The sequence below is a fragment of the Penicillium solitum genome (genome assembly GCF_028829755.1).
Source record: "Penicillium solitum strain IBT 25940 chromosome Unknown utg000006l_segment0_segment0, whole genome shotgun sequence".
NCBI lineage: Eukaryota > Fungi > Ascomycota > Eurotiomycetes > Eurotiales > Aspergillaceae > Penicillium > Penicillium solitum.
This window is the reverse complement of record NW_027072126.1, coordinates 120,422-374,497: the sequence shown is the minus strand read 5'-3', so window position 1 is coordinate 374,497 and position 254,076 is coordinate 120,422. Positions and strand designations below refer to the sequence as shown.

The 254,076-nt window shown below is 47.5% G+C and overlaps 81 protein-coding genes across 81 annotated transcripts; 37 read left to right on the top strand and 44 right to left on the bottom strand.

Moving 5' to 3' along the window:
- Positions 1-4,273: 4,273 nt before the first annotated feature.
- On the top strand, positions 4,274-5,567 carry N7455_009261 (zinc-binding alcohol dehydrogenase family protein; the record flags this gene model as incomplete). Its single annotated transcript, XM_065606155.1, has 2 exons — positions 4,274-4,550; positions 4,636-5,567. 2 exons carry the CDS (start codon positions 4,274-4,276, stop codon positions 5,565-5,567), a joined length of 1,209 nt encoding a protein of 402 aa, XP_065460620.1.
- Positions 5,568-7,285: 1,718 nt separating this feature from the next.
- On the bottom strand, positions 7,286-8,871 carry N7455_009260 (uncharacterized protein; the record flags this gene model as incomplete). The annotated part of the gene is made up of 3 exons (XM_065606154.1): positions 7,286-7,642; positions 7,695-8,166; positions 8,216-8,871. The coding sequence occupies 3 exons, from the start codon at positions 8,869-8,871 to the stop codon at positions 7,286-7,288; spliced, it is 1,485 nt and encodes a 494-aa protein (XP_065460619.1).
- Positions 8,872-11,260: 2,389 nt separating this feature from the next.
- On the top strand, positions 11,261-12,010 carry N7455_009259 (uncharacterized protein; the record flags this gene model as incomplete). The annotated part of the gene is made up of 2 exons (XM_065606153.1): positions 11,261-11,492; positions 11,565-12,010. The coding sequence occupies 2 exons, from the start codon at positions 11,261-11,263 to the stop codon at positions 12,008-12,010; spliced, it is 678 nt and encodes a 225-aa protein (XP_065460618.1).
- Positions 12,011-15,985: 3,975 nt separating this feature from the next.
- N7455_009258 (putative extracellular soluble lytic transglycosylase) lies at positions 15,986-16,788 on the bottom strand (the record flags this gene model as incomplete). Its single annotated transcript, XM_065606152.1, has 2 exons — positions 15,986-16,592; positions 16,646-16,788. The coding sequence occupies 2 exons, from the start codon at positions 16,786-16,788 to the stop codon at positions 15,986-15,988; spliced, it is 750 nt and encodes a 249-aa protein (XP_065460617.1).
- Positions 16,789-17,521: 733 nt separating this feature from the next.
- On the top strand, positions 17,522-18,822 carry N7455_009257 (glycoside hydrolase family 5; the record flags this gene model as incomplete). The annotated part of the gene is made up of 3 exons (XM_065606151.1): positions 17,522-17,693; positions 17,757-18,726; positions 18,819-18,822. The coding sequence occupies 3 exons, from the start codon at positions 17,522-17,524 to the stop codon at positions 18,820-18,822; spliced, it is 1,146 nt and encodes a 381-aa protein (XP_065460616.1).
- A 5,853-nt stretch (positions 18,823-24,675) lies between these two features.
- N7455_009256 (alpha/beta hydrolase) lies at positions 24,676-25,437 on the bottom strand (the record flags this gene model as incomplete). The annotated part of the gene is made up of 1 exon (XM_040962001.2): positions 24,676-25,437. The coding sequence occupies one exon, from the start codon at positions 25,435-25,437 to the stop codon at positions 24,676-24,678; it is 762 nt and encodes a 253-aa protein (XP_040807545.2).
- Positions 25,438-26,953: 1,516 nt separating this feature from the next.
- N7455_009255 (uncharacterized protein) lies at positions 26,954-28,336 on the bottom strand (the record flags this gene model as incomplete). Its single annotated transcript, XM_040962020.2, has 1 exon — positions 26,954-28,336. One exon carries the CDS (start codon positions 28,334-28,336, stop codon positions 26,954-26,956), a length of 1,383 nt encoding a protein of 460 aa, XP_040807533.2.
- Positions 28,337-28,871: 535 nt separating this feature from the next.
- N7455_009254 (uncharacterized protein) lies at positions 28,872-29,105 on the bottom strand (the record flags this gene model as incomplete). The annotated part of the gene is made up of 1 exon (XM_040962018.2): positions 28,872-29,105. The coding sequence occupies one exon, from the start codon at positions 29,103-29,105 to the stop codon at positions 28,872-28,874; it is 234 nt and encodes a 77-aa protein (XP_040807534.2).
- Positions 29,106-30,174: 1,069 nt separating this feature from the next.
- On the bottom strand, positions 30,175-30,900 carry N7455_009253 (L-threonylcarbamoyladenylate synthase; the record flags this gene model as incomplete). The annotated part of the gene is made up of 1 exon (XM_040962005.2): positions 30,175-30,900. One exon carries the CDS (start codon positions 30,898-30,900, stop codon positions 30,175-30,177), a length of 726 nt encoding a protein of 241 aa, XP_040807544.2.
- Positions 30,901-32,234: 1,334 nt separating this feature from the next.
- On the top strand, positions 32,235-33,529 carry N7455_009252 (uncharacterized protein; the record flags this gene model as incomplete). The annotated part of the gene is made up of 5 exons (XM_065606150.1): positions 32,235-32,583; positions 32,635-32,682; positions 32,711-32,770; positions 32,826-33,303; positions 33,355-33,529. 5 exons carry the CDS (start codon positions 32,235-32,237, stop codon positions 33,527-33,529), a joined length of 1,110 nt encoding a protein of 369 aa, XP_065460615.1.
- Positions 33,530-33,702: 173 nt separating this feature from the next.
- Positions 33,703-33,946, bottom strand: N7455_009251 (uncharacterized protein; the record flags this gene model as incomplete). The annotated part of the gene is made up of 2 exons (XM_065606149.1): positions 33,703-33,851; positions 33,901-33,946. 2 exons carry the CDS (start codon positions 33,944-33,946, stop codon positions 33,703-33,705), a joined length of 195 nt encoding a protein of 64 aa, XP_065460614.1.
- Positions 33,947-34,482: 536 nt separating this feature from the next.
- Positions 34,483-34,728, bottom strand: N7455_009250 (dihydrodiol dehydrogenase; the record flags this gene model as incomplete). Its single annotated transcript, XM_065606148.1, has 1 exon — positions 34,483-34,728. The coding sequence occupies one exon, from the start codon at positions 34,726-34,728 to the stop codon at positions 34,483-34,485; it is 246 nt and encodes an 81-aa protein (XP_065460613.1).
- A 592-nt stretch (positions 34,729-35,320) lies between these two features.
- Positions 35,321-36,151, bottom strand: N7455_009249 (GPI anchored serine-threonine rich family protein; the record flags this gene model as incomplete). Its single annotated transcript, XM_065606147.1, has 2 exons — positions 35,321-35,819; positions 35,892-36,151. The coding sequence occupies 2 exons, from the start codon at positions 36,149-36,151 to the stop codon at positions 35,321-35,323; spliced, it is 759 nt and encodes a 252-aa protein (XP_065460612.1).
- A 915-nt stretch (positions 36,152-37,066) lies between these two features.
- N7455_009248 (alpha-amylase) lies at positions 37,067-39,171 on the bottom strand (the record flags this gene model as incomplete). Its single annotated transcript, XM_040962015.2, has 8 exons — positions 38,836-39,171; positions 38,676-38,779; positions 38,471-38,626; positions 38,314-38,422; positions 38,094-38,256; positions 37,881-38,046; positions 37,770-37,821; positions 37,067-37,710 (listed from the first exon to the last, which is right to left on the bottom strand). Exons 1-8 carry the CDS (start codon positions 39,134-39,136, stop codon positions 37,067-37,069), a joined length of 1,695 nt encoding a protein of 564 aa, XP_040807542.2. The 5' UTR covers positions 39,137-39,171.
- Positions 39,172-40,797: 1,626 nt separating this feature from the next.
- On the top strand, positions 40,798-48,656 carry N7455_009247 (uncharacterized protein; the record flags this gene model as incomplete). The annotated part of the gene is made up of 14 exons (XM_040962023.2): positions 40,798-41,160; positions 41,216-41,391; positions 41,448-41,676; positions 41,723-42,204; positions 42,263-43,087; positions 43,135-43,579; positions 43,639-45,854; positions 45,908-45,949; positions 45,995-47,126; positions 47,183-47,353; positions 47,408-47,558; positions 47,612-47,913; positions 47,970-48,330; positions 48,388-48,656. The coding sequence occupies 14 exons, from the start codon at positions 40,798-40,800 to the stop codon at positions 48,654-48,656; spliced, it is 7,164 nt and encodes a 2,387-aa protein (XP_040807536.2).
- A 771-nt stretch (positions 48,657-49,427) lies between these two features.
- N7455_009246 (uncharacterized protein) lies at positions 49,428-50,261 on the top strand (the record flags this gene model as incomplete). Its single annotated transcript, XM_040962008.2, has 4 exons — positions 49,428-49,604; positions 49,681-49,803; positions 49,860-49,985; positions 50,055-50,261. 4 exons carry the CDS (start codon positions 49,428-49,430, stop codon positions 50,259-50,261), a joined length of 633 nt encoding a protein of 210 aa, XP_040807556.2.
- A 516-nt stretch (positions 50,262-50,777) lies between these two features.
- N7455_009245 (terpenoid synthase) lies at positions 50,778-51,264 on the bottom strand (the record flags this gene model as incomplete). Its single annotated transcript, XM_065606146.1, has 2 exons — positions 50,778-50,814; positions 50,939-51,264. 2 exons carry the CDS (start codon positions 51,262-51,264, stop codon positions 50,778-50,780), a joined length of 363 nt encoding a protein of 120 aa, XP_065460611.1.
- A 3,884-nt stretch (positions 51,265-55,148) lies between these two features.
- N7455_009244 (FAD-dependent oxidoreductase) lies at positions 55,149-56,701 on the bottom strand (the record flags this gene model as incomplete). Its single annotated transcript, XM_040962000.2, has 3 exons — positions 55,149-56,023; positions 56,079-56,344; positions 56,436-56,701. The coding sequence occupies 3 exons, from the start codon at positions 56,699-56,701 to the stop codon at positions 55,149-55,151; spliced, it is 1,407 nt and encodes a 468-aa protein (XP_040807543.2).
- A 401-nt stretch (positions 56,702-57,102) lies between these two features.
- On the bottom strand, positions 57,103-57,941 carry N7455_009243 (uncharacterized protein; the record flags this gene model as incomplete). Its single annotated transcript, XM_040962014.2, has 2 exons — positions 57,103-57,320; positions 57,424-57,941. The coding sequence occupies 2 exons, from the start codon at positions 57,939-57,941 to the stop codon at positions 57,107-57,109; spliced, it is 732 nt and encodes a 243-aa protein (XP_040807538.2). The 3' UTR covers positions 57,103-57,106.
- A 990-nt stretch (positions 57,942-58,931) lies between these two features.
- Positions 58,932-60,088, top strand: N7455_009242 (uncharacterized protein; the record flags this gene model as incomplete). The annotated part of the gene is made up of 3 exons (XM_040962006.2): positions 58,932-59,289; positions 59,361-59,713; positions 59,770-60,088. The coding sequence occupies exons 1-3, from the start codon at positions 58,951-58,953 to the stop codon at positions 60,086-60,088; spliced, it is 1,011 nt and encodes a 336-aa protein (XP_040807551.2). The 5' UTR covers positions 58,932-58,950.
- A 468-nt stretch (positions 60,089-60,556) lies between these two features.
- N7455_009241 (DUF3425 domain-containing protein) lies at positions 60,557-61,472 on the bottom strand (the record flags this gene model as incomplete). The annotated part of the gene is made up of 2 exons (XM_065606145.1): positions 60,557-61,275; positions 61,325-61,472. The coding sequence occupies 2 exons, from the start codon at positions 61,470-61,472 to the stop codon at positions 60,557-60,559; spliced, it is 867 nt and encodes a 288-aa protein (XP_065460610.1).
- A 306-nt stretch (positions 61,473-61,778) lies between these two features.
- Positions 61,779-62,895, bottom strand: N7455_009240 (uncharacterized protein; the record flags this gene model as incomplete). Its single annotated transcript, XM_040962011.2, has 3 exons — positions 61,779-62,311; positions 62,361-62,534; positions 62,583-62,895. 3 exons carry the CDS (start codon positions 62,893-62,895, stop codon positions 61,779-61,781), a joined length of 1,020 nt encoding a protein of 339 aa, XP_040807547.2.
- A 1,305-nt stretch (positions 62,896-64,200) lies between these two features.
- On the top strand, positions 64,201-65,785 carry N7455_009239 (MFS transporter; the record flags this gene model as incomplete). The annotated part of the gene is made up of 5 exons (XM_040962003.2): positions 64,201-64,413; positions 64,485-64,499; positions 64,551-64,952; positions 65,011-65,370; positions 65,438-65,785. 5 exons carry the CDS (start codon positions 64,201-64,203, stop codon positions 65,783-65,785), a joined length of 1,338 nt encoding a protein of 445 aa, XP_040807557.2.
- A 765-nt stretch (positions 65,786-66,550) lies between these two features.
- On the top strand, positions 66,551-68,802 carry N7455_009238 (uncharacterized protein; the record flags this gene model as incomplete). Its single annotated transcript, XM_040962021.1, has 4 exons — positions 66,551-66,916; positions 66,975-67,348; positions 67,400-68,066; positions 68,122-68,802. The coding sequence occupies 4 exons, from the start codon at positions 66,551-66,553 to the stop codon at positions 68,800-68,802; spliced, it is 2,088 nt and encodes a 695-aa protein (XP_040807548.1).
- Positions 68,803-70,762: 1,960 nt separating this feature from the next.
- Positions 70,763-72,576, top strand: N7455_009237 (sugar porter family MFS transporter; the record flags this gene model as incomplete). The annotated part of the gene is made up of 6 exons (XM_040962002.2): positions 70,763-70,787; positions 70,838-70,889; positions 70,951-71,026; positions 71,080-71,793; positions 71,856-72,146; positions 72,199-72,576. The coding sequence occupies 6 exons, from the start codon at positions 70,763-70,765 to the stop codon at positions 72,574-72,576; spliced, it is 1,536 nt and encodes a 511-aa protein (XP_040807540.2).
- A 2,290-nt stretch (positions 72,577-74,866) lies between these two features.
- On the top strand, positions 74,867-76,655 carry N7455_009236 (MDR family MFS transporter; the record flags this gene model as incomplete). Its single annotated transcript, XM_040962012.2, has 4 exons — positions 74,867-75,040; positions 75,095-75,474; positions 75,530-75,956; positions 76,008-76,655. 4 exons carry the CDS (start codon positions 74,867-74,869, stop codon positions 76,653-76,655), a joined length of 1,629 nt encoding a protein of 542 aa, XP_040807555.2.
- A 1,143-nt stretch (positions 76,656-77,798) lies between these two features.
- Positions 77,799-78,821, bottom strand: N7455_009235 (uncharacterized protein; the record flags this gene model as incomplete). The annotated part of the gene is made up of 2 exons (XM_040962010.2): positions 77,799-78,438; positions 78,511-78,821. The coding sequence occupies 2 exons, from the start codon at positions 78,819-78,821 to the stop codon at positions 77,799-77,801; spliced, it is 951 nt and encodes a 316-aa protein (XP_040807539.2).
- A 1,539-nt stretch (positions 78,822-80,360) lies between these two features.
- Positions 80,361-82,453, top strand: ugd1 (UDP-glucose dehydrogenase; the record flags this gene model as incomplete). Its single annotated transcript, XM_040962024.2, has 3 exons — positions 80,361-80,583; positions 80,648-81,156; positions 81,215-82,453. 3 exons carry the CDS (start codon positions 80,361-80,363, stop codon positions 82,451-82,453), a joined length of 1,971 nt encoding a protein of 656 aa, XP_040807554.2.
- A 601-nt stretch (positions 82,454-83,054) lies between these two features.
- Positions 83,055-84,737, bottom strand: N7455_009233 (Zn(II)2Cys6 transcription factor domain-containing protein; the record flags this gene model as incomplete). The annotated part of the gene is made up of 4 exons (XM_040962004.2): positions 83,055-83,816; positions 83,895-84,029; positions 84,111-84,626; positions 84,681-84,737. The coding sequence occupies 4 exons, from the start codon at positions 84,735-84,737 to the stop codon at positions 83,055-83,057; spliced, it is 1,470 nt and encodes a 489-aa protein (XP_040807549.2).
- Positions 84,738-85,281: 544 nt separating this feature from the next.
- N7455_009232 (uncharacterized protein) lies at positions 85,282-87,890 on the top strand (the record flags this gene model as incomplete). The annotated part of the gene is made up of 7 exons (XM_065606144.1): positions 85,282-85,840; positions 85,995-86,701; positions 86,758-87,138; positions 87,201-87,284; positions 87,401-87,518; positions 87,568-87,629; positions 87,687-87,890. 7 exons carry the CDS (start codon positions 85,282-85,284, stop codon positions 87,888-87,890), a joined length of 2,115 nt encoding a protein of 704 aa, XP_065460609.1.
- A 1,661-nt stretch (positions 87,891-89,551) lies between these two features.
- On the bottom strand, positions 89,552-90,751 carry N7455_009231 (uncharacterized protein; the record flags this gene model as incomplete). The annotated part of the gene is made up of 1 exon (XM_040962017.1): positions 89,552-90,751. The coding sequence occupies one exon, from the start codon at positions 90,749-90,751 to the stop codon at positions 89,552-89,554; it is 1,200 nt and encodes a 399-aa protein (XP_040807553.1).
- Positions 90,752-91,344: 593 nt separating this feature from the next.
- On the top strand, positions 91,345-94,527 carry N7455_009230 (sulfatase domain protein). Its single transcript, XM_040956671.2, has 2 exons — positions 91,345-91,675; positions 91,773-94,527. The coding sequence occupies exons 1-2, from the start codon at positions 91,356-91,358 to the stop codon at positions 94,099-94,101; spliced, it is 2,649 nt and encodes an 882-aa protein (XP_040812921.2). The 5' UTR covers positions 91,345-91,355; the 3' UTR covers positions 94,102-94,527.
- A 685-nt stretch (positions 94,528-95,212) lies between these two features.
- N7455_009229 (RFX family transcription factor) lies at positions 95,213-98,394 on the bottom strand. The gene is made up of 4 exons (XM_040956661.2): positions 98,155-98,394; positions 97,377-98,079; positions 97,005-97,322; positions 95,213-96,952 (listed from the first exon to the last, which is right to left on the bottom strand). The coding sequence occupies exons 1-4, from the start codon at positions 98,171-98,173 to the stop codon at positions 95,395-95,397; spliced, it is 2,598 nt and encodes an 865-aa protein (XP_040813010.2). The 5' UTR covers positions 98,174-98,394; the 3' UTR covers positions 95,213-95,394.
- Positions 98,395-99,459: 1,065 nt separating this feature from the next.
- Positions 99,460-102,596, top strand: pldA (uncharacterized protein; the record flags this gene model as incomplete). The annotated part of the gene is made up of 8 exons (XM_040956686.2): positions 99,460-99,595; positions 99,658-100,058; positions 100,118-100,270; positions 100,319-100,940; positions 100,988-101,248; positions 101,321-101,781; positions 101,879-102,427; positions 102,489-102,596. Coding segments are annotated over 8 exons (2,598 nt in total), but the record flags the coding sequence as incomplete, so codon positions are not given.
- A 3,862-nt stretch (positions 102,597-106,458) lies between these two features.
- N7455_009227 (ribose phosphate diphosphokinase subunit PRS1) lies at positions 106,459-108,666 on the bottom strand (the record flags this gene model as incomplete). Its single annotated transcript, XM_065606143.1, has 4 exons — positions 106,459-106,913; positions 106,966-108,020; positions 108,075-108,217; positions 108,318-108,666. Coding segments are annotated over 4 exons (1,578 nt in total), but the record flags the coding sequence as incomplete, so codon positions are not given.
- N7455_009226 (bifunctional precorrin-2 dehydrogenase/sirohydrochlorin ferrochelatase MET8) lies at positions 108,667-109,606 on the top strand. The gene is made up of 3 exons (XM_040956595.2): positions 108,667-108,848; positions 108,925-109,406; positions 109,468-109,606. The coding sequence occupies exons 1-3, from the start codon at positions 108,756-108,758 to the stop codon at positions 109,595-109,597; spliced, it is 705 nt and encodes a 234-aa protein (XP_040812946.1). The 5' UTR covers positions 108,667-108,755; the 3' UTR covers positions 109,598-109,606.
- Positions 109,607-109,614: 8 nt separating this feature from the next.
- On the bottom strand, positions 109,615-115,687 carry N7455_009225 (Arf family guanine nucleotide exchange factor SEC7; the record flags this gene model as incomplete). The annotated part of the gene is given in 5 exon segments (XM_065606142.1): positions 109,615-110,099; positions 110,158-111,544; positions 111,597-113,254; positions 113,268-113,873; positions 113,925-115,687. 5 exon segments carry the CDS (start codon positions 115,685-115,687, stop codon positions 109,769-109,771), a joined length of 5,745 nt encoding a protein of 1,914 aa, XP_065460607.1. The 3' UTR covers positions 109,615-109,768.
- A 718-nt stretch (positions 115,688-116,405) lies between these two features.
- On the top strand, positions 116,406-118,043 carry N7455_009224 (putative pyruvate dehydrogenase complex, dihydrolipoamide acetyltransferase component; the record flags this gene model as incomplete). The annotated part of the gene is made up of 4 exons (XM_040956522.2): positions 116,406-116,515; positions 116,574-116,623; positions 116,683-116,906; positions 116,973-118,043. The coding sequence occupies 4 exons, from the start codon at positions 116,406-116,408 to the stop codon at positions 118,041-118,043; spliced, it is 1,455 nt and encodes a 484-aa protein (XP_040813017.1).
- Positions 118,044-118,665: 622 nt separating this feature from the next.
- Positions 118,666-119,363, top strand: N7455_009223 (uncharacterized protein; the record flags this gene model as incomplete). The annotated part of the gene is made up of 3 exons (XM_040956616.2): positions 118,666-118,736; positions 118,822-119,229; positions 119,291-119,363. 3 exons carry the CDS (start codon positions 118,666-118,668, stop codon positions 119,361-119,363), a joined length of 552 nt encoding a protein of 183 aa, XP_040812868.2.
- Positions 119,364-119,866: 503 nt separating this feature from the next.
- N7455_009222 (golgi SNAP receptor complex member 2 family protein) lies at positions 119,867-120,751 on the top strand (the record flags this gene model as incomplete). Its single annotated transcript, XM_040956543.2, has 4 exons — positions 119,867-119,869; positions 119,917-120,016; positions 120,072-120,253; positions 120,308-120,751. The coding sequence occupies 4 exons, from the start codon at positions 119,867-119,869 to the stop codon at positions 120,749-120,751; spliced, it is 729 nt and encodes a 242-aa protein (XP_040812984.2).
- Positions 120,752-121,663: 912 nt separating this feature from the next.
- On the top strand, positions 121,664-122,861 carry N7455_009221 (malate dehydrogenase; the record flags this gene model as incomplete). Its single annotated transcript, XM_040956572.2, has 4 exons — positions 121,664-121,729; positions 121,782-121,899; positions 121,957-122,201; positions 122,268-122,861. 4 exons carry the CDS (start codon positions 121,664-121,666, stop codon positions 122,859-122,861), a joined length of 1,023 nt encoding a protein of 340 aa, XP_040813008.1.
- A 408-nt stretch (positions 122,862-123,269) lies between these two features.
- On the bottom strand, positions 123,270-126,136 carry N7455_009220 (ATP-binding protein; the record flags this gene model as incomplete). Its single annotated transcript, XM_040956547.2, has 3 exons — positions 123,270-123,428; positions 123,509-125,430; positions 125,494-126,136. The coding sequence occupies 3 exons, from the start codon at positions 126,134-126,136 to the stop codon at positions 123,270-123,272; spliced, it is 2,724 nt and encodes a 907-aa protein (XP_040812886.2).
- A 1,022-nt stretch (positions 126,137-127,158) lies between these two features.
- On the top strand, positions 127,159-129,644 carry N7455_009219 (uncharacterized protein; the record flags this gene model as incomplete). Its single annotated transcript, XM_065606141.1, has 3 exons — positions 127,159-127,404; positions 127,479-129,347; positions 129,456-129,644. 3 exons carry the CDS (start codon positions 127,159-127,161, stop codon positions 129,642-129,644), a joined length of 2,304 nt encoding a protein of 767 aa, XP_065460606.1.
- A 468-nt stretch (positions 129,645-130,112) lies between these two features.
- Positions 130,113-132,635, bottom strand: N7455_009218 (uncharacterized protein; the record flags this gene model as incomplete). The annotated part of the gene is made up of 1 exon (XM_040956622.2): positions 130,113-132,635. One exon carries the CDS (start codon positions 132,633-132,635, stop codon positions 130,113-130,115), a length of 2,523 nt encoding a protein of 840 aa, XP_040812964.2.
- A 628-nt stretch (positions 132,636-133,263) lies between these two features.
- Positions 133,264-133,533, top strand: N7455_009217 (uncharacterized protein; the record flags this gene model as incomplete). Its single annotated transcript, XM_065606140.1, has 1 exon — positions 133,264-133,533. One exon carries the CDS (start codon positions 133,264-133,266, stop codon positions 133,531-133,533), a length of 270 nt encoding a protein of 89 aa, XP_065460605.1.
- A 204-nt stretch (positions 133,534-133,737) lies between these two features.
- N7455_009216 (putative vacuolar morphogenesis protein AvaB) lies at positions 133,738-136,794 on the bottom strand (the record flags this gene model as incomplete). Its single annotated transcript, XM_040956667.2, has 5 exons — positions 133,738-133,795; positions 133,853-134,287; positions 134,338-134,446; positions 134,497-135,315; positions 135,363-136,794. The coding sequence occupies 5 exons, from the start codon at positions 136,792-136,794 to the stop codon at positions 133,738-133,740; spliced, it is 2,853 nt and encodes a 950-aa protein (XP_040812938.2).
- Positions 136,795-137,265: 471 nt separating this feature from the next.
- N7455_009215 (bifunctional nucleoside/nucleotide kinase/histidine phosphatase family protein) lies at positions 137,266-139,142 on the bottom strand (the record flags this gene model as incomplete). The annotated part of the gene is made up of 4 exons (XM_040956519.2): positions 137,266-137,934; positions 137,990-138,576; positions 138,629-138,701; positions 139,095-139,142. The coding sequence occupies 4 exons, from the start codon at positions 139,140-139,142 to the stop codon at positions 137,266-137,268; spliced, it is 1,377 nt and encodes a 458-aa protein (XP_040812899.2).
- Positions 139,143-140,280: 1,138 nt separating this feature from the next.
- N7455_009214 (uncharacterized protein) lies at positions 140,281-141,327 on the bottom strand (the record flags this gene model as incomplete). Its single annotated transcript, XM_040956638.2, has 4 exons — positions 140,281-140,470; positions 140,531-140,878; positions 140,940-141,225; positions 141,288-141,327. The coding sequence occupies 4 exons, from the start codon at positions 141,325-141,327 to the stop codon at positions 140,281-140,283; spliced, it is 864 nt and encodes a 287-aa protein (XP_040813030.1).
- A 1,309-nt stretch (positions 141,328-142,636) lies between these two features.
- N7455_009213 (uncharacterized protein) lies at positions 142,637-144,671 on the top strand (the record flags this gene model as incomplete). Its single annotated transcript, XM_065606139.1, has 5 exons — positions 142,637-143,018; positions 143,083-143,837; positions 143,899-143,949; positions 144,009-144,374; positions 144,414-144,671. 5 exons carry the CDS (start codon positions 142,637-142,639, stop codon positions 144,669-144,671), a joined length of 1,812 nt encoding a protein of 603 aa, XP_065460604.1.
- Positions 144,672-151,287: 6,616 nt separating this feature from the next.
- On the bottom strand, positions 151,288-151,521 carry N7455_009212 (uncharacterized protein; the record flags this gene model as incomplete). The annotated part of the gene is made up of 1 exon (XM_065606138.1): positions 151,288-151,521. One exon carries the CDS (start codon positions 151,519-151,521, stop codon positions 151,288-151,290), a length of 234 nt encoding a protein of 77 aa, XP_065460603.1.
- Positions 151,522-152,473: 952 nt separating this feature from the next.
- Positions 152,474-153,934, top strand: N7455_009211 (ankyrin repeat domain-containing protein; the record flags this gene model as incomplete). The annotated part of the gene is made up of 1 exon (XM_065606137.1): positions 152,474-153,934. One exon carries the CDS (start codon positions 152,474-152,476, stop codon positions 153,932-153,934), a length of 1,461 nt encoding a protein of 486 aa, XP_065460602.1.
- A 625-nt stretch (positions 153,935-154,559) lies between these two features.
- N7455_009210 (uncharacterized protein) lies at positions 154,560-155,051 on the top strand (the record flags this gene model as incomplete). Its single annotated transcript, XM_065606136.1, has 1 exon — positions 154,560-155,051. The coding sequence occupies one exon, from the start codon at positions 154,560-154,562 to the stop codon at positions 155,049-155,051; it is 492 nt and encodes a 163-aa protein (XP_065460601.1).
- A 2,435-nt stretch (positions 155,052-157,486) lies between these two features.
- N7455_009209 (uncharacterized protein) lies at positions 157,487-158,250 on the bottom strand (the record flags this gene model as incomplete). The annotated part of the gene is made up of 2 exons (XM_065606135.1): positions 157,487-158,025; positions 158,079-158,250. 2 exons carry the CDS (start codon positions 158,248-158,250, stop codon positions 157,487-157,489), a joined length of 711 nt encoding a protein of 236 aa, XP_065460600.1.
- Positions 158,251-158,972: 722 nt separating this feature from the next.
- Positions 158,973-159,774, top strand: N7455_009208 (NYN domain-containing protein; the record flags this gene model as incomplete). The annotated part of the gene is made up of 2 exons (XM_065606134.1): positions 158,973-159,435; positions 159,497-159,774. The coding sequence occupies 2 exons, from the start codon at positions 158,973-158,975 to the stop codon at positions 159,772-159,774; spliced, it is 741 nt and encodes a 246-aa protein (XP_065460599.1).
- Positions 159,775-160,740: 966 nt separating this feature from the next.
- N7455_009207 (uncharacterized protein) lies at positions 160,741-161,481 on the bottom strand (the record flags this gene model as incomplete). The annotated part of the gene is made up of 1 exon (XM_065606133.1): positions 160,741-161,481. The coding sequence occupies one exon, from the start codon at positions 161,479-161,481 to the stop codon at positions 160,741-160,743; it is 741 nt and encodes a 246-aa protein (XP_065460598.1).
- An 18,095-nt stretch (positions 161,482-179,576) lies between these two features.
- Positions 179,577-181,171, bottom strand: N7455_009206 (aldehyde dehydrogenase; the record flags this gene model as incomplete). The annotated part of the gene is made up of 4 exons (XM_065606132.1): positions 179,577-179,718; positions 179,768-180,210; positions 180,259-180,652; positions 180,699-181,171. 4 exons carry the CDS (start codon positions 181,169-181,171, stop codon positions 179,577-179,579), a joined length of 1,452 nt encoding a protein of 483 aa, XP_065460597.1.
- Positions 181,172-184,277: 3,106 nt separating this feature from the next.
- N7455_009205 (NAD(P)-dependent alcohol dehydrogenase) lies at positions 184,278-185,531 on the bottom strand (the record flags this gene model as incomplete). Its single annotated transcript, XM_040962286.2, has 3 exons — positions 184,278-184,436; positions 184,493-185,268; positions 185,336-185,531. The coding sequence occupies 3 exons, from the start codon at positions 185,529-185,531 to the stop codon at positions 184,278-184,280; spliced, it is 1,131 nt and encodes a 376-aa protein (XP_040807273.2).
- Positions 185,532-186,258: 727 nt separating this feature from the next.
- On the bottom strand, positions 186,259-187,678 carry N7455_009204 (uncharacterized protein; the record flags this gene model as incomplete). The annotated part of the gene is made up of 3 exons (XM_040962275.2): positions 186,259-186,669; positions 186,734-186,940; positions 186,995-187,678. The coding sequence occupies 3 exons, from the start codon at positions 187,676-187,678 to the stop codon at positions 186,259-186,261; spliced, it is 1,302 nt and encodes a 433-aa protein (XP_040807284.2).
- An 896-nt stretch (positions 187,679-188,574) lies between these two features.
- N7455_009203 (uncharacterized protein) lies at positions 188,575-190,211 on the bottom strand (the record flags this gene model as incomplete). Its single annotated transcript, XM_040962285.2, has 2 exons — positions 188,575-189,437; positions 189,488-190,211. The coding sequence occupies 2 exons, from the start codon at positions 190,209-190,211 to the stop codon at positions 188,575-188,577; spliced, it is 1,587 nt and encodes a 528-aa protein (XP_040807271.2).
- A 1,533-nt stretch (positions 190,212-191,744) lies between these two features.
- On the bottom strand, positions 191,745-193,373 carry N7455_009202 (fungal specific transcription factor domain-containing protein; the record flags this gene model as incomplete). Its single annotated transcript, XM_040962274.2, has 1 exon — positions 191,745-193,373. The coding sequence occupies one exon, from the start codon at positions 193,371-193,373 to the stop codon at positions 191,745-191,747; it is 1,629 nt and encodes a 542-aa protein (XP_040807270.2).
- A 1,487-nt stretch (positions 193,374-194,860) lies between these two features.
- On the bottom strand, positions 194,861-195,766 carry N7455_009201 (uncharacterized protein; the record flags this gene model as incomplete). The annotated part of the gene is made up of 2 exons (XM_040962283.2): positions 194,861-195,288; positions 195,343-195,766. 2 exons carry the CDS (start codon positions 195,764-195,766, stop codon positions 194,861-194,863), a joined length of 852 nt encoding a protein of 283 aa, XP_040807276.2.
- An 802-nt stretch (positions 195,767-196,568) lies between these two features.
- Positions 196,569-198,139, bottom strand: N7455_009200 (uncharacterized protein; the record flags this gene model as incomplete). The annotated part of the gene is made up of 3 exons (XM_065606131.1): positions 196,569-197,150; positions 197,224-197,609; positions 197,671-198,139. The coding sequence occupies 3 exons, from the start codon at positions 198,137-198,139 to the stop codon at positions 196,569-196,571; spliced, it is 1,437 nt and encodes a 478-aa protein (XP_065460596.1).
- Positions 198,140-199,315: 1,176 nt separating this feature from the next.
- Positions 199,316-199,822, top strand: N7455_009199 (uncharacterized protein; the record flags this gene model as incomplete). Its single annotated transcript, XM_040962288.2, has 1 exon — positions 199,316-199,822. One exon carries the CDS (start codon positions 199,316-199,318, stop codon positions 199,820-199,822), a length of 507 nt encoding a protein of 168 aa, XP_040807280.2.
- Positions 199,823-201,527: 1,705 nt separating this feature from the next.
- Positions 201,528-202,741, top strand: N7455_009198 (2,3-butanediol dehydrogenase; the record flags this gene model as incomplete). Its single annotated transcript, XM_040962273.2, has 2 exons — positions 201,528-201,610; positions 201,670-202,741. 2 exons carry the CDS (start codon positions 201,528-201,530, stop codon positions 202,739-202,741), a joined length of 1,155 nt encoding a protein of 384 aa, XP_040807278.2.
- A 1,252-nt stretch (positions 202,742-203,993) lies between these two features.
- Positions 203,994-205,637, top strand: N7455_009197 (flavin-containing monooxygenase; the record flags this gene model as incomplete). The annotated part of the gene is made up of 2 exons (XM_040962282.2): positions 203,994-204,157; positions 204,206-205,637. The coding sequence occupies 2 exons, from the start codon at positions 203,994-203,996 to the stop codon at positions 205,635-205,637; spliced, it is 1,596 nt and encodes a 531-aa protein (XP_040807283.2).
- A 909-nt stretch (positions 205,638-206,546) lies between these two features.
- Positions 206,547-208,685, top strand: N7455_009196 (Zn(II)2Cys6 transcription factor; the record flags this gene model as incomplete). The annotated part of the gene is made up of 1 exon (XM_040962280.2): positions 206,547-208,685. The coding sequence occupies one exon, from the start codon at positions 206,547-206,549 to the stop codon at positions 208,683-208,685; it is 2,139 nt and encodes a 712-aa protein (XP_040807275.2).
- Positions 208,686-209,076: 391 nt separating this feature from the next.
- Positions 209,077-210,911, bottom strand: N7455_009195 (fungal specific transcription factor domain-containing protein; the record flags this gene model as incomplete). The annotated part of the gene is made up of 3 exons (XM_040962272.2): positions 209,077-210,228; positions 210,282-210,769; positions 210,824-210,911. The coding sequence occupies 3 exons, from the start codon at positions 210,909-210,911 to the stop codon at positions 209,077-209,079; spliced, it is 1,728 nt and encodes a 575-aa protein (XP_040807269.2).
- Positions 210,912-212,467: 1,556 nt separating this feature from the next.
- On the bottom strand, positions 212,468-212,919 carry N7455_009194 (Dabb family protein; the record flags this gene model as incomplete). The annotated part of the gene is made up of 3 exons (XM_040962279.2): positions 212,468-212,632; positions 212,683-212,793; positions 212,854-212,919. 3 exons carry the CDS (start codon positions 212,917-212,919, stop codon positions 212,468-212,470), a joined length of 342 nt encoding a protein of 113 aa, XP_040807274.2.
- Positions 212,920-213,967: 1,048 nt separating this feature from the next.
- Positions 213,968-214,987, bottom strand: N7455_009193 (uncharacterized protein; the record flags this gene model as incomplete). The annotated part of the gene is made up of 1 exon (XM_040962287.2): positions 213,968-214,987. The coding sequence occupies one exon, from the start codon at positions 214,985-214,987 to the stop codon at positions 213,968-213,970; it is 1,020 nt and encodes a 339-aa protein (XP_040807282.2).
- A 433-nt stretch (positions 214,988-215,420) lies between these two features.
- On the bottom strand, positions 215,421-216,450 carry N7455_009192 (NAD-dependent succinate-semialdehyde dehydrogenase; the record flags this gene model as incomplete). Its single annotated transcript, XM_040962284.2, has 2 exons — positions 215,421-216,011; positions 216,064-216,450. The coding sequence occupies 2 exons, from the start codon at positions 216,448-216,450 to the stop codon at positions 215,421-215,423; spliced, it is 978 nt and encodes a 325-aa protein (XP_040807268.2).
- A 6,353-nt stretch (positions 216,451-222,803) lies between these two features.
- On the bottom strand, positions 222,804-223,121 carry N7455_009191 (uncharacterized protein; the record flags this gene model as incomplete). The annotated part of the gene is made up of 1 exon (XM_065606130.1): positions 222,804-223,121. One exon carries the CDS (start codon positions 223,119-223,121, stop codon positions 222,804-222,806), a length of 318 nt encoding a protein of 105 aa, XP_065460595.1.
- Positions 223,122-223,637: 516 nt separating this feature from the next.
- N7455_009190 (alcohol dehydrogenase family protein) lies at positions 223,638-224,922 on the top strand (the record flags this gene model as incomplete). Its single annotated transcript, XM_040962289.2, has 5 exons — positions 223,638-223,756; positions 223,822-224,600; positions 224,655-224,706; positions 224,761-224,805; positions 224,865-224,922. The coding sequence occupies 5 exons, from the start codon at positions 223,638-223,640 to the stop codon at positions 224,920-224,922; spliced, it is 1,053 nt and encodes a 350-aa protein (XP_040807272.2).
- A 543-nt stretch (positions 224,923-225,465) lies between these two features.
- Positions 225,466-226,377, bottom strand: N7455_009189 (uncharacterized protein; the record flags this gene model as incomplete). The annotated part of the gene is made up of 2 exons (XM_040962277.2): positions 225,466-226,270; positions 226,337-226,377. The coding sequence occupies 2 exons, from the start codon at positions 226,375-226,377 to the stop codon at positions 225,466-225,468; spliced, it is 846 nt and encodes a 281-aa protein (XP_040807279.2).
- Positions 226,378-227,170: 793 nt separating this feature from the next.
- Positions 227,171-228,777, top strand: N7455_009188 (uncharacterized protein; the record flags this gene model as incomplete). The annotated part of the gene is made up of 3 exons (XM_040962276.2): positions 227,171-228,292; positions 228,346-228,481; positions 228,539-228,777. 3 exons carry the CDS (start codon positions 227,171-227,173, stop codon positions 228,775-228,777), a joined length of 1,497 nt encoding a protein of 498 aa, XP_040807285.2.
- Positions 228,778-235,878: 7,101 nt separating this feature from the next.
- N7455_009187 (uncharacterized protein) lies at positions 235,879-236,607 on the top strand (the record flags this gene model as incomplete). Its single annotated transcript, XM_065606129.1, has 1 exon — positions 235,879-236,607. One exon carries the CDS (start codon positions 235,879-235,881, stop codon positions 236,605-236,607), a length of 729 nt encoding a protein of 242 aa, XP_065460594.1.
- A 1,378-nt stretch (positions 236,608-237,985) lies between these two features.
- N7455_009186 (uncharacterized protein) lies at positions 237,986-238,548 on the top strand (the record flags this gene model as incomplete). Its single annotated transcript, XM_065606128.1, has 2 exons — positions 237,986-238,102; positions 238,153-238,548. 2 exons carry the CDS (start codon positions 237,986-237,988, stop codon positions 238,546-238,548), a joined length of 513 nt encoding a protein of 170 aa, XP_065460593.1.
- A 1,510-nt stretch (positions 238,549-240,058) lies between these two features.
- On the top strand, positions 240,059-241,873 carry N7455_009185 (ankyrin repeat domain-containing protein; the record flags this gene model as incomplete). The annotated part of the gene is made up of 2 exons (XM_065606127.1): positions 240,059-240,061; positions 240,134-241,873. 2 exons carry the CDS (start codon positions 240,059-240,061, stop codon positions 241,871-241,873), a joined length of 1,743 nt encoding a protein of 580 aa, XP_065460592.1.
- A 545-nt stretch (positions 241,874-242,418) lies between these two features.
- On the top strand, positions 242,419-244,314 carry N7455_009184 (uncharacterized protein; the record flags this gene model as incomplete). The annotated part of the gene is made up of 5 exons (XM_065606126.1): positions 242,419-242,802; positions 242,870-243,572; positions 243,640-243,704; positions 243,761-243,923; positions 244,007-244,314. The coding sequence occupies 5 exons, from the start codon at positions 242,419-242,421 to the stop codon at positions 244,312-244,314; spliced, it is 1,623 nt and encodes a 540-aa protein (XP_065460591.1).
- A 1,740-nt stretch (positions 244,315-246,054) lies between these two features.
- On the bottom strand, positions 246,055-247,898 carry N7455_009183 (glycoside hydrolase family 71 protein; the record flags this gene model as incomplete). Its single annotated transcript, XM_065606125.1, has 4 exons — positions 246,055-246,631; positions 246,688-246,913; positions 246,961-247,489; positions 247,896-247,898. The coding sequence occupies 4 exons, from the start codon at positions 247,896-247,898 to the stop codon at positions 246,055-246,057; spliced, it is 1,335 nt and encodes a 444-aa protein (XP_065460590.1).
- A 950-nt stretch (positions 247,899-248,848) lies between these two features.
- On the bottom strand, positions 248,849-250,585 carry N7455_009182 (uncharacterized protein; the record flags this gene model as incomplete). Its single annotated transcript, XM_065606124.1, has 3 exons — positions 248,849-249,471; positions 250,108-250,420; positions 250,469-250,585. 3 exons carry the CDS (start codon positions 250,583-250,585, stop codon positions 248,849-248,851), a joined length of 1,053 nt encoding a protein of 350 aa, XP_065460589.1.
- Positions 250,586-251,116: 531 nt separating this feature from the next.
- N7455_009181 (uncharacterized protein) lies at positions 251,117-252,750 on the top strand (the record flags this gene model as incomplete). Its single annotated transcript, XM_065606123.1, has 2 exons — positions 251,117-252,391; positions 252,742-252,750. 2 exons carry the CDS (start codon positions 251,117-251,119, stop codon positions 252,748-252,750), a joined length of 1,284 nt encoding a protein of 427 aa, XP_065460588.1.
- Between the last annotated feature and the right edge of the window lie 1,326 nt (positions 252,751-254,076).

Genomic DNA, 254,076 nt, shown 5'->3' with positions numbered 1-254,076 from the left:
TTTGAAGAACTGGCACGTCATATAACTTTAAGTACCATTCTCATTTCTAATAAAGCAGTACGACTGTACAGACCATCATTGTGATTGGTCTCAGTCACGCTTTACCCCACTCTCAGTTCCTTGGCACCGTACAGCCAAGACTCGAACCGAACCTAAACTAAAATCCGACTAATTAAGATAGTCGGACCGAAACGAAACCCACCCTCGAACCGCGGTAAGCAACCCGTTGTTGTGCTAGATGAAGAAGATAGTAATAAGTAAGATATGACTGCTTACGATCCGAACACCCCGAGTCCCGAGATACTAAAACCAGTTAACACTGGTGAACTTAATAAGGAAGATAATGTTAGGGAAGGATCCTCTATATATGAACGACTATATAAAACCCTAACGAAGGAGCGATTTTATGAACTCGCCCGAAAATACTAGAAGTTGAAGGAGAGAATTCTTCGAATCGAATTGGATCTGCCAAAAGTTCGATTCGATTCGACTCGTGCGGAACGGTAGTAATAAGGATAATGACGTGGAAAAACCTTGGCAGCATAGAAATCGAAGCTATCATAATATCGCTGACAGGCACGCTGATCTTCTGTAAGAGGTTTAGTTTTGACCACGAAATTCAGAAGGGTTTACTGGTTCTTTCTTGGCAACTGCCGCTCTTCTATAACTTTTGGGGATCACAATAGCGGTGCAAAGAGGAGCTAGCAGTGTAAGGATGAGGGAAGAGACTGTATAGCTGAATAATCTGTAAAACCATACAATAGGACCCTTCATAAGCTGACAATATATGAATCACTACATTTGAAATACATTTTACGAAAGTAAACTTATTTACTGCGGGTATTATGAATACTCACTTATACTGGTCAATATTTATATCTAGCATTGGAAACGTCTCGTTCGATCACAACATCAAAAACCATTGTTCACTAGTCTCAACGCATAACTTACAAATCTAACGCGAGTGATCATGTGAGAATGATTCTCCACCTACCAAGGGATTTTATAACTTTGCTGAACTATAGGCTAGGTCTTAGTTGGGTAAGACTTCTCATCTTTTAACTGAATCGCTACGAGGTTTACAATCTTGAGATTCTATAAATAATTACGACTGATTGACTGTTTCCATTGTGGCTTCACTCATTGGCTAACATTCTTCAGCATTACACTCAATTCTCCGATGTGATCCGTTCACAGCTCTTTTTTCCCGTCCTCTTTCCCCAATCGTTTCAGGGCTGATGAGCGCACTACGCAGTTGTATTGTTATTGGGGAAATGCAGATCACAATAGGGTGATAGAGATACAGGTTTCTACTTTAAGAGTGGTGCATATCATGGTGGTAGCGGTGTGAAAAGTCACTGGCCATCGTAACATTGACAGAAGACGCCGTTGTACCGAGACCTGCAGGAAACACTGTGTCAGGCTGTTTTCAACACATGGTCCAGAAATTTAGTTGACCAGAGAAACAACAAAGCTATCCTAGCAATGCTGATAAGGTTGGCAGCTGGATGGCCTTTGGCAGGGTTGCTAAACTGTTAGCACCGTTTCTTGGCTTTATTGTGGTCATTTACCCCTTCAGGAGTTTCATCGATGCCGTTCCCGCTCCGGGTCTACTGACTAAGATAAAACCCAACCTGTGGGTCGGGGTATATCCCACTGGTTAGGTTCTGTACGTGCGTGTTTGGCTAGGTCGATATTCAGAGCTCGTAAAGCCTACTGAGAACGGTTTATTCTCCCAAACCCACTGTGCTACCACGCCTCCATATACAACCATTCCAAGCATGCATCTCTACCACGTAGGTTCTCCTCGTCGAGCTTGCGACCGATGTCACCGCCAGAAGCAGGGATGTCGCCGGACGGATGATAACCAAGGCGGCTGCATGCGCTGTCAGCGAGCCGGTGTGGATTGCATCTCCAGTGCCATTAGACCCCGTCCACCCCAACGAGCGACAAGTTTTAAAAGTTCTAGCTTGACTACGCCTGAACCTGCATCGCAGGGTACTAGCAAAGATTGGCAAATCCTATGCAACTTCTACTCGGCGATGCAATCAGCTAATCTTGGTCAGTGGCCACTAGGGCTGATTCAAGTAATCAAACTCCTACCCACTGGAAACGGGGACAGTTGCCGTTCCTAGTCGTGGTTCCCAAAGACCAACGGCGAATTTCAATCCAAGATGATCCTAACTACAACCGATCGACATGGTTGCGAAGCCGCTGGTCAGGCTTGATCAAATTATCTAATGGAAGTGCGTCATCCACTAGTGCGTTATACTCGAGGGGATCGATTTGATGATGTCAAATCAAGCCTTCAACGGACTGCCCATACTGTTCGTAATATGTTTTATGCAACCGAACAGCATCGTCCCTTGTTGAAGTCTTTTTTCGAAGTAGTCGTCAATAAGTTCAGAGAGCTTTCCCTATACATTGGCACCTGTTGTCCGGTAACTTTCGGAAACTCGTGGGATGTTTAACCAAGTGATTTTACTTCTGGGATACAAACAGTTCTCTATGTCACTGTGAGATCTGATGTTAGCGCATGTATGAGAAGGATTAATCAAATGACCTTCATAAAAGACTCACAAGAAAAGGACCAGCTTAGTAGGCGAATGCGCAACCTCGGGTTGCATGTTGAGCAATTTTGGCTGAGTCGGGCGCAAATTTGAGTCAAAGAAATTTTCTGCAGCTTTCGGCTTGTTTGTTAACATACTATTCGGCATTAAAGCTATCTAGGCCAGTTAATCACGCAATTTGCAAAGTGGAGCCCTATTGACTCTTCCTCCTCTTTGCAACTTATTTTACTTTTTAAGTGGCCTATTGCGCCCGGCTCACGAATCCTTTGTGAAAAATCGAAAATATAACAACCCCAATAATTGGGTGAATGGGCCACGGGAAAGACAACTTGAGGCCACTTATAGCAAAATTGAATAGTCACTAGAGTTCAGAATAGCTAGCATTTTTGAGGTGCTTATTAGCAAAGAAATAAATCCAGAACAATAAGTACTCATTGTAGAATCTAGATAAATCTCTTAAGCGCTTCAACCGATGGATCGCTGATGCTTTCCGAAATGAGCTCATGCCATAGCCAAAACCACACGGACAGATTAATAATCTAAAATGTCTCAACGTTTTCTAGCGCGGAGCGCTCAGTAATCACACTAAAGATGAGGGATTTTTATCATTTAACTTATGTTTAGTTAAGTAAATAAGCTCGACTTGATGTAAATAGATACCTGGGAGCTCTCAATGAAAGTTATCCCAGCATCGACAAAGAGCTCGGAAGCGTATGTACACCGTTTTTAGTACGTAAATTCTTTTCCGACGTGAATTCTATAGGGTGTGTTGTATTTCCTGTCCCACTTCGTTGTTTATTGGCAGAGCGACGGCAGCTACTGGATATAGATCTGGTTTCCATTTCTCCGTAGCTTTCTCACCAACTTGTACAGTTGGCAGACGAATTCCTGGCCTAACTATTGTCGAGGGTTCCTGAGGGTCAACGCCGCCGCTTTCAAGTATTGATTTGTATTACTAAGTTGGGCACGCTTGATAATACATTATAGAGATGGCAGCATGTCTACCTATATAGACCCTCCACCTTGCATCCCCTTCGATCCTCATCCGTATCCTTCATGGGCACAGCTAGTTCCGTAAGCCAATACCAGTTTATACCTTAAGCCTACTTCTATAGCGGCCTTAAAGACTCTATCCTCGATAGACTGCGACAACGCCCATCAAAGTGGAGACACTTTTAGCGTCGCCAAGGCATATGCGGGCACTCTTGGCAAAGTGGATACTGCCAAAATCCAGTTATGTACGTAAAATAGCCTAATAGGGTAACTTTTGCATTAATTTTGCATAACGGTGGGCGATGGGCGTCAAATTTCACAAGGCCCACGGGCCGTGGACACTTTCTAGTGCCCATGGACGGGTGATGTCGCAGTCTAATCCTCGATAGCTATCTTCAAAATCCTGTTCTCTTAGTAGACCGACACGCGCGTCCGCCCTCTCGAGTAATATAGAAAGTGTCGTATCTGCAGTCCACCTACCTAATCTTCCGTCGCTTCTAGGGGATGGCGGTGCAATGGGAGCCGTTTCTGGCCCCTCGCTCACCGTGTGGCAAATATTACATAATCAATATACTCGCCCGGGCCACTCGTTAACGGATAAAATAGCTTCCTTCCGGAATTGTCGTCTGACAAATCAAGGGCTAGGACTAACCAACAGGATATTTCATTTGGCGTTCCTCATTTCGTCTCAACTTTTAGCTCGTCACGAAATGAAAGCCCTCGTTCTTCACCCGCCAAGCCACAAGGTCTCTTTGTGTGACCTCCCAAGGCCTGAACCAAATGTCGGCGAGGTCCTGGTTCGAGTACATGCCGTGGCGTTGAACCCAATCGATGCGCTATACGCTTTCAAACCCATCGCCACCCAGGAGCAACGCGTCATCGGGACTGACTTCGCTGGGGTCGTCGTGGAGGCTAGTACGGATATCGCTGACACTTCGGATGCGCGAACCAGGCTGGGAGCGCGAGTTGCCGGATTCCTTCAAGGTGGTATGTCTGCTACTTTTACCTTGTCCTCAGTCGTAGCTGACTAGCGGAGCCTGCTCAAGTAACGATCGTCCCGGCGCTTTCGCAGAGTACGTTGTCGTGCCTTACGACCTTATCTGGAATGTACCCGATTGTCTTTCGCTGGAGACAGCTTCGGCGGTCAGTATGTGCGGACTCACAGCTGCTCAAGGAGTTTTCGCTCGTCTTGGCCTACCTTGTCCTTTTGCATCCACGTCAGGTTTCCTTCCTTTCCCGTATAGGGACACTGCATCGCCCATCAACTTTCTCATATATGGCTCCTCAACTTCACTCGGTCTGTATGCAGCACAGCTTGTGCGGCTCTCGTCCATTACTTCTAGTCGAGCCATCCGTTTAATCGGAGTGGCAGGAGCCTCGAATCATAGACTCCTTGGCCAGCCACCATATAATTACGACGTTCTAGTCGATTACCATGACCTGGACTGGCCAGATAAAGTCTGGGAAGCCACAGGAAACGACGGTGTGCAGTACGCTCTCGATTGCATATCTGAAGGTGATACTGTTGAAAACGTCCACTCCACGTTGGGTTCCGAGGGTAAGCTAGCAGTATTCCGTACACCCAGCGGAGGAGGGTACAATGTCTCTAAGCTCCGTATCAAACCCATTTATGGAGCTGTATGGGAAGGTTTGGGTGCTGAAATTGGCTACAACGGTTCGGATCGCCTCCCTTTGGTTCTAGGCACGCTTGCGCATCAACTCTTAATCTCACTGACGATATATTCAGAGGAAATTCTACCTGCCAATGCCGATGCACGGGACTTTGCTGCTAAATTCTTCTCCTTCCTCGGAACTGATGCCAAGGCTGATGAGATAAAGCTCGAACCGAACCCGTTGCGGATTATGCCTGGTGGACTAGAGCGAGTCGTACCAGACGGCTTTACGCTCCTAGGGAAGGATGGAGTGTCATCTAGAATGATGAACGATCGGTTGGAGGAGTACATGCAACCGATCAGTGCTCAGAAAATAGTATACCCAGTCTAGTGAAGCAACACTATCAGAATTCAAGGCATTCTTATCCTTCTGGAAGGTTGCGGAAGTGAGCCAGCTGCGTATTTCAACGGAACATCGATTGTCAAAGGAGATAGGGAAGGATGAGGGCTCATTTTGTTATAGTTTACCCAGACTTACTGCATTCTCCGAATTGACTAGCTTTACCGCGAGAAACTTGAATGGGGGGCTTCTGTGAGTGATTATCACTTCTTGATGACTTGCCCGATGATGGTCCCCGGGATAACTTCCAACAGCCGACATAGCGTATTCTGTACCCCAATCAATATAAGTGACTTCACAGACCCTCTAGCTTTCAGAAAGAAAATCTGTATCATATTTTTCACAAAGGTCGTCCTTGACCTATTTCGGTCGGCGTCCATGTCCACGCAGAAGCTGGTTACTCTACCTTTTCGTTCGGGAAAGGTGATTCACAGGGCCACAGACCCGAGAAGTGCAGACATATGTCACAGTTGATCAATAACCAATCATACCAAGTGTTTTTGGGGAGTTGGTATTCTGCCACAGGAGCCATCGCTGCCGAACATATTATGCCAGACCTAGGCTGCGAATAGACCTGGCTAGGAACCGCGGGTGAACCTCACGAACCTCAAGGAGGTTCACCCACCCGGAGGTTAAGGTTCCATGACCTAGAACCTCCGGGCGGTTCTATCTTGGACCGAACCTCATGGAGGTTACCCGCGGGTGTACCTGAGGTTCAACAAGCATGACAAATAGGTAAAAAACGTGACTTAGGGTCAACTATATAAATTATGTAGAAATAGGCTGTATTTTCTCGTAATTATAAAACAGAAGTTCATTAATGTATGCCCTTACAGGAGGATTTAGTGCATATCATAGATTCAGCTTCGAATTAGGGTTTCAACTTTCAATTATCAATGGTTTATATTATATCTATAGTGCAGTGTCTGGTTATAGTTCTGAAGAGTCAAGATTCAAGTAATCAAGCTATATACCTATCCAGTAGTCTCGACTTCTTCCGTATTCTACCGGATGCACGATGCTGCGTATCAGGGAAGTTAGGTAAGGGTGATGCCCTATTCTTATCTAGTTCCGCAAATTCATCGGTATCAGAGTCTTCCTTATCGTCAAAATTAACTGTAGGCCGCTTTCCAGCGGCGACTGCTAAGAGTAGCGGTGCGTCTGGAGTTGCTTGTTACGATCTGGAAGAGGTGCAAAGGAGGATTCTGCCATTAGATTCCGACTTGGATGGATGTTTGCATAGTTTGTTTGTTGTTCGACCAGGACCCCACAAAGGTCCTGTGAGACTTGTTTCCTCTCTTCCTCTTTTCTTCCTTTCTCTGTACTTAGTATTTTCGTTTAATGCACTCTTTACTTTGAAGAATTGGCTGGTAACACTAAATTCGGCCCGGTTCTAACTATAACACCATTCTAATATACAACGGAGTTTTTTCTTTAAAAAAAAAGAATAGATAGATAGATGTGCTTAGCGAAATTTCAAAGCATTCCAAGTTATCTGGCGATGATGGCCTGATAGACAATTGGTTGTATCAATCCCTATCGAAAGGAAGAGAATTGAGATTGAAAATACAGAAATGTCTGTTAGATAGGCCACAGTGGTGACCAAACTTGTGTTGAATTGAATTGATCGAAATAAAGAACAGAATACCATTCCAGGAACTGCAGAATATAAACCAAGTGATCGTCCAAATCAGATATAGGCCAATTCTCTAGTATCCTGGATCTGAGTCACAGAGGTGCTTAGGGCTTTTGAAACCGTCCATATGAGCAGCATTGATGAAGTCACTGGTCTTCTGAGAATCACTACTGCAAATAGCACCACACCAAACGGGACGGCTGTCATGGCCATAGGGCTGCAAGATGTACTCCTTGCCCTGGTAATCGGATTCGATCGCACTAGTAACATCACACACAGGGATCGTGAAGATACCCTCCCAAGATGCACCCTTCGAACCGGGGCTTGCCCAGGCGTTGGTAATGGCGTCTGAGGCGCGATAGGCAGCGGTGTCGGAATCGTAGTTGTAGCCCGCAACCTCGTAGGCATCAAGGGAGGAGTTGATAATATCCTAAGTAAATTAGTACGATATAACGGAATCGGGCTTCTTGTATTTGACCTACCTGGACGCTAACACCACCATAGACACCCTTTCCTAGCTGATCAGCTCCTGGGGGCGACGCAACCCATCCCCATTGGTGGGATGTTGTAGAAACCACATCGTTCTCCTGCCAGTAGTACAGGTACCACGCTTGACCATCGCGGCAAACAGTGGCTTCCTGTGGACCAGAGCCAATGCCTTGGCTGTCGTCGCACGAACCACCGCCCATGATGAAGATCTTCTGCGTGCGGTACAATTGATTTATAGCGGTACCGACCAGCATATTAGTCATGGCATCAGTGACTGCATTCTTGTCGACACCGGGGTATGCGAGGAAAGCTCCACCGGAGAGGTAGCTCCGGATATCGGCATTCTCGTAAGACTGACCACTCATTAGCTGGTTGTTGGCAGTAGTAAAAGTCTTGAGCGAGTCCACGACGATACTGCCTAGGATACCACCTAGATCGGCGGACTTTTCAAAGGTGTCATCCTGGCTATTACATGTTAGAAATTGTAAGACAGAGAAAAGGAATAGTCACGTACTGGTCAGGAAGTACATTGGTAGCAGCGTTCATTCCACCACTGATAAGCGCACCGCCAGCACCAGCAACGGCACCAGCAACAGCAGGGCCCAAACCAGCAAACGAGGCACCAACACCGATAACCGTCGTGACAAGACCCAAGACATCTTTCAATGCAGTCACACTCTTGTCATCCTTGTCTTTATAGAATGTTGTAGCCCAAGAATCCTTCGACAAAGCCGCCCCCAGAGCGGTGGTCGTAAACGCCTCACCAATACCAGTGAAGTAGGTATGCAGACGGTTCACAGACTCAAGAACGTAGTATGTGGAACGAATATCATCACCACGGTCATTGAGCACCCGGTTATCACACAGCTGCAGATCACAGTCTGAATCAGAGCCATCGTCCCGACAGGTCCAGTCCGGGTTGCCCATTGCCCATTGGCCGAATGCACCGGCAAATCCAGAGGAACTGCCAGAGATTAGACCGCTGTTGTTGTTCCACCAATCATTGATCCAGTCACCGACATTGTAGGTATCCCAATCGGAGGTTTGCTGGTTGTAGTACTTAGAGACTGGGCCGCACCGACGATAGACTCCTGTAGGGTGGTGGGTGGAGGGAGCTGCCTGCCCTGCTGGCAAAAGGGCGATAGCCGTCAAGGCCAGAGATAGTAGCATTAGGGGTGTATTCGGATTTGTTCGATATTCAAATCATAAGTGAAATAGTACGGATGTCTTTATAGTCACAGTTCTATGGTATAGGAATGCTGCCCTGGTCCTAGAGGGAATATAAGTGACGATCTCTTCTCGGTTTTGAGATACTTTCTCTTCATTTGCGCCAGGTACATTTTATTTGTGGAGTATTAGTTTCTTCATTTGGCCATAGTGAAGTCTCTCCTTGTCAGCCCAGGGAAAGTCCAGACCGAGGAGCTTACAAGAATCCATATTGTAAAGTTGAGTTGTGGATATAGGTCTGGAGACAAATCAACTGTGGGTCATGTTCTGAATTGGGGAACTTGGCTGGTCTAATCGACAGGAGTTTCGAGTTAAGGAAAAGGTCCGATCTCGGGAAGGCTGTGGGGGCCAACCTGAAAACTTGAGGAATAACGTCCCCTGTCACATAAATGGGGATGATCGTAGCATAGATTCCTTTTCTAGGAAAATGATAAGAACTGTTTGAGTTCTCTCAGGATTCCCAGGATTGTTCTTGAAACTTAGTTAAATTAGACACTAATTGGTTCTCAATAAATACGACCGTTAGTATCATAGCGTATTATACATTGCATCTAACCTGATGCGGTTTACTAACCGTCAGAACTGCGAACTTGTCTCCATACCACTATATCCTGTAAAAGAAAAGTTTGATATGAGATTGTTATGTAGATTCTTCCAATGCTGCAGAGAGTAATGCTTTTTGCTAAGAATGGCGATGTATTCTGAAGCTACATTTGGAAGAAAATATTTCCCGAATAGAAGAATAAGAATCATAAGATCAAAAATTTGTATACTCTAACGTGGATAGTTGAGAAATTTAAAATCCATTGAAATAAAGAAAATTCAATACCGAAGGAAACATATTTGAGCCGGTGGTTGTTGGGAGGTGTCTCGCGTATGCTTGATACGACCATCAAGACCGCGATAAGTCCCAAGATCTAAATGGAACATATAAGTAGACTTCATGCTAGTACACCTAGTTTGTTTGCTATGATTGTTGCGTAGGAGACACGCAGCGAGGATGAATTTGCGATATGAGCTTCCTTGAGACCTCAGAGGTAGATCCGCGCTTGAACTCCCTGGTCTAATTCCACATATTGAAACCCATTGCACTTGCCTATGCCATGTTCCTTTTTCCTAGATAAAGAGAAGGTTTCACGTCTCATATGTTTCGGTGAGTGGGACATACCATCGATTGCACCTCCCGTGCTATACATCAATCGATATATTATCCTCAGGAATTCCAAGTTACGAGGTACTGCAACAGGCGCAACACTGATCCGGCCGTAGCCTTTGAAAATCGTGCGGTTAAACTTTATGTTATTTTTGCCAGACTTGCCTTCCTTCTGTGAAAATACCAAACTCCGAGTCGTTATTTAAATGCATGACTGTGGGGTACGAGGCGGTATAGGGGTCAGGCGTCAAACCCCAATTTTGGGGGGGGGGGATGTTGATGCCTGGATACCTGATTTAGTACCGCTTTATACACCGCTCTATACAGTGTACTGTAAATTGGTAATACATCGACCTGCCTAGATGAAGTTTTTTGACACCATAAATGTAAGGCATCTGCATATTTTCTGGCGGTTGCAAGTCCAAAAAATGAAGCCTTTGATCTCCATACAAATTCAGGAATCCCCAAAAGTGAACTTTCTCTCATTACTACTATCTAATCCTCCGTCTCCGCCCGCAAAAGGCTTCACTTTTTTGGACTTGCAACCACCCAGAAATATGGAGATGCATTGATTTGCATGGTGTACAAAAGCTTCATGTACCAACCTTGTACTTTGATTATTAAGGCATATGTAATAGTAATTCAGGTATTTATATTTTTCTGCCGTTCTAGAACAAGGCATCAAGGCATCAAGGTCCTCTAAAACTGGGGTTTGACGCCTGACCCCTATACCGCTTCGTACTGTGGGGGCTTGCTGCTTGATTTAACGATCGAGCACCGACGGGCTCAAAGTCCACGACAATTTTTTGCCCCCATTTCCCCTTTAAGAGATGATCTGCAATATCTCTCCGACAGTCTCCACAAATCGGCCGGAAATACACGACCCGCGTCGTATCCAGGATGTCAAAATACTATTTCGGTCGTAGCCCAAGCAGCACAGCGCCTTTGGAATTCTTGAAGTTTAGTCTGGTATCACATCCTCGATCTAGTGTATGAAGATCCACAAAAAGTAATGCATAGTCCTACTTGTTGCTTATCGGCATCTCGCCTGCGCGTTGACATTTTATACAATGGTCGCCTAGCCCTCAGGGCCATTCTTTATTTGAGTTATCATCTCCCCTCTCAGACATTCACATTCCCAACGCTCCGCTTTCCTATGCGTGGTCCGCTTTATACAGTATGTCAACTACTGCGGCAGGAGCTTCTAGCAACGCCGGATCCTCTACCATTCGGTGGCAATTCATCAATCAATCGAACGACAGACGGAGCAATCTGACACAGGTAAAACGCCATGTCATGCGAGAGTATATGCGCCAGAAGAAAGAAGAACACTGTGAAAGCAGGATAAGAGAAATAAATCCCGTCTGCGCTTCAAAGCGCATGCCACCCAATATCGATCGAGGCACGAAACGTAAGTACGAGAGGAAAGCTATAAAACATGGCTCCATCAACCAATCAAAGCACCATCTTATACTCTACACAGAAGAAATTCGGCATGGAATCGAAACCCAGAACAAGCTTCTTAACGATTCCCCGGCGTTCAATCCGTTCCCGGCAGTCCCATTTCTTGGTCCTGCTGATTACATACCGTACAACACTCCTCCCTTTCCATCTCAAACAATCTGCGGTTTCTTTTCATATCATCAGAACCATATGCGAAACTCTCACGACATTGGGCCATTTCCGTTCACCCCAGATACTCTGATAAATTATCTGCAAGCGCCGGAAACAACCTTGGCCACTTCACAGGTGGCATCGCTGCCAGACTTTTCTACGAACTTGGACTTGGAATCGGTGCAAATTCGACCTTTACGCGATATTTATGGCAGCCTGTGGTCCTCAATTCCGTTCAATCAAGATGCATACCTACTTAATGCATATCATTCTTCCGAAGGCTGCGAAGAGTGCCGTTATCTCGCAAACTACTGAGAACTACTCACTCAACCAGTCTCTCATTTTGGGTGGACTCTCCTCCAGCCTTATCAAAACCTCAATTTAATCCCTTTCCAGCCGATTCTGTCAAAACTCTTGTCAACCCTTTCTTTTAGACGCACCCGGATTAGACGCACCCGGATTACTCGATCGTACATCACAGTAGTCAAGCAGCTCCCGTCCCAAATAAAAGCCCCTTTGTCGATGGCGGCATTGGCGGGCAGTGAGGATGTGAATCCAGCCATCAACGACCCCGTCTTATCCGTGGGCTTCCGAAGCCAGGACAGCTGAGTGAGTTCCTCCCCCTCTCCCCAGTCCGGGCCATTGTTCGCGAGTAGCTGGCTGATTATCTTGTCCTGCACGCCCCACAATTCCTCCATTCGCGGCGTGCTCACTCCCAGCGAGCGAACATTGATTTCGTGTATCACAACACCCCAGGTCGGGAGTAGTACCTCTGCTTTCCTCCCCAGAGAGTGCGCCCATCCCTCTCGGTGCACCCACAGGATCTCAGCCTCCTTGGCGGTGCGCGCTGTGAAGCGGAGATCACCCGACCTCAACTGGCGAGTCGCCAGGAACCGGACTGAAGCCAGTGGCGCAGAGCCAATGGCATTGACTCCACGGTCTCATAGACGGTTCGCCTTGGCCGTCATCTCGACGGGTGTCTTTCGTCGATAACGGTTTGCCGCTTCCGGGGCGTTGAGCCGTACGGTGATGGCGCGGTCTGCAGCAATACCACTCACCGCTCCTACCGAGGACTTTGAACCATAAGAGGACAGATGGTGCGCTGGCGCTGGTGCCCCTCGTGTGACGCCTTCCCAGCTGCCAGTACTCATCCGGACAGGCAATTGTCTCTCAGCTGTGGCTCGCACCGCAGTGAGGTCTTTCCGCATCCCCAGCGTCTCCTGACGCAGCTGTGAAAAACTCCGCACGCCAATCGGCGCCCAGGGGGTTCTTCAGGATTCCCCGGTGAGCTGCTTGAGCAATTTGAGGTGTTGTAGCACCTGGGTGGGCATACGGTGCCTAGCTTGCTTTTCAATGTATGATACAAACTGCTTGCTGTCGCGATTGGCGTTCAGAACTCTGGCAGTGGTGTCGGCGGGTGCCGTGCGGCCCTTCCTTGAAACCAGGGTCGGCCACGCGGACGCCAGCACTGGGCATACTGACACCCTCAAGTTTGAGGTCAGATTTTAGCGGCGGAAGTAACTGAAAACCTCTTGTTCATGATACGTTGCCAAATGGCGTGGTTGTTGAGATATTCTAAGAATTCGTTTTACCAAGATATATATGTTTTTTTTTGGATTGGGGATACGTTGTCTTTATTTATGTCAGGTACATTGTTTCGTGGAGTATTTGTCCATTCGGTCGCCTCTAGTGAAGTCTCTCCTCAGCTCACGAAACTCCAGGGCGAGGATCTTGCAAGAATCCATGAAGTTGACTTGTGGATATATGGGTCGGGAACAAATCAACTTTGAGCGATACTCTGAATCGGCGAACTTGACTGATCTGATCATCAGGAACTTCGAGTTTAGTAAAGGGTCCGACCTCGGGAAGGCTGTAGAGGCCAAACCTGAAAACCTGAAGAATAACGTCCGCTGACACATAAATGGAGATGATCGTAGCCTTTATTTCTTTTCTAGGAAAATGGCGAGGAAAATTCAAGTTCTCTCAGGATTCCCCGGATCGTCGTTGAAGCCAAATCAAATTAGACGCAAATTGCTTGTCATCCTCATTCTCATCTAGGTCTCTATGTTTACCTATCACAGAAAGGGAAATAGTTGTAGAGATCATATCTCAAGCCATGCATGAGAGAAAGCAATTTCATCGCTACCTCAGTGGTTAGGTATCAGATAGAGAGGGTGTTGTGAAACATCAAGTGGTCTCCTTACTCGATAATGAAGCCAAAACAAAAAGAAAGGCGCCAGTGTTGCAAACAAACCACTGAAAGACAAAACGAAAGCATAAGTCGCGACAAGCTGAACATACAGAAAACAGGAATTTCAACAGAGCATTCTACTTTAGCATAGTATGCTTTTTTTGTGCAGGATTCTCAATCCCGTTGTCTGCCGACATTCGGGCACAATTACAAATCTAAGAACCTGGTAGGTATCGTAACTATAGTATTCGACAGTCGCCCCAAACTATGCACTCATCACCCACCTGTAGGCCGTAGATGAACTGAAAGGGAAAGTCCCCACTGAAGTAAAAGCCAGAACGCTGATAACCAGGTGTAAAAATGCCTGTATGAGTCAACAAAAAAGCTCAGTGAGTTCAAGTGTCCCAAACCAAAGCGCTTTCAAACGTTGAATACCTCGGTATAGAAGGAACATAGTTTTATCGACTCAAACAAAACCACATGTATAGTTGGCTGATGCTTATACGCCAGACAAACCTTATGACCATTTGCTGGCTGGCATTCTATAATTTATCCCTCTCTAATAACTTGTATGATGGAACATATATATTTGTTGCCCTCTCACTGAATTATCTACCATCAAAAACCCGCTCCTTGATACCGACTCCGTCTATCACTCCTATGAAAATCCACCCCCATACTTAAAAAATGACTTTTGCTCGAGGCAGGCGTATCCAAGCCAACTGTGAGATTTTGTGGGGCAAAGCAGACTACTATACTATCAGCATTGACACCGATGATTATGAATCTTTCTAGGCAGTTGTCAGAAAGGAAATCGATAACAAGCTTGGGCCTGCATTGCTTACCACTGATCTCTGTACACCTGCTCAAGGTCAAGACCATTTTAGAGATCACATCGTACACTTCTGGGCATGCAGTTTGCAGATTATCTATTGCATTCGGAACCGAGATAACGAGCCCATGGGGCGCAGACAGCGAGGATGAAACATTAATGTTGATAAGTAGGTTCCTTCCGGATTGTAATGAATTGGTACTGGTATCGCACGGCCAGTGACAAAGGATTAGCTTATAATGAACAAAGGATGATAGGTATTGCTTATTAATTCCCCGGTCTATTGACGTCGAGTTGTTATCACTGATACCCATGCCACGTCTTCATGATGCTCTCACCCTGATCGAAAGTTTTCCGGGAGCCCTTGTCTAGGATATCGGCCTTGAAGTTGGCGGCCCGGACCTAGTGCCGGGTTGAGGGGTTCAATCCAGAACCTATCCCCGATCCAGGTTAAGTTGGATTCTGCGAAAGTCAATTTACAAATTAAGCATGCTAAGAACTTAGAAGCTGAGCAGCGAGGTTCAGCAGCAGGGGATTTAGCTGAAGCTATGCATGAAGCTTCCATGGCGGCAAAAGATAGTAATGGTGCAAATTGTTAGATAGATACTACGAGTGGTTACCTGTAAACACGTTTTAGATGAGTAGTAAAAATGAGAAACTTGCGTTTGGTGGGGCGCACCAATACTGGGCTGTGGTATTGGTGTGCTTGCATAGTTAACGAATTATGCAGATATATGTTGGACAGTTTCACTAATATTAGGAGAGGCTCCACTTGTTACCCGTTTATGCAAAGGCTAGGCCTCCAAAGATTAGACTCGAAGCTTGATTAGGGATATGGTGAAGAGGGTGTTGGCCAATCAAACCCTAAATCGTTGCTATATGAAACATATTGATAAAGTCATTGGTTGCGCTTTAGTATCAGGCCTGCGATGCAGGCTGATGGCGAATGTAACATAGCTTAGCCCCCTGCATTAGTGTTGGAGCACCTGTTTTTCATAATATTGTTCTGTCATCCTGATACGCACTACTCATGCATTAGGGTTAGACTGGTAACTATATTACTGGATTGTGACCCACACAACTCTACAAATATACAATTACGTCTAGTCATCATTACCGCTCAGATCGTCGAAACAACGGATCTTTGTTATTAGAATTTATGCAAAGGGGGCTTTGAATCAAAACAAACCCCACCGAGTAGGTCGAAAATGGATTTGGCGCAGACTAGTAATATGAAGCAGCCAATCCAGGACGAAATGTTCAGAATCTAGCATAGGCTGCCGCCATCACAAGACTGTTGACACTTATAAGTCCCAATCCAACTACCATCACCATAAACATCCAGCCCTATCAACCACCCATTCATAACCTGATGCAGATAGTCTAAGTTCTGTGGAACACCATTAGACTGACCCTCCTCTGAACAAGGATAATGCTGCGTAAGACCCTTATCACCATTCAACCCACTACCCTTGGTGAACCACCCATTATACGACCCAAATGCCCGAATAGCATTGCCACCCGCCGCAACCAGTTGCGAAGCAAGATAGTTCGTCCCGGCATCAACATTATCTTGGATCGAATCTGTACACTGACCATCGGGATAGTTCGCACAGGATACCTGCATCAATCCCGGCGTAGGTCCGCCTGCAGATGCATTGCAGGATGATTCTTGCATTGCGAGAACTGCTAGGATTACTGGGTTCACCCTGTATTTGGATCCGGCGCTTTGGAAGTAGCTGTCGTATTGTTTGCATGCTGAGCCAATTCCGTTGTAGAAGTCTTCTAGAGAGATGTGATAGACATCGTCTATGGAGAGGTAGGGTGGATTCCAGCCGTTGTCGGTTATGCCAGTGTTGAGCCAATCTTCGGATCTGGACTTTTGTTAGGGGCTTGGATTGGTATGGGAGAGTTATTTGGCGCATACCCGTTTGGACCTGTGCTTGGTGTGACGTCTTCGGTTGCTCCCTTAGCTTTCGGGTTTGATCCTATGTTTGGGTTTGTGGACTGAGCTGTTGAGTGGGCAGCCAGAGCTAAGGTCGCTAAGGTGATCAGTTTGAGAATGGCCATTGCTGATATTGAATCTTTGGTATGGGGTTGATCAGAGTGAACTTCGAAAGTTTAAGCTTGGAAACCTCCTCACCTTTATATTCTTGAGATGTTGATTGGTAAGTCCTTTCTCTCTCCTACTCGATGTAACCTGCCAGGGATCCATCAGCTCCGATGATCATCACATAGCTCGAAAGGAGTTTCTTAAAGTAGACAGCTGTACGTACATAGGTTGAGAGGTCTAATCAGAAATTAATTGAACTAGTTCCTGAGTTGAGTATGGTGCATAGCCTATTTGGGTGAATGTGAATGTCTCGGTGTTTGGTTACCCTACCCTACCCCCGGTTCCATATACAGGTGGGTCCTTACAGATTGCGGATTGAAACTTCTGTTCCTGGAAACTGGGGCCATCTTTCATTTTGCATGGCCCGAATTCGTTAGCTTATTGGCGATCAGGATTGGGGGCAGTTTCGGATACAACCTGCACTGTCGATCTTACACTAATCGGCACACGTGCTTCCCATTATAGAAAGTGAGTGCGATTCATCACGTTACGAAAGGATAAAGGTACTCTCACTTGCTGACCTTTGAGTGGGGAAAGTTAGATCCAGTGGAGAGCGGGGGGATTTAGGGGTTTACTGTTTAAAAATGAATTTGGCCAAAAACACATAAATAGGTTAACCCAACCAGGTTTTTAGGATGATATCAGTAAGTTTCAGCAACTGTCCCTTGGGAAATTTATATTTCAGCTGCGATGAAATATTCCATCTCTAGTGTGGCCCTTTTTGTCACCAGCGTCTTGGCTTGGCTTCCCGAGGAAGGAAACCTCGCTGCTTTTAACGTCTCTCGCTTTCACACACTCGATAAGCGCTTTCAGCCCACTCTACCAAATGGCGTGAGCAAGATTCGTGGTGTCAACTTTGGAGGTAATTAGTGGATGCCTTTGTTAGAGGAAATAGAGGAAACGCCAAACTAATAATAGGCCTTAGGATGGCTCGTCAGCGAGCCTTGGATGATGAGCAACGAGTGGAACAACGTCATGGAATGCAATGGTGCTGCGACCGAGTTTGATTGCATGAAGAACCAGTACTCTGGAAGCAACCGCGAGAATGGTAACACCAAATTTGCAAACCACTGGAGAGATTGGATCAGCCCGGCCACAGTCCAATCCGTTCATGACGTTGGCTTAAATACTATCCGTATCCCCATCGGCTACTGGTCGTATGTCGACATCGTCGATAAGTCTAGTGAGCCTTTTGCCGATGGCAGTCGCATGTTGCCTTACCTCGATGCAGTCGTCGGAAAGGCAGCGGACCTGGGCCTTTATGTTATTATCGACTTCCACGGGGCCCCTGGCGGTCAGCAGCAAGATGCCTTCACAGGCCAGATAAACGTTCCCGCCGGCTTTTACAATGACTACAATTTCGACCGCGCGGAGAAGTGGCTCTCCTGGATGACAAATCGCATCCACACCAACAAGGCCTATCGGTCCGTCGGCATGATCGAGGTCCTCAATGAGCCTGTCTCCCGCCACGACGGTGATCGGTACCCAGCTCCGGGCGAGGACCCAGGCTTAGTGCAGAACTACTACCCCGGCGCCCTCAAGGCCGTGCGAGACGCCGAGGCGTCCCTGGGCGTGGCTAACGACAGGAAGTTGCACGTCCAGTTTATGTCAAGCAAGTGGGATTCCGGAGATGCGCGCACCAACCTCGAAGTCAAGGATGACCTCATGACTGCATATGATGACCACAACTACATTGGCTTTGCCCTGGGCGGAACAAGCGACCAGGGAGAGCTTATGAACAGTGCGTGCCATGACAGCCGTGTTGTGGGTGGCCAGGACTTTACGATTACCGGAGAATGGAGCATGACCTCTGGTGTCGACTGGCATAATGCCGATTTCTTCAGGAGGTGGTTTACTGCTCAACAACAACTTTATGAGAAACCTGGAATGAGCGGGTGGGTGTACTGGACTTGGAGGACAGAGTTGAATGATCCTCGCTGGACTTACTCTTATGCCACGTCTCTGGGATATGTCCCGACTACTGCAGCTGAACTTGAGAAGAATGTATTCCATCAGGTCTGTTAGTAACTTCTTGTCTGGACCGTTGACTACTTGCCATAGTTAATGTATTCGGTAAGCAAGTGACGCACCTATCATATATAATTTAAATTCATTTTTCCCAACCAAAATGCCATTAAATCAATTTAATTAGCTAGATCTCTATCTTAGACTTCGGCAAAACCCATTGGGTTTTGGGTTGGCTTGGGCTATCCTCGCGAGGGCTAGACCTTGCGAACTCCCACCATTTGGTCCCATGGGAGTGCCAAGAGATGGGGCTAAGGTAGACTTCGCCATAAACCGCAAAACCCATAAACCGCAATTGGGGTGGGTTTTGGGGCGAGGTCTGTAAACCGCAATGATTTATGGGGCCCCAATTGGTTTTTAAAGTGGAGTAGAATTGTAGAGCATGTGACCTTCATAATTTATGCAATTTTCCTTGAATTCTTCTGTATTTCATTTACATATCTGAGATTATTTTGATAAAAAAACAAGATTGTATGATTGTATTCTCTCCCTAATGATAATCATATACATCCTCATCGCGTCTCACACGCTTACGAGCTCGTAAATTAGCCCGTAATTGAGTACTACTCTCCGAATTAGAAGGTAGTATAGGCTCAGCTGTGTGATCCACTATATCAACTGTACTATCTAGATCCTCTATATCCTGCCCTTCTTCGTGACTAGTATCTTCCTCTGTATCACTGATTGGATCAATATCAACCATATCAGATGTAATCCCCTTCTCTTCCTTAGCTTCTTCAATCTCATCCCGTGTAAAGAACTCCTGTAACAATGCCGAGTCCTGTTCTTCTTTGTCGAACTTCGATGTACATAGATACATCATCAATTCCTGGATTGTGGACGCATGTAGCCTACCACGGCGGTAGTGACAGATATCCCGAGCGGTATTAAACAATCGTTCAACACCAGCACCAGTAGCAGGGATTGAGAGAATATCCCGAGCGAGAGCTGAAAGAGCGGGGAAGCGAGGTGCATTAGTCCTCCAGAACTCCAAAGGGGCCATATCAATAGTAGCTAGATTAGTTAGTTTAATAAAATAAAGGGTAAAAGCAGAGGCGAGGACATACCACTATCTAAGTACTGTATAATCTCATCGCCCGAAACCGCAAGATATGGACGGTTAGGCTTTAACATAGAGGCAAGGCGGGACTGTGATCCGATTGACGAAGGCGCTTCGGAAGAATTTGGCTGAAGATTTAGGCGCTTTTTGTATGGAGATAGGTGATCTTCTAGACTTTGTCGGTATATTGCTCGCCAATCATCATCCCAATCGTCAGTTTGAAAGAACTGGAACTTATTAATAGGATCAAGCATTGTACTGATCGCATATAGATGTCCCCGAATATTATCAGTCTTAGAGTAGTACTGACCGAGCTTCTTCCGGGATGCTTGTAAGGCCTGTAACATCTGTCGCTTCCAGCTAGTTCGTTTCCTAGTAAGCTGGGAGATTGATTTCTCAAGGTGTTCAAATAGCTTGTTATAAATCAGGAAGACATGGTGTGTTGTAGCGTCACGTGTCTTCGAGAGTTCAACTGTAAAATCGAAGAACGGCTGGGTGAGAAAGAGAAGGTAATCAACCTGACGCCATTCTTTATTACTGAGCGCTATATCAGCTCGTTCATACTCATCACAGAAAGGCTGGAAGATTAGCCGTAGGCGCTTTGCACGTCGAAGCATTAGGAATGTTGAGTTCCAACGCGTTTTCACATCCTATAAAGGCATAATCTTAACAGTATCGCTTTGTAGGTTGTAGAATGTCTCTCGGCGTTGAGGGCTTGCGTTTATATAAACAGCAAGATTTCGAATCTAATAGTAACAATAGTTAGTAATATATATTAAGAGAATTGAGGAATATATATTACCTTCGAAAGTGTATGAGCAATATCAATCTTCCCCGAATTAGTACACATGGACAGTGATCTCTGCTCATTCTATCGCGTATCTGTTGATTCATTGAGCGGGCAAGCCTTAATATGACCAAGCAGCTCATTCAGACTAAGCTGAATCACATATGCAAGGCATGGAACCCGAATAAGAGTAACGTCTTCAGACATAGACTCTTTTAAGGTATCAACCATTGTTTGGTTGTTTGATGTATTATCTATTATAACTGCAAAGACTCGGTCCTCAATCTTATGCTGTTTTAAGATATCAAGGAGGACGACACTTAGATTCACACCAGTATGCGATCCATAAAGTGGTTCAAACCCAAGAAGAACCTCACGGTATCTCCAGTCTGTATCAATAAAGTAGCCGGTAATAGCCATAAAGGCCTATGTAAAGGGTGAGGTCCAGCAATCAAGGGCAATGGATATCCTTGTGCCTTGAGGAAGTGTTCGTAAGATCCCTTCTTATTGGTCTTGTATAGAGGCCTTAAGCCGGCGCCGTAATGTCTTTGCTGAGGGGATAGATGGTGTAAGAGGGGCGGATTGGGCTTGCTGAATCAATTTATGAAATGCGGGATGTTCAACCAGCTGAAAGGGAAGCCGTGTATCCGTAATAAAGGTAAGAAGGCCCTGCTCCTAGCGTTCCTAAGAGAATTCTTCGACGTCCGGTATATTCTACTTATAGTAATTAGAGCCTAAGTAATTATGATTGTGTAGAATATCTACGTACCTTTTATAAAAACCGAGTAATATCCGATTTCTGACCCTACGAGGCCTTAACACAAGCTACAGTTTTAAGGTGTGTTTTTATAGTCGAGGTTCCTTGACGCGATTTTCTTCCATCCTTAGTCTCTCGGACAAAGTTTGGATGCTCAAGAATCTGACCACAGCGCTTACACATAACTTTTGGTACTCCGTCCGAGATATTTGCTACTTGTTGGAAATCATTCCAAGTAGTAGATTGATATGCTGCGTCCCAGGGTATATTGTGCTTTTTCCCAAAGCCAGTTTCAAGCCACTAGCTTACCTATTCGTTATGAACCATCCCGTCGTAAAGAAGATAGTTTTTCACGCGATTAGGGCCAACACGGGTTAAGCACGATAGAATTAAGAAAGGAATAGCCGGTCGGAGAAAATCCTCGGTTGGTAGAGTCTCCTGGCTCTCTGAGAAATCGGGAGTAAAATGATTATATAGAATAAGATTGTCTAAATCACTATTGTAGATAGACGAAGAGAAGGTTGACTGCTGAGTTTGAGACATGATAAGTTATAGAAGGTAAAATGTAAGGGGAAAATAATAGAACGGAGGGAATAATACCTATAGAAAAGCTTTAGATCCTTACAAACGCGACCAATAAATAGGAGAAAGAAGAATTAGTTGATACATCGCGTTTCTAACCTATATCTCGCTACTAATTAGTTGACTAAGTGGGTCAAGCTCCACTGTAAACCGCAATAAACCACTACAAACCACTACAAACCGCAATAAACCACTATAAACCGCATATAAATCGCAATAACCCATCGATAAACCGCAATAACCCATCGATAAACCGCAATAACCCATCGATAAACCGCAATAACCCATCGATAAACCGCAATAACCCATCTACAACCCGCAAAAAACCACCAACTCCTCTCAACACTTCGCAACCATATATGATCATCAAAACAGCAGCTTTGAACTTAGATATAGCCTCACCTCTAGTACCTTTCTAGTTAAAAATAATACCTGATTTTAAACTATGGAATTCCCTATCGAATGATACTAATAAGGTATAATAACAAGGGAAATCATAAACTGTAGAACCCCAGCTTTTACTTCGAGGAAAATCACTCAGCTTACACTATATCAAATATATATCTCCATGGCAAAACATATAAAAAATTACAACACTTAATTCAACACACTACTTTTGCTCAAAACTAATAGGAAAAAAGGCCAAATAATACAACCATAACTAAATTTTAATAATATCTGTAAAGCAATATAAAATTCGAATGTTTTGTAGCCCATCCAAGATAATAGTTGGAAGAGTACCTAATACAAGGTTAAAAAACAGTAATTTATGGTGATAAATAAGCAGAATTATGTATGCCAAGACCTTGAGTTTATGCAAAAATGGGTTGTAAATGGGTTTTTTGGGGCCCCAACAGAACCCATCAAAAACCGCAGTGCGGTTGCGGTTTGGGGGTTGGGGCGAAGGTTTGGCCCCAATTGCGGTTTATGGCGAAGTCTAGTTAGACCTGGCTTTGAACCGCCCATAGGTTCCAAATCTCAGAACCTGAACCTAACCTCAAGAGGTTAGGTTCTAAACTTTTTAACCTGAACCTAACCTTAACCTCAAGGAGGGTCGTTGAGGTTCAACCTCATGAACCTACATGAACCTGCATATATATAATTTTTCGACGCTTTTCCTCTTTTGGCTTTGTTAGCACTCACGCAGATAATATATTCTAGCCTAACAGTAGGTTATAATATTATATGGGGAAGTAATATTAGGTAAGCCTTATATCTTATATAATAGGTTTATATAAGGTATAAGAGAGAGGTTATACTTAGCTGAATAGGAAATAGTAGTAAGCAAAAGGCAAGTTGATTGTTCATATTGTTCTTAACATACCAGCTAGTAGGAAATGTTGATTCCTTATATAGCTAGTTGGGAGGCAATTATAAGAGAGGTTTTGCCTCCAAATGATGCTATATTGTCTTGTGACAATATAGATGACTTCAATACTTATGGCGATATTGAGTGAGTCACAATATAGTTTACCATATATCATCCGTCTAGGGATCATTTAGATAGTGCCGGTAAAATATATATAACTCTTCTTCACACCATAGTATATATCTTACATAATAATATACTAGTATGCTAACACGGATAATATAAATATTACTCGATAAGGCCTATTAAAGCGAGTTAACGAGGGTCTTATTATTCGATATATTATCCGTGGTTAATCCAAACATACGATCCTAGATATTGTGATCAGTAAGTATCTCTAAGAGAACACCACTTAGATTAGTACTAGTATAAGTACCTTCGAGGGGTTTAAACCTAAGAAGCACCTCCCGGTAGGACCAGTCAATGTTAATAAAATAGCCAGTAATAGCCATAAATGCTTATCCGAATAGTGAAGTCTAGTAATCTAACGCAATTGAGATTTTCGTATCTACCGGAAGTAGTTTAAGTGTAGAATCTTGGCGTTCCTTAATACGAGCAGATAGTCGACGTCGAACTGTATTAGTAGAGGGTAGACTGCGACAACGCCCATGAAAGTGGAGACACTTTTAGCGTCGCCAAGACATATGCGGGCACTCTTGGCAAGGTGGGTACTGCCAAGAACTAATTATACACATAAAATAGCCTAATAGGGTAATTTTTGCATTATTTTTGCATAAGGGTGGGCGATGGGCGTTAAATTCCAAAAGGCCCACGGGCCGTGGACACTTCCTAGTGCCCATGGACGGGCGATGTCGCAGTCTAAGAGTAGGGTTAAATATCGTCTAGCCAAGTTTTATAGAAATTGAAGCTAAGCTACGGAGTGAACCCAGCCTTATCATTTTGTATAAATAGGAGGGTGTCTATATTTATAGGAACCAACCAGATCTCCTAAAAACCAGTAAGTAATATATTGAAACCCGCACTCAGGCTCGGTCGTCTACCCCCCATGGGATAGCCTTACTTATATATATATATGTTCAACAAAAACCCACTTTGGTTGACTCCCTTCCTCTCGTGTACAAACAAGCAAAACAAGAATATACGAGCGAATGCTTAATCCACCCTCTCCGATGGGATAAAAAGTTGTTGTCGGAGAGTTTTGGTTTAGTTTAGTTTTGGTACATAGAATTGAACTTTGACTGCCTGGTAGATTGATCGAATCAATAGTCTTCGCGTTTTTCTTCCTGGATTCCCCAGGACAGTCTCAGGCTCCACCAACAAGTGCCTTGAGAATCGAAATTAGCTCATTTGGCTTGCTCAGGAATGGACAGTGTCCCGAATTGATAATCTCTGTCACAAACTTCGATTCTCCCCGCGCATTGATACAATCTTGAACCATACTTTTCTGAAGAGGTAGCATAATAGCCAAGTCCCGAGTGCAATGAACATAAGTCGTCGGCAGATTCTTCCACGGCGCGCCAGTCACATTCGCCGATGCAGCAAGCCAATTATGCGTGACATTGCCTGCAGCCAATTTCTCCGCAGTCGCCGAATTGATGTCGTTGAAAAATGCCTCCGCTGCGTTCTTAACAAAGACTGTGCCATCCCCGCTATTGCCTAGATCGACTTTAGATTGGAACCCATATTTCCAAATCAAGTCTCCAAGCGTGCCACCCGGCTGCACGAGCCACGCACTCAATAGAATGAGGTAAACAACACCCTTAGTGAGTTCATTGGCGTACAGGTCTAACGTAAGTGCTTCTGATGCAACGATGCCGCCGTACGAATGGGCTAGAACAATTATGTTGTGCCCAGTATCGATGAGATCTTTGGCCGCTGAGCGAACAACGATGACATCCTCCTTCAGCGTGGCTTCTGGGGGGCTTTCGTCGCCACAGGTAGGGAGCCGCGGGCAGCTGACAACGAGCCCCGCCTTGGTGAGCTCGTCGTTAAAAGCATCCCATGCTTTGGGGAGGAAGTAGGCTCCGTGGATAATGAGAATCGCAGTAGGGGTTTGAATCGCCATGGATAATCCTAAGATGATTGAGTGTCGGTCGTCACACTTTTTTGGTGGAGTTTGAGAAAAGATAACTGTAGTGGTGGGAACGTCAATAGGACACGGCACAGTAACCAACCAGGTAATTCTAGTCTAAGAATGCAAGGTCGCCAAAACAGGGCGAGGTACGGAAAATAGAGAAAGTGAGCCACCAATCTTTACACATCTTCTCACTACTCAAACTTTTGGCCCGAGAGTGAGTTGTCGATCGCAATGCTTCACTCGAAAATTGCATTTCTGAAAATTCTTGGCCATGTTTGGCTCCCTTTCGGTCTTAGCTCAGGCCCCGACATGCTTCGCAATTTAGCCCCTAAAGCTCTCTGCCTTCCGCTGGCCAATTATAGGAAAGTGCGGTAGGATACGACGTGCGTTGACTTCGCCACGCGCATTCATTTCGGAAATAAGTATTACAATGACGTTATCGCACAAAATGGGCGGCGCCAAATATTTTGTTTTGCCAGGTAAATGGTCGGCTTTTCTATTCAAAGCACGAAGAACTTTCAAACCTATGTCTATCAGCTTTCAGTATCATTTTGAGCTTCAGGGTCATGCGTACGTAGTTTAAGCGCCAAGCCCGTTCATTTCGTCGGCCGATTGATAAAATCATCCTCGTGTACTTGCTTATTAAACCTGTCGCCATCTCCTGTTCGACTTGATTGTCCAACAATTTGCACCATAGCCCAATCTAAGTTCGAAGTGAGAGTTATTCCAACAAAAAAAGAGAACGCTCGCCTTGTTAACGTAGTCTGAGCTGCGGATTTTAACACTTATCAGTAGGTTCAAAGCCTCGCCCATCCCTATACATGATTTAATGGTGTGACCCCTTTATTATTTGTGTCCCTAACTGCTTACACTCGTTTACGCACAGCCCCATTTTCACTGCTGTCCATCCGATCAGTGGCCACACCACCGAAAATCACGTCATGATTACTCCGCAGATGCTTGGGCTCCAGGGCTCTCTTCTTTAAAGGGAGTGCGGATGGCCTCTATCTGACGCTAGGGTCTACGACCGCAGCGATAGGTGACCAGCCGCGGCCAAAATATACACGTTCCTGATCCTTCTTGACTGGGTGAGGTCACCAATAAAACTGTTTTATGATCGGTTGTGCAAGGATATGGGAAAAGCATTTGTTTAGACAACGCTGCATCGGGGAGGTAAATTATCATGGCCCGAACATTACACGAGTCACATTAGCAGCCACCTTGTCCAATTGAATCAAGCAACGTACGATTAGTGGCATGCAAGTAATGTCTTTGAGCAAATGAAAATCCAAGTACACAATCTCCTTTGATTTGGCCAGTAATCAGACCGTCTCATCGGATTGAGACGCGGGAAGCAGAGCATTTACGGGATTTACGGGGAATTTGTAAATGACAGGAAAGTTCGGGCGAATCAATAGGAGACGCGACGATAGACATTCACAGCATTTGTTCGTATAGAACAAGATACACGCCGGCAAATCAAACCGGAACCTCACGAACAAACTTATGCCAGGATTTGAGAGAAAAGTAGATCCTGACCAAGCAGCTGACTATCCCCCTTTTTCATCGTGATACACACCTCCCACGGCGGAGTCGACCCACTATTCTCTTGCAACATCCGCGATGGCAAAAAGATACACGCGCCTGGTACAAGCGCAAGTCCCGGCTCAAAATCTTTAATGTAGCCTAGCCCAGCGCCGAAATCCAGCGAAAAGGTCTTTAGGCCTCGCCAGCTAGTCACAATTATATTCGCGGGGTTCGCTTCGATCTTGGTCCAATCGTCATAATCTGCGACGGCGGCGGACGCGCTGTACGCAACAGTCTCATCCATGGAGGCGAGCCTGGTGCGAATACGTAGTGCCAGCTGAGCTACGTGGAGCGAATCTGCCTCCTCGCGTGTTTGGCCTGTTATATCTTTAAAGTAAATTTCGTCGTGGACGGGGAAGATGAAATTACCCAAATAGGTCTCTGGCAGCGGGGGCTGGACGCGGCTGCGCAAATCAACGGCCATCAGGAAGTCCGCGGATCCGGTTTTGTCCAACCTTTCTGGGTGAAAGGCTCGATCAAGGCAGATGACCAGCGTTGCAGTGATGATGTCGTTGCTCGAGATCCACGCGCGGAAGGGCTGTCCCTGGGGGAGAAGTCGAGTGCAGGTCTCTTTCACTTGAGCCACTTTCTCCGGGCTAAATGTGTATCGTTTTGTCTCAACAGCGGAGGCCGCGGCTGATTCAATTGCATTCCACTGCTCGGTGGAAATCTTTGGGTCGAAAACAGGCGCCCCTAGCTCCGTGGTGTGGTCGAGACGCAGTTGGCATTTGGATGGGAAGGCTGAAACCTTTTTTCGGAGCTCAGTTTGGGTCTTAGCGATTGTCTGAACGATGGGAGAAGGGAAGTCATCGTTGGCCGTCTTGCAGCACTCGGCAATCGCTTCCAGGATGACGCCAGCCCCGGTGCCGTCGAAGACGCTGTGGCAGAAAGACATGACCAGAGCAATCATGCTGGGAAAGACATTGGCCTGAAATCGAAGTACGGGTCTCTGCTCAGAGGCTGGAATGAACGTTGGCAAAGGGAGATAGGTATGAATTGGGAGCGCGCGAAAATGTTCATCGCGGTCAATGTGCTTGACCTGCAGCATGGGGATCTCAGAGGGGGACCTCCGTGGGGACGCGATGTGCATTCGATTCTTGGGCCCTCCGGGCACACTGTGGAAGATTATATCTCCGGCGAGCCAAGGCAATTGGGAAATCAACTTATTTATGCCCTTCTGGAGGGAGCAGACGGCGGTTTTAGGGTCAGTTGTGTCGAAGAGTAGAATATACGGCAGAAAGAGCTTTGCAGGGACATGATCCAGCGGAGTCAGGCCTTGAAGATCAATGGCATCCGGCATGATGGGGGGAGTTGCGAAATCTAAATTCAAATTTAAAAGCAAAATGAAAACCGAAAAATCAGAAATATAAATGGTTATTGAGTAGAAAACGGCCTCCTCATTTAGAAACCCAATTATCATGAGCCTCCTAGGCGATTGCAATAGCTCCATTCACCTGGCCTTCATTTTGGAGCGCCGTAGAAGTGATCGTCAAACAAGTGTAGTTATTAGTCTCCAAAAATGTCGACCCCTCACGGTACAATTTCCTAAAATAGAAACGATAGTCGGGATACTCACACTTACGGTATCTGAGAGTTTGGGATGACTTCACCGGCCGCAAAAGTTGCGCGACAAATTGCGCGACGGTATTTACCATCATGAACAATCACTAGAGTAGAAAGTCAGCTGTATGAATTGACCTGGCCATTAATCATTGATGTGCTAGGTAGGGGGCCCGTGCCGAAGGGAAAGCATCGCCCCATCAGCGCACTGAACGTTAGGAACCTCAACTTGAACTCTCCAAAGTGATAAGAATATGTCCTTATGCATAGTACAGCTATGTTAGATAGGTAACCACTTTCATGGAGGACCGAATTCCAGTGATGTTATTTTTCTCCCACGGCCTGGTCCGGTTTGTATCTGCATGGTCACCCCAGATATCCACAACATTTTGACCGTCAGTATTGGCACTGATAGAAGCGCCCACTTCCTTTCCTTCAGCAAGATTGTGTTTCAGAAGGTCACAAACGAATTTGAATATGGGGTTGCAGGACCCTTGGACTCCAGCCATGGTTATGAGCAGAGCTTTGGCTGTGAAATTTTGACCAGCAGCAGCTAAATCGATAAGGTTTCGGGGAAGATTCAACAGTGGGAATATAAAGATAGTGGAGCCACGACTTGGTTCTAGGGTGCCTGTACGATTTTAGCCTTCAAAATGAGTGCAAACCATGAATCACACAACTACCACCCTCTTTTACTTCCAGATCCACAGAGCAAACTTAAAAAGTCTTCGCAAAATAAGTATACTGGCTCCATCGGGCGGTGGCTATCCCCTACTTAATCCCTACGTGGTCAGTTCTACTTTCTATCAAGATGTTGATAGATAAAACACTGATAGGTTCATCTCCACCAGGCTTTCCTCAATCAATCCCTCGCATTCTGTCGCTATGCCTAGCAAAGTAATGACAATCAGCGCCTGATATTTCCGCGGTGGCAAATGGGGATCTTTGGGGAAAATCGGCACATTGAACAAAAAGACTGCCGACCATTGACGTTCCAAAACAAAATGACCGGGGAAGGTTTATTTCCGCACAAATTTGCGTGGTGGAGTCAAATGATCTCACCGTACAACATACATTCATACCTGTATGGGCAGGCGCGAAGGTGGGGGCTTCGGGGGCTAAAATGCGACTCGGGAAGCAAGCAAATGAAGAATGCTCTTTTCTTTGGGAATATTCAATAGACAAAGGAATAACTAGTGCTGAGGTCGGAGCCCAAAAGGGGAATTCAGTATGGCCAAGATTTAACAGAACCTTGGAAATACCCGGTATTCAGCGAGGTATGTATAGCATATCGCTTTCTCCGTTTATTTCCTACGGATTAGCTGTTTTCAACGTCAGTCACTGGTATCAATATCAATACTCGGAACCAAATTAGTTATGTATCTGTGCCTGGAATTATATATAGTCACAATAATAACAAGGTAAGAATTTACAATGGATATGTTGAGTTAGACTATCAGGTTGTGAAGTACATGTCAGGGCTTCAATGTAGGCGAAGACATTTAGTAACGCTGTAACAGAGCCTAGAGGAGTAACGAAAGATATCATTTTAACTAGATACATTCTCCACCTTCGCCTCTAAAGTTTGTAATCAGGGTCCTCGGGCAGATTCACCCCCCAAAATTTCCGCATGCGCTCGCGAAACAATTCATAGCAGGACCCCATTCGTATGATCTTCATCTGGTCAAAATCCATAATGAGAGAAGGTCTTCCATACACATGATAGCGTTGAAGACCATAATCGACAATCAAATCCGCCGCATCTTTGAGTTCATCCTCAATATCTTCGACACGGAATTTCTGTCCGCCACCTGACACGTTTGCACTAGATCCAACCATGAGCTGGCCTGAAATAGCATTAAGTCTGCAAATCTCTCTCAGAAGAGAACTGCAACTGATGAACATGGCGATAGTGCCGTCCTTGGTGACCTTTGACAGAGTTTGTGGCGACAAAGCTTGAAGAAGATGATGATCGTTACGGCATGGCGCAACAGCCATGAAGCTCATGTCTAAGTCTTCGACTAGCACACGTGTCATTTCGAACCGGCGGTCTTCTAGGATATGGAGTTCCCGGTGCAATTCATGGGTTCCATATAGACCCTGAGCGTGACCTGGTCGACGTCGCTTCGCAGCGAAGGCCCGGTCAATAGCTTCCGTAGATGTTGCCATCAATCCATAGCCCACTTCAGTCGGCAAGATGACCACACCGCCTGACCTGAGAACCTGGAAAACGCGATGGGAGTCGGCAGGGACGTTGGGCAGATTTCCAGGAGTAGGAATTATTTTGTCTTCAAAGGGCCTCATGGTATCGGTGATCTGAGTTGAGAATCCGGGTTGGGAAATGACTTTAAAATTGGGATAAGATGACGAGGAGAAACTAAACTTATATAGATAGAAAACAGATTGACACAAAATGTCTTGAAATCATATTGTACAATCAATTGTGAAAGGCGCAATTAGTTGCGCTTGTGGATCTTACCTGCCACCTCCAATCACAGCGCGCAATTTATTGCGCTTAATTGCGCGAGCCGAGTCGAACTAAAAATCCCCAACGAAGGCGAAATACTAAAATTTTGGAACCCTTACTTCTATTGGGTGTAAGAGAACGATGTACCTACGACTAGACCTGGCACTGCACCTCGGGTAACCCTACCTAGACTTCGCCATAAACCGCAATTGGGGTGGGTTTTGGGGCGAGGTCTGTAAACCGCAATGGTTTATGGGGCCCCAATTGGTTTTTAAAGTGGAGTAGAATTGTAGAGCATGTGACCTTCATAATTTATACAATTTTCCTTGAATTCTTCTGTATTTCATTTATATATCTGAGATTATTTTGATAAAAAAACAAGATTGTATGATTGTATTCTCTCCCTAATGATAATCATATACATCCTTATCGCGTCTCACACGCTTACGAGCTCGTAAATTAGCCCGTAATTGAGTACTACTCTCCGAATTAGAAGGTAGTGTAGGTTCAGCTGTGTGTAGACCTGGCAGTGATCCTCCGGGTGGTCCATGATCTTGGACCCTCCACCCGCCCCTCCGAGGGTCAGGGTCCCTCATGAGCGACCCTGACCCGACCCTGACCCTCCGCTGCATAAATCTATCGCGCTAAGCCTAATTAAGGTGGATAAATCTGCTTACCTATCTTAATAAATTACTGTTTTTTACTCATATATTGGCATTGGGAGGCAGTTATAGTCCCTCACTACTAAGATTCGTATCAACTCACGTTCAAAAAATAGATTAAAAGCTTTAAGTGTCACGATCTGCATGTTATGCATGCATTACGCTCGCTTACATTATTTCCTTTGTCACATGCTTGCTTGTTTGCACATCACATTCGTTTGCCCTCTTTCCTTTGTCACATGCTTGCTTGTTTGCACATCACATTCGTTTGCTCTCTTTCCTTTGTTCTACAGATTGCTACTATGCCTAATCGGGTAATAGCTACTAAGCCTAATTAGGAAAGAGGGATGTTTGATTGTTTGCTAGCATGAGGGAGCGCTCTACTATTTAAACCCCATGCTCTGCCAGCTCTCTCTCTCTCTCTCTCTCTCTTTACTAGCTTTGTTATTCTCGTTGGAATGCACTCTTTCTTCATTGATCGATCTGGCACGTAACAACAGCGCCTCAAAATGGGAGACGGAGGAGATGGGGATCACTTTTCCTATTCCCTTTATCTCTGGGATTTCGACTACTACCATGATCGTTTACTACGAGAAAAGTACGATACCAATCATGAGCTGATTGCGGAGTACTTTCCTACAGAGATCACAATTCGAGGAATACTAAAGGCCTTTGAAACAATTTTTAGCCTCTCAATCGCACCCGTTGAAGTCACTAAGGAGCAAATTTGGCATTCCGACGTTCGAGTCTTTAGTGTGAGAGATGAACAATCGGCTTTTCTGGGATATCTTTATCTTGACATCTACCCTCGAGAGGGCAAGTACAACCATGCAGCCAATTTTAACATCTATCCTGTTCGTACCCAGGCAAAACTATATTAGGGAGCAGGCATTAACATATTACTTTAAGTCTTACTCCTCCGTGGGAAAACAGAAGTAGCCGGTTGCCACCGCATTGGTATGAAATGTCTCACAACCATCGTCAGAGAAGCCGGGTCTTCTACAGCACCGAGAATTAATTACGATTTTCCATGAGCTAGGTCACGGTAGGCGAAATTAATATTAGAAATATTGAATTTATATATACTAATGCTAGAAAAGGTATACATGATCTTCTCGGAAGATCCAATTATGCAATGTTCCACGGACATCGAACAGTTGCAGATTTCGTTGAGGCTCCTAGCCAACTGCTAGAATATTGGTGTTGGGTCCCTGAGTGTCTCCAAATGCTTAGTTGCCACTATTTCTACGTCTCCGACAAACAATGGCCTTCTACTCTTGTGCAACCTCCTAAGGATATCCCGGAAAGTCTGGTCCGCAGCCTCATTGCAGCTAAAAAGTTCAATCAAGGGATTCTCACTCTCAGGCAACTTGCATTCAGCAAATTTGACATGCAAATCCACTGCCCTAGTTCCCACCATTTCCTTCAGTCAATACGTACTGGCGAAATTTATAACGCGCTCCTACAGACTATGACACTTCTACAAGGCCCTGAGAATAGGGTAGACTGGGGGAATGGACATGTTACTACTTCACACTATATGTGGGGCCAAGAAGCAAACTATTATTCCTATCTCTAGTATGTTTTAACGCCATTGATATAGAGAAGTGTTGTTAACTCATCTTCTAGCACCCGTATATTGGCGGCTGATCTTTGGTTTTCAATGAGCCGTGATGCTGGTCTTCGGTACCGAAAAATGATACTAGCACCTGGAGGAAGTCAAAATGAGATGATAGCCCTCGAGACATTCTTGAGGTCGCCCACACTTGACGCGTATCTTCGAGATATCGGTGCTCGTGAATGAAGGATCATGTTGAGAAACATAGAGTCGAGTACTGCATTGACCCGCTGTTGAGGCAAACTTCTTGTCTTGAGCAGACAGGACCTCTGCTCCTCTCCAAAATTGACACATCTTTCTCTCTCTCTCAGTTCAATGCATGATTTTCTTTCCCTGTTGCCTTCTTTACAGCCATCAAGTCAGTGCAAGCATGTTACAACCTGCTCCTGGACTGGCGAGTTACAAACTAGACCAAAAAGACCACTATATCTGAGCATTACGATCAGATAGTCCAGGATCCGATATATATAGTGCGGGTCATGACAAAGCAGCCCAGAATCAATAAGGGCTGGGGGCAATATACATTACTGCCATGATCCAAACCCGCCGGAAGGTACCTCTGCCTCGAATGATTTCTGTCATATAAAATCCCTGTGCTTCCATGGTTTCAATATCAGATATCTCATATTATATCCCATTCCTGGTCCTAATACAAAGTTTGCGCCTTTCAATCACAATTGCGAATATCAAGCGGTTCAATTATGAATAAATCGAATAATTCCCCAAGGGATATCAAACCCCAATGGAAATACTATACTATTTTGGGAAACATTCATAAATCGATTGCTAAACACTATATAGGCCAGTGTGTAATTGTACTCCCCATATATCGCTCAGATTGTTGAATCGAGTCTTCCGATCATATGCATTGTTTGCTTGGAAATCATCATCAGCCAATCGAACATGCTGAGCCTGTATATTCTCCAAATCTCTGTCTTCACGTTCACTTTTAGGGATGACGACTATTCCCCGGTGCATCCCCCATGAAAGTGCCAGCTGCGCCATTGTTATCCCCTTTTGTCGAGCCAAGGAGATCAAGAAAGAGTCTTGTAAGAGAGGGGCGTATTGGACGAATTATAGATTGGATTCATATTGCCAAGAGGCGAATAAGCGATAACACGGAGTCTTCGAGCTAGGTTTCAGTTCACGAAAGCGGTTTGTTGAAGATGTGGATGAGTTTCGAACTGGTATACGCTAGGCCGCCGAACCCGGGCATGTCGCAGGATCTGCTCTACCTGAGCTTGGTTGAAATTCGAGATGCCAATCTGCCGCACAAGCCCTTCTTTCACGAGCTCTTCCATTGCCCACCAAGTCTCAAGAATGTTTACGTTATCAATAACATCCTTGTGACCGGTATCTGGCGTAAAGGCGACTGGCCAGCGCATCAGATATTAGTAAAGGTACTCTAACCCAAGGTCTTCAAGCGCTTTGACAACCGCTGGGCGCACAGAAGATTGTTTATGTGCGTCATTCCAAAATTTGCCTGTAACCCATATGGAGGATCGTGGAATCCCTGATTGGACTATGCCCTCGCCAACTTCCTTCTCGTTGCCCGGAGGATATGGTTCCCTATCAAGTTTTGAAGAGTTTTGCTATGGCTGGAAGTCAACAATTTCCTACCATACATTATTGTAGCATCAATATGTCAATATCCCTTTTCGATAGCAAACTTGACAACAGCTGAAGCCTGTGTGGGAGTGTTAGAATGGTACGCCCTTTCGCGTCTGTTCGGATTGTACAACTAAGCTCTACGAACTAGCAGGATCGCTCAACTCGATTTGGCATATAGATATAACTCCGTCACAATTTGATCATGTCATACTACTCCATACACATTCGCTCCAGTCCGACGCAGACACAAGCTTTCAAGAATAAGAGGATCCAAGCTAGCAATGACACGTACATTCTTTGATTATGCTTATCTCCAAAGGCAATTGGATACACCCTTCAGGCACAATACTGTCTGGTACATGTAATTTAGACGTGGAATAGCGCAAAAGCAGCACCGAGTAGAGCCATCGCTCCCCTGGAGGCACTAAACTGAGACGACGCAGCGCCGGTCGATTGGAGAGCTGACGCGGAGGCAGTGGTGGATGAAGCATCGGCAGAACTGAAAGACGTTGTGGTGGAAGAGGAGGTGGTGGTAGAGCCTGCGATGAAAAAATGTGTATTAGTATAATTGCTTCGTAAGATTGCGCGGAGGTGCATCATGCCTGAAGACAAAGCACTAGTCGACAACGGGGCAGTTGAAGATTCCGAGGACGTAAGGGTGGTGGTGACGGATGCAGAAGTGGTCGCATCAGATGTCCCGGATGAAGAAGTGGAGGAGGAAGAGGAGGTGGTGGTGGTGGTGGTGGTGGTGGTGGAAGAAGACGAGGATGTGGTACCATCTTCCGAAGCGCCCTTCTTGACAGTAAAAATGTCACTAACGGCAAGCTGATCCGCAGAATCAATTATCTGGATCTCGTAGTCATCTCTAAGACATGACAATGACAGAATGGTATTAGCGTTGTTCTTTTTCTATTCACCCACGCTATCCTCTACATACCCGTTAGAAATGCTAGGGTTAGGCTGGGTCGTGTATTCGCCAGTAGAGGTCTTGACATTATCTGCCAATTTGGTCTGGAAGGAGCCATCCTGACTTCGAAGGATGATACTGATTACCGAAGGATCACTGGAATCGCTAGTGAATTTGATAGTTTTGGCAGTGGAGAAATCCCACACCGTGTCTGATGACGGCGTGGTGACGGTGATGGCAAAGGCCGATGAGAGGAGGCTCAAGGCGGTGATGGTGAATGAGTAACGCATTTTGATTGAATGGAATTATTGAATCACTGGAGAGGGAACTGGGGAGGATGTCCCAATGTTTCCTAGGAAAAGACTATATATCTTTGGTCGATAGACTGAGAACTATATTGTTGAAAGATCGACGTATGTATATACAGCAATCAGTAACTTTCAGCTGAAGCCGAGCGAATTGAGAATACGAGATAGTGTGAGCCTTGCATAGAAGCAGAATGTGATCTCCAACATAAGCTGAGCCTCTTGTGGAGAGATTGGAAAAAAATCCAGTGGTCATTCTAGTGCCCACGTAGGGTAACGCACTGCCCAGGTGTTCTAAGGTTGGAATCAGCTCTGCATCAGCGACCCGCCCTGTTGTGTTGGGTTCAGAAAAGTGAGCATTGCACCTTATCTTTCCAATCAAGTGTCCAAAACAGATTGCGTGCTGTAGTTCTTGCTAATAAAAGGTTCAACCTCCAAGTAAGGGCTACTATCATGTCAGCGCTATGTTAGCGTTTTGAGAAGTGCAGTAAATACCGTGTTCACCGACAGGGCTCGGGAATCGAGGTTATCATAATTGGAAATCGGTTTTCGTTGTATTGTATCGTTACTTACAATATGAATACCGGTCATGACAAATAATATTCAACAGATAAGCTACAAGTACGTCTGCCTGTCGTCTTACTGTGTTGTGCCCAATAGGCCAAAGCGACTGCCGAGATTCTTGCCCAAGTACGGAGTTTCTAGTCACTCAACGTAGCTCCTATTTTCCGTGGTACTTCACCAGATGCAATATGAAAGCGATAAAATTAAATGTACGGAGTATCTCGTCTATAGTAAAACCAGTGCAGAAACCGTCAAAAAAAACGTCAAAAAACAAAAGCAAAAAAACTATTACGACATGAGACATCATGGAAACAGAAGGAATGGCGGTGTAGAGAATTAGATGAAAACGTAGGACGTGGTCAATGCCGCCGTGAGTATCAATATCTTCATCTCCCATGCCAAACCGAATAATGAAATACCAGCGCCGGTGGAAGTCTTTGGATTTGCAGAGGAGGCTGTGGATGTTTGGGTGTGATTTGGACAAATACTGGTGCTTCGGTTTAAGCTTTCAGTAGGATAGTACACCCGAGGCCCTCCATCCGAGCTGAGGTCGACATTAAGATTTCCGCTTGAATCAGTCACGAATGTTTTGCAAGACAAGAGCTCGGTAACATTTTGGCTGGATGAAAATCCTGTGCCGTCAGAGCCAAGCGTGATCTTAGTGGTGGCCTTGGTGGCTGGCTTGGCTCCCAGGTTGGACACGACGCTCACAACCTGGTTACCGGTAAATCCCTTACGCATGGCCAAAATATTTGATGAGTTGTAGATTGGCAATGACAGGTACGATAGATAGTCGGTACCTGACTTCGGGGCGATCGTGGACTTCTTTCCGTCGCCGCTCGCATACGATCGAATGCGGTTCAATGATTGGACTAGCAAAGGTAGGGACGTCGAGTTCATCGAGTACTTGGTAAGCCACAGGGCCTCCCGATTGACAGGGTTGAATGCACCTGACAGGTGTTGTTCTTCCCCGTAGTAGACTGTGTTATTCTTATTAGTATCTTTGGCTTTTGTTTCGATTTTTGGGGGCACAACATACGGATGGGAATACCGTCAGCAAGCATGTTGGTCGTGAGAATGTTGCGAGCCAGCTAACCAGGAGTGACAAAGTCAATACATGCTGACAAGATCCTTGATGCACTCGACTTACCGATATGTCTGACGTATACGAGCCAAAGCGAGGAACGTCCTGATTCGATGTGAAAGTTCCCAGGGGGAGTACGTCCTCACAATGTGTCCTGACGTAGTCGATAGACTGAATGATCCTGTTTAAGTCTCCGTTGGTCGTGTTAAAGGCCTCCGAGATGATATAGTACCTAAAGGGTGTCAACATGCCCTCTGTTCAATTGGATGAACTACTCACAACGGATAATTCAAAAGTCCGCTTAGACTGGGCTGCAGAGAACAGTAACCGGATGCGTCTCTTGTAGCACCTTCACCCATAGTGAAAACACCCGCTGACTTGCTGAAATTGGAGAAGAAGACGGGAGCGATATTTAAAACACTGTCGATTCGCAAGCCATCAACTGCCAAGTATAACGGTTAATATTTCCTTTGGATAGATAGGGAACGTATAGACATACTGGAGTAGTTTGAAACCAACTGTGAAACCCAGGTTTCCAGAATCTGCTGGACTTCCTGATCCTCATTTCGCAGATCTGGAAGCGATATGGTGTTGTCTCCCATCCAGCACTGATGACTACTTAGCAATGCTCTCATAACAAGCGGTGGTAGACTTACATCCAGGACACATGTGTCATTCGTGGGGTCCTCCGAAAGTAGCTTGTAGTCGTGGAAATACTTCCGATCATTGAATGGATTGAACGTGCTATAGTCGATAGTAGAGGCATTTCCAGCCCAGGCCATGTCACCGACGACAATGTCCAGCATCAAGTACTATTTTCCACGTCAGTTTTGTGGGTAGACATGGCAGCCGACAACTCACCATGTCACGGGCGTGCAACGCTGTGGATAATGCTTGGAGGTCATCAGAAGTGCCAAAATGGGAGTTGACGGAATACAGGTCGTTTGGCCAATACCCATGGTATGCTATCATCCATCAATCGTTAGTTCTCTATCTCCGTTGCCAGTCGAGATGACTATACCTGCGAGATCCGCCGTGCGAGTTGACTCCTGGCTTTGCACTGGAGAGATCCAAACTGCATCGAAGCCGAGTTCCTGAATATAATCTAGCTTATTGATGATGCCCTGGAAACTCCCTCCACAATAATCTCCCAGTCCTGCATCACAAGAAGCAGTGGTTGAGTTATCGGATCGAGCGAAGCGATCGGTGACCACTTGGTAGACCGACCGACCGAGCCATTGGTCTCGGGAAGCTGCCTGTACTGTGCCAATGGCAGCAACCACCAAAACATTCCACCACCACATTGTCGGTGGCGTTTGCATGACAGGTGGAAGGATAATCAAATGACGATGAAATCAGAGACAATGAAAAGGTTACTTAAATTAAACATTTGAATTGACAACATTTGAATGTCATATACTCCGTAGATGAAAATGATGTACAGTCAGGTACGTACAAATGTATATATTGTACAAATGTATCGTATGGGTAATACATCCTTGCATATACATGTATTAATGATCTGTTCCCGCTGTTCCGGTAATGTAATCTGTCGGCCCGATCGGCAGGTTTCGCTGATCCTAACAATCCCGCCCATCTGAACCAACTCATCCCAACCGAGCGCACAGACCTCGGGATGGCTTCCGACACGGCAGACGGGGGGCCTGATAGTTAATTGTCCATGTTTCTTTGATGGACTAGCCTCTGTGTAGAAGAGCCGCATTGTTGGCTTCAATCTAGCCCAATTTCATGGACAGGGGTTGCATGATATTATGGCATAAATCCTTCGGTTATTTCCCGTTCCCCTATACTCTATGGTTTCCTAGTCGTTCCGCGAGATTTATTGATCGGGTCCACATGGGGGATCTCAACCTGATAGCTGGGATTTGTTCCATTTGGGTCTGGAAACCATCAGTGGGGTCAGGTAAGGAGAAGTGTGGCCTTCCCGCTCACCATTTGAAGCTTTTGTCCCTTAATTATTGGTAGGTTCAGCCAAGCCAAGTAAACCACAAAGTGCATAAATTGCCGACTATCAATTTCACCATATGGCACACCCCTAGCAGCCGGGACGGAGTGACCGTGAACAAAACCAACCCCTCCAAACAAGAATACGAGACAGGAACGAGGCGCAACAACAAGCCGCACCCTTATCATATCACATCATCCATACATATGCACATATCATACATATGTATCCACCTCTCACCCTTTCTCATAGGCCAGTACTGTATCAGGTATGACGTGTTCTATCTTATATCAAGCGGGATACCCGATCTATAATTATTTACACTTTTGTGATCAATGATTTACTTCGGGCAGCACTAGTCTTGAAAACTCGTATATGGAATGGAGTAGCTTTGCAGAAAACACGTATGAATCGTTCTCCACCATATAAGCTATCGAAAAAAGACCCACTTCGTATATTCGGTCAGCCGTGTACGGAGTACGGAGTAGACCACAACACTTCGAAGGTGCTATACCGATGCATGTCAGATCGTCTCGATTTCTATGAGACATGATCTGTCCGGCTTGGGCCTCAAACCTAATATATGCCAACGCCTACCAGATATGGCGTATGTACTCCGTAAGCTTGAGATCCATCTATGGATGGTCCAAAATTAGGAACGCTCAACCGCTTAGCGTAAATATGGATATGCTTTTGCTGTGGGTTGAGGCTGTACAGCAAAGCTGGCTCGGATCTCCAGCCGTTCGCCTGACTCATGCGTCTATGCAGCTTTACAAAACAGTGATTGGTTTCTCGCGCTCTGAATCAATTATTGCATTGGCCTGGCCGGCTCCGGCGTATTCATTATTATCTTTCACATGGTTCTGTTGCGTATCTGCACCCTATGAATCGTTCAGCATCTCTGCTTCTATGAGTTATACCATTCTTCCTGGTATGCACCCTGTGGTTGTTCTTTTGCAGTCGAGGCTCGAACAGCGTGTTCTGTGAATGTCACCATAGTGGCATTCACTATCCGGAATGGAGTTACTCACTTCCATCACTCATTACCTTGTCATTGTTGCAATATTGATACGCATTGCACAAGCCCTGCCATATCTTCCGGAGGAAGCGGACTGGAATCTCAATCAAAACCAGACAGCTACACACCCCCTCGACTACTCAGGTCGGTGGGATGGCCACACATACAACCCCTCGCCAGAGAACTGGCGATTCCCCTTTTACACAATCTTCCTCGACAGGTTTGTGAATGGCGATCCGAGTAACGACAATGCAAATGGCACACAGTGGGAACACATCTTGACCTCCAACGAGTTCCGCCATGGAGGCGACGTTCTTGGGTTGGTTGACACTTTTGATTATCTTCAGGGCATGGGAATCAAGGTGCGTTTTTTGCTTCAGGAAGACTGGATGAGAAGAATATATTGACCATACGCAGGGCGTCTATCTCGCTGGAACACCGTATATCAACTTCCCCTGGGCAGCGGATGGATACTCCCCGCTTGATCTGACTCTGCTGGACCATCACTTTGGTACGATCGAGGACTGGCGCACAATGATATCCGAGGCGCATCGGCGGGGGATTTATGTTCTTTTTGATAATACCTTTGCAACGTACGTGATGTCCATACGCGCCACCTGCGATGTCGCCTGCTGATTGTGATTATTAGAATGGGGGATCTTGTTGGTTTCCAGGGTTTCTTGAACAAGTCCGCGCCGATGAATCCCAACGAGTACGACTATGTATGGAAGTACGACCGTCGTTACTGGGACTTCCAACCTGGAAATGAAGTTGAGAGTCAATGTCCCTGGGAGTATCCTCGGTTCTGGGATGATGATGGGACCGGTTTAACCACTACAACCCTTGGTCCTTCATGTCGGAATAGTGAATTTGATCAGGTAACATTCCCTTTCTTTCGAAATGGAGCATGACTGACCTCGACAGTATGGAGAAATTGCCGCCTTTGGAAACTACACTGAATGGGAAGGGCAGATCTCGAAATTCGCATTTGTGCAGGATCGTTTACGCGGATGGCGACCGGACGTGCTAGCCAAGATAAAACACTTTTCGTGCCTAGCCATCACCATGCTTGATATCGACGGAGTCCGTGTTGACAAGGCTCTACAAGTTACGCTCGACTCTCTTGGAGAATGGTCCGAGTATATGCGGGATTGCGCCAAGGAGGTGGGAAAGGACAATTTCTACATCCCCGGAGAGATTGTGGCGGGAAACTCTTTTGGCTCGCTTTATATCGGTCGCGGTCACCAGACGAATCAAACGATCTCCAACTTGACGGAAGCGTTTATGATGACAAATAAGACAGACAAGTCAGATGAGGATCTCTTCTTGAGACCTGCGGAGAGGTCCGCGTTGGATGGAGCGGCGTTCCACTACACGTTGTATCGTGCTCTGAGTCGGTTTCTAGGGTTAGTTTCTCCCCCTTCACCACTTTCAGTTTACCCAAGCTAATATCGTGCCATTCAGTCTAGACGGTATCTACACTGCCGAAGGCGACCCACCAGTCAACTTTGTGGAGACCTGGAATGGTTTTGTGGAGACCAACGATATGGTCAACACGAATACCGGTAAATTCGACCCTCGTCACCTCTTTGGTGTCACGAACCAGGATGTCTTCAGGTGGCCAGGGATCAAAAACGGCACCCAAAAGCAGAACCTGGGTCTGTACGTCGCTTCGTTGCTCATGCCTGGAATTCCTATCCTCTCCTGGGGCGAGGAACAGGATTTCTACGTATTGGACAACCAGGCTGACAACTATGTCTTCGGTCGTGGACCCATGTCATCTGCTCAGGCATGGCAGCTGCACGGATGCTATAAGCTGGGATCATCGAAATACGTTGATTTCCCGCTCGACCGCTCCCTGACCGGATGTGCAGATGATTCCGTCAGTCTCGATCACCGCGATCCTTCTCACCCAGTCCGTGGCCTTATTAAGATGATGTTTGAGATGCGTGAAAACTATCCTACTCTAAATGATGGCTGGTACCTGCAGCAATTATCTAACCAGACCTTCGACATCTACCTTCCAGGCAGTGATGGGACACCGACAGAGACTGGCATTTGGAGTGTCATGAGATCGCGCTTCGTGGATGCGCAGAATTTCGATGGCCAAGGCCAGGGAAATCAGAGCGTCTGGATGGTGTATTCTAATAATAACAAAACGGTCGAACACCAATTTAACTGCAGCAGAAAGGAAGCTTTGATCTCGCCCTTTCCCACGGGAACAACGGTCAAAAACCTTTTCCCACCGTTCGAGGAATTCACGCTGACGAACAGCTCGATTACGCTCGGGTATGATTTCTACTATAAAATCGGTTCCTCTTACTGACAATAAGTAGATTCGACGGATCTGACGTTCCTAACGGGTGTTATCCAAACCTTACCATGCCGGCCTGGGGGTTCAAAGCCTTTGTTCCGAAAGATAAATTCGTGCAGCCTTCACCATATATAACACGCTTCTCTCCAGGGCATGACGCCCGACTTGTGCCACAGGGAACAAGTGGTGATACGGTGCGGATTGGCTTCGAATTCTCCCAACAAATGGATTGCGGGGATATCACCAACTCGCTGACGATCACATCTAAAGCGCTTAACAACGAGAGCCCGCAGCTTGACACAACTTCGGTCTCTTGCAAATCAATCGAAGAGACTGATGTTGTAACATGGCCGGGGGCACTCACTAGCGTTTTCAACTACGAGGTAGATTTGGGCAATGTCTTTCCGGGGGTTCACAGAGTGACACTTCGCAATGTGACCACAGCTGATGGAAACCAATCCACCGGTGTGAGTAAATTCCTCATTATACAAGTCCAGAAAGTCAAGATACTAATTGAGTTGGGCAGTCGGTCGACCACTTTCTTTTCCGTATCGGACAGATTAACAATCCGATGGTGTGGCCGCAGTTAGCCAACTACAGTAGAACACTACTGTTCGACGACCCGTCGTCTGATACTGAGTCCTTATCAGTAATGCCACAGGCTCCTGGTGCAGACATGTGGCGATACTCGCTGGACTTTGGAGCTACATTCAGTGCATGGATGACATACACCGACTTCAATACGTCGATCCCCGGCAAGAACTGGACCGGCACTGTAAAGCAGGCCTGGGACGGAGAACACATCCTTGCCCAATACTGGAGCAAGTTGACTGGAAGTAGTGCTCACTGGCAGCATGGAGACACGCAATGGGCATACAAGCCCCCGCGTCGCTTCCCAAATCTCTTCATCGAAGGCGAGTTCAACCAGTTCGGATATGATGCTGGCTATTCCAACGATATGGCTCTTAGCAATGTCACTGGCCTGTGGGAAATTCACTTCATGGGCGAATGGCCCGTGCAGGTTGCATTCAACGCCTGGGGATTAAACAAAGACGGCCTGCCCGATCAAACACAGGTATTTGGGGACATCGATGGAGACAACGTCTTGGACCAAGTCCCCCCAGTCACCCTGCTGAGCAATGTCTTCAACGTCACCATCCCACCCCCTTCGCCTTATCTTTCCTTCAAGCTGTCGGTCAGTGACAGTGATCTCAAGGTCTACGCTACACCGACAGGATCCAGGTGGGTTCAGCTGGCCATCTTTATCGTTCTAGCGATTGTGCCTGTCGCCACCGCCGTAGGTGCGGTTTTTGTTTACCTGAAGGCCTTTTACCAGGTCAAATTCAATCAAATTGGTGTCACAGAGAAAAGAACAAGCTTCGCTCCACTGGTGGGCGTCTTTCGAAAGGTGGCTCATCGATCTAGTGACAGGGAACCCAATCCCGGACTTGCTCTCACCGACGTGGGCCCATTCCCATCTGAAAGTGCAGGCGTCGTCAGTGCCACGGTAAACACCCCCCGACGAACGGTGCTGATTGCAACCATGGAATACGACATTGAGGATTGGGGTATTAAGATCAAGATCGGTGGGCTTGGGGTGATGGCCCAGCTGATGGGGAAAAACCTGACCCAGCAGGACCTCATATGGGTAGTCCCTTGTGTTGGAGGAGTTGACTACCCCAAGAACGATCCCGGTGAGCCGATGGTGATCACTGTTCTTGGGAATAACTACCAAGTGGATGTCCAGTATCATCGGGTGCAAAATATCACGTACGTCTTGTTAGACGCGCCTGTATTCCGAGCCCAGTCAAAGTCAGAGCCGTACCCTGCCCGTATGGATGACCTGGATTCAGCTATATTCTATTCTACTTGGAATCAATGTATTGCTGAAGCTGTCAGGAGATTTCCGGCTATCGACCTCTATCACATCAATGATTACCATGGCGCCGCTGCGCCCCTCTATCTTCTACCTCGCACGATTCCATGCTGTCTGTCTCTACACAATGCTGAATTCCAAGGCCTCTGGCCAATGCAAACCCCACATCAAAGTCAAGAGGTTTGCAGCGTCTATAACCTTGACCATGCATTAGTGAAGAGGTATGTACAATTCGGCGAGGTATTTAACCTTCTTCATGGAGCTGCCAGCTATCTGAAAATCCACCAAAACGGATTCGGCGCTGTCGGTGTCTCGAAGAAATATGGCAAGAGATCATATGCTAGATATCCTATTTTCTGGGGTCTTAAGAATATTGGAGCGCTGCCAAATCCCGATCCATCTGACATCGCCGACTTGGATCACAACGCAAACAACAATATCCAAGAAGTGATCATCGATGCAGAGTTTGAAGCCAGTCGTGCCACACTCAAGAGACAAGCACAAGAATGGGCGGGGCTCAAAGTTGACCCAGAGGCCCAGCTGTTTGTCTTTGTCGGTCGCTGGTCCATGCAAAAAGGCGTTGATCTGATTGCAGACATCTTCCCCTCCATTCTAGACGCTCACCCAAAGGTCCAGTTGATGTGCATTGGTCCAGTCATTGATCTCTATGGAAGGTTTGCCGCGTTGAAGCTGAATCGGCTCGTAGAGCTTTACGCTGGGCGTGTTTATTCTAAACCAGAGTTCACTGCACTACCGCCCTTCATTTTCAGTGGCGCTGAATTCGCCTTGATTCCTTCGCGTGATGAACCGTTCGGTTTGGTGGCCGTGGAATTCGGGCGGAAAGGAGCGTTGGGCGTGGGATCACGGTGAGTCTGACCTGACTTAAACCTAGCACCTGTGCTAACCTATATTCCTTTAGTGTTGGTGGCCTTGGGCAGATGCCAGGATGGTGGTACACAATGTGAGTTTTCTTCTCTTGCGATATGTTCACGCTAACGCATTCTAGCGAGTCTATGACAACCAAGCATCTTATCCAACAGTTCAAGATGGCCATCAATGACGCATTGAAATCGTCTCAGGAGACACGAGCACTCATGCGTGCGCGATCCGGCAAGCAGCGCTTCCCCGTAGCACAGTGGGTTGAGGACCTGGAAATTTTACAAACTACCTCAATCGAAAAGCACGCCAAGTACTCCAAACGCCACGATCGCAATTCATGGAGGATTTCCCGTGGCAGCACCCTGGTTCCAGAAAACATTCGCACAGTCTCGTCGAGCTCAAACAACAGCCGCGAACATAGCCGATCACGCAGCTCCACCGCGTCTGTCCCGCCGAGCAGCCCCATTACGGCTGATATGAGGTCGTCTGGACCTCGACCAGGCCATGAACACGTCTTCTCGCCGACAAATCTCTCTTCTAGCCTCAACATGTCCGATAATGAACCCGATCCTGACACCGACCCAAGACACAGATCCCTGTCCGCCAACCCTCTGGCAGACTCGCGAATTGTTTACTCTACGGTGAGCGATGGAGAAGATCTCGAGCCTGTTTCTGGGCCCAACCAAGAGGACGGAACACTTCGTCTATCGCCATTCGGGACACCTAGTGCCTATTTCGCTCGATCCGGTGCCAGCACACCAGTTCCCAGTGCGGGATCAGAAGACGGTCTTCTGGGCCGAAGAGATGCAAGGGCGTCCATGATGAGTCTGGTCAGTGTCGATGATATAACAAAGGAGAAACAACCCTACAACCTCCAGAAAGTTGATCCATTTTTCACGGACGCGAATAACGAGTATGCGGATAAGTTTGAGAAGAAGCTTGTGGACTTGAATGGCAAGAACTCCGAAGACCAGCTCTGCATCGAGGAGTTTCTCGAGAAGAGTGAAAAAGACTGGTTCAATCGATACCGCGACGTCAAACTGGGCAAGTCCCCCTTGCCGTCTCCTGCTCCCTCTGTCTTTCGCTTCAAGATTCATGAAACCAATCGATCAGAGACCCCGCCAATTACTGGTCCAGGTGCAGGCCCAAATGCCGGCCAATTCCTTCTCCCAAATGACTATGTTGCTCCCACTGGTTTGAAGCGTTTCATGTTGATGAAGCTGGGTGATTGGCCTGTTTACTCCATCTTCCTCGCTATTGTGAGTTGGAACCCAACCAAAAGCCTGCATTGCACCTGCTGACAGCATTTCGTTAGGGCCAAATTCTCGCGTTGAACTCGTACCAGATCACACTGCTTAATGGTGAAGTTGGACAGACGGCCGAAAAGCTATACATTCTGGCATCCATCTATCTTGCCTCTTCAATCATATGGTGGATGGTCTTCCGGCTAGTCCCCTCAGTCTATGTGCTCACGATTCCTTTCCTTGTACGTTCACGTTCCTCTATCTAGCTTACGAGGTTGCAAGCTAACTATCCGCAGATATACGGGTTTGCCTTTCTGTTTGTCGGCCTTGCCGGTCCCATCCACAACAGCACAAGTCAAACATGGCTACAAAACGTGGGAACTGGCTTGTATTCTTTTGCATCTTCGAGTGGTTCGATTTTCTTTGCCCTCAACTTTGGAGATGAAGGTACGCAACAACCCTTTTCGGAATTATAGAACATATCTGACTTTCTTTTCCAGGTGGGGCACCTCTGAGGTCTTGGATTTATAGAGCCACCGTCATCCAGGGCACTCAGCAGTTGTTCATTAGTTTCCTCTGGTACTGGGGTAGCTGGATGGCAACTCTCAATCAAAAGGGTAGCGCGCAATTTAGCCTTGCCATGACCGATCCAGACGCTTTGCTCGGGATCGGACTCGGACTCGCCTGTCTTCTGTGGCTGTTGGGAGCCCTGGTCTTCTTTGGACTTCCTGCATATTATAGACAAGCACCAGGTCAAGTGCCGACATTCTACCTATCGCTCTTCCGCCGTCGCATCATTCTTGTATGTCTCTGCCAACCCTCAAGCTGATTTTGATTCTGACTGTTCTTCTTTTGCAGTGGTTTTTCTACATGGTGTTCATATCAAACTACTGGCTATCGGCACCGTACGGGCGAAACTGGCTCTATCTCTGGTCCAGCAAGCATGCACAGGTGTGGCAAATCGTCCTCCTTGTCCTCTTCTTTTTCATCGTTGTCTGGGCGGCAGCTCTGTGGGTTTTCCACGTCTTTTCCAAGAGACACGCCTGGTTCATCCCAATCTTTGCCGTCGGTCTTGGTGCTCCTCGATGGGCCCAGATCCTGTGGGCAACCTCCAACATAGGCACATACATCCCCTGGGCCGGTGGTCCCGTCGCCGGAGCTATCCTTGGTAGATCACTATGGCTCTGGCTAGGAGTTTTAGATTCCCTTCAGGGTGTCGGTAAGTTTCCTCTTTCAGCGAGTAAAAGGTGACCCGAACTGATTCACGCCACCACAGGGTTTGGAATGATCCTCCTCCACACAATGACTCGATTCCATGTCACCTTCACACTCCTAGCCGCGCAAGTGGTCGGTTCCATCGCCACCATCCTCGCCCGCGCAACAGCACCGGATAAGTTAGGCCCTGGTGATGTATTCCCTGATTTCTCCGCTGGCGTCGCTGCCGGTTTGGGAAAGGCAGACTTCTGGGTCTGCCTGCTCTTCATGCTATCCATCAACGTGCTCTGCATCTTGTTCTTTCGCAAGGAACAACTCGCCAAACCATGAGCGCTGTTCCTGTTCGAGGATTGACTGGCGTGTTCTTTTATTTTCTTTTCTGTTTTGCATCCACTTGACATTGTGCGGGGTAAGTATTGTGATTAGGCCATTAATTATACTATAGTGGGTTGCGTTTGCTGGGGCGCGATAGACTTTGTAAAGGTCGCCCCCCCATTTGTTTTGGATATGTATATACTGAGTGTATCAAAAGACTACATACTGGTTTACAAGTTCCGTAGGTGTCCAACCTTCATCTTCATCTTCGTGTTCATGTGATGTTAAATAGGAATGCGTCTATGGAGTAGTCCCGAATCAAATTCATCAATCTTTACCTTGAAGCCGTTTCCCATTCGATTTAATTTTTCTGTCAGGGGCATGTCCCGATCACGCGAAAATCAAAAGCTCGGAACAATATGGAAGGGTACTCAGCCCCACGCTAACATCCCTAGGTAGGACTAGGGTGACAGGCTGACAGGCTGACAGGGTACATCATGGGAGAGTCCATTTTAGGCCTAGTCAGGGGAACTGACTATTTTTCCGAGCTGACGAGGGAGCAACAAGGGATATATTATTTTACTCCGTATATATGTTATGATGATCCATTTGTTTTGCAAATTCCATCTCCTCGACTTGTTATTCCTGTCACTCTTTTCAAGATAACACGACACTCATTCGTTCTTTTATTCCACTCTTTTATTCTACTCTTTTATTCCACTCTTTTATTCCACTCTTTTATATTCCATACTCTCTGTGCATCTACCAGCCTCTCATTCCCATCCAATGCACCGCCTTTTTTTCCCCTTCGTCGTGGCCCTCTGCCTGTACACGCACTGGGCGGTCGCTGCTTTAACCTCGGGTGAAATTGCCAACTCTCTCAATCAACTAGCTCAGCAGGGATTTGCTGCCAAGGATCTCGTATTGGAAATCAATTCCACTGCGGACGCTGGTCCTATTCCGGTAAGTCGGTCTTTATTTTCTTTTTTTTTTTTCTTTTTTTTAGGTCCATGAATAGCAGCTCATAATAAAAATGCAGGATATCTACACTAAGATGGACACAATGGTAGCTGTGGTTCTAACAGATGTAAACTTTATGACCAACACACCGATCATTACCGATCAGGCGGACGAGCAGGAGGTCTATGAGGGATACTCAAATGTAGGTTGATGACAAAAAAGAACTCAATCAGAGCCATTTATACTTAATTATACTAGTTCGTACAATCTCTTCTCGAGCTCATGGACGCCGTATCGAGCAGCGCAGCCCAGCTGAAATCCATCAACCAAACAACCAAGAACAAATTTCCCTCTGAAATTCGCATCTTGCAAACTGCCGTTGACGTGAGTTTCCTAATTAATTCTTCGCTACCACATAAGGAGATCGCCGATGAGATGCTGACACCTTATAAGGCCTACTTCTACAATATCATCGGCCTCTTCCCAGCCAACAGCTCGTACAACGCCCAGGCCAACAACCAGAAGGCCCAGGTGGATACCCATTGCTTCCAGGCTGTCTGGGCATTTGATCGCGGTTATAGCAATGGTAATCAGGCTACTTATCAAGCGCGCAGAAACAACTCCACCCACTCTCGATGGATGAAGCGCGGTTCCTTGTGATTTTGGGCCATGTCTATCTTTGAATATCGCATGATTTAATAGTTGGGTACATGGCCACTTGTAGACCTGGTAGATGGGCGGGTACCCCTGCCCATTTTGAACGCAAACTTGCCCTGATCCTAGCATAAATGCATATTAATAATCTAAAGATACTCCCGAGGTCTGTAGTCTCTATATGTATACTCTTGTACTAAAGTACACCTTCTAAAGACTACATATGTAGTTTGCTTGACCCATGGAGGTATAGGTACCGTAATATGGTAAGTTGAAGCAGCTATTGGTTCTTTACTATTGCAGTATACCTTTCATCAATATTTCCCGATACCCTAAGTATCTCTTACATCATGTTATAAGTCTTACAACCCCGCACCCAGTGGGATAGTAGTTGCCCCTAACTATATAGCGGTTACTAAAAAGGGTGCCCGTAGATGTCCTCTGGATAAATCAGAAACTTGCACGCATATAATATATTAAACCGAAAGGCTAATCATAAGGACATATGAAGGACTCCATAAATCAACGGCAGTCTTCTCTGTGGTGTCCACGTGGCAATCTAGACCAATTCAGTATCATTGCACAGTATTCAAGTCAAGAAAGACCATTTCTAACACAATGTTAGTGTTAGTGTTACTTAGTAAAGTAAGAGTACAGTACAATATCTAGGATTGGTTTCTTACTTCAAGCAAGGTACTGCCAGTTCACCAATTCTATAACGAGGCTCAATCACATGGAATGCAATATAACCCCGAATGAAGCCGTTGACAACTTTGAATAAATCTGGCTGACTTATTAAAGTAGCTTCGATATTGTGGATGCTCTCAAAAATTCCATCCACTAGGCTGCTGAGGCATTCCGATATGGTGCTCTGGCTCGCCTGTGCTCGGTGGTAAACGTATCCATTCCTTTCGGAAGACACGATTGACTCCTTGTAAAATGAAAGAATGTCGTTCACTTTGTTGGTAAAATCGATCAGCTCTGGTACAGCTTGGACGAACTGAGTCATAGTTTCATTGTACCCGGACCAGATTTCTCTAGGTACAATGAAGTATACAAAAGCCTCCGCATTTCCTGTCATGGACCTGAAGTATTGAGCAAATTTCGGAGACGTCAGAAGGTGAAGGAACTTTCCGGTCGTTTCGTACTCCAATGCGGTGGAGTTCATGTGGTTAATTAGGCCAGTAGTCACCTTATCTAAACAAAACTCCAAGTAATGTGTGTCCAAGCCTCTTAAGAGTTTCGCACAGCCTGCGAAAAACTTGCTCTGAGGCAGCCCCTCGATGAGGCTACGACGAAATTTCTGAAAATCGCCTTCCCCCAAGCAAACATCATCGATGGAAAAGAAATATCCTGCGTATACGCCAGTAACACGCCGAAGCTCTTGGCTTTGGAAAGGATAAAACTGCCGAGCGACTAAAGATCCCTGCTTCGCCAATATGGCTGCCTTCTTTTCATTCATTTCTTGTTCCAGAAACTCCGTAAAGATGAATTCCTCAACAGTGCCATCTTCACCGGGGAATATTTGAAAGCTGACATGGCGCAAGAGCCTATCGATGATTTGTATATATTCATCCTTGGAAATCGAGATATCGAAAGTCGAGGCCTTAGTGTTATTGTTGTTCGGGGTCAAACGCGGAAGGAAAGGAAAGGTATAATGTTGTTGATCTACAACGGGAGTAGCGGACGTTGCTCTACCCTTATATGTCGTTGTAGTGGGATAGTAGTCATCAAAATATCCCTCGGGTGTTATACCTAGCTTACTTCAACAAGCAGGTTTCGTTATTTATGTAGGACGATCCCTTTGCAGAATACGATGCATAAGTGTAGCTGCCTTGCTTTGTTTGACATATACTACTCTGTAGATCCCTAGTTCTGGTGGCATATCTATATCGGTTGTATGGTTATAGTAATGTAGATACAGGTCTAACCCTACGCAGTATAGTAACGCAAGTTTTCCCAAAGCTTTGTTTTCTCTCTCTTCAAAGAATACGATCAGACCATCATATAGAAACCAGATTTTGTTAGGAATCTTTGGAAGTCTTCGTGATACACCGGGCTTTATTATTCTCTAAGTCAAAATTCCACGATGCTCTATTGGGATGTGGTACACAAGATGAACTTGAATAGCACTACTCCGAAGAGACAGGCAAAGTCCGCGGAGAAGGTGACCCAACGATGTCAACCAAAAGAGCCAGGAATATTAACTTCCTGGCCGAGTAGGACAAGTTCCAAGCCGAGAGGACGGAGGCACTGACCAAAGCGGCCTCAATACAATTACCCGGACGAGCTTTTGGGGACGTTCTACAGAAATGGCGGGAATCCAGGCTACCAGACAGTTCGATTCACCCCGATGACAATATACCGCATGAACCAAACTGCAGGCGCTGGAAAGCGCAAGAGAAACGACCAAAGCGAGTGGAAGGACACCTTAATTTACTAGTATGTGGAGGATATGTTAAAGTCATCCACTGACATGTCGTTTCTCTGACGGTATGATTACTAAGCGGCGGTTTGGCCGAGTGGTCTAAGGCGATTGAGTACGTTTCTCTTCCTACATTATTTGATCCACAAAACATTCACTGACAATCTCCACAGCTAGAAATCAATTCCGTTCGCGGGCGCATGTTCGAATCATGCAGCCGTCGTGCTATATCTTTTTGTATTTGTATTTTTATTTATTCAGTAAAAAGAATATGCCGTTTTGACCAAGTACTCCGGAAATGTTGCTTTATTACAAGTCTGTCTGTGTAGCACATCATAAAATATATTACAATTATAACTCATTTCGCAAGCAAGCCCTCCCATTGCCGTAATACCAGTATTTCTAACACAAAAGTATCATCTCAAAGACATCCAGATCTATACCCATTTTGCTTAACTAGTGCCTTGGTAGATGTAATTGGTCTTCTGTAACATTGAACCAAACTGTATGTTCGGTCTGTGCGTTGCCAATTTCGGACACTTGCACTACTATGGTAGGACTTGATAAGGATCGAAGATGAGTTGCTGATATGGTAAGGATGCCGGTAAAAAGACATTGGTTGTCGCAGCAATGATATTTAACAACATTTCAGGTATGCACACCAACCTGTTCGGTTCTAGCAATTGCAAATATACGACGAAGATCGGCTCGTAGCTTGTCCCATATATCATTTTCTTAACCCTATTTTTAAATTATGCTACTCCTACTTTGATTCTTTTGCCCTTCTGTTCCTTCTTCCACGTTTCTTCCACGTCATGCATGTAGGGTGGAAAATAATGCTAGGGGGAAGCCTTTAGTCATTTGATCACATAAATGATGAAAATGGAATAAGAGAAGGCCATAAACAGTGGGGCAATTCTATGTAGTGCTGCGACCGAGCTGTAGCCTCAAAGCAGATCGCTTTTCAGGATGCTTGCCTTACACTAGGTGTAAAGATAAATGTAGATGAAGGTAAGCGGAGATGCGACCAGGCGAGGAGCGAAAAGCCCGTCTCGCCACGGCCAAATTCAAAAGCCGAATCAAGATGACTCCAACTCCATACGAACCTTGGAATGCCTTTCGAAGCCATATGCTGCAATCTTGATCTAGGTCTGTTTCACAATAAAAATACCCAATTTAGTGGTTATCTAACGTGGCTTAGTTAATTACCTATTGACTCCCGTTGGGAATAGAGAAGGAGATATATATATATCTACAAGTAGATAGTTTCCTAAGGATATTTTTCTTCTTATATTCATACTATCACCGTGACTTGTTTCTCAAATTACCTACCCAAAGGATCTCGAGGCTGCCTGCCAAATTTAAATTTACACCAAACAAATACATTGTAGCCAGTTTGACAAACTCCGCCCAGATCCTTAGCTACAGAGCATGGCCCCCATCAGCCACCAACGGGAGGCCGCCCCGTTGGTGTCATCGCTGCAATACTCGGTCCTACGAAATTGATCTGGCACATGCGGTAAACCAATAGTCTCTAAATCAAATGTACCGATACCTGTTGTGGGCACTCGAGGGATCAGGGACATCCCGGCTCGATGAGATCGACCTGCGGTCCCCTCCCCAATGAACATCATGACTGACACATGCAGGAGGAAATTCAGGGCCAAGTAATATCATGATTTGGATATATACGCTGCAGGCCAACAGTGGAACGGGCCAAAGCGAAATTCCATGCGATCTTCAGCTGAGACGCTCGCGATGATTATGAGTGGCGACCAATCCATGCGCTTGGTACAGCGCGACGTTTTTAGACCACGATAAACAACATATTGTTTCGTAATATGAAATAATACCTATGTTGGTGGGGGTAAACGACCAAGTAAGAGAGGCATGATAACCAAGCGGCATGCACGAGGGGAAGACTCCCAGATCAAATGGAAAGAATAATTCTCTCACATTTTCATGTCTTTTCTATTATTGCAAAACCACGAGCGATATGAATAGAATGCATCATACGAACACAACTTTGCTATGGGCATCATGAAAATTAACGACCCACATAGCTATACATCCTCCCTAGATTACCAGCCCAGATAATTCATGCCCCGTCTTAGCCCAGACACTCTAATATAGTGACTTTGTAGCGCGCCGGAAATACTAGGTCGAGAGGAAATGCAATGTCGACCATGCGGAATGGCGATAATGATATGGAAGCTACTGTTCTATCTTTACACATGCTCGGTGGAATTTAAGCCTTCCCAATGCTTTAAAACCACTATGCATTTGTGTATCGAGCAGTCAAATGCACTCGATCTATATTTTCTAATAGAAAGTCGTCGAAAGGATGACTAACTGAGCAAAGCAATCTCCATACTAAAAGGGGTTGCGTCTAATTGTGTAGGATATTGTAATGGCAAAAGGTAAACCAAATTATATAAACACACTCATTGAGGTCTTTTCGCAAAGTCCTACAGCAATCCAAACCACAACGATTCAACACTATCGAGTCCAAGCACCTTTCTCCAATCCATGCATGTATACAAAATAGCAAAAATGAGGACATAAAAGCTAGCTTGAGGCACCCACCTCCAATTTGAGTGCTTAGTCCGATACCTCTCCCATCCGCCTCCACTGCGCCTTGGGGGAGGCAGAAAATCACACAAAACCCCATCGGCAATAGACTTGGATCCGATATACGCTGGCAGGTTGCCTGCATATGGTATGTAGTATCGGCCAAAGAGAGTCTTCAGTAGGCCATCTCGGACGTGTAGGCGGACCAGAAAGCGGGAGCTTTTATAAACTGAGTTGACACGGCCATGGCGAATACTGCGATATTGATGCAAAAGAGTCTGCACCTGTCCATCCGTGGGAGGCCAAGTGCTCAACCCCCTCCTTAAGCTTTGGAGTAGATTTGCAAGAGCTGCAGCATCCTCTATGGCCATGCTGGCGCCTTGTCCAATGTTGGGGGTCATCTTATGAGCACTATCACCCAGAAGAACTAGCCGGTCATGGTACCAGGTCTCAAAGGTGTTTTCCTCCAAGACTGTCATGGAGACTGTTTCCCGAGTCTTCCATAGATGCCCAAAATTAAGGTCTTTGTAGAATACTATACTTCTGAGTCCCTCTGCCGCGAGTTCAATGTCGCTTGCCATGTAGCGGGGGCAGTTCGGATAAGTGTATTTCTTGTCCAACTTCTGTATGACGAACCAATACACACGACCATTTTTTCCATGGATTGTAATAATGGTCAAGCCGTCAAATAACGCATTCACTTGTTCTCCTGGAATCAAATCCTTGATGGGGGAGGAGATGCCGAACATACAGCGAAACTCCACCGTGAGATCTGTGCAGCGTTTAGTCCCCATACAGAGTAGAGAATACTGTTTATTTCCACTTACTAGGTCTCTCATTTGCCACTCCGGAGCTGGTCCTTTCGAGGGCGTTCCAGATTTCCTGCCGAACTTTGCTGTGGACGCCATCTGCGCCGACGATAAGGTGGCCTCGGTAGATAGATCCCGTGGACGTTCTCACTATAGCTGCCTTACCGCAACTTTCGATTTTTGTCACTCTTTCCCCCAGGCGAATGTTTCGATGATCTGGGTAGCTTTCATAGAGTATTTCAAGCATCTTCTGTCGGTCCAGGAAGGCGATTGGATAGCCAAACCTATGCAGTGCCATCAGAACTATTAAATACTCTCGCCAGAAGAACTCAATGGAGAAAGACCGACCGTTCACTTATCACCTTTGGAAAATACCTTTTGAAGCTGTAACCGTCGGGATAGCGGATGGTTGCTATAGTCAACGGCTCAATGTGTTCCTCAACCAGCCCGTACAATTGGAGTTGGTCAAGAACGCGAGCTCCGTTTGGGGAAATACCAATGGATGCCCCAATTTGGGGTGCTGGTTCGCTATCTTTTTCGAGGACAACATGGTCAATTCCGGCGCGTTGTAGGCAATGTGCGAAGGTCAGGCCTCCGATTGATCCGCCGACGATGATGACTTGGAACTCTGACTTGCTCATGTTGGATATTTAGATGGAGGGGGCGCCCGCTAAGATAAACTCATGGTATGCTATTCACAATATACACTTCTGGTTCTAATATACGTAGAATATAAAGGCTTTGCCATGCGCATTCCTGAGACCGATTAACTTCCATTTCCCTCATACCCCTGTCGACCTACATAGATAGGGGACGAGCAAGCTCTCTTTAGATTACTATCCTATGCTCGGTAGTGGTATTTAGAAGGGAGCTACATATATTGATCAATCTACCTATCTTACTGCAGGGTTATCTACGGGATAGTGCTGTGGCATTTCCAGAGATTGAAACAAAAAGAAATTTACTCTTTTCGTCGTCTCATTTTCTTCTCATCTTTTTTCGATACCGTCCGTCACCACCGATACAATCCTATCCCCGTTATCACATCATTTGACCTTTCTTGTCCGTCCCGTACGAAGGCTCTCTTCGTGCCGCTTGACATGCCAGTAACATAGCCCATAAGAGCTATCAACGATTAGAAAAGCAGCCACACTCCACAGCACGAGGGGGCTATTGAGCCATGCAAATGATTCCGGCCAATACATCCAACGCAGAACTGCGAACCCAATCACGCAACACGAGCCCAAGAAGCGAGAAAGCCTAAAATGCCTCAGCATAAGCGCTTGATGCATTTGTAGATGGGAGGTTTGTTTCAGGGGATAATATTGCATGGGAAACGGGTCAAAAAAGCGGGACCACATACCATAGAGAGTAGGAAGCACCACGGGTACTTCCGCGACAGAGAAGCTGGCACAGACCACCAACACTCAGCAAAAGCTGGGCCACAATCGCACCCCAGGAGTACGCCAATGCAGGGCCAATTTCAGATGCGAGAGCGAGGTGCCCAGTGAGGAAGCCGATGATTCCGATGCCAAAAATCCAATGGAGATTACGCTCGACCAGTGGCGCGTGGCTCCATTCTCGTGGTGAGAAGCTAATTGCAGCATATATAATGCCAACGTTGATGAGCAACTCCAAAATGATCAATCCCCGCTCAAGTCGATTTTTGGAGGGATAAATCAGGCCATAGACAATCTCCCATGCAAAGTTGCAACAAAGCGGCATGATAGACATTGCGTAGGTCCCTTCCTTGAACGACGTGTGGACCATCAAGGCATAATTAGTCACCCACCCAATTGTAACCCCGAGGAGGAATAAATCCGCAAGAGGCATGACAGCCTGATACTCTATCGGGGCTTGGGGCCCGTCGAATCCGTCCATTATGGTGAACCTTGTAGATCAAAAAGAATGAATCAATCGATTTCTGAACAAGAGTGTTCTGAGTGCGGAAACAAAACCCCTCAAAGACATGCCTATTTATGGATTTAGCATAGGAAGAGATACCGCGCGCAAGGTACTTGATGAGCTCGCTCTCTGCACCCTGCAGTGCACAAACTGGGTGATTATGCGTGAGTTCCAATTTAATTACAATAAGCACATGACCAGGATGAGTAACATAGGAAATGTCAGTTCTCAAATTACCATCTGCACTAAGCCAAAAAGTGTCCCTGACAGGATTCTTGGTGTGTGATATTTTTTTACATCGCGATGATTAGTGTTACCTGGTTAAAATAAAGCTTCAGTGCCCTCCTCCCAAGCATATTAGAGTTTTCTGTACTTCAGTAGGGCAAAAGGACCAGATGATATTCCAACCATGGTCTACCACACATTTAGGTACCTACCTACTTCGGGACTTGAAATGAAACTATATGCATCTTACGAAAAAGGCAATTCCAATGCAGGCGATGCACTGTAATAACGCAATTATATTGTCATGTTTTATGATCTTATAATGTAGATATTAATATGGCCCCACAGAATATGTATAATAAACCTGGTTTCGGGCTGACGCAACTCCTGCATGCACACGATACGGGGGAAGGTTACCAGAGTTACATATGCATCCTTTTCGGAGCCCCGGAAACAAGAATTTGTAGGTTCCACCCGCTCTATTTGAAGTCGACCTGCAGAAATCCCGTAGACTGGTCAGTGACCAGAATATATTGCATGCATTAACAAAATAGTACTGGGGTAAGCGCAGAAAATGCGACGTCGGTTGTGGGTCTAGAGCTTCCCTTGTAGTTTTTCTGCACATGAGGACTAGCACCTGATGATCTAGCAGCACAACAATATCACCAGAGGGATTGCTTTAAAAGTATTGATGTTTGAATGTTGATTATACATTTGTATGCCCTGTTCTCTTCATTACGATTCATATCATTCTTACATCATGAGCCTCTTCGAAAGACTTTTCAGACTTTTTGTTCAGGAAGCCAGTCCCATGCTGGGTATGGTTGCTGTGAGCGGCTTCCTTTATCTAATTATTGACAATATCCACATTCCTCGATGGTGGGACAAAAAAGCCCACCTGCTCGGACGAAAGAATCCCGAGAGAATAACTACACTGGAATGCCCTTATGATTATCTTCGGGAAATATACGGCAAGCATCATTGGACAGCGTTTGTCCACAAGTTATCCCCGACCCTTCAAAATGACGACCCTCCCAAGTACCGGATGGTGTTGGAAATTATGGATGCTATACACCTTTGCCTGATGCTAGTTGATGATGTGAGTTCCAAAACCCTCTCCTTCCTCGCGATATGGGTTCAGGGCAGCGCATCTGAATGACAGGTTCCTAGATCTCCGATGGGAGCGATTACCGCAAAGGACGACCCGCTGCACACAAAATATACGGCCCATCAGAGACAGCAAACCGCGCCTACTACAGAGTCACCCAAATTCTGAACAAAACGACCAAGGACTTCCCAAATCTCGCGCCATGGCTCATGCAGGATCTCCAGGACATCCTTGAAGGTCAAGATATATCCCTCGCCTGGCGCAGGGATGGAATTAGTGGCTTCCCTATCGCTACCGCGGACAGAGTTGCAGCATATCGAAAAATGGCCTCTCTCAAAACCGGATCCTTACTCCGTTTACTAGGCCACATTGTCCTAGAGAATGATTCTATGGATGAGACTTTAACTAGGGTTGCGTAAGTGAGTCCCTTCTCCAGGAATTCATAACGATTCAGGTTTGACGTTCGTATAGCTGGCATTCGCAGCTCCAAAATGACTGCAAGAATGTTTATTCTTCGGAGTATGCAAAGCTGAAGGGCTCTGTGGCCGAAGACTTGCACAACCGCGAGATGATATACCCTATCGTGCTAGCATTAGATGCACCTGACGGCCATTGGGTGACTGGGGCCTTGGAATCTCCGTCGCCCCGCAATATTCGCAATGCCATGAAGGTAATTCGATGTGACTATGTGCGGAACATATGCATGAATGAACTGGCTAAATCCGGTGCCTCGGTCAAAGAATGGCTGGAAATATGGGGTCGAAAGGAGAAACTGGATTTGAACGCATGAGCTTGCGCGATACGTGTTCATGGGCCACATGTATTGCGAGTCTTGTCACGGTATTTCAATTAGGATAATGTCAACGGAATCATGCAACACGAATACAATACATTTATTATACGACCTTTGAGTGTGGATCGCCCGCGAGAGAAAGTGATTAGATGACAGAGCTCGGTCGTCTCTGCGGCAGAGTAGCCCCAAATCCCTTCAAAGCCACGCCCAGGAGATGTTCGGGGCTATCAAGAGGAGCAGAAAGAGCATTTCCCCTAAGTACAAGCTTATCTCCGGTACGAGCTCTCCATCCCTCCGGGGTTATCTGACAAATGTCACGGTCTGGAGGTACAATGTTCACATTGGTTGCTTTTGGTGTTTGGCTGCCCATATTTCATCTTATATAAACGTAGACAGCAGAGAAAGGTGGAAAAATGGTTAGTTAATTTCGGAAATGGAAGTTTCATGTTTGTAACAACATTTGATTTAAATATAGCGGAATATTAGTTTCTCCCCTCGACGGGCACGCCAACTATTTGTTGCGTTCATCAATTCAGGACACCCTCGAACAACCCATTGCCATTTCTTCAGAAATGGCTCAGTCACCTCCCAGTTCCGTACGTCCCAAGGCTCTCCCCAAACTAGCAGTCCTGCATCCATCGTTGACTCACCCCAGAAACCCATAATGTCGTGACAAAGTTGTTCGTCGTCCCAATCATCGCCCGCTTCGATGAGATTATCGCGCATCTTGGGTAAAGGAAAGAAGTCCAGCCACGGGTGATGGTGTATCGATTTTTGAATTCGAGTAGGCTGCATGTTGGTCGGAATGAGGCTGCTATTTCCCGGGACAGAGGGACTTTGTGGCAGAGCTGTATTGAACGGTGAAATGGCGTCGTGGTCCATCCAGTACTCCGACCAGCCGATTAATCGCAGGTTCTGGGCGAATGCACGGAACACGTTCACTTTCGTTAGCGTCATAAGATGATCGGCGGTCGGGTCTCCTCGCGCGTAACTTTCAAACGCGGACTTGGCGAATCTCTCTAAAATATTTTGTAAAAATTCGGGGCTGTGGCAGAAGTTGAGTTTCGGATTGTCTTGGGAAGAACGATCTTGTGACTGGACGGTAAAGGTCGAACGAGCGGATGGTACTACATTTAGGCTCTTGGGGTGGATGTCTTTAGTTGATGCCAGTCGCTTGCGCTTCCCTGGTAAATATTAGCGCTTACTCAACAAAGTGTAGCGAAAGTGACATACGGTAAGCCCTCTGGTTTATGCGGTTCTGTCGCCGACGGCGTTCGGTCGGGTCACTCAATCCAGACCAGTTGTCTGTCACTTGCTCGGCGTCATCAGAGGCGACATCAGGGATGGAGATTAGATGGTCAATTTTCGAGGTTTCGGTCATTCTGACTTAATCAGCGCTAGGCTGTCGCAGGTTGCTTATGGGACAACAGTTTTCAAGGTGCCAGCCCATGTTGAGGAAGAATCCAATCGGTTTGCTTGGCGATCGGAGTTACTCACGGAGTTAAGAGATGATGTTACTGTATGATCACAACAGTGCAACAATAGACCTTGCATACATACAAAGTGGATGTGATGTATGTTTTAAAGATGGATGAAATGTGGGAAGATATGTAGCAAGGTTCTGTGCATTTCAAATCTTTGCGATTATATATGTAGCTCACGAAACTAGCACCGCAACAACATTGACTTATCTAAACTCTGCATACGAAAAGTCAGCTGGGGCCAGACATCGCTGGCGCTCTCCATATGCATATAGGCCCAGCATCATGCCAGTAAAGTTGGCCCCAACTGGAGGTGCTGCCGTAGCAGCACTATTAGAAACCGACCCAATCCAGTGGATGTCAGATTCTATCCCCTCAAGATACCCAAATCGATACTCGCTACCACAGTCAACTGTGAGAGTGACAGCAGTATCTGTGTCCAATCTACGCTCCACGATATCGCCCTCTGATGGTCGAAAACGAATGAAACGGCCCTTGCTATCCTTCCTGATACCGATGCTGCTATACGTAAAATAATTTAACCATACCACAGTGCCAGCCTCCGTTTCACCTACCGTCGGCTGGAAGGAGAGCCTTGTCTCCCATCTGCAGACGAAGTGAGTTTGCTTGCGAAAAAACATGGTTGGACTGGCCGGCACTGAAAGGTTATAAGGCCCACCATGGAGGCGAAGGTAATTGGGGCGCTCGGTAAGCGAGTAGTCAGTTACGAAGGGCGTGTCTATTTTCTGGTCAGGTGGGCTCAGCCAGGTTCACTCTTTGGGCCTCACTTTTTCGATACCATCCAACTTGCATTTGCGGGTCCGAAAATTCATCTCTCCAGGAAACCGGGGTATCAAATTCATAAAGGCCAGGTCCATGGGAGTTGAGACTGATTTTCTGTCCTCCATTGATCACAGGCCAGTCATCTTTCCATTCCAAAGGAACTAGAAATGTCTCTCGGCCTGGGAAGGTTAGTATAATAACCGCTCAATACTTTTGAGTCGCCATACCTAGCACTGAGTCTTCCCACGTGTCTCCCTTTCTTGTGGGACGAACACCGAGAACAACTGCCCACCATTGCCCTTTGGTGTCCTCGACCAGATCGGCATGTCCCGTGTTTTGCACTTCGTCTTCAACGCCATTGCGCCAGAGCGGGTTATTCGGCCCGAGCTCCCACGGTCCTAATGGACTGACCTCACTGCGGTTCACCCATTCGCTATGGCCACTTTCAGTACCACCTTCTGCTGTGAACAAATACCAATAACGACCGCGTTTGAAGATATGGGACCCCTCGGCAACACCAGAAGAAGATTCGCGGATCATTGTAGGCGCTGACGTAGAATTCCCAGTGGCCAGATCAACAGTACATATATGAATCGCAAAATCCTTCAGCTTAGCGCCAATGGTTGGCTGAATCTTTCTGTAAGTGGACGATAAATACACAGTTCCATCGTCATCCCAAAAAAGCTGTATTCAACTGTCATTCCCGCAATTCTTTTAGGGGAGTGGTCAAAACTCACATCTTGATCAAAGCCAACTTGATCAAAATAGACTGGATCAGACCATGTCTTCTCATTCCATATATCGGTTGTTTTGACATGAAATCCCTGTGGCCAAACTCGGTCATCCTGTTGAGGACGATAACGCTGAAAGCTCGCGGCAATGATATAGTAAACCCCTTGGTGGTAACGAATTGTGGTTGCCCAGACACCTCCCCCCGGTTCCGGTGTATGAATTTGAAGCTGGCTGGGACGTGTCAACGCATGACCGATCAATGTCCACTGAATCAAATCCTGGCTGTGGTAAATAGGAACTCCGGGAAAGTATTCAAAGGTGGAGGTGACCAAGAAAAAGTCTTTGTCGACACGAACAATTGATGGGTCGGGATTAAACCCGGGTATGATGGGATTATTGTAACTCATTCCTGTTAAAATATACCAAGTTGACAGCGCCTTTGAGTGGGCTTCCAAGGATATATATGAATGCATATATTCCGATTGGTGGAAAAACAACACCCGTATGATCCAAAATGTGGCCCAAGTTCGTATTTATTGCAGGGGAAGGTCTTTCAAATGGAGTGCTGATGGTAAATCGCGATATAGGAGTATATACGGGATGGTTTAATCCAGGATACAATACTTTGTTCTTTGTGGAATTATCGAATCCAATGCATATAAGTTATTGGGCTGAATGCACTCGACAAAATCGTCCGCGATCAGGGACGGTATTCGTCAATCTAAATCCAATTCTCATATCTAATTAAGGGATGATTTTGACACACGAGTACTCAGTCCTTCACAACAACTGATTCATGGAGTTTATCTACCAAAACAGTGTCTCTCGGTCTATGACCTCTCGGCGCATAAATATAACAAGCACAAGAATTATCGGAGCAAAACAAAAACTGGGAAAGGCGTCTAACAAGCCGTTCAAGGTCGATAACTTGGATATCATCCTCACCCGATGTTCTGCCGAAGCAATGTGGGGGACGTCACCATCCCCTCATCTCAATCTGGCAATAATGCGGGTTGACCCCCCCGCGCCAAGGAAAGAACGGACTTTTGGGCTGTCATTGCTGTTGATGGTTCTACTTGCAAACAGAATTCGCACCGCACTGAATCACACGCTATGGCAACTACCCGTGTGATTCAAAAAATGCGCGATTCGAATCTCATCGCTCTCGAGGCTTTGCCTCATAGCCAGTCAGATACAGGTTCACCTTTGGGTCCTGAAAGCTTTCCGTTGTTGGAGAAATGGAACCAGCCTCGCGTCAATATTCATCGAACCCTTGCAACATTCTGGTCATTCCTAGTCATGGGTGCGAATGACGCAGCCTATGGTGTAAGTTGATTTGGCCCAAAAGGAGCACATTTTGATTTCAATGTTGCGGGATATATGCTGACTATTCGCAGGCTCTAATTCCATATGTAAGATGAAACCCCTGCAATTGACAACAACCTGTCTCATCTAGCATACAGCTAGAATCATACTACCATCTATCGTACACGGTTGTGTCTCTCGTTTTCTTGTCACCTCTAGTAGGCTATACAGTCGCCGCTTTTCTCAATCACCGCATCCACTATACGTTCGGTCAACGTGGTGTGGCCATTATCGGGCCAGCGTGCCATCTCATTGCCTATATTATCAACTGCGTTCATCCACCCTATCCGGTATTGGTGGTCGCATTCATCTTTGCAGGGTTGGGAAATGGCCTAGAGGATGCTGCATGGAATGCATGGATTGGTAACATGGCTAATGCAAATGAGGTGCTGGGAGTGTTGCATGGGATCTATGGAGCTGGTGCAGTTATGAGTCCGTTGGTCGCAACGTCAATTATTGCCAAGGGTGGTCTGCCGTGGTATTACTTTTATTATGTCATGGTAAGTGCTTGGGCCTTGGAAGGTTTCTCGCAGGTATTGACCACGAGTTAATGCTCAGATCGCTTGTGCGGCCATCGAATTGGTGGTTTCTGGCGCATGCTTCTGGAAATCAACCGCCGCCGATTTCCGCGCATCCAACGTACCCTCATCGGACGAGAACAAAAAAGGTGGCTTGAGAGATGCACTCTTCAAGCGCCCCGCTGCCCGGGTAACCTGGCTCTGCGCATTGTTCCTACTGGGATACGTGGGAGTAGAGGTCGCGCTGGGAGGGTGGATTGTTACTTTTATGATCCGAGTTCGGCAAGGTAGTGCTTTTGCTAGCGGTATGACGGCCACTGGATTCTGGTTGGGAATCACGGTTGGACGGGTAGTTTTGGGGTTTGTAACACCCCGGGTGGGCGAGAAAGTCGCAATTTCGGTGAGCCTCACGCTTTTTTGGGGGGGGGGGGGGTTGCGATAGAACCAGACTGACTGATTTCCAACAGATATATATAGTGTGCTCTATAGGATTTGCTTTGGTTCTATGGCTTGTGCCCCAGTTCTATGCGTCGGCCGTGGCAGTGTCTCTGCAAGGCTTCTTCCTTGGACCCCTTTTCCCCGGGGCAGTTGTCATCGTTACCAAGCTTCTTCCTCGGCACCTGCATGTCACCTCAATAGGGTTTGTCGCTGCCTTTGGGGGTAGCGGGGCGGCAATCCTCCCTTTTGCAGTCGGTGTGCTTGCACAAGCCAAGGGAGTGAAAGTGCTACAGCCATTTATCATCGCCCTATCTGGTGCCATTCTCATCACGTGGTTGGGATTGCCGCGGGTGGCCAAGCTCAGACGCAATGAATAAATCAACATCTCTCACATGTTGACATGTGAGAATCATTCGGGAAGTTTTTTTTTGTTATCAGATCCGATTATTTATCTCGGACTTTTCGCTCATCCCGTATGGAATGTTGTACTCAATTTCACGTGAGCCTTTTCTTTTCATGTTAACAATCTGACCACATGACCACATACATGACCGGGTGTATAGTTTGCAAGTTTAACACCTCCAAACCGAGGTCATTTCCCAGAATTCCCAGAACATTTCCAGGGTTATATGTATTCCAAACGTAGACGGTGTTAGTGCCGATCGCGGGTGATCTCATCACTCTCTCAGACCCGATGATCGGGGTCAGCTGATTTCGGGACTGGTTAAGCCGTGAAAGCCGTCAACCCGAAATGCGTACGGAGTATGTTCTCCCCGCTTCCCCATATCAAAATTAGTCCATGATAGAAATGTGCGGGGCTGACTCGTGTGACGGAATAAATGATCGGTAATTAAGAAATTGTGGGAGGACTCCATACATCCATCCATGGAGGTATATACTCCAAAGAGGGTCTTGACAGGTGTAAAAGCCAGTCAACCTCGGGAATTGGAAACCTCCGAATTTGGAAGTTCCCCGGCCCTCCGCCATTTCCCACTTAGTCAGCTTTTTTAAGCCGAGGCTGTTTCCTAATTTAGACCCTCGGCCCTTCCAAGCTTCCTCCTTCTCTTTGGGGTTCATAACCCCATCTTTCCCCGTTCTTTCTCTCCCATCTATTCCAATATATCCCCCCTTTCTCATTCACAATGCCAACACCTCCTCCTAATTGGGTTAAGGCCCTGAAGCCGTCGGGTCCGCAAGGATCTGAGCTCCTCCAGCAGGAGCGCGCTCAATCCAATGTCGACGTGGAAAGATTATCCGAGTTGCTGCACACAAAGGAAACTCTAGAGCGACGAGCATCCCTCCTAGCTCTTTTGCAACCCGAAAAAGTATTTGATAAGTCTCAAAATCATACTTTGGGCCGCGTAGAGCGGCTCCAGCGGTCGCTGGCCAAGGCCAAGCGCCTCCAGCAGCTCGCAGAAGAGCACAAATGGTCAATGACAGAGCTTCATGCGGCCAATGACTTGATCGGTGAACCTACTCCATATGGTTTGCACGCCAGCATGTTCCTGGTAAATAGATTGCATCCCCCCGGCAAAAATCCAACTGACCGCTTTGATCGTTATCTAGGTGACTCTCCGGGAACAAGGCACCCCCGAGCAGCACAAGCTGTTCCTTGAACGCGCAGAAAAATACGAGATCATCGGCTGCTATGCGCAAACAGAATTGGGTCACGGATCGAACGTGCGCGGTTTGGAAACCACCGCCACCTGGAACTCCAACGATAAGACATTCACCATCAACTCCCCAACATTGACTGCTTCGAAGTGGTGGATCGGATCTCTCGGGCGCACGGCCAATCACGCTGTGGTTATGGCCCAGCTGTTTATTGATGGCAAGAACTACGGTCCTCACCCATTCGTTGTGCAGGTCCGTGACCTCGAAACCCATCAGCCCTTGGATAATGTATATGTGGGCGATATTGGTCCCAAGTTTGGCTACAAGTAAGTCCGTTCTCACTATTTGGCTAGCACTAGGACTAATGACTAATTTAGCACTATGGATAATGGTTTCCTGCTGTTCAACAACGTCAAGATCCCCCATGTCAACATGCTAGCCCGCTTCTGTCAGGTCGACAAGGAGACGAACCACTATGCTAAGCCTGCTATGCCATCTCTTGTCTTTGGTACTATGACTTGGGTGCGCGCCAATATTGTTCTCGATGCCGGTGGTGTTCTGGCTCGCGGTGTCACTATTGCGACCCGGTACTGTGCAGTTCGGAGGCAATTCCAGGATCGCGATGCGGATCCACACGCGGGTGAGACCCAAGTACTAAATTATAAGATGGTCCAAGTGCGCTTGCTCCCGCTTTTGGCATCCATGTATGCCCTTCATTTCACTGGTCGCGGCATGATGCGTCTGTATGAGGAGAATCAAAGCCGCATGAAGGCAGCCAGTTCGCCGGACCAGGAGTCGCGGGGCGCTGGACCCGAGCAGCTCCGCGCCGGTGCGAATCTCCTGGCGGATCTACATGCCACCTCCTGTGGTCTCAAGGCTCTGGCCAGTACCACTGCTGGTGAGGGTCTGGAGGTCTGCCGCCGCGCATGTGGTGGACATGGATACAGCAGCTACAGCGGCATTGGACCGGCATATGCGGACTATCTGCCCACACTGACCTGGGAAGGTGACAACTATATGTTGACCCAGCAGGTTGCACGTTACGTACGTCGCAGTTCTTTCTTCCATTCTATCCACTTGAGACTGACAATATCAACAGCTTCTTAAATCTGCCCGTGCCGTCCTAGCTGGCAAGCCAGCTGGCAACGACACTAGCCAGATCCTCCAGGCATACCTCGACCGACGCGACAAGGGAGCTTCATTCGATGTGCTCGATGAAGACAAAGACATTGTCGCTGCCTTTGCATGGCGCACGGCCCATCTGACTTTCGAGGCTCTGAAGCATCGGGATGCTGAGCAGCGCTCCTGGAACAGCCTTTTGGTTGACTTCTGGCGTTTGTCTACGGCTCACTCTCAGTACATGATGGTGAAGAACTTCTACGAGGCGGTTTCCTCCCCTCAACTCTCAGCGACCTTGGATCCAGAGACCAAGGGCCTCATGCACCAATTATTCCGACTCTTCTCGCTGCATACTTTGGAGCGCGAAGCGGCTGAGTTCTTCGCTTCCGGTGCGGTCACTGTGCGACAGATCACACTGACTCGTACCACTGCGGTACTAAAACTGCTCGATGAGATCCGCCCGCACGCTGTTCGACTGGTCGATGCCTGGGCGATTCCGGACTGGCAGCTGGACAGCAGCCTGGGTCGCTATGACGGCAAGGTGTACGAGGACCTGTTCCGCCGGGCAAGCGAGGAGAACCCTGTTAACGACTTGGTGTTCGACCCTTACCCATGGAATTCGGCATTGCTCAAGAATGAGCCGGCCAAGAGCAAGCTGTAAATTTTTGGTTCTGCGATACACCTGTTCTTCTGATGTAATTTTTATGCCTTTTTGGTTTGAAGAATAGACCATAGAGAGATGAGCTATATACTAGATCTCGTAGAATGGTCAATGATTGTGTTAAACCCCTATTCTCTTGGTTCAGCTTGTTCTCTAACGAAGCTTTTGCAATTCATCTAGATAGTGATCATACTTGAGTGGGTACCCAGATTGGACTTGCCATGCTGAAGAGCCTATTGCTGAGGATTCACATCCCACCTACTGATTGCCCATGGACCCTGTTTACCAACATGCCACCTCACTTCCTTCCGTAAGGTTGGTTGGCAACGGACATTATGACCAGAGTCCGATTGTCTTTTCTTCCTAGGGACTGGAATAGAACTTGAAGGTTGTGTAGGGACCCATATCCGAACTCAAACCGATAGGGTATTGATTTCAGGTCAAACGTGCAATAGTTGACGAAATACCGCTCGATAAAGGTGGATCTTGGGAACTGATAATACTTGCCTTCGGGCTTAGGGGGTCGGGTCGTGGGAATCACAATTTCACATGACAGAGCTGTCATCAGAATCTGCCTCTATTGAGACACAACCTGGGCGTAGCGCGAGCTTCCACATTCCATAAGAAGCATAAGATATATACCAACCTATGCCAGATACCAATCCAAAAGGAATGCTGTGTATGGTGTGGTAGTGTGATTGAAAAAGTGGAGGGTGAACTTCGATTTCGGTTATATAAAGCATCCCTGGGGATGATGGCAATGTGGTGTCGGGGGGTGGAACCTAAATTTTTCCACGGGTGAGAGATAATGAAATAGGAGACCTCAGGGGTGTATGTATCAGATAGACGAAGATATCATGAAAGTTCGAAGACCTTGCTCGGTGAACTATACTATACAACCTAGTCAATACAAGACTTCATTTACCAGAATGATCCTAGGCACCAGTGAGACACCGCCAGAAGATGAAAGAAATGATATCAACTTCAAGCAGCTAAGTGCAAGTAAAAAAGAAAAACAGGGATGGGACAACCCATTCGGACAACCCAGATGGAGCATCGAAAGGGCAATGATCCGAGTTCAGCTCTGCATATAATTTACCCGACCTTTGTCAGGAATACGTATTCAATATAAAGTGAGCTCACCTAGGCTCTTTGATTCGAATTAAAGCCCTCCTGATGCAAAAAGCTCGTACGATCCGCTTCCATCAGAGCACCGCCATCTCACAGACTGGCATATTTGACAAGTCGATATAATGGACATTTTCATGGTACTAGTAAAGAAAACATTTTTATAGGAAGAAAATATAGGTCTAATCGGGCGTGTTCGGAAAATATTACAAGAAATGGGCCGACAAAATGACATTTGAGAATGAGTACTCACCTCGTCGATATAATCTAAAGTAGAAGAACTGGTTTGTCTGGGGGCATGACGTCGGTATGCCGATCTGTTGCGAGAAACGGTCTCGCTTTTGGAGCTTCGGAAGAAAGAAGGTATTTATGTATAACTGATAATAGGCAGAACGCAAACCGTCTCGGAATTCATATCACTCAATTATCCGTGCGGGAGGTTGGGCTGAGGAGTCACCTAAAACCGGGGATAATCCCGCGGATAAATGAACATCTCGGTTAATAAGGGGCACATCGAATGGCCCGACTGGTTCTTCGATACACTACTACTCCATATAGGCCCGCCAATGACGCCGTGTCCACCCCCGACTTTGGTGCCCCGACTTTGGTGCCCCGGGTTTCTCCTCCCCTCCTCCGCAATTCATGGCCGTTTATCTTTTCCCGTTCCAGGGTCAATGCCCCGGCCCCGGAATCCTACCATGCAACGTCGCGTGGCCCGAGTCGACGTGCCGAATCGTGCATTGGCCTGTCAATCTGCTCCTACTTTACTTATAAAAGCGCCTTCCCGCAAGCCCAAGGCTTCGATTGACAACTTTCATAGTCCAATCCAATCATGTATACTATAACAAACATTTACGGTATGTATGGTCTGGCTGTTGAGAGTACTCATGACGCTCATATTCCACAGTTCTTGCCGCCTTTGGTACTATTGGAGGCGCTCTTTTCGGCTTCGATGTGAGGTGTGTACATTCTACATCCTTTCCCAGATATGATAACCATGGAGACTAACACAAGCTATAGCTCGATGAGCGCCTGGATTGGCGTTGATACATATACAGATTACTTCGGCTCGCCAGACTCCAACCTCCAAGGTGGAGTACGCGATCTCCAGTCTCTAATTTTGATTCATGTGCTAATATCCCACAATAGATTACAGCATCGATGTCCGCCGGTTCCTTCGCCGGTTCAATTGCAGCGGGTTGGTTATCGGATATTCTTGGTCGGCGCTATGCATTAATGATTGCCTCTCTTGTTTGGATCGTCGGTGCCATGGTCCAATGCAGTGCACAAAATGTGACGCATTTGGTCGCCGGACGTGTTGTCAGCGGACTTGCAGTTGGCGTGACCTCCTCGCAAACATGCGTCTACTTATCTGAACTAGCGCCCGCTCGTATCCGTGGTCGCGTGGTGGGCATTCAGCAATGGGCAATCGAATGGGGTATTTTGATCATGTACCTCATTGCATACGGCTGCGTGATTGGCGTATCTGGGACGGCTGCTTTTCGGATTTGCTGGGGTGTGCAGGCCGTGCCAGGCCTCATCCTGTTCATCGCTTTGTTCTTCTTCCCCGAGTCCCCTCGCTGGCTTGCCTCGCAGGAGCGTTGGGAAGAAGCATTGGACACATTGGCAATCATTCACGCCAATGGTGATCGCCATGACCCAGTTGTACAGGTAGAATTCGAAGAAGTCCGAGAGGCTGTGCGTGTGGCACATGAATCTCAAGAGGTCTCATTCCTGGCATTGTTTGGACCTCGTGTTTGGAAGCGCACGATGTGTGGAATGAGTGTTCAAATGTGGCAGCAACTTCTGGGCGGTAACGTTGCCATGTATTATGTGGTTTACATTTTCGAAATGGCTGGCATGGTAAGTTCCCCCTCAAGCGAAACGAAGGAAGCTGAAGCGGTTATGCTTACCATCAACTACAGACTGGAAATACAACCCTGTGGTCCTCCGCTATTCAGTATGTCATCTTCTTGGTGACCACAGGCTGTATGCTTCCCTTTATCGATCGCGTTGGGCGAAGAAACCTACTTCTTATCGGATCTGTCACTTGCATGGTTGTGCACTTTATCATTGCTGGTGTCATGGCCAGTAAAGGCAACCCAGTTCCAAATGTCAATGGGAATGCCAATTTGACGTGGGAGATCAAGGGCAGTGCAGGAATGACAGTCATCGCCTTTTCATACATCTTCACCGGCATCTACGGCCTGACTTGGGTATGCTATATTCAATTATGTTTGTATCTGAAACATCGTCTAACATTTCTAGGCTCCAACTGCATGGATTTATGCCGCCGAGGTCTTCCCCCTGAAGTATCGAGCGAAGGGTGTTGGCTTGTCGGCCGCCACCAACTGGATCTTCAATTTTGCTCTGGCTTACTTTGTGGCACCAGCCTTCCACAATATTCAGTGGAAGACCTATATTATTTTCGGGGTATTCTGCACTGCCATGACTTTCCATGTGTTCTTCACGTATCCTGAGACTGTGGGCCGGTCTCTTGAGGAGATCGACCTAGTCTTCGAGACCGATATCAAGCCATGGCGCACTCACGAGATGGGAGATCTTTTTGGGGAAGAGGTTGAACGTCGCAAGGAGCTTGGTGCCAAGACGGATACCAGTGGTGCAACCCATGAAGAAGTGGTCTAAATCAACGGCGGGTGATAGCTCCGTAAGCAGCACAGTCGACCAGAAATATATGATTTACGAACACCCGATCCCTGAACTGAGACATTTTATAATCATATCTTGTTGTACGATTATTATATTCAATGGACAAAGATATTGACGTTAGAAATGTCGCATCTGCATTGCTTCGACAAAATCCACATTGGTGGATATCTTGAGCATAGAAGTCAATGTCACATAAAGTGATGCCGTACACGGTGGAGATAACAGGAGTAATATCCATGGACACCTTTTAATAGAGCTAGAACATTGGAGACGCTTTATGTGCAAATTGATTTCATTTAGAATGAAAGCGTCGACTCTTACAAGGGGTATCGGGCAGATGGATTCGTGAAATGACTACAGCGAAATAACCCAGGGCAACTCGGAATAGTGAAGCCATAGTAGATGGCTGGAGAAAATAACCTCGTCCAAAACAACAGACCTATGTTATCTCTCCTCGCTAGTGGCTCCGTTGCAGTATTGTTCTGTATGTTGAGTATGGCTCTGATGGTGAGCCTTACTCTCCTTATTTAGGAAGCACGATGGACAGCATCGTTTTCGATATCATCCAGAGTATGCAATAGTCTACTACTGGGACTATATATATAGGGCTCAGTATAAGCGAGCGATCAGTCTGGTCACCCATCGAGCATGACAGGACCTGCTTTGCTTCTTCCTCGAGCCCCTTAAGGATAAGCCAACGAGGTGACTCGGAGAATAACGGCGGCGAAGAATGTTTGGAACCCCAGCGGGAATCTTCAAGTAACTTCGGTTGGGTCTACGAACATCAAGTCAGAATCAATATAGTAACTGATTGTGATACCGCATATGATCATGGCCCTCCCCGATCATGAATATCTGACCGCGTCGATAAGAATTGCAGCATTATATTCGATGTTAGATTTCTTTTAATGTTTAGTGCCTACCTTACCAATCCATCAATCACATACAACCCGTCAACCCGTCAAGCCTCGGTTACCGCACTTCTACTTTTGTCACCATAAAGCTCCATAATGTCTTCTATCTGTATCATCAGCCTAAGAGGCATCCCAGTTGCGAGCTCCTTTTTCTTGGGAAGAAAATATCTCGAAGAATAAAGTTGGACAGTGGCTCACGTGCATTCCTCGGAATAATATTCACTTCTCCACTTCCATCATCGATGAATCAGGATTCCTAAAAGATCTACTGACGCCAGAAACCCGGCGCCCCTTATAACTACCCCTTCGAAATGACGCTTGAGGTATTTGTTACTGCCGAGTCCCGAATGTATTTGCAAAGGGCAATCTTATGTTTCGTTTACACCCAGATCAGATCACCAGAATCCTTCCAATCCATAAAACCTAATTAGTCCTCGCAATGCTAGATTTCTAGTATACTTGTGTATAGTCATACGAGGATGGTTTGTGAGGCATGCTCAAACTTTCAATACTATAGTTTAATGAGTGTTGTCATGGCCTTGTGGCTACCCAATTAGCACCGCATAAATATATATAATATCGTATCCGAACAGTAGACCTGTCGAAATGTTCATTTGTGTTCTATGAGAAAACCCGTAGTTTTTATAATAATAAAACACACACACTGCTTTTTGCGAGTCAGTCGGTTATACAGAGGTGACAGGTGAACTATCATTTACTCTCTGTACCTTCAGTCTTGTTTGGGAGAGCACCGGAATATTCGTTAGGCTTCCAAGCTATTTATTACTCAAAGTATCAATTGACAAGAAATCATAGGATCTGTGTTGGTGAAGTTACAGTCTCACTGGAATGCAGGGTTTCGAGATTCATCACGCCGAAAGTGATCGACCTCGAGTAACGAACGAGATCAAATGACACAATCTTGTCATGAGATTGGTTTCCCAATCGAACAATTTTCAGAGCATGAGATATTCTTTGAGCAAAGGTATAGATGCTGCTTGGATTTATAGAGTATCTTGTCATCTTGTCAAGAAAAAGGATACTGCATACCAATCAACGTAGCAAGAATGTGAAGTGAAAGTGAAAGAGCCCGAGCATAAATCAAGATATAAGCCCCTTGCATACTTTATCGGGTTACATCCGGCTGTAGTAATGTAGGTCCATAGATGTCCTACAAGAAAAGTACTGTACGTCCACACTCAGATTTAATGTGACGGTTTCTACCTTGTCTATTTCACACATCCCTCGGACTTCAGTCTGGATGATTCGACCAAACGCATTTTTATGAGTTCTCACCATTTCAATATCAACTACGGAATTCAACAGGAAGTTTCATGGCAGACGGTTCAAGCATGAATGACTTCAGGGATCAAGATAACACAAATCGAGATGACATCCCATTGAAAGAGGCTAGAACCGAGAATAGTGATGATGATGATGAAGAAGAAAAGCAAGTCTATCCACCGAGTTCAAAGCTTGCTCCAATTTTGATAGGACTTTGCTTTCAATCTTTTTGTATTGCCTTGGTAAGTTTCAAGTTATTGTCACGATTTCATGAACTAATGTGGACGACTTACCAGGACAACACAATCCTCTCAACCGCGGTTCCCAAGATCACTGAACAATTCAACTCACTAGGCGACATATCTTGGTACGCCAGTGCTTACCTTTTAACCACGTGTGCCGTCACTCTACCATTCGGCAAGGTATACACATATTATTCAACAAAGTGGACATACATGATTGCTCTCGGCTTGTTTGAACTTGGATCCCTAATATGTGCAGTCACACCAACATCGAAGGGATTGATATTTGGGCGAGCAATTGCCGGCGTCGGATCTGGAGGATTGTCACCGGGTGCTCTGCTTGTGCTCGCAAACAGTGTGCCCCTTCACCGACGTGCCCTCTATTTCGGAATTATCGGCAGCACTAGTGGAATTGCGACAATCACAGGACCATTGTAGGTCCTGCTATTTCAATCGCATCGCACAGAATGGCGGCTAATTCTACAATAGGCTAGGGGGGCTGTTAACTGATCATGTCAGTTGGAGATGGTGTTTTTGGATAAATCTGCCCTTTGGTGTTCTCACTGGCCTTGTCATTTTACTGTTCTTCAAGGATTCCACATCGCCAAAACCCAAAATAAGCCGACTTGGGCAGCTAAAGCGAATGGATCCCCTCGGTATACTTGCATTCATCCCCGCGGTCGTCTCCCTTCTATTGTGTCTCCAATGGGGTGGCACCAAATACAGCTGGGGCAATGCTCGAATCATTGTCCTATTTGTTCTGTTTGGCGTACTCGGTTTTTCATGGTGCATTATCCAGGTCTGGCAGCAGGACAATGCCACAGTACCGCCTCGTTTACTCAAGAATCGAAATGTGCTTGGGGCAGTAATCCATGCTACATTCCTAGGTGGTTCTTTTTTCATCTTTGGATACTATGTGGGTTCTAAATGCAATCCTTCCTGGCTTCATTGCTAACAAGTCCCCAAGCTCCCTATCTGGTTTCAAGCAGTCAAGGAAAATTCTGCATCAGAATCTGGAATCAACAATCTTCCAATGGTGGTCGCTATGATTGTATTATCTGCTTTAGCAGGATTATTGGTGAATATCGTTGGATACTATACGCCACTTATGTTCGCTGGAAGTGCTTTTCTCGCGATTGGCTCTGGACTGTGTACAACTTTCAAAGTGAACAGCGGACATCCGCAGTGGATTGGATACCAGGTCATACTTGGAATTGGAGCAGGACTTGGCTTCCAGCAATCGATCAACGCACTTCAGACTGTACTGCCATTACAGGACATACCGATCGGAATTGCCATCATCACCTTTGCACAAAGTCTCAGTGGGGCAATGTTTATTTCGATAGCCCAAACAGTTTTTGAAAATCGCCTTGTGGCCAGCATAACGGTTAATGCTCCCAACCTCAGCCCAAACGCAATAATAAAAACCGGAGCTGCGAATTTATCCCAACGCGTGCCCAAAGATATGCTGCCATCCGTCCTATATGCGTACAACATTGCCATCGTTCAGACATTCTACGTGTCTGTTGCCGCCGCACTACTCTCATTTATTGGTGCTGGACTTGTTCAGTGGAAGTCCATGAAAAGACGGCAGAAATATGACGGCGCAGCTTGATCCAGTGAATATCAGGAGTTGGCTGCTTTTCTAATTGATTGATACCCTATGTTGTTTTTGGGTTGTTCGTGAGCATATTCCGTCGTGATTGTTGTACATAAGGAGGTCTAGATTGATCTCAATTTCAGACTTGATACAGCCAGTTGATATGTTTGCATGATGGTTAATTGCTACAGGGAAATCATGACCCAATGAAGATAAAAAAAATACAATACTTCAATTCGACGCTAGATTGCAGTTCAATGATACTATTTCACTCCGAAAATGTCGCCTTCGAATGATTGGCATAACTCTCTCCATGTTGGCCACTAGCTATGTATCAACATCCACGCATGTACCAGCGTGTATCGGATATGTATGTATAAGCAACGGTCCATTTTCGCCCATCAACTGGGGCGTTAGAAATATCCATCTTTTCTTTCGTAAATTAGATCTTCGCCTCTAAATGTGATCGAGCGCTTAGAACCATGGCTGATACCATTCGCCAATACAATGGAATAGCCCACAAATAAACATGGTCACTAGGTTTGTTCCGACATGTATCGTGTTACAGATTGCACTTAAGAGGGTTATTAATGAAGAGATAGCGCCGATAAGTAGATGAATCTCATAAGCTTGAAAATTCGGAGATTCAATCGAGTTTTGAGTTATCGAAGCGGAAACACCAGCCCTGGAGGCCCCGTCGGAGGCTGAGAGCAGTGATATTCCACCCATAATGCCATTGGCGTATTGTGAATATTTTAAGATTCGTGACCAGGTCTATAATATAATTGACAATGAACTTCAATATGTTAAGATACTCAATACTTGACACTAGTGTCATTCGGATGATAGCAAAGCAACCACGTTAGATTCACATTTAATGCTGTATCATATTATATTTATTCAGGCTTTTGAAACACAGTCAAAAAGAAGCGGCCAAGCTATCAACGGAAAATCAAAATCCCAAGTTATTTTGGAGACAGTAGGGGTATCAAAATAATATGAACAATCGAGGGCTCCTTCACTCAGCCGGAAAGAAGCGATCCCAAGCATAGAAAGAAAGAAGAGGTGATCTTTTGCAGATAGAGGCAGATAGTTGCGAGACTCCCTCATGACAAAATGAATTGGACGATCCGTATCGAAAACTAGCAATCAATTACATCATTGCGCGGGCAGCTCCGCAGCAATGTGTTTTGAGTCGAGTTCATGAAGTGACGTTGACCTGCTAGAGTCGAGTTCATAAAGTGGTTTTGGCTTGTTTGGGTGGCTGTGCTTGGCTTCCGTGGACCCGTACGCTGCTCCATTATCTTCAAGTTCTGTGGGCGGCATGTATCTGTTGCGATGTGTAGGCTCTGTGCCGTCGGGAGAAGGGTCTTCTTTCTTGGCTTTCCGTCGCAACATCCATATCAAAACTATCACCGCGAGTATGAGAAGAGCGCCAACAGATATACCAACCCCGATGCCTGCTTTGGCTTCGGTCGACAGCCCGCTGCTGGACGAAGGTGTTTCCTGGGCCGTCGATGTCGGTGTCGATTTTGATGTTGCTGTTGCTGTTGCTGTTGGATCACGGATTCCTGTGCTAGTTGTGGTTTGGAATGAGCTCGTCGTAGTGGCGGTAATAAGGTCCGAGGCACGCCAGCGAATAGAGACTCCTTTGGCATTGATACCGTCTGCTGTGGTCGTCAAGCTAGAAACTACCCCCCCTTTAGTGTAGGTCCAAACGCTCAGCTCGGTGTGTCGGGAGGTACACTGGTTCGTGGTAAACCAAAGTAGATCACTTCGGGTCTGGACGCTGTAGTTTCTGATCAGGGGGAAATCAAGTTAGTACAAGTCCATAGTATATGTACGAACGATCAAGAATGCTTGCACTCACATTGGACAACAGGTGGCATGGGTTTCAGCAGCCTCCCCACTAGAAGTATAGGCTGATTGGAAGGCAGTCCAATAGCCCGATGGACAAATACCAGGAGAGTAGTAAAAGTCAGTCGCCTGTGCATATCCCGAAGGGAAGCAAGTACTCCAGTCCGTCGGACCAAGGTTCAGCCACCAGCCAGTGAGACCTGTTGTTACAGTGGTCGTGTAGTAATCTGTACCGGACAGATTTTCAATCATGCACGTGTCGGTCGTACATGACGGTGGGGGTGTAAATGTTGTGGTCAGCGCAGGAGGGCTGGTAGATGTCATTGCAACTCCGAGACGTGGCAAGCACGTACGCGAGATACAGTGGCTTCAGAACCATGGAAGTATTTTGCATGCAAGTACTCTAGGGAATGTCACTCCATGGGGAGATGTTTGTAGAGAGAAGGAGTATGGTGCATTGACTGTGTAGCAAAGTGAAAGAGAGAGAGAGAGAGAGAGAGAGAGAGAGAGAGAGAGAGAGAGAGAAGAGGGAAGCCCTGTACCTAGGTAGGATCCATCTGATATCTGATTACATGGCCCTAAGCCTCTCAGGGTAACCGCTTGGGTAACCGCTGGCTAGCCGCTGGGTGTTATGTATATGGTTAGCGGGAAGCGGGAAGCAGGGGCCATTGGCGGGCCGAGTTTCAAATGGGCGAGAGACTATAGATAGAATTCTATGTACTCCGTCCATTACATAGTATGTACTGTCTTTGAAACTAGGTCTGGAATTTAAATTTGAGCATACATATGTAAATACTCTTTGTAATAGCTCCGTTTGCCTGCCTCTACTGCTTCGAGTCTCTATTAAACGTGATTGGTTTCAAGCTCCCTCTATGTAGCTTGAGGTCCGTGCATTTCCTAATACCCTGCCACTCCCCAAGTCTGTTTCTACTTTTAGCCCAACAGCAAAAACTTCATTAATTTCCATTAATCTCCATTAATCTCAACCTATTATAATCGTGGATGATCATACTTGGTTTACTTGTTTGCTTTGTTTGCTTGAGTGCAGAAGTACCTGTAAGCCTTGCCCCTCAATGTGTCGAGTGAGATCGGGTGCTCTAGGGCTTTAAAAAGACTACGTGCGAAAGGCTACTAGTATTACTATCGTTTTTATTCTTGAACTCTTTTTTTTTCATCTCTTTTCAACAACCCTCCTCTCTTAATCCACCATCAACATGGATCAGCTTCGCACCAAATTCGCCGCCACAATCGACGCTCTTACGTGAAATTCACAACCCCCCCCCCCCCCCCCAAAAGAACAAAATCCCGAACTTCCAACAACAGGCTTAGGTCAAGGCTCTAGTTCAACGCCGATGCTGATTTTCCCATTGTTCATCGAAATGACCGGTGGCTTCACTTCCAGATTTCGCGTTCACTGACCTCATTTAAATACGACACGTGGGACGTAGCGATCCGCGTGGAACACGCACCACCAACCTTGCGACAGCCAATGCCGTCACCGGTAACCCCATCGTGCGCTACAACAACCTATTCGCTCACTGGATTTGCAATTTCATAGAGAGACTCAGCTCTATAATTCTATCTTCCTGGGTGGTGTCGAATCCCATAGTCTTCGAACTTAGCTTCCAAATCTCTCCAATCAATCAAGCTCACATTGCACGATGTATGTCGACGTCCATGTAGATCTCTCCTAACAGTCCCCTTGGCATCTGAAGCAGCCAAAATTAGCAATAAGTAGGCATGTATCCGGGTGAAAGCCTTCCGCTGCAATTTACATACATTTGTTTGCCTTGATCACACATTCCACTCAAGCTCTCTTTAAGCGCATGAGATCCGACTCGATAGGATTTCAACTTGATAACTATGTCATCCACTACTGATCATGAATTTGACTCCGAGATAATCGTTTCAGGCAGACTATCAAGTGTGCCGACAACTCCAGATCAAAGTTTGAATGGCGGCACGGATAGACTCGACGGAGAATCGAGTAGCACGAGAACCACTGTGGAGGATGATAGCGATCCAGAGACCCCAGTCGGTACAAGACCAATCCGAAATATTTGCTGCGTTGGCGCAGGCTATGTCGGTACGTTGTGCGGATCCATGATTCTAATATTGTCTCTCATGACTGACAGACTGATCACCAACAGGTGGTCCCACTGCTGCCATCATTGCATTTAGAAACCCACATATCCGAGTCACAGTCGCTGACAAAGACGAGCGACGCATTCGAAGGTGGAACTCCCGACATCTACCTATATACGAGCCTGGGCTTGCTGAAATCGTTCGGGTTGCACGAGATGGACTCCGGAATGATCCCATGACACCCATGTCACCCAAAACAGAGGTACACTCAAACATAGTCAAACAGCACAAAGCGCACGAACCGCACGAGAAACAACAAGGAGAAACTGCATCCTCTCGGATGCCGAACTTGTTTTTCTCTGCCAACGTTTCAAAATGTATTCGAGAGTCGGATATTGTCATAATTGCGGTTAACACTCCGACCAAAATGCGAGGATCAGGTGCAGGGAGTGCCACAGATATGACAGCTTTCGAGGCTGTCGCTGCAGATGTTGTGCAGCATGCAAGGGACGGATCGATTATTGTGGAGAAGTCCACAGTTCCTTGCAAAACAGCCCAAATGATCCAGGAGATAGTACGTCATACCATACCATCTGACCATGAAAGCACACTCACACTTTTTGTCCTCATAGATTTCCGTACGTCGGCCCGGTGGGCACTTTGAGATTCTATCCAACCCTGAGTTCCTCGCGGCTGGGACTGCAATTCACGACCTGTTACACCCAGACCGCGTTATTATAGGTTCTGCAACCACAAAGGGGGGAAAAGCTGCAGCAGAGACACTCGCTGGAGTCTATTCTGCCTGGGTTGACCGGTCCCGCATCATCACTACCAACATATGGTCATCGGAGTTGGCGAAGCTCGTGGCTAACTCTATGTTAGCCCAACGACTCAGCAGCATCAACAGTATTTCGGCTATCTGTGAGGCCACAGGGGCTGAGGTTAATGAGGTCTCGGCGTCGATTGGAATGGACTCCCGAGTTGGTGACAAATTTCTCCGCGCAGGCATTGGGTTCGGGGGTAGCTGTTTCAAAAAGGATGTCCTCAGTCTTGTATATCTTGCTGAGTCCTTGGGTCTCAAGGAAGTTGGGGCGTACTGGCGCCAGGTGGTGACCATGAATGAATATCAGCGCAATCGATTTACCAGTCGTGTCATCAAGTGCCTGAACAATACTCTGGTTGGAAAGAAGATCACTCTACTGGGGTATGCTTTCAAGAAGGACACATCGGATACCCGAGAGGCACCTGCCCTGGAGATAATCAAGACATTGCTTGATGAAAACCCCGGAGAAATCGCAATATTCGACCCTTGCTGCAATCCCTATGTCATCGAAAGTGAGATCCGTCAGCTGCACGGATACGGACCTCCCGCTCTCAGAGATGATGGTGGCGCCGTGAGAGTCTACTCAAACGCCTATGAAGCCTGTGCATCATCCAACGCAATACTCATTGTCACCGAGTTTGATGAGTTTCGAAATACTGAATTGGTTGCCGTTCCTCGTCCATCATACCCCCCACCGGGACACCTACCCTTGAGTCAAGATATGCACGACTCCTCGCAGAAAGAAGTGATTCCTGAGACAGGTGGTGTGATTAATCCACTATATGTCACTTACGCTCAAGAGAAACTTCACATCGAGCCTAATTGTGCTGCAGATTGCCCAGACTGCCAGAGAGAAAATGGTAGCGAGCTTGCTGCGGGTAAACCCAACGACAACCTTCCTAAGAAGCAGGTTGACTGGAAGAGAATTACCGATAACATGGCAACGCCGAAATGGTTGTTCGATGGGCGATGCATTATTGAGATCAGGAAGATGAGCCAGTTAGGTATTCGAGTCGAGAGCATTGGCTCCGCTGGCGATAGCTATTAACAGTACGGAGAACAACGGATTCTTATGGGCTCTTTAATTTTCTCTTCTTTTCTGCTCTATCTTTCCTCTCATCGCAGACGTACCATCTAATATATACTCTCATTGGACAGTTCGCATTGATCCATTTAGCCGACATTTACCCGAAGTATAAACCAACTAACACGCCACGTGGGTCAGCGACCAGCTTGGCCCGTAGCAGTGACCGAGGCCCCGATTTTTTGATTGCGTTGACAATTCCAATTATTTGCCATAGGGTAGCCTTGGTGCATAACTTTTCGGTAGTTACTTTGTTTCAATGGCCATTCTGCCTTTTTCATGCCAGAGACAAAACGTCGGTCATTCGATGGGATTCAGGACGCATTCAGGTCCAACTCGCCGTAGGAAGAAGGCATGTGGGGTGAAGTGTTGCACTCCATCGTTAAATGGTTACTGGATCCTCGTAGATTGGCTATGATGGAGTAGTGTCAAAAGGAAGGTCATCGTTTCGGGTTCTGTTTTTGGGTACATCGAGAAACAGAATAAACATCAAAAACGACAAAGTATGCAATAGATCAATCATTGTTTTTTTAAAAAAAAAAAAACTTCCATCGTTTCTTTCAGTCTATAGAATGCAGCAAGACTCTGGGCGCACTGGAGCCTTTTCTGTACCAGTGCGACGACTGCCTCCTGAACCAGCCAGAGAAACAGCCTCCAAAGGGAATGCTGGGGACTCTTTCCCAGATATGACTCGTATGCGGTGGCTATCCAACGTAGAGGCTAACCATATAGCGCGGCTCATCCATGGTACGTCTGCAAAATCAGACTGGTATTCAGAAAGTATCGCCTCTATTCTTGCCAACTGGACGAGATTATCCGATGCCACCCAAGCAACAACTAAGCATAGAGGAATATACCCTGCACCAATCGGCCGATAGCAAGATGCCAGTTCGGCTTGGATTGTAATCTCGTCACATAGAAAGACAGCTTCACTCACCAAGGAAGCGTTCCAGGGATCAAAAACTCGAAGAAGACTGTTCAATAGCACGGCCAGAGTAGAGATAATGACATAAGCTGCTTGGATACGGCAATGTCTCGCAACTTCAGAGGATGAAAAAGACCCAAGAGCAGCTTCTGCACATTGGTCAAGATGTTGTTTTATTTGCTGTGCATCGAGTCTCAGTTGCATGTACGTCTTTGCAATTTCGGCAAGGTGTGGCTCGGGGTTTTGGACGAATTTAGGAAACATGGCGAGATGCTGCAGCTCAGTGGTTGATTGCGGCTGATTGTTATGCCGCGAGGTAGATAGACGACGTTTGAAGGTTGAGGTCAGTTCCCAAAATTCCGAATCCATCTTAATGCGAGGGTTGACGATCCCTTCGAGTATCTACCCAAACCAGTATTTGTAAGTAATTTCTCGTGAAATTAGCTGGATTTGTTGAGAGTAATCGGGATCCAAACATACGATAGGCACACAAAGTGTAATGACCATCTCCATCTCAAAGGTGCTGTTCCACTCATGCAGTGCAGCAGCCCTTAGGAGATGAGCTATAGCTTCGCTGTGACTAGTGAGCGAATCATCGTGTTTTCCTAGCCAACTCTGACAAATCAGCTCATATCCCATGGAAATCGCTTTTGGGGGTTAAATATCTCGACTTGGTCAGGCAAAGTGGAACTTTACCTGGCAGATGATGATCAAATAGACAGCACATAGGGTGTTGGGACTTCGGGCCTCGGCTGGGTTGTTCAAACATTCTCTCAGCGCCCGCAGCGACTGTCCATAGAGAAAGAGTACGTTTGGCGGGTAAGAGCCCGTGTGAAGAAACGGGTAAGCGGTTGATAAAGCTCTCACGGCTGAATCTAGGACGGTGCTGTTGCCCAATCGCCGTGGAATATCCCGCAGGAAAGGTCCATAGTAGGCCATAGCATATCGAATATCGGCCACCTGGAATGCTGCTACAAAGGCTGCTGCCATTATACTTGTGTCAGTGCTAGGCACCCGTGTCGGTTCCCCAATAAACACTACTCTCTTGCCAGCAGAGGAAAATGATCGAAGTTCTGATTGACTTTCTGCTTCGCTCTGTGTTTGCATCACTTTTAGCGATTGATTCTTGAACATATACCGCTGCTGTCCTCCCCCAACACACGTCATTTTCAGACGTGCGCATCGTGAGCATGTCGGTTTGAGTTGATCACACTGATCGTTAAATTAATAAGATATAACAAGCTAGCCTTTTGGTAAGAACCAAACCTTCTTCTTCACCTTGCGACACGCATCGCAACCCCGACTAGATGGAACCCCAGGCATGTGTGTGCGTCACTAGGCGAGATGGCATTTGTTTTGGCCGGGTATAAGGTGGAGGAATGGAATATTGAGATAGAATCATCCCCAAACGGGATGGATGGCGCGACGAGGGAATATGACATCATCGGCTCGTTGTCACAGCACAGCCCAGCCAAGCCCTTCAAAATCGAGTATGGGGTATTCCATATGTACACATGTACTTTTGTACTTTTGAATGGGGGTGGAAGACGCAGGTTGCTTGGCAAGCAGCTGAGTTCTCGTATACGTGAGCCAATCATAATGTGTTACAGCCATACTCATACTACATAATGCGGCGCACGATCATTCCCGATTGGGAAATAGAAAAAGATAGCCATAGATTAAGATGCATAGTCTGGCGATCATTACAACTTCAAAGATCACCCCAAGGGGCATAAAACAATGGAAAACTAACTATAAAAAAAAATACTACAAGTACTCTTCCACAATCTTGAACCTCAATTTTCACCTGGTCTTTTCACACTTCGCCTCCTATCTCAGAGCCCTACATCAAGTGCTCCTTGCAACAATGAACCACATGGGGTTGTTTTCTGCCTTCTCTACCAATACCAAATCTTCAAATCGACAGTCTTCTATCTCATTCTCGCTACGACCAGCACCATGGGACTCAACAAAGACTCTGGTTCACCCTTCCGAGTACCCGACAGAGGCACCGCCTATGTACTCGATCGCATCAAAAGACAGTGCTCCCAATGTGGTGGTATTTCGAGGCTGGGGTGAGGGTCCATGGGACATCATCGGTGATGCACGACTTCCAAGCCTGTCCTCCAAAATACACCTAGCATTTTACGGCCAGCCAATACATATGTGTTTAAACGAATTGTCAGGCAGCTTCACTTTCGAGTCACCTGCCACAGGTCAATTGAAATGGAAACTCGACATGTTGACCGGGAGGAATATGGACTTACAGGATGCTACTGGTAAAAGGTTAGCCAAGCTTCGACCAGGAAAATCGGGCGAGAAGGTCTTGGAGATTCTCGTATCTCATGACAGTCGTTTCCTTGAGTTGGTGCTGCTATCAGGATGGACTGCCAGAACTATGAACAAGTCGGTGACGGAGGCAACCGGTGAAATTCTAAGCTCTGTTGTCGGGATTTAATAGGTATCAGGGGCAAATTGTCTTATTGCACGCCATGGTGCTGTCAGATGTTGGTAGTGTTTGGTAGTATATGGATGGCACATAGTATATGTGTTACACACATACATATGACAAACTTCCAGCCGCGGCTTCCAACTTTGTCTGCACCTTCCTTCCAAGGTTGTTGCCTCTCTTCCTCCCTCTCCCTCTCCCCATCTTCTTCTTCTTCTTCTTCTTCTTCTTCTTCTTCTTCTTCTTCCACCTCTCTTCTTTCTACCTAGTGTTTCCCATCTTTAACCATGGCATCCTCCATCGGCTCCGTCTCTGGAGAGGGCACTCAGTCTACATCTCCATCGTTGACAAGCCTTGCGTTCAAAGAAGTTTGCCGTCAGCTGGAGGCATTCGTCGTCGGAAAAAGGCATCTGCATCGTTTGTCTGTGGAGGTCTTATCCCCATTGATACAAAAGCCGTAGCTGGCTCCACATCCTCCCAGCCCATCTCCGTGTCGCCGCCAGTGAGAATCTGCTGGTATACAGATGGTGACAATATCTCGCGAGTGTTAACTCTACCTCTTGACTGGAACGCTGACTCCAAATCTGCATCCGATAATTTGCATCGGTTGGTGGTGGGTTGCGATCCTGCGAGCTTTGGCAGGGGACAGGAGGATGTTATTGATCCTCGATATCGCAAAGCTCGAAAGCTGGAGCCCCGTCATTTCTTTACCAGCTTTCATCCATCGGACTTCGGAATCCTTCAAAATGTGGAGCAAATTCTCCTTCCAAACTTCAACACACTGTCCCAAAACTCTCTACCCTTCCGGAAACTGAGTGCCGAGTTATATAAACTGAACGTATGTTGATCAAACACTTCTTCTGCAACAAAAATTAATGTGCCTGTGAACGATAGGTTTACTCGGGGCCATCTGGCCTTTTCCGGCAGCATGTTGACACACCACGATCCCAGAGCCAGATCGGCTCGCTGGTTGTTTGCTTACCCTCTCCTTTCAAAGGCGGCAACTTGATCGTTCAGCACGAGGGAAAACAGGTTACGTTTGACTGGAGTCACCAGAGTGCGTCGGCGATTCAATGGGCAGCATTCTATAGTGACTGCGAGCACGAGATCGAAACAGTCACAGAGGGCGAGCGCATTACCTTGACATATAACCTCTACGTAACCGAGCCAGTAGGGGGATCGGTTCTGCCAAGCTTGATTGTTGATCCAAAGAGCTTGTCCCTGCATAGCTTCTTGAAAGAAATTGTCGTGGAGCCAGGCTTTATGAAAGAGGTTGTATTTGCTATATCCACTCATTTGTCATTTGAACACAGAATTATCAATCTAACTCTCCCTAGGCGGCGCTTTCGGCTTCTATTGTTCTCACGCTTATCCTCATACATCCGATGAGGCTCCAATGCTACTTCCAAGGGCACTCAAGGGTGCTGACCTTGTGTTGTACTCTGTGTTCAAATCCCTTGGTATACAAATCAATGTTGTTCCAGTGATTATGGAAGATGACTACAAGGGAGATGAGGATTAAGAGGATGACTCCGAGCAATCCGGGAAAGAGCAAGTTGCACCTGAGAAGGAACAAGGAGCATCTGAGAAAGATCAAGGAGCATCCGAGAAAGATCAAGGTGCATCTGAGAAGGAACAAAGTGCATCCGAGAAAGGTGAGCAACGCCACCCGAAATGGAATATCAGTCTGCTAACAAATTCCAGTGCGCGTCGGAGACAAGCTACATGCATACGTTGCCACTGACATGATGACTGAAGAAGGAAAGGTAAGTACAGAATATCAAAGTGATCAGTTGGAGGATCGAGTGGCTTATGTGGGATAGTCATCGCTCCAAGCACTCGATTGGGCTTGGCCGGGCAAACGCAGGCCAGAAGTCACATGGATCGGTTCTCCGACACACCAAAAGATGGCCCTTAGCCATATCGCTTACGGAAACGAGCCTTCGCAAAGCACAGTCTACTCGTATGCAGCGATGATAGCCGAGATCCCACCATTCCTGGAACGACAAGATCTTATTTATGCGTGAGCTTTGTCGGGGGTTCGCTGATATGGAACGATTCGAGTTTGCTTTCTTCAATATGAGATATCCAGCAGCTTTGCTTCGAGTTTGCTTAGCTGGACTTGCTCTTTCTTCACTTGATATTATCTCATCGCTTTCGTTGCGAGATGTGGCAGGATATGCTTTTAGGTCATAGCTTTAATGAATGAAACACATTCCCCTATTTTCCAGCCACAGGATTATCCGTCACATCAGTATCGGCGTTATGTCGCAATAATCAAAGGTTATACATAGAAGAGTCTCTTGCACAACGTACCTTTTTCTTTTTTTTACCGCCTTCGTATACACCTAAGCAGACATTCAAAAAGACATGACCACCTTGGAAGGCCGCCTAAGCGGCCTACTATTCTTGTTGAATTACTTCAATTAATAACCGAATTTCAGTTCTTGTCTCATTGTTACTCAGTTCAGACCATTCCTGTTCCTAACCTTGGCAGTGGCGAGCGATGACTACATATCTGCTACAGTCGCACCTCGTTAAAATGGAAAGATCGGGGAGAACCAATCCTTCCAAATTACCAAGGTTTACAAAAGAGGGGCCTTGGCGTTTTGGGTTATGTAAGGTCTCATTTTCTATTATGTAATCTCATTTTGGAGTTCTCGGGAGTCCTAAACCGGCAGAACGGGATAAAGGATGAAGCCAATATAATAAGAGCAGTCACGTGCCCAGGTGGGCGTAGGCTTAAAAAGAATTAAACCGGGGTTTCCGAGGTGGTAAGATAGAGGGACACTAGCCTAATTGGTACGGTATAGTCTTGGCGGGATCCATTTTAACGAAACGTTACTGTATTATTGTCCAATTCCCGTAATAGGGCACGCGACGAACTGGAGATGTACAAAAAGGGAAACGGTCCTCGTGTTACCTACTTCGTTGTGCGTAGCCCCTTAGGGCGTTGCGATCGACATCGCTTCCAAGGTTGTTGCAGAGTGGGTCTCAAAGCTTCTTCCCATTATGTTCATGAATTTAGAATTCCAAAAGAACCTATGTTTGAAAGACGGAGTACGGAGTACTTTGTACAATATCGTACCCTCGTGTTAATGGCCTTATCTGGGGGAACCGAGGCTGCAACATTAAACACAGACGGCACAGAACCAGGGGGCCCATAGGCATATTGACCTATGGGGAATTGACAACAAATCTGTTATCAGACAAGGATGTCACTTTGGTGGATATTTTGCGTGCGTCACGCTCTAAGGCTGAATAGGGGGTCATGGCGGAAGAAATTTACGAAATACGAATACGGAGCTTGTTTTTAAGATACGAGTCCGGGGTTTTGAATGGAACTTTCCTGAAACGGATGGATTCGGTACCTACTATGTAGTATGTGTCTGTAGGTACATATGTACATATATCTGATGTCGGGTATTCACATATTGTAGCACAAAGAAAAAGTAACTAGACGCCTTTCCCGTCGGCAATAACTCTATTCTAACAAAAAGGGAAGATAAAAGGGGGAAATAAATAGACATGAGTTGGCGCATGTTGGAGGTAGCGTAAGAAATCAAAACCGAGGTGATGGGCACAAACTGGCGAAGCTGTGCCATGGGTTGAGCGTTCATTATCGAGATTTAGGTATGGGGCCCATCAGGGCGTGCTGTACAACTGAACTTGGTTCTTCAAGAAACATTTATGTCTTTGGTTTCGGCCAGCCATCGATGTCTCCGAACCATCGCGACCGATAGATTTCATTCCCTTTCATGATCTGGTGGCGCACCCCATCGACCACGAGACTGGTATAGTTCCCTCGATAGAGCCGCCAGAGAGACTGGGTGTATAGAAAGCTTCCATCGGGGGCGAGACTGAAACCCTTGAGGTCCGACTGCGGCAACTCCACGTATTCTCCCTGGCGGGTAATGCCGTGACGATCGTTGGTGGTAACCTCGAAGCCCGGCATATATTTCTCGACGACTTCATCGTATTCCGCGGTGAATTTCATTTGATCGATATCGAAGGCGTGGAGACCGATATCGTTGGAGACGAGGAGGACTCGTTCATTGGGAACGGGGACGAGATCATGGGGCCCGGCCCACCAGCTATATCCGTGACCCCATTCGACGTCGATATCGTAATACTCGGGGAATCGGAATCGATAGGCTTCATCCACGCTGAGTAGACCCGTCTCGGCATCGAAGGGGTATCCCTGAATGACGCCGTAGGCCGGAACGGGATCGGAACCATCGGCCGCGGCATCGGTGCCGGTCGCCCACAACATCTGGCCCTGCTCATCCCAGATCAAGGCGTGGATGGCCCGGAGCCCTTCGATCCGTTGCAACACGGGAGGTTCATCGACGAGGGGGAGAGCTTCACTCATGTTGTAGACCAAAATCCCGTCCCAGGGTCGCTGTCCGGTGGTTCCAACCGCGAGGCGATCACCGGGCAACGGCTCAATGGTATGGGCATTGTGTAGGACATCATTCGCTCTGTTGAGGGCGAAGGTGATTTTCTTATCGGTGGAGGGCTGGTCGGGGGTATGGTTGATGACGACGATGAGAGCACTGTAGACAGCAGCGACGCTTTTACCGCCTCGCATCCACTTCATATCGGTCGCATCATTGAACCCGCTATATAAACCACTCTGAATCAGAGGCGGTAGGGGTTGAGTGACATCTTCTCGTTGCCAACTCCATTTGACGACACTATTCCGATCGTGAATTTTCAATACGGGAGGGATCGCGTAATGACCGGTAATGATCTCTTGCCAGGGACCCTGTGTGGGAACGTTTATACCATTTTCTGCCTTGAGTCTGGGTTGAGGTTCAATCAGAGGAACTTGAAAGGCCAGTGGCTCAAATAAGAGCGAAATCCAACCGAATAAGCTCCCTAACATGATGGGGGGGGGGATATGCGACCACGGGAGGGAGGAAGAGGAGAAACCTGATTTATTTTTATTTTTCCGGAGAGCGGGGGGGCCACTTTTCTTTTTTTTTTTTTTTGGCTGAGCTTTTTTTGGGGGAGAGAGGGGGGGCCTTGGGGGGGCTTGGGAGGGGGCCTTACAAGATAGGAGGAGGAGGGGGGGCTAAGTTTGTGTAAGTTTGGGGGCTATTTTTGATCCCGAGTTAGCCATCTTACTATGTAACCATTTTAGGATTGTATAAAGTACAGTTCGTATTTATGGAGTTACCAAGTAGATCTCTAATATACGACATACTCCATCCATAAAACATAAAACATAAAAAAAAAGAATAGTAAGACACGGTAAATGATTACCTAGGTAGTACTCCGGTAGTACTCCAGTAGTACTCTCCGTACCTACGTCGTCTCCACCCAAATCCCACCAGGTGGACCAGCCTTGGCATAGAGAAAGACCCTTAGCCTTCTCCTTCTTTACTTCTTCTTCTTCTTTTCTTTAAATGTCCGGGGGTGTGTGAAGTATATATATTTATATATATAACATTTTCATTCGTTTCCATATATATATCTCTATATATACCATGAAAGTCGTTCACGCTGTCCATGCTTATTTAAGCCACGGCATCCGGCGGGTTCGTCTTTCACCTGGTGAGACCCTGGATGCCGTTTGGGACTTTTCCCGACGTTATTTTTTCACTTTGGCCTTTTTTTCCTTATTCACGGCCAAATTGCTGCATCTTTATGCTCATATCTATTCACTACCTCTGCCCCGACTATTCCTATGGGGTCTTACCTTCTTTTTTCAAGATGTGATGATTCTGTTGCTGTTTCGCATTCTCGCTCAGAAGGTCGCGTGGCGACCGGGAGCCGCCCTGCTGGCAATCTTGGTTATCCCCTCTAGGTAAGTGACCACGTGCCCCTTTTTCCACCTTCCACTCGGGGGACTTGGTACTTGGTTGTTGATCAATTAGTCTGATATACTAACAATCATGCCACAGTTTAATCGTCTCGTTCATGGCTGCCGCCAATACCTCCTTTTATGTCTTCACCGGTGCCGAGATCCACTGGCGCCAAGCCAAATCTTTCAATGGTGATGCCGCTGCCATTCATACCCTGCTCACCGGGTTGACCGGGTTTTTGATTGTGGAGGGCATCCTTCTCACAATTTCATTGTTCGCTGCCCATCCCATTCATGCAATCACTGGAGGAATCCTGCATGTCTGGGCCTGGCCCATTCGATGGCTGTTTGCTCGTGTGCGACCGCACGTGGAGCCCCTGGTCCAGCGCTTCGGCCCATCCAAATCCCCAGCACCCGACCTTCCCGACCCTCGAATCTACGAACAAATCTCCATGGATGACAATGATGATCTCAGTGATAATGAAGAGGGCGATCATCTCTTGAATACCGCTCAACTACCCAACCGCCTCCCGGAGTCCAAGCGAGTCACCGATGGCGTCCCCCAACGAGCCCTCATCCTGGGATTGTTCAGTCTTTTCCTCTTCCTCCGGTTTATGCGACCGTGGGATCCCGTCTATATGTACATGTCCACCACCTTGCCCTTGACTACAGTCATTGAAGGCGCCGAGCGTCACTCCCCCGTCGATACCACGGGCACCCCGGCTCGTTTTGAGTATTTGGAGCAGGCCACTTCATTGAGCCCAGCGCCCCGTTGGAGCTGGATGTCCAAGGAACCGATCGCCGGTTTCGAGGACTGGGATCAATCCGACCCCCTGGCCCTTCACTACAACCCCCAAAATGACCCATTGCACATCTCCAACCTCGACAAGCCCGTGCTGGAGGAGATCCACAACGCATTGGCTAGCGGCGATGTTAAGATCAAGCATGTCGTTTTCTTGAAGCTCGAGAGTGCACGTGCCGATATCTTCCCCTTGCAAAAGGACAGTTTCATGTACAAGCGCATCGCCGAAACATGGAAGGACAAGACAATCCCTCCCGAGGTGGTAGACCGCCTGGCAAACCTCACCCGGACGGCCGAGCTTTTGACCAACTTCCCCAATGGATTTGAGCACGACGATGCCCGTTTCAACGGCCGCAAAGCCTATGGTGGCATCAGTGCCAAGGATGCCATCACCTCCTCCACCTATACTCTCAAGAGTTTGACAGGAAGTTTCTGTGGTGTGACCCCAATGGTCGCCGATTTCAACCGCGAATTCGAGCACCACATCTACCAGCCATGTCTGCCCCACGTCTTCGACATGCTCAGCCAGCAACCCGATATCACTAGCGAGACTGATGACTTCACCAAATGGCCGTGGCATTCGACCTTTATGATGTCTGTCACCGAAATGTACGACAACCAGAACAAATTGACTCCCCACTTGGGATTCCGTGACAAGCAGACCAAGGAGACCATCATCAAGCCCGAGGCCAAGCATTATCCTGTGACGAGTTCCGAGATCAACTACTATGGCTACCCCGAATCGGAGCTTCGAGAGTACATCCGTGATGCCATCGATGATGCGGAACGTGACCACCAGCGTCTCTTCCTCACCCACCTCACCAGTACCACTCACCATCCGTGGGGAGTTCCGAACGACGCCTATGATGATCTGATGGGCTCAAAATCCGGTGCCAACAACGATATGAATCGATACCTGAACTCGGTTGGTTATGTGGATGATTGGCTCTCGGAGCTCATCGATATCCTGGAGGAGAAAGGAGTTGCCAATGAGACCTTGTTCGTCATGGCTGGAGATCACGGCCTTTCCCTCCCCAACGACGGCGGTATTACTCCCTATGACAACCCCCACGTCGGCAGCTTCAAGGTCCCTATTGTGATTGCACACCCTCTACTCCCTCCCGTCCAGATCGACACCCCAGTTATCAGCACCCAGATCGTCCCCACCATCATCGACTTGTTGATCGAGTCGGCATCCCTCAGCCAGGACAGCACCCGCTCTGCCCGCGATATTCGCTCGCTGTACGAAGGTCAATCCCTGATCCGACCACAGGTCGTCCAGCAGGACGGACGCGAAGCCTGGCATTTCACCGTCATGAACACCGGTGGTTCATGGCTATCTGTTCGGTCGGCCGCCCGACCCGAGTTCCGTCTGGTGATCCCGCTCGTCAACGACGTGGAATGGCGCTTCTCCGATGTGTCCAAGGACCCGAACGAGCTGAGCCCGATCGAGCGTTTCAGCCTGGCCGATCTAGCAGCCGCGGTCGACAAGGAGTACCATGATGAAGAAGTTCTCAACTGGCTCTACAACGCATCCTATGTCACCAACTGGTGGGTACTGGAGAACTGGGACCGATGGAGATTCTCCCCAAAGGCCAAAGAAGAGGCCAAAGAAGACAAAAGCTAAGCGTTCTCATGAACCGACTTGGGCGCGAATCTTTATTTATATCTCATCTATCTTAATACTTGCATGCCTCATCTACCAAGTGTCTGCTTGGGATGGGCACTCTGGGTTTGCGACAATGCCCGCCATGGCGGGATCCGCCAGCATTGGTGGTCCCCGAACATGGAGGTCGGGAGCAAGCCGAGCATAGCTTCGCCGGGTCCATCTTGAAGCCTTATGTTGATCGTTTGGTTCGGAGTCAGTCTCGAGAATGAGACACCGTGTGTCTCAGGACGTGAGCTCCCGACAAATCTGGCATGTCGTCCGGAGTAGAAGCGATTCTTCTTCGTGTACTTGTTTATATATCCATCCTATCTATCGCGAACACCTGTACTTGATCATAACTGGATGTCATTTTTTTGTTCTATTATTGCAAATATCACCTTTGGTTCTCTCTCACATTGATAGTCTTTTCAACCTGCGTAGCTGTCTTGGACACTCCGTACGGAGTACATGCATTTAAATTAATGTAAACAAACTAACCTTATTTAGGTTAGTGGCTACACGTGTAAAGGAATCGATGGTTCATCAGATAAGTTTTTAAGCTTCTATTGACTTTAAGATGTCCCAGCAGTGTGTGGTTATTGAACAACCTTGGAACCTACCTAGGTACCTCTGACAAGATCATCTTTTGAGGCTGTGATTTATCCTGCAGCCTTACATCCCGAATTCCTCGCTTTTATATGGTTTGGGGAGACTAGTGATGTAACAGTAAATCACCTCTCCAAGGAATTACTAGTACATACCTCCAATACTCGTATGTTGGTAGAAATTCAACGGTATATGATTAGTCTCTACTGTACATGTATTTGGAGAACCATGAGCAAATACAACCAACTTAAAATGTCACATAGAAATGTGAGTGACAACAGTTATTCATGCACATTAAAGTATTGCGTCAATGATCAAGGTACTTCCACAAGGAATATGTACAGAGGGACTCGACGGGAGACCCGAAAGTAAACAAACAGGAAAAGGAGAAGCAAGAACCAAGTCAGTACTGATTTCCGCCACGCCGATTAAATGCTGTAGGTTCGAAAGAGAGAAAAAAAAAACCACCCGGCGTGCCGGGGATGCAAGGAAGACTCGAGAGCCTCATTGCTCATGTCTCATCGCTTCATGCAAACAAAGGAGATGAAAAAGAAAAAAAAAAAAACAAAGGAAAATCGTGGGAACGCCATCCACAACCAGCAGAGAAGCCTCCAGAGAAACAAGGGATATCCAACTCCAACTCATGAACAGAAATCAAAAATTAGACTAGATGACGACGACATCACCTTCGGCATCTGCAGGGTCGGAGACCATCATGTCACCATATTTACCAACTGCCAGCAACATAGTGTCATCCTCAAGGTCAATTGCGCTGTCGTCATTGTTATGACCTTGGAAGCCCTGATCCTGAAGAGAGAGTCGCTTCTCGCTGGGAGGGTGTTTGAAATCTGGTTGCTGACTGGGAGGGTGGCTTGGATGGCCATTGTGAGCCACAGGAGGATTGGGGTTGGATTTGGCATGGGAATCATTTGATGCGTCAAAAGGGGATATCTCGGAAACAGAATCTTGTTTCATCTGAAAGTGGCCAACTGATTCGGCACCAAACGTCGCACTTTGCAGGGATCCGGGGGTATTGCGCATGAACCCACCCTTTTCTGCTTGCCAGACCATCATTTCGTGGAAGAAGACTTTGGTCATCCACCAGGCACTAAAGCTTGGTGCGCCAGCCAGGGTAAGTCGGTGCAACACGCTATCCCACAAGGCATCAACTTTTTCAATGACACACTGCGTGCGGTGATTGGCAAAGGCGGCGGGGATGTTGAGGATGAACTGAACCCATTTGTCGGGGAAGTTGTACTCGTCTCCTGGAGCACTTTCCACAGGGAACTTGTGAGCCTCAACAGAATCGGGGCTATCAGGTTGCGTGAAGAAAAGCAAGCTTGCGGACGGGTCGGCATCAGTCAGTGGAGTCAAGAGCGCACGGATGTCATGCTTGAGAATTTGCTCTGTCGCTGGCTCAGCACAGATTGGAATGTTCGCCTTGGTCATCATATCTCTAGGATTGACCATCGTTTTATAGTCGGTCCACATTTGGTTTCGGTTATCCGGATGGCAAAGCCAGGCGGCAGCGGCATTGGCAGCCTGGTTCACATCAAGCATATGCTTAAGGAGATTGCAAAAGATATGCGCGGGAATCAAGCGTGCTAAAGAGACATGGGTTGGTTGAGTCTTAAAGGTCTCAGCGATATGACCGCAAAGCCGTTGTGAGATAGAGTTAAAGGCGTCTAAGACTGGCTTGGGAACCACCTGGGTTGTTAGGGGCGCCACAAATGCAATCATCTTCTGGTACATCATCCAATCACATTCCTTAATCCAGGGAGCAAGGTTGGGATGGGTCAACAACTTTTGAACGGGAACAGTCAATGTTCCATGGAAAGCAGAGAAATATTTCATAAGATTTCTTTCCTTGCAATATCGGAAGCTGTCGATGACCGAAATGCAATGGGAACGATATAGGGCTGCAAGGGCTGCAGCAACTTTCAAGTCGGTGTTTGCAGGTAGGTAGGCACGGATATCGGGAAGTTGAAGGGTATCGTTATCAACCAAGGGGTTCTCATCCATCGGGAACTGCAGCATCTGGTGTATCATTTTCCCAGCCTGCTGGGCTACATTCTCGCGAGTGATCGTTGCATCTGGCCCAGATGAGGTGTGGCCTTGGCAATTGCAGTCGGTAGGAGAGGCATTGTTCGGGAAGCGAGGAGCAAAGGAAGTGGTGGGGGATGGGAATATGGCAGTGTCGGCAGTCGGTTGCTGTACGCTAGCACTAATCATCTGTTAGTGAGAGCAAACGAAAATTGATGTCAGTTATGTCTCACCTTCTCGAGCGCATCGCACTGGCAGCCCTGGAGGGCATAGAAGCAGGGCCATTTGAATGATGAGCAATTTGTGGATTGAGAGGCGCAAGCTTTTGTTGCTTTTCCTCAATGACCGACAAATCGACGTAGTGATACTTGGACTCGCCTCGAACTCCAAGACGCCGAGTCTGTACATTGGGGAAGATGATGCGAACCAACTTTCCGAATGATGCCGGGTTCAGTACTGACACGCGCTCCGTTCCACAGTTCTCTGCATAGCAGCAATAGACCCGGTCACGGCGTACTGAGCCACTGCTCTTACGGCAATTTTCTCTCAGCCTGTGCACACAGTTAGACGAATGGTTGCAGGGCATTTGTGGCAATATGCCTTACCAGATCATCGCGAAGACCTGCTTCACTTTCTCAGCCTTGCCCCCGCCGCCCTCGTTCTTCATAACTTCAGCCGCCATTTGCTTGAGATTCCATCCCTCATACTGGCGAAGCAGCTTCCGCAACTCGTTGTCGTTTGCCACAGTCGAGCTAGCTCCTCTTTTCTTTTTAGCCCCTGGCTCCGAGATCTCTTGGTCCTCCACGATATGGTCCGGAAGGTGGTTCTCGACGCCACTGTCATACATTGGCTGGTACTGTGGGACAGATGCACTAGGCAAGCCGTTTGGCATTTCAGCCTGTACAGGGTGGTGGGAAAGCGGGTGCCCCTGCATCGGGTGATTTGGAAAGTCTTCGGCTCGAGACATCCCGGCATGGGTGTCTTGCATTGATTGATCCAGCGGGGCGCCGTTGTGGTGTGAAAGCTGATGCCCAAATCGCATTAGCATGTCCTCTGGGTTGTTGAACATATGCTGGCCCGTTCCGACTTGCGATGGCATAAACTGTGGGAACCCGTCGAGGTGCTGGTCTTGGGTTTGCTGGGTGGTACTTGAGTGGATGCTTGCTGTTGATCCTCTGGACCGGGGACGACGGCTAGCCCTTGAAAGGGCCTCGGAGCGTGCTCGCACAGGGTCTGCAGTGCCTGGCCGGCTTTGAGGGGCAATCTGTGTTGTCTGGGACACTACACTGCCCTGCGAGTGAGCTCGGGCTTGCAGGCACGTTAGCATGGGGAACCAAATGACCCGCAGAGGATTGATTTTTTTTTGTGCTGCATTGCACTTACCGAGTTCTGGCGGCATCATGCTCTGCTTCGTTTGAGTTAGTAAGTGGAGGAGCCGGTAACCAGGGCGATGGCCAGTCGTTTGTCTTGTTTCGCAACGTTCACAAGACCATTCAAATCCAAAATTAGGCAGGCACACCCGACAAACAAAATATGTAATCCAAAACGATCCAAGAACATTAACCAAAAAGTGACGACTTGTCGCGAGCCTTGGGCTCTGAAAGGCTAGCCGCGTTGTGTGAGTCGAGGGAGGATAAACAGAAAAGGGCCCGTTCCTCTGACAACGTTGTTTTTCCTATTCAGTCACGTGCTTGCGGTCAGCATTCCCAAACAAAACAACTTTTTTTTTTAACAATGACCGGAGGAATGATTCACGTTTGAACATGGGCTTGGAGCTTATTGAGAGCAAGGATGATATTCTATCACAAATATACTCAGTGTTATATGTATACAAGTTACAGTATTACATATGTGAATGTTCTGAACTCGAGCTCGAATGTAGTCCTGTGTCACGTGATCTATGTCAACACTACCTTGTATAGGGCTTTATATAGACCCTAGAAGACCAAAACAATAAACACCGTGGACAATATATATCGGGTAGTTATTTATTTCTACATATATCCTACTCATATGTCAACAAATTACTCCTAAGGTGGGTGCAGAGGAACCCTTGCAATCCTCATTTTGTACTTTTTAGATCCAATTACATCATTGGTTCCGACATTAACAACGTACGGCACCTTTAGATACATCCATAACCAGTAACAGAGTAGACGTGAATGCATACAGATATGTCATGTAGTTGGTTTAAGATGGTGTAAGAGGCATTACATCTAAAATACCACTATGATATATGTCTACTCTGATCAACTGGCCACTCTCTTTGTATTTCTTTGAATGCTGCTCAGGTACGATGTATATATCTCCACTACAAATGATAAACATTCTACATGATCGACACTACCCAGACTACTATTCGGTATTTACTCCTATACCCATGGATTTCACGGATTTTCCTGTCCTTTTTACATAATTTAATAAGAAGTTTATGTATTTGCCAAGAAAGAAGCGAGTGGCCCGACACTAGGAACCACGGAAATAACTTGGTACAGGTCCACGCGGCCTACAAAAATAGGAAGAATCCATACATACTCTCCGTACAAGCATAGTACATCGATTTGGATCGGCATTTGAAACATTTCCCTTGGCATTTAGAGAGACAAATCAGATGGCCTAGTCTACTCTTTGGAGGTAGACCTAGGTAGGGCTGTGATGTCACTAATTTAAGGAAATATTATCTCCAGATCTCCCCCCCCCCCCCCCCCTCCCTTCCAAACATCCCCCCCATTTTCTCCAACTCTACCCCCAAAGACCCCAATCATGAAGAAATTCAAGGAGAAGTTTGAACATGGAATTGATCATCTAGAGGGGTCATTCAAAGGTTGGCAAACTGAGATCCCCCACACATTTTATCAAAATAAAAAACTGATCGAATTGCCCAAGACACCCATATCCACGATGTCAAAGCTGAAGCTACACATTTAAAGGCCAAAGTTGGCAAGTTCTTTAACATCATAAACCCAAACCATCGCCATGACGAGGAGCACGAACAGGCGACAGACCGTAAGCGCTCCGAGATCGCAGACTCACACCGCTTCAAGTCTTTTGCACCCATCCACGACGGCAATCGCGTCAAGTGGTATGTCGATGGTAAGGACTACATGTGGGCAGTCTCCGAGGCTCTGGAGAAAGCCACCGAGACTATCTATATCGCCGACTGGTGGCTCTCACCAGAACTCTTCCTGCGCCGCCCTCCTGTCGAACACCAGGAATGGCGGTTGGATCAGGTCCTGAAGCGACGCGCGGAAGCAGGTGTCAAAATTTATGTCATTGTCTACAAAGAGGTTAGGAATTATCCTGCTGTTGTCAGGGAAAGAACTAGACTAATCCATCTATACTATAGGTCAACCAAGCCCTCACTTGTAATTCTGCACACACTAAACATGCCTTGCGCAACCTTTGCCCCGAAGGAACTCCTGGCTACGGCAATATTCGAGTTATGCGCCACCCCGACCACAATGTCTTTGAGAACGCAGCTGATATGACTCTTTATTGGGTATGTGCATGAGATCCATTAGTTGGGACTGAATTAACAATCAAAAAGGCGCACCACGAGAAATTCATCGTCATTGATTACAATGTGGGCTTCATCGGAGGCATTGACCTTTGTTTCGGACGATGGGATGCAAACCAACACCCACTGGCCGATGTCCACCCAGCAGGTTTGCGGGATGACATTTTCCCGGGACAAGATTTCAACAACAATCGGATCATGGACTTCCAGAGCGTAGAGGACTGGCAAAGCAACGAAGTCAGCAAAGTCGACTTTGGTCGCATGCCCTGGCACGACGTGGCCATGGGCTTGCAGGGTGACTGTGTGTATGACATTGCCGAACACTTTGTTCTGCGCTGGAATTTCATCAAGCGCGATAAATACAAGCGCAGCCACGATGTCGACTGGCTGCTAATGGAGGGCCGCACAGGCGAAGACGAAGATATCATCGCCGTGCAGCGACCCAAGTATCCTTGCGGAGACTACATCCAACACCCACTGACACCCCTATCGACCAAGCCTCGTGGCAACGTTGGCACGGTGCGCGCTCAAATCGTGCGTAGCAGTGACGACTGGAGTAGCGGCATTCTGAACGAGCACAGTATCCAAAACGCGTACTGCGAGACCATCCGCAATGCCCAACACTATGTGTACATTGAAAACCAGTTCTTTAGTATGTCCGCATCCTCTTCACGCGGGGTACTTCGCTAACCATCATAGTCACTGCGACTGGTGATCAACAGCGCCCGATTTTCAACACGATCGGCCGAGCGATCGTCGAGGCTTGCGTGCGCGCAGGCAAAGAGGGCCGCAAGTTCAGGGTTATCATTGTCATCCCCGCGATTCCTGGATTCGCTGGCGATTTGCGCGACAATGCTGCGTTGGGTACTCGAGCGATCATGGACTACCAGTACAAGTCGATTTGTCGCGGCGAGCACTCGATCTTTGGACAGATCGAGAAAGAGGGTATCGACCCAAGAGGTAGGTTTTCTTTTCTTTTCATAATTTTTTTTGTTCTTCGGTTTCAGTCGCATGTCTAACGAGCTCATTCAGAACACGTCTTCGTGTTCGCCCTGCGCGCTTATGATCGAATCAACAAAACGCCCGTTCTCGAGGAACTCGAGAAGCAAGCCGATGTCACATACCAGGATATCCAACGCGGTATCGCAGAGACCATCATGAGTGAAAGTGTGCACCCAGCGGTGGGCAAAGATGGCGACGATAACGAGAAGGACTATGCAGCCGATCAAAGTGCGAAGCAAGAAACTCTGCGCAAGCTCCAGAATTTCCAAGACAAGGTCGAACAGAGAAAGGCCGACGATGGTTTCCACAGCAAGGATTCAGTCGCGCATTGTAGTATGTTGAACGGGGGTAAGATGACCGACGAGACCTGGGAGGGCGACCCAGAGGCCGAAAAGGCCAACTTCGTCCAGGAGGAGCTGTACGTGCACGGCAAGGTGTGTATCGTCGACGATCGCACAATCATTTGCGGCAGCGCCAACATCAACGATCGGGTAAGTAGTCACCAGCGCCTCATCCCTCGTTACATGTGACGCATTCAGTTCTATTTTCTGGTCTGTATCATCAGCTGATATTCAATGTTCCCCACAGTCCCAGCTTGGCTCGCACGATAGTGAACTGGCCATCGTAATGGAAGACCAAGACCTAATCGACAGTCAAATGAACGGACAGCCGTACCGGGCATCCCGATTGGCCGCAACGCTCCGGCGGCAATTGTGGCGGGAGCACCTTGGCCTACTGCGGGCGCAAGAATACGACGGCTCGGGTGACCCGAACGCACAGCCGCCCGATGAGTCTCTTAACAAGATCGATGAGGGGCCGGAGAACGAGTTCGTGATGGATCCACTCAGCGATGGGGTCTGGAACACCTGGACGTCGCAGGCGAGCGGGAACACCGAGGCGTATCGGATGCTGTTCCGGGCGGACCCTGACGATCATATCAAGACTTTTGAGGACTATGACAAGTTCCGTCCACGGGGCACCCACAATGAAGGACATCTGTTCGATCCGTACATGCCGGCCAAGGATGTGCGTGAGAAGCTGGATCTCATCAAGGGTCACCTTGTTTGGTTGCCATTGGATTTCCTGCGCGATGCTGAAATGGCCGAGCCTGGGTTGGCTGTGAATCAGATTACAGAGGTGAGAGTGATTGGGTTTTCTTATTTCTGTTATATTTACGAGGTTGCTAATTGTTCGATAGAGTATCTACACCTAAGTCTACAGGGGAAGATGTGCATATTTTCCCTCTCACATAATCCGATCTGTTCTTATTTTAGTACTCCATACTCCGTACTTATTTTGGTATTAGGGAATAAATGCAAATTATATCCATTAGTCTCTACTCCGTACAATGAAAAGAAAGATGAAAAGCAATGTAAAGTAGGAAACATGTCCGATAACGGAGTACACAGTTTGTACATCCCCTTCACCAAAGACCTTTAGAAGCCAAGCCCTAAACAGACGTACTTTTGCAAAAACCAAATCTCCCAAAGGTCCATAGTGGAGAAACAATAGAGTTGTCCCAACCCCCTGGGAATCCTCTATTTCGACTCTATTTATTTTTATTTTTATTCTTATTTGGGATTATTTGGGATCTTCCGGGACTACTCTGTTACTAATACCTTTTGCTTTTGCTTCGGGTTCGCTGAACCGCACTTCCGCCAAAAGAGATACATCTCATTGTCATCTAAATGGCAAACGGAAAAATATTCCTCAGAAAAGGAATGGACTAGCTTGCTTCTTGGCAATGAATATTAGGTACTTTTGGTACTGGTAGTAATTTGAGTAGGGAGTACAGGGTACGGAGTACTTTTAGCACTTTAATCACTATTATTACTTTTAGTATATATTCTCTCTTTTTTTTGATTTTCACCTAGGGCGCAGCTGAACCGAGACCGAGACCGAGACCGACACTTTGAACATGGCTTTTTATAGTAGGATGGGAGGAAGATCAGAGCCCTACATATGTACATTCAGATAGGGTTCACATGATCCCACATAGTACATGCTGTAACTAGCCCAACACAGTCCCCCCCCCCAGGGTGCGGGAGGGTGGCCATGTTAGGCGGGGTGCATAATTGTAGCATAAACGACTTGATATAAAAATCCATAAAATAGAATGTCAAGGTTGTCAAAGTTATCAAATAATGTCACATTTTCCCTAAGGAAATCCAGATTCAGAAACTGTAGAATACAAATTTGGCAGAATAAAACAGAGTAAAAAAAACAATAGAGAAAAGAAAGACAAGGGGGGGGAAAAGGTCTAAGTATAACTCCTCCGGATGCGAGATGCAGTGCATCAAAAACTTTTGGGGACTTTTTGGAACACATCAAAATGTATAGACACACGCCAAACGACGCCACGAAGAAAGTGGAAAGGAAAACCCAGCTCCAAGGGGTTGGGTGGGAAGTACCCTTGCACAGGGTTCATGCAGAGTAGATCAGTTCTGTAAATGCGAGAAAGCAAATGCAGAGGTCTCTATGAGGAAGTTAGCCTTTTGCAAGGAGAGAAAATAATAATCTCAAATCATAGAGTTCACAAGGGATCTTACCGTGATTCCATTTATCCCTTATTGGTGTGACAAGCATTGCACCGACAATGACCACAGATCTTGCACCGCCAAATAGCCACAAAGGGTCCCGAGTTGCAGTCAGAGCAGCGCCAAGTCAGGATGTTGCCATTGGTAGCCTGGACAATGGCGAAGACGTGACCGGAGCATTGGTTGGCCATATTGATCAATTGACTTGGAAAAGGGCTATTTTATAGTTAGGATGTGGTTCCTTTAATGTTCACCACTCCCGAGACTCACATATTAAACAAAACCCGAGGGACTGGAAACTGGCGTCGATCACTTTGGAGACGCGGAGAAGGGTTCCAAGTGCTTGTGATTGGGAAAACCAATAGGATATATAGGATATAGATAGGTTGAAGAGAGTTTGGAGAGCGAGTTTGCAAAGGGAACCTTGGAAGTCAATCGAGAAGATGAAGTGAAGATGAGACTCAAAAACCCGGACAAATCAATCATTATATACTTGAGACAACGGTGAGAAGGGAATCGTAGAGACAACCAGTCCAGTCAACAACTCAAGAACTGAAATGCACCCATCCAATGATGCATGTAACCGGGATTGTTTGAATTCCTCAAGAAGAAAAAGAAAAAAAGGAAGGAAAAAAGAAAGAAAAAAAAGGAATGAAATAAAGAGAAATGTGTTTACGTATATGAGAAATCCCAATGAATAGATGTACCGAAATCGTATCTTGCATCGAAACTTAGGCGAGACTAGGTTGATCCTAGTCTAACAAAAGAGACAATAGAGTCTTTGATAGAGATCATGGAGATCGGAGAGACATGATTGGAGGTTTCAACGCAGAGGACGATTCCGAGAAAGCTGGGGGGAACCGGAAGAGACCCGAATGAATTATTAGTTTGAATTGCTTTTTTTATTTTTTATTTTTTATTTTTTAGTGGTGGGTTAATGTAGCGGATTGGGAAAATTAACTTAATTGGAAGTGAAGAAGTCCCAGAAATAGGACCAAAGTGATAGGTATGATCCTATAACCCGACTAGAATGAGAAGTGGAGCTGAATATAGGACCCGAGACATGTCCTGTCCCGACGAGCTGGATTAAACTGAGATTCGGAGGTTTCTAGGTAGTTAACGGTGGAGTATAGTACTTTGTATTTCCTATTTTTCTCTTTCGATCGGACCTTTGCATCCCAGTAACCCGGTTCCGATCGAGTGCATATTATATATACATATGGAGTATAGTAGGGATAGACGAGGATATCCCGTTACTATGTATATAATCTACGGAATGAAGCATAATATCCTCCCATATCCTACTATATCCTATTGTATGTATTTATTATATCCTTTTTGTATACATTTACCTTATTCGTTTTGAAGAAAATCCCCCCTGAAAGTCCCAATATCAACTTTTGATACATCAACTTCGCCAGACGCTTAGACCGAAGAGAGAGATCCACATAATGCTCCTCTGGTCATTTGTACTATTTCAGATTTCAGCTATTTCAATTTCAGTTTCAGTTTTAGAACAATTGCAACCAATTCAACTATTTCCCTCTCAGCTGGTCACATCAAGTGACAAATTCGGTTGGGATATACCCCCGGCATTAGTGCAGTGCCGGCTTGGCGCTTGCATGGCCCAATTGCTTATAGAATAGCCGCAAAGCCCTGAAAAAAAAAGGAAAAAGAAAAGAAAGAAAACCAAAAACTAAAGAAAATGGAATTGTTGAGTCTTTCGTTTAGGATGATCTCTGTCACATCCGTAAATCCACATGTTTGTTTGGGAATTCTACCACAGTCTAGCCAAGCCCTTTCTCCAGCGACTGGATGGGGCAGTTCCAATTCTTTTTCTCATTGTACAAGAGTTCAAGAGTATGAGGTGAGTACAGAGTACCAAAAAGCACCGAGAGCAAAGCCCAATTAGGGTGACACAACGGTAGGTTTCGCCCTAGGTAGGGTCGAGTCCTCTCTGAAACTATCAACTTAAAAGGGGTTGTTCAAACTATACCAAAGGGACATGGACAGGGATTCAACGGAGAAAGACTACACTTCCGAGGGGGTTTGCAAGGAATGCTTGAGTTGACCTTAGGTCCATCTGTGTCACCTGAAGATTCCAAACCGGGCCAGCCATAGCCGTTTGAGATCTTTTCGGGAGATGAGATGGCTATACTTAGAGACCCTAGGAACCAATTGATCACGCCAAGTGACCTAGAACATTGGGAAAAGGTGGGAACTCAGCTCCAACTGTCTCACGGTCGATCAATGGAAACCTGCACACCGACACCCCCATATTGGAAGCGTGTACGGAGTACTCCGTAGATCCCCCGACTCCCGTGATGGACACACTCTGGGCTCGACGATCACCAGACCACGACCGAATCACAAACCGGCTTCCAGAATCATGCACGGTCAACCGCATCGGTGCGACGGAAATGAAGTCAACATGACAAGAAAATCGGCATCGTTGGAAAGGAAATCCTCGGCACTGCCAGATGTCTACTGTCTCTACCTACGAGAGTACGGAGTACCGGGAAGTTTGCTTGCATAATCGAATAGGAGATAAATGTCAATTGTGTAGATTGTTTGTTATTCAAATTACTTTATGTTCGAGATCGCCTCTTGCACCACTTCCACAACCGCAAGGTCGATCATTCCGAAGAACTGAGAAAGGGTGGCGTCTCCATGTTGTAGACTCCGAAGAGAACACAGCATGAAGTAAGAAAACATGATCCGATTTAATCTGCCAACGCTCCGTTAAGAACACCTTGTGGAAAACGAGATGCTCCTGCAGAACCCAGAGTGGACTGCATCGCTGGTTTGAGGGGTCGTGATAGGATCACTTTACGAGGCCGAGAACGGCAGAATGGCAACGGGGAGGACAACCGGGGAACAAGGAAGGGGGAAGCTCCAGAACGGGTCGTTCATTTGATAGGAAATAGGTATCATGTCATCAACGGTTGCAGGGGAACCTGCACATCAGTAAGCAAAAACGCCCTAGAGAAAGTATCTAGGTCTCTCTTTGCTTGGTTTCGTTATTTGTTTTTCCTCGTTACTGCCATATGCCTCATCAGTCGTTAAGGTGGAAGAGAGCCGAGACGCTGCTCGTTGTTAGTAGATGATCACACGACACCAGGGTCGGTGAAAACAAACCTTTCGCCATAATGGTGCCTCCGGATGCTCTCTGCCAATAGACTCGATACGTCAATGACAATCAACTTTTTGGATCTCCGCAACATCGACGGTGAGATCGGGAAAGTGTTGGTCACGACAATGTGGTCGATTGAGCGACAAGCTTCCATCTGATCCAAGGAGTTCTCCCCGAACAATCCGTGGGTGGCAATACAGTAAACCTTGCTGGCCCCACCGCGCTTGACGACAGTCTCTGCAGCCGCGATCCACGATCCGCTCTTGTCAATCATGTCATCGACAAGGAAGACAGATCGATCACGCACCTCACCCACCAGCGTGATGGTCCTTTCATCGACATGGCCGCCACAGACACTAGCTTCGTCGTCAGACTCCACTGCATCAAATGAGCCACCAAGCGCATGATCAGGAGGCTGCGATGAGGCGTTGGAGATCATGGAGTTAACCATAGAATCAGGAATAGCCTCTGTGTTGTCATGGCTGCTGCTACCACCTCCCGGTGTGGTGCCACCAGACTGTGACTCTTCGTTGATACGATAATCATCATCAACCAATTGACCTTGGACCAGGCGACCGGTGATCACATCCCGCACACGCACGTCCGTGTATTCGTATGCTGCTTCCAGCTCCGATGGGCGGCGAGCCGCAGGTGGGGTTTCCGGGCGCAGAAGATACCGCTCAGGAGGGGGAGTGACTGGCTCCGGCTCTTCCGGAATGGGAGGTGTAGCAGGTGTCCTGTTAGAACTGTGCATATGAAGCTCGAAAGGCCGTGCTTCCTTGGTTGAGATGGGATCTTCATCCACGGCATCGAAGAAGACCGTGCTATCGGACATAGTAGCCACGGGCACCTTCGGGCGCCGACGATCCGTCGTCACGATACCGAAGTTGAGCTTCAAAGTATCAGCCAGCGATGTGACTCGCTTGGTTCCGCCGGCATTCTTGCTAACCACCACGGCGTCTTTCCAGCCGGGAACATTCATCCGGAGCCAGCGGGCAATGAAGGGTTCGGCGAAGAGGTTGTCGACCGGCTTTCCGAAGAATCCTTGCATCTGGGATGCCTAGGAGCCCATCAATATCCATATTACAAAACTCAACATCGCATAGAAACATACGTGCAGGTCCATGGTGATCACATGGTCCACGCCAGCGATCGTGAGGAGATTGGCAAGCATGCGGGCCGTGATGGCACCACGATGACTCTTCTTCTTGGATTGGCGCGAGTATGGGAAATATCTCATTTGAGAGTCAGCATTGTCTGTGATTTGAGTCAAACAGGACGGGCAGCATACGGCATGACCGCTAGAGAAACGAGTTAGTGGGGTAAGCTTTTGTATCTGGAGTGATCGGCAACATACCTGTAATGGACTTCGCTGAGCCACCCTTGCACGCTGATATCATGATCAGGAGCTCCATAACACTATCGTTAATCTTCTCGCTACCACTTTGAATGATGTAAACATCCTGGTTCCGCACTGAGGTACCGATATTGACACTGGTCTCGCCATTGGCAAATTTTCCTAGGTTAGCTTTGGCAGGTACAGTGCCTAAACGCTCGCAGATAGTATCTGCGAGGCCGGGGTGGAATTCCCCGAAAATATCTGGACGCCCCGCATGATTTAAGAAAAAGACATGAGTGACGTGAAAGGAAGAGGAAAAAGAAAAAGAAAAAAAAAAGTTCGGAAGGGAAAAGCTCGGGAATACTGCGGGAATGGTTTGTGTCGCGCGCCGTACAAGTTTTCTTTATCGGGGGGCCGATAAACGGGGGGGAAGTTGCATCATTCCCACATCCCACCATGTCAAAGTTCCCAGAAGTACAAGGTGGAGGGTCATTGATAATCGCTTGGCAAATTAAAGACAAGCATGTGCTAGTCGTAGGTGGTGGAGAGGTACGTGATTGACATTGATAATAGCTATATCTCTTTTTCTTTTGAGGCTGGGGACTGATCTATATATATTTGCTAGGTTGCTGCAGGACGCATCCTCCACGCTCTCAATGCCGATGCCCGAGTCACTGTGGTTTGTCCAGCCGCTGGACTAAACGAAGAAGTAGCCTTCAGGGTGACAGAAAAGCAAGTCACTCACGTTGATCGAAACTTCGAGCCATCCGATCTCGATAATGTGGACATGGTGCTCTGTGCTATCGACGACCCGGAGGCTTCAACACAGGTGTGGAAACTCTGCAAGGAGAGGCGAATTACTGCCAACATCGCTGATGTCCCGCCTGAATGTGATTTCTATTTTGGGAGTGTTCACCGCGATGGGCCATTGCAAGTCATGGTCAGCACAAATGGGAACGGGCCTAAGCTGGCCAGTATTGTGCGGAAAAAGATCGCGGAGACGTTGCCAGCGAACATGGGGGCAGCTATTGAGAATGTAGGAAAGCTCCGGAAGAAGCTCCGAGAGGTTGCGCCGAATCCTGACCAAGGCCCTAAGAGAATGAAATGGTGGGTTACAATATCCCGGTTCTTCTTCAGTGATCAAGTGTGAGCTAATTCATGACCATAGGATGTCGGGTGTCTGCGAGACATGGAGCCTCGATGACCTTGTACAGATGACCGAAAAGGACATGGACAGCGTATTATCCTTTTATGAGTCGGGTAAGATCCCAACTTCAGAGGAAGTACAAAATAAGTAAAAAAAAGAACAAATCAAGAAATATTTTATCTTATCAATACAGCAGCTATGCATCTCTAAAGTAGAACAAAATGCTTGTGTGACAACACAAGACCCCGAAGAGTCGGGTTATAAAACGCCGAAAATCAAGCCCGTAGCGAGGATATCCAAAAAATCATGCAGTAACTCAGACCTAGCTATCGCGGCGCGAGGCTTTTTGGGAGACAGAGCTGCGCGGGCTGATTGGGACGTCCAGGGGATTGGGCGGAGCAATGCCCAGTCGAACCTCGCCGATCCGGCGCAGTAAAGACTGGAGGGCAACGCGAATCTCCGGGTTGAGATCACGGCTCAGAAGCTCAACTCCGAGCGGGTAAAAGGTCTCGATATGATTATTAAAGTCATCTTGCGGGAAGTTGGTATATCCATCAATGACATCGACCACCACCGGACGCCAGGCGACGATGTTACGGTGTTGGGTGTCTTCTTCAAGGCGGACGAAACTGCGAATAATGTCCGCACAAAGTCTAGTGGAATTAGCAATGAACGGGAAGGGAGAGGAAAAGGTAGGGAGAATTAACTTACGGAATGAGTGCAGCTTCGGTCTCTGCGCGACTGCTCTGCCTTTCCTCTCGCTCGTCGTGATACATTCGGAAAAGAATATGCACGTAGGTGGAGGCACTGCCGCTCTCCTGCTTCAATAGATTAGGAGGCTGCTTCATGAATCCCTGGCGCCAGAGTTGCATCCGCAAGTCTTTATCCTCGTTGAACTTCTTCGCGAACTGGTAACTCTTTTTCAGCAGCCCCATGAGCCGGAGGAGCTCACCACTGGGGATCTGTGCATAGACAGTTTCATTCGAGAAAAGTTCGTGGACAGTTTCAATCATGAGTAGCTGCAGAACGCAGTTCGTGATTATGCGGTTGAAGTAACGACGCCGAGCTGCAGTGACAGCTGCAGGTTGCTGCTGGTCTGACTGAGGGCGATAGTCTTCTAATTCAGCGCGGGCTTCACTTTGGACAGGAGGATCTCCATTTTCATGGAGAGAAGATGCGCTTTGGGATCCGCTGGGCTCCAACGCATCAGGGAAATCCGTTGTTGCTACAGCAGCATCCGGAGACTGCGTGAGGTCCCCATTAACTGCCTCTGCTGGCTTAGATATCGATACAGCAGCCGTGAAAAGTTCATAAGCTGTCGTTTTGCTGAAGAGCTCCACGAAGGCCCCAACAATCTGGGACCAGTGCTCCTGTTTGAACTTTGCAACATTCTGCAAAATCAGCTGTTGCAGGCAGTTGCTGCCAATTCGTGCAATCGTGTCATTTTCTTGACAAATGCATAATGTCAATAGTTCCAAGAATCGGCTCAGCATGTACTCCAAAGCATCAAAATAGTGCGTGAACAGGGTAATCATGTTCCGTAGCGCCTGGATCATTGTCGTGGAAAGCCAAACTGAAAGGTCTTCATGGTTTGGAACTTTAGACATTTCAGACTTAGACTGCAGGACCACGAAAATTGGGCAGAGAAGCTGTCTCCAGAGGACATCCCAAAAGTCCCTGGGGAAATCGCCACCGTGTCGGATTAGCGTATCGAAGAGGTATGTGAGTGCCCGTGAGCGGACCTCGAGATCATCTCCTGTCATAAGTACATCCTGGAATGCAATGAGAATCGGATACCAGAACTGCTCCTCTTGTGATTGACGGGTAAGTTGTTTAGCAAGATTGGTTCCATTATCCTGGAAGGTGGCCGGCGAGGCACCGCGGTGTGACAGGGGACATTCTGGGGACCGTAGCATCTTGGTGACGGTAGACCTGAGGGTCTCAATTGCCTGCAGCGATTTCTTTTGGAACTTGGAGTTCTTTGAGAATTCAGTCAGGCATACAATGAGATCTGCAAAGGCACCTTGGGTGATCACTATGCCAAATCTAGTGTTGTAGACCTGTGTGACATGGTCAAAAGCCATGTTTACGATTCCCTCTGTTTGATGAGTTAGCGAGAGCGACAGGGTAATTTGAGCGGCGAGGCTTACCATAGGGCTCCCGTGCTGCGACTGTGAAGACACCAAACATCGTCTTCCACCCCGAACGGATATTGTCGCCACGGGCCTGAATCATTTGGATCAGACACCGCAGAATCATGTCCTTGACAGCGGCGGTGGTGCTGTTTGCCATCACGTGTTCGAAAGGCTTAAGGAAGTCCTTTTGGAACTTGAAGCCAGGTAACTCCTCGATCTCCATGAAGCGCATTGACAGTTGCCGGAGCGAATCCAAGGCAAAGAAGACAACCATGGTATTGGAGTGGCAGCCAACTTGATTAAAGTGTTGACCCAAGACGTCCCAGATCTTAGACCATTCAATTCTGACACGAGTCATGTTGTAGTAACTGATCTCGACGAGCTTTTGCAAACTGTATGTTCGGGGCGAATCGGTGTGACCGGAAGATTGAATTTCTTGCCAGCTGACCTCACTCAAGGCCCGAACGAAGTCGATAATGGCCTCATGCGACAGATTGGCAGTATTGGTGAAGATACGGTCCACGCCACGTATCATATCTGCCGAACGGCTCTCCATGGCAATTTCTGGACGGAAAGCTGTTGGCCCGTTCACAGAACGAGGGCGAGCGCGTCGTGTACTTTGCATAGATCTGCGGGAGGTATCTGCTGATGAGGGTGCCCTTGAAACATCAGGCAGCGACCCCTCATCAACACCATCACTCAAGAGTTGGAGCCGATCAAGTTGGCTGACACATGTCAAAACATCCCGCCACGAGCCCTGGAGGTGGTTGCCCTCGGTAAAGGCGACGTCGAGCAAGGCTTTCAGGGCCTCGACATTTTTAGCCATCATCTCCCTCACGTTTCCGAGGTTAGTGAACTTTGCCAAGGCAGTCACAAATGCCACACGAGGAGTCTCTAGGTCGAAGGCACAGCTGATCCGGATGGACAGTTTGAGTCCTTCCATGCAGAGCCGGATGGTTTGCAGGTTCGACGTGTCCTGCATCGGCGCAGACAGACCAGATAGGAAAGACATCCACGTGACGTTGAACATTGACCCAACATGACGATCTGACGTTGCGGGAATGAAGTGCGAAAGCGCATCTTTAACTGCTGTCTTGCGTTGGGCTCGAATGAGGGAACGATAGAGTTGTTCCGTCTTGTTTGCCATTTCCTCAGAAGCCTGTGCATATTTCTCACCCTGGATGTCTCGTCCAACGGTAGCAAATACCTGTCCGGCTCTGGTGGCAAGGCCAGTGGGAGCCGGGGGTTGAGGGTTGAGGTTGGCAGCATGTTCCTGTTCGGTGTATAGCACGATTTCGTTGCTTCCAATCTCCTCATAAATCGTCCCAAGATAGTCGGATGGCAGGTCTTGGTTGTCATTGATCCCGCGGTTGTTCTTGATAAAGTCCTCCTTGGTCATACGGCGGCCCTTCATTTTCGAACTGTGCTGATCTGTATTAAGTAGAATCACCGAGTACGCAAGCACATATGCGGTGTCAGCGTTGGCGAAGGCATTGGGGTTTTGAGTTGTATACCGTTCGGCAAACTTCAGCATAAACCGATCGATTTTTTGGGCTTCACCAGGAAGGCGGAAATGCTGCAAAAACGAGCGCAGGGATTCAACGAAGCGTCGCTTTGTAAATTCCATCAGATCGACAAAAGCATGCATAATGGCAATGTTTTCCGGCTCCCCCCTCACCAAGATACTCTCCCAGCATGGCCTTGTCAATGCGGTCTGTGCGAAGCATGAAGCTGGCAATCTCTTCAGGAGACTCGGATTTGATGAAGCCTTCTTTTAGGAAGGCCTTGATGCCACGCTTGGGCTTGAAATTGAATTGTTGGACTGCATTTGTGAGAGCAATCTTTCGTTGCTTGACTTTTTCAATCTGGTTCGGATCGTCTTCGGGCATAGGTGTGGACCGGCCGGTCCCACTCTCGAAGGACTCAGGATGCGGTGAAACAAGCACGCTTGTGTCCAAGGACTCGCGGGAGTTGTCCATCGATTTAGAGGGGATGGCTGCCTCGGGCTGTTCATCAATGCGATGGGTGGCCCAGTTGTCCAGTGAGCGCAGTATCTCCACAAGACATTCCAGGCCCTGCTGCTTCAATCCGTACTCCGATGGGATGTGAGGCATCGAGGGCGGCGGAGTAGGGATAATGTGGGCACTTGTCAAGGAGGGAGGGAGAGTTCCTCGGTGGTGCCATTCAGAACCAATAGATGACATTTTTGTGTGCTGTTCTTGGTACTGATGCTGCTGAGAAGATGATGTTACAACCGGCACACTAGAGTACCGGGACAATTGTTCAATGATACTAAGAAGGTTAGTTCATGCCGAAGAAGACCAATAATTCAGTAATACATACTTTTGGAATATATTCTCCAGCGCGGTTCTGTCACAGTCATAGTTGAGATAGATTTCAACCAGAGCCCGTGGATCACCACCTAGCCTCTCCAGGATCTCCATGAAGTACTGCTTTTGGAATGCAGGAGCCCCACGCTTCTCGAGGATAGCCAGATAAATTTCTTTTAAGAACACTTCGAGTTCTTTTTTCATCATAACTCGCATGTCCTTCAACATGAGCCAGAAAATTTCACAGCAAACTTTGAAGACGTGAGGAACGGCGCTCGAGCCATTGCGACTTAGACTCAGACACAAATGGGGCCGTACAGCTAGAAGAAGATTCATTCCATCGACGCTGGATGAGCTGTTCTTGATTGCTGCCAGAGGGGATATAAAGGTGGCGGTGTGATTGTTGATGAGATAGTGGATCAAGTGCAGCGAAAGTAGCTTCGACCTCATGTTCTGGGATTTGACATCTTGCTGCTGCTCGTGAGTCAAAACTTTATGGCTCAACTTGCAGAGCGCTCGGAAAACCAAAAAGGCATCCTTGACATAAATCTCATCCACATCGTCCTCGGCCGAGCTATCATCGTCTCTCTCCTCGGGAATGCCCGACATCGACCTCGTTGCTGACCGCTTAGCGCGCGTGACTGTAGTCGGCGCATTGTCATTGACAGTGGTAACTTCCTTGGGCGACTCGAAACTCTGTAAGGTGAGTTTCTCGCCGGTTGGCTCTTTGGTTACGGGCTGATCAGCCACAGACATGGAAGCCGCCTCCGAGGTTTGGCCCACATCACTCGCCGATGCATCGAGAGTGGAGGATGGCTTTTCCAGCTCTCGCACTCGAAGCTCTTTGAGGTCCATCCGTGTCCGCACCCGATCAAAGACTGTGCTAACCATTTGTGTAAGCGACCCCTGAGCGATCTGTTGGTTTTGACTGGACTTGGAGTAGATAAAGATGTTGTAAATTTGGCGGACGGCTTTCAGGAGACCAGCTCCATGCACCACAATCTTATCGTTCAGGACCGCTGCCAACAGGGATTTGATGATCTGTTGTTGGATTTCAACCGCCGTGGCTTCATTCTCGAAGCAGTCGCAAATCGCATCGATAGCACGCTCGATAAGTGGAGGTTGTTCGCGGGTGGCATTGTTCTCTGTCTCGGCGGATGGGAATGCGAAATAGGAGTATGTGATCAGCTTTCCAATGCAGTCCAATGCAGTTACCTGCAGAGGAATGCTGAGGGCTTTGCTTGCTAGATGCAGAGGACGGAAGATAAGCTCCGGATCGATTGCTTGCCCATCGGGTTGCTTAATATTAGCCAGAGCCACCTGTGTGGCATCCTCTAGCTTTTTGTCCCTCCGGGCGTCCCGCGAAGCAGCAATGTTGTCCAGAGCCGTGATAATAAATACTGTCGAGCTAACCGGGCTAGATCGCTGCGTCATAAACGTAGCAGTTGTTGACCGCGAGTCCGATCGCAGCCTGTTTTCTATCGCATCGTTGTCCTCCCGGGGGGGTTCCTGAATCGTGGGCGGACCGTTTGTTTGGGGTTCTTGTTCAGTCTGTTCAGGCTCGTCCTTGGGCGGCACGTCTGGTTTTTCTTCATCTTCCTGGCCCTCGGCTACTTCCTCGTCGCCCTTCTGGTTTGGTTCTTGTGATTCAGTCTGCTCGGGCAGTGTTGGCTCGTCGGAGTTTGTTACTGTAGGAGGTACGTCGGGGGTCTCGACGGATTTCTCAGGCATTTCAATGGATTGAGTCGGCTCAGAGCCGAGTTCGGTGTCCGCCATGGTCAAGGAGACTCCGAGCGGAGTGATCTAATTAGATCAGAAACATCGAACGAGCAAACGTGGGGAAGCTTGCAACAATCGCGATGACATGTAAGGACGGGGGCTGCGTGTCTTCTCCGAATCGGGACTAATGCATGCTTACCTCAGCCAAGGATTCCTTGGAAGGTTGGCTGGAGCCGGAGATTCCACAGGCTCTCACCGGCTTTTTTTTACCCAGCAGAATGTTGATTGTCCGGTTCTGTAAACCTATGTATGTCGGTACTATCCATCTTTCATGTGTATTATGTACCCTTTATAGTAGAAAATACAGGGATATCCAAGTCACAATAATTGTGCTGATAAACATCTAGGTACTTTAAGTAAGTATTTCCTTGATCTAACTTGCTTTCAGATGCTTTCTAATGTCCGTCTTATGGGTATAGTAAAGGCGGTGAGACACCTACTAGCCCATAAAAACAATAATACACGTACCCGGAGCTTGAGACCGTAAATTACAGCACGTGACTACATCGGAAGAGGCCGCTGCCGCTCCTCTCACCGGGAGCCACAGGTAGCTCAACAGAAAAGTTCGTGATTTAGAGGCATCTCCTTCCACCCCAACCTTATCCATTCTCGGGCCTTCACGTTTCCTCTGTGCCGGGCTCTTTTTATTTCCTCATCTCAGCGTTAAGGGCCTTTATTCCTTTCTTTTTTATAATCACAACAAGTCTCCGACACCATGGTTGCGTCAGCTATTCGGATGCGCACCCCGAGCGCCATGTTCATGTCCAGAGGTGCCGCCGCTATGCGCCGGCCCCAGGTCTCCTCCAAGCTCCAGGAGGTGATTCAGTATGTTTCACTAATACCAATTGTGATTGCGGGTTGATGCTAATGATGTTTCCACTAGGACCCAGGTGCCTGCGCTCTCTGCCCTTTCCCGCTTCTATGCCTCGAAGTGTATGACAATTGATTTATTCCTTTCTCCCACATACCAATTCTAACATGCCTACCCATAGCTTTCCCTCCCCACACACTCATCAGCATGCCGGCTCTTTCGCCGACAATGACCGCCGGAAACATCGGTGTGTGGCAGAAGAATGCCGGAGATGCCCTTCAGCCCGGTGATGTCCTGGTAGAGATCGAAACCGACAAGGCACAGATGGATTTTGAGTTCCAGGATGAGGGTGTCCTCGCCAAGGTTCTGAAGGAGAGCGGCGAGAAGGATATCGCCGTTGGCCAGGTAAGAAATTTCCCGGTTTCCTCTGTGGGGAGTGATTCGTCAATCTAACTTGCTTTCTTGATATAGCCCATTGCCGTCCTTGTTGAGGATGGTGCCGATGTCTCCGCCTTCGAGTCTTTCACCCTGGCTGATGCCGGCGGTGACAAGCCTGCCCCCGCTGAGCAGAAGGAGGAGCCTAAGAGCGCTGAGCCCTCAGCCCCTGCCCCTGCTGAGGAGGCACCCGCCGCCCAGGAGCCCGAGACCTCGGGCGAGAAGCTCCAGCCCAGCATTGACCGTGAGCCCTCTATCAGCCCCGCCGCTAAGGTTTTGGCTCTCGAGAAGGGTGTGTCCATCAAGGGCCTCAAGGGTACCGGTCGTGGTGGTGTCATCACCAAGGAGGACGTTGAGAAGGCCAAGCCCGCCACCACTGCTGCCTCTGCCGAGGCTTCCTTCGAGGAAATCCCCGTCAGCTCGATGCGCAAGACCATTGCCAACCGTCTGAAGCAGTCCATGGCCGAGAACCCCCACTACTTTGTTTCCACCACTCTCTCGGTTACCAAGCTTCTGAAGCTCCGCCAGGCCCTTAACGCTTCCGCTGAGGGTCAGTACAAGCTTTCCGTCAACGACTTCTTGGTCAAGGCATGCGCTGTTGCCCTTCTGAAGGTCCCCCAGGTTAACTCCAGCTGGCGCGAGGAGAACGGCCAGGCCGTGATCCGTCAGCACAACACCGCTGACATCAGCGTCGCTGTGTCCACCCCCTCTGGTCTGATCACCCCCGTCGTCAAGAACGTTCAGGGTCTCGGACTCTCCGGCATCTCCAAGCAGATCAAGGACCTTGGCAAGCGTGCCCGCGAGAACAAGCTTAAGCCCGAGGAGTACCAGGGCGGCACTTTCACCATCTCCAACATGGGCATGAACGCTGCTGTCGAGCGCTTCACCGCTGTCATCAACCCCCCGCAGGCCGGTATCCTGGCTGTTGGCACCACCCGCAAGGTCGCTGTTCCCGTCGAGACCGAGGAGGGCACCGTTACCGAGTGGGACGACCAGATCGTCGTGACTGGTAGCTTCGACCACAAGGTGGTTGACGGCGCCGTTGGTGGTGAATGGATCAAGGAGCTGAAGAAGGTCGTCGAGAACCCTCTGGAGCTTCTGCTGTAAACAGCAAAGCTCTTTTTGTTCTGACTTATCTGTAATCTGTATTAAAACACCTTGCCTCCCCCATTAGACCGTTACATAGGTCCCATTTGTTTTTGATCTCTTTAGCAGCTTTAAATCCTCTCAATGGAATTTTCCTCGACTTATTCTACATCTGTTTTGATGTTTTTTTTTTGGCAAAGTTGTTGGGAATACCTGATCACGTAGGTGGCTGATGCCTTGGGTCAGGACCATTTTAAATTTTAACGTCAGATATACTAAATGAGTTAGTATTTGAACTAACTATTTCAATAGTAGAATATCATAGAATATATTCAAGGTCCACATATATACATGTTACTAGCATACAGTTATGAGATCAACATCTCTGCGGAAATTAACCCCATGGAACCTTGGTAGTGGGCCCAGGTCAATGACGTGATGTCACACCCCAGCTTCCTTGGTATAAATCCTTCCTTTTCCCCTCGAACTCCCTTCATTCCCACATCCCGTTTCTGGTAAGTTCATACCTCCTTCTGTTCTAGGTGTTCTAGGTGTTCTAGGTGTTCTACCTAGATAGGTGTTTTAGGTGCTGACCAGGATTTTCCCAGAACCGTTACCTTCTAATAACCTCACGCGCATCACCATGTCTTACGCCGACGCAGCTGCAAAGGGCCCCAAGCAGGCCCCTGAGGATGTAAGTATTCAAGTTCCTATGTCTGAATTGCAATACTAACAAATCAAAGGCGTGAGTTGTCTATAGTATCAAATATCCCTTACACACAACTAACATATACTCCAGCCGCGCTCCCCCTGTGGGTGGAATCTATCGCGATGAATCTGAGAGTACGGCCTCGTTGATCGACGTTGATAGCCCCCATGTGCAGACCGTGGAGTCCGACTTCCTCAAGCAAGATGTTCAGACCAACACCCAAGCGGAGCGGGTAGAGCGCGAAGCCGAGGAGAAGGAGAAGCGCGAGGACGAGGAAAAGAAGAAGGCCAAGGCCCACAAGGCGAAGAGCAGTGGCATCTGTGAAAACACTAGCAACCCTGTCTTCCTTGCCAATGCCGCTATCGCAACTGTGGTCGGCGCAGGCCTCGGCTTCGGTGCCTACAAGCAACACGCGCGGGGCAACCTCTCCTGGGAGCTGGTCGGACTATCTGCCGGTGCTGTTGGGATCTTTGGTGCGGTGGACTACTTCGTGAGCAAGTAAGCTCTGCGTCTATTTCCGCAGTGATGAGTGTGACGATGATGCTAATCCATGGCCTAGGTGGTTCCTGCAGAACAAGTTCCCCCCAAATAGATGTGCAGCGTTTCATCTCTTTCTTCCTGGTGTTTCCTAATTGCTTTATTCTTGATATACCATCCCAGCTCTTCTGTGGTTTTGCATTTTGTTCATTTGGCGGAAATGGAGTCGGATTGGATTGACTGTACCAGTACCTTAACGACGATATCATTTTCCTTTTGACGTTCTAGCAGTTGTAACATATATGACCGAGTATGGCAAATGTGGTTTGTTAGCGATCACGACTTGTGTAGATATTCAAACTTTGAGATACCTCGCAGAATCTAAAAATTTCTCTCAAGGACTTGCAGCTGTACGTTGTAATTATAGAATGCATTGTACCTGAAGGCGGTGAACTACGTCAGAATGGGCCCAAACAAGACCATCTGGCCTCCGGTTGGACAGTTGATGACCACCTTGGGTGTTTGTGAGAAGAAAGTCATTAGCTCGGGAGCTTGTTATCTTTTACTCATCCTGTTACCAGCCCTAGTGCTCCCTTTTCCACGACTTACCGAGTATCGAAGCAATCCAAGTCTCCAATCTATACGGGGCATTCACAACATGGTATATTGCACTTCCCCGCGATAGGTTTACACAGCTGACATGAACAGAACTCGCTATTCAACTCTGCTTTAAAGCAATCATCGTCCATCCGCCGTGATCTGGACACCTTTTCACAGTCGCCAACCACCTCGTCACCCGCGTTACAAGGTGCGCTCCTACCACCGATCCTTTGCAACGCGATATATTGACTTCAAGCTCCTAGGCCAGCTGGCAGCCTCCTTGGCATCACTTTCCCGCACTGTCGATGACTACTCAGCGCTCTCCAAGAAGGAACTGATTCCCGAGAAACAACAAAAAGCATTCGACCGCATCAAGAACTTCCGAAGTGAGCTCGCAGACTACCGGACACAATTCGATCGACTCCGCAAAGAACGTGAGGATGCAGTATGTGCCCAGCAAACCCTTCATGGAGTACTTCCAATACTGACACCATACCAGCAATCGGTTAGCAACCACAATGAACTCCTAGGCCGTCGCCCACACCACGCCGCAACACCAGAGAACCCCTATGCGCAATCCTCACTCCCACAGAGCACCTCCGCCTTTGCACCCACATCCTCCGGTCTCGGCTTTGGCGCTAGCCCGGCAGACTACAACCGCGAAACCAACGCGCTGCGCGAGCAATCCTTTTTCTCCAACACTCACAACCAACTCGATGATTTCCTGGACCGGGGAAGAGCGGTCCTCGCCGACCTAGGACAGCAGCGTGAAGTACTCAAGGGTACGCAACGACGACTATACAGCGTTGCGAACACTCTTGGTGTGAGCGGCGATACAATCCGGATGGTGGAGCGGCGGGCGCGTCAGGATAAGTGGATTTTCTGGGGCGGAGTGGTGATTTTCGTCTTGTTCTGCTGGGCAGTGCTGCACTTCTTGCGGTAGGCTTATATCGCTATGTGTTATTGGTCTTTGCCTGGGTGGGTATATTTGGGAGCTGGCGATGGTTCTCGGGGTTTCCCTGGGTAGGGTGTGTGGTCTTGTATCTTGTATTGGGTTCATCAGCGTCGGCGTTTGGTCTTTGCAATTGATGTCCTTATTGCCAATCAAGTGTCTATGTTTAGCTGGGAGTGTGATATTGTAAATGTATATATATATGTGCCGGTATATGCTATGTGCAATTATGGTCTACTACTGGCTATTATTCTTTGAAATTTGCAAATATATTGCATGGGTCTGAGTGTAGTTAGGGGGTTCTTGATCGCAAGGTAACTATCGACTACCTAGGTACTCCGTATACAATGTAGGCATAAGGTGAAATTAGAATGCCTATGATCTCGGGATACTATATGTAGTATTATGTAGTCACACCTTCCATTGCATATAAGCCAATCCCTGGTTTTTGTCAAGACTCCCTAGATATATTTCCTGTTAAAGTAAATATCTCCGTTGTCAATAGTTTCGTACTTTTGGCACATGAAAATAATTACCTTGGCAAGATGATGCGATACCACATGCAGAAGTCCACTACCTCCATTGCTCCGGGAACGGGATATAACCAATTCTATATTATATAGTATATGTGGTATATGTAGTATGGGAATCAGATATTATTTAGATGATAAAGACATTGCCATTTCTTCTCACACCTATAACAAACAAGAATTAAACAATTACTAACTACATAATAGTCCACTAACAAAAGAAGTAAAAGAAGCCAACCTCAGCCGAGCATCGGGAGCTCGGAAAGTGTGTTGTGTTCTCAGGTGGAGCCCCCAGCCAATCTCTTTCACCGGAATCTCCTCCTTCCCCTTCAACTTTCTTCTTCCTCTTCCATATCTTCTCCAAATATCAATCATGTTTGCCGCTCGTCGTACTGTCAACCTCTTCCAGAAGCGTGCCTTCTCGGCCTCCGCTATCAATGTGCGTGTCTATTCCTTTCTACCTTCTAATTGAAAGCTAACTCCTCGCGCAGGCCTCCAAGGTTGCCGTTCTCGGTGCTGCCGGTGGTATTGGCCAGCCTCTCTCCCTGCTGCTGAAGCTCAACCCCCGTGTTTCCGAGCTCGCTCTCTACGATATCCGTGGTGGACCCGGTATGAATGAATAGTTCGACTCAATTCAACACCTAAAAAATACTGACCTTTGTTTAGGTGTCGCTGCTGATTTGAGCCACATCAACACCAACAGCACTGTTACTGGCTACAACCCCGATGCTTCCGGTCTCCGTGACTGCCTCGAGGGTTCCGAGATCATCCTCATCCCCGCTGGTGTTCCCCGCAAGCCCGGTATGACCCGTGATGACCTCTTCAACACCAACGCCTCTATCGTCCGCGACCTTGCTAAGGCCGCCGCTGAGGCCGCCCCCAAGGCCCACGTCCTGGTCATCGCCAACCCCGTAAGTCGCAAAAATCACAATCGCCTCACAAATTAGGTGCCCTTACTAACCATCCCATCCTTAAAGGTCAACTCCACCGTCCCCATCGTCTCCGAGGTCTACAAGGCCCGCAACGTCTACGACCCCAAGCGTCTGTTCGGTGTCACTACCCTTGACGTCGTCCGTGCCTCGCGCTTCATCTCGCAGGTCCAGAACACCAACCCCTCCGGTGAGGCTGTCCCCGTCGTTGGTGGCCACTCCGGTGTGACCATCGTCCCCCTGCTTTCGCAGTCCAACCACTCCTCCATCGCCGGCCAGGCCCGCGATGCCCTTGTCAACCGCATCCAGTTCGGTGGTGACGAGGTTGTCAAGGCCAAGGACGGTGCCGGTTCCGCCACCCTCTCCATGGCCATGGCCGGTGCCCGTTTCGCCGAGTCTCTCCTCCGCGCCGCCCAGGGCGAGAAGGGTGTCATTGAGCCCACCTTCGTCGACTCCCCTCTGTACAAGGACCAGGGTATCGACTTCTTCGCTTCCCGCGTCGAGCTCGGCCCCAACGGTGTTGAGCAGATCCACTCCGTTGGCGAGATCAACGAGTACGAGCAGGGTCTCCTCGATGCCTGCCTGGCTGACCTGAAGAAGAACATCCAGAAGGGTGTTGACTTCGTCAAGGCCAACCCTTGAAAAGTTCCCTGTACAACTATCTATATCTCGTCGTGACTTTTGTTTTTGTAATAATGAAAGTGTATGACAATGTTCTTTTACTAGATCGATAATCCATTCTAATCCATAAATCGGTCTATACTACGATCCTCAACCTGTAGCTTGACCCAATTTTCGAGCTAGATCATGTATTGAAACTAGCTAAATTCATTCGCTCCATGTCCGCAATGCAAAAAAAAAAAACAAGACGTCGCAAATATTTGAATACTTTGTACCTGAGATGAACCGAAAACAGTAAGCAAACACGAAAAAACAAACATAAAACGAAAAACCAAATAGCGAGCTGAATACCAAACCTGCACCGATATCCATAGTAAGCACCCAAATTCCCCGAGATGATTGAAAATAATCAAGAATATATCAAGTATATCAAGTATAGCTTCGCATGGCATCTAGGTATCCCGTTCCACCGCGCAGGTCTTGATCGAACGTCTCGGCCACCTCTAGCACGCTCTTGATATGCTCCATGGAGAGGGGTGCGTTCTCATTGACGGCCAGGGCTTGTGCGGTGCGGACAGAGTTTTTGATCTGATGGTAAATCGGTTAGTTTGTGGGCCAGAAGGGAAGTATAGAATGGGAAGAAAGAAAAAGAAACTCAGTAAGCATACCTGTCGTCCGTTCAGCGTGTGTCTGGAGAGCATATCATAATCCTCCTCAGTGAAAGAAGCAATATGCACACCCTCAATAGCGCGCACCCGCTCTAAGAACATCTTCCAAATACTCCTCTTTGCCTTGGAAGTCAGATCGCCATAGCGCAAGGCGACATGGATACGCGACTGGAAGGCATCGTCGAAGGTCTCAACACGGTTGGTAGTTAAGAACAGAATACCCTGGAAGTACTCTAGCAGACGGAGGAAGATGCTGACAAGGGCATTGCGGTGGATATCATGGATAGTGCGCTTCTCAAGGAAAACATCTGCCTCATCGAGGAGGAGCACTGCGCCCCAAGAGTGTGCGATATCCAGAATCTTGTTCAGCTCGGCCTCCAGGGTCCGTGAGTCAGTACCCAGTTCGCCAGCGCTAACCATATACAGCGGGCGACGGAGTAGCTCGGCGATGCCCTCTGCCGTCAGTGTCTTACCCGTGCCGGGCGGACCATGCAGCACGGCAACAAGACCCTTACCCTTGCCCTGGATGACATCGTCGATGTTCTGGGCGGCGTGGAAGGTATGCGACTCGACGAGGGCCTTGACGATGGACTTTTGGTTGGACGGGAGGACAAGCGAGCCAAAGGCTTCCTTATCCCACTCGATATCGCTGATACCGGAGATAGTAAACTCAAGCCAGAGCTTCTCGCTGAAGGCAAAGCCCAGAACGACAGGAGAAGCAACGAGCAGCTCCTCTTCGGTGAACTCGCGCTCCTTGGTATCAGCAGCAGCACCTTCAATGCGGTCCATCTTCTCCTTCTGAATCTCAGCACCGTTCTCATCGACTTCGACCTCCACGACGCGCGGACATCCATCTGTATCCTCAACGACCTTGTACATCGTCCGTGGGGTATCAGAGGCACCGCCATGCTCGGAGTCCGAGTCCGATCCGCCACAGCAGCAGCCATCGCTATCATCACCCTCATCACCGCTGATCCCAAGATCTTCGGGATCGATCAGATCCGGATCCTTGGGTCGGACAGTGGAGATGGGATAGTTAGGGTTGATGCGACGGTGGATAGCCGGGTCGATCATGACGCGGCCATTGATATTGACCTTGATGATGAGGGAGCGCTTTTTCTTGTAGAAAGCCATACCTTTGTGAAAGCGGTAGTTCATACCACGGAGGGAGACGAAGCGCTTGCCACGTTCGACGAGACGGGCACGCAGACCCTCAGCGTCACGGTGGTACTTCAGCGGGTAGCAGGCGAGACTGGTGATCTTGCGAGCGCCCTTGAAGGCGTCAACTTCAGCGGACATAGTGCCGAAGCCGTAATCCTTGCCGTCGTACTCGAGGTAGCGGCCATCGACACTGTACCACTGGCCCTTCATGAAGGAGGACTCTTTGACGGCGTACTCGATCTTGAAAGCACGTGGTTCATCCGTGCTGCCGTAGGTCGGGGTGTAAGCGATGGTATTAGGCTTGTAGAGAGCCCACAACAGATCGAAGGTGATAGTGTTGGCCTCGAGCAGCGGGTAGAGAGTCTTCTTGATGTCTGCATAGTCGGTGTCAAGGTATTTGATGAGAACCTTCAGATGGGCAGCTTTGACGGCAGCAGCCTTTCTGGTCTTTTTCTTCTTCTCGCTGCGCGACTGCTTCTTCAGGTCCTTCATGTACTGCCTTGTTTCCTCCAGATACAGGAACAACATGTTGGGATCGACGACGGCGGGCTCTTGCACGAGACTGACGCCCTTGACACCATCCATGATTTTGGAGAGGGCATCGCGGAGAGGTTTGCTCTTGATATCGACGACAGTCTCGAGGTACTTGTTCTCCCAGTTGAACTTGCGACGAATGTTGAAGATATACTGATCCCATTCGTCGGCGTCGGGGTCATCCACGGTCTCAGTGAGCTTGTACTTGTGGATGGTGGTATCCCATACTATATAACCGGTCAGCCAACGAAAAATTCGAGGCATGAGATTGAAGAACAAGGGAAACTCACATTGATCTACACGCTTATAGGCCACCTTGGAAGCGGGCTTCTTCTTCTTCGACCGCTTCTCGCGGCGAGTTTCGCCCACGGAATCGCTGGCGGCCAAATCCTCCGCAGCCAATTCACGCAGCTTCTTGGCTCTCTTTTTGCTCAGTTTGAGCTTTGTGACTAATTTCCGCAAGGCCTTGTCATCTATTTCGTCCTCGGAGTCCGTGGAAGACTCCGAATCTGACTCCGAGGATGAGTCAGATTCCGAATCCGATGTCTCGGCCTTGCGCGACCGTTGCTTCTTCTTCTTGCGACGTTTCTTGTCCTTGAGTGCACGTTTCGCCCGTGCCTTTCGTAGTCGATGTCGCTTGCGCTTCTCAGTATCGGAGTCGCTCTCTGTGGAATCGGATTCTTCCTCCGAGTCGGCATCGCTGTCGGAATCCGACGAAGAAGAATCCGAGGAGCTGTCACTTTCATCTTTTTTCTTATTCTTCTTTTTGTGTTTTTTGCACAGTTTGGGGGCAGAGGCTGGGGTAGTTTCGGGTACGGGGGCGACAGCAGCGTCTTTCACTTCTTTGACTTCTGTCGACTGGGCAGAGCCATTCAGATTCTCTGATGGAACAACTTCATCTTTGGCCTCGACCAGGGTAGAAGTGGGATCCATGATAGCTCAGGTGAGCTGCAAGCTGCAAGCTGGAGGCAAGCTGTGGAGCTGTGGAGCTGTGGAGCTGTAAGCTGTAAGCCGTAAGCCGGGGAAGTTGGAGAGTTGGAGAAAGTTGGGAGATTTCAGTCCAAGGGGGGGGGGGGAAACCGATTAAATAAACCAAAAAAAGGGTGAAGAATAGAGAAAAGAGAAGAGAGAAAAGAGAAGAGAAATACAAAGGAGAAAGAGAATGGCGCTGTGGGTGAGACGCATTTTATGTGAAAGGAGAGGAGGCATCACGCATCTTACGCAGGCTGCAGCTCTGAAGCCAATCAGTTGACCCCACGAATTGATGTGCTGGTCTGCCTATGGGAAATATACGGTGTGTACATATGGGCGACTTATTATTAGGTCTTTTATTTATTTCTTTCTTGGCCTATTAAGCGCCAAGGTTGGACAGCTATGTAATTACCTATGTAACTATTATAGTTAACTAGTTTACATGTATGTAGGTACAGATGGAATATACCTGTGATACTCTACATGTCAAAGAAATGTCTTAGTCCTATGTACATATGTACTCCTATGTATGAAATGAAATGTTCAAAACAAAGTGATCGGATTAAAATCAATATTATACATATGTCCTATACTATGTCCACATGTACAGATAACATGGGAGTCGAGACCGAATATCAAGATCAAACATCACTACCATACCTACATATGTACATAACCATGTAGGGATACTTCAATGTTGATTGTTGAAAATGCTAGAAAGATCCTCGACGATTGCAATTGTAGGCTTTTCTTAGTAGTTAGACAGTGGGCGTATGCAATTATAATCTAGTTATTAATATATAAACCTCCAGGAGTGCCTGCTTAAGCTAGGTAAATCACGACTAATCGCTCACATCGTCGACGGAGCAGAGAGGCGCTTACCTCGTCACAAATGTAGATTATGTCGTAGATAGGTAGGTATATAAAGGACCAGAACGACCTTAACCTCGTCGCCATCCCCTTGAATTTGGTGAATTCACAAGATGGAAGACAGAACAGTTAGGGACTTGTTCCCTGCCCTGGCTGTGCAATTGGAACGAGAATCTAGCGAAACTCCATCCATTGAATCCAACGAGTCTGCTGTTTTGTTTGTGCACGACAGCCCTACACCTCGGGCCAGCACACTACATGGTTCCATTGCTGCTCAGGGCTCTGTCTCTGCTGCGTTTCAGCATTCGGATGCTCTCAGATCTGACACTGCTCCGTCCACCACAACTCAGCACACTCCTGTAAGTTTTGATCCTCCAAGTCTTTTAGTTCATATACCAACCTTTCTTCTTGCAAGCTTCCTTTCCATCCTCAGCTAACTACCGACGACCACGAATCTGACGGTGAACCTACTTCACCGGTTCTTCCATCCAATTTGGACAACAAAACTTCGAACCCTCCTGCTTTGTCCCCCGAGTCTCCTCGACAGGGCACCAGTTCTCGTTGGATAACTACCCAAGTTCCAAGTACTCCTGTTGGAGGGGATTCTGAGGAATATTTCCCTACAGCGAGTCCCACTGTTTCTTCTCGTGGTAACCCCCCCCCCCCCCCCCCCCCCGGTTCTTCTATCCCAACTCGCGATTGCCAGAGCACTAATACAGGGTCTACCAATGCAGATAAACGTGTTACGGACGTGACTCCTAGTGCCACTTCTAGATTGAAACTTCTTGTCAACAAACCTCCCAAGGACTCCACCCCAGAGTCGGATACCACTTCAAACTCTACAAATACAAGTGAATCCCCCAAGGACGTGACTCCCATTGCCACTCCTAGATTAAAACTCTTTTACAAACGGAAGTCTCGTCAGTCCACCCGGGACTCTATTCTCTCAACTGTTCCATCCGACCCTGTTAGAAGCGAGCATCTTTCGTCCCCTACCCACACTGGAAATCAATCATCCAATATGGATTCTTCCAACCCTAGTGCTGAAAGCACCTCTCATGAGTCTTCTTCTGACTACGAGGCATCCACTAGTATCAATGCTACTTCGGAGCTTCCCGCTACCAGTGAGTCTCCTAAGCCCAGTTCAAGCTCTGACGAAGCTCCATCCCGCGACGCTGGCTACCTGTCTCCATTGAATTTTGTCCCTTCTACCCCTCCAAACCCTGCAATGAACCCTTCACTCGATCCATCCATGGACCCTTCAATGGACCCTTATATGGATCCCTATCAGCCAAGTGATTCAGCAGTTATGCCAGGGATTACCCCGTTCGAAGACCCAAATATCCTCCCATCCACATTCACGTACCCCGAAGAGACTCCTGACTATAGCAGCGTGCCCATTGACCCCATGGGTGTGTACACTCCGGAGCAGTATGCGCGAATCCTGGCGTCTGAGCAGGAGGTCCTGCGTGAAATGGCTGACCCCCATACCGATACTCCAACGTATACGTATGTGTATGGCCGGAGAGTAGAGCCGCATTACACCACAGTTGCCGATCTGGACCGTATCTTTGCTGAGATGGAAGCTGCCTCTACTGGTTTAGATATTCTACAGCCTGAATATTGGGCAGCTATCGGCCGCGATCTGCCTGGTCCATCTCAACCTGGTACACTTGAGTCTAATAAACCCGCCCGCGCCCAATCAACATCTGAGACCTTGGAGTCAGTGGAGGAAGCAGAAGCAGAACCAGGCTCAGCCAAAAAGCGTGCCCGACACAGTTCACCCAAAGAAGAGAGCTCGACCCCAGAGCTATCAACCACGATTTCAGTCAGAACTTCAGTCTCGAACCAGCGCCGCAGCACCTCCCCTAAGACCAAGACCGTCAGTCCTTCACCTCCATCAACCTCAACACGCCGTCATTCCAAGGACCAAGCCACGACACCACCTGCACCGACCTCAGCATCGTCTCGACACCGCTCCAAAAACAAGGCAAAGACCGATACCGCTACTTCAGAGGCCCCGGTGACCGTCTCCCCACGCCGTCTGCGCAGCTCAGATGTCATGCCGAGCTCCAGCACGAAGAAGAATCCCAAGGGCAACGCAACCCCAGAGTCATGGGAGACGGCACCTACCGCAGACAAGATGATGTCACAGATGAAAGAGTCGTCAATACCGTGGACAGACATCACTACAGCATGGAATGAGAACCGAAATGAATCTGACGACGAGATGACATGGCGAGCGCTGAGCAAGCGATGGGGACGAATCAGGGATAGAATTGGTCCCTGGCCCGGTTTTGACGTACGTATTCACCTGACTCTTTGACCTCCCCAATCTCAGATGCCCTTTGGGGTTCTGTTTGGGGGTGGATACTTGTTTCATTGATTTGAGTAGCTAACTTTTGAATAGGAGACTCTTCTGGATACCTTGGGAGCATTCGATCCGAAGCTGGATGACGATGACTTTGCACAGATTGCCAAGGAAGTTTCGAGTGGGCTTGGCTGGGAAGTTTCCAGCGCGGCTTGCCGTGCTCGATACGTGACCCTCAAGGAGTCTGGCAAGATCAATGTGAAGGGCAAGGGGAGGGCACGAAAGTAAGCCTTTGTCCTTGAAAGTTTGAATTATTTGAGATGAATGGCGAGGTGAGACGTCATTCTCTTCTGGTGGATGTAGATATGCATATGCATATTGAAGATTTTACTCAGTGGCTAGTTGGCCGGGCCCTGGGTGTCATATGTGACAACTGACTGTTGGATTTACTGTTGGATATGACTTCACATTTAAGTCAAAAGGACAAAAAGGTGAAAACACAAAACGGCCAAAAAAAAGTTAGCTTAAGTACAAATAAACCAAAAAAAAAGAATTGTACGATTTACACCATTCCCCTGCAGTGAGAAGTAGAATGGCATCGTAGATGAAATTGTTGGACAATGCTCGACAATGCTCGACAATGCCCGAAACAGGATATAAATTCCTTTAAAAATAGATAGAAACGCCCCTTTATTGCCAAAGTACCCGCCCGCCGTCATACAATCATAACGAGTAGCTAGAAGAAAACACACAAAGCTAGAGAACACTTAGTTCTCGTCGACCACCACTACGTACACTCATGCCGGGCCCCGGAACATTGGAACTCCATTCTGACGAGGACGAGTCACCTCGGCCCCGGGATCCACCTGTACTAGTACTAGCACCGATGCTGATACCAGCTGTAGTGAGGGAATCTGCATCATCAATAACAGGAGGACCCCCGACCATCACAGGTCGGATCTTGGCGCCGACAAAGCCACGACGGTCACGGCCTGTGCGGCCGCGGCCGAGCCAGTTGTGTTTGAGAGCTTTGCTAAGAACCTCGATTCGCTCCTGGGCAGGGTCGTCTGTTTGCACGCTGGCTAGGACACTAATGCATTGCAGCATGCGGCCGACGGTCTCTGTGATTATGTGTGAGGAGTCGGCGGAGCTGCCGCGGTGGATGATGGTGGGCCCGGGCCGTTTGTTAGAGGTTGGAGGCGATGCGATAGACTGGAAGAAGAGGGGATCTGCGTTGGAAGATGTGTTCGAGGTAGCACGACTGCGAGAGTCACTGCTATTCGGGCGTGGGTGGTTGGCCAGGGCGCTAATACCGTCAGAGGAATGACTGTCGGCGACGGTGCTGAGAAGCGTGGATGACTGCGAGTTGTAGCTACCGAAGCCGGCATCTAGTGACGCTGCAGTGCCAGGACGGCCTCCAGTGCCGGTACTCTTGGCCGTGACGCTGAGCGTTGGGAATCCGGAGTTGATGGAGTCCAGGCTGAGCCGGGAGAAGGTTGCTTTGAGAGCATCGTAGCGATTCAGGATCATGCAGTCACGGAAGGCTATCAAGACTAGGCTTCGTACATCGAGTGTCCCACCAACAGGCAGTGCGCCCCAGAATTCGCGGGCTTCTCGGCTAGTCATCAAGGATCCACAACCCTTGAACTCGAGATCCAAGGGGAGAAACACAGCCTGGATGAAGGGCAGAATCGTGCCAAACACCAGCAGCCACACTTGAACCAGATGCGGGACCAGCTTTTCATCTGGGAGGCCAATCAGCGAGCTGTGATTCAGAGTCGCAAATCCAGTCTCTAGAAGTTCTTGCAAGTCCATCACAATAGACGTGGGAGCCCTCTTAACGACACAACGCTGCAAATGAACGAGCACCAGCTTGTTGAGATCTTCAATGGCAATGCGCACGTCTTCACCATCGAAGATGACCAGCAGCTTCGCCTTAAGGAAGTCCCATGCATCCTCTGGGGTCATGTTATTCAACCCAAACCCTTGCAGGGTCTCCCGTAGAATAGAGTCGGGGAATGTCCCCGAACTACCAACTGAAGACGGGCCTGGGAAGCCACCGGGTGGCGTGGGTCCGCCAGCATTATTGGCCAGCCATTCCATCTGCTCCGACTCAGCGAGCGCCTTCTCCTCCTTTTTCTTCTCACGCAGTGCTCGACCGCCATGCAGGAGATCCAACCCACTGACCGACTTGCCAAACGTCGCTCCAGGAGCTGGAGACGCAGGTGTAAATGAGTACAAAGATTGTGGAGCATTGGGGTCTGCCGGACGAGAATTACTCGAAGCCGATGATAGAGGGAGGTTGAAGTGGTCTTCGACCCGATCTTTTAATTTGAGTTTCTGCCTCGACAGGAAATGATGCTTGTGCTTGTCTTTGTCCTTATCCTTTTCCTTCTCTGGAAGCGGCGGACGATCTGCGGGGACGACTGTGCTCACAGAGGCGTTGGAGAGATTGTACATCGACGAGTTGTTCGAGGACAGGTCGGCCAAGTTTGTAGTTGAGCCGCTGACCATGCGTGATAACCCACTGATCTTGCTTGGAGAGGGAAGACCACGGTCTTTGCCCAGATCTTTATGACTGCTGATTCCGATGTGTTTTGGCTTTGAGAAGAGCTTCTTCTTCTTCTGTTTCTCAGGCTGTTGTTCTACCGGTGGAGCACCGGCTCGCGGGAAGACCACATTCGCAGCTGTCGTGGCCACGTTCCCTGACGGCGGAGGCGGTTGTGGGGAGGGTTGATTGAGACGCAATGGAGCAGGCATGAGAGGAGGTGAGCCGCTTCCACTGCGTCTGGGACGAGAACCATCTTCTACCGGGGTTATAGCGTTTTGTGGCCTTTTTGTCTGCTGCATTGCTGCCTGCGCGGCGATACGGGAAGCTGACACGGTAGGGACCTGGTCGGAGGAGGCGGTCGGCAGGGAAGGCTCAAAGAACCCCTGTGAGTGATGCCGTGATCGGTGCCGGGGTAGCTCGACTGAAGGACCCCGGCCGGAGGGTCTTCGGGCTGTTGGGTTCGGCATAGGGTGATGAGGTGAAGTGGCCGAGCGTGGTTGTGGAGGGAAGTAACCCCCGGGGGGTAGTTGAGTATTGATCGGAGTGATAGGAGCGGCGGAAACGGTGGTCACATTAGAAGAGGCGTCACTACCGGAGGATCCGGGGCGAACCAATTCGTCTTCATCGGAGTCGTCTTCCTCTTCGTCATCAGACGGAGGTCGGGGGTATCGAGGGGCAGGAGGTACTTGACGCCCAGGCGAGTTGGGGGATCGGAAGGTGGGATTCATAACGAATAATCCATGCTCTCTCTCTCTCTCTCTCTCTTTTAAGCGAGTTATCTTTCGAGGATTTTTCCTTACAACGTTACAAAAGGCCACATCTGGGCAGTTTGCCGATCCTTTCCTCTACCTCTATCTGGCAGAATCTCAGATCGACGAAAGATGCGGAGACTTGGCTAAGCTTTGATATGATCTGAACTCAGCGGAGTTTATAGCTTTGCAATTTATATTTGTAGATTCATGTTACTGCTTTACGTCGTCCTTTGCACCTGTATTGGTCTATGTTGTATCCCAACAGATTTCCTCTTTTCCATTATTTCCACAATTTACTAGTGTTCTATGCAGGGCGCATACAGACTAGGTATTACTGCCTTACTAGAACCCAACAGAGATTAGTCTCGGCAATGCTACCGTATGATCATCAAAGTACCATCAAGTAATGTATAATTTTGGTATTCAGCCGTACCTGGACCCTGGAGTCCTCTGGGGAACAAATTGCCAAGTCCCGAGGTCAGCCGTGAGGCTTAGATCAGCGGAGAGGCGGTAAGAAAGGCGGTAGCATAGCTGGGGACATTATTCTCTGCCAACTCCCCCTCCTCCGCCAACAATTTCCCCAACTTCCCTGTCTCATTTCAAAATGGCCTCCAATACGAGCTTGAATGCAGTCTACACCGCCCCTCAGTCCACTGAGACCTTCGAGCATGTGATCTCAACCACAACCGGCACACTAGCGGACAAGCAAGCCCACCTATCAGCGCTGCAGTCGCTCGTACCCAAGCTGCAGGACCAGATCAACGTCTTCCTTACGGAGCGCATGGAAGAGGACAAGGTGCAGGGCCAGATCTCAGCACAGGAAGCTAAAGAGGAGGAAAATTACGGAGAGGAGGTGGTTGAGGACGATGCATGATCGCATGACCAGGATGTATCTTGAAATGGGCAGATGCTATGGGTATCAAAGTCGCTGGGATAGCCTCCGTCGACACAAACAAACCAAATGAAAAGAGAAACTGGAGCTGGAAAACAAAAAAAAAAGAAAAAGGAAAACCGAGGACACGAAGAAGAACAAGCACGAGACCAACCCCGCGAATGCAGATGCAGGAGAGCAAGCACACTACCCAGCTCGAACACTGGCTTTTCGATTGGCACACCCCAAGTGAACCACAGTATCACTGGAAACAAGTCAGCAATGGACAGACCAAAAAGACAAATGACCGAAAACAACTTACTCGGGGAAAACATTGATCACACTCCCACCCAAACGCTTATGGCAGACGCCACAAATTCGCTCCTCGGTGACAGTGACGTGGCGAGCCCGCGTGCCTCCACCACGAATTCCCTCTCCAAGAGCGAGTTGGGCTTGTATCTGCATATCCCGTGCCTTGCGCAGGTTTGCAACGATGCGCGCTTCATTGAAGACCGAGTTTGCAGCGCGCATGCGGCCCTTGAAATAGAATTCAAGTTTCTGCACAGCCTGTGTGTCCGGTATGAGTTTCAATGCGGCGTCCGCTGGGAGGCGTGAGCCGTGCTTGGCTAGCAGGTCAATCGCGGGGTCGTTTTGAGGCTCATAGCCGTGGGGTGGGGAGAGATAGAGGGAAAGGAGGGTGAGGTAGATGGAATTCTCTTCTTCAGCCTTTTCGGCGAGGTGGACCTGGTTGCAGTATCTTTCTGGTGTTAGCAATTGTTGCTCTTAGAGAAATGATATATCACTCACTCTTCCGCTTTCTCGTGGTCCTCAAGTTTGAAAACGTAGATCTCGAGCGCCTGTCGGTGCTGGCCCATCTTGCTAAATAGGATAGCTCGGGCTTCGTAGAAGTTTGGATCTGGGATATGTCAGTGGTGGCTTGTTTCGCAGGAGTAGCGGGTAACATACCCTCTCGATCGAGCCGGTCTAACATCTTCGCTGGCGAGTATTGCTCGCTCTCTTTCAACATCGTCAAGAACTTCTCCTTCCATTCCCCTTGCTCATTGTTGGATGTGAGTTGATCTAAATATAAGATGAGCAGCCGCTGGTGTATGTCCGGCGTCATGTCGTTCCATTCATTAATGACATGCTCGAGGTATTGAATGGCAAGCGTGGTGTCTATTTTTTCGAGGAATGCAAGAACTCGTGGACGGGGCAATGTCTCCGCATTTTCAGTGTCGGTCAAGAATATCTCCATGCCCAACTCGCGATTGGCACGAACCGGCCATTCTCCGAACTCGAGAACCAGGTCAATTTGGTCTGGCGGTAGATTTTGAAGGTATGCGACTGTGCGTGTCGGACCGCTCAGAGGACCATTGTCTGTCTGTCCAAAGCGCTGGAGCAATTCAAGTGCTTGGCGATGCAATTTCTTGCCGTAAAGAAAATCAATTAGGTCGTTATATCTGCCAGTCTCCTCGAGTCTCTCCATGACTACTTCTGGGTCACAGAAGTTGGCAATGCGGAAGAGCGATCCAGCTAGTGATGGTGTCGCGAACATGTGTGCACGGAACAAAGTGGTGTCAACCAACCGTGCCTTAGCACAAATTTGTGTGGCAAACTCGTCGGGAGAGGGGAAATCCAGCAGCTTAAGAACCGAGTCACTTGCCTCATCTGTGGCTTCGACTGGTGCAGCAGCTTTGAGAGATCCATCGGGGTTTAGGAAACGCTGGAAGCGTCGGCGAACATCTGCCAGGTATCCTTGTAGCTCGCGGACAGCAATCCGAAGACCTATGATTAGTTAGCATGGATCCAAAAGCAATGTGAGCTTGACGTACCTTTGTCGTCTCCGCGGGTACTGCTAGCGTCGCTTCCTTCATCAGGCTTTCGCACAGATGATATAATAGAGGCTGCATGTGTGGATGTCTGTCCAGCAGCAACATCATCGGACGACCCATCACTCTGGGACCCGTTTGCCTTTCCATTCGGAGCTTCAGGCTCCGGAACCGTAGAAAGATCGCCTGCAATCAAGCGAGGGTATAGGCGAATGACACTCTCGGGGGGTGCAGAAACCTCAGTAAAAAGATCCAAAGATTCCCGGTACTTGTTCAAGGCAAACAAGCTCTGCGCTTTTTCAAGTCTTGTCGCACGTAGTCGACCAGGCTTATCCCGTAAAAGAGCATCCTCCAGCATGCCGAGTAAGCTAATGGCCTCATCGAGATAACCACCATCAACCAAAGCATCAATCTGGGTATCGTAGCTCAGAGCTTCCATGCGCCAGATGGTGCGGTCACTCGCCACAAGGAACCCTTTACCGGCATGAGCGAGGCTGATATTCGGCTGGGGAATGTGCAAGATACTAGCCGACGGCAATGGAATAGACTGCAGTAGCGACAAGGTCTCCGGGTTCCGTACTTCCAACACACCCTTCGATGAGTCGTGCAAAGCCAACAAAAACGGGTACGAGTATCCAAGCTCTACCGGGGCATGGCTCCAAGGCACCTGCTTCCGACCGAGAGGCTGGCCGTCAATATCAATGAAATTCGTGTTGATATCCTTAGCCAGAAGAATCTGGCCTTCACGCAGTCTCGTCACAAGCGGTCGCGGCACCATGCCTCCCATTCCAATATAGCTCATGCTCGCGGCACCAACGCCCGTGAACCGGCCCGATTCCTCAATGCTACCCGGCCCAGCCAGGTCCGTGAACTGTCCACTCTCGATATTAACCATGACAAAGCTCGAGTTTAGCCCAACTACTAGCCGTGTAGCCGCAACCCAGGTGAGAGTCTTGACCCCACTAACCAAGCTCAGCTCAGCGGTATCCCGTTCTAGCTCCATGTCCCGCCACGCCCACATAAGAATCTTCCGCTTGACAGCGACTGCCAAGCGGGAAACAATAGCAGGCACATTTGTATCGGCATCATTGACCACATTCGACGTAATGGCAAAGACAGAAGCGCCCTTCGTTTGAGATAGCTGTTCAACAAGCTCGTAGGATTGGGCATCGTGGAGCGAGACATAACCACCAGAAAGAGAGACCAGCACATTGGCCTCCTTAATCAAGGCGAGCTGCTCAATCTTGTATCGGGAGAATTTCTCCAATTCGCGGAGGAGCTCGGTCTTGCCGTCGTCGGTGACGCGGTAGATGCGGAGGTTGCCATTGTTGAGGCCAGCGAGGAGGCGGTCACCGTAGGCTAGAACCGAGTCGATGCGGGACTTGTCGCGCGGCTTGAGCTCCATGAGCGGCCGCGCGGTAAATGCTGACAACATGGGCGTGCTGTCTTCAATTTTCCGCTGGAGGTTCGAGGGGCGCTGGTACTGGAGCTCTCCGCATGACGTCCGGAGCTGAGTCAGTTCTGAGTCAGCATGTATCTGGTTGGGCTGGGCCCTTGAGGCAACTAAAATGAGATCCTGGGTTCTCTTGTCGGTTCATACAAGTTTTCTGTGCCTGAAATAAAATGTAGCTGGTCGTTCCAAGCGTGCTGTAACTGAGAAAGAAGATGTCACTATGATGTTTTGGAGGTGTATAGCCATGTCATTTCTGTATCGAAACGAACTTCAATTTTCCAATGAGGCATGAGTATTACGATAGACCGGCGAGGGACACGACTTGAGGAATAAATTTAAAGTATGTAACGTATAATAAAAGAACACCCATGTTTTTTGGTATCTGAATATCTCATGCAGTCCGAATTCCCTTCACATCCAGGTGACGCCACGCCGATGCAGATCAACACATCCCTAATGCCTGGTTTCCGTGTCCTCTTTCTTTTCACCCTCGGTAGGGAAATCCTGGTGCCTTGCCGAGGTTCCCTTCCCACGCCAGGTCGACACAGCGGGGATATCAGCCTTGAAGCGCTGCTCTTCAGTACCGTAAGCGCGGGGAGTGAGTTTGATAAGAGTATGCAAAGGCACCTCCATCCAGGGACTCTGCTCCTGGGGTATATTCATAAAGTATGCGTAGATGCAGCGGAGGACAGCTTGGTGGGTAACAATAATCACATTCTCACTGCGCTCCAGCTCCATGATGATGGGCTCAAGGCGGATGACGACGTCGCGGTAGGACTCGCCACCGCGGTAGCGGTAGTTGTACTTGTCTTCATCACGGGCAGCGAAATCCTCGGGGTACTTCTCAGCGATTTGCTCGTAGGTCAAACCGTCGCAGACGCCCGAGTCCAGCTCATCCAGGGCTTTCCACTCCAGTGTCTCATAGCCAGTAGCTGCTTTGAGGTGACGGGCACTCTGAATAGTGCGGCGCAAAGTTGAGGTCCAGATCACAATCTTGGTGTTGTCTGGGATACCAGACTTGCGCATTAGCTCGGGTAGTGCGCGGGCGTAGGCTTCGCCACGCTCGGAGATGTTGGCGTCACCTCCAATCCGGCCCGTCAGGTTGAATTCGGATTCACCGTGCTATTTTCGTCAGTCCCGCGTCGAAATAATCCTTAATGTTGATCTTTTGACTCACCCTTGATAGCCAGATTGAACGAGGCTTGATGTGGATATTCTGGATATAATAGACTAGGCGACTGGACAGATAATCTTTGATCTGGTTGATGATGACCGTTGATCCCACGTTGATAAGCTTGACATAAGTGTACTTCTTCTCGTCATCATCGATGGTCTCGTACACCTTTTCATAGTTGCGAATGCGGTTGCGGAAATCAAGCGCCGCCACTTCAGGGTCTTGGCCCTTGTAGTCTGGGGATGTCGTCTTGACTTCCTTGATGTTGGTCATGATCAGATCTTCGTCATCACAAATCGACTCAACAAAGAGAGCCTCAATACCAGCCTCGGTGCATTTCTCATAGATCCACTTGCGGCGATCCTTTGTAGAGTTGGTAGCATCCAAGATAGCCACAACACCCTTCCCTGCGTTAAACCACTGAATCATGTCCGACATGGCAGCCTCCGCAGCAGCTCGGCGCATGCGCTCGCCTTCTGCATTGTGAGGATCAAAGAAGGCCGCCTGTGGCTGTGGGGTGCTGAAGCGGCGATAACTTCCCACATTAAAGACACGTGCAGGGACACCAACCCAACCCAAATAACGCATGGCTGTCAAGAGTCAGTCTCACAAATTCATTTACAGGATGACTGGTTCACTTACCCTTGCCGGCGATGAGACTCTTGCCTCGGGCCGGGAGGCCCACCATGACAACACATATCTTTGAGTCGTCGGACTGCGTAGCAAAGTTAACAGCTGACATTTTTGTTTTTTGTTTTGTTTTTTGTTTTTTGTTTTCTCTCAAAAATAAATGAAGTTGCAAGAATGTTTGATCGCGGGGATGTGGGAAAGAGAAGAAAACAGTAAGGTAGACAAGATAGAAGGTATCATAGAGACCCAAACTTGTAGAATTGCGGAGAAAGTACTGCACAGTCACCTCTACTTGCTCGCATTTGCATCATATCCAGGCAAAGGCTATTTGAGGCATCTCATACTTCCAACATAAAAGCTCAATAATCGTAAATCCAATCTAGCCCACATACACGCAATACCTCGGCAAAGTAAAGCAAAGTAATAACGTAACCCCGCGAATATCAAAAGGGCAAAAACAGAGAGGAATTCCACTCACACTTGCAACGAAGGCCTTATGCTGGCTTCGGACACTTTTTGAAGACATTTTGAGGTTGATGTTATATGAAGAGAAGGACAAATACGAGAATCTCGGGAAGATTAGGGGCAATTCCGACCCGAAGCCGGAAGACCAAGTAGCAAGAACTTAACTTAACCCAACATGAGGGTGTTAAGAAGAATATTGAAGAATATGACCTGCAGGAAATGAATTATAATCTGAATTCACAAAGAAAAAGAAAAGATTTAAAAAAGACCCAACAGAAACAGAAGGGAAAACAGAAGAGACAAGAATTCAGGGAGGCGCATAATGCGGTGAGTCTGGATTCCCCACTAACGTCATCTCATCGTGAATCTATCCACTTGGACCACTTGGACTCCTGGGAGATTGGGTATGATATCGATGATAGGCCTTGTTTGATGCATATATAAGACCCAAATTGTAGAATTCTTCATCGGTTATGGCTAACTCTTATCTAAAATAGACACTAAAACAGATAAAACTACAAATCCATGGATGTATATTCGGCTTTCATATATACATACTAACCCTTCATGATATCTGCGGCTGTTATACGAGCGCTTATACCCAGGATTACTAGGCAATCCAGAGAGAATTAACCATATATGTATACACAGAAGTTCAATATATGCTGAGCAAATCTATGTACCAACCTTAGAAAGGCGGGGATATACACTTCTCTTCCCGGATTCATCACACCGGTGTCCTGTATGAGCTAGTGTTTGGAGATGTACCCATATAGTATATAGTTGCCGGTCCTCGCCACAACATGAGCAATATTTCCCACAGACTTGACGAATGAATACCTCCTTGCGGGTGGTATCATCTTCGGGTGTGCGGATGAGCGAATGGTAGAAGAAAAGTGGCCCTAGGGCCGGCCAGTCCGGCTATCGGTGACAAATGTGTCATAATCAGTTTTATCCGATATATAACAGCTTCAACATTGTCTCTACCAAACCAAGATATTCAGATCCCTCGGACCCCTACGTGGTCAACAGACTACTCTCGTATCGACAAATAAACCTTGGAACAGCGGGCACTAAGAATTAGATAATTATGCCTGTAATTCTGTAGTCTATTCAGGTATCATAGCTCATGCAATGTGACACGTCCTATCATTAATAATATTTATGTTTTTCTTTTCAGGCAAGCCCCTGTACTTAGATCAGGCCTCCTTGGGACCACGAGCAAACTGTACACGCAGTGGACCACCCCATGGTCCTTCCTGACCATTCAATGTATCCATAGCTTTCAGGGCTTGCTCGGGAGTACCCACATCGACGAACAGATAGTAGTGTTCGCCGGGATCGAACCGCTTAGCGGGGTGAGGGGCGAAGACCTTGCTGACATTCTCACTACAAATACGGGGCATCAGTACTGATCACGCGACAGAAATCCAAGCCATGTAAACTTACATCTTGAATCCCTTGAAGAACAACTCCATGTTGCTCTGCACAGCCCCATGGTCGGTCAATCGCGGCAGTCCACCGACATACACGCGGCTGCTAGAGTCACTGTTGACCTTAGCAAAGCTAGGTCTCTCTTGCTGACGCCAACGATCAACGCGGAACGGCTCAGGTGGGTTCTGAATGCGCTCCTGAGACTTGGCCACACCGGGCTTAATCTTGACCGGGCGACCCAACATATCGCGGCCATCGAGCTCGGTCATGGCGCGCTCGGCATGTTCCTTGTTCTGCAAGTCGACAAAACAGTAGGAAGGGTTCCGGCCCGTGAAAGGATCAATGGCAATATCTATGCGCTCGCTATTTGGGGAGTTCAGTTGGCGATTCACTGCTAGGCCATCAGGTTCAAGTGCAGGCATACATAGGGAACTCGGCCGCTATGAACAGCGCCTCCACATCCTCCATCTTAGCCGTGTATGGCATGTTGCCAACGTATAGGCGGCGGCCATCGTTAATCGCCTGGGGGACGTGCGCTCCGGGCCGACTGAAGGCTGCGCGGGAGGTATTGGGATTGGGGTTGGGGCTCGCGCTTGGGCTAGCATTGGTACGCGATGGTGTTGCTGGGCTTTCAACCTTCGTGCGCCAATTAGGAGAGTTGAAGGCTCGGCCATCGGTGCGGACATTTGCAAAGGGAGACTTGGTAGGAGCTGTATATTGTAGATATCGATTAGTCGAGACTCTTTGGGGTATTTTTTCAGGACGATCTTACTCTGTTGCTCCTCCAGTCTGGGGCTCTCTATGTCATTCATAATTTTTGAGAGAGGATTTCAGTAGCGAAAAGATATTCTGAGCAAACAGTTATACCAAAATAATTTTACCAAAAAAACTGAAGAATCGACTTTGGTAAATTGCATCTTCCACTTTTTTTTTGAGAGTGCAAACAGTGCAAACCAACCCTCCGCTTACTATTTAATGCGCTCTCATTTTTTCTTCTTCTCTTCATTTCATCTTCATTAAATACGTCTCTCTTGATTTTTTGACAGTTTCAATGGCTTTTTTCATTTGAAATTTCGACCCTATCGACCTTGGAGTTGTACATGGCAAGCCCATAGCATGATGAAGCTTTGTTCGGCTTGCCAAGCTTCTACCAAAGGGTATACATCTCCGAGATGCCCAGCTGTCCCCGAGATGATGAATTTTCATCGACGGGACAGCTTCAATTTCAAAATGTGAGTTTGAATTGATTTTGATTTTGATTTTTTTTTTGGTTTATTTTTTTTAAACCTCCGCTCTTATGATGAGTGACCTTTTCACACAGACCTGTTCTGAACTATATTGTTGATAAAAATTGTTATATAAATGTTAACTGATAGAGCTTCTTGACTTTATTTCTCTTGTCGAATCTATGCGATCATTGCTAACATGATTTCAGATTTTCACAGATTCTTCCAGATTATCACTCGTTTTCATATAGAACTAGGACCATGAATATAATTACTACCTTTGCTAATAAACATATTCTTCCATTGTTTTGTTCACTTCGTAGTGCATTGAGCTCTTTCCAATCCTTATGTATCTCCAGTCACATCATCAGTCTACAATATTTGATCACGGCAGGATTGTACCCCTGTCGTACTTAGGGGTAGATCGTGCCCTAGATGGGAGTGGTGATTGACATCGGGACTACAATGTTGTATACATCGTGGTAGTTCCTACTATCTCCATCAGGTTTTTAATTCACTCGACCCTTGACTCCACTTGGCTTTACTACCAATAAGCTGTGCAGGCACAGCCCGAAATGGGGCAAACAGCAGATCATGGTCCTTTGTTTGCAATCAGCACTAGCCTTGCCAATACTTCCAAGAGCACCCCCATCTAGTAATTTGCCCCAACCCCATGTCCCATTCTTTGATAGACTCTTTGATAGACCCACCTGGATGTTCCTATACAAATGCATTGGTGTACTCCATACATATATCCTTGAAAGTCGAGACCCAAAGTCATGTGTTTTGCTTGCTTTCGAGTTTCTTTGTTCCCCGAACTCAGTACTTCCAACCCTAAAAACCAAAACATAATCTCCTCAATTCTTTCCTCCATATACCTCCCAAAGATATAGGTATGATAGAAAAGGAGAAAATTGACGCTATGCTGTCCGAGAAAGCTGTACCCCAACCGCCATTCGGGACAGCTGCCGAGCGAGCACGGCGCAGTCTCAATGCTAAACTCTCTAATCCATTAGCTGGGTTCAGCCATACCGAGCTACGGAATCAGGGGCGCACGTTTGCTGAACTTCACGAGATGGGCGATGAGTCCGATATCCGTGCTTTTGAGCTGGGTGCTGTGCTGGCACAGTTCCCGGAACGATATGCAGATGTCGCTGGTCTAACAAACCAGGAGAAGAGAGTGTTGGGCCGGGAATTCACGCATCGCTGGTCACAACCATGGAAAATGTATGCTGTCATTACATTGTGTTCTTTATCCGCTACAGTTCAGGGGATGGGTAAGTAGCAGTTGAGTCCGATAAATTCCCCACCCCCAAAGAATACCCTTGCTGACAATAACAGACCAAACGGTTGTCAACGGAGCCCAAATATTCTACAAACACCAACTTGGTATCGGCGATGACTCCTCTCGGAGTGCCTGGCTCGTCGGTCTAGTCAACTCAGCACCATACCTTTGCTGCGCCTTAATCAGCTCCTGGCTAACAGTCCCATTCAACCACTGGTTCGGACGCCGCGGCACAATCTTTATAGCATGCGCCTTGTCTGCGATAACATGTCTCTGGCAAGGATTTGTCGCAACCTGGTGGGCGATGTTTGTTGCACGATTCATGCTAGGCTTCGGCATCGGCCCCAAATCAGCGACTGTGCCGATATACGCGGCCGAAACAGCACCGCCATCCATCCGTGGTGCATTGGTCATGCAGTGGCAGGTGTGGACAGCTTTCGGGATTATGGTCGGGTATGCGGCGGATCTCATCTTCTACAATGTCAACTCGAGTTCCATCGTCGGCCTGAATTGGCGCTGTATGATGGCCTCGGCGATGTTCCCGGCTCTGGTCGTTTGCTGTTTTGTCTTTACTTGTCCCGAGTCGCCGCATTGGTACATGCGTCAGAAGCAGTATTGCCGTGCTTACAGGTCGATCTGTACGCTGCGGAATCATAAAATCCAGGCCGCTCGTGACCTGTATTACATGCATACCCTGCTGGAGGCTGAGCATAAGATGAATCTTGGGCGTAACAAGATGTTGAAACTGATTAAAGTCCCGCGAAACCGGCGAGCAATGGTGGCATCTCAGATTGTCATGTTTATGCAGCAAGTGAGTGTGGATTTCCAGCAAGATATACCAAAGGAATGGGAGAGAAAACTAACTTCAACAGTTCTGTGGTGTCAATGTTATCTCATACTATTCGTCCGAGATATTTCTCGAGGTCAGTCGGAGCTACTTATCCTACTTTTTCCCCTAACAGAGCATTAACAGAAATCATAGGCCAAATTTTCTCCAGCAGCTGCTCTAGCCGCCTCATTAGGCTGGGGACTCATTAACTGGGTCTTATCAATACCGGCAATCTACACAATCGACACATTCGGCCGACGAAATCTCCTGTTACTCACCTTTCCACTCATGTCTATCGCAATGTTATTTACAGGGTTCAGCTTCTGGATCCCAGAGAGCAGCCACAGTGCACGTCTCGCCTGCATTGCTTTGGGAACATATCTCTTCGGCGTGGTCTACTCACCGGGCGAGGGACCGGTGCCGTTCACATACACGGCCGAAGTATACCCGTTGTACGTCCGGTCATACGGAATGGCGCTAGGCACGGCAACGATGTGGTTCTGTAATTTCATTCTGGGCGTGACATGACCGTCTCTACGCGCTGCATTTACAATACAGGGGGCATTCGGCTGGCATGCAAGCTGGTGTGTGGTTGGATGGTGGATGGTGCTTTTGTTTATGCCTGAGACGAAGGGGAAGACCCTTGAGGAGTTGGATCAGGTTTTTTCTGTGCCGACGAGGTTGCATGCGCGATATGGGTTGAGGCAAATTGGGTATTTCTGTAACCGATACTTGTTGCAGAGATATGTTAGACCGGAGGTTCTTTACGAGAGGGAGGAATTGGTTAAGGCTCAAGATGTGGGGTTTAATGCTTGACGAGATGGGTATGGAGTAAAATTTGGTGCACATTTGAAGAGTGGGATTCAAGGGGAAATGTCCCTAGATCAGTTTGTTTTCTGTTTTAGCATAGATCTACTCTAGCATATTGGTATTCTTAATGAACAAATGCTTACAAGACTTCTATCCCAATCTGACCCCCACTCACAGAAGGATTGGCTTGAATTGTAATGTGTCGAGTCTACATGATTTTTCATGCTGATTGTATGAAGCGATGTAATTGGATAGTTGAAATTCACCAGGATCAATGGTATTTTTTCAACAATGCCTATATGGCGATGCAGAGTTCTCTTCCTATTTTTTTCGTATTGGGCGCCTCCGAACATTTTAGTCCAAGGATTTTTTCGTGACGAATTAGTAAATGGATTATGTTACATTCGGTTATAGCCCTGGAGGTTGGTCAGGGTCTGCAACTAGCCTTGGAATCAGCTCGACGGGTGCATTGTGGCGCATCCAACAGCGCTAAGCGACATATAAATGGCTGCGCTTGTATGCAAACTAATAACATAGCCAATCGGGGGAGACCTCAAAAATCATTGGTAGTTGTTTAGCTTCCATAGTACTATTGTCATCAACCACAGAAAATAATTGGCAACTGATCTCAACCTATGAGGGAGGCTCTATATGAGTACCAAGCCACAACAGATGAGTCAGACATAAATGGATCGACTAGTGAGAGGAGTTCGTATCCATGGATGTAAGATCTTGTTCTATTATAACACATACACAACGGTATGATATCTAAAATCGGACGTTGATTGGGCCCCCCATTTGGAATTCTTAGAACCTTGGAACCACAGTAGAAGGGCCTAATTAGGAAAGAGTCGGGAATTATGTATACATGCAACTATACGTACCGGATATTCCCTGGCGGGTGGGGCTTTCCTATTTGAGCTGCCGCCGCTTTTATGAGGGTGCTCAGGCTCAGGCTCACTGAGTAGATGTCAGCACGGGCTCAGATCAGTGATCATGCTCATATCAGTCACGTGCAGGATGACTGATGCTCAGTGAGTGCTCAGTGAGTGCTCATTGGATGCTCTCTGATTACTCAGTGATGCTCAGCGTCCAATCAGTGAGCAACACTGATGCACTCAGCCCACCTCAGACCTTACCCAGAAGGGATTAGCCCCCACAGGGTCGTTTATACTGTGATAGTTAGTTCGTTGAAAGCATTGTTGCTGCCCTCATTTTCCGGAGCACTACACCTCATCAAGAAAATAAATTATGACGAAGGGGCGCAGAAAAGAGCGGAGAACTCCATTCGTTTCATGATGTCTTCCTTCTGTCTTCTAATTCAGAGCGGCTCGAGCTCAAAGTCCCAAATATAAAGGCAGACCGTGTGCCAGCATTAGCATGTAATAACCAACACGCCTTCTATTCAAGCGCCTTTTACTTGGTACATTAATCTAATATCGCATTATTTTACTTTGAATACATCCCCTACCTCCAGGTTGCACCGCACTTGATTATGGGCAGAAAAGACTTTTTTGCCAAGCGCGATGGAATCGCTAAGGAGAGGCGCCGTCTACAGCGAGAAAAGAATGGTTATGCTCCTGGGGTCCATAGAGAGGAGGACTCAATTCGGGAGAAAGATAAAAGGCTTCCCAAGACCAACAAATTACATCAAGAAACTATGAACCTCTGGCTCGAGTGAGTTAAGCCGCATCTGAAGTGGCAATCCCTTTCCTATTATGAATTCTGCTGATCTTCCTTTAGTTTCACTGCAGACCCGGAGAATGGGTTTGAATATTACCAAACCACCCTTGGTTCTCCGGCTCCAACTCATGAGATGATCAAGGCGTACATTCGCTGGTACGCAAGTTCTACTCAAGGGCGACTGAACGATGATGGGCTACCTACGGTAAGAACCGTGAGTGCGCATGCCGAACAATTCTTTGGTGGATTTGAACAATTCACAAAAAGTAAAATTATCCCAGACGATCGAAAGGAAATAAAAATGGTTGGTTTATTCGTAAATTCCCCTCTGAGACCACACTAACCTCGATGCAGTGGATCAAAAAAACCTTGACGGCAGATGGCGTCGTTGTAGACCAAAAGAAAGAGAAACTTAACTTCACAAGGCATGATTTTTTGAGAACAGTCTCGTCTTTGTGGCAGACTGATCACCAAACGTTCATTCCGGGACTGCTCAAAGTTGTCATCTTGTTTGCTCTCCAGCTGTTCCTCTTTACTGGAGCAAGAGTCGGAGCTTTCGTACCCTCTAGTGAGGACAAACATGAAAGAGGTCTTCGATACAGAGTAAGGCTTCTTTACCCCAGCGATATTATATAACATTAATCTCTATTCTAGCATATCAAATTGGTACTATTTCCTTCATCCACAGCTCGTTGGGCGGTGGGTTGGAAGGTGGATCAGAAGTGGCTCAAGAATCTTCGATGTGAAAAATACACAGTGTGAGTTAGAAGGACCTAGTGTTATATTTGTCGAATATACGGGAACTTCATTAACTGGTGCTTCTAGATTCGGAATTGGTATCCGGGACAGCAACAGGCCGCAATTTGCGTCGGGCTACCTTCTTTTCTCCCTTGCATTAGCGCACGGTGCTATTTATGGGGTGGATACCGTGGATGATCTAGCGCAGTTTGATCTTTCAAATGGCGAGATTCATTTGCGATGGAAGGAAGAGTACATGGATAAACCAGTTCTCAGACATGCCACGGCTGATGGGCCTCAGGAGACACCTTTGACGAAACAAAAATTTTGTTCTTGCCTGCGTCAGATTTTTAATGCTGCAGGGTACTTTGGTGAATTGGCAACTATCCATTGTATACGACGAGGCCTTGGGAAAAAAATCGAAAGTAAGCCCCTGAAACCACACAAAACAATCGATAGACACTCGAGAGAGCTCTTCATACTAAGATCTTTACAGAGAGAAATGGCTCTGCACCTGTCAGTCAAATTATGGCGCATCGGGGCCCAGGCACCTTTCCGGAGCATTATCAAGCCCACTGTTCCTCCATAGATACAGTGGGAGCCGTTCTAGATGAGGATGACCAATCCGATCATATCGAGTACTTTCAAGGTTATGTTCAATATTACGAACGTGGCTTGCCAGGCGAGTTGCCAGCAGAGATCAAAGGGAGTATTTTGGAAAAACCAGATATGGTGGAAATGAGAGCCCAGATCGAATCATTCGCGCAGAACCACGACAAGGATTCCCTCAAGAACATGAATTTGGAATACAGGAAGGCGCTCGTTCGGCATCGCCTGTTCGAACTCAAGCAATATCAAAATCGGTGGGTACAGGAGAAAAGAGACCAGAAAATTATCAACCGAGGAAAAGAAGAGCCGACTCATTTGGAAAATGACATTCGCACACGTGCTCAAATGTTGATTATGCCCGAGGTTGCGCGAATCGCAACAGCCATGTCCTGCACCAAAGAGCTTTCCTTTGACGAAAAACTTCTTCTTGTTCAAGATCTACAGACGCAGTGTGCCCGTGATTTTGATGTGGTATACCTCCCAAATCAAAGTCCGGTTCATGGGCTTTGTCCTGGAAAAGGGTGCCATATCAGCATTGCAAGGTGAGTGCCTAGGCTGAATAATGACATGGCCAATACTAACTCCGCTAGTCTGAGGAAGTGTGATAGAAGTGCCCACATTCACGGATGTGTTCGGCGTGAGAAAGCTTCTGACCTTCAAATATCAGAATCAGAGATGCGGTTTTGCTATGAATGCATGGAATGGTTTTTGTCGAGTCAATGGCGGAAGCATTGCGATGCCCATCTCCAGTCATGGCCAATCCAGCACTGCGAAGTGATCATCTATCGCCATACCGTCATTCGCCCGGGCTATTGCCCCTTTTGCTTGTGGGACCCGAACCTGAATCTCTCCGCAGAAACCCGTTTGCGATCCTGGCTGCGAAGTGACAACCTGAGGGAACACATTGAAGGGCAGCACATGGCTGAAATTCAGCGTTTCAAGAAAAAGCCGATATGCGGATGCTCTCAAATCTTTAACAATGAGCGTGACCTTCGAAATCACTTACACGATGCGCATGGGCTAAAGGAAACCATATGGCAAGAAAATCCAAAGCTACCCAACAAAAGGAAGCGCACTTGCAAGGTGGAGTCACAATGCTCTTCAACAGAACCAGGAGAGGAGCATCCCAAGAAAATCAGATTTCATCATTACACACCTCCGTGCCATGAGCGTGAGCACGTGCCAGAAGAATCATTTGTCCCCGTCCCGGCCTTGCTTCCGTCTGTCGAAGAGAATCTGGAACAATACTCGGGGCCAAGTATGTGTGACAAATATAGCACGAGCAGCAGAAGCAACTCAGTGGAACTATGCTTCTTGGAGGCAAGTCCCCCACCCAGCTCGGGGCCAACAACTCCAGGTCTTGAGGCCATTGATCCTCGAATCCTCGAACCTCCTAAATTCAACAGCGACAATGCCCGTCAATCTTGTGACCCCGTTGTCATCCAGCCAAATTCCCTCACTTTCCCACCAGAAGAGGATGAGGCCACCAAAATGTCCGTCAGTGGCATAACACAGCCGCAACCTCCCGCTCTAAGCTTTGCCAGTCAGCCTTCTGGATACTATGCTGTCACTGAAGCCAATGAGAGGAAAGGACTGCAATGTCTCACCTCTTTGTCAACCTGTGACCAACCTGTTACTGCGGAATTTGAGTGGGAGAGTCATCCACTTACACGGAGAGAAGGCGGCGAGGGAAACCTGTCTGTTGATGATCAAGCCCCTCCCGGTGGCCCTCGCAGAACCCTCACTAGATCCAAGGCACAAACTCAGTCGCCCCAGCATCATTCAGATAGTTTGAACAGCTGCAAGCCCCGGCAGAGGCTTAATGCAAAGAACAAACGAAAGCTGCGTGACCTACAGAGACAGAATCTGACCCTGAGACAGATCGGGCCTCATTTCGCGGATATTGATATGGCGTTACTGCGACAGGCTTGGATGGAATTGAAGCCTTCTCAGAGATGCACCAGATCTCGGGCCAATTGAAAGGGCAACTGAATCATATTTTCAATCAATAGTATTTCACTTGTGCTTGGTTATTATCAGTCTGTACAAAATTTGCTATTCAGCCGCGTAGTCCAACCCTCGCCGACCTAACTAGACTCCTTGTCACACCATCTGAAAGTTCCTAGCTGTGCGAGAATAAGGGATCAGTTAGAAATTAATGACTCAAATTCCGGCAGGATCGCGGGCTCGTTCTTTAAAGAGTAAACGCGATGTACGTTAAACTCGAGGGGCAAACACCCTACACTTTCAGCGCACAAGTTCGAAGCATGATGAGCTTCCTTTTTAGGTGGGCCCGCGGATAGCCCTTTAAATGATAGTCGAGTTCTTATTTCTAGTCGTATTTGATTGGGCCTATCCGGAAAATAACTGCAGTGGGCAACAGGTAACAGACCGTGAAGACTAGCAATGCAAGCAACTTGGTGGCTGTTCTGGCGAAAGCCCAATACAGCCAGCTTGTTACATGGAAACAGACAGTTACATTACAGTTACATAATCTGCACCGCCACAGACGAACAAGAAAACTTAGTAAGTAATTATTGAGTGTAATGTAACGTACCATGTATGTTTTACCTTGTATTATATTACAGCTGCTAAGTATTTAATTTCTAGTTATGGTTGGCCTGTGGACAAAATTGATATAAAAAAGCGTGGGACCGATCTACGAGTTCAACATGATTACGTAGAAACTTGCTCGTCCCAGGTGAGTAACATGCGCTCCTAAGAACCTATTGGCATCCAGGAACTCTCTGAGTACTCCTAGAGAACAGCTTCCTGCCCCAGGAGCGCCGCATCGTTCCCAGGAACCACCGAGTCTCCCGGGAGCCTGATACAAGCTCCTAGGGCCCAATTCTAAGTTCCCGGGGACTCAGGGGCTCCTGGGACTACCCGTGCCGTTCCTGGGAGCATTTATTCGGTTCCTAGGAGCTTGTATCAGGCTCCCAGGAGACTCGGTGGTTCCTGGGAGGGACAATGTCGTCTGGGAATGACTAGCGACAAATAAAGAGCATAAAACAGACTTATTGAACTCTAAGCCATTTTCTTGTCATGACGTTGGAACCTACAACACAGAGCTAATCTAGCAAGCACCGTAGCTGGCAATCCGGGCATAGGGTCAGTTGAAGTCCCCTTTGTTCTTGCACGAATTCTAGGGATACAGGGTCAAGGGATTTATTGGTGGACAATAACAAGCTTTCTATCGTCGCACACTGAAATTGTAACATTGTGTTGATACAAAACTCTGAAACGACTTTGATTTAGGTAATACATCGCCTCCATCTGTTTACAGTCTGTTTCTTGCGGGCTCAGGCAAAGTAATGCACTGCCTGCCTTTCACATAATCCCGTTTCAGAACGGTCGCCGCAACAAAATGATCCTTCGCATGCCCTAATCCACAGGATTGGGCATTCTAGCCCCAATGGATGTAGTACCTTGTTCACCTGGCCATCAATTATGGCGTCATTGATATTCTCCGGAAACCTCTTCTTTCTTCCTGTTCAGAGCCTCGCTGGTGAGGACCTCGAAAGCTGGTAAACCCGAATACCTAGAGTGCGAATGGTGACCGGGCAAAGTTTGTGACTTCAACAGTAAATCTTTAACTGTTCCTTCCTTCTAATTGTTTGGGGTGGTACTGTCTCTCTTTTGCCAGTTGGTACTCGAGTTCCCTATTCTTGAGCTCTAGGTTGCAAGCTTTTTGTTGAGCTATCTTGATATGTTCAATAAAACACTGGTTCTGCTTCTCCAAGCCGGCTTTGTCCACTGCGTGGGCCCGTAACATGTTGTCGCAGTTTTGTAGCATAACGGTTGCCTCGTAGTATTTTTGTTGCATTTTTGACATTTCAGAATATATACTCGTAATGATTCCCTCGAGCCTTGATTTGGATGTTGCATGCCTGAGACAAGTTAATTCGGAACTTTCATGGTACTTCAATCCCAGACTGACCTTGATAAACGATTGGTAAGGGGGATGGGCTCGGGCGGTCCGACGCCACACGTCTTCTATGTGGAGGCATTTTTGATCGGTTTTGGCTTTTCGGACGATTTACCACTTCTTGTAGGAGAAATAAGATAATTGTCAGATACATTTTTTCAAAGGCCAATGGCCTCTATTTAAAATAATATTAGAGGGCTTATGCATTGCTGACGTTCCCGCGGTGTAAACGTCGGCCTCATCGGTATAAGATCGTCTACTTTGGATGTCAAGCCACAAGCTTCTGGGATCGTATTGCTTGCTCTTGGGCTGTGAGGGTCTCACGTATACGTGAATGAGGACAGCGTCTTCCGGATGAATAATCAATATCAAGGAAATCTATAGTCGACTCTAGATTAAAGACGTAGCGCGAGGAAGCTTCCGCGTGGAGGGGACTCCATATGCACCATGTGGGTCCAGCAGATCATATCTCAATTTAGCTTGTATGTTATATGTATAACCCTGGAAATACGATGCATAACTCCCAGGAATAGGTGCGTGCTTCCTGGGAACACTATAACATATCCCGGGATCCTTGGGGCTCCTAGGAACCAGCCGCAGGATCCCAGGAGTAAGTATCACGATCCTAGAAGCCGGTGACTCGACATTCACTTTTAAATATATCCGTATCCATGATATGCCCTCAAAAAATATTTAAATAGAAGTCACTGCCTCAAAGAAATGCGTCTCCAAAGCTCCTCAGCCAACTACTGGGGGTGACACACTTCTCTCTGAATTATTACTCTTAGCCATTCTTTTATTACCATCTGTATAGGTAGTCGTTACCTATACGTTCACAAAATCTGCCAAGATGCCGCTTTTGGGACTTCCACTAGAATTACTTTTGTGGATTGGCACGTCCATCGACAAGAAGGACCTTCGAACTCTGCGTCTCACATCTCGAGAATCCAACGTTGTCTTCACAAAAAGCCTCTTTGATTGCATAGACTTCCAAGACACCCCGCCAATTCATTGGGCAATCGAGCATAGAAACTTAGGCATCATCCAGCACTCTCTGGGTTGGGAAAAGGCAGATATCAACCAACCGTTTTCTGGCCTTACACCGCTCATGTTGGCTACAAAATTGCGGTACGCAGACGCTGTTAATTTGCTCTTAAGCCATCATTCAGTGAAAGTCATACAGCGTAATACTTTGGGAGAAAGTGCCTTCTCGATCGCTGTTCTGCATGGAAGCGTGAAAATTGTCGAACGACTCCTCAATGTGCAGAACATTGATCTCAATAACCAATCCCTGGACGGAAATGCGCCCATTTCAATTGCGCTGACCTGTCACCAAACCTACATCTTCCAACTTCTCTTGTCTGATGAGCGGACAAATGTCAACATCTGCGACCATCATGGCCAAACACCACTGCACCTAGCGACAGAAATTGGCGATTATGGAGCAATCCAAATGCTTGTACGAAATCCGCGAGTTGATGTCAACTGTTTCAACCACCGACAGGAAACTCCGTTGCTTCTGGCTGTCAAAGGACACGGTCGTTTTCTCCCCATCAACAAAATACTACTCATCGTTGAAGCCTTGCTTTTAAGTTCATGCATCAACCTTAATTATCAAGATGAGAATGGACGTACCGCAATCTGGTATGCAGTGAACAATTCCGACATAAAACTGGCTGAGCTCCTCTTGCAGCAAACAAATCTGGACCTCAATTGCGCCGACAAGCTGGGTCAGACACCTTTGGCAAAGGCTGCTGCAAATGGCTCCTTAGACTTGATCAAAGTCCTCTTCCGTCAGCCGGGGCTTCATAAAAGCCCTCAATCTGCCGATGCATTTCCGCCGCTCTGGTCAGCATGTCGCGCAGGACAATTTTCAATGGTGGAATTTCTTTTACAAAGTTCAGCCGACATTAACCAAAAAAGTCCATCGGGGACGTCGCCACTTCAGGTCGCAATAATCATGGAGCACGTCGACATTGTCCATCTCCTTCTCAGCTACGGAGAATCTTTGTTGATCAATGACCAAGGCCCTAGCTCCTTTACTGCGCTCATGTTTGCGTCAGCTCACGGTAGGTTTGAAATTGCCGAAATATTATTGGAGCATCCCAACATAAATGTAAATGCGGTGGACGACCAGGGGAGAACATCTTTCTGGTGGGGTGCGGCTGGTGGGCATTTAGTGGTTGTGCATTTGTTGGCCAATCAGCGTGGTGTGAAAAAGCGACTGAAAGATTCAAATGGCCAGACGGCGTATGCCATCGCCAAGGAACGCAAGCATGGGCATGTCAAGGTTTATTTGCGAGGCTTCTAGGGTTCAGCTAGTTTATAGAAAGAGATTTCAATTGATGTGTTCACGGCGATCGGGTTCTCTGAGTGCAATACGGTATTGTAACAGCAGTCTTTTCACCGCGGCCTGTTGTCTACTGCTCATCTTCTCTAGTGATCGATACCAAGGACAGATCTGACGAGCCCATCTCTAGTCTAGAGATTAGCAGTGCGACGGGCTTGTGCTAATGCTAACTAAACTGGAAGGAAGGACTGATCTCCATCTGACGACATATAATATTAGCTAGCTTACGTTGACAGGAAGTACACAATCAAGTGATTGAATTAATCAGACGCACAGGGTTAGCGGGATACGACGGTCCGCCACCTGCTTCTGCGTCGAGGATACGATCGTTCTCTCGGCGCCATCGAATGTAAAATCATCTCTACAACCAAGCAATACCCATATCTAAAATTTGCCAATGGACAATGAGATCTAAACACCATCGACCGATGGATGAACGGCCTTGATCGAAGCCATGAGTCAGTCAACAACTTAACTCGGTTCTCATTCGGGGATGCAGAAGATGTTATTGTAAGCTGTCTTCTTGAAGTTCATTGGAAAAAGGTTACCGAAGACTTCTGTTGCAAGAACGCTCTGCCTGTATTTGATGGCCTTTCGCTCACCTGCACGTGGCCAAGAATGGCGAAATTCCGCACGACCAGAGCTTCCTCTTTGGACGACCAGTTTTGACCACACTCATTCCCAGATTCCTAAAGCACAACTGCCGCAGACTCTTCCCCACTCCGATAGCACAACCTTAAAGTACACGAGTCTTGATTCCGGTTCAGCTTATGAACCGCCATTATCTCCACCGGATTCTCCAAAGGCAGTGGCTCACCGAGTGCCTACAAGATCTCAGACCAGCTGTGCACCCTCGGCTGTACAGCGTCGCTCGCAGTCGCCAGACTCATCAGGCTCCAATTCGAACCAAGCAATTGGCCGCAGACGGGCTTCAACCAAGTTACATCCTCCCCATCTTCCCAACGAGCAGGTCATCAACGGGACGCGGGAAATAATCAAGGCAACCAGGCCCGGTATCACGATGCGCAATTTTGCACCCAACGATGTTTACTCGGATTGCAGTCTGGCAGTGTGTTAGATGACTGCTGTCCAAATGTGATGCTCCATCATCGAAGCAAAGACAATCCCCAGCATCCGATTACCTAAAAAGATTTGGTCCGTTTACTTAATGCGCAACTGGACGAAAACATTGACCGATGCACACCTCTTGGCGGTTGTGGGGCATACTCCGTTTGAACTTGCTTGTGTTGAATATGGCTACACTGTTATTGGAAAAGGAACCACATCGGGGCTGTGGAAAGAAGTCTCCCGCGAGGCGCAGGTATACCAAATTCTGCGGAAGGCCCAGTCTGCAAATATAGATAAAGCCGCAACAAACCTGTACTGTATGTGATCTTTGACACATCTTTCGACCTTGCTCTCCATGACACTCATTCTGCAGCGATTCGGCAAGATGTTCAAGGAGCGGCTAGAACGATTCCCCTCATTATTCCGATCTTTTGTGGTGCGCCTTGAAAGCATTTTCCGGTTTTCGAGGCTACAGAAGCATGTGCTAAAAGTCGGGCTATTGATTGTCTTGTGGTTGCTTATGGTGGCCGCTCTACTTCGTTATTCCCTCCAGTATCATGTCGATCCTCCAACCGAGTCAAGCACCAACAACGAAACGAACCAAGTGCTTCCAACTCAGGCCTGGGCCTCTTTATTTCCACGAAATATATGGCAAATATATCTCAGCCCGCCGGATGTCAACACAAACAATTTTGAAGTCAACCCTAAGCAACTATCAGATGTCGTCTCTTGGCTGGCTAATAACCGCGACTTTGTGTACACCTTGGTTGGAGACGAAAGGAGCAGAAGCACTCGTGCGCTTCTCGTCCAAGTTGGGCACAGGATTCCTGCCATTTTCGGCGGAGCTGGTTGGCCTTGGTTTGTTGAACCTTGAGGTCCGGGGTAAACCATCGCTTGGAATATGGTGTCGGGCGTACATCAGGTGTATACCGATTTACGGCTGCGGTTGTTGCTTCTATGAGTTTCTGCACCATGCCGTCTAGTGCTGGTCGTGTTTTGATTTCCTTCCACGGGCCGATTTGCCGCAACACCTCCTCGCCGATCTTGTTCCATTCCGCCCGGTCGAACGCTTTCCTTCCCTTGGTGACGAGTTTATATCGAGCTTGGAGATTCCATTCCGAGTACGTGGCACGGTGGTCTGACCCTTAGTTGTCGTGGTAGCCTGCTTACCCCCTTTTACTGACGGGGCACTCTATTTTTAGTACTTTAGATGACTATCTGGTTACCTAAGCGCCCACGCATTACTGCGGCGCGTAGCTAGGGAGTTTCCAATGCATATCGTGCAGGATCAAACGTAGAGGAGCAAGCCAATAGAGCGGAAGACGAGGAAGCTAAAGCAAATCGGGAGGTAATCGAAGGCCAATTGCAACAGTAAGAAGCAAGAGGGAGTGGCCAAAAAGGAAACATAAGCAGCAACCAACCAGAAGCGAGGAAAGGCCAGCGGACGGGCGAATCAAGGCCACTGGTGACGCGCTCCGCGCACGCTGTGGCCCTGAAACGAGAGCGAAAGCGTGACAGTAGCACACGCTAGATTACCAAAACCAGCAGCGAATAGGAGCATTTCTTGGCACAGGCGAATAGAAAGAAGAGAGTAGCAGACAGCCAGAATGATGAGGAAGCAGTACCGGCATAGGCAGATTATTGCGATAGCGGACAGAAAGGGTATACAGCATAACATACAAGGATGATCCTTGCAAAACATGCAAAGCAGGATGATTAAGCAAAGAGACAAAATGAGACAAACGAACACGAGAAGGAAGGAACGTGACCTGGGTTCCAACTGGCACCAATGAGAGAGAGGCTTGGCGGGAGAGTAGGGTGTGTGTTTCTCGTTGTGTTTTTGGCAGCATCAACGTCGGCGTTGCGCAGCCGTGGGGTTGGTAACCCCTTCCACTCCGTTCCTTCGTTTCAGGGCATTTCACACACACACACACACATCCTGTACATCAAGTAGCCCGTGAACGATGATTGGTTCAGAACAGGCAGAGGTAGCACGTGAAGCTTCGTTAACAACAAGAGAAGGCATCGACTGTTGAGATAATCCAGCTGGGAGAAAATTGTTAATATTGATTGGAGGACAGGTTGAGCCGATCGCAGAATTATCTGGGATTTTCTTTTTTTTTTCACATCGTTGATTCTCCTCGGCGTAAAGTTGCTCGCGAACGCTGTCAGGGATGTCGTCATGGGTCTCGAGGTGTCCCCTTGCTCCACATATTTGATGAGGGCCTTAAGCTTTTTAGGTTATAATTTACAACCGTATCGGAATACAGAGGAAGGGGGAAGGGTAGGTTTACTCTAAATGATATAGTGGGTTTCAAAGGAGGGTTCGAAATAAAATCTCCGTGTGCAAGTGGTGAACCTGATTTCGAACTATCCTATACTAAACCTGATAAGCTCTAATTAACTAGCCTGCGGCTCGCACTGGGCAGTGTAGTTCTATCTACATCAGACGGCTGCAGATTTGCAAGGGCATTTGCATGCCGGGTTAGACGTGAGAGTTGGAGAGTGATCTGCGAGGGGTGTCCCAGTAGCCGATTTACCGGCTGAAATTGAAGCCAAAGATGGACTGTCTGTAGGCGTCGACGAGAATATCGGAGTTGGGGATTGATCAGCACGGGGCGTCCCAGTAGCCGATTTACCGGCTGAAATCGAAGCCAAAGATGGACTGTCTGTAGGCGCCGATGAGAATATCGGAGTTCGAGATTGATCAGCACGGGCTGTTTCAGAAGTGGACGTGCCGGTTGCAGTTGAGAACGAGGACTGGCTGCCTGCAGAGATCGGCGTGATCGTCTGAGAGGAACCAGTACACCCACTGGGCGCCTTAAGACCGTTTTCAAGCATACAACTAGACGTGTTTCCCTGTCGGTTGAGGAAAGAGACTGTGCCGTTTTTGTTGACTGTCACCCAAGCAACCTGCTCTCCATTTTCAGTGCCACATATATCAACTTCCACCGATTTATCGTCGGAACCGGCCCCAATGAAACCTAAGCAGTGTTAACAATAGCGTGAGGGCCTTTGATTTAAATTGGATCCTCACCCGAGCAATCTTTGCCTTTCAGTTTAGCAAAGGTTGCTGAATAGCCTGTACAGCCGTGGGTATTCTCAGACCACACTCTACAGTTGTTCTCGCCGTCATTGCCCTCAATGATAGCCAAGTAACTGCCTGCCACAACATTTCCGATAAAGAAAAGGTAATTGAAGGAACGCATCCTGGACTACGCGCGACTTCAAGGCAAGCAAGTGCGATGATGGTGACGACTGGCTGGGGCCGAGAATTATTTATGTTCGAGACTGAATCACTCAAAGCGACAACATCACTTTTACTGACCCTCTTGAATGAAGAAAAAAAAGGGGTGGGGGAAGGCACTTACTTGCGGTAGTATATCTTTGGCATAATTCTCAGCAGTACAGCAGACAGGCCGATTGATTAGAAGCGGGCAGTCAGCGTCAGCTCACATGCCGACCGGTAGTGGCACTTCCAACCTGCGCAATTTGTCCGAACTGACTTACAGTACTTGAATTGGATATTGTTTACAGTGGCATCCGAAATTAGTTGTAACTCTAATATCTCTTTCTTTATCCCCAAGGCCCCACCTCAACCGCACTAGTCCATATCAAGACATCTTTCCGCCAACCTCGCATTTTTCTTTTAGAGGGGATTATATTTCTTGGCATTCCTTCCACGTAGGAAACTACGACGTTAGTGTTGGATCATCTGTGCCGCTTACTGGTCGCGGGCGTGAAGAGGCTCGCATGGGTTATATGAAACTCGTTATTACCTTGAAGGGGCTCGTGTTTATTCGAACTTATGATAAGCTAGGTGTTTCCTGACGTCATATATAGATACCATGTGACTAAGACGGGACCTGGGTGTGACACGCCGATGACGCTCTATTAAGCATGACTACAACAACCAGGTTCAACCTCGTTCATGCAGTATACGTATACGATAATGGCTTCCGATAACACTGCCAAACTTGCAGTTCTCATTGACGCTGACAATGCGCAATCTTCCATCGCCAGACACTTGCTTGCGGAGGTCGCAAAATACGGCACAGCTCACGTAAAGCGGGCATACGGGGACTGGACCAATATTGGGCTAAAAGGATGGAGCGATGTGCTACCTAGGAATTCAATTCAGCCCATCCAGCAGTTTGCCTACACCCACGGCAAAAACGCAACCGATTCAGCTATGATCATAGATGCGATGGACCTGTTAACCTCGAACCACTTCGATGGCTTCTGCCTCGTCTCTAGTGACAGCGACTTCACTCCATTGGTCACTCGGATTCGTGATTCTGGGCTGAAGGTGTATGGATTCGGGGAGCACAAGACGCCTGAAGCTTTCGTCTCTGCGTGCGATGAATTCATCTTTACTGAAGACCTTAATCATCGTTCAGAGCTTACTTATACCGAGTTCTAATGGGGTAGAAGGGCCTAAATCTCACGATCCAGTTCAAGAGGCCCGAGGGAATGATGCCTCAGATAGTCTGCTGCAAAATACGGCAGAGACGACTCTCCATAATGGTGAATGGGCTAGGCTATCTGACGTCGACGAGCACCTCATGGCACGACACCCAGACTTCAACCTCTCCACACACGGGTATTCCAAGCTCAGCGACCTCATTTCTGATTCCCCTCACTTTGATATCGAGGAACGACCTCAGCCAGGTAAACCCCCGGAGTTCTTCGTGCGACACCGGAAAACTTCAGCTGGAACTACGAAAGTCTGACTATTCCGGCTCCATCAATAATCGTAAATGTACTGCTATTAAGATTGTGTAGGCTAGTGACAATCGATTTTATGTTCCAATAAGTGTTCATCAATGACTCGCATCTTGCCTACAACGCGCAACTATTTCCTTTCTACTCGGAGCACTAGGTCAGTCTGGTTTCCACGATGATGGAAATACAAAATAGGTACTTGGCGCTGCCCTAGAAGCACCAATCTAATGAGACTTTCAGTTCATATTCTATACAGTAATATTCGAAATCAGATTTACCTCTACACTCTTTGACTTTCATTACCGAACCCTAGCTTGAAACACGCTAATCTATGTATAGAAATTTCGTCGATCGCCTGGTTCTATAAATAGAGTTTGTATTTTACATGACGCTACGGAAACTGCCTTGGTGTAATTTACGCGAAACTCCTATACTCATGATATCACTCTACCCTCCTAACAATGAGGGTCTTCCTCTATGAGAGACTCTTGAGCGCGCACTTTACGTTAAGCTGGCAATATGGATCCACGACTTCTCCCCAAGCTCCATCTTATCCGCCATATTATATAGAGCCAGTCCTTTACCACGTCTCAGATTTTCCGCTGAAGCTGAGTGCAACAAGCTAACAATCATTAACATCCGCAGAAATTGCGGCAATTGGGAAGTCTCTATGTCCCTCAAATGTGGATGGGCCAAAAACTAACCGTGACACCACCTATAAAGCCGGATATTGGAGTACCCCCGCCTTTTCACAGATTAAATTGAAAACAAACACAGGCCTCCCATGTGAGGATCAAAATCGCCTCTCAGGCAGCTTTGGGCCAATCTCAGTGGATCATATCATGTATTTAAACATAGAAAAGGTAGGCTGCATACCCCCAAAGCGAAATTTCAGCCTAAATGAAATCCATCCATCGTCCAAATTGTAAGAATTTCCATGGTGGTATGTTGCAGCCACAAAATTTTCGCGATGTCTAGACATCTCGCGAACTAGTCGGCCCATCATATAAATCATCCCAATAACCTGATTCAATAGAGAATCGCCCTCGTTGAAAGATAAAATCACCCAAAACTGAGCGTTTCAGTCTACAGGTAGCGGGTAGGAATGCTTGAACAAGCTCTCTGGTATCCTTCCTACCGTCATCGTCGACTATAACGTTCAATGCTTCTGGTATGTGATGGCCGATGGTTTCCAAATACGGGGATATCCAAGCCAGCCACTTATCGATATCTTGCCTCAGTGTGGGAGCATCGTAGTACCCCTGAGCTCTGATTGGTTGCTCTGGAATTATGACGAGAGCTTTCAGGCTTGGTAGGATTGAAGCCCACAAAGAATCATCTGGCGTGCTTATCTCATAGGACACACCAGCAGGATTTGCAGTAACAATCAAGTATCTCATTCGACGCCTGTTCTTCTCCGTGAAGTTTTGCCTCATGTCCCACTCTCCTCCTCCGTTCAGGCACAGACGGAAAGTGTTCTCCCCATAGAGAATGTCCAGGCATTCTTCAGTAATCTGCTTTGAAAGTCGTAAAACGTTGACCCTGCTGTAATCTCGGTTGAAAAAGTTGCTCTCCATAAAGCAATAATCTTCCAAAGGAAAACACGGCAATCCAACATCGACTTGCTTTCGTCGGGGAATGCAATGGCAGTATATCTGGCGTCGGATTTCATACGGTAAATCGAGGAACCCTGCGTGCATCAGGTTCCGGGGCATGGTAGCGGTCACCAGTTACATTAGAGTGAGACTCAGGTAAACAAAGTGCGAGAGCAATCATGCTAAGTACAAAGAGAATTGAAATCAGTTTGCAGTGCCTCAGCTGGATACGTTAGTCTGTGGGGTATCAAACGGTCGCTTGGGGCCTTTTATATGCCGTCCTCTGGACAGCCCGCTTTAGAAAGGTGAGATCCCTCAATCATCTCCGGTTGCCCTACGCCCCCTGCGCCGCGACAAGGGCGGCATGTTTACGACAGGCTATCTTGTTGATTTATCCCTGTCCAGCATTCCAGAGATTTCCAACTACGTTCTATACCGGGCGAGGTCCAAATAAAGGGACGGAGAATGTGAGAGACCATGCAACATTCATCATGCTGGCTATGTCCTAGAACTTTGTACAGAGTAGGGAAACAGAGGGAGGGAGAGCCCAAAACCTGATCGAGATTGGAAGATCAAGACTTAATGGAGTAGAATTGGGGGGATCTTGCCGAATCGTTAGGATTCCCCACCTTGTTTGGTCTCTCTGCAGGAAAGATTCTATCAATTCCAACGCATTTTACGGTATCATTACAGTGACCCATCCATTGTTACCAGAGAATACATTACCGTTTGACAAGGATTACTGGGGACTGGCTAAAATTAGATTAGCCTGTTTCAAAATAGGGTTCGGAAATGAAAGTCCAAGAGTGCAGAGGTAAATCTGATTTCGAATATTACTGTAGACGAAACTCGAAAATTTAGAGCGCAAATTGTGTCCCCTGGTTACCGAAAGAAATAAAATTGTTCTAAGAGAAATTACTGTACATATTTAACGCCAACTTATCGGAGATTTAGACAAATGCATGGTTGGCAGAAAGATGTCTTGGTACGGACTAGTGCGGTTGAGGTGGGTGGGGCCTTGGAGACAAAGAAAGAGAGATTGGAGCTAAAACTGATTTCGAATATCACTGTAACTTACACTGGGGAAGTTCCTGAATTGTGCGCTGGGAGCGGGAACGAAGCTATAGTAGATAACGGAGAGAGAAGTACTGGCCTCAGAAAACAGGTGAGAAGACTGTCTAGCATGCCGCAGATTGAAGAGCAAAGCGGGGGTGGGTCATCTAAGTCGTGGTTGTCAAAGAACATACCATAAGGCGATCCCAAGAAGCAATTCAACTACTGTAGCTGGGCCCGCAATTTCTGATTCCACTAGCATGTTTCCTTACACTCATCAATTATTTGCCTTGCAACGCCCACTTTATCTTATTACTGCATTCATAGTATGTATCTAATGTTTAATGCTCACTTTATTTCGAAGGTGCAAAGAACCGTCTGTAAATTAGATGAATCTTTCAAGACACCCAGGTCTTAACTACTTCTTAACCACTTCTTAACCACTTCTTAACCACTTCTTAACCACTTCTTAACCACTTCTTAACCACTTCTTAACCACTTCTTAACCACTTCTTAACCACTTCTTAACCACTCTCCATAACCACTTCTTAACCACTCTCCATAACCACTCTCCATAACCACTCTCCATAACCACTCTCCATAACCACTCTCCATAACCACTCTCCATAACCACTCTCCATAACCACTCTCCATAACCACTCTCCATAACCACTCTTCATAACAATCCGCCCACTTTGGGTTTATTGGCTTGAAAATGACTTGGGCTTTATCACATCACACCTCATGTAGAGAGCTCTCTTCTCTATTAGTACCAGGACTGAATTCAGCGCACCATGGTACTTCCAAGTGTACAAAGTCAAATGGCATTGGTAGACAGGTCTGGCTAACGTGAATCTTGATTTACTATTATTCTTTTAAGTTAGGAACAGCAATCCGAGTTTAATTTCGGTAATTACGTCCAAGGTATGTATCACCCGTTCGACTTGTAAGTGCATACGGGAAAGCTCGAGATACGATTGCTGTGCGCGGATTAAGAGAAACAAGGTAGTAAACAGGTTTTGTGCATGTCTTAGCTTCCTCGAGTATCGACTTGCGACCACTGAGTACTGATCCCTAGCACCACGGAGAGGTGCCTGCACATCGCTAGGGGAAGCACAGAATATTACCTCACGGGGCTCAGGGCAATGAGGGAGCACAAAAATAACCTCACGGGGCTCAAAGCAATGAGGGAGCACAGAAATAACCTCACGGGGCTCAAGGCAATGAGGGAGCACAGAAATAACCTCACGGGGCTCAAAGCAATGAGGGAGCACAGAAATAACCTCACGGGGCTCAAAGCAATGAGGGAGCACAGAAATAACCTCATGGGGCTCAAGGCAATGAGGGAGCACAGAAATAACCTCATGGGGCTCAAGGCAATGAGGGAGCACAGAAATAACCTCATGGGGCTCAAGGCAATGAGGGAGCACAGAAATAACCTCATGGGGCTCAAGGCAATGAGGGAGCACAGAAATAACCTCATGGGGCTCAAGGCAATGAGGGAGCACAGAAATAACCTCATGGGGCTCAAGGCAATGAGGGAGCACAAATATAACCTCACGGGGCTCAAGGCAATGAGGGAGCACAGAATATAACCTCACGGGGCTCAGGGCAGTGAGGACCGCAATGCTGCGGCAGAACTTCAAGTCAGAAGACGAGAAATAGAGAGCTGAGATGAAATAAATCATCTGAGCGCACGAGGGCAGGAAGCCTGCTCCTAGTTTCCGATAGTGGGCGCGTATCGCTCTTTTATATATTCTGCTACGGCACCCGGCATGTACCATTAACGCGATGCAACACGAGCCCAGCCTCGCCTGGTGGTCAGTCCCACTTTTTGATGGGTGGATATCGAGTCTACGAATATCCAATGAACCCCAAGTGAGAGCCTCTGGTACCCGTTTAATTGAAATCGGGGCATGTGAATTAAACGAGGTTTATGAAACCGGTCGTTCAACTAACTACCCTCATATCCTAGTATCTTCGAGAATTCAAGATGTCATGGTCAAATGGCCCTCTTTCGCCCCACTCGTCGTGACAAGTTTGTCGAAATCCCTCGCAGCACTTTCGTTACGTGAGTTATAAATCGCCTTCTACTCTAGCTGGACTAGGACAGTTAAGATCACCGCCTCTAGGCATTTACTCTCTTTTTACGAATAGTAAATCCGTTTTTGACACATGATAAACCACAGATCACGGCATTTACCGGTCCGCGCTTAGTGCCTGCAATAACGTGATCCACCGCAAGCATAAATCATGTTTCCGCCCGTTTAACCTTTTCTCCCTCTTCCTCCTCCCTATCCTGAAATTTCGCTCTCAATTTCTTAACATCTTACCAATGGCGTATACACAACGTCTAGGGTCCAGAAGCCAACCAGGTGGCTATCAAACACGATTCTCTAGCATGATGTATCCAGTGGAAGAGCAAACCCCGACAGTGACTTCACCTCGCCTCACGCAAGAGCAGCGCCCACTCCAAAAAACCCCTGATCTGACACCCCGTACCGACAAGGAAAAAGGTATTGTCATCTGCAGGCCAGGCCCACGGGCGAGATAGATCGTAGCTGACTTGAAGCCTTGCAGCACAGCAATATTCGCACTCAACCCACCAAGACCCGGAGTGAGTTTCCACCACACTAATGATTGGCTTTATTTGCTGACTTTTGGGTTTGCAGCCTTCACAAGCGAGTCAAGTGAGTGTCACAACCTTCTCCTTGATCTGGCAGATTCCCTCTCCAGTACATTGCTAGACTCCGCGCCTGCTTTGCAAGTGGACAAACCAAGATGCTAATCAGAATGAATAGGAAGATCGAACATTTCATCAAGAGGATTACACAGGATGGCTTCGCCGATGTATTGACCGAAAACGCGGCATTACTGAGCGAAACAACAGCACTCAAAGGCAGGATCCAGGAACTAGAGGGAACACTGGAGAACTTGAAAAATCGCCTAGATGAGTTGTGCAAGGAAAGGCGAGTTTCCACCATTCAGAGCAATCCTGCGCGCAAGAAACGGGCAGTGCCTCAGTGACTAGTCATTGGCCCTTTAACTAGTCATTAGCCCTCTAACCAAGCCGGAGAAATGAAACAACAGTGAAGACGGTGCCCTACGGCAAGACTCAGCTGAGTGATATGGTTTTATCTTTAAGCGCTGCACTTTGGATACAATGTCATGAGTAAAAATGTTCCCGAGTCTAGAAGCAACCTTTTCACCAGCCAAAATAAGAAAACTCCCGCCATTGCGGTAAAGCTCAAGGGTATACAACTCAAAGTACGTAAATATGCATTACTTACTAAAGTAATCAAAGCAACCCCACATGTGTTTGATCTTCCCTTCCTAGCGGTCATTTAATTCGGGATGGACGGGAGGTACATAGATAGTGGGGCCCTGTCGACGCGAACCATGGAACTACTGGTGCCCTGTGCGCATGGGTTCCTGATACTCGCGAAAGTAGTATCAATAAATTATTAACGATCAAACCCGTTAACTACCTTATATCCACTTTTAGCGCTACGCCGCTATTGTACATTGTAGAGCGAATGTCTTGGCTAGGGTTCTCGGGAGAGCACTAGAACCCCGATACATTTTTTCTTAGGGCTAAATCCAGAAAAGGGATTACTACCAGACCCGAAAGTTCCTGAGGCAGTAATCACTGGGGTTTCAAATGAAATAGTTTTACATAAAGTGCGCCGTAGATCAGTCCCAATCAAAGCTCAGCCGTGCTGACCCAGCAAGCTGTCGAGGACGGCAATACAATATATATATATACATGGATATGGCGAAAACTGCGACAGGCCTAGTACGAAAACAATCCGGATGTACACCGAAGGGACGAATGTGAGCGCTCATTAAATCGCAGCATTTTGCGATGCCTCAAAGCAGCTGACACGCGGCGTATAAACTTCCAGTGGTACGCAACGTAGCGCGAGGGGTCGGATCTTAGAGTATGTGGCATTTGGATCGTATAACCTATCGAATCATTAGCCCTCCTGGCCGTCGCCCAGGGCTGTCTCTCCATCTCACCTAATAGACTCTGGTCTGCACCTTCCGGGCCTCCTGTCATACAGCGACGTTCCGGATCTGCCAGCTGTTGCATCGCGTGGAGCAAATGGTGGGCTGTTGCGCTGGACGCTCTGGGTGTGAAGATGGGAGAAGACGGCAGAAATATTCTCAAGGCTTCTTCGCGTCGGACTCGTGGCTGGCGTTTCCCCGACTGGGAGGCCTCAGACAGTCTCTTCTGCATAGCGCGGTATTCTCGTAATAGATAGTTCCGTTTGCCTCGCAACGACTCGCCCGTTCGCTTTAGTCCGAACTGTCTGAAGTATGCCTTGGATTTTGCTTTCCACGACATCCCTCGATGTTGTAGTAGCCATGGATGGAGGTTCTCTTCTTCCGATGGAGACCAGGGAATTTTGGGCATCTTGACGAAGACAATTAAACCTCTGAAACAGAATGGCGGTGGAAAGTGAGGGTGTGCAGGGACCGTGCAATGGGAGGTGTTTAAGGAAGTCGGTCGAGTTTGGGGGTGGCCACGGTTTATCAATGATGGAAAAGCACCGGCAGCATATTTCAATTGTGGTCTTCTGTTATAACGCTATCTCTGATCTTGTCCGGCAAGGCGCTAGTCTGTTGTTCTCCACCAAAGACATTCTGCTTCAGACCGTTTATAGTGCTCCGGCATAGATATTGAGGGACAGAGATTAGTGCGGAAGCAAGAAGGATCTGCATTTGGTTAGCCAGGGCAATTTCCGTTCAAGCCAATGGGTACACACGGTTAAACAGGCTGTTCATGTTGGGCGAAAAGACCAGCGGTTTTGTGAGGTTGGTGTCTCAGCCTGTCAGTATATCCCACCCGTTGAGAAAACGGTCGATTTCCGAGGGGTATTTGTCACCTTGTTTTTAAACGTTGGACCCAGTGAAAATTCGGTTGTAGTCCAGTCACAGGTACGAATCTCTCCTCCAATCTCCGACGCTCCGGCCAGACTACGGTCTTTCACCCCTGTCCTGTGTGTAAATTTGAAGTCGTTCGGGAATCATAAATATTAAGTAATAAATAATAAAAGCGAACTTGAGGGGGCCTGTTACACTTGGCGGAAGCATAGGCCCTACCCAACCAACGGACTTCCTGAGGTCACCACAATTCCCTTTCTACATTCTTTCTGTCTCTGTTTTCTTTTTCCTTTTTACTTCCCTCTCTTGGGGTCCGCTCGAAGGCTTGGAGACCTCTGTCAGTGGCCGTGGATGAATCCACCCATACTGTATATCTCTGAGGGTACTTAGCGGTACTGAGCTCAGGTAATCATTGCTAGACTCGTTGGGTACTTGTTTCAATTTGACCCTTAAAAAGGAGCCCATTCCCCCATTGTGTTTACGGGACTAACTCATCATCCCTCGTTCCTCAAACCCCTCCTTGACCTACTTCAAGCAACATAATAATGGGTGTCCAGACGCCTCCGCCTAACGGCAGTTTGCAGAGATACTCAGACCGAATGTCTCAATTGTTTTCATCGGGTTCACCTGAGCCGAGCAATATTCACGACCCGTCTAGATCAGTTGCTGGCTCCATTGGCGAGGATTGTCATTACCAGCAGACCGACGTTCAATCCGATGACGACGGCATGGGAACTTCAATGGATGAATGCAGTGATGAAGAAGATACTCATCGGGCGATAAAACGTGAAAGTGCGGCCGAGCATGGACTCAGACATGTAAAGCCTCCGAACCCTGGTCACCCCAGAGGCTCGGAATCGACAATCATCGATTGTATGGCAGAGTGAGTGTCCCAAACCGCCCTATGGAATTATCCGTGGTCCTGCATGCTAACAGCTTGTTTATTTTAGATTGGATGTGCGAATGCAGTGAGTGGTTGTGCTTAGAGACGACCCCAGGATTCCCACGCTAATACGCATCAGATCTATTGAAGACTCACTCAAGAGCCAGGACCTGTGGAACAAAGCAATGCAGCAAAAAGTGGGATACATGATGGATAGTATTGACACGGCGAGGAAAGAAGTGGCTGCCTTGAAAGAAAAGGTTAGGATGTTATAGAAGGACAATGGCAAGAACAGTGCAGTTGAGGATCGAAAGGACGTGAGACGGGCCCTGTCGTCATTCAACAATCATGTAGAACGCAAATCGAAGCCTTTGGAAATTACCACAATGGAGAAAATCACTCAATAATCCGTTTATCCATTGTCTATCCATTATTTGTATCTGGTCTCATTCATCGACGACGTGGTATTACGCAATTCGCATGAGGATCACGTGTTGCCTTCAGGCAAGTTCCGCGCCAAAACCACGTCGCTTGTGAGAGCCAAGGTTATTCGCATAGAGACGATGAATTCCGTGGTAGATTTGAGAACGGTCGTAGTCCTGTTGGAGGACTGATGATCTCGAATCCGCTGCGAGGCTTTTTTTTTTTTTGACCTTCTTGAACCGGTCTAGACGGCAGGAAAACTTTGGGATTGGTCCGGGGGAAGCTCAGTCGCTTCCGGTTCGGACCACGATCACCATTCCCTATATCCCCGGCAGGCATCCCGGATCCACGCACGGTAAGTAATTTCTATAATTTCCACATCACTCGTATAATCTTATCATCGACCCCATATTTTCGCGTTTATCATTAAATCACGCACCGGAGGAAGCTGACTCCATTTATCCCGCTTCGCTCCGCCAATATTTGCCAATGGCCTTGATAAAAATGATTTACGGATCCGTAAAGTCCGCCTCGCTTGAACTAGCTATTACGGGATCTAGCACATCGCTTGAGAACGAATCACAGGTCACTATTTTTGACGAGCATATCCCGGCCATAAATTTGCCCTGACCTACTCTTGCCAGATTGGCCGAAGATGCCCGCTCTTGTCCGATCCATATCACCCAAATTTGGGACTTTGGCTTCCACACCCCAGACAGGGATAAAACCGAGCTATGGGCAGCGCGATATCTATCTTCTCTCTAGCTCAAGCCATTTTAGGTCGTGATCTCCAACCTCTTCATTCCGGCTGGCGGAACAAGCTCCATTCGTAGCTGATTTCGCCACTATCAAAATATCTAGATTCTTTAAGGGAGAACATGCGACTGACTACGTCCACTCCACTCCTAGTCGCAAGAAGTAGTCAATACGGCAATAATCAACATCTCCTATGCGGCTCGTGCCGAGATTCATGTGTCAGTCCTTGTCTAGGTGGTAGGACTGGATACCAAAATAATTAGCGCAATGGCTAGTGCAATAACTCCTGGTTCGCGGCTGCTGGTAACGCCTGAAGGCCAGATGAATGACGTGAGGTCAACGTGATAGCGGTAGATCAAGGGGATCGTGACTCATGGACTGTGCGCCATGCACGCATGCGAGGAAAGAAAGCTTGCGATCCGTGCCGACATGGGTCGTGCCGCGGCCCGGTTCTGATCGGATATTTTGGCGCACGGCCGAGCACTAGACCAAATCTGGCCCAAATTACCAGCCACCGTATTACGGAGGAATGCCGTGACATACCATGCGTCAATCCAACCAAATCTCGCAGATGTCATTCGTTCCCCTAGTGCCATTGCATCCTCATGTCTGTAAGTGGGTCACCCATGGGTATCACCACAAGGAAATGTAGGTTATGTAAAATAATCTCCGGATAATGGGGCTGTCAGTATTATTTCTCTATTATAGCGGGGGAAAAAACGCATAAAAGGAAAGGACGAGTGTGGAAGGCAATCAGGGCGTCGCCCGACCGTGGATGCGAGATAAAAATACATCTGCGAACGGGATCTGCAAATCACCGCTAGCCCTCTTTCGAAATTACCCCTGAAAATGCCAGGCCCAGCCACGCCAAGACCACGCCAAGATATCCACAAAAGGCTAATCGAAGTGATCACCGAGCTCCGCGTAGAAGGGTCAGAGCCGTAAGAGTATAGAAATTGAATACACACCCATATTGCTTCCCCTTTGCCCTAAAGGCATTGCGCCGATGTCAGGGTTTTTCCAGAAGCTATAGTTCATTCGCGCCACTCAAATTCTACGACATGATCCATCCAACTTTGGATCTTATAACGATATTCCCTGAGTCCTCCATTTACAAGACAGGCACCTGTGAAGCCGCATAAATTATATTGCACACTATCCCAAAGCTACGTATATATCCATTTTATGTTAGCTAGATGAATAAGCCCGTAAGATCACTATGACAGCATGGCTTCCTCTGTAAAGCGACCCATCTCCCTCTCCACACCACGCCCATCTTCAGAAGGGCGATGTGTATTGGTTGGCTTGTTGGTTGGCTTGTTGGTTGGCTTGGGCCAGCGTTTGTTGATTGGTCAACGGAAGGGTACTCGGTAGTGAATAACCTGGAAGCGAGTTGGTATCAAGCATTCCAAGGTGCCCATTCTGGGCTTGCCAGTTCCCTTGAAACACATCAGAAGCAGGCAGGGTCGCGGCCAGGCGTTTGTTCTTCTCTGCTTCTATTCTGCTAGAAAGTTTGGTCTGCGCAATCATGAAATCGGCGCTCGTCTGCATCAGCCAAGGCAACAAGTCATCACTCGCCATGCCACTGAACTGCGCGGTCTCTAGTTGCTGTTTCAAATTCCATATTTGCATCTCAAATGCCTGGACCCTGACTAGAGACTGATCTTTTTCGATGCTCAGCTGGCGGATCTTCGCTGCGGCTTGGGCGTTGTCGGCCTCTAGTCGCTGGATAGAAAGCATTGACTCGTCCCGCTCTCTATCAGCGTCTTTAAAAACCTGCAAGCATGGTCGATGAACAATCTTCCAATGTTTTTGTTTCTGGGTCTTGGCTATCGGCGAGGGAGACTAGATTCCGCATTAGGTCTGAGTATACTTGTATTCACGGGACGGTGATGGCAGGACATACCAGCGGTGGCTGCAGGTGTGTGCCTTGAGTGCCTGACAGAGGGGCAGTATCAGGTCCAGTGATAGTAGTCCGCCGAGCGCGTTTGGGGACAACATTTGACTCGGGAATGCTCTGGCTAGCTCTAGCGGGGGCTTGGGCTGCCGATCTGCGGGAAGGCATGTTGAACGTTAAGCCTCTGAAAGTGGTTACGATATTGGAGGCTTTCACAAGAAGAAACGGTTTTTTGCTCTAGACTTACCAGTTCAGGTGGGCAACGCGAGCTTTTAAAGGTCTCCGGTGGTACTGGCTAGGATCTAGACCACGGCGAAATGAGTAGATTTACCACCGATTCATGTGGACCGCAATATTGTGAGGTTGCCAGGTTGGGGAGAAAATCCATTCACCGGCCTGACTAGAGACGACAGGCCCGCAATAAACGGTTATCCCTGTAGTATCATGGATATGGTTACATTCCGGTGGCCGGCCATTGACCATTTTCTTCTCCGGTTTTGCTCCATCAATTAACCGCTAGGCTCCTCAACGGTTGTGATGTTCCGTCACTAGTGATCCTGCGGTTGGACTGAGCGTTGTACGAGATAGAGCACTCTACATGCCGGTGGGCAGCCCTCATAAACATCCTCAATAAACAGGTCACTAGAATACTGACCCCATGCTCATTCCAACAATCCAAGTGTTGCCTGGCCCGTGCAATTTTCGCCCCGTATCCGGCTCTCGCTATCCGTTATGTGCCTTGACCTGTCCGGCATTTTGTAGACCATTCAGTTAGCGCGGGGGATAGAGTCCCATTAATAATTAAAAGAATAGTGGTAATTTTGCCTTCCAAATCGGGTTGATCGCGACCTTATAGATCTGTTTGGCCCAGAAACGGTAACCATACTCTGGCTCGCACTCGTCGCGGCTAATTGCTAGAGAAGGTCTACAGTATGATATATGACGTAAGTATTTACAGCAATAGTTACAGAGTATGTGGACCGCGTGCTGGTCCATGCTCAAGACGTTAAACCGTAAAATCATTTTAGAGACCATTCGGGGAGGCCGAACAATATTGCCTCTGATACGTGGAGGCCTATAGGGTACTCCACCTTTAGAGTCGATCGCGATTCAATAGTGCCGCCACTCAACCAGAAATCGAAAACATATTGTGGACTACCGGTAAATTTAATCCTGTGGCATAATTTCCATTAATCTGTGATTAGGAGGCGTATGCCAGGGTACGGTACGCGATTTGGCCTGGACCGACTAGCATGCCCAGATTCCGTCCCATGCGACACCGGCTCGGTCGACTTTTCCCGGGCGGCGCCCTTGGATTTTCCCCTTCTGTTGTCTCTCTTCACCCTTTTCTCAGAATTAAGGCCGTATTTTGCCCTCCAGGCAGAGAGTCTGTCCTCACAAGCTTCGACGCCGAAGTTCCAATTTGTGATAAATATCCTCGGGAGGCCCTTCTAGGGTGGGGCGCCCTAAGAACTAACGGGTGTCAAGAAAATTGGCATGGCTCGTCCTGGTCTGTCATTGTTGATGTGTAGACCTGGTAGATTTTCTCAGGTGATTCAAAGTTCGGCCGGTTATATTACAGAGGGTCAGGCCTGAAGGCAGTTTCTATACTCGTGCAACCGCGTATGGCTAGAAACAAGCTTATATAGCCCGTTGAAAGCCCGTAGAAAGGGACGTCTATTGGGGACCCGAGAAGGCGCTAGTTAGAGGATGACTATAGATATAAAGCTATAAATACCAGTGAAATATCCTTTTTTGATACAGAAATGTCGAGCTGTTGCTTGCTTCAAGCTGCCTACTGTTGACGACTTGGTCCTTGTCATTTCTATAACATGGATTCCTCGGTAGGTTTACAGGATTCCTTAGAAGCCTATCTAACCTGAGAATAGGAGCATCTTCGTATCCTTGCTAGTTTGGACACTCGGGCCGTCCGGGCAGAAAGAGCCTAGACCAGGCTCTAACAAGCACTGGGTGATATGTAGGCTACCCTAAAACACGCAATTGAGGATAGGGACTATATATCTAGGTTGGCGGATATCTTCTATAAACTCACTCAGAAGATGGGAGGCGTGATAGATTATCTTTTGAAGGAGCGCGGTGCCAAGGAACCCGGTCATGAGCCGGAGTCAACATATGTAATTCTTGATTGTTGTTAAAGCAGTTAGAAATATAGGAGTCAGATACTAGCGATGGAAATGTCGGTGACTCGGAAATTGATGGCACAAAGGCCGCAGAACAGAGCAGCTAACTCAATGCTAAACGATGGTATAAATGTGCATGGTTCCTGTTTCCTATGTGTTGATGTCCGTTTGCCAACTTGACCGAGGCTATAAACAGCAAGCCTCACGTCGCCAGCGGTTGTATGTACGTAGGATCTGCTTTGACCTTCTGCTATTGACGGTATTGGCAGCATTTTAATCGGGTTCGTTTCTATATATATGCATCCCTGTTTGGATAAACACCGTCACTTCCTTATTTCACAGTACTTTTTCAAAAAAAGCCACGGAGCCATTTTAATTTGAGACGATATGGATTTTCGTCTTGCCCAGAAGCTGACGCGAGAGCTTTAGCTTGTTCTGGGGGAAGATTCTCCTAAGCCTGCTGAAACCAGTCTACGAACCAAGCCTGCTTCTGATACCCTTGAGGCTGCATTTGAATGGAACCGCGTTCGGCGGTCTGCAGCTCCATCACCAGTGTTGCTGCCTGGTGATGGACCCCAGGAAGTACACACACGTACAGGCAACTCCGAGTTTGGTATGCACTCCAGCAAGATTGAATATACATTCATGCTAAATAGATACAGGCGAGTGCCATTCTGGGGAAGGTGGTAGGGCTAGCGCTATCAATAGGCTAGCTAACAAGCTTGGTCGTTGCCGTGTAGGGGGAAATCTGGTCAAAAGGGCAATATAGGAGGCAACATAGGAGGCAGCAAGGAAGAGGATATTGTTTTGACCATGGTCAAGCGGTGATGGCTGTTGTCAGGCCGAACGGTTTGGATGAGGCCTGTTTGTTTGCGAATAATTGACCAAGACCTCGATGTAACGATCTCTGGCATTTCTGGCTGCACGAAGAGTACGTTGTGTATGTCCTTCATTGAGAGATTTGTGCCTCTATTTTGCCGCCTATGAAAACTTATCATGGGTTACATGACAAGAAAGAGGCGCTGATAGAAGGCATTCGGTTCTGCCAATGCCGTAGGACATACCAGTTGGCCAGCGATGTGCCAATGGATCGTGGTCGTAGTCATGTTGCTGAATTGGTGTGGTTCTCTCAACTTGATTGGCTTGAGCGTGAAGCAAATGCATCCATCGTTGGGCACACTTCCTGGCCCTAGAGGAATGACGTCTGCATTCTGCACATAGCATGTAACTTGCTGCCTTTGAGAGTCTCAATGTAGGTGAATTGCCGACAAGAAGCTCTTGAAACGTCTTGAGGCATATTGCTCCATTTCTCCTTGAATCTTTCGACACGGTATTTCGGCAACAAATTTCATTCTCTTTCGACCCATATACACTCCAAACGGTGAGTGGGATCGCCGATAATTCGACCGAACATTGATTGTATATGGTCAGAGCTCCAGTCCATGTTTGCAGCGATGAAAAGAGTATCTGCTGTAGATGTAATGATGACGGCGATTCAACTTGAAGTGAAATTTTTAAAGCAGAGCAAGTGGCTAAAAGGTGTACGTCTTCAGTTATATAAGAATTTTGCTTTCATAAAGTGCTTCGAGGGCACAGTGGAGCCTCACATGCGACCAGTTCAGATGGTCCAAGCACCTTTCCAAAAGGGGTGTAGAGCCTTCACGGCTATTGGTGAATGTTACAGAAGATGGTAGCTCCCAGGGTGCACTAGATGACTCCCAGGAACTCTTGTTTAGCCCCTAGGAGCCCGAGTGCTCCCGGGAGCACAACCATCTGCCCTGGGAGTCAGGAATTGTCGTCGCGTTCCATGCAGCCAATACGTATCATAGTTGCGGTTAAGAGAAAATGATTACTATATATGCTCAACTAGATCTTCACAATGGTTTGACTTTCTACCGCTATAATCATTGCATTTCAGATTTGCCTGAATCCTTCTCCCCCATACATATTCTGCGCTTAAGATGTCAGACTCTCAGTGGCTTTGGGACCCCTTGGCTGTCTGTCAGATGGGGCCCCTCAGGGAGGATAAGTCCTGCTGTGGCATTACCCAGAAAGGAAATGCTTGTAAGCTCACTGTGAAGAAAGAGACCCTGAAAGAAGGTCGGCACAAGCTGAACAACCTTGCACGGAGCCCATTCGATCTTTCTACACTTGACTCTCAGCTGGATGGCATTGTCTTCTTTTTCCTCTGCAAGAGATGGCATCAAGAACGTCAACAGAACGATGTCTTTTCTCGCCATCTACAGCTGAAGTGGTTGATGATATAGAAGAGGAATCAGCCGGAATTTCCTCTGAGCCACATACGCTCTCTCCTCCGATATGGGATATTGACGAGATCACCTTCCCGGGAATTCCTGCCCCCACATGGTTAGAGGTATCTCAGCCTCCTGGTCGTGAAGTCACGTCAGATATGCTTGCAATGGATCGGGTGCCCTGGGATGTTTCACCGAACGATCCAGCCATCCTGTCCATCAACAATGAGCACGGTGGGCTGCACTGCATCCAGATTCACAGCTTCGACCAAGGGTCCTGTCCAGATGGCGAGGTGTGTCCGATCTGCTTTGAGGAAGACAGCGATGATCCCGTCATGCTGCAATGCGATGCATGTAAGGGGGTGGTTCATTTGGGGTGCATGGACGGCTGGCTTGCCCATCGGTTGCCCGGGAATAACACCTCTTGCCCGACACAGTACGTAACTCATCACCCTTTATTCCCGTGCTCTGTTCACTGATTACGGATACAGTCGATGCCACGGGTCTTTCAGCGCCCTCCTTTCCTCTTCCGTGGCTGGAGATGTTACTAGCGAGTCGATTACAGAAAGGCCTCTCGAAGTCATACACATAGCAGGGGGGTCGGGTGTTCCAACAGTACCCTCGCAGCCTCGATCGCCTCGGCTTGCCCGGCGTTCAGATCGTTTCCCGGTCTCTATCCCCTCAAGCTCATCCGTTGTCCGTCGATCTGCTCGACAGAGACGGGTTCCCGATCGCTTCCGGCCGTAGGAGTAGATTTCAGATAAAATGAGAGGTGGCTGATGAATGCACGAGACCATTTTATTCGATATTACGGGATTCACCCGGGCGATACGCACCATCGTTTCTAAGTAAAGACAAACAGTACCTTATCTCATTCCAATTCTGGGATGCATAAACATTGAACCCGTACATTTTTGCGGGGCAGGGCCGGTTTCTACCGCGACGACCGTTTGTGTAACAGCAACTTTCAACGCTTGATCACTGACGTCGTTGGACACCCGTACAACAGCCCATGCTCGGCTTTGATGGGTCAGCATCAATCTAGTTCCATAGGGTGGCAGTCATCTCTGCGGCTCCATTCATATTAAATAGGGTGGATGCCTCAACCACTCCGCAACATTTCCCTCTACTCAGGGTTCCTGGCACCGCCAAATATGGTATTATTCCGGCTGATATCTGGAACTTTGATGAGACGGGATTCGCGATGGGTATTACCTCTTCACAATATATTATATTTTCTGCGGAATATCATGGTAAACGAAAGGTTCTACAGGCAGGAAATCGTGAATGGATCACTGTGGTTGAGACTATTAACGCTGAAGGTGGTATTCTCCCGCCGTACCTAATCTTTAAAGGTAAGGTCTTTTTAGAACGCTGGTTCCCTTTACCACCGAATTGGGCTATCAATCTTAGTCCAAATGGTTGGACTAGTGATCAGATTGGTCTCGATTGGCTACAGAAGCACTTTATACCTAATTCCACCCGAAAAGGGGCCTATATATTGTTGATTCTTGATGGTCATTCCTCTTATCTTACTCCACAATTTGATAAATTGTGTAAGGAGAATAAGATAATCTGCCTCTATATGCCTGCCCATGCGTCTCATCTACTACAGCCCCTTGATTTAGGCTGTTTTTCTATACTAAAAAAGGCATATGGAGGGTTGATTGGGGAAGAAATGCGGAACGGGGTGAATTCGATTGATAAAGACGACTTCCTTCAAATCTACCCTATTGCAAGAAAAGCTACGTTTAAAGCTTCTACTATACAAAATAGCTTTAGAGGTGCTGGTCTAGTACCTCTAGATGCTAATCATGTATTAGAGAAGCTTAACATTTGTGTTTAATCTGTTAACTCTCTCCCTCCTGACCACCCCCTACGGCCTACTTCTTCTAGTAGTACTAGCAATTTGGATACTCTCTGGGGCCTCTCAAAAGTTCAAAAAATAAGTTCTAAGATCAAGAAAGGACTTGACCCTTCATCGGGACCTATGACTTCACCTTTGAAACGGCGAATTCATCGATCGCATGATATGTATGTTCGGACCGCAGTTCGGCTTACTATTGTGGAAGACCGCCTAACGAAATTGGAGGCTTCAAATAAGAAGATTGTCAAAAAGAGGGCTGCCAGTAAGAAGCAGATACCCCATATAGGCAGTCTGCGGAGTTTGGAGGAAATTCAACAGGGTGTGGCTGTGGAAAATGAAGGTGCAATGGGATATATATATCCAATGAATGCTGCTGTGGAAGCTGCAGTTGAACCTACACTTCCCCCTATGCCCCTAATTAGGCGTGTTGTGACGTGCTCTGGTTGTGGAATTCAAGGTCATACATATACTAAATGTCCTACGCATTTTAGATAGTCAATTGATGTTTGTTTTCGTTATTAAATATGATGTTCAAAATTTTGATTTTTTTGAAGTTCTTCCACGTTATATAATTGTATTATATAAGATAGATTAGTAATTGAGGGTTATAACGTGATTCCCAAGCGAGCGGGCACCCCATCAATAATCTAAATTTTTAAACACCATTTAAATAACCAAAACCCCCTAGAATTCACTAAATTATGCTTTAGCGCATCTATTAAAAGAATTCCCTTTTTGGCCACACCCGGAACAGGTAATTTGACGACGTACAGGGGGTAAAACAGGCAGGGGGTTCTCTTCCGGGAGTATTGGAGCAGGTGGTGTATTAGATATATATATCTGATCACCACTACCACCACTCACATTAGCGACTGTATCACTTGCCAGGCTACCCTGATGGGATAGCTGCTTGGTGGATTTGGCCCTTTTTTTCACTTGTTTTGCATTTGCTGCCCGTAATGTCTTGATCTCATCACCCTGTAAAACGACTGTATGTAACATCTTGACTGTCATTTTGTGATATTGCTCAAGATCACGTTCTGTAGGGCTAGATAGCTTATTTAACTCCCCACTTAATTGCGAATCAATCCTAGCTTTGCGTTTTGCTAGTTGTTTGGCGTTCTGAGGGGTACCAGTTGAGATATTGCTATCTGAGGTTGAACCCTGTGAAGTAGGACGATCCGGGAGAGTGGGTGATGCAAGTTGAATATTGAGATGAGACAACACCTAGACCTCCGCAGAGCCCATAAAGCCCAAAGCCCAGCCCAACCCAACCCGCAAATAGGTTGGGTTTTGGGGCCCGGTCCTCAGGCCCATCGATGGGCTATGGGCTTATACCTCGAGCCCACTGTGGGTTAATGGGGGCCCAAATGGGCCCCAAACAATACAAACATGCCGAGAATTTAGATGCCAAGATAAGTTGAACCCCCCTTTTGGGATTAATTAAATTACCTCGGTTTTACGTCCGTTTCTCACCCTGATCCCTAAGGTAATATTAATTAAATTTGGAGATTTAGAATCAATTACTAGCATTCTCTCTATATCACGTAAAAAGACACAAGAAAACGCGTTAAATAAGAAATTTTCAAAATTACGGAGGTTTACCAGAAAGTTGTGGTGCTTCCCTATAAAACCTAGATATATATCCAACATCAAAATATCAACATTCACCTTTTCGGTTATATCTTGACCCCCAATAATCGGATTTTGTTCAAAATTGGTATACGCACTCACAGTATTCCCTTTATTCTAAATTTGAGATTTGAACTCCATACAATCGGTGGAAGGTCGTAATACAACGATTACAGAGTCCGCTTTGTCAGCGCCTGCATGGGTTTTTATGGGGGCCCACGGCCCAACCCACGGTGGGCTGTGGATTGGGTTGGGCTTTGAAGGTTGAGCCCATAGCCCACCGTGGGTTGGGCCGTGGGCCTAGGGTCCGGGTCCATTTATGGACTTAAAATATGAACACTTCTCAGTTTGTGAACATTGGATATAGAACCAACATACAAGATATGGCTATGCCAAAAGCACCTCCTAAATAATCAAAATGCGCCTATTCCAACCAAGTCACAGACTTGGTCCATAAGAACTCATCCAGCATGTTGGCCCCAAAGCGTCCGAATCCACTACTCTTTATTCCACCATGGGGAAGAGCTGCTTCATCGTGAACAGTCATAGAGTTAATGTGTACCGCCCTGCGAACTTGATCAGAACCAATCGAAAATGCACGAAAAGGGAACATACCCAGAGTCGATCTGTTTGGCAACTTTCAATCCCCTGGCCAAGCTTTCAGTAAACACTGAAGCACTCAGACCATACTCTGTATCATTAGCAAGTTTGATTGCTTCTTCATCACTGTCGACCACGAAAAGCGACACGGTCGGACCGAATGATTCAGTCTTGTAAATGTCCATCTCGGTGGTAACACCCTCAACAACAACCACTCCCATCGAGGTACTGGAGGCCGCTTGGGTATCCAGATCTCCAATGAAGACTTTGCCACCCTTGGAAATAACATCCCGAACCAAGTCTTTGTTCTTGGTAATCGCAGCTGGGTTGATAGTTACAAGCTGAGTGCTAGGACCGCCGAAAACATTATTCACTGAGGCTTTCAAGGCTTCGCGGAACTTATCAGCGATAGACCTGTGAACGATAATTCGTTCTGTGCACATGCAGACTTGACCGGCCTTGTGTGTATTAGTAAAGCTCATTTGGTGAACGCGAGTTACGCTTACGTGTATGAATGAGCCGAGGGTAGTACCCAAAGCGGCCTTCTCTAAATCAGCATCTTCGAGAACAACCGTAGGAGCCTTACCTCCTAGCTCCAGGATCACAGGCTTGATATATTCTGCTGCGAGATGGGCGACCTTGCGCCCAGTGACGGTACTTCCGGTGAAACTCAACTTCTTAACTGCGGGATGAGCAATCAGGGCCGTGGTCACTTCTGGGGCATCTGTAGGTCGCGAATAGATAACATTGAGACAACCATCGGGAAGCCCGGCTTGTCTAAATGCATCCCCAACCGCCCAGAAGCATTTGGGAGATAGTTCGGAACCCTTGAGCACTGTACTATTACCAGCTGCAAGGGGAAGTGCCACGGCTCGAGTACCCAAGATATAGGGTGCATTCCTATCGACGATTAGACAAACGACTTTGCCTAGACTGTTTTACATACCAAGGTGCGATTCCCAATACAACGCCATACGGCTGTTTGTAGACCAGTGCGCCCGGGCCTTCTTGGACTAACGCAGGAGAAGTGGCTTCAATCCCAGATACCTTGCCTGCAACATCTTTCAAAAGGTTCACGCCGAGCATCAGAATAAACTCTGCAAACTCTGGCTGGGACCCAGTCTCTTCAACCATGTAGCCAATAAATTCATCCTTTCGAGCCAGAAAAATATCGGCCGTCTTTGACAGGATGTCTCTTCGAACTGCGGGCTTTGTGATAGACCATGCTGGGAAGGCCTTTTCGGCTGATTCAATAGCAAGTCTGGCATCTTGGACAAGTGCAGCACTGGATTTGTGCTCAACGTAGCCTTTGCCAGGATTATTCACGTCAAATGTAGTTGTGGTGGTGATATTTTTATTTCCAATGATAAGAGGAACTGTTGCGCCAGGTGCTCTCTCAGGAATGGTTGAAGCAAACATGATTGAAGTGGACATGGTTGAATGATAACACGGTAATAGTGAAGGAAAGCAGGGCACCCGAAGATAAAGTATTTCACTGGCTCTCCGCGTGAATTTGAGTGTTGATTTTATAACCTGATTATTCATTACGGAAGCGCTAGCTGTCTAGATTTCTACCGAATCCCTAGCCGAATTATTTCTTTTGCTATCATATTATGATCGCCAATGACTCCGCCTCGAAAATAGGACCCATAATCGTTAATGCGGCTTACCCCAAATTACCGAAATGCCTAATTGGCTCCACCAAACGCTTTGGTGTTGGACGATTCGGTCGCAGTAACCCCAATGGCGGGGGGTCGCGAAATTGATCTGGGGTCGAGCGGGGCACTAGCGCGGGGGCGGCGATCGGAAGGTTAACCAGTGATCGACAGCGCATGTTCGGATTAGGAATCAGTTCGGAAGTGGTTTCGGAAGTCATATAAAGAGCAGATATGCGGTTACTTTTAGCTGGCGCTTGAGTGGGCAAGCGTGAGTGCAAGGAGGTCGTGGGAGTGGTCTATTTTTGGAGATGTAGAAGTACACGTAAGCACGGATTCTTCAGCATTTTACGTGTTTGTATCTGTACCATTCGATCCCGGAACAGAACTGCAATTACCGGGATAATCAAAACAGAAAATCAGGTCATGTGATTAGCGTTCGAAAGACAAGCTGAAGAATCTGGATCCTATCCTTATGTTTAGTGAGGCCATTATAAACCCTAAGATCTCCTGGTAGATTACTTAAATGTTAGGAGTCGTTTTTTGTCTCTCTAGATCATTGTCGGTGAAGTTTTGTTCTAAAACTGAGCCTATATGTGGTTTCTTTCCGTCATGATCCCCACTAATGCCAATTGTTTTGGGGAGTATCATCTGCAAGTAAGGAAGGTATTGTAAGTCACTGTTTGTGCTACCTGGTATGTACAGAGTAAGCCCCGAGACTGTCACTTGGTTACAGGCGGGAGTGGTGGCAGAGGGAGCATCTTGCCAGATTCTCAAGGCCCACTCCAGCTTCCGATGTTTGGCTTGTTTGCATGGATATGGAAAGTTAGGGAAGGCAAAATGTAACTTCAATATTTCGAAATTTCTGTAATTTGGCCTCTTGAAATGAAATTTGAAATGGGCCTTGAAATCATGAAATCAAACTAGTCTAAAATAGGCAGAATATACCACGTGTTGGCCAATCAGGACCCCTAAGCGCTGTGAGTTGAGGGAGACTTGATCAGCTATCATCAGCTTAGTCAAACTCACGTGGATGATGACTCAGCCGCGACCGGCGCCGTTGAAATGTAATTGAAATGAGGAAAAAAGTGAAATTTCAATATTTCGTAATGAGTCGGCCAATTTCGTTATTACAACATCACTACGGAAAGTTCCAGCTACTCCATACAGTAATGAGATACGAGGTACATGGATCACTTGACGTAAAGTACCGTATAGGTAATCTAACAGGAATATTGATACTCCGGGTTTATTCCCAATATTGTACAGTGGATCTCGGCATTGGGGTTCGGGAACAATCGAAGAGTGTAGGTGGTGACACCAGTTTCGGGAAGTACTGTATCTCACCTGGGGGTAGCGAGCGAGAGGCAGCCACCTCGGTATCGAAAACTGAAATGAAGACCCTTTCCGTCACATTGGGTGCAAGAGCAGAGCAAAATCCGTTCTCCGCGGAGCTAGCAGCGATGGCATATGCATTGAACATGGTAGTTGGACTGAAAGATTACAGTGTTACGCTGCTCACGAGCAACAAAGCGGCGGCTCTGACATTGAGGAATCCTCGGCAACAGTCAGGCCAGGAATTCGTCTGCCAACTGTACAAGTTGATGAGAAAGCTACGGAGAAATGGAAACCAGATCAATATCCGGTGGATATCAACGAGCGAAGACAATAAACTGCGGGGTCTGGCTAAAGAACAGGCCAGAGCCGCGACACAAGAAGATGCTGTCCCGCAAAAGCAGGTCCCAAGGATGAAGTCAACAACACTCAATATTGCACGGTCCCAAGCAGTTCCCAACAATGACCTGCCAGCGAATATAGGGAGACACGCAAAACGAGTTGATGCAGCACTTTCAGGCAAACACACCCGGCAGCTGTATGACCGATTATCGTGGAAAGAAGCGAGCGTGCTGGCTCAACTCCGAACCGGCATGGCAAGACTCAATGGATATCTCTATCGAATCAACGTAGCAGACACGGACCAATGTGCGTGTGGGCAAGCGAGAGAGACCGTGGAGCACTTCCTATTTCGATGTCAAAAATGGACGGCGCACCGGACGGAACTACTACAATGTACCAACACCCACCGAGGAAATATATCCTTCTTCCTAGGAGGAAAGTCGCCCTCCGATGATCAGAAGTGGAGGCCGAACTTAGACGCGGTACGGGCCTCAATCCGATTCGCCATCGCCACGGGCCGACTCGAGGCCACCTAACCACGCCGACGAACATAAATCACCCCCCTTTCGCCATCTAACCCACCAACCACCTCGTGTTACAGATGGTAGACGCGCTTCAACTGCCGAAGATAGGATGTTGAACACTTGGAGAAGCGCCTTCAAGCCAGCCTACTAACAAAATTACTAACCCACGAGGATCCGCTGCGATACGGACATCTGAGATGACATATATTGCAAGGCTTTATGTATGGGCTCTGAGGAGACACAGTACTATTTATATTATGACATGTATAGTAGATCAGAGATAGTTGCCCTTTCGGCTTAGCCGCCGGGCGTTAATAAATTGTGTGTGTGTGTGTATCTCACCTGATCTCACCTGACCAATGTACAGAATTTAGGTACATGTTTAGTACGTGATTTATCGACAACCGGCGACGACTGTACCACGTGGCGACGGTACCAACGCGAAAAATGTCTGGACGGGCCGCGATGCGAACCCCTGAACCCCCGACTGGGAAGACTTCTACATAGAGATGCGGTGCCTGACGCATCATCATTGACTGAGGACGTAAATTATCTTGTCTTTCATCTCCTCAATTCCTTTGATTACTTTGGGAAGTTACATTGCCATTTACCCATAATAAGCAAGCAGTTTAAATCCATTTTTGTCTTTCACGGGCATGCAATTTATCATTATTGACTCTCTGATGTCCATCGCAACACAGGCTTCAAGACATTGCCCTCTTTCATGTCATTGAATGCTTGTAAAAAGTCATCGGAGTTATAAACCTTGATCAACTTTTCCAGAGGAAATTTACCCTCGTTTTGTTTCTCGATCAAGTAGGGAATCATCTACTCGGTACATTAGTCCACGCGCAATATATGACTATAACCAAGGAACGACATACCTCTGTTGCAACGCTGTCACCCTGGTGACAGCCAAGATATTGACGACCCATTGTGAGATGCGAGAACACATCCACTTCGACCTTCCTCCCAGGAGCCGGTGCCCCAATACTAGCGGCTCTTCCACGAATACCGAGAGTTGCAATCATAGTCTCGATTACAGTGATGGCACCAGAGCAATCAAGGGCAAAGTCCGCGCCACGCGACGAGCCACACAGATCAGTGATATGTTTTCGGATATCGGGGTCATCTCCACGGAAAGTGTGGGTAGCGCCCAGCTCCCGGGCCAAATCCAGTCTTTCAGCCTGAAGATCCACAGCAACAATGATTCGAGCTTCCCGGATTTTGGCGGCCATGACCCCAGCGAGACCAACGCACCCCGTTCCGAAAACCACCACTGAGCTTCCATGCCTCACGTTCAGAGTATTGAAAACTGCGCCGGCTCCGGTTTGCATCCCACATCCCAGTGGAGCAAACAGCTGGAGGTCTGTGGTCAGGGGGACCCGTACAACTGATGACTTGCTGACGACTGCAATTTTGGCGAAGGAGCTCTGGCCGAAGAAATTGGAGAACAACCCTTGTTCGTTGGGCAGATGCATTGTGCTCGAGCCATCTGGTCGTTTTCCGCCGAAGTTCAGCTGCATCAGGTTTTCGCAATAGGCCGGGTAGTTTCCACTACACTGGGTGCATTCACCGCAGAAATTGTAGCTGAGCAGCACTTTATCGCCGACTTGTATATCTGTGACGCCGCTTCCTCTTTCCAAGACGACTCCAGCACCTATTTTAAAGTCTTAACTATTACTGCATTGCGGGATATTTCGGTTCTTATAGCATGTAGAACAAACCTTCATGGCCAAACACATTGGGAAACCGAACTGGAATATGCCCCTCCATACACGCCAAATCTGTGTGACAAATTCCGGTCGCGTGTATCTGAATCTTCACCTCGTTGGCCTGCAGCGAATCCAGCGCGACTTCGAGGAGTTGGGGTTTGGCCCCAGCGGACTGGACAACCAGTGCGCTAGTATTGCAAATGGCCATGAGGAGGTATCAGATCAGAAATGGGTTATGCACAAAGGAAAACAGAAATGCGGCCATATTCTACCTGGCTATGAACCCCTTACTCTCTCAACATTGTGTCATTAATAGTTCGTGGAAATACGGTACTCTGCAGCCCCGTGGGGGTTCAACATCCGATGCGGGTTCCGTTCGGAAGTTGGTGGAGCTCCTTTTCCCGCTATCTTGATACCCCATTACTTAGATGGGTTTAGACTTGTATAGTGTGTGGCAAATTCAGCTAGTCTTGACAGATCACTGTTCTACAATTTGATCAGCAGCTCATTGATCGGAAGCGATCCCAAGTGCAGTGCTTCTCAATTGCGCAGAAAATTGGACCCTAAGACCACCCTTAGAGTCCTCGCACAGAGAGCCAGCAAGTCAGGAACATTCAGAAGTTCTTAGATAGGGCGGAGAGTGATATCCGATGATCATGTCGTTCTTCCCAGGGACATTTCGTGTCACCACAAATGTTTATCGAGGCGCCAGAGAATAGTCCAGTAATGGCTTCTTTTTCTTTGCATTGGAAAACATGAAATGTTCCGGATGGCTCTATGATTCATTGTCACGACTACAGTAATTGAGGGGGCGCGTTTTTTCATGCTTAATACAAGTTCTGCTGTAGTTAACATAAAACACATAACAAATCGATATGAAGAAAGAAGTTCTATACAATGTAAACACATGATTAAAAGGAAAATCTCTGAGGTGTTCAAATCCTCTGGGCAAGCTGTTGTCGAGCATCCTTGCACATCCGATCAATATCCACATTGGCGATAATACCGTTTCGGTGACTGATCGCCTCTTCAATCTTTTTAAAGTCCCTTCCCACCCCTTCAGCCCGCCATTCATAGCAGTCTCCGACGAACCTGCTGCTCTGCACCAACCACTGCGTTCGTTCTCGGCGACAGGAGTCGAAAACATCGAGAACATGCTCAAGATCCTTGTGCGTCTGCACCCGGTCGTCTTCCAGCAATGCAGCCAAGACTGCCGTGTCCTCAAGGCAGAAGCCAGCCCCTGCGCCGTGGTGCGGCGACGTGGCGTGTGCCGCATCACCGGAAAGACAGATACGCCCTTTAGAGAATGTGGACAGAGGATGTTCTCCCAGGTCGAAAATTGCCCACTAGGAAATGATCAGCATTTCACGACTTATGGAGCACGGTTGGTGCGGATGGGCTGAGGCTTACCACATTGAGTTCTTCATCAGTCAACTTCAATAATTTGATCACGTTAGGTCCAAATCCGGCGAAGTCGCGGAGAGCTTCTTCCCGCGTGCCTTGGCGTGTTAATCTGGGGTAATTCGCCCAGCCATCCGAAGAGGTGTGGAAGGCAACAATGTTGAGCGTCTTGCCCTGGTTTACGGGGAATGTCAACATGTGGCCACCGGGACCCATCTGTCATTATTCTTAGCCAAGCATCTTTTAGTAAAACTTTCCAGTGGGACTTACGTGCATGCAGGAATTGGAAGCCAATTCTTCCCCGATTGCCCCGATCGCCTTATCCATGGGTACCAGACCACGGTATGCATATTTGTGCGTATAGGTGGGGTTGGCAGATGGATGGTCTTCACCCACCATCAGCTGCCGAATACGGGACTTAATTCCGTCACAACCGATCACCACGTCAGTAACGTCCTCGCTGCCATCCGCGAACTTCAAGACGAGTTTTCTATCTTCGCGCTCGGTGATGTCATCCAGTCGCTTGTTGAATCGCGAGATGCCATCAGGGACCAACCGGATCAGTTCGTCGAGGAAGTGCGCCCGGTGAACTCCGGTCTGACCGGTGCTGTTTGGAATGGTAAAGGCAATGTCCTGGTGGCTGGCATTCTGAGCCGTGGACGACGTGCCCGTGCTATGCCCATCAAGATAGTCGAACCAGACATTCTGCTTGGACTCCCACAAATTCCGCGTGCAGACCTTCTCGAAGGCCTCGAAGATGCCTTGGTAGCAGACTTTCATCGCCGCGACGGCATTGGGTCCGAAGGACACGCCGGCACCTACCTCGCCAAAGGTAGGTGCTTGCTCGTAGAGTGTCACAGGGATGTTGCGGTGGTGAAGAGTAATTGCCAAAGTCACGCCTGCAATACCACCGCCGACCACAGCGACGTGGAAATTCTTCTTAGATGCAGCCATTGGGTCGGGTTTTAGTGTTCAAGTTGTTGCAGAATAGCCAGAAGTGACAGAAGTCAGAGAGAGTGGAAGAGGTTATCTATAGATCACACCAGTCTTCTTTACCGGAACTGTCGAAATTACACTCCTCGATCCGACAATTCGGAGAGTGTGGCGTAAGTTCGGATTTGGCGCAGCAATATCGGCTTTACGGCGACCTCCAAAGGATAATATCGGATAACCCTGTTGGTGGGCTGGCACGGCTATGGGGAGAGAGACGCGAAGTGTGGAGATCCCCGTGGGGCAACTCGTATTCGTCTTCCGATCGCCTTCAGAACCCCTTTATTCATCGGGGACGAAAGAATAAACTCTTAATGGAAGACTTTTCCCTTTCCATCACGTCCAGGCTTTCGTGCTTAGAGGACATCCTTTGTTGCGCTATCCAGGCTTTACTAATTACAGGCATTCAACCCCGCGCGTCTGTGAACCTTCGCAGCTATCCCTTGCCGTTATTTTGCCCATGTCGTCTTGTATTCCATTGCACAGTGTTTCAACCCTTGCAAATATAGCTTGGAGTTTGACGTCTTATTTAACTCATGACAACTGGGGAAGCCCAGCGTAATTGCATCAACATGACATGAAATTCATGAGGGCACAGGAAGGTAGAAGAAAATTATGCATTGCTATCTACCCGAATCCTCTGCCATTTCAAATGGCAGCGGGACGACGAAGAGATGAGACAATTCTAACCAACGAAGCAAGATGCCAACGAAGCCACGGATGCATGCCTACGGCAACCGAACACCCTCATCACTCCAGTCAAAATTTCTTCTTCCTATTGTACACTATATCCAATATAATCCACTCAGCAGTCGGAAAAATGCCATATACGCAGTGTATGACCAAAACCACAGGAAAAATTATTTACAAGTAAACGAAGACGCTTTGCTAGCATCACCCCCAGCATAAGTCAAAATCTGAGGGTAAGGGCACAAGCCGACCGTTCGCAAAGGAAGCTTTGCACTCCCGGTAGCAGTCGGAGTGGCAATGGCCTGCAACGTATCCGGTGCAGTCCCATTCTCCACCCAATCCACAAGAGCTTCAAGGCTACTTCCGGGGTAAAATCCAATCCCAGATGAGCAATGCTCAGCACCAGGCGCCGCGAAAAAGCGATAGTAATCATGGAGGTTGGGGTCGACTTCCATGGCTTTTCGGTAGTAGCTTTCAGTTCCATTGAAGAAAATAACTTGGTCCTTCATTCCGTGCCAAGAAATCATTTTCCCGCCTGTCTGCTTGAAGCCCGTCAAGTCAGGATCGCGGGTTCCCATCACAGAACTGAATTCATTCACGGATTGACGGAAATAATGACTATATTCTGCGTGCGTGACGGGTAATACGTCCACAGAGGAGTTCCGAGCGAGGAATATTTTCTGCCAGTCTTCAGAGACTGTGAAAGGTACGCCCTTGCAACTTTTCGATGGTGATGTGCAGTTTGTTCCTGCTAGGTAGATGAGAGACGCGTCGTGGGAGAGTCCGTACCAAAGGGGCGATCCGGAGGTATCTGATGGTCCGGCCCACACGAGAGAAACAAATTTGGCGGCCTTGGTGGTGATCTTGACTGCGCTGTTGGTGCATTGGATTATCTTACCGATCACGGTGGTTGGGTCAAATTTGCAAAGGCCTGGCATGGAAATGATACCATCTTTGACTCCGTCGAGCTCGTCACAGGCGTCGGTTGCGTATTTGGTGAAAGCCTCCAGTTCACAGGACGAGGGGTAGTAGTCTGCGTTAAGATGTTAGTAATTATTCAGGGAATTGGACAGGTAATCTTACCGAGAGCGTTCATCAGCATCTGTGGCCAGAGCTCAGCAGGGATGAACTTGTCCCAGTTGACAGCAGGTGAACCCGCCAGAATACCATCATACTGAGTCGGATACCGCTGAGCCAACATATGCCCCTGACGACCTCCAGTCGAGCATCCGTTCCAATAAGCGTAATTATGAGACTTTCCATAGAACATCTTCGTGGCAGCCTTTCCCAACCAAGCAGTCTCGTCAATAGTAACAGAACTAAAATCTTGCAGATTCGCCCAATTCAGGTTGCCCTCACTAGTCAGCGCCCAAGACCTGACGGTAGCCAGCTCATCGTGTCCTCCATTAGTGGAAGCAGCAGCATAACCCCCGAAAACTGCTTGACTGAGCGCCCCCAAAGAGCCCGTCACCCAGCCACCACCACCCATACCCATGAACCGACCATTCCAGCCACCAACCGGAAGCGAGATCCAAGTAGTGACCTTATCGTTCCAGCCAGGGTGTGTGTAGTTCACGGTAAGTTGGCAAACTTCCACAGTCATATTCGTCGAAACAGGATACGCGTTCAATGTATCGACCATGTCCCAGTGTGCAAGGTCAATTTTTGCATCAATGGAAAGAATATTGACATTGGAAAGTCCGAGAGAAGCGAAGCTATCACGTGTGCACGCTTTCGTATGAGTGTTTGCTGAGGATACGGATGTCAGGAGCTGGGATAATCCCAAGAGGACGTAGTTGGAGATCATTTTGAAATTGAGTTGAGAGCCGAAGCCCAGGGTAGATGACGTCGCTGTACTGTACTAGCTGCAATGCTAAAGTGGGAGAAAACATTATTTTATATCAGCGCAGTTCAATCAACGACAAACAATAGATCGGACTCCTGAATCCACTTGATCGAGGTTTTCATCGGAAGCGGGTGGAAGCGAAATTAGGTTGAATCGGGTGGAGCGACTATGTTTCCAAGTTTAAGGGTTTGGATAAGCCGAGAGTGAGTGAGAAAAAGCCTTGGTACAAGCATACAGCCGTAAAAGCTGGTCTCCTTTGTAAAAGATCCATGGACAGATACATGATGTAACGGAGCCTCTCACGTTCTAGTATGTAAAAATGCAATATAGGAGCGAGTCTATACAGAATGCAATATAGGAGCGAGTCTATACAGAAGAAATATAAAAGCAAACAGGGCAAAAGGCGCAATTGAAAGAGAAAAAAAAGTTTACCCGGCGATCTCGGAGATGGCGACAATCCCGCAGAGCCTGACATCATCCGTTCTCCTCGGGCCTGGAGCATTGGTCTATATGGAGTACAGCTATACTCATATTTGTATAATTACAATTACTTCTCTATGGAACTGCCTAGCGGCTTGGGATTACCATTACAAGAAGCTAAATTGATGATATTGAGGTGCCTCATCATGATCGAATCAAGCGGATGTGGCTTGAAATATTACGGTCTCAATTACTAGCTGTTTTCTTTTTATGTAGGCTGATATTCTGCATGGTTCTCCGCATGCGAATAATTATTCTACCAGGCTTGGCTTCGGCTATCACTTTGACTTAGCATGTTGTTGCCTACAGCTAGAGATGTGATTGGTCCTGTATCGAGATATCTTCCGATATCAGCTTCCGAATCTCTTATTCAGAATGCCAAGGTAGGTAACCAAGGTTTGCTACATGTGGCCCCGGAGTTTTGCCGGATTCAGGGGAATTTGAGATCTTACTAATGATGCAGATTTAAAGTTTTTTGAGCTTGAAAGACGTTCTTTTGTACTCCGTGCTAACATTTGAATACTTTCTACAGACAAAAAAAGAAAAAGCGAAACTCAACCGTTGAGCAGTAATATACAAAATGTCGTTGTGTCTTTAGCTGTTCGCTTCCACTGGGATGAACTTTATACAACTCATTATTCCAGTCAAACCTCCTTCTTCCTGTATTATACTATATTCAACATATTCTAACCAGTAGTCAGAAAAATGCCATATACGCAGCGTATGCTAAGACTTAGTAAACATTAATATTGTGTCCAAGATCTCAACATAGAATCAATCACTAAGCTAGTTTCAACTTCCAGCTTTAAGTCTAGGAGGTCTGTTCCGAAGATATTGCATGCCGGCTTAGCGAGAGACAGGGCAGCATAAGAACCGAAGCGAGTCTCCCACTGCTTTGTACCCTTGTATCGGGGGCGTTTAGAAATATCCTTTTCGTACAGGTCACTGCTCGGCCTCTCAATACCTCCAAATTCTCATAATTCATCATGTTCTAGCTGTTAATAAAATGTACATTCAAAGCTGAAGACCCGGCCATCCCTCAGTGGCGGGTGGTAGGAAGTTAAGCATGGGTAATGAATCTCCAATTTCGGCGAACTCCCCATTCATCATTGTTTCCCAACCTAAATCAAGAGTGATGTCACCACCGAGCATGGATTGAAGGTGCGCTTGGTCAACGGTAATTGTATAATTGACATCCGTTTGTGTGGCAGCCGCGGCTGTGTCACGGTCTTTCGAACGCGCCGTAGTATTGTGATCGGAGCATAGAAAATCGAAAATATGCATTGCCCAGTTACCAGGGTCCCATGACTCTCGAATTTGGTTCAGCACAGTTCGACAATTATCTAGGTGGGCGCGAGACATTTGGGACATCGTTGGGTGCGCATTTTGTGATTGCCGGTATAGCACTGTCCCTGCCACGAAGAATGCGGGATACAATTCATGGGGAACATCGCAGACTCCAACCTTGGAGACAAGGTTGATAGCATGGGAGGCAATCATTATTGCTCTGGACTCGATGACCTTTCCGGGTAGGGGATCGGGAGGATGTGATTGAGCATCTGTAAACTGACGGAAAACGGAAGGGCTTTCAATATACAACAGAAGGAGGCAATAGTTGTAAAGAAGCTCAAAAGCAGTGGAACATTTGAAGGGCGGATTAGGCCACTGTTCCAGGGAAATGCGTATCCTAAAATACCATGTGTCGAGATTGGCATGTATCTTTTCTGGAGAAAGATCGATGTTCCCAGGACCGAAACGATAATAAACAACATCCCTGAGGAGAAGGGACAGGCGGCCAATTTGCACCTGATAGAACCCATCTTCCGGGGTTTCAAACTCCTCTATATTCGGCGCTGCCGTGTTGCACTGTGATAAATTGATTCGAAATGGTCGTCCCAATAGAATTGAGCAGAAGGTGTCTCGCACCACCAGAGTCCACCATAACCTTCGAAGAAGACCTTCATCGCTGGGGCTATTTGAGTGAGTTGCCGTGCGATGAAGCCCTAGGGATATTGCTAGAGTGCTCGCAATATTGATCCAAGAACACGGATTGCAGTAGCTCTGCAAATGGGGCCCCCAGAAGCTCAACATAATAGCTGACTGGATCAGGATAACCTTGCCTGTCTCATAGCCAGTATCAAATACTAACTTGGCTTTGGTATAATAATGTTTCCGTGCCTCAAATCTAGAGTCGAACCCAGACTTAAAGATGACTGGCAAATCGCAAAAAGTTGCTCCTATGAAGCAGACAGTGTGAATCAAAATCCAGGGTAGTTTCCCGATTTTTAGTGTTTTTTTAAGTGCCTCCTTTTCCACGATGGAATATAAAGGATAGAATTTGGTGAAAAAGACAGTAACAAAGTACTCCAAGGTCTTTTCAGATGGCATAAAAAAAGCCCCCTTTGCTTGAAGATAAGCGATATCAGCTGCGTCAAGATGCGAAGGGTGGACATCGTGTTGGAGAGTGTCCAGATTGTGGCTCTCGTTGGTGGATTCACTAGAATCATGCAGTTGACGTTTTGGCATTGATACCTGAGGTAAGTCCTCTAAAGCAAAGGTTAATGGAGAAGGCTCTCCAAACAGAATCAACCCATGCTGTCCGAAGGGTCTCTCATTCTTCCACTTCAAAAACTCTGCAAACATGGCTGATATGGAAACCGGGGTTGAAACAGACGAATCAGAGGAATGAGATGGGCGGTCTGCGTCTTGAAATGAATGTAAAGATGAGGTGGGCGGGCTATGCTCATTCCCCAGCAGCTCAGTAGATATTGAATGTTGCGATATGTGATCTTGTTTGCTTCCCCGAGGACTGGTAGGCGAAGCTGGGGTCTCATTACGAAGAACTGATTCACCTTCTCCGTGACCCAAAAAAGGGGTGTCAAGCCGCCTAGATGATCGCGACATCTTATCTTGTCGTATTTGGCGGGCCGCTTGACGGTCATACATCCCACGTTTGGAGGAAGTCAAAGCACAATCATCTCGTTTATCCATTTGGCACCGACTGCAGGGTATGCCATGCTGCATAGCGTCACACTTAATCTTTTTTCGGCTGCATTGTTTGCATGCTTGAGAAGCGCGGATCCGCTGTTTCTCGGGGCCTCCATTTCTACGAGAAGCAGTATGCATGATTGTCGCTGCTCGTCGTGTTCTTGCTACCTAGCTTCGGGTGCTAGTCAACATGTAGATAAATGTACGTATTAAGATATGAGCTGGAATTTGAAAACCCATTCAACTGCGATACGAAAGTGAGAGGAAATGTCCATATTTTCAGGGAGATGGGTGGGCACTCAGGAACCAGTATTTACTGACTAATGCGCCCCCGCACCCGTGGACAAAGCCTGGAAGTTCAAGACTTCATGTGTGCATTTTGTGCCTGTATATATGCCAAATGTTCTCTGCGGAAGTTATTTGAATTATCCTAACAAAGGACTCAGCTAGAAATATATGATCACTCAAGCTTAACTTGATGCCATATTATAAAGCAAGGTCAAATGCTGGTGTGGACACATATTGCACACTCGGGAGATAGCCATGGCTATATGTTGAATATTGAAATGGGTGCCTCAGGTTGCAGCTTGCTGTCGGAGCATGACGACCGGCATACCGGAGGATTTATTAATCCTGCATATTTTGTAATTAATGTTATGTAATCATGGCTCCATATAAATTGTAAGAAGAGCCGATACAGAAATACAGAGAGTTGAATACCACTGATTGGACCCCTACATTTACAATACGCCCCAATTCGACACTTGCCAAATAGTTAGTCAACAGTGGTATTCTGCTCTTTCCAAGTAAATAACCAACGTAAATCTCGTGATAAGTATAACATGGTCGCTAGTAAATATGTTAAAGTGCGCCCCTCACTCTTCTGTCCCATTCATGCCACTGTTACATTGGCTTGGTAAACTAACATCATTTAGACGTAACTGGCTCACGGATGGCAGGCAAATTTGGTAATGGGAAGCCACCTATGCTGAGGAAGAATTCGCCTGCCTTTTTCATTACATCAGCTAGGTCCTGTCCGAGCCACTCTGGATATAGCCCCTTCAAAGGCCCCTCAAGTTCTCGCAGTATCGCTCCTGCTGCCTAAAAAACAGAAAGATATTTCAGCAAATATTTTGACTGGGTTAGAAACTGCAAGTAGCAAATACGAATTTGGGGACTTGGTCATCTCTAAGGGGAGGTTCATGGTAACCAACCAAATAGTTTGACCCTCTCTGTGAGGGATCAGCCGCCATATGTATGATAGCATCAGCTACCATGTTAGGCGTGTTTAATGGCAAGCCAGCGGCAACCCATGAGTCCTTAAACTGTTCCATCATGCTTGTGACTGTGCAGAACGGAGATACAGCATTGATTCTGATGTTGTGTTTGTTCGCAACTGATTGCGATGATCGGAGCAGGCCTGTAAGGGCATGTTTTGACGAGATATAACCAGCATTGCCAGTTGCACCAAAGTATCCGGATGTTGAAATGGTCATGACAATAGACCCGAGGGACCCATCGGGAAAGCAGGCATGATTATCTTTCATGTAAAACAGTCCCTGTCGAAGTGCTTCACAAGAAACAGTCAGTATATAAATACCACATTTTATGGATAATAACTGACTGTTCATAGTTCCCTTCACATTGATGTCCAAGACTTTGAAGTATTCGCTTGACTCAACGAGATCGCCATTGCTGTCAAGTTTGTCCATATCGAGGACCTGCTCACTCTCCATGACGCCCGCATTGGCAATGACGACTTGTATTTGACCAAAATGCTCCTTGGCTTTTTTGAAAAGCGCTTTCATCTGATCCCAATCTAACGTATTGGCCGGGATAAATAACGCGACCGAGGGGTCGGGTAAAGAGGCAATCAGGAGTTCCACGGCAGAACGGGAACGTTCCAGGTCTGTAAGTACCACATTGCATCCATTTGCAATCAGTGCCTTAACAATATCGGCTCCAATTCCTCCTCCTGCGCCGGTAACCACTGCCGTCTTGTCTCGCAGGTTAGCGAGGACGGTCGGATCCAGGGCAACGGCGTGCATCTTGTCAGAATTGGGATTGAAATGGGATATGAGGAAAATATCCTACGAGTTGGATATAACGAGCAAGATATTAGCGTTGGTCGTTGATCCTATATAAAAAAAAAGCCAAGGTTCATTCGGATCTATGGACGGGTATTTTGAAGAATTCAAAGCTATCCGATCTTACCGTGGTAACATCTTTTCGATTTAAGTACCCGAAATATGCCGACTATGTTCACCTCTCATAATCGCAGTAACCACTAGTACACATCAAGCCGATATTTAGGCGGTTCGGCAATGAAGTAAGAAGTGTAACAAGGTACCCGTGCGCAGATTGAGACACAGTTGGCTACGAGCTTGGTCTTTGGGGTCTATCTTAGTGCCAATTGTTGAAACCATCATTGAATGGGGTAGACAAACTGGCTATACCTGCAATTTCACACGCCATCCTCCCGTGCAAACATACGTACCCCTCAAGTGAAGATGCCCCCCAACCCATATGTGTACAACTTTCAGCGAAACATGACAGTTGATCATCAAGCTAGGATCTGCAAAGTATCCTTCTTACGGCGAAGCAGTAAATCAGAAAGGGCTAGGAAATAGTTTAGATATTGGTCTAGGTAAACAGAAATGCGTACACACTGTGAATACAAACAGAGAGAGCACGAATCAACAATCTAGCGCAGGCTTGATCAATGCGAGGCATCTTCTACTCAATCCTCAACACCTTCCTCAGAGTCACAGAAATTTGCCCCATAGGAAGCTTCAAAGCCAGTGACCTCATGTGAGATTGGACTTGATTCATGGGCATGTGATTTTCAGGTCACAATTTCCAGTCCCTAGCAATCCCAGCGCTGTCCAGAGTATTCATTCGATTCATCCTTGTATAAGTCCAACGTAGTCCAAAAGCAAGAACAGCAGTAAGGAAACTGCAAGCGGCACAAACACTGTTCCCTGTAGGGTAACCTGTTGCCTTTTCGCTATCCTTCCAGATCCAAAGAGCAAAAATTGAGCCTATCCCAACCATAGCATTATTGAGAGCTGCTGCAAGTCCTACAACACGTGGACTTGGCATGTTGCAAATGACCCAACTGGTCAATGGTGCGATGTTTGAAAAGACTCCACAACAGGATATAATCAAGCAGGCATATTTGACCCGATATGCAGTCAAAGGAAGTAGAGTGGTAGCGAGAAACGCCGCGCCAGAACCAATTGACGTGACAATCACTATAATGCCTCTTTGGTTGTAATGGTCGGCTACCCAGGCAAGGGACAGACACATAACGTACCCAAGTGCCCAAGGAGGCACGGTCATCAGTTGAGCCTCGATAGAAGTGTAGCCGAGTCCGGCCACGATAGTTGGGCAAAAGTAGACCAGGGAGCTGACCACAATGACGTTAGAAAGCTAAATGACAATTTCGTCAGTTTCCATGATTGAGGACTCTGCATAATCTATCAGGGACGCAATTTATACTCACATAGGTGCAATAGTGTGCAATCATTCGAGGTCCAACACAGGTTTCAATAATCTCGCCTCGACTAGCAGGCTCGCTAGTGAAGCTTATGCTTTGCTCCCCCAGACGACGTTGCGCGAAATCCTTTTCTTCTTCACTCAGCCATTTGGCAGTATCAGGAAAATTCGGCATAAAGGCAATAATGAGACCAGTGCAAAGAATTGTGATGATACCCTCAACAATGAAAAGCCACTGATAGCCAGCCAAATTACCTTTGCCGTTGAGAAATGCCATGCCATAGGCGATGCAGCCACCGAAACAACCGGCAAGTGTGGCCGACGACGACACGATACAGATACGGAACGCGCGCTCCTCTGGTCGATACCAGGCAGCTATAATATAGACAATACCTTATCAAAAGAAGTATAGTCAGCAACTTGAATCAAAGAACAAGCTAGAAGTAAAATGTACCTGGGAAGAATCCTGCTTCAAATACACCAATGAAAAACCTGATGGCTATCACGGCAGACACATTGTCTGCCCATGCAAATCCTAATGTCAAAGCCCCCCAGCCAAGGGCGAGGAAACTAAGCCAATAAGAAGGACGACAGTATCTTTTGAGCACCCAATTCGAGGGCACATCGAAAATACTGTAAGCAACAGAGAAAATCGTGATGGTGATGGAATAAGTCTCTGCAGTCATTCCAGTCCTTTGCAGAAGCGAGTCGCCTGTTTCCTGATTCAAAATTTTGGCATTTCCAATGTTAGAACGGTCAAGATAGTTCATAAGATATAGCCAGGCACAGAGAGGCAACAGTCGACGGTCAATCCTATGTCGAAACTTTGCATGTATTTTCTCGCTGCACTCATCAATTTGCATATTGGTGACGTTTTCCGCGTGGACTGTGTCCAGTTTGCCCTCCGATGCATCGATACTCATTGTGTATAGGCAAGCAAATAAGTAAGTGGAGATTCTAAAGTTGTTTTCTGGTCTCAAACCTTGGAAGACGACCAAAAAGAGATGTAAGACGGAATACGTCAAGATATACCTAGGTATATATTGCAAAATATGCACTCATCCCCAAGCAACACCACAAAGATATCTGGGGAATGCGGGGACCAATTAGAGAAAGCGAATATAAGTTTGGCTGATCGGGCGACGTTTGATAGAACGATATATGCACCCACGGGTATAATGATATTGCCACCAGGATTTCAAGATCCTTGTATGTTTACTGAACGTTTCTCTACACAATTGACGAGACTGACGTCTTATTTTGAATGTCTCAGACTTAGGGTTCCATTCTATACAAGTGTAATTCAGCCAGGAAAATATAGCAACTTTCAACGACGAGAGAGGATGGATAGCTGGTTGGATAAAACCAGATGACTGAGGAGAAAAACTACGAAGCAGTAGGAAGACCACTAGTAAAAAGCCCGCTTTAGGTAATTTTGGGTGCCTGAATGCCTGATTGCATCTTAGACCTAGACCCCTTTTCACCTAGTTATGGCGCTCCATACAATCTAAAAATTTCTGCCCGCCTTACATTCAGGTTTTCAGGTATTTAGGCACCACAGTTTGGGGGTTTCGCCGGTGGTCTCATCGCCGCTTTGTAAAAGAACGGTCCTTTTTCTGGCCATTCGGCAAACCTTGAAAATCTCACTCTCGTATTCTTTGAGGTAGCCGTACACAATGCACTTCATCATACCAAAGTCTAATGGCTGGTAAATTATCCACAGCGGGAATTTGTGACGCAACCGATGCTATGTAAATAGCCGAGATAAATTTCCACGGTATTATCGGATCGGGTAGATAGCCGAAGTGAGACATTGAAGAAACAGATTGATATTTCGTTACTTCGCTCCTACCTTGATATTGCAATAATATACTTGTGCACACATCATGGCTCCTACAAGTAAATCAGAGCTTGGGTTTCTATTACCATGTGGAACGCGCGTAATCCATGGCGCAGGTTCAATTGTCAAGCAGGCATTCCCTCCCGAATCGAACTTGCCCGGAACAATGGAGCTTTATAGCGTGGGAAATGCCAATGACCCTTGCTGTCCTGTCTATCGTGGACCAGCCGGCTGTCTCCAATTCAATACAACTTGTCGAATGCCCCGACATGTTCACATGGCAACTGTCCCAGGCACCACAGAGCAACAAACAGGCGATGAAAACCCCAAAATGCAATTTGTAACCGAAAAGATTTTCATTGCCAGCGGAGTTGCAGTGGCCGAGCTGGCAGGACAATACTACGTCTTTCCACCGAAAACGATGGTTATTATCGCCCCCGGTGTGCCCCACGCTTGGGTAGCTGCCCCAAAAGGCTTAGATTTGGAGGCTCTTGGCGTGGCTCCACCCAAACCCATTGATATTGAAGAAGATCCGCTTGTTTCCCTTGAGGAACCTTCAACAGTGTCTGATGGAAAATTCCTTGCGGTTTACGAATACGACCTACCTACTGGATTCTACCCCACGGCGCAGACAGAACGATTGGAAACATCCAAAGATTATACCGCTTGCGCCGATTTGCATGATATTCGTATCCCGGTAATTGATGTCGATCAATTGATTCAGCAGGCGAGCTTTGTATGGGGTACGACATACAAGAAGCTCTAGATTGTTTAAAAGTGGTGATCTGAACATGTGTTGATGGCTTTCTTCTGTATATAGAACAAACTCATACATTCAAAACTTCTCTGCCAATGTATCTTATCAAGAAACAAAAACAGAAAACAGTCATATATTTGCTAGCCTAAGGTAGAGAGAGAGAGGTAATATTGAGGATGCCATGGGTTGGATGCCTCAGGCTCCAACCCTCTGTCGGCGCAGATACACCGGGATACCGGAGGATTTATTAATCCTAAATATGCAGTAATATTTCTTATGTAATAAGGGTAGTATAAATTGCCAGAATAGTGGATACAGCAATACAGAGAGTTGAATACCATTGATTGGACCCATACATTACACAATACGGAATACTCCGAACCCTCTGTAGACTTCTTAGCTAGCTCTGGGGAGAGTTCCTCTCTTTCTCTCCCCATCTCTCTGCAATACACATTATTCATGCATACTATTCATATTTCCTTCTCTATTTTTATCAGGTAAGATCCTGCACATTTATAGCTGGACTCAGGCCACACACCGCAAACAGTATCCGAATACCGGATCGACATTTATTCGACTGTGGTGAGCTTCTGTAAAACGCTAAAATCATCCAATAAAACCGAAAAATGATCTAGCGCAGCTTTACCCCGGCACTGAGTCAACCTTGACGCTTCTTGGTATGCATGACTTACCTCATCAGTATAGACCCATGGCGCCAAAGTGGACGTCTCCCGATACGACTTGTAACCCAATCGAGCATAGCCGAAGACTTCGAGGAGGGTCTTGCAACCGCATCCAGAACTGCTATGGCCAGAGAGCGTATGTAAAAGCACGACGATACAAGGACTTCATAATCTGTGGATGTTATATGACGGCACTCTGGCTGGTCTAGTATATCTGTGGTTGTTGGATCATAGCACGCTGGCTGTATCATTTTTGGGTGCATTGCAGATGTTGTCAGGAATCTATGACATTGGCTCCGGCCATTTGTAATTGGTTGGTTTGGTTTAAATCTTTATGCGAAGTGGGTGGTGACTTTGACTCCGCCGTGCAGGGTTCCCGGGCTAGAGAGCTATGATCGATGACTCTCTGTCCCGCAGAGGCCTATTTGAAAGATAAAGGCAACCAGAAGAACCTGATGAGCGAGAGTGCTCAAAACCTGACACTAAAGCAGGAAATCAGGAAACGCCAAAGAAATAGATAATAATGGTTTAGTTAGAAGAAACACGCGCACACACAATAAGGGGGAATGAAGGAAGGAAAGGAGGAGAAATAGAGTGAGAAAGCTATCTGACCAGTCTGAACAATTTGAGGTATCCTCAAAAAAAGTCCAGAGTACAGGGAAGGCCAAACTTAGAATAGCCATGGAGGTGTAGAAAATCTGGAGAAATGCGGGGTTGAGTACGTATACCTAGACTAGATATGTAGCCGCGGTTGGAGTATATCCCACAGGCCAAGGCAATGTTGCTTTCCAAGGTTTTGCTTCGAGCATTGCATATACTTACTTTAACCTGCTTTATAGCCGTCATCATGAAGTGCGGGTGTATGACATTCTTTTTTAATAGAAGGTTTATCAAGATACCAATACCCTAGCAAGGAAATTGTGTGAGCGCTATAAGAGCAGGAGATCCCAGGAAGAGCACCACGTCGATCCACCTTACAATTTTTATTGTATTGACCTCCCAAGGTGCAAGACCTAATTAATTCAATCACCATGGCGCCCATGCGACAACATAACATCACTGCCCTGCGGTATTATGGGAAGGAAGATATAAGGCTCGAACAAATCCCATCACGGTATGATTTCTTCCCATCAGTCGGTCTGCAAAATATAGATCAATTACTGATCTATCTAGTCCATGCAAGCCCAACGAGATTCGAATCGAGGTCGCTTACTGTGGAATCTGTGGCTCCGACATCCATGAGTATCTCGATGGACCGATATTTCCCCCACAACCTGGCACAAAAAATCCTTGGACTGGAGAATCTCTCCCAGTGACTCTCGGTCATGAAATGTCTGGAGTCATTGTTGAACTAGGATCGGCCGTGACCGATCTTAAAGTCGGATCGAAGGTTGCTGTGAACCCAGCCCTTGATGACCGACACTATGGGGCCGAACCCTGTACTACCTGTAGCCTTGGAAAAAGCAACATCTGTAAGCGTTTTGCCTGTTACGGACTGAATGCAGATGGGGGTGGTTTCGCATCTGAAATCGTTGTCAACGCTGTCAGTTGTCTCCCTCTGCCCGATTCGGTTTCACTCGAAGTGGGCGCGCTTCTCGAGCCGCTAGCTGTCGCATGGCACTCTATTCGTCTTTCTGGATTTGGGAAGAACCAGACAGCGCTGGTTCTTGGAGCGGGTCCGATTGGTCTGGCTATTGTGATGCTCCTCCGCTTCTGGGGAGCTAAGACGATTATAGTGAGTGAGATGACCTCCTCTCGAAAAAAAATGGCAAAGAAGTTTGGAGCGGACATTGTCGTAGACCCTTCCGAGCGAAACCATGCCAGCGCAGATCCGGTCCGATCGGCAGTGCAAGATGTGAACCCCGATGGCGTGGATGTTGCATTCGAGGCAATTGGTATACAGGCTACTTTGGATGCTGCAATTGCATCCATCCGTCCCGGAGGGACGGTTTTCAACGTCGCAATTCACGAGAAGCCTCTACACCTAAATCTCAATGACCTCACCTTCTTCGAGAAAAAACTAATTGGTGGGATTTGCTATACCACGGAAGATTTTGCTGAAGTGATCCGGGCCCTTGAGTCCGGAAGTATCCCAGCCCAGGAGATGATCACGTCAATTGTGCCACTGGAAAAGGTGGTGCAGATGGGATTTCTCGAGTTGATCAACAACAAGGCGGCTCATGTAAAGATTTTGATTCAGCCGCCTAAGAGTTCAAGTTCAATCCTTCCATCTGCGCGGCTTTGAAAAAGAAAATTCAATATAAAGTCGAAATATTATTCCAACGACCCCCGGTAATATGCCTACTTCCATACGGATGACAATGTAGTCTATACTAAGTCTATAAACTGTTAAACTCATATAGCTACAAGATTTTCATTATAGTACTATGGTTTTCCTTTAACCTGCTAGTCATATTTCACTAGACATGTTCAGAAGTGATGCCCAGGTGCTTCTGTGCTAATGTGTTGCAGGTAAAAATGAGCCCACAGCCTCATATATACTCTGTCTGTACCCATGCTCCCAGTCCTGGCCATGCAATATCAGCCACCGGGACATCGAACAACGTGATTGTTGATATGCGCTTATTATGTCTCTCATACCATAGTTCACAGGTATCCATTTCACTCGCTCTGTCTCTTCACTGTATCTCCATCATTTATACATACATTTAACTAGCACACATAGTCAAGATTATCATTGATATTACTGCAGCACCAGTTATAAGAAACTTAATTATTCATGTTCGCGGAATGGGCATTTGTATGTGCCCTATCTTCGCAATCCTGTGGCCCTTTCGGGGCCCTGGTCAACGATGAGACATAATATAATTGAAAAGAGAAATAAAGCTCAGAAAATACGATCGCTAAACTTACATGATAAGCACACATTTACTATTGCGTAGAATTATTGCGCGTTGTGCGTTAGTGAGACTAGAGTACAAGTACGAGATATTGATCATTGATTGAAAGTCCTAAAAGCAGCTTTTCCTGACTGTCTTTACGACAATGCGCTATTGTATCTTCGATCCATAGGGTCTCAGTGGTGATAGAAACGGTTAGTACAACACATATAGCCACGGTCCCGGTGTACCTTAGTAGGTTGGGGAAAGTTCTAGCCACGGGTGTGTGCCCACAGCATAATATCCCATGTCAAAAAAAAGTCCGCGGCTATTTTCCAAGGTTTCTTTTGGTTGCCATCTTCCCTAGGAAACCCCAGACTTGATAATCACTTGGTGCCACCTAATAGCCACGGCAATCAGCCTTTCTCCGCCCGCATGATGGCTAAGTCGTGCTGCTAGGCTAAATTACGACCCACTTTAAAGACCTCGGGATCGACCAGAGTGACGAGCTTCTGATCGCGCAGTACAAGATATATATCTATATATTCATGTCTAGAGCCCTGAAAGGACTACCTATATATGCTTTGAAAATAGATTCGAGTCATTTCCGCTTGCCAAAGTTTTACCTAATCGACTTATAACTATACGAAGGACAGCATGGCCACTTTTGATTTTGACGCGATTGTTGTGGGGGCCGGGTTTGGTGGTATCTATATGTGCAAGAAGCTCGTGGATCAAGGCTTGTCTGTCAAAGTGATAGAAGCAGCCCCAGATGTTGGAGGAACTTGGTATTGGAATAGGTATCCCGGTGCAATGTCAGAGTAAGTTTATTAACCGAAAGCCTCGCATCCATTAACTTACTCTATTAGCACACGGTCATTTCTCTACCGTTACTCTTGGGATCTGGAGGATCTGCGCGAGTATCCCTGGGGTCGAGAATATCTGAAGCAACCGGAAGTTCTGGCTTATCTCCAGCATGTGGTCAAGCGACACGACTTGCGACAGTATATGCAATTCAACACCGAAATGGTGGCTTCCTCTTGGAGTGAAGAGCAAGCTCATTGGACAGTTTTGTTGGCAACAGGAAAGAAGCTCACTAGTCGCTATCTTGTTACCGCTCTTGGGCTACTTTCCAAGCAGAACTACCCGAACATCCCCGGTTTACATTCCTTCCAGGGTGAAATGTATCATTCGGGTAGTTGGCCTGCATCTCACGATTTCAAGAATAAGAGAGTTGGCGTCATCGGAAATGGATCTACCGGCGTTCAGATAATTACGGCATTAGCGGATGAAGTGGAGCAACTGGTCTCGTTTCAGCGACACCCGCAATTTGTTGTACCGGCTGCCGATAAAAAGGTCTCAACTGAGGCGCGAGAAAGCATTGAATGGGAGAAACTTTGGACCGAAGCAAAAGACAGCATGTTTGCTTTTGGGTTCAAGGAGAGCGATGTGCCTACATTCAGTGTCAGCCCCGAGGAACGCGAACAAATCTTCGAAGAAGCTTGGAAAAAAGGCAGTGGCTTCTACTTCATGTTTGGCACATTCTGCGACATCTCATACAACGAAGATGCCAACAAAGAAGCGCAAAATTTCATTAAGAGGAAGATTCGCGAAAAGGTCAAGGACCCGGTGAAAGCCGAGAAACTCATGCCCAAAGACTGGTTCGCACGTCGGCCTCTGTGTGATACTGGTTACTATGAAAAGTTCAACAAGTCCAGTGTGGATATCGTCGACATTCAAGCGAACCCGATAGCTGAGATCACTCCTACTGGCATCCGTACCCAAGGGAGAGAATGGGAGCTCGACGCTCTTGTTTTTGCAACTGGTTTTGATGCAGTGGATGGCAATTACAAAAGGATGTCAATCCGAGGTTTGAAGGAGAAGAGCCTCGCAGACTCTTGGAGTGAAGGACCCGAGTCCTATCTCGGGGTGTCGGTTCCTGACTTCCCAAACCTCTTCATGATTCTAGGACCCAATGGCCCATTCACCAACTTGCCTCCTACAATTGAAACTCAAGTGGAATTCATTTCTACCCTCATCTTCAAAGCCAACAATTCTGCGTCAGTGGGAACGAAGCATCCTCTGGTTGAGGCCGAGCCCACCGCGGTCGAAGATTGGAGCAAGATATGCGATGAATTGAGCGCCAACAGTCTGTTTAGAAAAACCGATTCTTGGATCTTCGGTGCGAATGTTGCTGGCAAGAAGCCGTCGGTGCTATTTTACTTTGGCGGGTTGAAAAACTATAGGGATGTGCTGGAGGAAGTCGTGCGGAGTGGCAACAAGGGATTCAAACCATTTTGAGAATTACATGTTTCTTTCCTAGAAAGATCATTCCTGAAAAACCGGAATATTCGATTATTTACCAGTCTTATTCCCATCTTGTAGTGGCTTCAGCTATGTTTCTTTCATTTCAGGCTTGCATTCCGTGAACCTGGCGGAGTGGAGTAAACGATAGTTAGCAGGCTCAGATTCGGGAAGAGCGTAAGGGGTCTTTTCATGCTGATCTCAAATACTACCCGGAAATTGTTTACGTACGGTTTATATTCCGATTGGTTCATATGTGCACATTTGTGCGCTCGGGTCATCTAGTATTATTTCCAAGGTTCAATTTAGGTTTATCTGTACGTTGCCGCGCTTATATGATATCGGATTACACCTTGTGTCTCAAAACCCCGCGTTCATCATGATTTATCACCCCTTCAACAGATTGGTTTAAAGCTTATTTGCGAAGCTAGGTGGCCCAACTTTTGCGCATTCCAAGGTTGGTGTAATATGGCGTTTCTGTTCCTGTGAGGAACAACAGGCTAACAGGCTCGCAAAACCAATTTTTACTTAAGTAATTTCTCATTGAGTTACTTGCGTCAAATATGCCTACTTTCGATTACTCCGTATATAAGCAATAATATAGTTTCCAAGGTTGAAATGCATTGAAATATTGGGCGCACCTACTCAGTCAGGTGGGCACGTAGCTTACATAATATACATACGCGCGCCCCTTCCCGCCAGTGGGAGGCAAAGATTTCAAGGTTGCACCTCCGTGGACTCTATGGATTCGATTCATGCGTATTTCCATGTATTGGATACGTCTCTGGAGTTTCCCCGGATTATTACCCCGCAAATGATCACACCGCGTAATCTCTAGAATTCCAGCCCACGGCTCCCCCATGACTTCCTCTGCTATTGTCTGGCTGTTTGAATAACGCCATCACCATGAACGAGAAGCCGCGGGTTCGCGCAGCTAAAGCTTGCAAACGTTGCAGTCAACGGAAGATCAAATGCGATGCTGTACAGAATGGTCTGCCATGCAGTCGCTGTCGCATGGATCGCGTAGCTGGTTGTGCTTTGATTTCTTCGCGCCGGGGCACATACGATCGTAAACCTGCCCGCCTGCCACGCCCCGTGAATGAAACGTCCCCCATGAAACAGATACAAAAGTCACTTCCGACAAATGAAATTACCAACCTAGAGGCCGAGGCTCCAGCAGTTACTACACCATCGAGCACCCAAGAAAGCGATCCAAGATCGGGTACCTTTTCACCAGACTCTGCACCGGCAGAACACTCATCGACTCATAACAGTGTCGATTTAATACCACCTCCTACATCCGATGAGCCCAAGCTTCCTCCTAGACCAGAAAGTGTCCTAGCCGCGACTCCGACAGATTCAACTTCACGATCAGTCTCCGCAATGTTTGAGGATTTCATCAGCTGGAGAACGGAAAGGAATATGCCCCAGTGCGGCCTCATCCTCCTTGGTGAAGCATCACCCTTGACCTTTGCCTTGGAGGAATATCCCCAAGAAACAAGCCCTCCACTACACGATGCCAGCGATCAAATCCGCGATAGCGCGAACCTGGCAGTCATCCAGCAAGATATTCACCCTTCACATCTCGACGCTGCAGACATTGCTTACCTCAAAGCAAAAGGCGCTTTCATCATTCCCCTTAAGGCGCTGTTGAACAATTTGGTATCGGCGTATTTGACGCGCTTTCACTCGCTGTACTCTATCGTCAACAAGCTAGAGCTTGAAAAAGTTCACAACGAGCAGAAGACACCCTGGCTACTGCTTCACGCTGTCTGCTTTATTGGAGCCACGTTTTGCGACTCGGCTGTAATACATCAGTCCAATTTCAGGTCGCGCCTTGATGCACGGCGCCATTACTACCAAAAAGCAAAACTGTTCTTTGATTTTGGCTATGAAAAGAACAAGATCATATTGGCCCAGTGTGCAATCATGTTGAGCTTTTGGGGCCCGGAAACCCATAGTCATTGGAACCCCTGCTCCTGGATTGGATTTGGTGTCACATTTGCTATTTCATTGGGCATTCACCGGTCGGTCGCTTCCTCAGATGCACCGAGGGGCGACAAGGGCCTTCTTCGACGACTTTGGTGGACCTTGGTGGTACGCGACACATATTGCTCTGTACTTTTGGGAAGGCCATTTCGTATCAACTTGACACAATCTGATACAGAACTATTGACAGCTCAAGACTTTATTCACGAAAACACAGAAGACGGTTTCTATCAAATTCAGATCGGCCGGCTATCGCTTCTCTTACGCCAGATTTTGCATTGTCGCTTTGGGCCTAGTAATGCGTCCCTTACCCCGGCAAAAATACATGCGGATATCGAGCAGTGGCATTCGGACCTGCATCGTTCACTACAAGACTGGCATGGAAGAGGTGCACCAATTGTATACTCTATTGCCTTGGAGCTTCTCTACAATTATTATTTGCTCTTATTATACATTGAGACGCCAACTCCTCTCCAATCAGGAAATTTCCCACCACAATCTCCTGAACAACCACTTGGCGGCATCGTCGAGTCCTCTGCTCGAACAATTTCCTCCCATGCCATTACGCTTATGACCAAAACCAACCTGTGTGATTTACCACATGAGCTTTTCCCGGCATTGTTTGTGGCTGGCATAGTGCACTATCGACAAACAAAACATCAGAACGAGCTAGTTTCCCACATGGCGCGCGCCAATTTAGACAACTGTCGAGTTGTCCTGAATGATGTGAAAGGGATATGGGACCCTGCAAACTGGGCTATGGAGATATTTGATTTTCTATGTACAAATCAGAGAGAAATGATTACCGGACCTGCTCAAGTGTCACGAGCGCCATACGAAAATTGTCGGTCGATTCCCAATCGCCAAAGTGATACCTCAACTCCTCATGTCGCGTCGGAAAACCGGGAGTTCTCTGGGGATTCTAACCATGATGCCTCATTTGACCTGAGCTGGGACGTTATTCAAGCACAATTCACGGGTGGAATGGAAGACTTCTTGCTTATGCCAAACTTCCTCCCACCAGCCACAGACGAATGGGCAGGTTATCAGCTTTGAGTGTTTGTAAAGTTGAAATATACTTTCAGTATGCTCTTAGCTGACATTTTCGCTATTTTGGTGTATTATACGTCCTCCCAGCATTCAGATTATGAACTTTTGGCACTCTACCTCCCATAGTACGCGTTGTGCTGGCGGTATTGAGGCCCAAATGAATTATGTACATTTTTTTACCTTTGTGGTATGTCAAGACATATACTTTCATCTCGAACGCACTTTTCGTGCTCTGCTTTCTTGCTAGATCTAATAAACAGATACGTGTAATTGTTGTCACTAAGTGGAGCCATCTGCTAACCATACCTATTTTGTTCATCACAACCTTTTTGGTACATGAAAATGGGGTAATTGGCCCTTTCAATCTTACCTCAACGCCCGCCCAGACCCAAGAACCTTACAAGATAGATGGGAGACCCTTTGAGGTCGCAGGATCTCCCGATGACCTTGCGGCTTGAGCCTTGATTAGCGATTCATGCTCTTTTGAAGTCAAGAGATCTTGAATCATTGTTGGAACAACCGGTGGGCTTGCACCACCGATATTTCCCAAAGCATCTTCAAAGAATTGACGAACGATGACTGCAAATGAATAAGTATCGCCAAGGGAGGATAAAACCCTCATGCATCGATAAAAGTTTTGGAACCCCGGGAGTTGCAGGCCGTCTGAACTAGATCTCAAATCGGAGAAGTGCATGACCAAAACAGGAACTAGCAATGCCACTGCGGTGGTTGGGAGTAAGTAAACAACACCCAAATTATGAAGATCCTGCATGATGGAAGACATCTCCTGCAAGACCTGTCGATCCGGGTATGCTGGCTTTCCATGGTATGGCATGGTGATACATTCAATTTCGCGATAAAGTGTGCCGAGCGTCGTAAGGAACACTAGGCGAATCCACGCATGTTGAACGTAGAGAATATTGTTCTGTTGGTTCGTTCTCTCCATGTCTACTGGCGCCCTAGCATGCCATAAATGAAGCGTCTCCAGTGTCTTCCCATACTGCTCCATCCATGCCCCGGAAAATTCATCTTCATCATTCCCAGGTGTCCCTGGGCTTGGGCACCCATCCTTTCGGAAGTCGCGCAGAATTGCCACTTCGGAAATCAGGACAGAGAGTTTTGCTTTCTCGATGAAGCTGACAGCGGATCTCTCTTGAAGACGGAGATCCCGGAGAAACTCGCAGCCGTCGAAGATCTTGATCGCTTTGTCGGAATATCGGTGGATATCGAAGTCTTCGAGATCAAGAAAGGGCATATTTCGACCACTATTCTTTTTGAAACTGATTGGCCTTCGCAGGTTGAGGGCAATGAGACGATTCCGTGTATATAGGCACCACCATAGCCGCTTCCAAATTCTACGGTGATCACAGGAGATCTGCGCCGTTGAAGGGTCACAATGGAGGCCAATTGAACTCCCCAGTGACCAACACACGTCGAGCCAATGCTGGGAGTCTTTGGGGTTTTGCGGAGTTTCATGCCAGTATGTCATCAGCAGCAAGGATTGGATGGTGGTGACCCGATCATTTTCGTAGTCAAAGTCATATAAGACCTATGATATCTATTAGTGCTCGTTACCAAACAGATTGCTTTGACACCACACACTCGTGTTTTTGAAAATAGATCCTCTCGAGCTTTTCGTCTCGTTTGATAGCCTGCATTGTAGAGATGTTTTACATCCACAAATGCTGCTGCGGAGAACATGATGGCGTGGAAAAGGAGGAGACTGATTTTCTCCGACTTGCCATTGCCGCAGAATGCGTTTAGTAAACGACTCAGATCTAGAACTGGAATGAATGGGTAAACACATTCGATAAAAGATCGTAGAAGCTCCCGGCATAGGGTTTGATCGGGTGTGGTGAAAGCGTCCTTCGACATCAGATAAGATATATCCTCCTCGGCAAACCAAGAAGGTATATCTTGAACATAGTGTGGGAGCTTTGGCTTAGAGAAGCAAGGAGGCCCCGGTCCCAGAAAGTCATTTATTTCTGATATTAGGTTATCTAGAGGAGCAGTGTGATCCACCCATGGGGTTTTAGCCATGCCACTGGGCGTGCCATCTTGTAGCACGCCGTGGAGTCTATCATGTACACCTGTTCAATGTAAGAAGAAGAATTTGCGTAAGTTTCATCATTGTAAAAACATACCCGCGCTCACGCTCGGTGAGTAAGACAGGCTATATTCATTGGTATCGGAGAATTCCAAAGCACTTTGAACGAACTCAGCCACAAGCATTGAAGTAGATTTGAGATCATACTAACACCGGTGATGTGAACCCTTGTGAGCAGCATTGATTTTTCAATTGGCGGCATCGCGTGCAAGGAAAACCAGTAATAGGGACGTCACACCACGAATCATCTACCGCGCATGAAGAGCAAGTAGAGAGGGACATATCCTCATCGAAGTGTTAGGTGTCTTGTGGGGGAAACGGGCTTTCCACTGCCTGCCCTTTCAAAGTTGAATGTTTTACAACCACCGGGTATCTTGATCGTATGTCTGCCAAAATCCATCAACAGCGAAGGAATGGCATTTCAAAATATGCACTGCAGGACCTATGATGTATATCTTGAATCCCGGGGAAATGGCATGCACGCCACCCCGTACGCCGAGAGTCTATACTTTGTAGCCACGGCTGTATGCTGAGAGCAGAACCTTAGAACGTCTGTTTATTTCGGACCGAGACATTCTAATTAAACACATCAGCTCAGAAGGATCTATCGAATTTTGTCTTTCTCTGGATTTTCCAGGTTCATGAAAGTTTCAAACAAGAGATCAGTTACCTAAGTGACGTTCCATGCCAGGACACCACAACCTTAGAATACTGTACAAATAGCATCACATGTGAGTTCACGCGACTGGGAAGTCTGAAATCGTAATTCAGTTGACCGTGTTTAGAGGAATGTCGATGAGAATTTGCAGCTGCCAGGTTGGAATATATACCTGAATACTCACCTAGGTAGTGTAGAGCTCGAATGGGGGAGCAAGGACCCTCCCTACCTGAGCATACACCTCGGCTCTCACCTCCCGAGGTCAGCCCTTCTTGGGAATTTTTCCTATGTTCCGCAATTTATTATATAATTTTTAGATACTTGAGTAGTTACAGACTGAATAAACACACTTCTACACCTCTCGAATTGAGGATCATTTGGGGTCGATCTCCCATTTCTTGTGCGGTTTGATGTATACTCCTGTGTTTACTGCTCAATCGACCCGTATGCCCGAGAGCATACCATACTTCACTAGACATAATTCCATGGCAGATACAAATCCAAGTGCACATTAGGCACCGAATGTATTCTAAGGTTGTACCTCCTGTGTTCCAAGTTTCATATAGAGCTGAAGATTTTATTTTTTCTCAAATTGCCAATATCTCGGTCATTTTAAGACGAAGAGACTAAATTTGAGACAGTTAAAGTAATGAATACAAGATCAAGGTGAAACTGATTTTCTTGGAATGGTTAGTATCTCGAACGTGCAGACTAAACATTCGAGATCGATGCTGCAATGATGGTCGATCATTCTTGTTGGTAGATTGCTCTAACAGAATGAATCAAATGTACAGGCAGTGTCACCGTTGAGACTAGGGCACTTCTCAACTAGCTTGGACAGCTTTAACTAATACAGGCTCGCTACCCTGGAAAATATATACGTACGCTACGATGAACGGTTCACACCCCTAGCGTGTGACGAGTGGACAGATGGGTCACGAAACAAGGACGTAAAACGGGAGTTTAGGATTGGTTCATTCATGGATGCAACTGGTATGTGGAGCATTGAAATTGAATCTAACTCTATCCTTTTACGAATACCCCGGGTTGGAAATCAATGACTTGCACCTTATCCACAATAGGGATCAAGCTGGCGCCAAATGCGAGGTGGCCAGGATCTGTTTTGGCATAATAATCTCGGTGTGCGACCGATTCAAACTCAACAATGAACGCATGTGTAATACCACCCTATCCAATCATAAGCATCATCTCAGGGCTTTGTGGCTTTCAAACTTTACCTGTATTCCTTCAACGGAACAATCTTGACCGCCAGTTGAGGAGACGATGTATGGCTTTTGGGTATCGGGGTGAATGCAGCGTTGCTTGAGGTCTAGCATACGATCACAAGCCTAGTAGATGTCATTAACATGGTGAAACCGAGCCGGTGAGCAGAAAAGGAAAGCGCTTACATCCTGGATTGTGGCAGCGCTCACAGATGGCTTGAACTGAAGTTGGACAATGTGCGTGACAGACATGATGGGTACGATTGAACTAATTCGACGATTGTGATAGAAATGTTTTATTCTTAAATCTAAAGCAATGCAAATATAAAATACCATTCCATCAATTCGAATTGATTTCCAATCGTTCCGGTTTTGGGATTGCAAATACCATACAACCGCGGCTATATAAAAAGACGAAGTCAGAATGTCTCCGACGACCCACATTACGGAACACAACATTTGAAAACGGCGATCCACAGATGAGTTTCTTCGGGGGGCCATGACGCCCGTTCACGATTTGATCTTGTTCCACCCTTCCTGTCTACGCAGGTGAGGTGAAAGGAAAGTCTGTTAAAAAATTGAGCGAGGGCCGGCCCTATGACACGGAGATACGGCATTGCCGGAACTCCCGCCAGTTGGCCCATACAAATCAGAATAGTTCAAGCCCACGTCATGGTTTGCACCCCACACTTCATTAACTTTATTGACCTAGATCTGCAATGCGAAGTTGATATTTCTGCCAATATCTCTGCCAATATCAAGGCTGATCCATTGAAATATTCACAAAATAAAGTGTTGAATGCGCTCAGTATCTCTCGCCCATACCATGATGCTCTGGCTCTTCATCCACTAACTAGCTCTCTCCCTATCCTTCTCCCTTCTTTCTCCCTTCTCTCTTTCCCTTTCTTTACATTGATATATACAACTAGTATACATGGCCAAAACATTATTATTATTGCTACATCTGTTATGATAATGTCTATATAGACTTCATACCAGAGTATCCTTCCCATCGAGTGAGTGGAGGATGAAAAAAACCGGCTATTCTAATACAAGCGACAAGAATACCGATTCAGAAATGAGATGTTCAAACGCAGAATTCATGGGAATAGGCTAGTCACAGCAACTGTTTATGTCGCCGTGAGTAAGGCATATAGATTTCGAACAATATGTATCAGACACAGCATTTGTGTAGTATAGTTTGTTCTTCCTTAGAAAGAACACATAAGTACAAGAATTGTGGCTTTTTGTAACACCTTCGATTCGCCGTTTATAAACCAAGGTTATGAAAAGACCATATTTACGAAGCCACGGGCTTAGCATAGCCGCTGAATCCACCGATTTCCTTCATGATCGTTGGGATCTCATCCTCAGCCAATGAGGCGAAGGTGTTCTTCTCAGATGGCTTCCAACCCAATTTGCGAAGTCGATTTGCACGGTTCCGAGAGTTTGACCCAGCGACAGTTTCGGTGTAATCGGCGAAAATGTCGTTGTAGTTCTCAGGAGGAATCGTCTTAGGCTCCGCATCATCAATGCGGCCAGCCTTCTTGAGAATGCGGCCGATTTCAGCAGAACATTCGCCCCAAGAGAGCTCTTGACCATTTTCACAAAAGAAGTAGGGGTTTTGAACAACTTCGCTAGGGGAACTGGTCTCCATCCAATGGAGGAGTGTCACGTAGCCGCGTGCGAGATCCTTTACATGGACTTGATTCCAGACCGCAAGTCCCTTGCCGACCTGACCTGCGTACCCGTGCTTAAGAGAGTAACGGGCGATCGTAGGTAGTTGAATTGAGGTACGTTTCTCACGACTGTTGATACCATAAATGATTGGGGGAATCATGATAGCCATCTTCGAGTGCTTGGCCAATTCTTTTCGCGCACGCACAATGGCTAGATCGATCAAGCGGTGGGGTGCAGAGTCCGGAAGGGCGTCGATTTGGGCAGGGTTTTCATCATCGAAAACAACATCACTTTTGTAATTACCAGCCGCAGTGTCGGCGAGCAAGCTGGCGCCACTGGTGTGAATGTAGATTGTTTCTAGGCCTTGGTTCTCCCGCTCTCTGATTCCTTCAAGCACGGCTTGAACAGAGGGCAGGTGATCCGCGGTCGCCGTGTGGAAAACAATATCACTAACAGCAACCTGCTTTTTGATGGTATCGTCGTCGAGAGTGCCAATCACAGTCTTGACACCCAGCTTATCGAAATCCGCGACAGCCGATTGTCGACGAACCAGCGTGGTGACGCTGTAATTCTCCTGGAGGAGGTCCAAAATCTCCCCTCCAATGAAACCGGGACCAATGAGAAAGACAGATCGACTCATATTGCAATGAGTAATTTGAGAATTGATGTGTTGATGCGACAAACGTGTGTTCCGATGGGCACTAGAAGTACTATTTGGCCCACCCACTTCATGACGTCAGGCTTCGGCTATATGCACAAATGTCTCCGCTGCTTTGAAATCGTCAACGACGCCCCATTAACACCCCAATCCACCAAATTGAGGGATCTATAGCCATCGGAAATGAATTGCGCCGTCGGTATGAGTGTGGTTGAATTGCTTAGCGGAACAACATTCGTATTTCCGAGAGGAACTTTTATTGCCGAACTCATCAAAGCCAATCCAGAGGCATTTACGAGCACTCTGAGACCAAAAAATATTGAGTGATAGAGTTTGAAGACCTGCGTCGCGTGTTTACCCTACAGAGAAGCCAAATTTTGTTCCAGAATCCCGAATGTCGCATTGCTCTTTTTAGCTAGGTTTGCAAATTCCCAATTGTGACACATTTGATGTTTTGATACTCGTGCAAGCCATATTTGCTTCCTTCTCTGCCTAGCCCACTCTCCTTGACACCTCCAAAAGGCGACTCGGCGGCGCTGATTAGTCCTGTATTAACGCCCACCATGCCACACTGTAGCTTCCTTGCCACCGACATCACGCGTCCAATATTCTCACTGAAGAAATAACCGGCTAGGCCATATGTGGTGGAATTTGCCAGTTGTAAAGCCTCTTCATCGCTGTCAAACGTGAATATCGCCGCCAGCGGCCCAAAGGTTTCGTCATGCGCGACCTCCATGGCAGGTGTTACTTCACTTATAATGGTTGGTTCATAGAAAAAGCCGTCTAAGTGAGTAGGCGCTTTTCCTCCGGTGTGGAGAACTCCACCCTTGCTTAAAGCGTCTTGTACATGAGATTCGACCTTCTTCACTGCTGCGGCGTTGACCAAGGGACCTTGTGTAGTCTCAGGATCGACTCCTCTGCCTAGCTTGAGGGCCTCGACTTCTTTCACCAGCGATTCAATGAAGCGGTCTTTCACATTTCGGTGAACGAGAATCCGATTTGCGCACTAAATGTTTATGAGCAGCTGCGGGTACCGATGATAGATGGGTACAACATACCACACAAGTTTGACCAGATGATCTGAATTTACAGATCATTGCGCCAGCAACAGCTTTCGCTATGTCAGCATCTTCAAAGACGATGAATGGCGCATTTCCACCAAGCTCCATGCTAACACGTTTCATAGTGTCGGCGGCGAGGCGTGTCAGCATCTTTCCGACTCCTGTGGACCCAGTAAAGCTCAGCTTCTGAACCTTCTCATTAATCGCCAACTCCGATGCGACTTCATGACTAGTCGTTGGGATTACATGAATACAATCTGGCGGAACACCAGCTGTGATAGCCAATTTGCATAAAGCGAGGGCTGAGAACGGAGTTTCACGCGGTGGCTTGATAACAACAGAGCATCCTGCCGCTAGAGCGGGTGCGATTTTCCTCGTGATCATTGCTGCTGGGAAATTCCACGGCGTGATAATACCACACACGCCCACAGGTTCCTTAAAGCAATACGTATGAATAATGTATGCAGGTAAAACAGTAATGAATTGGACGGACTGGCGGAGAGAGGGAGAAGAGAGAGAGGTGCGGAGACTATCTGGTCTATCCTACAGGTTGATGCCCAAGGCATCCACGCAGTTGGTGCCTGAGGCATCCAACATCCCCCTCATAGACCATACATGCTCTCTATCAAATGTCCCGAATTCTGGTCGTCATAGTAAAAAACCCTGCAAATGATGCATTTCAAACATGCACCTAAACCGTGCCAATCAACTCAATGAAAACCCCATCAAATCAGACCATTCCAATCAAATTGACGAAGGTCTCAAATTGATCCTTGGCGAGTGCTTTCGTGAAGCCGTCAGCTGCATTTCTCTTGGTATCGACACGACGTATCTCCACATAACCCTGTGCAACAGCATCCTTCACGAAGAACCATCGTAGATCCAACCATCTGTTCGCTGATTTACCCCCCTTCTTTGCGAGGAGCAACTGGGAATTGATGTTATCTGTATAGATCTCGATAGGACGTTGTTCTGGCAGCATAAAGGAGCGAGCAATTTTGCATAACCACATAGCATCGCGAGCGGGCTGATCCAGAGCGCACCATTCCGCAACAGTTGTCGAATTGGCAGTGATGGTTTGTTTCTTCGTGGTCCACATGACTGGACTGCCGGCGAGGTACCATATACTTCCCTCAGTCGACTTGCTGTCTTCCCAGTCCGCATGTGAAGCATCAACATGCGCATGAAATCGTAGCTCGTCAGTGCGCCCAAGGACGATGCCAATGTCTGGCCGATGTCTTAGGTACTTAACAACGTGTTGCATGGCGTGGAGATCGTCAAATGTTGGATTTGCCAAACGATGTTGTAAGCGGGTAACTGCAAAGCGAATATCTGGCCTAGTCTTGACTGCTAGCCAGTTTAACATGCCGACCACAGAGATGTAATGATCAAATGCTTCGTCATCCAGCACATTGGCCGCATTGGCAGGTGTCTCTCTCCATGCAGCTGGCAATGGTGTATCCTTCCAACCAGTGACGTTAGATGTCCGTAACACCTTCTGTACATATGCCTTCTGAGACATTGTAATTGTATGTTTGTCGTAGTTTCTCTGGAGTGCAGACTTGAGGTACTGCTTCGGTTCACCGAGGTCTTTCAAGTCGTAGTACTGACGAAGCTCACTGACAACTTGCTCAATGTCATCATCGGATGGTGCAGCAATGATGAAATCGTCAACGTGGATCATCATAATGGTCAATTTTGCTCCGTTGCCTTTGATGTAGACACATGGATCATCGTCAAGGGGGCGGAAACCCATTTGTCGTAACCTGCAATCCATCTCTTCATTCCAGAGGAAAGCACTGTCTCTTAGACCAAACAAAGCTTGTTGGACTAGGCACACCCAGTCGTTCTTGCCTCCGTCAGCGTCTGAATATTCAAAACCAGTTGGTTGTCTCATATAGATATCTTCGGTGCCTTCGCGGGATGCATTCAGGTATGCGGCAGTGAAGTCCACCTGTCTCCAGCGTAGACCGAAGACAGCAATAAGCGTAAAGACGATCTTCGTCATGAATTCAGCAACAACCGGAGCATATGTCTCGTTGTCGTTCTTGCTCTGGAAGTTACCGCACACCACCCAACGGGCTTTGAAACCATAGACGTAGTCCGCAGCGTTGGTCTTAACAGTTAACCTCCATTTTCCAGGTAACACTTTGGCTTTCGGGGGTTTGCGGATCAGCGTCCATGTCCCTTTGGCAGCGAGATCGTCTAGTTGCTTCTGCATCGCATCTAACCATTGATCTCGGAATTTGTCTCGCATAACCTGATTGAACGTTGTAGGCAGTTGAACGTCCATAGTATGCAGTGGCTCTCCATCAACAAGAAACGGCTCGTCAATGTCGACTGCATCCATCTGCATGATCTCGTCGTCGGCTTCAACGGCTGCTGCAGCATATCCACTAGATCCCGCAGATCCCTGTCCTCCCCCCTCCGTCAAATTGTTACCACCATTGGCATCCGCTCGTACCCGTGTGGCGGCACGATGAATGTCTCGGTCTCGTTTCTCGTATTCGACCGTAAGGTATTTCTGCTTCGGGTCATGGTACCGGTCGGGGGGAATGCCAATATTGGCTCGTCTCGATCGACGTGGTGGCGGAATAGCTGGCGTAGCTGCTGTGTCTTGTGTAGTGGGATCGGGTGACGATTCGATTGAGATGATTTCTCGTACTGGCGTTACCTCTGATCGTGCGGTGACAGGAGTGTTGTCACGACTTGGCGAGGCGTTGTTTGGTGTAGGAACATCTGTCTGGATCGGCGAGGAGAAAGGGTATTGGTACTCAACTGTCTGTCGTACAGGCGAAGGTGTGGTGACCTCTGCTACTGCGGTAACAGCTCTCTCAATTCTGTTAGCTTCATTCCGAACATCGTCCATTGTTGCTGAGATGCGAGATATGCCAGATGTCAGAGCTTCGAGTCTTTTCCCCAGGTCTTCTCTTTTCCTTCTAAAAGATGAAGCCTGTAGAGTGTTCTCACTCGTAGAATTGTCTGTGATCTCTGTGATCCTTGCTCCTGTCATCATTGGCTCTTCTTGCACAGTAGGAAGGAGTGTACGGAACAGTTTCCGTCGAGCTGATGGCGGGGCAATTGATCTCTGTTGCGAAGGTTTGCGTGGTGTTGAAGGCATTGTGGACGCGCTTCCGTGAATCGTCGGAAGATGGATCGTCGACGGCGTGACAGGTTGTTGTACAGCCATTTGCACTGGTGTCTGTACTGGCAGAGTGCTTGTTGATTGTGTTCGTGCCGGCAAAGTGCGTACGACCTGTTGTTGTGTCTTCTCTGGCTTAGAGATTTCATCATTGTTCATCGACGTGACAGGTATGAATTCAACGGCATCGTCGTCGTCAGGATCCTTAGGATCAGTAGGATCATTGACAATCTCAATTGGTCCCAGATCATCATCGTCGTTATCTCCATGTTGTGGAAATGTAACATCACGAGACATTGTCACCTTCTTGGTGACTGGATTCCACACCTTGTAGATGTGACCACCGTCCCCCTCATAACCGACGAGCATTCCCTTCCATGCACGTGGTGTTGCTTTCTTTGCCTGTACCCTCTTAGCCTTAGGAATGTGCACATATGCAGTTGTCCCCCATGGTTTGAGATGCTTGAGAGAAGGCTCTGGGTTCTGAATATTGAGTTCTTGACGCCAGTGCGTCAGCGGCGAGATCTTGTACTTCGGATTGACAAGACGATTGTTAATGTAAATTGCTGTTTCAGTGGCGTACGGCCACATGTCTTCCGACATATTGGCGTCAATGATCATCGTTCTCTGGATGTCATTAATATGACCACCAAAACGCTCCACGGTGCCATTGGGCTCTGCGGTATACGGAGGTGTGACTTCAAAGGTCATACCCTGTCTCTCACCCCATGTGATAAACTCTTTGAATTCCGTACCGCCATCTAGGCGCCATACACCTGGGTATCTGCCTGTGAGAAGCTTGATTTTCTCGCAGAAAGCAGTGAGCTTGTGGTAGGCATCGTTCTTGTTCTTTAACATGATTCCTTCCATGAATCGTGTGGCATCATCGACGATAGGCAGCCAGTAGCTTTCTCCATTTGGTCCGGCAGGTTTCATTGGCTGTGTGTCGACATGAAATTTCCATCCAGCGTCTTGTACTCTGGTTTGTGGTTGACGAGAGATCTTTAGCTTCGATTTGCCAAGGAGACAGGCATCACAGTCAAATTGTTCAGTCCCGTATTGCTCTTCGTCACCGAGTTGTTCTGCATGGTGTAGTGTAGAAGCGATTCGTGCCTTTCCGGCGTGTCCGAGGCGGCGATGAATGTCGTATGCGGTCACTTTGCTGACGAAACCGACGTTGTCATCATCTTCAGATTCTGTCATATTTCCGAGATCGAAGTCGTCAGGATCCGGCAAGGTGTCATCGGGATCGCCGACTATCTCGTCAGGATCGTATCCGATGTCGTTAGGATCGTAGTCATTGGGATCCGGATTTGCTTCATTGGGGTCATCGAACTGCACTTGATTGACGTAGCCGATGTCGTCTTCATCATCTGAATCTAGACTCGCGTCTTCGAGATCATTGTCGTCCTTCGGACTGACAAGGTATGGGACACCGGTCAACGTGTCCGCGTATCCTAGAACGTCACCTTGTCCATTGGTAAGGTACTTTGTGCGTGTATCGTAGGAAATGTCTTGTTCATCCAGAAGCTTTTGCATCCCAAACAGCTTGCCGTGACCTCCAGGTGTGTAGTACCCAGTTGTCATGAATGTGTACTCTCCTCCGTCAGGTAAGGCAGCTCTCACCATCACCTCTCCATGGCCTAGCGTAATGACTCTATTTCCAGAGTAATCTTTGTACGCGTAGGCGTCTTCTGGACGGTCGATTTGGTACGTATGGAAGTCGTCGAGATCGTGCGTCAATGTCTTGTCAGAACCAGTGTCGAGAAGCCAGTTGTCGCATCTGTCGACGGCTTTGGCAGCAGCGACGATCATATTGCTATGTCCATCCGGCTGGCGTTGTGCTCTCTGGATGGCTTTTGAATAGGCCCATAAATTACCTGACGGCTCCCATGCAGCCGGCGGATTGCTGCTAAGGTATGCACATCGTTTGGCTGGGTGTGGGCCAAAGCCGCAGAAGGAGCACATAGTGTTGGCTTCGTCCTTCTGACTGCCATTACGCATCTCGCGAGCGTATTCGTGTATGTCTTTGCCGTCGGGAGGTTGCTTGCGAAGACCCCTCTTCTTCTTCTTGACGGCAGTGTCTTTGTTAGTATCATCATCGACGGCGTCTTTGTCCTTCTCTTTGGACTCAGTTTTGTCGTTGTGACCGCTGCGGCCACCACGATTTCCTCCACGTCCACCACGTCCGCCACCCCGGCCGCGACTGGCATTGTTGTAGACGGCGTTGGAGGTTCCTTCAATAACAGATGCTGCCTGAAGTGCTCTCCAGTACTCTTCGACCTTGGCTAGATCTAGCTTCTTGGGCTCCAGGCTAGCGATTTCTTCTCTGATGAATTGAACCTTCTTGATCTCCGAATCAAGGTTTCGTAACGACAGGGACAAGGCGTGTGATGGGTGTGGTGCAACTTTGAATCGAGCGAGTGCATGATACTGACGACGGAATGCGTCAATGTAGTCGCTTGCTGAGTTGTAATCTGATCGCTTCATGGTATCGTATTTCTTCATGTCGATCTCTGCCGATTGCATCCGATCTCCTCCTTGCGTCAACGACATAAGCATATCGCACATTTCGTCAGCGAGCGTTGGGATCTCTGGCAAAGTTCGCAGCTTGCTTTGCAGTGTTTTGTCAATTTGGAGATACATCCAGCTTGCCACCAGGCGAGACCAGTAGTACCAGCATTCGGCGGTAACATCTTCCTCTTCAGGGCGAGGAATGTCGCTGTCGATGAGCCATTCCAAGCGATGCGGAGTCAATTGGAAAAAGACCGATTGTTTCCAGGCCGAAGGGTCAGTCTCATTGTACTCCAAGATTCCAACCTTCTGGATTTTGACTGCTGCAATTGTTGGAAGTCGTTGTCCCTGATGGGACGGCTTCTTGCTCCATCCCCTAATGCTCACAACACGTGTAGACGGGATGGCATCGTCCGATGCGACAGCATTCGGATCGATCGGGTTCGTCGATGGGACGGAAGGGTGGGGACCGGTGTCCCCCTCGCTCTCCGAGTCGACGGCGTCGGCCATGATTGGCCGAAAACGAAGCTTTTACGGAGCTAAAACCGGCGGGTGATGAAGGATTTCCTGGATGTAATTGGCTGATCAACACAATGTCCCACGCACTGGGGTGGGTCCACACTGTGGGGCGAGATCGTCAAAAATCTCCAGATGAAAATAGCTTCAGAGTAAAGAGTTGCTAGTGGTCCAACTAGCAGAAAAAAGAGCTCATAACCTAAAGCAATACGTATGAATAATGTATGCAGGTAAAACAGTAATGAATTGGACGGACTGGCGGAGAGAGGGAGAAGAGAGAGAGGTGCGGAGACTATCTGGTCTATCCTACAGGTTGATGCCCAAGGCATCCACGCAGTTGGTGCCTGAGGCATCCAACATTCCTTAAAGGTAAAAACCTCTGTGTTGCTGTATGACGATGGGATCACATCTCCATAGGCTCGAGGGGCCTCCTCGGCAAACCATGATACAAAAGATGCCGCATAATTAATCTCCCCTTTTGCCTCTGAAAGAGTTTTTCCATTCTCTAGAGAGAGGATTGTTGTCACTGGATGTATTCACCGTCAATTAATGCCATTCATGCTCTCTATGGGGGGAGCAGGGACGGGCACATACAGTCATCTGCATTCAAGAGAATTAACCGACAGAATTCCTTCAGTATAAGTCCTCTCTGTTTGGCAGTCGTGCTTTCAAACAGCTTTGCAGATCCCACTTGAGCACTATCGAGAGCGTCGATCAAGTCCTTCTTGGATAGGTCTGCACACCAGTTGAGGACCTTTCCACTGGATGGTTCGATCACGGGAAATGTTTTGCCAGCAGCATCCTTTCGTTCTTCTCCATTGACTAACCCAGACTTCACCAGAAGAGACGGATCATTGAGCTTTTGAAGCAAAATGTCAGTCATTTCGCTTTTTTTCGGGGTGTCCATGATTTGAAAAATATGATGTCCAATAGATGGTTGTTCGAGCAAGATACTTATTGAGAGCGAAAGATGAAAGACTATCTTGAGTTTTCCAATTATCTGGATGTATTATAAGCTGTACGCTTTCTACTTTCTATATAAAATCCTTGCTTTGACACATATAACCGCGTATTCACTATTGCTTCATACGAATATCATCATGCCGAGGTCCAAATATCAGCCAATCAATAATAAACCTCTTCCAAGAACACAAGAGAGTCAGGGGAACTCCGGAAAAGTCAATACTGTGCTTTCGGCTCTAAATCTCGTTCCGCGGCTATGTAGATTCCCATTCCATGCCTTTGGCCGTGGCTGTATCAACAAGCAGTATACGGATCTTACGGAATATTTGAACTTAAGTTATACCCGTGATACCAGACCTGGTTCCATGAGAGTGATAAGACGAACATTTTAGCAAGTTCTTCCTCAAATCCTGCAGTATCCAATTTCGTTGCCACAATGCAAGCTGTTGTATTCAAAGAACCTTTCCGAGTGGTTTTGGAAGAGCGGCCAATTCCTACAATTCAGCATCCAACAGATGTTGTTGTCAAAGTTCAATATACAGCGCTTTGTGGAAGGTGTGTACTACACTCAATTGTTGATCCGCGAGTTTTTCTCATAGCGGTTGCTAAAATCTCGCCAGTGAACTTCATGTGTATCGTGGCCACCAACCATCTGGAGCTAACTTTATCATGGGCCACGAGTTCATCGGAGAGGTCTGGGAGACAGGATCTGCTATCAAGAACTTTCGCAAGGGCGATGATGTGATTGCGCCTTTCACAACCAGCTGTGGTGTGTGCTTTTACTGCTCTCGCAGCATGAGCTCAAGATGTGCCGAGTCCAAACTTTTTGGATCGCCAGTTCTTGATGGCGGCCAGGCCGAGTACGTGCGTGTACCACTGGCCGACTCATCGCTTGTCCAAACCCCGGAGGCAATTGACAAGATCAAGCTAGTCTTTATGGCGGATATCTTTCCTACGGGGTACTTTGCAGCTTTAAACGCGTTTAGGGGAATTGATGAAAAGGAAATCAACAATAGCACTGTTTTAGTGTTTGGTTGTGGTCCCGTTGGTCTCTTTGCTCTTATCAACGCACTATCCTATCGCCCAGGACATGTCCTGGCCATTGACAAAGTTGCATCGCGCTTGCAGGAAGCAGAGAAGCTCGGGGCAGAGGCATGGAATTATGAGAAAGACGAACAGGGGTTGAAGGATAGGGTCATGGAACTTACGAACAGCCGTGGTGCGGATACCGTGATTGAGGTGGTCGGTCACAGTGATGCCCTACGAATGGGCTTCGATCTCCTGAGACCATTCGGCCGGATCTCCAGTGTTGGAGTGCATAATGAAAACCTGCCGTGGACTGGATTTGAGGCATACTCGAAGAATTTGTCCATTCAACTTGGAAGATGCCCAGTTCGAAGTTCGTATTCTCGGATATCATCACGGTAGCAGCCTACTAATCATTCAATGACAGGTGTATTCCCAGAAGCCTTAGCGGAATTTGTCCGGAACCAAAGTCTTTACGAGTAAATATATCTGTCCACTTGTTTTCCTAATGAGCAGTGCTGATCTGGTTTTAGACCTTTGACTGCAGACATACGCCCACTGTCGCAGGCTCCCCAAAGGTGACCTCCATCAATACCTCCACTACGAAAATATTGTAGCTAACGTTTGATAATCATAGCTTCGAGGACTTCCATCTCATGAAATCGCAGAAGATTATCTTTGAGGCTGGGAAATAGCCTCCCTTGAACAGTATTGAGCAGGGAATTTGAGTATTATGTCGCCCTAGAGCTCGGTTTCAGGCTATTAGATACAAAAATTGTCGATAAATCCAAACTATGTATTACCTGAATCTTTGGAACTAGAATTGGAGAGGACAATATCTTCTGTGTTCATCAGACGAGGTGGAGACTAGCAATGAGTAGATTCCCAGATACATATACTGAGCTAGAGGCCGAGAGAGAGATGGAGGCTCTGAGCTTCATTATTTGAACAAAACATCATGCTTTTACCATAGAATAGTAGAAGAAGCTTAGCAATTCCAGATTGACAATAGAGATAGACGGGCTGAGGAAGAGGGGAGCTCGAAAGAAGAAGAAAAAGCCGCCAGCTATTCTAAATCTACAGTATCTGCCCTTCACTACACTACATTTTCTCGTAATGAGTAGGTAGAAATTTAGTAAGTGCAGGATTTTGTAATAGTTCCTAATCAAGTGTATTGATGCAGGGGCAAACCCCTCGCGTGTTTATAATAAGCGCGAAGCCGACTTCTCAGCTCGGTTTCAAGTAAATACAATCCCTCCATCAACCAAGATTGTTTGACCTGTGACGTAGTCCGAGTCCTTAGTTGCAAGGAAACCTCCAACCAAACCCGCAACATCATCGGGAACACTTGTCCTCCCAAGAGTGATACTTTTGCTGTAAAGCGCTAGGCTTTCTCCCTTGGCACGGCCCTCGATTTTCCCCAAAGCTTCGTCAACCTTCTCCCACATCGATGTACCCACAATTCCAGGGGCATATGCGTTGACGGTTATATTGTGGGGGGCCATCTCGCTAGCCATTGACTGTGTCAAGCCTCGTACTGCAAACTTGCTGGCAGAATATATGCCACATGCGGGGAATGCTCGGAATGCTGCTATCGATGCAGCACAGAGAAGCTTGTACTTTTCGATGCCGGCTACAGTTTTAGGGTCTCCCTGTGAAATCATTTGTCGAGCAGCCTCGGCATAACAGTTGAAAACACCGCCAACGTTGACTGCGAAAACACTTTCAATGTCCGCCTTCTTTGTTTGAAGCATAGGAATCACAGGTGCGACTCCCGCATTGGCGATCATCAGTGTCAAAGGCCCCAGGTTGGAAACGGTCTTTGAGACCATTGATGCAACATCAGTAGCAGACGACACATCACCAGGAATGGCTAGAGCACGCGGTCTCTTCGTTTGTGAGCCCGCTGCAAGGCTGGCAGGAATATGAGCTGCGCTGTTCAGCTCATCTACGAAGGCATCAATCTTTTGTGAAGCTTCTGGAATGTCATTGATGCCAACCGAATAGCCCTGGCTGACAAGACGAAGCGCTATGGATCGACCACTACATGAATATTGTCAGCTGTTTCTGTATCGTATCTCACGTGGTTGGGATTCTAGATCAATGTACATTCCGCCCGTAGCTCCTGTAATAATTGCGGTAAGAGCCATGATGATCGATCGGGATGCTGATTTCTTGGTTTTTGTGTTCGTAAATATTCTCCTCTTTCTTGCGCTATAAGCGAAAAGCAAACATTCTTATTGCCTCCAGACGGCTATATGGGTCAAATTTGAATGTCCAACCGATTCGGCCAAAGATCAACCAACAAGGGTTGATCTCCAAATAAAATCCAAAATTTGGGAAAAATAAATTAATTTCCCCGCGTTCCCGATTGGGAAATGTTCAATGCGTCTGGGGCAAACAACCGCGGATAACTTGACTCAAAATATGGATTCCGGGGTAATCTAACTATGGAACCCAAACACCTTGGGGTAGGAGTAAGAATTTTAAGGCTTAGCATATAGCATTCACAGTCGATACGGCTTTACTATAGCCAAGTGGAGTTTTTTAAGGCATAGGAGAGGAGGATAGCATTGTTATGATATTCAATTAGGAGTCTAAAGTCCTCAAAATCCCCTTTTTTATTGGAAGGGATTGAGCATGAGGTCATTCACCGGTATGAGAATCGCATCATCACTAGATGTAGGTTATATGCCTTACTTTGCAATCAGTAGTCTATAATTGAATGAAATTGAGTTTGGCTAGCCATCGATCATGGATAAAAGCCGCCCCTCAGAGATCCTCTACATATGAGTGAGCACCCATCATCTCTCCTGTTTCTTTCATATTGTGCTATATAATGAAGGAAAGTTCTGTTTTCTTCACATCCAATTACGAAGAGGCCAAGCAACATTTGTTCCTTTTCACTATTCGTCACTCACTACATGCCATTGATCGATCATAATGAATCTTACACTCAGACTAGAGGGCCGCTGCTTGTCAATCGGCGTCACGGCCTGTTGCGGACTGGCATTTATGCTGTTTGGATATGATGAAGGAATTTTCGGTGGTATCCTCTCCAACCCCGCGTTCCAGCAACAGTTCAACCATCCCGATACCACCATTCAGGGCCAAATCGTCTCTACATATGTGCTTGGTTGTGTCGTTGGGGCTTTTCTTGCAATGGGTTTGGGCGACAGACTTGGCAGAAGACGGTCGATTATCTTGGCCTGCACATTCCTCACAATCGGCGGTATCCTTCAGGCTTCTGCCTATACCCTTCCTCATTTAATCATTGGTCGTGTTGTTGCGGGTCTCGGGGTTGGTATGAATACCACGACAGTGCCCATGTGGCAGAGTGAGGCCTGCAAGCCTGAGTTACGGGGCAAGCTGATGTCTATACAACTCACACACCTGGTGTTTGGCTTTGTTCTTGCAAACTGGATCAACTTTGGATTCACATATATTCCTGATCACCAAGTCAGCTGGCGTTTCCCTCTTGGTTTTCAGTCGATACTTGCTGTCCTTACAGCAGCGATGATTCCTTTGATGGTAGAGTCTCCCCGCTGGCTTTGTTTAAGGGGAAAATCCAGTGCTGCAAAAGCGGCTATCGCACGCCTCCTAGCCAAGCCGGAATCTGACACTGAAGTATGGACGGCGCTTCGGTCAATTGAAGACACGGTAGCACACGAGACAGAATTTCAGCAATCTGGATGGCGCGCCGTATTCAGCAACGGCCCTCAACAAACCTTCCGTCGAATTGCGCTAGGAGCAGGGGTGAACTTTATGCAGCAGTTTGGTGGTATAAACGTTGTCGCTTACTATCTGCCTGTTGTTCTGAAACGGTCATTTGGGTTTAGCGACCGAATGGCTCTGGTTTTATCTGCTGTGGATTCCATGCAGTGGATGTTCTGGGCCGGGATGGCTGTCTTCGTCATTGACAGAATCGGTCGCCGTCGACTCCTGATTTATGGCTCCGCAGGACAATGCCTTTGCTTTGCTATGGCTGCACTTGGTCTCGGAATCGGCACCCACGCTCTCAATGGTGTTGCTGTGGCATTCATCTTCCTTTACTACTTTTTCTTCGTTGGTGATCTCCAAGCATTCGAACTGGTTTCCCCTCTAACTTTATACCGCAGGGTCTCTCATTCTTGGTGATACCATTTATGTATCCAGCAGAAATCAACTCACATCACACGCGAAACCTTGGAAGTGCCATCGCTATGGTCACGAATTGGCTCGGTGTTTATGTTATCGTTTCTGTCACGCCAGTTGGTACGCTCCAAACCATTCCATGTTACTTTTACTTCTTCTAACTTACTTGTCTTTCAGGGATCGAGAACCTAGGGTGGAAATTTTATCTGGTGTTTGCTGTGACAAATTTCGTTTTTACCCCCATTTGCTGGTACTTTTACGTTGAGACAGCTGGACTATCTTTGGAGGAGATTGATAAACTTTTCGAGGTCAAGTACTACGGCGACAAGTCTATGACCTATCAGGAGGCCGCTGAAACAGCAAAAATCGCGCTTTTTGCAGCACAGGTTGAGCATGTGGAAAAGCATGAAGGTTAATTATGTGAAGGCTTCGTCCAGCTTGTAGACTGAGAAAACCCTCATACGGTTGATGAAGATAATTCTCTACAATCCCTTCTTAATTAACACAGAATTTAGTGCATGGGAATCTTCTCATAAATCCAGGGAAAGTACTGTTCGGGAACGAATAGGCCCCCATAAGTCTCCTGGAATGTGAGGCAGACTCACTGCCGTTCCTCGCGTGGTTGTGCGAGGAGGTTCGGGAGCACCCGCATGTAGGGCTCCGAAAGGAATAAATAAATTCCGAATATGAATGAATGAATATCGTTGATGAGTATCACCGTGGCTGAACCTGATGGCAGGGATTAGGAGCAGATATATATGAGGCATCCCGCGCCTGTAAATGATAACTCCTTAAGTCAATCAATTGAAACAATCAGACAATCACTTATCTTAACAGCGCGAATACGATATTCATTTATTCATATTCGCATTTATTTATTTCTTTCGGAGCCCTAAGATTCCTAGTTTGGCCCGGGTCATTTGGGCTCTATCTGACGCTAAGGTCTAAGACCGCAGCGACAGGTGACCCGTCACGGCCAAACTATACACGTTCCTGATCCCTCTCGGCTGGGTGAGGTCACCAATAAAGGATAGTTACAATTAAATTATGGATAGGTCTGACTATAGTCTGTTTGGTGATTGGCTACTGAGACCCACTATACTGCGGTGTATGAGGTCCGGGACCGCTGGGGACTTGAAAAGACCGCCGAAAGACCGGTAGACTCACATATAGGACCGAAACCTCAAAAATTCTGCAAGTTCACTCATGCTTGGAAGAATATACTACGTAATACTGAATTTCATTAGTAGAGCATGTGGCTTCTTTAATCAGAAAGTATAAAAGAGAATCTAGGCTACACATTGATTCTCATAATTACTGTATTTACAATCTGATGATTCATCCTCATTTTTTACTGTATTTAACCACTCTATTGGTATTCACTACGATAACTCTCATTAATTAGCAGCTACCCCTTTGAAAATACATCAAATAAGTTATATAGAAAGTTGAACTATCTTTTGTCTAGGGTGTTATAGTAGAGGCGTTGATGTTGTAATTTCGTAGGTGTATGCAATTGCGGTCCCCTAGCCGGGGGACCGCATAAGACCATGGGGGACTGTGGTGCGGTCCGACCTGCTACGAAAAAAGACCAAAGACCGCATGGTCCGGTCCCAGTCTTCAAAGTTGGGACCGGAACCGGACCATTCCTACGTCTAGTCCTTAGGCCCATCGATGGGCTATGGGCTTATACCTCGAGCCCGCTGAACGTCAGCAGAACGATGTCAAACAGCGGTGGTTTAACGCAGCCGTGCGTAGCTAGGTCCAATCGCAGACATCTCCGCGCCATCTTTTCTCGCAATTTACAGCTGAAGAGGTTGATGATATAGAAGAGGAATCAGCCGGAATTTCCTCTGAGCCACATACGCTCTCTCCTCCGATATGGGATATTGACGAGATCACCTTCCCGGGACTTCCTGCCCCCACATGGTTAGAGGTATCTCAGCCTCCTGGTCGTGAAGTCACGTCAGATATGCTTGCAATGGATCGGGTGCCCTGGGATGTTTCACCGAATGATCCAGCCATCCTGTCCATCAACAATGAGCACGGTGGACTGCACTGCATCCAGATTCACAGCTTCGACCAAGGGTCCTGTCCAGATGGCGAGGTGTGTCCGATCTGCTTTGAGGAAGACAGCGATGATCCCGTCATGCTGCAATGCGATGCATGTAAGGGGGTGGTTCATTTGGGGTGCATGAACGGCTGGCTTGCCCATCGGTTGCCCGGGAATAACACCTCTTGCCCGACACAGTACGTAACTCATCACCCTTTATTCCCGTGCTCTGTTCACTAATTACGGATACAGTCGATGCCACGGGTCTTTCAGCGCCCTCCTTTCCTCTTCCGTGGCTGGAGATGTTACTAGCGAGTCGATTACAGAAAGGCCTCTCGAAGTCATACACATAGCAGGGGGGTCGGGTGTTCCAACAGTACCCTCGCAGCCTCGATCGCCTCGGCTTGCCCGGCGTTCAGATCGTTTCCCGGTCTCTATCCCCTCAAGCTCATCCGTTGTCCGTCGATCTGCTCGACAGAGACGGGTTCCCGATCGCTTCCGGCCGTAGGAGTAGATTTCAGATAAAATGAGAGGTGGCTGATGAATGCACGAGACCATTTTATTCGATATTACGGGATTCACCCGGGCGATACGCACCATCGTTTCTAAGTAAAGACAAACAGTACCTTATCTCATTCCAATTCTGGGATGCATAAACATTGAACCCGTACATTTTTGCGGGGCAGGGCCGGTTTCTACCGCGACGACCGTTTGTGTAACAGCAACTTTCAACGCTTGATCACTGACGTCGTTGGACACCCGTACAACAGCCCATGCTCGGCTTTGATGGGTCAGCATCAATCTAGTTCCATAGGGTGGCAGTCATCTCTGCGGCTCCATTAATATTAAATAGGGTGGATGCCTCAACCACTCCGCAACATTTCCCTCTACTCAGGGTTCCTGGCACCGCCAAATCAAAGCTATCCCCTCGCACTCGACACGCTCCTAAGATGGATTCCATTCAGCGTCAGCCATCTAGACCCCCTACTGTGTGGTGTGACGGAACACCCGATTGGGCCACTTTAAAAAAACCAACCCATCCATCTGCACCGTCTTCCAGGCCCCAGCCCGACCCAGCGGCAACTACTTCTGCTCCGGCTCATCCTGAACCAGCGCAGCTGAAGGATCAAGACCAAGCTTGGAATCTTCAGCCGGTTTTCCAAAACCCATGGCTGACGTATGAGGCGATCGTGGTGATTTCCCAAGGACAGTCCGTCTTCTTGGCCCGGCACAGAAACAACAAAGTGGCTCTGGTCAATATCCACCTTCTGAAGCAGCAGTTTTCGTCTGTCAAGCCACTGTTGGAAACCAGGAGTCAATTCTCTCATCCCAGTTTTCTGGGTCTGCTGGGGTGCTACTGTTGGGAGGATCAGGTATTTTTGGTCTGGGAGTCAGTAGAGCTCTCAGTGAGTCAGATCCTCGCATCGAGGTGCACTATTACTGAGGGTGAGGTTGCCGCAATTGTTCGGCCGGTAAGTGCTAGTCTCAGCGCCCGACATGAGAAAGTGGTGCTCATGCCTGATAGGTCCTCGAAGGAATTCAATATCTGCGCGGTCGCGGGAGAGCCCTCGCCGCCTTGAGTGCCGACACCATGTTGCTCACAGAGTCCGGTGGGGTCAGGATCGGTGAGTGGGGAAACTGAGCGCAGCTGGTGGGCCACATGAGCACAGTTTACTAACGGTGGTCCATGTTGTAGCGGGAGTGGAGCACAGCTGCCAAATCGATGCAGCCGAGATGGACGCGGCAACTCTGAAGCTATTCGCTTTGGCTGAGGTTGTAAAAAGGCTGATCATGAAGAATCCTCCACACTACCCATGGAGTGCCGAAGCCAAAGGTCTGCCTGAGGAGTTGAAAAGCTGCTGTTCACCGGAGGAGCTTTTACGCGTAAGCCTTGACCGCCCAGTCAACCCCACTATATACTGACCAATCAGAGCAAACTCTTCGAGCAATTGGGGGATGAGGGCGAACTGAAGATGCTGGTGAACGCGGCCAACAAGACTGCTTATCACAACCTCGAGTCATTCAAGCGCATATGAGCGCGTTATGTTGGGTAAGGTGTTGGCTTCCCGAATATATTGACAGGCAAGGAAGGTGATCGGATATTGGCTCAGGTAAAACGACCAACATTGCTCGCCTTGACCTTTGAGCGCCAGTACACGAAGAAAGCCTTCACTGTTCGGGCTAATTTCTGGTGTTGGTGTGGGTGGTGGCTGGATGGAAACACCGGTAGTGTCCCGCGTGCAAATTGGGTTGGCACTGCAACATATGCCACGGAATCAGTGATACGTGAAGCTAAGGATATATCATATATATATATATATATATAGCACGCTTGAATGTTTCACCTATGAACCTCATGTCACGGCCATCCACAATGCAGACAAGCCCTTCGTGCCCACACTCTCCCTCCAAAGTTATTAGAAATAAACATCGGCAAATTTACAACTAAAAACGCGTCATTTGTATTACCATAAACGCGGTGCCATTGAAGCAAAATGATATTTCCTATTACGGGGGTTCAACTTTGACCCACTCAAAAGTCCCATTGGCTGGAGCCTCAGCTTACGATAAGATAACGTAAACACGCGACACGGAAACACGAAAACACGCCGAAGCTTTGACTCTCCTTCGCAGCTTTTTTCTGTAATCGCAAGGCCCACCAAATAGTCTAGATGTGAATGGCCCCAATAACGTGTTCGCTGTCGTTCGCCTACAACATGACATTCATCAGCAAACAGCTCTCATACGTACATGCATAACGCCCGCCCACACACTAACTGCAATGTGAAAGAGGTCAAGATGAGCCATCGCGTATCGGAGCCGGCGTTCCTAGCACTGTGCTGTCTATGCCATCACCGGATTTATCTTGTCTGTCTCCATACGAATCTGACATGCTCCTCTCCTGCGCCTGATGAACCTGTAACACCTGCATAGCTTTGGCAATCCCCCCTGTGACACGAACCAGCTCGTTTTCCAAGTGACTTGCTCGGGATGAATTGCACTCCAGCTCATCCTGAAGCCGACGGACTTTGGCTTGCATTTCGCGGTTTTCGCCGAGGGACTCCTCCAGATGGATGCGTGTGCGGTCAAGCTCGCCGCTCATGTCGCGGTTGGCGCATTCCAATTCGCGGATTTTTGCCGTGAATGATCCGCTTTCCTTTTCGCTACATGCCGGTCGCGTCTTGCGTCTATCTTCAGCGCTGTATAGGCCCTCGGGGCGGCTTGATGGATAAAAATGCTCACCTCTTCTCTAGGCAGGTGGTCCCGTTCTGATTGGGCAGCCTGTAGCGTCTGCGGAGTAACCGCCTCAAGCGACCGGCCTATTTCTTCGCAAATGGACCGGTACAGGCCCACACTTCCACTGCCCAAGTTCGACTGCAATAGGCTCTTTTTGGATTCCGTTATCGACCAAGCGTATCCATCCCCGCCCGATGGCTGTAGACGGACTTGGCTGGGAGCGACGACAAGGTCAAGTCGGTCAACTGAGGCGCGTTAATTCGTCTCATTAGACTGAGGGAATATAGTCACCTACGTATATGGGCTGCCAATGCCTCACGGCACTGTTGTCTGAAGAACGCACGCTTCTCATTACTGCTAAGGACCATGATTGCTTTTGGTCTGTCAAGCAAGGCCGCAAGCCCTCTATATATTCAGCCCATGCGTTAAACATCTTATTCAAGGCGTTGAGGACTGAACGTTTGACGGAAATTATGCTGTCGTTCAAGCATAAACATCCCAGTGGGGCCAAGCCGGTAACCGAAGATCAAAAACGTTGAAAATCTTCAACGGGACCTCAAGTTCAAGCAGTTGGGTACAGGGGGAGAGAGACAAGTCTGGAGGCAGTACAATCAACTTTATCGGCCGCCCAAGTATGGACCTGCCACCGACCACTAATTTCTCATTCTATTCGACTAAATGAGGGACGAGAGACCTGTTGTCCAGGTTCTATGAGACGGAGCACTTTCTAGTGATAGTAATGACAAGGGAGACGATATATAGCCTGATTTCCCCCAGTCAAAGCATCATATCCCCTCCCACGTTGTTTTGGATAATGGGTAATATCTCTCGTCGGTCAACGCGCCGCTTGCGAGATACATCTGACACCATGCCTTTGCTTGACCATTGTTTCAACATGCAACCGTCGCCAAGGAACAAGGCTGCCAACAGCCCTGAACCTCCCTTGAAGCGATCAAAAACTACGCTTCGACTGCGGCTTCAGGAGAGATGCTTGAGACCAGATACGTGGTGGAAATCTCTCACGGCGTTTGGTCCCCTTAATGAGGGCCTAGAAAAAAAGCTGCAACATGAGAGAGCCGTTGCCCAGGAGGAAGTTCGACAGGAGTGGATGCAACGTCTGCGGCCCAAACCTCACCGACAATGCCCACCGGCAAAATGAGGGAAAGGATACAGAAGGGGCTAGCAGAGAGAAACAATGCCCCGAGAGGTCGAGCCTTCAATTACAGTGATATTCGAAATCAGTTTTAACTCAGTTCTCACTCTCTTTCCCCCCCGAGGCCCCACCCAGGCGCACTAGTCCGTATTCGGACATATTTCCGCTAACCTTGCATAACTAACTAGGTGAGTGCTTAGTCACAATTAGTCCGCTCCCATGGGACTGTAAACAATGCAAACATGCAGAAAAACGTGACTTATACAAGTTATATAGAAATTCCTTCTATAATTAAAGATTTACCTGATTACCTAGCAGATTTATAGAGCCGAAATAGAAAATGCTTATACTCGCGTGGGACCAGGACATGGGACCAACCTTTTTTTGGTCCTATGGGAGTTGGTGGTAGACTGCGACAATGCCCATTAGAGTGGATACACTTTTAGCGTCTTAATTTTGCAATGATGGGCGATGGGCGTCAATTTTCGAAATGCCCACGGGCCGTGGACACTTCCTAGTGCCCATGGATGGGCAATGTCGCAGTCTAGGAGTTGGCAAGGTCTACTCGGCCGGCTGGGTCTGAAGAGGTAAAGAAGTCTCTAGTCCCACTTCCAAATGTCATATATGGCTCTTGTTCCTTAGTGAGGCCAGTGGTGGTCTCCAGGGGTGGAGGTGTATCAATTCGCCGGGCGTTAGTTCCCTCTCGGTACGCACCAAGGGTTCCTCTCAGCAGTTATATCACGTGAAGTCATTCTAAGGTATGAGCAATCACATCTCATTGGCCAATCAATCGTCGATGTGTGCCTGTAAGAGCGCGTTAGGTTCTTAGCGCGTCTGTGATAAGTCATAAAATCTTTCGGTGAGATTTTTTTACCTCTACAAACGATTCCAGCACACTAGGCCCGGGATACCTAGACAACAATTGCCTCTAATCGCCCCGACAAAGCCTCAACTACCGATACAATAAACTCGGCTTACCGCTGTTGACCAAACACTCATGCAGGCATTATTTCCGTATGAGCAAGCGCTGGAACTGGATCACATTTCAATCGCTGACGCCACTCAATACCACAGATGCTGTTTAGCGCCCGACAAAAGTTGGATGAGGCCGAGCAAATGCTTGGGCCGGTGCTAGCTGGGTACGATAAAGCGCTAAGATCGGATCACAATTCGATCTCTGATGCCACTCAATGCCACGGGATGCTGTTTAGCGCCCGACAAAAGTTGGATGAGGCCGAGCAAATGCTTGGGCCGGTGCTAGCTGGGTACGATAAAGCGCTAAGATCGGATCACAATTCGATCTCTGACGCCACTCAATGCCACGGGATGCTGTTCAGCACCCGACAAAAGTTAGAAGGGGCCGAGCAAATACTCATGCAGGCATTATTTGGGCATGAGCAAGCGCTGGACCTGGATCACATTTCAATCGTTGACGCCGCCCAAACCCTCGGGATACTGCTTAGGGACCAAGGCAAATCAAATGAGGCTGAGCGAATGTTCAGGTGGGCGCTGTCCGGGTACAAAAAAGCGCTAGGAACGGACAACATTTCAACTCTCGACACTGCGCTCTGCCTCGGGATACTATTCAGCGACCAAGAAAAACCAGATGAGGCCGAGCAAATGATCAGGTGGGCGCTAGCTAGGTACGACAAAACGCTAGGGCCGGACCACATTGCAACGCTCGACGCTGCCCGATGCCTCGGGATAGTGCTTAAAGCCCGAGAAAAGCCAGATGAGGCCGAGCAAATGATTAGGTGGGCGCTGTCCGGGTACGATAAAGCACTAGGGCCGGACCAACTTTGAACTATGAATGCCGTGGAAAGTTTCAGTGTGCAATATCGTACATACTTATGATATACGTTGTTGCCGCTGGTATAGATGCATGGATGGATGTATTTCATTTGCCCTGACCCCTCGCAATGAAAGCAATATGCAGGCTACATCTACTACAAAATTATATGTTGATTGATCCCTGAGATTCTTCCAAACTGTCTGAATGGTGAACTTTGAGCCTCACCTGGTAAAGCCTGTCGTGGCCTTGTTGCCATTTGCAGTATTAGGCTGCCCTCATGGCGCAGCTGTGGTGGGGTTGCGGGATTGTCAAGAGATGAGATTACTTTAATTTGCACTGGCTCGTCAAAGATACATGGACAAATGTGAGGTTGGAGGAATGATTTCCTAATATGGACTAGAGTGTGGGGTGGGTCCTTGGGAGATAAAGAGTATGAGAATTGAGTTAAAACTGATTTCGAATATCACTGTAGCAGAATTCAGAAATCGATTTAGTGACCTGAATAAACCGGGTTGTTGCAATGTTTTATTCAACAACCATCCATCCAATCCAAACACAGTAGAAAACTTCAACTTACATGTACCGTGTTGAGTTATGAACAGCCCTCACCTAAATGGCTTTCGTATTCCTATGAACTAAACACCAGATCAAACCTAAGGCTTTTCAAGCCCCTGGCATACATCTGCTACTACACCAACTAAAAAGCAAAAAAAAGAAAAGGTCATTGCAAGACAAGGGTTCTGTGTAGAGATTACAGCCATTACTTGGGCTCTATGATGAGTAATTGCGCTGAATTAGCTCCCCCCGGGCTTCTTGGAGTCGCTATTACTGCGCACTCTGTAATACAGCACAGCAGCATGAATAGGGCTTTGCCTGGCCTTACGCAGCTCAAAATTGGAAATTTCAGGAGGGCACAAATTCATATTGGTAGTTGGAGGCGGTTCCTGTATCAAAGGAAGGCATTGCATTTTTGAGGGCGCCAGAAAACACCGTTTACTCTTGACGTTCGTTGTCTAGGTTTCAACGGGAAGGTACTATAGGCATTCCTGAATGAATTTCACCAGCCCGTGTTACTGTTTTATGTAGGTCACATAAACGTACGCATCAGATACAAACGCGTTTTCTTTTTTAACAGTGTGAATATTATTCTGAAAAGGAAATCCGCCCCAACCTTAGTTTTGAACGGTGTTTGCGGGGAGGACTGAGCTGAGTGTTGGACGGCGGACGACCGCACATAGTTGAGGGATTGCTAATCCTATACAAGCAGTATACCTTTCTCAATCGGCCTTTTCTGGCCATGCTCTATCATTAGCAGCGGCATGAGCAGGGCTATAAAGAGACTTTGATTTCCTGACTTAGATAGTAGCGTCTTTACTAACACGACCAACAATGGAGGGTCCCAGCAAATTGCCTGAAATGGAAGACGGAAATGGAGAGGTACCACCGAGCGCACAAGCAAGTTCGGCCGAGAATACCTCGGTGTCTGGCTATGAAGTCTCGCAGCCGGTAAGATGGACATATGGCCATAGAGGACCCCGCTGACCAATCACACGCAGAATCACGACACCACGAGGAATAATCTGTCTGTGGAGCCCTTCCAACCCGTACTTGAGATATTGAAACAGCTTGAAGAAGAAGACACCGAGCTTGCATTTCAGGCTGCACGCCTGGTGGGGTACTACCGGTGTTTGTGGGAGTCTTGCGTTTCCAAACACACAGATGGCAAGCAGCTTGAAGAAGCAAACGAAAAGCTGCGGGCCGGAAATATTCAGCTATGCAACGAAGGAAGGCACTTGAAACTTCGCCAAGATGAGCAGGTAGCTCGCTTGCTTTCCATTGAAAATGCTTTGGATGAAGTTCGGGGAAACCTTATTGGTGTACTCAAAGTTTGGAACGATCGATCGGCCGGTGACTTGGCCATTTTGCCAGGAGATGGGTTTCCCAGACATTAGTCTTTGCTGTTGAGCTTGAGCACATCAAAGCCATTTCGGAGCCGTATCACCACAATGTTGCAATTCCGGTGTGCGACGATAGTAAGCCTGTGATAGCCCACCAATGAAGCCCTTGACCCTATGTCCCTAGAATTCGTTGCCTACCACGTGGGTTGAACAAACCAAATGCTCGCCGACTGGACTTCCAGCACTTCGTACCGCGTAAAACGATATGACCATCCAGACCATGAGAATGAGTAGTTGGAGCTGTAAAAGTTAGAAAGGGCAGCAAATAATGATCTTTGCCACCGAGAGGGTGAGGATTTACCTCCAGCGATAGCAGCCAACAGGATAGAACAACCCCCAAGACTGCAATTAGGAGAAGGACAGCTGCCACTCCAACTGTGCAATACAAAGCGCAACGCAGTTGCGCTCGAGTCCTGGCATGGGCCATTGTATACCCGTCCACCCACCACAAGAGAGAACCCAAGCCCAGATGATCCAAAAAGAGAAGGAAGAGTACGACGACTCGCAGTGGGCGATCAAAGTAAGTACCAACTACCGTGGCCGTAATCTTTGTCAAGCACGAGAAAAGCGCAAATAGCGGAAAACAGATCATCAACTGATATGGCGCACTAGGGAGGCTTCGCAGGAAAATGCTTATTCGGAGATACTGATGTCTGGTGGTTAACGTAAAACCGAGAAACAACGTGATGGCACGTACCACGAGTACAGAGGGAAATAAACTGGTTACCCCCAATATCACTTCTCTCCCTGTCTCACATTTTCTGCTCCAGCTCAGTCCCATGTGCACTGCCAGTAGAACGATCTTCGGCGCAAACGCGGCAAGGTCGAGTTTCTGGTGCAATGGGGTTTTCTGAACTGCTCGACGAGACCACACGAGAAGGATACAGCTAGCTAGTAGCAACGCCGTGGCTAGCAGTGCATGTAATGTAGTTGGAATCTGCATGACTGTCTTGTGGTTGAGGTGCAAGAACAAAGGGGACTTCAGCTGACTTTATGCCCGGATTGTCAGCTACGGTGCTTACTAGATTTGCTCTGTGCTGTGGGTTCTAACGTCATGAAGTCAGCTATCTTGCGTTACCTAAAGAAAATGGCCTAAGTCCAATAAGTCTGTTATGTGCTCTCTATTCGTCTCCCCAGACGACATTGTCTCTCCCAGGAACCACCGAGTCCCTGGGAGCCTGATACAAGCTCCTAGGAACCGAATAAATGTTCCCAGGAGCGCCACAGGCAATTCCAGGAGCCCTGAGCCCCCGGGAACTTAGAATTGGGTCCCAGGAGCGAAAATCTGGTAAATGACTGTGTGGAATCTGTTAGGCAGTGCTCCGTGCTCGAGTTCAGCAATGAACTATCCATGACGGGGCAATCTATAAAGCCACGACTGCACCCCATCTACTGAACCATTATTACTCTACATTGCCATAACCAGCCGTGGAAAGCATATCTCTTATCGAATCAGCGGCTACCTCTGTTCCTTTCCGAAATAGAACAAACCACCAACACAATCATGGTATGATAGTCGTTACTTCCAAGAAGCTATACTTATTCATCAAGGCTTACGGAGACTAATAATGAGATGCAGACTATCAAGTTACTCACCACTATCCTGGACTTGCCGACCGAGATTCTTTGGGTCATAGCCGACACCCTAAGGGGAAACGAAATTTCTGCTCTTGCCCGAACCAGCCGAATACTCTATTTAAAGCTACGGTTGGTCTTGATCAAATACAACATCAAGCACCAGAACAGTTCTGCACTTCACTGGGCTGCTAAAGCCAACCGTACCGACTTTGCAAAAACCTTACTCTCCTACCGAGCCAACGTTAACGCATTGGTTGATGATTGCTCCCCTTTGATGACAGCCGTGCAATATGGGTCCGGGTCGACATTTAAGCTCTTCCTGAAGAATCAAAAGACAGAAGTCAACCTGAGGAATAAGGCTGGAAAGAGTGTTTTGTGGTACAGCGTGGAGAAAAATTCATCTGCCGTCGTGAAGAGGCTCCTCCAACACCCTGATATCGAGATAGATCTTTTGCATTGCCAGCGCCAAACCGCGCTCTGGCTTGCAGTCTTTTATGAAAGCAAAGAGCTTGTGGCCATGCTGCTCTCCAAAGGTGCCAACCCTGACGCGATGGATCAGGATGGTATATCGCCTTGGATCGAAGCCTGCATCAAGAACAGGGAGCCCATCAAATATTTGTTCCTAGATCATTGCAGAACAGTGTGCCCCGAGACAAAGAACGAGACATGCACCGGCAATGCAGAAATGATTAGGGATGATGCGAACAGCAAGGACCCTGGTGCGTTGCGAATGCGGCTCAGCTGGGGAGAAGACGTTGACGCAGTGGATCACCAGGGAAGAACGGCCTTGCATCTTGCAGCTGCTAGTGGAAATCTATCGGCCGTCAAGTCACTTCTCGACAAAAAATCCATCGATTGTGATGTGCTGGACCAAAGAAACGGCACGCCGCTCCACGCAGCTGCAATGGGTGGACATCTCGCAGTGGTAGATCTGTTGCTGCGTCAAAACGCTCTCGTAAACTGCAAGGACGATTCTGGAAATACCCCACTGTGGTATTCGACTTCTAGTCATCGCGACGATGTCACAGAGAGACTTTTGACTGAAAATGACGTGGATGTCAATACAGTCGGAGGAGGGGGGAGATATGGTGAGCCTTCTACTTCACTACACCATCTGGCAAGAAGAATGGACACAGTTGTTCTACGATGGTTTCTTGCAAGACCGACTCTCGACCCAAATATCTGCGCGGGCTTTCGATCACCTCTCCGCCTAGCTATAACGGAGGGTAACATTGCGGTTGTGAGATTGCTCCTTACTCACAACGAGCTTGAAATCAATGCTCGACACACACGTGAAGATTCCCCGCTCTGCCTAGCCACCGAAAGAGGCGATGTTAATGTGGTGAAATTATTGGTGGAACAAGGTGATCGATTGAAGATCAACCAGCTGAACAGCATTGATGAGGAGAGTGCACTTTTCGTGGCTGTCCGTAATCAAAGCTTTAATATTCTGGACATCTTGCTTCAGAATCCTGCCATCAACCTCAATTTGAGCAATCGTTGGGGCGAAACCGCGCTGGGGTTGGCAGTCAAAGGAGGAGACGTGAAAATAGTCAAAAGGCTACTCCAGGACTCGAAACGTGTTTCAAACCTGAAAGTTCCAGCTCTCCTTGCTAGATCCCGCAACAGTCATGCTGTGAAGAAGCTCACTGAAGATGAGATAGAGCGGAAAAGACGGGACAGCTGTTATCCAAGCCAAGATCGGCTGTTCACAAGACATGTGAGGTTTGCCTACATCTAATAACTTTTATCAAATAAGAATAGTCTCTGCTGTCATTTATGTCTCATTCTTTAAAAATCAATCGAGATTCACTCCGGATCATTCCAGCATTTTGCTGGGTGAACAGGCTAGCGATGTGTATTAGGATATGCGGACGATCATTTTGTTGCGGCGACCGTTCTGACACGGGGTTATGTGAAAGACAGGCAGAGCATTACTCTAAATGAGCCCGCAATAAACAGAATGCAAAGGGATGGAGCTTATTACCTAAAACCACGAGAGAAAGCTCTTTCTGCCCTCAGGAAATTGACAATATGAAAAGCCAGGCTTAGCCGCCTCTATATAGGTAACCGTCTATCCCTCTGAGTTGTTGACAACCAAGCAGAATGCCCCCGATTGGGTCAGACTTGTATCGATGGTTTGCTGGCACCTCTCTCCCTAACTTGTATGCCATCAGCGCTGCAGCCGTCCTGTCAATATGGTTGCTCTATTGGCTTGGACGAGGGGTGTGGCACTGGGCGCGGGGGAGACGCCATGTGGGCTTTTGTCGCCCCTTCCAATTGAAAATGTTAGGCTCCTGGCGGCAGTTTGCCTACGTCCACCTGCCAAAGGGCATGAGCTGGCTGGACATCTCCCAGTACCGGCAAGCACTAGTGTTGGCTGTCATGCTTGCAGCAAATATTGTTGGCCTTCGGTTGCGAACCCATTCCTGGAGGGAAGCACAGAAAAGAGCTGGCTCTTTGGCAGTCATCAACCTGATCCCCTTATGCACCGGTGTGAGTTTTGGTTTTCCGGCAGATCTGCTGCACGTGGACCGTCACATGCTCGCGTGGTTCCATCGCTGGGTAGGTCGCATATGTGTGCTCCATTCTCTGTTGCACTGTTCGCTGCTCGTCAGCGTCGCTAGAACGACGAACCTTGCAAATCCACGGTACATTGTTCCAATAGCGGTACGTATTACTATCTGTGGAGCTGTATTTACGAGTTGCACAGGTGGCTACAGCTAACTCAATGTAGGCAGGATCTGCTCTCGTTCTCGTGATACCAGTGACTTGCGCGGCGGTCCAACGGCGTCACATGCAGTTTGCGATGAAATGCCACTATCTTCTTGCGGTAACCGCGATCTGCGCGCTTATATACCACCTCATGGAGCGACAGTCACTGTATCGGTGGTACTTGGTGGGCGCTATTTGCCTGTGGTTTTCCATCAGCGCCGTTGTCTGCATGGTGGCCGTATGGAACCAGAAGCCTTGGAAATCTTCTCGAAATGAGGTGACCATGAACTCTGTGAGCCAGTTCCTCTGGCTTGACATCACACTACCCCTCAACCGACCGATCCGCCCTGGCCAGTACGTGCAGCTCTGGATGCCACGGGCCAGCTTCCGCGCTTGTTTTCAGCTTCCTCTTTTCTATGTTGCGTTTTGGGAAGACGGACCGATTCAACGAACAGTGCGCATGGTAGCTGAGCCTCAACTTGGGCTTACGCGAAAGCTATACCACGACGCACTGGAATTCCCGAGTAGGCAGCCGGTTATCGTACTCGGACCCTACGGACACCCTCTCAATTTCTATCGGTTCGGTACAATCCTCTTCGTGGTGGAGGACATTGGATTTTTTCGAGCGCTGTCGTACATTGAGATGCTAGTACAAGCCAGTCATAAGCGAGAAGTAATGGTGCGGAAGCTGGAGGTTCTCTGGAAGCGCCGAGTTGGCACAGATGGTATGTCCCTGCGTTTGACCCGTGGTTCGGAGCCTAGGGATCGCCTTTGCTAACATAGTGCACGCAGGGTATCCAAAGTGGGTGAACAAATGGATAGAACAGCTATTCCATCTCGATCGGAAAGGGTTTTGTGTAAGTTGTCTGCGAGCACAACTCATCCTAGGCGACGTAATCTAACCAAGCTCCAGATTTTGCAATTCAGCATCTACTGCCCACGTACCCAATCAGGCCCCGAAGAAAATATTTCCTACCAACAGGGTGAGCGGCTCTGGTACTTTTATGGCTCGGTTAATATTGAAGAGGAAGTTGCGCGACTTATCAATAACCAATGCGGAGCTGTGGCCGTGGCGGGTGAGTGTCACTGATTTCGATCTCATTTCCTATTATAGGTTGGAAGCGGAAGGCCGTTATGGTGCTGACAAGCTGTTGTGCAGTGTGTGCGAGTCCGTCGATACGTGAGGCTGTCACGAAGACTGTTCAACCCCGCGCGGGAAGAAATCTCCGACTGATGATTTTCGATCCCGATACATTTCATGCACGGGGTGAAGACGAAGATTTGCCCGACAGCATCCAGTCTACAATTGGAGACTGCCAACATCCACCACCAACAGTTACGGGAGAGGATAATCAAATTGAACAAGTACGACGGTTTCGCGCGGACGGAAAGGGGCCACAATCGTCATTGTCCGAGGTACTAAATACGCAAACCGGAAGTGTTCAGATGGGCAACCACGCGAAGTAGGTTGTAAATATATTAGCCCAGGCGTGCAGAAACCTTATCGTTACAACGACCGAATTATCAACTTCTAGCAGCTTCATTTAGTGCGCAAAACAATCCACCCTGATCCCAATGCCCTCAGTGCGCTTCGCTTACGCGCATTCATGTTCGGACCCGCGCCGCCCGCCTTCAATTGGAGTACGATTATGGCTGGCGCGGTGTCAGCTTAATGGTTGGTTGACTGGTTGACCTCGTGGAGCTCATTGGCAAACTCACCACATAGTTGGCCATCTCATCTGCCGGCAGTTCATGTATCACAGGGAGCATTCCATGGGAAGCTTGGAGCCTGGCCTTGTTCGCCGCACATTTGGTTCGCCTTCGCGAGCAGATCCCTTCTGGAGGGAATGCTTCTGGATCTTCTGAGTTGTTTTTATGATATAATGATGATCGGCGACCATGGCAAAGCTGGCAGCGAAGAAAGCCAATCTGCGGCCTGATTTCTGGTAGATCGTTGTCCGCGTTTCTTCCTGTTGGTATATTGCGCACTATGTGAGTTGGTGGACGGTCCTTGCTTAGAGGCGACTTCAATGGACGAAAAGATCTCTTGGCCCTATTGCTCAGCATATCAGTATTATCCGAAAATGCACATGGATCATCAAACTCTGACACACTTGGCATGCGCCCACAACTTAGTACCAAGGAACCAGCTCATAGTTGTACGCGTGGGTACTGAAAATAGTTGAGTAGGCCGTAGGCATAAGAGATGCACAACGTTATATTATCCCATTGAGGCATTTTTGATTTGGCCTTTTCAATGATTCAAATACCAGATTATCGACAAGTCTGTTGCCGTGAAGTCTAGAGAAAATTGCTCACTGAAATGACCTTGCGGCACCGAACATACATGGTCAAGGAACGGACTTGAACGTTTGACCATGATGTAAACATAAACATAAAAAACCCTGTTCTCTATAGTAGGTTGTTCAGTATTCCTTAGGCGGGAACCGGGATTACACCGCACTTTTTGCAAAATCGACTCAAAGCAATTTCGTGATCAGGCATTAAGAAAAAAACCTTCACCGTTGACCCTCAGATTCTGACATCCGAAGAAGCGGAGATGGTGTATATCTTTGAGGGAGTTGATGATCCCTGTGCAGACCGACCGGTCATTCAATTATCAACGCGTTTGGGGACATCGAAGCCCAGGTAGACATTCTCGCAATCGGTCTTACCATAATAACTCTTCTCTGGTCCTATCGCCAAGGCCTAGCGCATATCCATAATCGAGCGGGCCACGTTAAATTGGGGAACACCGTAATGCGCACCACGTATGGTACTGGATCTTGTATATCTTCCAGGACGACATTTGCTATGTTGATACCTGTAGAATCACCTGCGATAGTTGCCAATCGGTTACAGTCAGCGGCTCAATCAGTCCGATGTCCATATTTGTTTGAAGTCAACGCCAAGGGAAACTAGACGATATACAGAATAGTATAGGAATATTATTGATTTAATTTTGATTACGAACCGTCCACACATACGGTGGGTTTTCTTGATTCGACAACTTTTCTGCCGAGATCCGCAATTCTGTGGCAATGTAATAGATGGGCAAGCAGCAGTCATTGGAGGGAAATAGTGTTTCGTATTGAAGACAAAGCAGATCGTCTGATGTTTGAGCCACGAGGTCTTTTAACTGACTGTTTGAGGAATTAATATACTCTAGAATCTGGCAAAAGTACAGTAATACTTAAATTGCTTCTTTCACCTGGCACCCAGTGTAGTCGGACATGCAATCTGCAATCCCTGCGACAACAGTGCCAATCCAGCCGGCTGCAGCCGGTCAACAGAGGCTTCCGCCGGCAGAGTGCCCACATAAGCATTGAAATTGTAGATGCCACAGGGACACGTGTCAGTAATATCTCTCCGACTAATCCCACACAGAGAGTCAACCGTCTTTCCTTCACGAACAACCTTGAAGGTCTGTCTACCCACACCCATCGGCGCAGAGTGCGACCACATTCCGGCCTTAGCATCATAAGTCTCAGCCTCGCAGCCAGACTGCACATGCACGGTAGCAGGAGTCTTCAGCATCGTTACGATGAACACCTCGTCGGTCATGTCATCCGCGCCATCGGGTCGTCCACAGACAAAGTTGCCACTCCAGCTGTTGGAGCACCCTTGAATTGTCGTGTCGGTTGCATCACAGTTGACATTCTTAGGGGTCGTTCGGTACCAGTAGACCAGCTTTTCTTCGTCGAGGAAACGGATTGGTAGTTTTGAGCCAGCTTTGTAGGCGGCTATGAAAGGCTTCGCCATATCGAGCCAGCCATTATGTGGCCTGTTTATGCGTTATTCGCCGTCGCCCCTTGTACTTCTTGGGAGAGTTCTGCTTACATGCCTATGACCCATTTGGAGGCCCCGTCGTCTATGTGCGGCGATGATAGCGGACCAATGTAGTGCGATTCACCGTAGTCATTCCAGGTGAGAAGCTCTACGAAGCGAGGGCTGGTAGCTAGAATTTCTCTCCATCGGTTATACCACAGGAGTCCAGAGGGAAACACCCAGTTTTTCGTGTAAGAGACGTCGCCGCCGAAATGTGTCGAGAACCAAGGTGAGACCGCTAATTTTGAATCAACATAAGAAAGAAAACTTGTTCGAGCCACTTACACGCGATGTAGGGCTTCCCGTTAAGAGCCGTCTTGTAAGCATTATCACTATCGGCAACAATGAGCTGCTTGCTAGGAGTTGGAGACCCATTGCTTTCATTATTTCCCCACGCAATCCAGTTCAGAGCGGCCTGAAGATTGCTGAAATCACCCCGACCGGGGTGGAAATTGGGTGCAAAATATATATCGCTGTCAGCAGCTGCTCTGATCGCTGCGATGTCGACACCATCACCGGCGAACGAAGACACAAATACTTTCCCATCAACCTTGAGCTGGGCAGGCAGATTGGCATACTGCGCGATCTTCGCGCCGACTGCATTGCCCTGACTAGTCTGCCACCAGTTGAAGTCAAAAGAGATGAACACTTTCATGCCATTGTTGGCGGCAGATTGATACGCAAACCCCAGTTGCTCGTCCGTGTAAGAATCAGTGCCGATGTTCAAGGCGAAAGCGTCGATGCCTGCATATTGGGCGCGCTTCATATCATCGTCATAGTCGCTAGCACTCTGGCGGTTGCTAACAATGCCAACCTAATGAGAGTTAGTACTGGATTCACGATTCAATGGGGGATGCCGGAGTGCCATGCCATGAAGTGGCAGAAAACAAGCTTGTTTCCATAATTGTCATCAGAAGTAGCCGTGGCAGTGTATTCAGTTGGGAACGAGGAAGCTATGATGAAGGGAATGTGGCCAAACAGGGCCACAATGGGTCCCAGCAACATGAAGTTTGGAATGGATGCGTGGGTTAGTATACGATCGAAAGCTCGCAGTGAAAAGAATAAGGAAAATACTAAGAAGAGAGAATGCACTGTGAGATCAGGATCTTGATGTACGCATTTGGTTAAAAAGCGCATTGCTTACATTCTCGCTCACTCCTTATATACGTTTCTAGAAAATAGATGATAAACGTTCCTTGTAACCGTAATCAGGAATTTACCATGGAGGAGCACCCCAAAAGTCAAATGGCCCATGCAAACTGTGTTATCATGAGGACAAAGTCCAAAGCAATACAGAGAGCAACCGAGTTCTTGTTTACTTGTAAACTGGCTTGGGTGGCGTTGCAGGAGTACTAAAATATATCCGAATGACCACCACACCGGTGGTTTGGTTACTTAAACATCCATAACTATTTTATAATGGATCTTCCAGATACAATAAACGCGCAACCAGGTTCATAGGTCATAATCATCTTCTGTACATGCCCGACTTAATGGCAGAAAAACAACAGCAAAAAAAAAAAAGACATTTCACTCAATGTTTCTGTGTTACGTAGCTCGTAGAATAAACCCGTTCAGCTGCCCTGAGTTCCCGCCCCTCTGATGGGTCCATTCGAACTCTGCTTCTTTGTTAACCATGCAGTCTATGAACAGACTCGCACCGATGATCGCTATGGCACTGGTCACCGCCGTAGTGGCGGCGCCAAGGCCAGTTCCCAATACCCAATCTACCGTAAACGTAGCCGATTCAACAATAATTTCGAGTGCTTTAGCTGGCGAGCTTTAGATGCTCTCTGCTCCGCTTCAACTCATCGCCTAGGGGAAGCCCAACTGTACCAGAGATTTCAATATCGCAATTCACCGACTCGGTTCTGGCACGGAATATCTCCAACGCGCTGATTTCCCGCAGTCTCCAACACTACATGTCATAACACGCCCCCGTTTATATGTCACCGGTTGTGGGAAACCTAGGGCTTCCCACAAATGAAAAGATAACCACGAAAGATAGTACATATCATTCAGTAAACGGGATGGTTATCCATATTTTGTTCTATTGAGATTATTATCCAAAAATCTGCAAATCTGAATGGCCCCTTCATCTTAGTTCGACAAAGCCACAGAAGGGTCAAAACAGACCCCATTATGATATCAGGCTATCTAAGAGCCGGAGCACTCATATTCCCCAGTTCCCAACAATATTCTGCACAAAGAATTGTGGATCAAACGATGCTATGGGCAGAGAGGGATGGATGCAAGATAGAGGAATCGCGCTCCGCATGCCAGTGTCTGCTGCAGTCTCTATCTGCGGTCGCAAAGACAATTGAAATCGGGTTTCCCCAGCACTTCCCATGTAGCCATTCCGCGAGATGATATCACGTATCTGACCACGCACTCTGCGTAGGTTCCCCAACATCGATTCAACCCGCGGAAGAAAGAACGGATACTCTTCCACGACCTCTTCGTTTCCCGTGCTGAGCTTGCTGAGCCGGATTTCTATCCAGTGCACCCGTTCAAAAAGAAAGAATGCTGACACGTAGAGGAAAATATCATCGGCACAGGTGTCTGGGGACAACAGATCCGGCCCCGTCCAGCTAAAGGCGCACTCGCTATCATGGTTAGGGTAGAAAATGCACTCGATAGCACGAGGCCTCTCAGCCTCACTTTTTGCATATTGTGATATGCTAATAGGTTGGATTGAACTGAGAGTGCTGCGATTGGCTGCGAGACAAGGTGGTGGTGTCGGTATATTCGGCGATTCTCTCCAGATTGACTCAAGGTCTAGATCCAAATCGAAGTCTGAAGGGTTTTGTCAGCGCCAACACTAGCCATCGAAGATGTTTCAACCAACCAAGTTGATCAAGTTGCCCCATTCTTTCTGCGCAGCACGTGAGATTGCACGACAAAAAGCGGTTTGCGAAGAAAAGGTAGGTTTGGAGAGTGAGAAAATCTCTGTGGTTTCATTAGAGATTTATATTTATAGGCCAGAATGACAGGCAAGCAAGTCTAAGGTTTAGCGCAGAGCTTTAGTACTTAGGGGGTGGCAAGGCGTTTGTTTGTAAACACAGGAAAAAAACCAAACAAAACCAGATATTTGGCCATATTCAACAAAAGTCCCTGTGTGCCAGTGATTGGTTGTTCTTGATTCACGCAGACGCAGACGGTGCTCGATTTGTGTTTTTGCGTTGAAAGTACATTCATTGGTAGTATGATACCACCTATGGAACGCCCCACCCATACTCCACCCCGTTGAACTATCCTTTCCGACCAGTTCATTGCCTGCCTTTTCTGTTCAACGCAAGAACCACGAGACCTGTTTATCACTCTGTTGCCTACCAGTACAATACCAGCCATAGCCAGGTCAAGCGTGCCGATCTCATTTCGCTTGAGCAAAAACTCACTGTAACTCATTTATATGACAATAGCGTCTATCACTATTCTGCAATGTTCCGAGAATACCCTGATGTATAGAGTCAAAGGCCTGACGACGATCCCACAGCAGCAGCTCCTGGTTATCACAGCATTCTTGGAGCTTCTCATTCTCTCCCACCAGCCATTCGTTGGAGCCTTGTAGGAAGCGACGTTCCTCTTCCAAGCGTATTTTGCCGGCGGACTTGATCATGTAACACTCCCACAGGCACAAATAGAGGTCCAGGAGGTCAATAGCGGAAGATGCTAAAGCGGGTTTTTTTTGCAGGATTTTGGTCAAATCACTGGTTAGGGAACATGCCGCACCCATCGAGATTGTCTGTTTTTTGGTTAGAGCCGATCAAATACGGACTCAGTGAAATCTGACCTTTGTCACTTGCTTGGTGCTGCCTGGCATCCCTACTGGCTTCTCATATGGATCTGGTGCTCCTCGCTTTCTTTTGTTGGTCCGGCCCGAAGGAGAGTGGGAAGCAGGAGCGTCCATTGGGCTCGAAGGATTCAGTGTTCCTCTATATTCAGGTAGAAAGATAGAGAGTTGAATATCGCCATTGTAAGTCGAGGAAATAGTTTTTTTATATATTATATGCCAATCTACCGCATCACGCTAAATTGGTTTTTTTTTTAGGGAGAGCCATTGGCCATCGCAAAAAAAGCTGTCTTCAACCATGCGACTAGAATCACAATAAACAAACCCGCATTGAACTGTTCTAACTCTGTACTAGACTCAAGTGAAGGATGTATTACTGAGGGCAAAGCTGTTTGAACTGCCGGTTACACCTGGCCGTGCTCATCTAACTGAGGGCCGGCAAGAAACTGCGGGCGCGCGCAGGCACCGGTAAACATTTCGCTGGACCGGCTCAATTTTACGGGTTAGAGACAAAGCCGTGAGTAATGTATAAGTAAATGGAAAAAAAGGTCGACCTGATGACTGCGAAATTACCAATCAAAAATCATCTCTGTTGAATTTGCTTGGAAAATTGTCTACGCGATCTGGTTGAACACCAAGACGCAAGGAATGTCCACCGATGGAGTCAAAATTTCCAACGAGAACACTACAAACGGCGCGTCTGGTGAGCCTATGGGTGGTATGTCTGGTAGCTACAGTGCGTTGGCTCGGTTTGCCGATACTACCAAGTATATCTTCGCCTGGGTTTCCCGCGGCGCGATTGATGTGACAGAGAACGCCTGGATGGGAAGTGGCTACACGAACGTGCAGAACCGCACGAACGGTCGCAATGTTGCTATTTCGCTTTTCTCTGATAAGTATACCAAGGTTGGCGCCCAGGCCACGTCTGAGGTCGGCTCCGAGGATGGAGATAGCCAGGTCAACTGGGTGAACTCTGGATCGAACGATTGCTCAAACGCTCACGCTGCCGCCTTTGGAAGTAGCAATGCTCTCGTCACCTGGGAGGAAATCTCGAACCTGACTTGTGACTTCATTGCCATGGGGTGCCGTGGTACCTTTGCTGGAACTTACTTCCAGCAAGTTGACTCCACCGGCTCCAAGGTTGGTCAAGCTTTCAGTGCTGACGATGTTTACGTTGCTGGTGACATGGTGACTATGTCAGATGGTAGAATTTGCTGGCCCTATGTCAACATGACTTGGGACCTCTCGCAGTCCATTGATGACTCCTCGTCCTCTGCGACTGGCAAAAAGATGAGCATTGCTTGCGTAGGCCGCGATGGTGCAACGGATTCCCCGACAACTACGGCTGCTAGTGTCACCACCAGCGCGACCGCAAAGGTCGCCATTACTGAGGGTGCGAGTGCCGTCATCAAGGCCGCTTCGAGCGAGACCACCGTCAAAGCCCCAACCCAGATTACCGAAGCCGCTTCAAGTGCAACCACAATCGAAGCCATAAGCCAGACTACCGAGCCCGCAGCCAAGGCTACAAGTGGGAGTGTCGCCGCCATCGGAAGCGGATTTGGGAATCCATCGAGCAGTTCTGTGATCGAAGTCGCAAAGGCCGTTACCAGCTCCGCGGCCAGTGGCATTGTGGATGTGATTGCAAGTGGACCAGACAGTGAACTTCCGGCTGCCACTGCTATTTATACTCCCGACACCCCCAGTGGGCCCAGTGGGGTTCCCGCGGTGAGCGAAGTCCCCACTGATGCCCAGAGCGCAATTCCAAGCAGTGTTGTCAGTGCAATCCCGAGCGGCACTCCTACCGGAATCGCCAGGGGTCATGGGCGGAAACATGGCCACGGCTGGGGACACCATGGCACGGAACACCACAGTTCGGGACACCACAGTGCGAAATATGATGAGGTCCCTGAGAGCGAGCCCCAGGTCAGTGGGCTTGCAAGTCCTAGCAAATTTTATGGTTTCCCACTAGAATTTCGTACCTAGGTATTAGATCTTTCCTCGTATGACAATTGTATCATCTTCTACGATGTCTTTTTGGTGGTCTTTTGGATACTCTTTTTAGGTGTAAACGAAGGCGGTAAAAGGGCATCTTTGTCATGTCCCACTCTCCAGGGGGGAAGGGGGTCGCAGGACTCGACATAGATCTATATGATCTATACGAACGGTGACTTCTCTTACCTATTCCCGGATGTTGGCGCGGAGTGCCCGGAACCAAGCCAATTGCAACAGTGCTTTGTGGGTATGTATCGGAAATAGATTAGTAAAATTTACAGAATAACTAACTGGATCTGGACTAATATTGTCGCGGGTGATCCGCGTCATCCTAGTGCTGGATGTGGAAGGTGTCTCAGGGCTGGTCAAGTTAACAACTTCCTTAGAGCGAAATAAAAATCTTACCTCCCGTTTCAAGAGCTTAAGATACATGATTGCTGCTAAGAGGAGCTTTTTCATATTCAATTGCAGGCCCGTATTAAAAGAATCGTATTCATAGGGATTCTTTCTACTTAGGGGCTTATGATTTATATCACAAGATATCGGCAACTTAAAGACTTATGCACCCAGCCAATGCGCAGGCTATATAGTATATGAGGTTAAATTTTAGAGACTAACCAGATCAAGAGCACCCAGGTTGGCGTGCCCAACCCGGTTAGCGCCATAGCCCAGATCTTCGAGTTGAAAGGAGTTCTGTACAATGTGATAAGGCTCAGGGTTTATAAGCTGGCCTCTGGAGCGCCACTTCACCACACCGACTACCCCCTGCCAGCTTTGAGTGGGCCGCTACGCAAGAAAGGTAACGAGCCAGCATCGGCTCATGCTAGTTGCTTATGCGGATATAGGTTTGATGTAATGCAATCAGCTGGGTGAATGGAATTCAGTAATTGCGATTGTATATCGGAGGGTAACTAGACCGAGGGCAATCTGTTGGGTGCTCCCAATCCGGTTAGCAGAAAAATAACCAAAACAGACAACCGCCAGGTAATGATGAGCGACGGAGACTAGATTCCTTGAAGTTAGTTATTTACATGACCTTGGTATTCCTGAGTCTGAACATCTATACCTCGCCGACCGATCTGTGAGCACTAAGCCTAGATACCATGTTTGTAGAGGTTCAGGCCATGGACCTGAATACTTAGGGTCTAAACCTCAACGCCGTGAGGCTTGACTAACTCTCCCGACTATCGCGTTGATCACTATCACTATTATCCAATGGAGACAAAAGTGCCAACAGCCCACTGGAAAAATAACCCCATTACAGCCAATTAGACCGTTTTACGATCTGAAGTTTGTTGTGAATGATTTTGCAATCTTGGCTCGTCTTCTGGATCTCGGACTACGCGATACTGTCATTTAGCACCAAGGTGAGTGCCCACTCACTCCCTACTTACGATCGGTAGATCTCGGCTTATCTAAATTTGCATGTTCTGGGGGTGTCCAGCTCGCATGTGAAATACGTTAAAGATATCTATAAGCTGCTGCAATGATTTATACTTTCACATCGGACGTAGTAGACACCCCTCTGCCATCAGCCAACCAATAAAAACACCGAGAACAGATACTTCAACGATCACAAACTACGTTCAACCGAATCTAGTCAGAGGCGAGGAGAA

What these genes read in the sequence shown, in the direction of transcription:
- N7455_009230 (XM_040956671.2), top strand. Translation starts at nt 91,356, where the DNA reads ATGAAAGTCGTTCACGCTGTCCATGCTTATTTAAGCCACGGCATCCGG. An exon ending in ATCTTGGTTATCCCCTCTAG is followed by an intron (nt 91,676 to 91,772) that starts GTAAGTGACCAC and finishes ATCATGCCACAG; the next exon opens with TTTAATCGTCTCGTTCATGG.
- N7455_009229 (XM_040956661.2), bottom strand. An exon ending in CAGGTCTTCGCGATGATCTG is followed by an intron (nt 97,323 to 97,376) that starts GTAAGGCATATT and finishes CTGTGTGCACAG; the next exon opens with GCTGAGAGAAAATTGCCGTA. An exon ending in AGTGCGATGCGCTCGAGAAG is followed by an intron (nt 96,953 to 97,004) that starts GTGAGACATAAC and finishes ACAGATGATTAG; the next exon opens with TGCTAGCGTACAGCAACCGA.
- N7455_009226 (XM_040956595.2), top strand. Translation starts at nt 108,756, where the DNA reads ATGTCAAAGTTCCCAGAAGTACAAGGTGGAGGGTCATTGATAATCGCT. An exon ending in TAGTCGTAGGTGGTGGAGAG is followed by an intron (nt 108,849 to 108,924) that starts GTACGTGATTGA and finishes TATATTTGCTAG; the next exon opens with GTTGCTGCAGGACGCATCCT. An exon ending in GGCCCTAAGAGAATGAAATG is followed by an intron (nt 109,407 to 109,467) that starts GTGGGTTACAAT and finishes TCATGACCATAG; the next exon opens with GATGTCGGGTGTCTGCGAGA.